Source organism: Sipha flava, unplaced genomic scaffold, assembly GCF_003268045.1.
Source record: "Sipha flava isolate LNK unplaced genomic scaffold, YSA_version1 32_pilon_pilon, whole genome shotgun sequence".
In the NCBI taxonomy this organism is placed as follows: domain Eukaryota; kingdom Metazoa; phylum Arthropoda; class Insecta; order Hemiptera; family Aphididae; genus Sipha; species Sipha flava.
In genome coordinates, this window is record NW_020273018.1 from 893,132 (window position 1) to 1,181,489 (window position 288,358).

Sequence of the window (288,358 nt, forward strand, 5' to 3'; positions counted from 1 at the left end):
ACATATCCAAACATTGATAAACTAATGCTTAATAATGATTATTTAATTTTAAAAATAGTTTAACATAATTTTCTCAAAATATTATTTGGTTGATGTACCTACGATCGTGTTGGGAATTTTTTTTACAGTTTATACGAGTATCAATGCGTTAACCAAAATAATAAGATCATTTATATTTTATAAAACGAATAATCTTTTTTTCCCGCTCAGATTCTATACTGCATAATTTTATCAATTAATTAAGAAATTTATTTGATGAGAGCAGATTTCAAAGACCAGATTTATGTATTTTTAATCATTGAAATTTAGTTTGACACAATTTAGTAAAACAAGTAACTTTACTAAAACTCAAGAACATGAGTCCTCTAATAATTCGAGGAATTCCAAGTCAAATCCCCTAGTTTTAGGTGTAGGTATATCATTTTGTACTAACTTTAACATTTCAAAGGTTTTCTCCTTGACTATCCTCGAAGCCCTTTTCAAAAAGCTATCAAACTTTACTTAATCTTTATTCAGATACATAGTCTACTCGTATATTATACATTTGTGGGTAAAGTTTTGTTGCATTGTAACTACATTGAATAACTATTTGGAAATATTAATGAAACTAATATAATAATAGAAATAAAAATAATAATTACAATAATAATAATTATATTAATAATAATAATTAATCGATTAATTTTAATCATTTATATATCTATTAAATATTGTCTGAATAGTATGTCATTTTTATATTTAATTTATACCTATTTATTAAAACGATTTTTAACCGTTAAAAATCTATTCTCCATTCACCCTTATAATTTTTTTTATCGCCAGGTGGTCCTGGTCAGTAGACTCACACAGCATCCTTTTATAACTAGCTGTTATGAATAATAAAAAACATACTGCATACAATAACCGGACCATAATAAATCACAATCCATTCTATATTCCAAAACACGTTTTTGGACACAACAAAAAAGGACTATAGAGAAGAGTAAAGTATAAGATAATCAGGTTTGGCCACTTGTATTTTAAAGAGGGAATGTACATATGATGAAAATTGACCAGTTACCTAACTAAGGCAAACGCAAAAATATCATTGTTCGAATAAGACGATAGTTCTTTTCATACTGTTTGAAAAATTACTCCAATACTTATAACACACGTCTAGTTTTTACATTACTAAATTAGCAGATAAAAAATTTAAATATTCAAATTATCATGACCTAACTGACCTCTAAAATATAAATGGAACTTATACAAAAGTATTTTATTTTACCGTATTTCATATAGTTTTATTCATTCTTGATTTATTAATTTTATTTTATTATTTAATGAATGCTCAAAACAACATTTACAACTAGTTTCGATAAAATAATATCAATGATACTGATATTGTGTAACTATCTATTGTTTTACATACTTAATTATTATGTTCCGTCACTAATGTTTTTATCAATTTGTTACATTAAATAAAATGTCATAATACAAAAAAAATTAATAAAAACATTAGCCACAATAATAAGACGACCATTCGGATAGTTAAAAACGTGATAAACTCCTCTTTTCCTATTAAGATTATTATTAAGAGAATGTTAGCGCAAAATAAAACGTATACAACGCTCCAGAGACGGCGCCGTGGCAGACAGTAATCACACTTATTATGGTCGACCGTGACGGTCCGTCTGCCATAGTTTCGGGAGAGGCACATTATTATTCCATGAATAGTGATATCTAGGGCTCGAATTTTAAAGCAAATGCTTCTTTTTTTATTTTGAATAAGGTATAATTATAAGAAATTTAAAATATTATATGTTTTGTACTTCATAAATATATATACAGTATATATACGTATAAATATTTTTTATATGATTAATATATAAATCACATAGGTGGTTAGGTTTATTCGCTGAAAATTGTGTAAATATAATAATATTATCCTCCACTAGTTAAATTGGAAACATCACAATAATATTTATTTTTATTAGGTTTCAGTAAGATACCATTTAGCTCGACATCTACAATAATAATTATTATTATTCCTGGAAAAAATTAATTGCCGAATAGTTTAAAATAGATCGTGCGTGCTAGACGCGACCAAATGCGCCGTTTGTCGTAGCGGTAGAAGTAACCGTCGACGTCGCCGTCGCCGTCCGTAGGCGGCAGCACATTACGAATGAAAAATTAAAATCGACAACAAAAAAACATGTCTATGAAAAATGGCTAATATAAAGGTTTAGAGTGTTTTTAGAGAAAAATATCAAATTATTAAAATTAAAGAATACAATATTATCTAGGACATGACATATCCATTTGTAGATAAAACAACTGAAACGGTAGTTATTTAAGATTAAAAAATTACAATTTTCGACAACTTAAAGAGATCGTATTTCTATTAAAAACTTATAAAAAACCAAATTGATATGTTATTCCCTAGATAATGTTGTTATCATTAATTTGTATTAATTAATAGATTTTACTACGCTAAGTATAATACTTTCAGAATAAAACCTATTTTTTGAAAACATGTTTTTATACCGAAATATAGCTGCGCTATATCATCCTTTTAATATAGTACTAACGTACTATATAGATAAATCGTCAATTTATCAAATAATATATTGTATGCGATAGGAATTAATTAATTAACTATACAATTATTGTAGGTAATATATAAATATATAATGTTTATACTAGATAAAAATCGCCACGGCCACCGCCGCAATGTGTTCTTGTCTACGATTTTAATATCGCTACCGCTCCGCCACCGCCATCTCCACCACGGCAGTATGTGGGGACCTTAACATTATGGAACACTAAGACCCAAAGTCTACACATTTATTTTATAATTCAGTAGAACATCGCCTATCCGGGGTAATAGTGGGGAATGGTAAAACGGATAAATTAAAAACACTGATAAGAGGTCACCACCACGTCTTTTTTAACAAAAACCACTACTAACTACTTCTTTTTTTAACAAAAACTATTTCTAATTCTAACGTTACGTGTCGATAATTATCACGATTTTCATTCTGAAAAAATATATGGATTCTTCGTAATATGTACAAAGAAACGATCGAGCTACGTTTTTAATTTTTGTAATTTAAATTGCAATAAATATTGTTGAAAATTCAAAAAAATACAGAATTTCAAACTTAAATATTTAATTAACTAAGAACAATTTTTAAAATATGCCTCGATTGATCTCTCGTACATGTAGTGGAAAAAAAGAATGTTTTGATACTGGTCTAGTTGACTCCCGCCAGGAAGGCAATTGCCCCGCCACTTACCTACCTATCTCTCGTATTTTTGATGTTATAAAATGTATAATAGTTAAAATGTTGAGAGAATATGGGGAAGTGCAAAATGGGACAAAGAGAAACGTAGAGGGACTAAGAGAAAATTCCTAGATTCTTATTTGTCAGAATTTATGTGGCGGAGTAAATTAAACGGTCGGGATCCGTTTAAAGAAATGTTGAAGGACATAGCAGAGTTTTGGTCACCTGCATAATTTTTATTATTCTTTTTTATTTTTATTTATTATTACCATAATGTATAATTTTTAATAAATGTATAACGTACATTTTTATTTAAATTATTGGTTATCGAAAATACAAAATGTAAGTGACGGGCGTCAACTAAACTTCAGTGGTGGGGGAATTGCCTTCCTGGCGGGGGTCAACTAGACCAGTACCAATGTTTTTTCAAAATATAAATCGAGATAATTATTGCGACGTATTGTTTGAATTAGAATCGTATGTTAAAGTGAAAAATAAACATTTTTTTGTGATCACAATATTACGTTCTGATATGTGCGTGCGAGTGCTTGCAAGAGCCCTCAGTACCGCCACCGTATCGCGTCAAGATATTGAACCTATATCAGGGATGACAAATCCATGGCATGCGAAAATTTTTACTATTATATATTATATAATAGGACCTATAATATAATATAAATAATTAACAAAGCAATATTATTATAAATATTATTATTATTTATTATATATTATTATTATTATTATGTACCTAAACTAACCTTTTTATATTAATACATTAATTATACAATCAAATTATAATATAACAAAATATAATACTTTTAATATTTTTTTCATGGCACGCTCTATAAAAAAAAAAGGTAATTTTGGGCACGCAGTGTTAAAAAGGTTTGCCATCCCTGACTTATACAGTGTAATATAATTAGATACATTATTTTATGGTATCCTATAATAATGTTATATACCTAGGGGATTGTAAACTCCACCAGAATATCGGATATAAAGATAAAAAGATAATAAAAGGTCTAATGTAAGCTCCGCTAGTTTTTTTTTCTTACCTGTAATGGGTATATGCGAACTCCAGCAGTATTTTTTGTGTTTTGCCTGTGAATCCTTTCATAGTCATCTAAGAAATTAATTTTATAAAAGTCAACCGGATGTTCATATTTTTAGTAAAGTTCTTACCAGGGGAGTAATTAGGGGGGGATTAGGGATAATTAGGGATGGATCCCCCCAACAATTTTTTATGTAATTTTTTTTTATTTATTATATTGTGATAATAACATTATTATTATTACGATTATTATTATTATTATTAAAATTTTGTTCTGTTGAGGGGGGGTGTTATTGTATGAGGTGTACAGATTTCACTAAAACCTATAATCCCCCTCCCACAAAACCAAATTTCTAATTACGCCACTGGTTCTTACCGAATTTCAAACCCATATTTATATAAAACTAAATGGTATACCTCTAATAACGATTATTTATCATGATTTTTTTACTATGATTTAAATATATAATATGAACGATATGATACAGTAGAACCTCATTAACCCGGACTAATTGGGGCTCTAGGTTGTTCGAATTAATAAAGTCCGGATTAAACAAAATAATCAGAAATCGTAAATTATAAATTTAAAAAAAATGTAGTGCATATTTTATTATACAAGTTTTAATCTAATACATACACGTATGTCTTGTGGTGTTTTGGCAAATAAACTAGAAAGTATACTAGAAGGTATAAGCGTATTTAAGGATTTATGACAATGACTATTGTGTATTTATTAGGATCAAAACTTATCAGATTTTATCACTCTAAAAAACTCTCGCTTCGCTCGCGAGTATTCAAGTCTTTTCTGGATATCATGTTCACAAGTATAAACTCTAATATATAAAAAAAAAAAATGTGTATTAATTTTATCCCATATTATTTCTTGATTTATCTAAGTATTTAAAGCTTCTATGGAAAATTCAATAATTGCCCGACTTTAAAGGCAAAAAATATAAATATAATTGTAAAATAAAAGCATAATCATGTAATAGTCAAATAGGTAACTACAAAACGTATAAAATATATATAATTAACTTTAACAGAACCTATACATAATAAAAAAGAATAAATGACAACGGTTAAAATTGCTTATAGTTTATCAGCAATGTATCAACATTGATCACGGATAACAATAAATTGAAGATTACAAATGTTTATATGGAACGCCAGCGCATTCTGTTATCAGGAATCCATTACTACTAATTCTGGCTCCATTTGACATATTTTAGGCGTTTCCAATATTTTTCATTGCATGGGCTATGTTTATTTAATCAATGGCCACACTATCTAGTATATTCTTTAAACGTCAACAGCCGCTTGTAGGTACTCGTATTATAATTTGATACCTAATGAATATAGTTAGACGATAATCGATAGCTATAAATAATAATCAATTATCAATGTTATTATTATCCTATCAATAACAAATTTTCTAAAAATAAACGTATGTATAATGGATTTTTTTTCTATTTATGAAGTAGGTATACGAGCGTATTGGTATTACATTTATAAAGTACACGCTAAATCACCATGATGGTTCACGGGTATACGTCGTATACCCGCGTATGCCCTCCAAAACACCACTGCGTATGTCTAACAATATGAAACCTAGAAAATAGTATGTAATTGTATTATAATCATTACGTACATAATCAGTACATACTAAGGTTAGCCCCAAATATTTCAATAGCCCGCCAAAATCGAAACTTTGTTAGAAATGTTATTAGTTGTTTTTATAATTATCTATTCGTTTTTTTAAAAATCGTAAAATAAGAAATAATGAAAAATTATTTTAAATATCATTAACAATACCAATTAATTCAGCTACTTGTGAAAAAAGTTTTAATGCAATGAAAAAAATAAAACTTAGCTAAGGACATCATTGGTTCAAGATAGATTTAGCGATCTTTCAATACTATATATTGAAAAAGATATATCGAAAAATATAAAAAGTTATGATATTTTGAATATCTTTCCTGATACAAATAAATATTTGTTATAAAATATTAATTATTTTTAAATATACGTTATTTAGTGTTTTTTAATACAATTTCAACTTATCTATATTTTTAATAATATTTTATTTATAATATGTATATATTTATATATAATTTATTTTTAATAAGTTTTACTTGTGCATGGGAAGAGGTGTAGGGGCGAAACCCCTGTGGGTTATTTTACATTGAATTATTATAGCCCCCCCCCCCCCCGAAAAATTCAACCAAATGTCCGCCCTATGCATAAAGGGAATAAGAGACCACTAATAGAAATAATAGTACAAATTACTTTGCACTGCAAAATATTTGCAGATATTTTTTTTATTAATTACTGTATTACTAATTACTACATCAAAACATGAGTCCCTAATTTTCGATAACTACAATTCAACAAATATGGTATACTGCGATAACGATTACAATGAACAACTGAATGATGGTGCGGAAAGAAGTGGTACCCGCATTAACATTACACACACACACACACACACACACACACTAATAATCATTTACAACTAACACATATATCTCGGGTGGCGACGATGAGATTAGAAATTGCCTAAATGTTGCTTCTTATACAAATACTATAGCGAGACCCCTTAAACCAGACTTTTTATTAAACGAATTATGAAAAAAATGTGTAGTGCTACATGCATATTAAGCGTGTACAATGTTATTTTATCAATTACTTCGAAACGTCAATAGCGAATGCTAAAATTACACTTAATAGTATAGAACAAATTCAACAGAATTGAAAATGTTCTATATGTATTAGATAAATATGATTGTTAAAGAACCTCTATTATAGTCTCTATTAATCTGAAATAACTCTTATTTACCTGTGACTTATATGGCTATATTTTTATAATTGAAAAGATTGTTTACGTGCATTTTACGTACATTTTAAGACCTGGACACCTTACCAAACAGGTACCTGCAGTTTCAGTTAAATTCAGTAATTTTATTATTTTTAACAATTACAATACTATACTAATGGACAGTCGACTTCTTAATTTAGTACCTAATGGGAAACGAGTAAAACACTCAATTTTTCGAATAATTTAATTGATTTGCTTTTGGTAAATATGTTTGTTACCATTATTTCAAATATTTTGATAATCGAAAAATAATAATTGAATGATTCGATTATTTGAAATAATCGAATCATTTGATTATTCCATTTGATTATTCCATCAGTAGTTGTAACATTTTTAGCACAATCGGTAAGTAATGTTGCTGAAGTTCAGCGGAAAAAAATGACCTGTATTAGCTCAGGAATACATTCAATTTAAATATACTACCTAATTCCTTAGGCATATTTCCAATTTTGTTTTTTCTAATAACCTGCTTGATACATTAACCGTTTTTATAACAAAAAAAATCTATCCGACGTTACATTTGTGGGTCATAAATCTAGGTATTTCTTAAAAATTCGTAGTCAAAACATCACTGGTTCGATTGTGTGGCGTACTTACGTCGTTTGCAATAAAAAGAACACTCAACAAGGATAATTAATGAAATTATAACAAATGCCGGGATAAACGGGCCAAAAGCGCTACAGTAATATTAACAAAAAAAGTAATAATTAATAAATATGTTAAATCTAAAAATAACATAAAATCAATTGTAATAATACAACAAGACAAATCGTATAAAAATAAATATAATATTTTTATCAAATATAACGGAAGGTACCTTGGACGGTCTGGCGTTCGAGTGGTTATGCCCACGCGACCGTGTTCACTCGTGCGACGAACGCCACAACCGGCAGAAGAATTCGATTGATCAGCGGTATCGGTCTCGATTTACAATAACTGGCTTCTCCTCGCACGACGATAACCGAAAGAAAATTTTGCGGACACGAGTCAACTACGGTTCGAACAGTCGTCACAAACACGAAGTTGTTCCCGGAGATGGCGACTCTACTGTACTATGTCGCAACCACAAAAACACACGGCCGGTGGCACGCGAAAAACGACGAGTCGGACGTTCGCAGAGAATGTGTCGACGGAAAAAAGTCCCGACAGTAATGGCGTCCACGGACCGGTAATAATCGTACCGCGATATAACTCGCCGATTGAAAATTCTCGAATATCACACGCCGACACCGTAATCGGGTGCTCCGGTTAACACGAAATGGGACAATTTGAACGGTAACGTGACACTTGCGCCAACGATCTCATTTTCTAATTCGAATTATTATATAAATCGCGTTAAATAAATTTATTCGTAACGTCCAGCGCACTTGTGTGGGAACAGTGAAAACGAAATATGTTTAAACGTTTATGCGTCATGCAAGGAGGTTGTGATATGTGTATAAGATTTAACCGAAAGTTTATGTTTTATACGGACCGTGGTAAACATTTAAGTTTCTGGTTGTGCTGAGAATATGCGGCCAGCGTATTACGCTGAAATTTCCACTTTACTACACGATGTTATAGGAATTCCTAATATCCCTCTCACCCCACACTTTTTGGGATTTCCACTTAACCAACCGCCACTATGGGTTCCCATCTTACCGCCCGCTGGACGGATAAATGGGACATTTCAACGCTTCGACCGTGGTCGAAAACCAAACTTTCTGTACAGGTGTGACAAAAATGTTATACCTAGAGTCATGTTTTAATTTCGATTACCGTTTAGCTTTGTGTTTATCATTTCGATTTCTTTATTGTATAGTACTTATAAGTGTAATAAGAACTTTTAATAGCTGATGAAATTATCTTTTGGGATGAAAGTAATTCAACAGCGGACGATCCTATAAGTAAGGGAGCAGGTTTTGGAATTTTTCAAGAATTTTGTGGAAGATTGAATGCTCTGCAAACGTTTTCAACGCCTATAATAATGATATTGAAATAATAGTCTTGAAAGATTCTTTCGATCTCGTTAAACATTTCCGTTCTTTCTTAAAATAATATTTATGTACCGTCACCATAATAACACACTTTCACGAAAACAAATAAATTGAACATGTGTCATCGTCAAGGCCTGGTTTTGTAAGATTAGGTCCAAGTGCACAATTTTTTTTAGGGCCCCTCAAGTCAAAAAAACGTTTTAGCAAAAATCTACGTAGAGGTAAGGGAATGTTGATGATAAAAAAAATGTATGTGTTAAAAGTATTATATTTATATATATATAAATAATATATATTTTATATATTTATATTTATAGTATTAACCGACATCACTAGGATGTTGGAAACATCAAATGTTTAGTGGGATAACTAAGATAAGGATTAAAAATACATCCCAACATAATGTGAAATAACTAAAGAAACTTTAGTCAAAATAAATCCAATAGCCGATCATTTATTTTTGACAATAAAAGATGATATAATATTATGATGATAATATGTGTTTGGGCCGAAACGAGGGTTGAAGGACCAATCACAATGACTAATAAAAAATAATAAGAATATATAAATAAAAATATAAATAGTAAAGTGGCGGGTGCCTATAATTTGTTGACTACGCAATTTCACCTACTCCCCGCGATATCTTTGTAGATAGGCAATCCAAGGTACGCAGTTGACCGATAGCGTTCGGCGGCGGCCACTGACACGACGGCGGCGCCCGAAAGGAACGGAATCAAGTTATTATTTATACACGGGAAAAAGGAATTTGAGTTTAGTTATCGGGGGGGGGGGGGAGGAGGTCTCTGTGGTCGAATCGGTCTGGTGCAATGACCACAGAGCTCACACACAAATCGGAAAAAAATACTAAAATTAAACCATCAGGCCACACTTAAATCTAACTTACAACGATGACTTGACTAGATAGAATGACGGTAACAATGGTGATTGAGATTATGAGCGACTTGAACGGCCTTAGACACACTCTCCGAGTACTGGCGGGCTTACGTGGAAGACACCGGACGCATCATGGATTGGCTGCAATTAAAAACAACGCAACCGGAAAAACTCACTTGAACACGGAGCACGAAGATGACAGCAAAGACACTCAAAAGATACAGGATTTTATTCACAATACACGCATTGGTAGAGGAAGAAATAATTTGTAACTAAATTTGTTGGTAACTGGATTGACTTTATTCAGTTGAATAGTAAAAGAGATAAGTGCCACAATGCCGAGAATAATAATAATAATCAATACAAAATAAATAATAATAAATGTATAGAAACAAAATGTTCAAAAATTTGCTTTATTAGCAATATAAAAACGAGCAAATGACAAAAATAATAATAATAAAAGACCGTGGTGCAACAATCGCAACCGACCATTGACACAGAGAAATAAACTCTAATAATATAAATATAATGAAAATAATTATCGGCGTTACATAACATGGTTAATTGGCAATAATATAAATAAGAATATAATAAATAATTAAAATTCACATATGTACAGTTGGGAAAACGGAAGAGGGAAGCAGATAAGGAAAAATGGACAATGCCACCGTGCAGATTAGCTCGCGTATATATTGGGTTCTTTGGTAATAGTCCGTGTAAACAATAAGTAATAAGTTATTATGAGTAATAATATATTATAGTCATATTGAGAGCTTCCAAATTTTTTGGTTATATGAACATCTTCACCAATCTCCGTGATTTGTTTATAGTTGATATACTTTCTATTTAAATACATCTAGAATCGATAGTTGTAAAGTATGAGCAGCACTCCTCAATACCTACGATGTATTAACTGCTGCACCCAAATCGTTGAAGATTGAAGGCAATGTCTCTTAATTATTTTCATTTTATTGTTCATTTATTTTATTATTATCTACATCAGAACATTCAGAAACATTGTTACTGTTTTCTTCATCTATGTGAACTTGTTCATCTTCAAAATTGTATTCATTTTCAAACTTTCGAGAACATATTCCTGTAAAAAGTTCTTCTGATTAAATGTTCAAGAACGTATTATTTAAAAACAATTAATTTACAAGAACGAATAACTTAACAACGTTTATGAGGTCTATCATTCAAGAAATTTAAATTTTTTTACATTTTTTTGACGAACATTTCAAAAAACAAACAATTTTAGTTCATTTAATTAATTTCGGTGAACCATTTACAAGAAAATCGTTAAAATTGTTTATGTTTTTTAAAATTAACGTTAAAATTTGAAACCATCTCTATTAATTGGTACAAAAAATAACAAAATATGCGAAATTATGCAATAAAAATTTTTATATCTGAAATATACATACTATGAATCGAATTTGTATCGAATCAGAATTTCAATATTCACTTTCTAGACAAATATGCAAATGCCTAAAGTTCCGAGCCTTGGTTATTAGTAAATAGTAATCTTACCGGTTTTTTAAAATTATGTCAACGTTAAGGCAGTATTTAAACGGAGCTGCTAAAAGGAAACGAAAAATAGAAAAAGAAAATGAAAATAAAAAAATCGCTGGATTTTCCGCTCAGGGCCCCATAAATTAATTGTATCCAGGGCCCCAAGAATCCTAGTTGCGGCATTGTAGGTACACATAGGTATATATGTATGATTTAACTGGGCGATACCCGCTGCCCAATGCTTACGCCCGGAATTTAATATACGTATACCTAATAGCTAAAATTATACCCATATAATAATAATATAGACAATAATTATGTGAATACATGGACATAAAACGTCAATCTTTGGCTGGAACGTTCCAAAAATAACAATATATAAACTTAGAAAAATAATAATAAAGCCAACCAGTAACCACTGAATAGTGGCCACGGCTATATAGTATAAGTGTATCTTAAATCATGTTAGTGAATACTGAGAATAGCAACAAACAGTGGCGTAACTATAAATTTGGGTCCCCGGGGCAGTATCAAGCGTTGGACCCCATACATTTATATTACAAAATTAAAAAAAAAAAAAGAATAAAAGTCATAACTTATTATAAATAAAGTTTATTTACGTCATATGTACAAAACTGTCAAAATTACAAAGTAGCTATTCAACATTTTTTTTTCTAGCTTTCATCTCAGAAAATGTTTTTATCAGTTCTTTAATGTCCATTTGTTCTGCTTCGTTGGCTTCTATGGCTAAGACTGCTAAATCGCGGAAGCGTTCTTCTTTATGGGTGCTTCTTAAGTAACTTTTATTAATTTTAACTTTGAGAATGATCGTTTGACATTGGCTGATGTCAGGGGTGGATTGGCAATTATTTTCGGCCCAGGAAATATGAAACAAACCAGCCAATGAACCGTAAATTAAACTATTTTACCCCTCCCTCCATAAAAAAAAATTTCAAAATTTGTTTAGTTTCACCCCTAAATTAGTAAAATTTACAATAACTTTACAATAATTATAGCTATAATAGTTTTGGGTAAGTCACATGATTAATCAGTTCCAACTTGAACTTGAATTTTGATCTTAATGCATCTTTAAATATATATTTATTTTTTTAATGATTTTTATTTATTTTATAAAATAAAACTTTTTTTTTGTAATTATATAATAATATAAAGCGGCCCAAACAAGGATCGGCCCATCGGGAAGATTCCCGATTTCCCGATAGGCCAACCTGCCCCTGGCTGATGTTACTGGCAATGTTAAAAATAATATTAAAGCAGTTGCTACTTCTGGAACACTTGAAGTTAGTAATGGTTATTTTATTAAGAACTTTAAAAATTATTTTATTGAGTTTAACTTGGCTAACTCTTCTTTTATAGTAGTCATTAAAACTAGCATAACTAATTGTAGGGAGAGTTCAGCAAATAAATCGTTACTAAATTTTAATTGTAACTTCTGTGTAGATTCCATGATATCTTTTTCTAGAAGAGAAATTAATACACTAGGGTTCAAAAAATTAAATAAATTACACTCTTTATTCATTCCTACAAAACTGTTATGAAGCTGACAATAAACGACATCCAAAACTTTATAGAACACGTTAACTTTGAATGAATGTTCATTATTTTCAAACCTAAAATCTCGAGCAAATTCGTCAAAATAGTTTTTTGTCATTTTTCTCCTTTTATTAGAAAATTCTGGGTTGACATTCCACTTACTAGCAATATTTAGAGCATTAGCTTTTGCGTTTTCATATTCATTTTTAAATATTTTTAAATTATTTTTAGCATTTTTTAAATTGTCTGTAGCCTTTAAAAGATCCACGTTTTTTGACAGCAGGAATTTTGATACCAAATTAAGTTGAGACAGAATTTCAGTCAAAATTATACATATGAAATATGTTTTCAATTAATATAATATGATAGGTATATTTTGGCTGTTAGTTGTGCTTTTTTCTGTTTCCATAATAGTACCTGTTTCGTCAATTTTAAAATAAAATTCAAATGTTTGTATATAATTTTTGAATAATACAAATTGTATTTACGGGAGTCGAGGGCCCTTCCGGGGTCATCCAAGTCCAGGGCCCCGGGGCATTGCCGTGCCTTGCCATCCCGTAGTTACGCCACTGGCAACAAAGTAACAGTTCAATCACTTATTAATTATTGGTAAATACGTACGGTTAAATAAAATAAATAAACTGATTTATATGGAATAGTCTTAGAAACGTTAAGAATGTTGAAAGTTTGGTTTTTGAACATTTTACTAAACTATTTATTTATTATTTTATTTGTATTGAACTATTTTTAAGAACATACTATTCATATTATATAGTAAAACAACGTTTTAATTTTTTTTTTTTAATATTTAATTTATAATTTATTCAATACCACTTAAATAAAAATAATGATTTTAATATTGTTGTGTACATATTTATTTTTAAGGAACTTAAATCAAAGTGTTAATTTGGTTTATTATTTAGGTTTATGGTTATTTTATAGCTTTGTGTAAGAAATGGGTAGACAACCTGGCTATTGTTATAGATAGGTATATATGAGATTCATTTCTATTGGTATTTAAATAAGTGGGCCTTAATTATATCCAGTTTCCCGGTAGGGAAAATGGACCCAGTACGCGCCTGAGTGTAGCATCTGCAAATTATGTTACCCAGGGTACAACTTAATATTAGCGCCCCTAAAAGCTACTAATAAGTAATTCGTCCTAAATAAGTTAATATGTGGATTATTGTAGGCAATTTAGCAATTTGAAGATTTAATAAGTTAAATTAATATTCACACTGTATAAAGACATTCATACAAGACAATTCATAGCGTATATTACAAATAATATAAACTAATAATTGTCATGCTTTTTTTGAAGCAAACTCGTTTCTCATATCTCAATGGATGCGACTAAGAGATCATTTAATATTACCTATCTTATGGAAAATATGATTTAATTAGTTTCTGTATACTGAAATTGTGTTCATAAGATTCCGGTGTTATGGCTTAAGTAAGAAAAATTTGATAAGCTATATATATGTTGGAGCGTAACACGATTGCGCACTTTCTACCTTTTTACCTGAAAAAACACAACACCATTGCGCACTTTTTACCTTTTTATATATTATATAGCAAACAACAACACGATTGCACACAAAATTATATGTGTATATATAACTATGTATATTGTATAATAATTTATGTAAAACATAAAATAATGTATGCATGTATAATTATTAATTGGTTAAAAATTGTTTTTTTTCTTCTAAATTACATTACATATATTATCTTAAAATTAATTATCATAAAAAATTATGTAATTTAGAAAAAAAAACAATTGTTGACAGTCCTAAGCCTGTAATAATTGGGAAGGAAAATTGTGAATTAATATATAATAATTATTATATAATACATATAAAATATTACATTATTTTAGGTTGTACATAAATTATTATACAATATACATAGTTATATATACACATATCATTTTGTGCGCAATCGTGTTGTTGTTTGCTATATAATATATAAAAAAGTAAAAAGTGCGTAATGGTGTTGTGTTTTTTTCAGGTAAAAAGCTAGAAAGTGCGCTATTGTGTTGCACTGATATGTTGGGATAAGCATTTTGAAATCCACTTTTTTTTTTTTGTTTTAAATGCATGACTATTTTAATAATTACAATCCATATAGTATGTATATTAAGTAATAAGACCACTTTTAAGAATAAAATTCAAAATGTCATGCGAATGAGCATCTATTAATTTATTATATTTATTTATTTATAAAATCTTTTATATGTCCATGGGTTTATCTGTTATAACGTTATGAATCACTTTCTAAGATATGGGCCAACATTGTCTGCAAAAGACCAATGTTACCCCAATTGACGGTATTTTACTCGATATTGTGTTTGTGTTGTCCCGCTTTCACCTTATAATTTATAGTAACCCTAGTATAAACGAAACATTTTTAAACATTTTTAACTTGATAGATCATTTTTAAATCAACTGCGAAAAGTTAAGTTAAAAAAAAATAAACTTTTTAACTAGGTAGTTGATGTCCACCTTTGGTTATTATTATAATTAGAGATATTTATATTATATTATTATTGTTATCTATCATAGTGGATGTATCAAATATTCGCATAACTGATAACGGTGATAACATAGCTGAGTATACCTAAAACGTAGTGAAAAACGATTTATTGTATCTTTCCAATTAAATATTTATGTTTCCATTTTTATAATCTTATGGTTTTTTAAGTTAATTCTGAAGTTATGTATTTGTTGGAAAAATTACAAATGTAAATTTACTTTCGTAAAATATTAATTATTATTAAAAATAAGACCCTATTATTGAAAGGTAAAAAAAAAAAAACCGTTCACTTACTACAACATTTAACTAAAATAAATTTCTTTATTTATAAATTTTTAGAGTAATTTTACCATTAAAATATTGACTTTTTATTTTTACCGTGCGTTTTAGAATGTTTTTTTATCCCCGAAAAGTGCAACATAATACATGGATTTCGTGTATTTGGAAACGTTATTATTGCCACAATAAAAATAAAATGTCCAAAATAAGAAATATTGGTATTTTAGCACATATAGACGCAGGTGAATATTCTAATTTTTCTTTTGTTTAATATTAGACATGTCTATTGATTTATATTATTAAATGTATGTTGACATATTTAATCAATATATTAATGGTTTAACCTTTAGTCAAATTGCCAATTATGTAAATAATATTAATTTATATCGATGTAGCATTATGTAGCATGATTATCGTTTATATATTTAATGTTCAACTGTTAATTTTTATTCATTACAAAGTGTACATTTATTGTATTGAAGAAACAGTTATGAACAATTGTAATCTGTTTTAGGTAAAACAACAACTACTGAAAGAATGTTATTTTACTCCGGTTTAATACATAGTATGGGTGAAGTGCATGATGGCAATACAGTTACTGATTATATGGAGCAAGAAAGAAATAGAGGTGCAATCATATTTTATAAATAAATATAATATACAAATACTTAACTAACATGATATATACAGGTATTACTATAACATCTGCTGCTGTAACCATACCTTGGAAAAAACATAATATTAATTTGATTGATACTCCAGGACACATAGATTTTACAATGCAAGTGGAACAGACTCTAAATGTTCTTGATGGTGCAGTTATAGTGTTAGATTCTTCAGCTGGTAGTAATAATTAAACTTTAGTTGACAAATAAATTAAATATAACATATTTTTGTAATGTATAAGGAGTTGAAGCTCAGACGTTAACTGTATGGCGTCAAGCTGATAGATATCAAATACCTCGTATTGTTTATGCTAACAAAATGGACCGATCTGATGCTTCATTGCCACTATGTGTAAATTTACTCAAGTCAAAATTTAATATTACGCCATTACAATTACAAATACCAGTAAGAGGTAAACATTTTGTCTTAGATTTTATAAATTACATTATTACAATGTAACAACTCACAAATTTAAAGAAATTTAAAAATCTTCAATAATGTAAAAATAATTTATAAGAAAATTATAAAAAATTAAAATTATTTAAAACTAAATAATATTTAAATTTTTAAATTTTTAGACAAATTTTTAATTATAATTATATATTTATTTTTAAAAAATATACCTTTCAATTAGAAAAAACTCATCGGGTAAACTTTAATATTTTAATGAAACATGTCCCTATGAAAGTATACATTTATTTAAAACAAAAAATAATTTTCAGCTGTGATTATTTATTTGTAGTATTTGAATCATAATTTAATAAATCTTGATAAATAATTATAAATAATTGCCTATTAAAATAAATTGAGTTGTTTTAAAGTATATATTTATTTTTAAAAACTTCTGTTAATCTTCTGTAATTATTATATCAAAATTTAAATTTAAATAATATTTAATTTTAATAATTATTAATTATTCATATTGCTTGTAAATATAATTGACTTTTTTTTTTTTTTAGAAAGCAGTGGCCGACTGATAGGCTTAATAGATGTAATAAAAAAGAATATATTAACTTGGCATGGAGAATATGGTCAAAAAGTATCATACACTCCTATAGAAGAAAATACCAAGCAATGGGAGTCTTTGTGTAAAGTTAGAGAGTCACTTATTGGAGATTTAGCTGATATGGATGAATCGATTGCCGATATTGTATTAAATTCTGATGGTATTGATAATTTTGATAGTGATATTTTATTATCAGCTATTAGACGTGTTTGTATTACTCATGTATGTTTTATTCAATGTTTTTACTCTGGTCTTTTGAATATTTGTATTTTATTGAATTTATTGTTTTAGAAAGGTGTTCCATTATTCTGTGGTAGTTCGTACAAGAATATTGGTGTGCAATCTATTATGGATGGTGTTATAAATTATCTTCCATCCCCAAACGATCGATCAACTTTAGATCCATTTAAATTTTTCGGTACATCTATGTCTGCTAGAGCTTTTAAAGTTGTTCATGAAAAACAAAAAGGACCTATTACATTTTTAAGAGTGTATTCAGGTACCTTACAAAAGGTAAAATAATATATTTTCATAATTCTTCATGAAAACTTCATAATTATAAAAGCCAGATAAATAATAATGGAGCTATTTATTAATTTATTTTAAATAACTTCATTTTTACTGTGGAAAATATTTTAACCTATAATTATTTTTTTATTTTAATTTATTTTATGAAATTTATAAAATTAAAATAGTAAGCCAACAGTTGAACTATCTCTTGATTTGTATGATTCTTGTGAATAAATTTATATATATATCTAAAACTTGGTATATAAAGATAGGTAGTTATTAATAACATTAAAAATATTGATTTTTAACAATGCCAAGAATTTTTATTCTTTTAATTTAATTTAATTTAAAATATAATTTGTAATAATTTAAAGTATTTATTCATTGCTAAATTATTTGAATTAATTCTTGAAGTTCCTATCCGTTTTGGATGTTGGAAGCATATTAAATATTGCTTCTTTTTCTAACAATGGATGAAATAGTTCAATTGTTGTTGTACTTAACCAGTTCTGGAGATTTTTTCAACCAAGATTTTCTTCGTTTACTAACACTCCTTTCCTTCTATTTTTCCTTGACGTATAAATTGTAGCAATTCATATCTTTGGTTATTCTTATATATTAGTTATTTTGGTTATTATTTATATATTGAATGAATTAATGTTAATCATTATTTTCAGGGTCAAAAAGTATACAATGCCTCTCAGTGTAAGTCTGAAAATATTAATCGTGTTATGATGGTTTATGCAGATGATTATAAAGAAGTTGGCGATGTACCATTGGGAAATATCGTAGCTGTTACTGGATTAAAAGTATGTTTAATGATATTTAAATTTCATAGTTAAACTAATATTTTCGCTAATTAATTGTTTAAGTCAATGAAATGTACATATTATTTATCCTTTTCATAAACTGCAATAATAGATAAAAATATTTTAATATAAATAATGTTATGGTCTATGAAATCAGCTTAGCTAAATTATTGTAATTTAATCAATTTATGTTATATTCTGTATTTTAGAGTACTGTTTGTGGAGATTTACTTTCTAGTAGTAATAATGCTGTTAAAAATGCATTATCTAAATTGTCAAAATCAAAAGGAATGACACAAGAAGAATCAATTGAAGTACTTGGAGTTGAGTTGCTTATTCCAGATCCTGTATTTTTTTGTTCTATTGAACCACCTTCTCAGGTAATTTATTTATCCTACTCATTTATTTAAGCATGAATAGTTTTATATATCTACTTTATCTTTAAAATTATATAATTTAAAATAATGAACTTATTTTATTCTTAGGTATTTTTCATATACATATATTCTTATAATTAATTAATATAAAAACTTTTTTTTCATTAGTCTTATCAATTAGCTTTGGATAATGCATTAAGTCAGTTACATAGAGAAGATCCAAGTTTAAGAGTTCAGTATGATGAAGAAACCGGTCAAACAATTTTAGCTGGTAAAATTTAAAAAATAATTTTATATTAAAATTGTTTGAATAGATATAATCTATTTTCAGCTTAGGTATGGGTGAATTACACTTAGAAGTTATCGGTGAACGAATTAAGACTGAATTTAAAATTGATGTTGATCTAAGTCGTCCGCAAATTTCCTATAAAGAAGGATTATTGTCTGAAGCAAAAGAAAGTCATAGACTCGATTTAAAAATTGGTATATTCTTATACTTTTATTAATTAACATATATTATTGACATAATATAATACTAGGATTAGTAAAAAATGTTTGCTATTTTAAGTTGATACTTTTATAAATAAACATTAACTAGATATTGTTTGAACATAGTATTAAGTAAATTATTATGCTTAGGTACTAAATGAAATCCTATTTAAAATAAATTGTTTTATTTATCCATCTATGAACTAACTTTCTTTTGATATTGGTTACATTTATTGAAAAGTAATTCATATATAATATTATGTTATATAATCTTTCTAGTCATTTTACATTTTAACACTTAGTTCTAAATTTAAATGCAATTTAAATCACTGTAGCCAAATGAATATTAGTAGTAACAAAGACTACTCAATGTTGTTAACCTTAGAAATTATATTTAAGAAAGCAAAAGAGTAAATTATTGATTCATTGAATCAGATGTGTTAAAATTAAATAAGTTTGTTAAAACCATCATATATTTCTGTTCAAGAATCATCTTTTATCAAAATAATTATAGCAATATTTGCAACCTCTAATGTATAAAATAAGATATTTCATTTTTTCTTATATTTTTTGGTACATAATTAATTTTTTCGTCAATAGACATTTTTAAATTGTATAGTTATAAAAATTATTAGTGGATCTTAATTTATATGTTGAAAATATACCATAACTGCCATTTCAGTTTGGTTTTAATCAAGATATCAGACATTTAAAATTATTAGAAATTTTTCTATTTCATTGCGATGAATCAATTACATTTTAAAATGATAAAATAATAAAATTTGAAGAATATTATACTAAAATGTTATAGAAAACATGGAGATGTTGGTTTTAATTTTACATTTAAAATAATCATTAGTAAATTTTAATACATATATGAAGTTTATTTATGACTGTTAATATTTCTAATGTTTTTTTTTTTTTTAGGGTCAACTACACATAGTGTTTATGTAGTGATGTCAATATTTAAAGATAAGTCAAATAAAAAACTACTGTCTTTGGATACCAGTCCTGATAATGCATCCAATACTGCATCTATACATTTAAATAAATTAAATATAATAACATCAAGTGCTAAAGCTGCTTTAGCGCACGGCCCCAAATTTGGATGCCCTGTTAGTATTAAAATATTAAAATATAACATGTTTTTGTAGAAGTTAATCAGTGAAAAATATTAGAAACATTTTTTGATTAGAAATAGTGACTAGCTAAGAATAATACTTTTAATATACTAATTTCAGCTAAAACATGATCAAAGTAAAATTTTGTAAAAATTATAAGAACAAGTAATTTTTAATTTTATTTAAAATTTTAAGATTCACATAATTAAATTCATATGTTTGGAGTAATAAAATTAATATTCTATCCAATTGCTAGCATCTGAATTGTATGTATACAGGTGTAGTTAAAATAAGAAACAATAACATTACTTATTGGTATTTTCTTTAATTATGTTATTTATATAACTGATTTTTTTTCTGAAGCTATTTTTTAAATGTTGATATTGTTATTACATCTTTTAGTATTCTTATTTTTCTGACCACTCTGGCTTAAATTTTTGATTTTTGCATTTTTTTAATCTATTATTATGGAAATGTTCATGTAAAATTAATAGATGATGCACATAGAAAAAATTTTGATCAAGTAACTTATTATTGTACATACTACATTTCCATATAGACATTTTGTTATGATTTTAACCAGAGTTCTTTCTACAAAAATATATTCTATACTTATGATTATACTTATGATTTAAAATAATTCGTTTAAATAAAAATTAATTTTTATATTTGAAAAAAGGTCATTTATTTATTTATTTTTTGATTCAAGGTAATCAATGTTCGATTTATACTTCATTGGTTAGAAATTGGAAAAGGAACGTCAGATACCGTTTTGAGTTCAGCTGTGAATCAATGTGTTCTAAAAGTATGCTTTATTTTTAACTTTAACTCAATATTTTTATATTTTAACTATTGTGTTAACTATTTAAAAAAGTTACTAAAATCTGGAAAAACAAATTTACTTGAACCTATCATGAGCGTTGAAGTTGTAACAGATAATAATAATTCTTCCATGGTACTTTCTGATTTTGGAAGAAGGAGAGGATGTATAAAAGATATTACAATTAGATCAAATAATAGGGTAATAAATAAATAATTTATTAATTCATATTCTCATTTTCTATTATTTATGATTTCTTATATTTTTTTTTTAGGTTATAAATGCACTAGTGCCTTTAGCTGATTTATTGGGCTATTCAAAAGATCTTAGAACATTTACTTCGGGTACCGCTTCATTTTCAATGGAATTTCATTCTTATCAAGAGGTGTCTGTTAAAGATGAAGGAGAAGCAATAAAAAATATTACTGGTTTCTATCCATTTTAATAGCGTAATTTGATTAAATAAAATTGTTTTTGTTATAGTGACTAACTATTTTTTTTATAAGTCATTCCATAAAAAATAATATCAGTTACATAAAGTATATATATATATATCCAATGATTTTTGAATCAAGTCGATAAAATAAACTTATACAAAAATTTACTAGAATAGCTACTGAATTCTGCTTTTCATGCATTTAATAATAAAAATGATTATACACACCTATAAAACACTAAAATAAGTAGACAGTTGATGTCGATATTCAAGTCGGCATAGTAAAAATATTTAGACCACAATTTAACAAATACTATTAAAAATTTGTTTAAATACTTGGACAACACAACCAAATTCTTTAAAACTTAATATTTTAATGACAATAGAAATTAATTGCAGTTTTCCAGTAGTTATACTTTTATTTATTTTTTTTATTAACTACAAACAAAAACTTCTGAAGAATCTTTTTTATACATTTTTAAGTCTAATATGTTTCCGGCATGGTGGGATGTCGTACGTCCCACCTCAAAAACCTCATTTCTGTCATGGTGGGATCAGCCAATATTTTTCATAAAAATTCGTAGATGCCTGCTAACTTGCATGGGTCTGTTCTAAATTATAATTGTATTGGTAATTATTGTAATAAAAATAAATTATTTACATTAGAATGAAATTGTATTTAATAAATATAAAACGAGACACGAAACCTGGTCCGTTAAAAAATTTAAAATCTTTAAATCTAATACGGTCCGGGCCGCCTTTTTTCAGAATGTTAAGAACTTGTACAACAATTCAATTTCAGTGATAAAACATTCATTAGGGCTGAGCCCGTTTTTAAAAAAAATATCTTTAAGGCTTTAGGCCCGTTCCATAGCCGAACGTTCATACGCGACTTTTTTCGACTTACATTTAAATTCATACGCACCGATCGCATAAATCTTGACGTGCCTTCGTCAGTTCGAAATAGAGGGGCTAACTTCACGTACATCCTTATTCGTCAGCGGAAAATCCGGACTGGGTCGTGCCTAACATTTTTGGCCCGTGCAGACCTCTAATAAGTACGTCGGTAAATAATATGTGGATAATTATATCGGTCGTCCCAAATATTATTTGCATTACTATTAAATATGATCGGCGCCAATGCGTCGGCATGCTTTTTACCTGCTGTTAAATGTTCATGATATTAAATATTTATATTCCAACCTAATCAGACGACGAAGATGACAGAAGGGAATGATAAAAATGACTTAAATCATGAAGACAGTTGGGTCATTGGGAACAACTCAGAGAATAACACCAATGTCTCGTGCATTGGTAATTCCAAATTAGCCGAACAGCGATCATATGCCGTGGATAACTGTAGTCTTGGTACCGGAATTGTGGTGCAGGAGCTCCATAGTATTACAATTCCCATAATTTTGAACTATATTTAAAATGTGATTTGATAATTCAATGAATTTTTTTTTTTTTTTGTGGAGGAGGTTCATAACCACTCACAAGAAACTAGTAATATATAGGTATCTCTTTCTGCCTGTTTTTTTTTTTTAGTTCAGTAATAAACTGCCAGATCGTTGGATGATTCATACTAAGTTGAGCTTGAAGTCGCCGAGAAGCTTCTGCTATGTTTTTTGTTTTCTATTTAAACAAAATCAATTTAAGTAAATCAGCTGTTTTTAAGTATTAGAAAAATTAGTATTAACACTTATACTTAAATGGAATATTAATTCCTATATGCAAGGTACCAGGGGTGTAATTACGGGAAGGTATTGGGGATAGATCCCCCCATGAGCTGTATTAATATATTGTCTTAAACCTACAAATAGCTCAAATACAAACTTATAAATTATTACGAAACTAAAAAAGAAACTAGGTTATAAATATTTATCCATAAACGACTATGTTTTCTTTAATACACCAAATTGTCAAAATGTTCTTTTAACCAACATTAAAAATAGTAATGAGGATCCTCAGGTTAAAACTTTAAAAAGATTGTATGCTACACGATGGGTGCAGCATTATGATGTGGTAAAGATTTCATTGAACTAATTGCATTCGTAATTGAATCATAGGAACAGAAAATATTCCTAATTGGAATGATTCCACTGCAACGTAAGCTAATATACTATTAAAAACTATTGATTCAGAATTTCTTGTATTCTTACAAGTCATACTAGTAAATAGTAATTAATAAATATAATTAATTTTATTTTATAATAAAATATTTTTCCAATTGGTTTTTTCTTTTTGATTACCATTGTGTAAGTTGCTACAAAAAGAAAAAATTGATTTAAGAGAAGCAGTAAGCCTTACTGAAGATATTATCATTGTATTAAAAATATAAGACTAAATTGTGATACTGAATTTCATAAGCATTGCTCCCACAAGTTTGCCATACAAATTTATTTTGATCCCCCCCCCACCCACAATGAAACATTCTCAATTACGCCACTGCAAGGTACGTACAATACATGCAAAGTATTATATTAATATTTAATTTAAAATTATACAAAATATATTTATTAATTTAATATTACTCTAGATATACAACTCTATGACCAACACGTCTAGCCAAACGTGTTACATTTGTGGGTGTAAACCAACAAATTTCAATGATATCGATACTGTAAAGAAAATACCCAAACAAATAACCAATTATCAATTGGGATTATCAACTCTACATGCAGTGGCGCACATAGGGAGGGTCAGGGGTGTCGACTGACACCCCTCAGATAATTGGTGAATGTCCAGTTCTGTGTGAACTTGTATGAATATTTGTTTAATTTAATACTAACCAATTTTTTAGCTATCCAAATCAACATACTAATTATGTTTACCCTAGAACTAAAGCGTCACATGAGAATTAGTAGTAGGGCCCATTCCCAAAAATTATGCTATACAATCTTATAAATTAATACCCATAAAACTGAAAAATAACTAATATTAGGTTTATTTAAAAAAATGTTGTTATTAGTATCTTTGTTTGTAAGAAAAAACCAAAAACACTTAAAAATAAGAGTTATATTATGCCTAAACTCAGATTTTACTGGGGTTGGTGGGTGGGTAACCTAACCTTGAATATATATTTTCGACGCCCTTGTCAAATATCTACTGTGAGCCACTGTCTACATGCATGGATTCGATTTTTTAAATATTTTTTCCATTTAAAATATGGCAGATAGTCAATATTGAAATATTTAATATTAAAATATAATATTAATATATATATATTAATATTATATATAATATTTAATTGTAATATTAAATTATATTATATGTAAATACAGTAGAACCCCTCTCGTCCACCCTCGGCTAGTCCACCACTCCGGTTGATCTGACCATAGTATTATCGATATGAATATGATATATTCAATATGTATTTTCCAATTTATAGCATGTGAATAGATATATTTATAAAATTAATTGCCCGTTTACTATTTACCTATATTTTATTTATTTTACTATTTATTTATAAATTTTTATTTAATAAAAATATAAATTTATATATTAAAATAAAATAAATAAAAATATATATTTTTATTTAACTATTTATTTAATTTAATATATGTATGTAATTAAAAATAATATTTAAAATAATTTAATAAATAAATTTGGTAACATTTTGTCTTCAAATGTTTCTTTATATTCTGACAATCCGACCTTTTTCACGTTCCGACTATACCCCCAGTCGCGAAGGGTAAAGATTAGAGGGATTCTACTGTAGGTAATTTATTTAAATTAATATATTAGGTATGTGAATATTATTATATTATGTGTATGTGTATTATACTGGGCATGGACCAATTGCGCCTAAAACAAAATGTTTATACTAGGGTCAATATACCAATTGCGCTTGTATTCAAATTATATTATTCTAATTGCCATGCTAAAATTAATATTTAAAAAATTATTATTATTGTTAAAACATGCAAAATACAAATATTATGATTACCATAAACTCAAAATCGTATTACTTTATGTCTTATGTTTTAATATATTTTATAACAGTGTATTATTATATGTATATATTAATATAGGGAATTTTATGAAACGTTATTATTATTACGCACATATTTTGATCACGGAAGTATGCATTTGAGTGATGGACGAAAACAAGTTTTCATTATTATCGGATATATTTTATCAGCCTAATTGTTTCGTTGCACACAATATATAACTGTAGATAGAAGAACACATTGATGATACTCAGTATAAATATAAATCATATTGATAGGTATCCAATACTTATGTCTTGTTAGTCATTTAGTATTAGTTTGGTTGTTTGACGTTACAATATGAATCGTTTTACAAAAGCTTTTAGTGAAAAAGGTAAACCGTTATTAGTTCTTGATGAGTTTAAGTTTCGAAAATGTACCATCTCAAAAAGGAATAAATTGGAGATGTAAAATTAAATCGTGTACTTCGAATTTTGTATGTGATGTAAGTGAAACGGTGCTTTTAAAATCTAATTTTGATCATAACCAAGAAGCAAGTTCAAATATTAATAGACAAATTGTTGCTAATTCATTAAAAAGAAAAGCAACAGACCAAGTTACAACACGACCACTAAAATTAATTCGGAATGAAGTGCAATCAAGTGCGTTAGATTTGACATTATACGATGTGCATTCTATATGACGAAGCGTTTATCGTACTCGTAGAAAAACGCTACCACTTTTACCAAAAAATGTTACCGAAGTGCATAATAATTAAATAATTTGGATACGAATACATATTAGGGTGAGAATTTATTGCTTATAAACGACAATATTTTGAATAGGTATAATATGTTTTTCTACAAAATCAAATTTACAATTTTTATGTAGTTGTGACAAAATAATTGTCGATGGAACATTTGAAGTTTGTTCTAAATATTTTTACCAACTTTTTACGATACATGGTTTGAAAAACGGACACTATATTCCACTTATATTTACTTTACTGCCAAATAAACTATCAAGTACATACGAATATTTATTTCGAGTTTTAATTAGTAAATGTACAACATTCAATCTTAATTTTAATCCAAAAACAGTCGTTGCCGATTTCATAAAAGGTATATATTTTGCAGTTAAACAAGTCTGGCTTTCAATACTTCTAGTGGGGTGTCGATTTCATTTATCACAAGCTTGGTGGAGGAATATTCAAAGTTGTGGACTACAAACAGAGTATAAAAACCCTAATTCTGAAGTAGGAAAATGGCTACATTTAATTTTTGGTTTATCACTTTTTTCACACGAAGAAGTGGAGGATGTGTTTGTAGAAGAAATAATGACGATTCAACCAATTAATTCAAATCTAACCAAATTCACTGATTATCTTATTGAAAACTATATATCATCTAATTCTACATTTCCTCCGAAACTGTGGGCGTCCAATTTAATAAGTTGTGAACGTACAACTAATGCGCGTGAAGCTTTTCACGGTTCATTTTCTACAAACTTTTATTTTCCCCATTCAAATATTTTTGCCTTTTTAAATGTTATTATTGAAACGCAGACTAGCACGTATATTGCAATAAATAGTATAGAACAAGAAAAATATATTTCAAATAGAGCATATTTAAAAAAAAAATTAATAATTGATTCTTATATCGATACAATCTTATATCGATAAATACAAATCTGGCGAAATTAATAGAAATGAATTTTTAAAAATTGTGTGTTATCATTATTGTAAAAATTATAACAATCAACAATGACAATCAACTTGTGACCAGTTAATGTATCCACCTATTCATTTATTTGTAGATATTATATATATTTTTTAAATCAGCATATTATTATTATTATACTTCGTGGTGACCAAATTAATTATTTTAATGTAATTGCAAACTTGTGACTGGTTAGCGTACCCAGGGTCGGATCTAGGGGGGGAAGTCGGGGATTTATCCCTGGGCGTAACATTCTAGAAGGTGTAATTTTCGTAATTATTAACAATTAATTTGATACTTTTAATTTCGTTAAATACTGATATTAGGTTAAAACTCAATAAGTACGATTGTATATTGATTATAAGAACACAATTTATTTGAGTATTTGTTTATTAGTCTATGGATAGGGCGTAATTTTAACATTTTAGCTGGGCGTAAAAATTCCTAGTTCCATCTCTGAGTGTACCTATTCATTTATTTGTATTATACTTTTTTTAAATCAGCATATTATTATTATTATTATACTTCGTGGTAATAATAAATATATTATGCTGTAAACTAACCAAATTATATTATTCTAAACTGTAATGCCATGCTCAAATTAATATTTAAAAAATTATGATTATTCTTAAAACATGCAAATACAAACATCATGATTACCTTAAACTCAAAATCGTATAATTATTATTATTATTATTATATCTTTGTGATTTAATCACCTATTCTCTTATTATTATTAATATTATTTTATTTTAATTTTCATTAACTAAATTGTATAAAGTCTATACGTTTCACCGACTTGGAAGACTTTTACTTTTAACTCGCAAAAAAATCGGTTTTTAAGTTTTCCTTAGGTAATGTAAAATGTATTGAGCGCAATTGGTCTATCGACCCTAACATTTTTAGAGCGTAATTGGTATATCGACCCTAAAATGTTTTGAGCGCAATTGGTATATGAAAAGGTAATTTTACGCGCAATTGGTAAACTCCCATTATACTATGTGGACTCTACATATAAAAGCTATTAAAATATCATTTAATGACAGATAAAATTGATACAAAATAAGTTTCGATTTGAAATGGAGTTTTGGTTGACGTCTTTTTACAAGGTATCTATACAATTTTGATCTATATCTATTATATATTATTATTTATTAATAATTTTAGGCGATGTTTTAAGTCCTTATTAGCTGTCTTGCTATGCTGGCTTCCTGAAAAACACCTTCATAGTAGTTTTATATTTTAGTACTTAGTAGGTACATACTTCTCGAATCTGTTGTGCACACTTCTAGTTTCGGACTAAACGCTTTTTGTCGAAGTTCACTAAAAAATAGGGACTGGGTGGGACGAAAAATAACCAACATTTTGAAATATTTTAAAAATAGATCTACACCAAAGATTAAAATTTAAAGGAAAAACGGATATATAATTTGGAGTTATCATTAATGGTTCTTGGAATTTATTTTTAATTTTTTTATCTGTCAAGTGGTCATTCGTTATTTTGTTCTTCTATTATTTATTTATTTATTTATTTATTAACATTTTTACGGGACAAGCCCTTTAACAAAGAAGATATAAAGTAATCTAGACATCCAAAAACATGAGAAAATAATAATTATACAGGTACAATATAAGTTTTGGTTAAAATTAAATGGTATGATATTCAAATTGTGTAATATGAGAAAAAAAAATATATAATAATAATAATAATGTTTTTAACTTGAAAATAAAGACAAAGCTTTCATTCTAATACAATCACAAGACATAAAAAAAAAATCAACATCATTACAAATTAGGTTGCATAACGTAAGCGCTCTCGGAAAAAAAGAATCGGTACAAATTTTTTTTTTAAAAAAGGGGACAAAAAATAAACTTGAGCTTCTAATTGAATAGTTATGAGTTACAATACCAATCTTACTTAACAATTCGGGACAATTAATATTATTATTTAGGAGATCATAAATAAATAATAAATCAGATATCTTACGTCTAACTTCGCATGGCTGAATACAAATTGAGTGTCTTACTAATGATCTTGAATCTCTGGAGATCGGTAAATTTAAGCGAAAAGCAATTGATTTTAGGAATTTATATTGAACATTGTCAACCAGTTGAACGGTCGAATTTTGACTCCATATCAATGATCAATATTCTAAGTTAGATCTAACAAGGGAGCAATAGAGGGTTTTTAGTACTTGAATATTTTTAAATTCTTTAGTATTTCTTAATATAAAACCAAGCATTTTAAATGCTTTATTGATAACTATGTTAATATTAGAAGTAAAAGACAAATTGGAGGAAAAAAGTACACCTAAATCTCTAATTGAGTCCACTCGGTTAATAATAATATTATTAATCTTATAATTGAAAACTAAAGGATATTTTTTTTTAGTAAAAGAGATAACATTGAATTTATTAATATTTACTGGTAATAAATTTTCGTGACACCATGTGGAAAACTTATCTAAATTCTCTTGGAGAATAATTACATCATCCTGATTATTAATAATTGAGTAAAATTTAGTATCATCAGCAAACATTAACACATTAACTGACGAATTAAAAACAGATGGTAGATCATTAATAAAAAGAGTGAATAATAAAGACCCCAAATGCGAACCTTGTGGAACTCCAGAGCAAACATGAATAACTTCTGAAAAAGAATGTAACAGTTTTACTGACTGGGTTCTATTAGTTATGTATGAATTTAACCATTTAAGGAAATTGCTGTGCAAACCAAAACTTTGAAGTTTAGATATAAGTAAATTATGGTTTATTATATCAAAAGCTTTACTGAAATCAGTATAAACTGTATCAATTTGACATCCATTTTTAATAGATGAGATTAAATCAGTATGATAAATGAGTAGATTCGTGAAAACAGATTTTTTAGGCTGAAAACCATGTTGATTAGGACAGATATAATTGGACAGTAAATTAGATAGCTTTTTAGTAATAATAGACTCAAATAGTTTTGGGATAATTGACAATTTAGAAATCGATCTATAGTTAATAAAATTACTTTTATCACCACTTTTAAAAATAGGAACAATATACGTTTTTTTCCAATACATTGGAAAGGTGCCTGTTGAGAGAGACAAATTATATAATTTATGAAGTGGTTTAGTAATGATTCTTTTACATTCCTTTAATAAAATAGGAGGCACACCATCAGGACCCACACCACTATATGCGTTAATCGAATGCAAGGCATCGATAATTTCTTCCTATAATTATCTCCGTATAAAATCTATAAATATGAATTATATTATTACATATGATAGAATATATGGTGTAATTTCATACCATGCATCCAATATACGAGTATATTATTATGTGGTCATGAAGTTAGCCCCCCCCACTTTGAACGATTCACTTCAGACCATCGCCAATATTTAGCAAATTAATTGCAAATAATTGCAAATTCACTTTTAAAATTTGCAAATCAAAATTGTAATTTTGGCGAATTATTTTGCAAATTTTGTCAGCCCCCTTCCCCTACTTTGTCCGATCGACTTCAAAATATCATCATACAATAATTGTAATTATTAAAAATTGAGTTTTCATAGTTGGAAACCTTTTTTATGTTTTTATGAATTTATGCAGATATATATTTTCGTTCTCATTACTTGTATACATTTCGTATTTTTCATAGCTAGAGTCTGGAATTAAAATATTCGGTTCAAATCAAACTTTGACCAAATATATATATATATTGCATATTATTTGAAAATAATTTATTAATCTTAAAGTTTAGATTGTCATTTACAAATTGTTTGTAATCGAAAATAATATTTCTATTATTTCTAATATCTAATTGCTATTAAAAAAATAAAGTAGTAACGTGGGCCAGACCTTTAGTTAGATCTGCTTTACTATCTAATCTATTTATAAATACTGATTAATTACCTTAATATTATTATTTATCAAATATTAAATAAAAGCTTATCCTACTGCACATTTTAAATTTGTTTATGCATATAATATTGTTGCATATTTTGTAATTTTATTACGCATTATATTTGCATCATAGGATTTAAATACTTTTTAGTTGTATACAATTCTGGTCCATAATAATATAATCATGGCTCATTGGCTCATGGTTCATCAATGTATTGTGCAACGTGCCGGCGTCGCCTTGTCGATCAGCAGATAGGTGTTGGTCGTTTCCTAGACCATCATGCTTTATCGGATCGTCTTCAACAATAGATGCTATTTTTATCACTACAACATTCGAAAATTATTTCGATTCAATTATTATGCAATTTTTTAACATCGATAACTGGAGTTTCCAGTTTATTTATATTAATTCGTTATAATGCTTAAAATAATAATTGTGAACTATACTTAATTCTACACAACAATACATAGCATTAATAATTCTGTATTTATTTTTACATAATTTTACATCGGGCTATTTTTAATTATTGTACATTTTTATTTCATATCATTCAAAATATTTTAATTTATTATTTTCTCTCTAGAGGAACATGACTTGGTCTATTTGACTATTTGATTTTTAAGTGTTTAAATTTGTTAAATTTGTTAAATTTGTTTAAATATCATTATACCACTGCAGATTAATTTTAAAAATGGAAACCGTAAAACTAAGTGGAATAATGCAATTTGGTATTGATAATAATTGATAAATCTTTTAGTTTATTGTTATCGTCATTATTCGTTCGTTATCACTTTGTAATATAGTGGGTGCCCCAAAAAGGGTAAATATATCCAATAAAACATTAACAACTGCTTCGGCAGTTTTGTAAGTAATTTAACATAATTCCAGTTAAATGTATAAATTGTATATTTATTTATCATTATTATTAAATAGTTTTATTACTCTTCTTTATTTCTTTATTTTCTTCATTATTTCAATTAATTATTTTTAAAAAACTTTTTGATTATTATAATTTAATTTTTATGAAAATAATTAATATAAATTTTAACAATATATAATACAAATACAATTTTACCTACACTATAATTTTGATTTGCAATTCATTTGCTAAATATTGACGTCGGTTTGGAATATATCGGACAAAGTGGGGCTGACAAAATTTGCAAAAAAATTCACCAAAATTACAATTTTGATTTGCAAATTTTTAAAGTGAATTTGCAATTATTTGCAATTAATTTGCTAAATATTGGCAGTGGTTTGAAGTGAATCGGTCAAAGTGGGGGGCTGACAAAATTTGCAAAATAATTCGCCAAAATTACAATTTTGATTTGCAAATTTTAAAGGTGAATTTGCAATTATTTGCAATGAATTTGCTAAATATTGACGTCGGTTTGGAACGGATCGGACAAATTGGGGGGAAGGCTGAATGAAGTTAGCCCCCCAAACTTATTTTTTGATTCGTGACTTTGCACTTGATTTGCAAATTCTAAAAATGAATTTGCAATTATTTGCAATTAATTTGCTAAATATTGGCGGTGGTCTGAAGAGAATCGGTCAAAGTGGGGGGGCTAACTTCATGACCATTATTATTATAACCCACCACGCAGGAAATGAGTAAACATTCGTACACACGATACAAATAACAAATAAAACAAATAATATTTTCATTTTATTTATTTTATTTTTCTATTAAATTACTATAGGTTTTTTTTTACACCCTTAATATTATTAAATAGTTCAAATGTCTTGGACTATTGAATAGTTCAATAGTGTCCATCACTATTCATTTTCTTATTTAGATATTTGTATCAGATTAGTTTATGCATAGATTAAATATACTGTATATTGTATACTGTATATTTAATATATGGTTTAACAAATTAAATTGCATTTTAATATTAATTTCAATCCTGGTTTTTTCAGTTAAAACTGTGTTTAATTTTTCTCCGGGTTTAGGTTTCGTATAAAAAGTTTCGGTTTACATATTTGTTGAGTTTCGGTTTTCGGACTAACCTATCCTAAACCTCCACTTGTCTCGATTTTTTTCATTCCTTTCACACTAACGGCCCTCACATCATTCACAATCGTATCTAACCATATCTAATAAACTATATATGTTTATAATAAAGATTTAGAAAATATATTAGTTGGCTAACATTGATATACAAATAAATTCACTAGGCAAAATTATCGATAAGTACAGGTAGGATTGTTTAAGTAATTAGATTCAAATCAAACATCAACATTTCTTTATAGACAAATTTTACCTAAAATTTAATAATTTTTATATCTTACAACTTCCCACCTTGTTCATTAACTCCGTGATTATAAAATAGACTAACAATGTCAACACATTTTCAACAATAAGCTCTTTTATAAGAGGTTCTACACAGTGCATTTTATAAGGAATTTTCACTGGGCGACAAAAAATGTTTTTCTCAAAATAGTCAATGTAATACCATGGTACGATTATAGTATTACACGTTTGTTTCGCATTAGTTCGCCCAATCTTTCAAAATATTGTCGATAGAGTATAATCACTGGGCGACATTTGTGTCACCTAGTGAACTAGTTAAAAATGCATTGGTTCTACAAGTGTAGCGAATGCAATGTAAGGACAATATGGGAACCGATCGCAAAATGTTTAGGTTGCAAGATTAACTGTCATCTTAGGTGACCACAGCAGAACAGCAACAGATGTAGCTGGTCAAAGGCTCACGTCGAATCGACGGCACTGGTAAATATTTATAGTATATAGGAGGGGTGCCCCCTAGGCTCGGGCTCATAGTGAAATTTCAGATTCAACTAAAAGATTTTTATTCGCGTGGTACAAAATTGTTTAACTTCACGGTTTGGGCACACGTTGTCCCGCTACAGATAATGGCTTGATGAACATGGACTTCCCTCGAAATTTCAGCCCAACATGTACACCTTTGAAACACACGAATCCGATCGAGAGTTGTTCTGATTCAAAGGACACACCATACGACGAGACCATAAATGAGTAATCGGTACCTAACTTTCCGTGCATTGAAACCGAAATAGACGAAGGCCGTAAAGATGACGGCATTGTTTACAAGCATCACGACGTTACCAAGGAAAATAAATAGAAGTAGCCACTAGTCTTTTTGATATAAAGTGTGTTTCATAAAGTGAGCAATTTTTTAAATACTTGGGAATTTTTCGTTTGAAGATTGTCAACCCTGTTTTAATTATATTTGTCATATATTATCTTCTTGATTAGTAGTTAATTTATTATTATATATTAAAACATCGATAAATACCGATCAACAAAACATAGATAATATTATCACCTCTAAGTATTGCTATAGGTCAGTTTACTTCAATATTAAAGGGAACACCCTATATTTGAACTAATGAACGCAAATATGTTATATTGTATGTGGTAAAACAGAGAAATGCGTCTTAAATTTTGTAAATCAATTTAATTAATATTGGTCTGGCGTTATTTTAAATTATTGTATCCAATGTATTCAATATAGTTTTCTAATTATTTAATTACCCATCTACCTGATAAAAATTTAAAATAAAAATCAAAAAGTTGTTCTTTCTTTTGAAAGCGTTAGGTATAGTAAGTTACGTATAGATTGTAGTCGAATAGGCCAGAAGTGGTCAGTGAAGACGTTTTGTTTACTACTCACTAAAATTTAAAATTTATCGCAGTTTCATTGGAAATTGGTACTATTTATGGGTTTAATAAAATATAAAATATCTAAACCAAATAATTCATTTTTAATTTCAAATTCTCAATTGAATAACTTTCTTGTAAAATTGATAAGGTCCGGTTATGGTTTTAAACCAAAAGTTAGGATGCTCACAAGCTTAATAGTATACCGTCTCGGAATTGAGTAAATCCCCATTTATGGTATGCCGGCTTAAAATCGTCAGGGCCGTATCGAAAAGTAATAAATCCAATTTCAAATAACTTCTATCAATTTTTCTTTCAATAATGAACAATGTCAACTGAGAATAAATCGATTTTAAAATTTTTAAAAGCAAATATCATGGAAACACTAACCCTATAGAGCAACTAATAAGGAATCGCAAGTATGTGTAATTAATGTGGCAAAAAAGTGGTAAATCTAAATTTAAAAAAAAATTCCTTATCAAATATTACTTTGTAATTTTTACAGTTACTATTGGATGTTAACATATTTATAATGAAATTAATCAGATACTAAATATCAGCAAAATTGAATTTGTTTATTTAGTCGTTGTAATATAGTTTTTCTTTTTCCTTATAATCATTTCTTTTTTCTTTCAACAGGTCTTGAAACTGTTTATAAATATAAAACTAAATTTTCACATTACATAAGAAAATATCATTAATGAACATAACATAATAACTGGTTACGTAATTGGTAATTTCGTGGATTAAATTTTGGATTAATTTTTGGATTAAAATATTCTAAATTTGAGTAAATTATACATTTAATATATTAAAAATAAAAAAACAATAATATACCTTGCACACAAGTAGGAAATAATGTTTAATGTATATTTTATTTTAGTATTAATTAATATTATTAAATACAGGCATGGCCCAAAGTACAGTAGTAGATATTTATAATGGTAAGATTACTGCAGTAGAAGTATGAAAGAACTAGATAACCAAATTAAAAGAGAAATAAACAGTGTAATATTTATTATTTATTATTTAATTACTATAAATTTGATACTTGATGTAATTAATTTAATTTTATGAAGTAAATGCAATTGTTGAAGAATCCATTATTGCTGTTTGGGTGTAGATTGACTAATAGATCGTCTAAAACAAAAACATAATTGATATCAAATTTCGTAGAAAATAAGTACAAGGGTTGTTTTTTAAATTTTTATTACTTTATTATGGTTATTTACCTCAAACCTTGGATAATGTTTCTTGATCTCATTCCAGATGTTTCATAATTAGGTATGATTGGATAAGTGAATTCTCCTCTACCTATTACCATTTGTTTTGGATTCATCGTATTTGCAACTTTTGAGCTTTTTTTATACTTATACCACCAGTATTCAAATGCTAACGTAAAACAAGCCAGTCCAATCCCAACAAATATAACAATAAAAACTCCACCTAAACAAACAATTAAGTTATAATACAATTATATAAGTACGAGTAAACGTATATACAGGAAACTCAGTAATCCGACCTTTCTATAATCCGTTCTATAATGTTGCCTTAAAAGCATTATTTGAAATCATTAAACAAAAACAAATTCATATTTTTTTTTAAATCTAAATCAACAATAGATTCATTTACAGCAGTGGTGCCCAACCCACGGCCCGCGAAGGTATTTTATGTGGCCCATTACGAATTTTCTCAAATAAAAGAAAATTTTAAAAATGTATGAAAACATTTTTTAATTATTTATTTTCATATATTATTTTTATTTAAATTATTCCAAAAAATACAATTATGTATACCTCAATTCATAATCTTTTCAATAGACAGTAAAAGATAAGAAAACAAGTCCAATATATAAGATAGTACTTTTTTACTTTGTGGCACGCTTGAAGATAATTGTTTACCAAAGTGGACCGTCAAAGGAAAAAGGTTGGGCATCACTGATTTACAGTATGTATGTTTTAATAAAATAGAATAAGGTTTTTCAAATAGTAAAAATGCGTTTAAAATGCGTTTTCATGTGAAATTCTATTAGTCCGGCGTTTTCGTTAATCTGACAGTACTTTAGTTTTTTTCTGTCGGATTATCCAGAGTCTACTCTATACCTATATTATTTTATTATATAAATAATAAAATAATACAAAATTAAAATAAGTAACTTTTATATATAATGAATTTTTAAGACTTAATTTTATTTTTATGTTATAAACTATTTATTTATTTATTTACTATAAATTAAAGTATGTGTACAATGTTCTCATAATTTATTTAATTAAGTTAAAATGCTAGTATATCAATTGTATATGCTATTAAATTTGATTGATATTTATAATAAAAAAATATTATACTAGAACTAACAAGACTAATTATTTGAATAAATTGATTTTTACTTTTATAATTAAAATAATGATTCATGGAGATTGTGTTACGTTAACAAATTAGTTGTACTTTTAAGGATATTATTATGAGTTTGTAATTATGACAAATATAATGATTCGCAATAAATTATTTTACCTATAAAAATAAAAAAAAATAAGTTTTTATAGCCGCAATGAAAATTTATAAATTAATACGAGTAGAACAAAATAATAATTGCTATTAGAAAATACTTCTAATCTATTTTGGAATTTGAATTTATCCGGTTTAATAGAGTGTGCACTTATCTATGGATATTTGGTGTTTATATAACGAATATTAAAAAAATTTTTAAAAACATACGCATACGATACCAATACATAAATCATTAATAATCAATTATAATAGAGCTAAAATGATATGTAAATTAAAGATAATCGGCTCATATGTTTATATATTTTACAGGGTATGGAAATTATCATGGATACTTTTTTTCATTCAAAATTATTATTGAAGTGTTATTGTGCTAGAACATGTATTATGTAAGTTTACAGTTGAAAAATGCATAAATAAGTGTTATGATTTAAATATTGTACGCAAAAATACACGTATGAAAATGTACGTACAATGTACGGTGATTTATTTCGAACATTTCCGACCAAACTTGCGTATTAAGACGCAATAAAAAAAAAAAAAATGATATATATTTATAAAAAAAAACATGCATAGATTTTCGTTTTCGTGTTATTGTTACATGAAACTTGGGAATGGATAAAATAATTGTATTGTGTAACCTATGTTATGGATGCTAATGCCGTCGGATTGATTGTCCTGTTTTTCGCATTGTATCCTCTCCGGATTCATATTCCACCACGTCTCTTTCAATTTCTCTAATTTACGTTTGTTCAGCAACAATAATATCGCGTTGTTGAATTGGTCTTTTAACGGAGACCCTTGTTGGACTGCAATCGCGTACGGCTTTCTAGAGAACTCGTCGCCAACCATTTGTAAATCGCAGTCGATCATCACTTGGTATCTAATATCAGTAGCGTCTCCTATACATAAATAACAAATGTTCTCCGGATATTTTATACAGAATATTGTTAGTTATAATTTTCAATGCTCAAATAATGAGTGTATATTTACATTTAATACCTAAGTAAGCAAATCCTTCACTAGACGATTTGGAACTCTTAACCCTTTCAATGGCTTCCTCCAAAGTGTTTGGCAATTTCGCCTCTTTCATTGCTTGCCACATCTTCGTGTACTTATCACTAACCGGATAATCCCAAACGGCTAGTTTCGCCCTCTCTACTTCACTGAGACTGTCGTTTAAGCTCATATCTTTCCATATTCTATAATTAGAAAAAGTTTATCAACCATATATACTCAAAATGGTTAATGCTGTAAATTTCATATTCAACTCATAAAACCGCGTTTCGATGTCAGCCATTCTTTGAAAATAAGTCATTGTTGCCGAACCGTTCAATGGAGCGTACTGAATTTTATATTGCTTAGATAAATCGTCCAAAGATTCTACAGGTGTATCCAACCGAGAAACTGTTAGAAAAGCTGCTAAGTTAGCAGTATAAGATGCTATTATTATGAAACCAAAGAGCCACCATGTAGCAGCAACAAGTCTACCGGAAAGATTTTTTGGTGCTTCACCTCCGCCCTATTAAATATTGAACAAAAATAATATTTTTGTAAGTATTAATGTTATGTTAATTGAAATATTTTTTTTTTATTTTCTTAGTTTGGTATTGGTTTAAAAAAAAGTATAAACTATGTATTCAAGTTTTGAACACTACATTTATGAAATTTTTCAAAATGTCAAATTAATTCAGGTTTTAATTTCTATCGTTAACATTTTGCTATTGCAATTCTATACAATTATTTTTACGATAAAGTAGAAGTACAAAGATCGTTTTAATTTTTATTTTCATAGTTAAGTCATAAGTTCCCTTATTAACTGAATGTAAAACTCTATACCTATTTATTCACTATAAAGCCAATTAGAAAATTACATTTTAATTAATACTATAAAGGAGAGGTTAAGTACATTAAATAGTTACAATTAATTAAAAAGAGTATACACATATTTTCACTATAATTTATATAATATATTCATATATAATTAAATTAATAAATAATTATTTCAAAAATGTATTTGATATATTTTTAATTAACTTTTTAAATTAATATTTTATTCAGCTGGCTTTAATATTATTTATTTCAAACTATTACCTGTGGCGTTAATGATGTCATGCAAAACCACAGGCATTCTTTTAAGTTGAATTCTCGTTTTTCTTCATCATCTTTATATTTATTTCTGTTGTTCTGATAGCTGTACGGACTCCAGCGATCAAATACCCACATCAAAAAACTAATAAAATGATATTAAAATTGATTCCAAAAACAAGCAATTTTTATATAAATATGCATTTGTAAAACTGTGCATGTAATATTATTGTTCACCTAGTGAAAAAATAAGCTCCAAGTATACACATCCATACATCATTTTCTAGAACCGTGAGAAATTTAAACAACGAGGTTGGAGTTTGTGGTTTTTTCATTAAAATTGTTATGCCAACTAAATCATAGTAGGGAACTGTGAAATCTACTACGTTTTCTCTCTCTGCCATGACTGAAAGTGAGCCCAATGCAATATCAGCTCTCTAGAAAAATATTGTATTTAAACCTTAAGAATTATGATGATAAAAATTAATAATATTTAATAATATTTCTAATAATAATAATATTCTAATGCTAATTCCAATGCTAATAATATTTCACAGGACGCGTGTACCTTTTCGACAAGTTCTTTCACCATTCCATTCCATTGGCCATTTTCGTCCATATTTCCTGTTAACAAATAAATGTAATATAATTATTTTTTATTTTGATTGTGGTTCATTAACGACTTCAACGTTACCAAAATTATTGTCCGGAGCTATGTAAATCTCATACTCAAAACCGATTAACTTTCTAATTTCTTCTATTAAATCAATACAGTACCCTTTAAATTTTACCACCCCTTTACCATCTTCATCATCAACTTGAATCATAAACGGGTTTTGCTGAAAATGTTTATATAAATCATATATTAATATAAATCAATAATGGTCAGTAAATAACGTTACATTTTTACACAATAAAGCTTAGTTTTGATATGACATTATTTTTTGTTTCACTAGGTTGCAGTCTGAAGTGAAAGACATATTAATTATAAATAGTATTTACCAAAACTGTAACCACTCTATACACAGTTACAGCTGAAAAATGTGACATATTTGCTGCATCTTTTACAACGATTGGGGAATTCAGACTTGCCTTCCACGAGCCCACGTTTTCAGCACTTACCGACTGACTATTCAGCACAGTTACTTTTTCCAATCTCATCGTGAATTCTTCGTAACTGTGTCCATTTGTATCTATTAAGAATGGAGCGTAGGATGGTGGTTCAGTCATCTTTAATGTATGGACATAATATATTATATTATTAGTATAGTGAGATGGTCTGAACGTTTTTTTTTTAATTTTAATTACATCTTTTAAATATCTCCGTAGGTCTATATTTCTTCTTGGAAGTGGATTTTCTTCATTATATTCATCGCATGTAGTATAGGTCATGTTTGTGGGCCATTCAACACTATTCATCATAGATCTGTACAGTTTATTTATTTTTTTTTATTAAAATACACCCACAATTTATTATTTAAAAAAATAAGAAAATCTGATATGTATATGTGTATGTGTGTCTTATAGTGAAAAATAATACGAGGAGCTTGAGATGGAAACTATTTACTAACGATACCTCAATGATCTTCACAGTTTTAAACATACAATTTTTCTATAAATCCTTTAAAATAAGTCAATAGTTTTAAAAAAACAATAAAATAGTTAAGAAATAATTTATTTACTTAATTAACAGGAAATACCAATTTAAATACATTTCAAAACGCTCTACTAGAGAACAGTTAAAAATAATATATTAAATGAGAAATTGTATTACGCAGGAAAATAATTTAGATTGTCACAATAAAATTAAAATAAAAGTTGTGTATGGCAATGTAAATTTATAAATTTAAAGTAATCTTACATAGTATTTTACATGAACTACTTTAAAAACCCTCGATTTTTGTTTATTTTACATATTTTATATTTTTAGAGTAGAAGAAGTTATTGAAAGAAGTTTTATTGTAATGATATAATAATTCGTTGGCATTGTTGTTGGCAATTAATATTTTTGGCTCATTAACATGATAAAGTGCATTTATTACTGAGAGATTCGGTGTTATATCATTCTCTTTATCTTCCTTGCTTTTTTCTCTATTGAAGTAAAATCAGCCGATTAAATATGATTAGTAATTATTTGGTCAATGCTTATAGGTTACTCGTAGCAACTTTTTAATCAATTTTTGTACACCTTGGAAACTCATTGTCTTATGCATTCTTAGGTATTACTCGTTATTATTATTATAATTAAGGCATTTCTTTAAATTGTGTATTAGATTCTGAGCGGAGCGAGGAATGTATTGGTTTTACAATGATGTTTATTTCTTTTTATTTTTATTTTTCTTTTTCTTTTTTATTCTGTAAACAATTTTTCTCCTTCTAAACTTGTTCAAAAGTATCAAGTGTAGCATCTTTTCTGATAGGAAATGTTCTTGAACTGGTACTTAAGAGACGTAATTTTTCGATTTTTGAAACGGTACTCGAAATAGAAGCGGTTAAAGGAGAAAAAAACGTACGATTTCACGGTTTTATAATATTAAATAATTACGGACGACGTTTTCTACCAGAAATATAGTTTCAAATGAAAAATAACAAGAGATCTTTTTTGTTGTAAGTTGGATTTTGTTTCTTACGGTTTGAAGTTCGGAAAATGTTAGCCATTGTTGAGCTATTTATAGACATTTTAATTTTGGGAGTTTTTTGTTGTAATTCGGTTAAAAACATTTGTAGAAACTTGAAATTTAGATTGTTTACTTATATTAGCCTTAAATAGACATGGAAAATTTTCAAAACATTTGAGCGACTTTTGATTTTTTTTTTAGAATTATATAAATATTTTTGATAAGTACCTACTAATTTTTTCTTACTAAATATTAATTATACAAAATTAAATAAAAAAGATTCCCTCGTCCGCTCAGAATCGTTTTTTATCGAATGCAATCATTGCATTCAAATCGAATACAGTAAAATTATACTATCCTGTCCGAGGTTAGTTTTTTTATATATTAACAGCATTGACAATGTGATGTCGTATCTTCTAGTGATCCTCCCAGTAAGAAGTACTGTTATTAATCCTAAGTATACTTTCTTATAGAAATACCCACGAATCTATATGATGATAGGTATAAGAGTGCGCACGAGGGGTGCCGGGTGTTCTCAGGATCCCTCCCCCCAATGTTATGAATGGGGCTCTAAAAATTATGGTTAAGAGTAAAGGGTCCGTATTTTAATTGATGTTGCTCAAGTTAAATGTAATTTATTCTAAAATATTTGGTAAAAAATGAATTATGTTTCATAACAGAAAAATTAAACTAAATTTCAAGTAAAAACTTCTTATGATAATATAACAGATATAATTGAATATAAAAGTATGAATGATAAAAGTTGAAGCTATCTAAGAAAAATATACAAGATTCAAATAATACATATTCATTGGTAATAATATACCACAACATTAAAATAAATTAAGTAATGTTTATTTAATTATTTATACATTATAATTTATTAAATCTATCTACACCTATATACACGTTTTGATAAGATAGGGCATAAAAGTATTGTAGGCACCTCCTGAAATACAAGTCTATGTACATCAATGATGATAATACGAAACAAAACGACATTAAACAGGCGGTTAAACGTTCTCGGGATTCTTTGGTTTCATTGGCAAAAATAACCCTTTACAGAGCCACTCACGAAAAAAATCTTTTTAAGGAATATAGAGCATATTATTCGGAGTTAATTGTATATTGAAAATATCGATATCACCCCCATTGAGAAGCACTGTTTTAGACAATTACCATTATAATATTGATCTAAATATTGATCCACATTTTCAAAAAGTATTTTATTCGATATAAATATATTAAACATTATATTATTAAAAAACTAATACTTAAAGTTTAATTTTTTTTTTTAAAATTACAAGTATAAAAAACTTTTTATTAAACGTTAACGTGCATGTTTTTATAAATGTTATCGAAGACTTTATACCGTAAACTGCAAAGATATAGCTACTAATTGCCATAATAAAGTTGAAAAACAATTTTACTGACAAATAATAGTTGGTGAATAAATTTAAATTTTGTTTTTTTTTTCGTCTTTTGTTGGTTGAAAAATGTAAAAGCTTCGGGATACAGCATACTCTGAGTATTCATATGATAAGTATAATATATTAGAACTTCTTATTTTATATTGTTACCTGGCCACCTGGAGATTTTGCTACCTGCTTATTTCACTTTTTGTAATCCTTTCTACTCATATTTTTCACATGTGTACCCTTTCTGAGCTTACTCGCATTTTTCACTTATGACCCTTTTTCCAACTTACTTACAAATCTTACTCATGCTTGGTTCTTTCATTATTGTCATATTTTTATATAAAAGACATATATATCATAACGGATAAGACAGTAGATAGTATATAGTATACCTATATAATAAATACATTTGCTTATGATTTATAGGGTATCAATTTTCAAACAAAAAATGTTATTCAAATCAATTATGAATGTACAGTTTATATTTAAAAAAAAATTTTTTTTCTACTTTTTAGGTCAGTTGTTAGCCTTCTTTAATTTTTGGAGTATTTTTTTATCCTTATATGATGTCTAATCTATAAAAATAATTTATATTAAACAATTCATGTTTTTTTTTGTACATTTATAACAGAAATAATTCACAATTAATTTTTATGAAGATAGTCTGTTCTATAAAATACCATCGTTGATTTATTGATAGATATCTAACAAAAACTATTTATTTATAACAATAATCTTCGATATTATGAGTATTTTTGGATATTTAATGTAGTAATAAAAATTAACCAAAATCATTTTTATTTTTACTTTTTACGATTTTTTAAAATATATCATATCATAGAAATGTTTAAAAAATAGCTGTTGGGTAATTTTTAAAAATTATTTTTTAACACATCGTTTTAAATAATTTGAAGGTATACTTTTAATTTATTTTGATCATTAAAATTCTTGCTTTAGTTATTATATTATTAACATAAAGATAACTAATCAATTAATGCGTAAAAAAATTCAGAACTGGTATAGCAATAAGTAGTGATTTGCATATAATTCTTCTTCTCCTTCGCTTTTTTCTTAACTATTTAAAGTCGGCCACTTTTGTTTTAAGCTTCCACTTGTTTTGATTTTTTACATTACCTATGTACATACCATCTACCTTCATATCACTCTCAATCGTATCAAACTATCTCTTTTATGGTCTACCTCTTCCTATTTTCCTTTTAACGTTAATTTTCATAACCATTCTTGCTGCTTTTGTTTCCTCTCGCCTCATCATATAACCAAATTCAGTATATTTTCTCTCAACTTGTCCACTATCGACGCTACACCAGTATTACCACATACATATTCATTCCTTTTCTATCTTCTCTTGTCACTCCACTCATTCATCTAAGCATTCTCATTTCCGCAACACTCATACTTTATACTATTCTCCTGTCAACCACCCAACATTCTAAACCATATAGCATAGTTAGTCTCACTATACTCTTGTACAATTTGCATATAACCGTATAGTATTTATTATAGTTGCTATAGTAACAAGTAATAATATATATGTTTAATATAGATTATTACATCTTGTAATCTCATAAGACATTTCTGGAAAAATATTTTAATTTTTTTTTTTTACAACAGAATAGAAACTTGTAAAAATTTTACCATATTATTCATTTTAAAAGTACATTCACATTTCTTTAAATAGTTGATGACTTAAATGTTAATATTTTACCTGATGGCCAACAAAGATCGATAGTAAAAGTCGAAGTAAAACGCTGCTTTTAGTTCTGGAGTTGATGTTAAACCATAAGTTGTTTTTAGATTCGATAATTTTTCTCGACTTCCAGCATCTGGCTCGGGCTTAACATACAGAATAGTTGCATTAGAACAGCCACATTTGAGTGATCCTTTATCCTACGAATGGAATATTAAAAGTTAAAAACATATTTCTTGAAATACATAAACGTTTTACAAAATATTTTTGTGAAGAAAAAATTGTTTACCTGTGTGATTACATGCCAAGCATATTTTCGACCGAATAATTTGTTAGAATTTGCGTGGTCCAACACTGATTTAATGATCGATAGTTTCCCCAAAACGAAAAAATTTACTATGTCTACATCTCGAAATCTACTTAAGTGCAGTTTGATGCTTGTTGTATCGTCTATAGAAGCTATAATATGCCTTGTCGGAATATTTTGTAATAGCGATTTGTATTTATGATCCATAACTGTAATAACAGAAATCCATTAAAGTTTATAATATTTTCTAGATATTCTAATATTATTCATAAATCAAATAATTTTAAGGTAATTTAACTTAAAAACTACTCGAAACGGTTTATTATAAAGAATTATATAGAATGTAGTAAAATTATATTTGATTAAATTAAAGATACATATTCAGTAAACTTCTTAAGTTAGTGCGTATACTTATTATTTTATATATGTACTATGAAATGAATTGACTATATTTTAAGTATTGATCTTTTTTTAATTGATTTTAATTCAGATGTTTTTTATAAAGTTTAATTTTTTATCGAAGAACTTTAGTACAAAAGATAAACCATTTTTTTTTTAATTGGTAAAAATTATCGTCACCCCGTTGTATGATATTAACAAATAACAGAATTATTGAAGTTTTCCTCACCATGTCCAACTAAGTGAAACTGTACTTTTAAAGAGAGTTGTTATTTTGTTTTCCTTTGAAATATTTTAAGTTTTGCGATATTACATCAGTGAATTAGTATATTAATAATGTTTAAGGTTAATGAATATTTTTCCAGTAAAATTATGCGATTAGATTCAATAAGATTCTTTTATTGTTTTATTTTTTATTAAAGAATCGATACCGAGAATTATAATAATAAAATTATTTATTGATTAAAATTATCTTTAATATCGGAATACCATCTTAATTATTATGAAATAAACGGATCCTAATATTCTCATTCACATATTTTTTTTAGTGCTAAAGAAGTAACTATAGCTTTATAAGAAATTTTCATTATTAACTGATTAAAACCATTATCAGGGTATATTTTGGCAAAATATCCTATAAATATAAATCACTGGTTATATAGAATATTACAATAATCTGCTCGTAGTAATATTTATTATTACTAATTTTTTTTTGTAAACCTACTCCACTAATTTAAACTTAAATCGGATAAACATGTGTGAACAAGTAAATAAAAAAATATGCTCCGATTTGGAGAATAATATTCTAAAAATTAATTCCTGTAATTTTATGACATAAGTAACTCGACAATAATCAAACACTACTTATTCCCACTTAACGTGTTCAGATATAAACTCAAATAAAAATAAATACATACATTTTTTGCAATTTGTATACTTACCAAATGTATCATCAAACATTATACCAGCGTTCGTTATATTTTGTGCTACCACGATACTTCTAATTATTTCAGGAATAATATCAGCAGGCGGACTTATTTGGATCAAATATTTTTGTTGCTCTCCATCTAAATTTCTCCATTGTCTGTAAAAATGTAATAATATAAACATTAAACTTTTAGGTTTTCAACTCGAATTCAAGTTGAAAATATTTCATTTCAATAGTTGTATCACATTTTTAACACTAACAAATGAATAAAGTAAGCTCATTGAATACTATTTTATCAATATGTATCGGTTTTTCACCTTATATCGCCACTTTGACCATATGATGCACTGACTGTGGGCAATGCCAAGGCAGCAGTAAATGATTTAACGGCTTCTGATGTAACTCCGTTTATCGTAGTGTCAATAACCAAATGAGGTGGTTTATTGTTTCGAATCGATGCATTATAATTCACACAGACTATATTTTTAAATAAAATAACGTCCATAAGCTTAAACAAGAATTTTTAAATATGTTCACCGAATAATATATAATCATCGACAAAAATACCGAATACTAAAATTCCCCTTGTTATTATGTGTTTAGTAAAAATATTTATTATTCATCCAAATAAATTAGTAAAAAGTTATTCAAACAATTAAGAAATGTAATCCAATAAGGCGTGTAGTGTAAAATAAAAAATATATTTGCTGCTTTCGTAATCGGACACTTAATTTTAAGTAGTTTATGGTTATTATATTTTTTCTATTAATATAAATTATTATACAAAAAATATATATAATTTTTAGACATAATATGTTATACAATAAGTAGTTTTGTAGAATTTTTTTTTTAAACTCATTGGACAGCGTGAGACGTTCATTGATTACTTCCGAAAAAATTAGAATATCTTATAAATTATCCTCTAAACCGGTTTATAAGAAATAACTTTTCCCCTCATGACCCAATTCAATTACGAGTATATTACTTTACAGTTTTTACTATGCAAATGCACAACATTTGATACATTTTTGATGTTTTTTGTATTAAGTTAACTAAAAATTGTATAAATTATAAAAAATTAAGTATAAAAAAAAAAACAATCGATATCAAAAATATTTTAAATTCAAATTAATATTCATAATTATAAATGATTAAAATATATGTAAAATTAATTCGCCTCATATATGCATTAAATGAATTTTGTTTATAGATATTATAATTTACACCTACGCAATATATGCAGTTGACAGATAATTTTTTATAATTTAAAGATATACATAAGTTAATTGTTATTGTAATATAAATCATACGTGTTTCTAAAATTTCTGAAGCATCATCTCCACCAATTTTCACCGAGTATATACCATCGAGCATCAATCCAATCCTGGGATTCCTTCGGATATAGTTTAGTGCTACATTCAAAGTTTCTTCGGCAACTAAATTATTTCGGTCACTGATAAATACTATTAGAAATCAAAAAGTTAAATTACTTAATATTTTTTCTAAAATTAATTTTGTGAGTTGAAATATTTTCATAAAATTAATTAATTTTTTTTAACTTACGTATATTGATTGTCTGTAAATTTTGTGACCAACCCACGTCTAGTAGGTTAGTAATCCATAAAATCGTTGTTGTTCGTATGAGTGTATACATGGTTAACATCTTATTACAATTGTTAACTAAAATATTTTCGATTACGACTATTCATAAAAAAAAACCTTTTTTTTCAAGAACCATTGTTAACAGTCACCCATGGATACGTTGGTCAAAACACCATTAAACTTGAATGGAAGCACGTTTGGCTAAAATAAATTAAATTAAATTAAATTACGTATTTCATTCGTCTGTCGTTTTAATGCAATTAAAGGCTTTTTAGTTTTTAGATATATACCATGAGAGTGTACAAAAATATTTACTAGGCCTTTACCAAACAACTATATATATATTTGAACGTAATAAAAATAATTAGTGAATTCTATAAAAAGATTTCGAGTACTTCAGTTTCAGAATACCTACATTAAATAACACGGACAATTAAAATACGTATGTTACACTACTTCGACATTCAAAATTACTGTATAATCAATTAATTAACGATGCAGCAACATCAGGAATGATAGTGTCTTAACATAAAGTATGAAACTTTTTAACATTAGAAACTTTAAAATACAAAACTTTGAATCTCCAGAGGTCGACTATATCTTATAAATGTCACGAAAAAAAAAAAAATTGCTGGTACATGAAATTTAAAAGGTAATTCATGATAGTTTAACACCAGTATCGGCATTTTACGAAAAATAAATGTGTAATGAAGTTTCAAAGAGACATACCTATTATAAATCTTGTATTATGGAATATCATAAGAAAATTTTTCATAGCGTTTCCGTATTAATGCCACATATAAAATGGTTTAACATGGTAGTCGAAATTCTTTCGAAAAAAAAAAGTTGATTGAAAATCTCCTCTAGTTAATTATTAACTTGAAACCAAATATTGAAAATGTGCTACCAATGCATCAGGCGCATCCCTTCTATTAAAATATCTATGTTTATTTAATATAAGAATTACTATATTTCATTCATTTTAATAATTAAAAAAAAATTAAATAATAAAAAATTAACTTAGAAAAATATAAACAAAAATAAAAGTGTTATGTTAAAAATTTCAATATTTTGGCTATACAAATAACAAGAAAAATCGGCAATTGGTCAACGGTACAAAAAGTTTGGGAATTTTGCTTTAGATGAGGGCAAAGTTTTTTTTTTATGGAATAACTGTATTTATATATACATATATATATATATATATATATATATAAAGGATAATAGTATTAAGTATAAATTATTGGTATTCGTCAATTGCGCCGAATTTGGGACACTACCTGTATAGTATACATCTATTGCACCGGTATAAAAAGGGTATATTAAAAAGGTATACATCTATTGCGCCGGTATAACAAGTATACAGTACAAGTTATGGCTAAAAACAAAAATTAAAATTAAAATCAAATTTATCATTCTACATACTTGGTATTTACACTAATAGTATATTATATATATATTTACACTAATCCTACATATTTTGAAAAGTTCTTAGTCTAATATTAAAATTAGTTATGTCTATTTTGCCATTTATTTTTTTGTCATAAACGTAGAGTTTTGTCTATTTATGATAACTAAGAAAACACGCATTATGATTGTTGCGTTACATTATTTTTAAAACTTCATAAAAAACAAAAATATTTGGATGGGGTGAATAAAAATATTTCCTAAACACTGAGTGAAAAGCTTTACAGACATTTGTTGTTCTTTCGCCTGATATGTTACACAATGACCAAAGATACGGAGAAAAAGTTGCATTTTCATCAATATGTGTATCATTGAAGTAATCGCAAAATGTATTAAGTCGAATATCGATCGGCGCATTAGATGTATACCTATAAATTATACCCTTTTTATACCGGCGCCGTAGAAGTATACCTTTTTTCCATTCCATAATTTGTCTTTCTTTACCTGCGATTTTCGGTGCAATTGATATAAAGCCAAAATTATTATTTGTTAACTTCTATGAAATTACTCGTGTTCTAGTTTAGAACTGAAATTGAATAAATATTTACAAGAAATCAAGAAAAACTTAGGCAGAATTGTATTATACAAGTATATTTCATAAATAGTGTGGACAAATATTTAACTGAAACAGAATACATGTGTTCACGGGTTCAAGTAATGTACTGACTTTTTCACAAACCAGTATCCGTATAGTATAAATATTTTAATTATTCGTAAAGTAAAGGTAATAAATGATAAAAAAAAAATTAAATAATAATTATAATATAAAATAGGTATGCATTAATTCGTTATTAATATCAATTAAAACCGATGGTGATTAAAATATATCGAAAACTACGATTTCAGTTCAGTAAATTCATTGAGAAAAGGCATTGCAACGCGTCGAGCTGATTGCCATAGCAACCATTCGGTTTGCGTGTAGTACGCGACCGAGATGCTAGAGAGGTTTCTGTGTCAGCTTCACCTGTCAGTCTTTTCGGAGTGTTTTGGCCAAAATGACCTAAAAGTCAAGAGAACCGTAAATAATACGTTTCAATTATTTATTACGAATTAGTGAGTATATATATATATATATTTATGTATGTATATACATATTATATAAATATAAATATTATAATATTTATTCATATTTATTAATTTATTATAATGTATTTTTGATTACCATTTAAAGCTGTGTTTTATTTTGTTGGATAATAAATTATTACAATGATCGTTTTTTGCTTTGGATTTATAACGGAATTCTATTGGTACTATATTTGAGTATAACATTTTTAATTATTAAATTTGTATGTAAGTACATTTAAATGCTCTTAACAGTTTTAAATAAACAAAGTAAAATGTTTATTCGTATTATATTAGTAGAGGTTTTTGATTTTATATAGTATACAGTATTATATCGTAATATATAATAACGTAGTGTTTTTTTAAAAATCATTCATTTATAAAAATTGAAGAAAATTGTATTAGTATAATAATTTAATATAATTATTTATATTTTCATTTGGGTAAATTTTAAAATTTTGATCGATCATTTTATGCATTTTAGTTTTCATAAATTTTAAAATTAACAAATTTTATATTTTTCATTTTAATATTATGATATAATACTTAATATAGTACCAAATATAATACTTATTTATTTAATTTTTAACGTATTTAAAATATAAATAACATGTATAAAATGTATTATTTATTTAATAATTTACATTTTATTGTATAACTTAATTAATACACATATTTTATAAAACTTCGTATTAAGTTATTTAGTTTGAATTTAAAATGGTCAATTTAATATTTGGAGTCTGAGTATATTAGTAGAATTAACACGTGTTCATAGCAATATTATTTTATATAGATTAATTGGGGTCTATTAGATTTTTCAATAATCATATTTTTATTTACATATTTATATTTATTTTTATATATATATATATTTTTTTTTAGTATTTCTTAAAAAACAAAGGAAATATAAAAATAAGTATCTAAATAAATAAGTATCCTAAATTTGATATTAAATTTAATTCTGAATTTCAAAATGTTTAGTTACAATATATTTACAAAAAACAAAAAAAAAAAACGTTAATATTAAATTATTTCTTTAACGAATTTTCAATACAATTATTTTAATGATGAATCTTAGAATGGTTTTAAATTAGTTCAATTGATAAAGAAAAAAATGCATGTGACACTTATATTTGTAAATTTGTGGACCATTTTACATTCTAATTTTATAAAATGCTTTTTTTTTAAGAAAATATAAAAAATAATTATTAAACATTAGTTTAGTAAGACTTCAAGTCATTATTTACTTCTTAATCATATTACGTTTAAATTTAAAAATTATTTAAGGATATTAATGCCATAATCCTTGAATATCATATTGATATTGTATCTTGCACATTTTATATTATGACAAATTAACTTTATAACGATCAAGGGTTACAGTTGAGTTTTATTGAAAAATATCTCTAATTATATTGACGTTTAAAATATCCAAGAAACAAAAACTATTTTACACCAAGCTATAAATAAAGCATAGTAAAAAAATACGTTCGGGTGTTTGTATTATTATTATTATTATTATTTGTGTAAATGGACAAGTATTTTAGTTCTCAAACATTTTTTAAACGTTCACATAAAAGTTTTATATTTTTAAATAAAACAGAAACTTAGTGATCAATAATTTTTTAAAATTTAGTTTTATATTTTTGGATTAAATGGCTTATTATAATAAATGGATCAATTGATACAATCGAAAAAATAAAAAAATAAATTTAATGCAGTAAAAAATAATTTTAAACCAATTTGGAACAATGTAACCAAGTAAATAGAAATACGTAAATTAGATGAAATAGAGAAAAGATAGTATATAATTATAATGCAAGTGTATAAAAAGAAGGGTTTGTTATAGGTGGATCTTTAATTGTTATTTTATCTAAAATGTACATGCAAAATTATGAAACCAATAATATTGTTAATAAAAAAATATATTATCCATACATAAAAGCATAATGCATCTTATAAATATGTTGATGACACTTTCATTATATTTAAAAGCTCAAATAGACAAGCAGAAAATTTCGATTAAATATTTAAACAAAATAAATTAAAATATTAAATGTACCCTCCAAATACAAATAAATAATAAATTAAATTTCTTAAATCTTAGAATTATCAAAATAGATAAAAAATTTGAATTTAGTATTGACGTAAAACCTACATAAACTGATGCTATAATACTACATGGTTCTAATCATCAATACTCTCAAAAATAATCAAAAATAATAAATTAATAAATAAATAATATTTTACTTAAATTTTTATGTAACGTATTGCCTTTAAAATGTCATATAAGATACGCGCAGATATTAACGTCCATTTGGCAATTTATTTAAAACTTTTGTGCTACTCTCAAAGTGCACGTACCATGGTAATAATACAATAATATAAGTCACTATCCATGGTATATTTGGCATGAAGATTCGTATTATACACATACAATATTATATATATTGTTACACTTTTCTATCAAACGTCAATGCAGATTGATATTATTTGATACATAATTTATTTTTTATAACTCTCCTGGAGAGGTAAACTATTGATTGAGTCTTTAATTGTTTAATACGAGAACAAATAATTTATATAGTATTCGAAAATCGATTATGGATGGAATATTTGTCGTCGGATTCATCCAAACAATGTGGTCAAGATTTTATTAAATATAAAATGCTCGCATGTATATTTTTTCAGTGATTTTCTAAAAAAGTATCCTTACGATTTGTGTGTTCGATTCCCTATCCAAAGTGATGTTTAACTAGACTTATTGAGTTTTTTACAATCCAATGAATATCAGGGAAAATAAAAAGAAACGTAATAGTAAAAACTAAAAACGCTCTTGATTTGTTCGTAGTTTACAATAACTTAGTAGGTATTCGATTTAAAATAATACAAGTGTCCTTTTTCCTCATACCTATCACAACAGTGTAGCGTTACTTTTCATTGTTATGTTGTATTTAAAACATTGTATTATTATAAATAGGTACGAATTAACTCGCGGTTAAATAATATAAGAATAATAAAGAATACTATAGAATACTACACAATGTAAACTGTGCACAAAAAAAAAAAAAGTTTATTATTGTTCATCTGAACTCAAATTTTCTTGTCAAACCATAATAAATTTCATGATTTAGTTCTCAACTTATTTGTATTCAGTTCACCAGATTCTATTTTATTAAAAATAATCTCAATTGTGTCATCTAGCTCGTTAATCATTTTTACGACGTAACGTGTTCAAACTAACATAATAACAAGAACTTATACTCGTTAAAAATGTTGAGATTAATATAATTTGTAAATACCATTATTGCTTTTATTGTGAAATCGTCAAGTTTAATGGAACTTTATACGAATTATTTAAAAAAAACTGAATTATAGTCTAACCTATACTGAAAACGGGATTGTTACGATATTATTATTATTTTGTTCATTAGTAAAAATTTTGTATATTATTTAAGAGATAAATCAAATTAGTTGGAATAGAATCAATAAAAATTATTTTTTTTTAAAAATAACAATTAAAATAATATTTCTTATTTTAAATGAAACGAGGAATGTATTTGTTTAACCATTACATACTTTTTTTTAAAATTTATCAATAATTTGAGACTGAATGCATGAAATTGACCAGACAGATTACTCCGATCGTCATGAATATGGTTTTTGAAGAATTTTATTTTGATGCTTATAGGGTTATATATAATTAATTTATTATATTGTTATATTTTATTATATATATATATATGTAAGCTATTTCTGTAATGGATATGGTCACTAGTACACATGTCCTCATTGTGATTGCCCAATGAAGATTTTTATTTAAACAATTTTTTTTATCTTCAAAATTTTGGTTTATTCAATTTTTTGTTTAGAGTATTATCCTGTTTATAAAAATAAATACTTTAGTTGATTATTCATAATAATAGAAGTGTTACAAAGTTTTTGCACTTGTCGCGTGTTTTTCACGTTAGAGTCGCCGACTAAAATAAAATGATAAAATAATAACAAAAATAAGGCTAACAAAATTTTAAACGTACCAATTTATTTTCAAAAATTTAAGTTATGTGTTATTATAATAAAATATGGTAACTATTTATGTATTTGGACAGAAATTTCAGTTTTTAGATATCATAGTAATATAATTATACTGGTTATTAAATAAAAATGTTATTTTGTACTTATTATAATGATTATAAGTTTTTTTATAGTTTAATATTCTACTTTTATCATTATTATTGAATTTACCACACTTCTCATCAAAAAGTCGGCGACTTGTGCGTGAAAAACGCGTGATAAGCATAAAAACAGTGTGAGGCCTCGATTGGTGTTAGCATTTTGTAAACAATACAATTACAGTGTTCATTTTTAAATTTAAGATAATATTCTAAAAATTATTTGAATGAACCAGGTTTTTGAAGACAAATAAAATGTAAAACAAATTTTTATTGGGCCATCAAAGCAATTACACATAAACTAGTGCATCCATTACAGGAATCTTCTATATAGGCGAACAGTATTAAATATCTAAAAAATTTTTTAAATTATAGAGATATAATACTTTTTTTTTTACTGTAACTTATAAATAACAATGGAAGAGGATTAATATTTTTACTAAACGGTAAGCATTCTCTTGAAATTTCATTACTTTCATTACTTTTATTATACTTTCAGATTTTGTGCTATTTATAAATATTTTAAATTTTGATAATTTTATTACTTTTTATTGTAAAATGTCAATAAATTTATTTTAATTTAACAAAAAACTTGAGAATTTTATAAAAGATTTTCAAACGATTTTCTTATTTGTATAGAAACTATCAAGAATATATATACCTATATATTGTCACAATTTTTCATAAAAGTAAATAAAGTTTAAACTTTCACGAAAAATTGACAGTGATCACGGAATATGAAACATTTTACAGTTGAAAATTCATAACCTTTTCAATTTAATACTTAAAGCTTAAAATTATCATTTTACAAAAAAAAGTTATTTAGAACTTCCATTATAAATAATACATTTTTGATACTAGCATTATATATATATATATATTTATAATAGTTTTTAATCTTAACAATAAATAAATTTAATTGAAATTAGAATATAAAGACTATATATGCGATTTTATTTTCATAAAAGTTGATTTAACTTATCTGATCATGACTTTAGTCTATACTTATAACACTAACATTGTTAAGTATACTATTTGTAGACACAGTAGCTAATCCACTAGGCCTCCGAAACATTTTCTAAACTAATGCTAGATATATTGATTTCAAATTATAAGAAGAGCTCATTCTATCTGGTACTATAAATACATAACTATGCAAATATTGTATGATTTAGCATACTTCTTATATTATGAATATATAACATTATTATACTTTATTATCGAATGTCATTAATCAATTTTTGTTAAAATTATGTTTATTCTCGTATGATTTTATTGAAACTATACATTTCATAATATTTGTATTTTGTTGCTTGTGTTTAAATGTAATTATATTGAATTGCATTATAACTAGGTACTGACTAATATATAGGTTTTCTACTTAAGTATATCTTTAGTAAGGCGGGGTAAGATTGTCATTTTCGCAGTTATCTTTTGTGTTGAATTGAAAATTAATACTTAATATTAAATAGTTTACATACTAATATACAATATATTATACCTTATGAGGTCAATGCTATTATACTCGTACTTACTAAATTAATGGAATGAATTAAATTAAATTAATTAATATATTCTGTTGTACGGTACTTTATACACATATGTATTTGTTTAATTGTGAATAATAACTTTGATTTGTGATTTTGTAATTATTGAAAATGAAACCATTTAATTTGCATAATCATTTCACATATTATACGGGTGTGGGTATATTGACTTAATGCTAGTAGGTATCTATAGTAAATTAAATAATAATACCCCTCTTAAAAAAAAAAAAAGGCCGAATTTCTACTCCAACATTATATACGAGTATTATAAATATGTATATCTCAATTTTAATAAATACATTAGAATCATTTAAGTAATTAATGCATATACTTATCATATTATTTATATTTATACATACCTAAATAGTTATACATTTACAAAATATTTCTATTTGATTAATATAAATATATAAATTGGTTGAAGATTATACTATAATTCAAAGAACCATAAAACATTGTTTTGTTTTGATTAATAATTCGTTTAAAGTGATACTAAAATTTTTTTCTTGACATTTATTTTAATATGTTGTTATAACTTATAAACAATAATTAATTATTACCGATTAGAGATATAAGTGTATTTATTTTATACAATTATTTAGATACGGTAGATAATATTCGGAAAAATAAATATAAAATATTGAGTACAATATTTGAGATGTCTATAATTAATTATGTTGGTTATTTATATATTAATTTGTAGGACATAGGTAATTAATTGTTTTAGGTAACTAAATATAAGTGTAAAAAATGCAAATATTTTTTACTATTTTACGAAACAAATTTGATTAATGAATTATTTGGCATGTGCATTGTATAATACAATGTATGTTAAATTAATTTGTTTATGAACTTTGAGTGTTAAGAGAAGAAAAATAATTGTTTTACTAAAAATTGGTTTCGAAATAAATTTTTATTTTAATTAAAATTGAAATTGTAATTGATTTTATTTTGATATCATGATCAAAAACGAAAAAAGTACTTTTTAGCAATTATATATAAGTTTTGGTAAAATAAAATAAATTTGTTTGATTATTATGTTTTAACATCAAATAAATAAATAAATTTAATAAAAAATAAATTAAAAAATTTGAATATTTTTGTTTTTAACACAGTTAGATATATTTTTAAAATTATATGATGCTTTTTCTCAATTCTCAATATGTTTATCAGGATTTGTTGAGATATTCAGACGATTAATGTTTTATATGAAATTTTATTTTTTTATCGAAACTGAAAATTATGATGTTAAAATTCAATAAGTAACAGTTATAATATTTGCTTCTGTTAACATTAATTAACAGTTTTAAATATTTTTATTAATGGTTTGATCTAAAAAAAAAAAGCCAGATGCAAAAATAAAATGTATTACCACAGAAATAATAAATTCTGACCTTGAAAAATATTGTACGTTTAGAGTTGATTATGTGTTGTATTGAATAACATAGTTCAGATGAGGAAATAAATATAAAGGTATTGTTATATTTAATTGTTTAAGTTGTTATGGATAAGTCAAAGAATAATTTGACGAAAAATATTATTAAATTATTGAAAACTTAAAGGGCGGTATAAAACCATTATAATTTCTTTATATTTTGTATCTTCTCGTAATTAACAATTTGGTTATAAAATAATCGATTCAAGAGTGGATTTAAATGTTTGATTACTTTTATACATTTTTGTCGAGTGTAATACGAAAATAATTATTAGTTATATCTGTGTGTACTATACAACTGATTAATTTGCACAGAAAAACGGTAATCCATATAACCGAGACATACATGAATATGACGAACTAATTATTGGAGTCTTGGGTAATATACTAATCTTAATAAAGACAATAATATGAATACCTAGTAAATTATGTATTAAAATAAAATGTACCCAATTTTTCTCAACTAATTCAGCTAATTAATTTTAATTTAAGGTTTAAAAGAAAGTCACTTTAAGATTCTGAAGTGGATGTGTCTCTACTATTTTAGTTGTGCTTACTGTAACGCACCATAAGAAACGTTGCTGGTTTTGTCATATAAGGTTAAATTTATGTTATGTATACAACGATGCATAGATGTTGGGTTTGTATTTATTATAAAAAATATGAAAATGAACCTATTAAATGCATCTGATAAAATTTGGTGTAATGTTATTCTAAAATTATAAAAATGTGAAACAGTTCCTAGTTTTTAGATAAATAATATGTATATAATAATATATATACACATCATTATATTTAACTCCAATTTTAAAATGTAATGGTACTAAGATAAAAATGAATTTATTATTATACAAACTTAAGATTAATTTATTATTAGCATTATTCAAATTGTAAAAAAATCTAAAATTAAATAAATATAAAGCGTAGCATGAGTGTATTTATTGGAAGGGGGCTGAGGAGGCCTTAGACCTTCCATATTTCAGAAAAAAAATTTAAGTTTGTTTTTATCTTATAAAATATGAATTGTAAAAACTCGAATTATCATTGTTTTGTGAATTATTAGTTTCAAACTGTTCATGTTACGTAATGAATGTATTCATTTTCTAGCACTATGTAGATAATTTATTTCATTTTATTTCATTAATTTTGTAAAAATTAATTATGATTTTACAGTAAAAATTAAAATTGTTTACTAAAATTCTAATTTTTGTATTTAATCGTGAAATTTTGTTTGGAAGACATCTTCCGTCTCTGTAGCGTAGATAGGTACTTATTTTCAATTTCAGTCACCATATATCATTAAAATAGAATGCTAATATACTATCAATATTATTATATGGTTTAATTGCTTATTATTTAACATATACGTTATAGCGTTAAACAAGACGTAACTATTGAATTGTGTAATCGAGTTAAAATTGTAAAATTGAATCTGCACATTATTATAATATACGTCCATTCTATAATTTGTAATTTATTCGATTTAAACTTCATATTGAATTAATAATGTTCAACTCATTTTGGGATTGTCAAAATTAAATATTATAGAACACTCTGGTAAAAAAGCATTTTCAAACTACACTATTTATTGTCAATTACTCATAAATTATCGTCACCGCAAGTGTTTGGTTATACGAGATAATATGTTGCGGAGAATAGGAAATGTTTGATTGAAAACAATATTATAACGATGCATAAATAATATTATTTTTAAAATAGGTTTGTACATTTGAAATATTATTTATGTTATTTTTATTAATTTCATCGTGTAACTTTTCTAAAGTATTAAATGTGGATCAGCTGACCTTCTAAACCCCTTTAGATCCGCCCCTGTGTATAGATGTATAGTATAAATAGACATCTATATACATTACATATAAATGGAATTTTAAATTGAGTCTGAATCTTTCAAGTTCATAATAAGTAAAATCAATTGCACAAGAAAATATACAATCAGTATTTTATTTTTACTTTTATTTTTTTTCTCTTGACGACTATTAGTTATTATTAAATCATTTTTTAATGTTTAACTATTTTCTTGCTAATTAATTAATATTCTTAACTGTAAACGATAATAACCATGAAAAATATATTGAGAAGGTTATAATTTTGTTACTATGTCCATTAGTGGCACAATTTTTTTTTTTTTTTGTTCATTTACTTAACTTACCATTAGGTTTCCTTTGCCTTAAAAGCAATTTTTATAAATTTTTATGATTTTGAGTCAAGTTTAAACTTGATATAGTGGTTCAAAAATACTCTAAATATGTAATAAGAAAGGATTTTCTTAAATTTATCCCTTAATGGGTAAATAGAGGTGAAAACGAAAAGAAGTAAATATGGAAAAAATCATCTAGCCGGAAATGCTAAAGTTATAATAATGAAATTTGATGAGAAGTTTTGTTTTATGACATTGATACTTCACTTAAAAAGGATTTTTACACTACATCTCAAAAATGACAAAATGTATGAACTTGAAATTTAACACAGTGGTCTCTTCGATTATTTAATGGTACAATAAAAAGGGATTTTAAAAAATATTAGCATCGGCAAAAATGGTTCCATGATGCTATACCTGGTGATTCAGCGTACAACTAAAACTATCAAACCGATTTATTTAAAATTTTAATCTAATTTTATTTTATAAAATTAAATAACTGTTGGTGTAACTCACCATACTAGTTTTTTAAATACTATAAGGTAATAATTCATTAAAATATATATCCTAGCCAAAACTGTTCCGTACGAAGCCGAGTAATTCAGCTACTATACACCATATAATTATATTATATATGTGTAATGCAACATATATTTTTTTGTTTTTATTTTATTTTTTTTAAATATTATTAGAAATTATACAGTTTAAGGGGATGGAGGTGAGTTCTGTTAATGACTTTAAAAGCAAATATTTTATGAATAAAGAGTGACAATCAAAAGTTCCCCACGCATTTTTGGCTGTATAATACAAGACCTATTTAGAAACTTTTCAATCAACAGTTTAAGTGAGAACAATTCGCCGTATGCATGTTTGATCATGGCAATAAGAATAATAGCGAAATTCTCGTATGCTTCATCTGCAAACGTAATCGACTGAAACGAAAAGTGTCGTTGGTGAAAAATTCGCTTTTATGGTGCAAAACATGTACCGCCGTCGATTTCGTAATTTTTTAAAATCCATGATACTATGTAACTTTGTACTTGACGTTCACGTATTTAAAACTAATAGTTCGTGCGCTTCCAAGGTCGGTATTTCACCGATTCGATGAAAAGACATTTTACCGGCCGGATTCACGAGTTCAATGATTTTTTTTTTTTTTGACGAATGCGCTTTTTAAGTTCGTGATTTATTTCGTGTTAAAATTAATCGGATGTATATTACCGACGAGTTTACTAGCTTTTATTGGTTTTAAGTAAATTTGAAAATAAAAACGGAACACAATCGCCGAATGTACGAAGAAAAAATAAATAAAATATGGTGTGAAAAATGATCATTTAAGCAAACAATAACCAGAAACCGCGCTAGAAAATATTTATTTGGGGGGGGGGAGAGGTTGTAAATATAAAAATTTGCTACTACTTTCTAAAACAAAACTCTATAATAGTAATTTTATTCGATTCGTTGACGAATGCTTACTGTACAAATAAGTTATTCGTAGACAATGTATATACCTCCTTCTCGTCTCCTTTAACACTGACCCCAATCGTAACATCACTCATTCGAGAAGCTTTGCGAACAGTTCTCCGACTACATCCGCAGTTGGTTTTTGCCGTTTGGTTATTTAATTTTTTTTTTCTTCGAAAATTGTCGAACCGCCCAACACGACAAAAGCTTACGGGAAACCGTTTGGCGAGCTGAGGACGTAACAGTAAGGCCAAGCGCATACGGATAAACTGTTTTGGGACAAAAGTTGCAAATCAGTTGCACGTGCAAATGATTTGTGACCTAAGCAGCGTATAACTGGTGCGTCCACACACGAAGTGACCAAAATCACATTAGTTTGCAATCAATTTCAAATCGGTTGTACTCACTCGGTTTCCGTTGCAATTTTAAGTTGCACCGAACTTTCGTATTCATACACGTGTATTGTTTTAGTGTTTTTGTGAACACGAGTGACCAAGAACTAAACTTAAAGTTCGTTGGAGAGATGGAGAATCTCGAATAACTTTATAATTATAAACTTCCTGCGTATTCGAGTTCGCATTTTCTCTTATGTGCGGACGAACCCAATGTTTCCGTTGTACTCTGCGTAGCCTGCGGTATTGACAATAATCAACGATGTCATCGAATAATAGATTAACACCAACCGATCCAAAATCAGTCATGTCCGTGTGCGGACTGAAGTTTCGTATTGGTTTCAAACTGATCGTTAAGCAAAACCGATTCGCAACGTTTGTCCCAAAACACTGTATGCGGTTGGCCTAACGCCTAACGCTCGCGCGATCCCGTTGACGGCGGTTGCTAACGCGGTTGTGCGGTGTGTTTCGCAGGTGCTCGCACGGCCATGGTCGAGCTGAACTCAGCGCACCAGCTGGACGAACTGCCGCACAAGTGGGTGGACGTGGTCGTCGATTATCTGCGAGGCTTCCGGAATGACACGACCGACTTCAACCGGCCGCAGCTGCGGCCATCCGTGAGGCACATGTACCCGGCGTTCGTGTGCGGCTACAGCGCGCTCATCATGGCCGGCGCGCTGTGCAACGCGTACGTGCTGGTCATCGTGGCCCGGAAGCGGCTGTACGCGGCCGACCCCGTCTACGTGTACGTGGCCAATCTGGCGCTGACCGGCGTCGTCGAGTGCGTGTCCGTGCTGCCCATATCGCTGATGGTGCTGCTCGTCCAGAACTGGATATTCGGCCGGTTCCTGTGCTTCTTCCTGCCCATGCTCCAGGTCAGTGCGTGCGCGCCCCTCGTCCCGGTGATACGTTTCCGGATTTTTTTCCCCTCTCCTCGTCACTACTACGCACTCTCGCCATTGTTCGCGATGGTAGAATTTTTTTCATCTTTTACACGTTCACCCAACGGTTCTCAAAATCTTTTCGTTCAAGTCGTGCAAGGAAAAAAATAACCATTATTTATTATTCTCGTCTGTTGATCATACGAAATAACCAACGCTGATGGAATGAGATAACACTGATACTTTTAGTCTACGGTTAGACTAGGTTATTAACCGGCGTCGGTCGAATTAACGTTCGGCCGAACACGGCCGAATAGGGACGAAAAAAATCAAAGTATAAAATTCAATTGCACCGGTCACATTACATCCGAGGAATTCGGTCGTTTACGGCCGATGTCGGATGAAAACAAAATATTTTGTATTTTTTGGCAGAATCAAATTATATTATTATACTATTTATACCGACGCCCCTATATTATGGTTACAAAAATAAAAACGAAAAACAAAGATAACGTATGTAGAATTTAATTTAATTTCATAACAATATTATGATACACGAGAAGTATATTTGTCACTTTCATTATGTCATTCACCTCGATAACATAACATTTGCAAAATGGTTAACTGTGAAAAATTAATAAATATAGTATTCGAAAAAGAGCCTTTATGGAACGTTTAGTCAAAATCTTACCATAATAGGGATGTTTGTAGAAAGTTATGAAATGATATATCAGCAGAAATGGGAATCAAAAGTATGTATATAATATAGAAGTCACGTATATAAATTTTTGTATGTAATATATAATACTAAATAGTAAATTAATGATTGTATTTTTATAATAATACATTTGATATTATGATAGTTATACTGTATTTTGCTATTTTTAATTTGTAAAAAGTAAATAATTTAGTTAGGGTTAAATATAATTTATTATATAGATATATCATGTCTGATTATAGTTCAAAATTTTTTAATTTCCTAATATCCTGAAAACTGACTGCACCGAAATTATTAAAATAATATTAAATCTTCTTGTTTTGAACGATTGTTACGTCTTGTTGTGTGATGATTTGCGTTTTGATCTGGATTTGTTAATTTGTCGTTTATTTTTTAAATTAACGCTTTTTCTACACCTTCTTGACTTATAATAATATTATGAATCAAGCAAATAGACTTAACAATTGTGTCAACATGATTTGGATCAATATGTAATTCGGATTTAAGCATCTCCATTTTGATACCAAAATACCAAAAGTACATTCGATCATTCGTCTTGCGCAACTTAGTCGGTAGTTAAAAATATCTTTTGTTTGGTCCAAATTATTATTAAAAGGATAAGGTCTCATTAGGTATTTTTTTAATGGGTATCCTTGGTTACCCAATAGTACAAATGGCATAGAAGAAGTTGAGCCAGTAAGTAGTTTTTTTTGTGGCATATTAAATGTGTTTTCCTCTAAATGCTTATAAATATTACATGCTGTAAAAACGTCATTATCGCTTTGTCTTCCATATACTCCAACATCTATAGAAATTAATTTATACTTAGCATCACTGTAAATGTACGAAAATAGCTTTTATAATTAAAAAACATAGAACCAGTGATCTTCGGACATTTGATTCGAATATGCTTGCCGTCAATACAGCCCATACAATTGTGGAAGTTCCAAAGAGTCTCAAAATCTTGGGCAATTTTGTAAAACATATCTGTTGTTGGGAATGGCATATGAAAGTTTGCGAAAAATTTCCAAATAATATTGCACATATCGTAAATAATTTCTCCAATTGTGTTATGAGCCATTCGAAAAGAAAATGCTAATAATCTATATGACATTCCGGTTGACAGAAACCTACAAGTGGAGAAGGCGTTTTAAATAATAATTTTTTTAAAATGATTTACTAAAATAGTTAAATGTAGCTTAAAACCCACTTATACATAATATTTAGTTATGTAAATAGCTAAAAATAATTGTCACGAATGATAAAATTATATTTTATATTTTTAGTCATTACTGTTATTATTATTATTTTTGTTTTCGCATTACCATTATTATATTTTTAGGTGAAACTGTAAAAGCTAAATGGCAAAATTTAAGGGATACTTTTCGAAAAGAATGCAGCAAACAAAAGCGCAATACTGACGATGGGAAACCTGACATTATATCATCTCAATAGAAATTTTATAAAAGTATGTCGTTTTTGAGCGACACTATAATGCCCCGACAAACAGTTTGTAATACTTAAAAAAAATTATATGAAGAAGAACTATCATAACCTGAAAACAGTTTGTCGAACGATATAATATGCAAAGAATAACTTCAAATTCATAATAGTCTCAAAGAATCAGTTCATCCCGATCTACCTTCTGTATATTCAAATTCTCAAACAGCATCGAAGAGAAAAAAAATTAAAAATAATCCAATAGTAGACTTAATAGAAATTGAAAAACAAAAACTTAAACGTTTCGATACTATTAATGATAATACTAAAAATAGAGACAATTATAAGGATGACGAAGATTTTCATTTTTTAATGAGTCTGTTACCACATCTCAAAGATATACCGAAATAGAGAAAATTATCAGTTAGAATGAAATTGTAACAAGTATTTATTGAAGAAACAGAACGCCGTGATAATTATGAAAACTCTAGTAAGTTACTCTAGTAAGTCTTCACATGTACTTCAAATTTTATAAGTCAGCCAGCCACACCAACAAATGTCAATGAAAACTACAATCTACAGTATCTTTCAATTGAACAACAGAGAACGGACACAACGTCAGCCACAGATTTTATTTTTAGTGACTTGTAATTAATTAAATAATTCAAATTTATTTAAATAACCAATAGAATATTTTTAAAAAAAATTTATGAAATACAAAAAGTGATACCTAAGTTTTTAGTTTTGATTTAAAAAAAAATTCAAATGTTTCAATATTTTTGAAAATAAATTAAATTATTTATTTTATTTGATTTCATAAAAGATTATTTAGTTTGTAGAACTTATCTCAATGTAACAGTTAATTTTTCCGCAGGTGTAATGCATTTTCTAAAATTCGATTGTTTTTCAAAAAATGGTTTAATTTCATATAAAATATAATAAAATGTATCAGGAGACATTCGCATACACTCAAAAAATTTAACTGATTGAACCAAAATTTTTGGAAAAAGCGTGTGAAATTCTCCAAATTTTTCTCTTTCCGCAAAAATATTATCAACCCAAAATTGTTTTTCTTTTTTTTTTGAGTTAGTGATAAATATTTTATTATTGGATTTGTTTCTAACAAGAAAATTTCATCGGTGACGTCCATGCTGCGTGTCGAACTGCAAGACAATAAATATGTGTTAACTTTGTCATTTTGTAAATACAACGAAATCTGAATGTAGTTTGATCATTTTCGTCGGCCGGATTTTGATTCCGAATAATCAGCAAATGCTGTCTGAAAAATATTCGGCCGATGCCGGGATTAGTGCGACTGTAACCTTAAACGTTTTATCGGACGTACCGTTATTGGAACAATAATATCGATCGCGTAACCGTAATAGCCAAATTATGTGCGTGGGTAGGACTCGATAACAATTACGTTTCATTGAGATTTTATCGTCGACGAAAAATGATATTAAAATAAATACGTGTAATTTCATCACTCGTATCCCCCCCCCCCCCCCAAAAAAAAAAGTCTTTCGGGAGAGTCGTATCGTTTTGCATTGTGACCCTTATTCTTCCGGTCCGCATTACAATTGTCTTATATCCGGTTTGGTCTGCGAGAATGCAAAAGGTTTCGAAATCGGTTGAAATAAACAGCAGTTCGGTTGTCGGTAAGATACGTAATATCATATTGGATCGTGTTCTCGTCGTAGACATTTTATTATTATTTCAAATATTTTTTTATACCCGATATCACATAGAGAATGCGTGTTTCTGTCAGTGGTGTGTGCGAAACACGCAGCAACGAGATGTGAAACGAGCTGATGTTTGTGTGACTGAAATGCGTGGATTAGATCTGCGTGGATCATCAATAAGAATTAAGTTCACGGTTCATTGTAACTCTTCCTTGCGAGTTAAAACACGACTTACTACACGGCCGCATAAACGTGACGTCCGAGGCATCGGTACCGTAGTTGCACACGAACGCAGACAAATAACTGTGCGGGTTAAGGGTTTTCGCAAAATATCACTTTCCCAACGTCGATTCGATTTCAACAAGGTTAATCTCATTACGCTTGTCAATTGAATAACGTTTAAAATGATTAAATGACTACACTGAAAGTTCTCAGTACACTTAAGATAGTTATGATGCGAAAATAACATACAAATAAGTACCTATATGATGAACGGGAAGCGTAATGTTATGCATATAACAATATATGTAAGAAAAATACATTTTACAAAAATTTACAAAAATGCAATACATTTAAGAAAATCAATTATTTCTAAATATAAAAACAAATTCGATGCACACATTTATAGCGACTCGATGGTATTTATACGGGAATAGGTTAAATTAATATTATTACGTAATTCGAAAACATAATTTATAGATAGTTAGACAACACAAATTGTTTGATTTAAAAACAACACTCAGAATATCTAAGTATCTTAGAATATTTGTACTTATAAATGTATTATCCAACTTGTCTGTACCGTAATAATAATAATAATACTCCACTAACTATAAATCGTTCGAAAAATAATACGAAATTTTGTTAAAAGAGGAGAAAACAGTGTATAATATATGTGTAATAATGTACAATCTCAACTTTTTTACTTTCTAGTTTTAACGTTGATTTGGTGAGCATGTGCCATCATTATTGTTATGGCTAAGAAGTAAATAAATACAAATAAGGCAAAAAGGATCTTTAATACAGATTACCAACGTATAATACTAGAACAATTGCTAATTAAGGTCTACGACTAAGAACACTGTTGTCATAAAAATCAAGTTCTATATTAAAAATTAGCGAAGTTTGTGTTAATTTAAAGTTTACTATCATTATATCGTGGTTAATATGATTGCACACAATAAAATTGTTGTAAAACAAAAAACGAAAAATTATGTTCCTCTTCAACATATCAAAATTGATTTGAGAAACAATAATTGTTAATTATTTACGAATAGATCGTATAAAACAGCTTTGTTTATTTTTGTTTTTTTGTTTATTTTTGTTTAGTTTTGTTTATTTTCTTTTTAAATCTTATAATTAAAAACCTTTGTGAAACGCATTTGAATAAAACAAATTCAAAAAATTCAGAAGAAGTCTATTGCAATACGTTCGTTATTACAGATATATTATTGTTACAGCAAATCGATAACGAGAGGAACGATGCAACCGATGAACTGACATATATATATTAATGAATAATGTATGAAATTTCATATTATAACTACCTAGTTATTTTATAAAATTACGGGCATTCCCAGTTAGACTGAATCAAAAATATAAACTTCAACTAGTTATCTACATAGTAACAAAATAATTTATTGACTAACAAAAATGATTTCGTAAACTCATATGGAATTATTATTTAATCTATTTATAAAAAATAAATATACTTTTTGAAAATTGTATTCTGATTTTAACAATGTTAATTTATTATAATCTTAAAATTATGAAATTGTTAGAGGAATTACAAATTTAAAATAAAAATAAATTATTAAGTCAACTTAAACCCTAAATTTGTTTTTTTTTCTAAATTAAATTAATATAATTTTTACTTATTAATACGCAGATTTTTTGAATGGCATTTGGAGAAATACAGAACATTTTATTTTTAAACATATGTACCATTTTTTTGGTGCTCTTTTGTTGGAATGTGTAAAAATCTTGATCATTACCTCGTAATTGGGATTCAAATGACTTTCAAAGGCAAATATTTTTTATATCTTCATCTGAGATGTCACTGAGTATAATAAAACGTTCTGCATATTTAAAAAATTGTGACTAAAAATTACATTCAATAGCGAAAACTCAACTAGTATTCAATAAATTTACTAGTAAAACCATGTAATATATATGTTATGGCTAGTGTTAGGAGTATGGCTAAACTCAAATTTAGTCGGCTAATCACAAGTTAAGCCACTGCGTTTGGCTAATATTTAAATTTCGGACTTTATCCACCAATATTTAATGTTATCCAGATGCATATGACCAATGTTTAAATAACATTATCCGTACAAATAATTAAATGGTTTATGTCATACAAAAATTCTTTAATTTCTTCTTTTATTCAATAATATTTAATAATATCAATCTTATTCCATAATCTATGAAATTATTAAATAAGATAAATTAAAATAATAAATAATAAATAATAATAATATAATAATACATTTAATAATTATTAAATAATTCTCAATAATAATTATTATTATTGAGAATTATTTAGTCAATGATAATATGTTCATATTTTTATTATATAGATTTACGGCCAATTTTCATGACAATGGTAATGTAATTCATGAGTGGCATGATTATTTTTACTCGATAGTTTGATGACGGTTGAATACTTTTCCCGAGAACGGTGAGACCCCTATCAATAGTTAATACCGAGATAAATATTATGGTCTCATCAAAATATTCTTCGAAATTGTTATTTTTATATTTTTTAAATTCTATGCACTTATTATCGAATGCGATATTTTACAAAAATATTTTTCCGAATCAAAATTTTAAATCAAAATTAACTTAATTGGGATAAACGAAAAAATACGTTAATTTAAAGTTAATTTGTAAGAAAATTAGTTAAGTTAATAAGTTAATTTATTAGTAATGAAATAAGTTAAGTTAATAAGTTAATTTAACTTAACTTTTAACTTATTAACTCCTAGACTTGAAAACAAAATATACTAATAAAGTACTACAAGCTGGTATCTTAACTACTTACAAACTTGAGTCGGTAATTACGGTAGATTATTACGGACTGTCTCTATTGAGCACACACTATTGTATGCAACTGCATACATATGAATTTTGCAATCAATATCAATTTTAAAATAATATCAAAATGCACACAACTGTGTACAATATTTATATTATTGAAAATATTTTACTTATCACGTGCATGATTCACCTCTATACAACTACCCAACATATCAATATTCATAAAAGATTACAATTTTAAAATATTGTATTATTATTGTAAATAGTTTTAAATTTTTAGTTTACCTATGGCTAATGTTATTTAGTCATTAGCCGATAACGGTTGAATAATGTTGATTTTATTGGCTAGTGTTAAGATTATTCGTTTGTTTTGATAGCTTAAGTCCGAAATGTTGACATTAGCCAAAAGCATTGTCTAAACTTAAGATTAGCTATTCTTCAGACACTAGCCGTAACATATAAATATATTAACGACTATATTCAGAAATATTATAGAATAACAATTTATTTAATAAAATAAAGAATTACGTATATTACTATCAATATATATATACATTTTTAAAGTTATGACGTCTTAAAAGAGTGTACGTTAAAAATGTAAGCTGTTGCCAGATAGCAGCTTTTCACCTCTCCAATCCACTCAGTTGGGTATTCAAATAACCGTAAATCTCCGAAAGAATCAATATCACATCCGTACATGATGTGAAATGACCAATTCAAATTTGGTTTATACCATGTATAAATGTATAATACACGACTGAAAGCAGTGTGATTACGTAAAAAATATTTAAGATGACATTATACGTTAAATTATTATCTAATATTTTATATAATTCACCAAAATGTATTTTCATGACTTAATTTTTTTCGGTTTCACATATTTTAAAATAAATATTATAGGATATAAGATCAGGGTGTAACTTGAAGTTAAGTTTTAATATATTTTGATATAGTATGAAATAATTATTTTCATAACAAATATACTAATGAAATAATATTTTTTCCATCTGTGTACTTTGAAATTCAGATGAATATAAGTATAATGATTAAATATGAAAAGTGTATCTAAATATTAATTAACAAATTACTCTATTGCGGTACATAAACAAAATTTACAAAACAATTTAAATTCAAGTATAAATTAATTAAAATAAAATTTTTTTAATAAAATGAGTTTTTCTATACTATTTCATCATTAGTAAATTACAATGCTTATTATTGAATCGAAATCGAACAATAATCCTTGTAAATTTTTTACATTTTTTTGTATAATTCTTTATGTCACGGGTGTATAATAATAAACAACAATGTATATATCACTAGTTTTAGAAATATAAATAATGATCTCTTTATTTAATTATTTATAATGGTAGACGTTAATTTTAAATTGAAATTAATTATAATCAAATTATAATATCTACTTAAGCATGATCGGTTAGGTTAGGTAAAATTTAAAAATAACTCAACTACAATACTAAATAAAGATAATATTATAGTAGGTTTCCCTAAATAATAATATTTATATAAAATATATTTATGCTCTTAAGACATTTGGCTATTTTATTAACAATTTATTGAACTATATATTAAGTCATAAACCATAGAGGGGTTGAGACGGCTGTGTTTTAATGCACATTCGCCGATTTGAACCCAGTCAACGGGTTTCGATTTTCGGGTGGTTCCCAACCGTCTCAAGAGTAGAAACTGTCACCGACAACCTAACGTGCATCACACCACCAAATTATAGATTCAACCAAAATACCTACCTTACTAAAAACCACATAGATTAGGAGGTTGGTCTTTGTTGCTGACGCCGTCCATAAAAAAATAAATATACTTGCCTTAGGGGTTGTATGCAAATTTTGAAAATAACTCTTTTAGTAGTAAATTTATTAGAAAAATCACCCATTCGTTTATTTTTAGTTTTTTACAATATTTCTATTTTTCAAATGATCATCTTACACAATTGGATTTTACGTATCAAACTTAATAGAACATTACAAGAAATGTTATATTATTTATTACATTCAAAGTGCATAACCTATTACTTATAATTATAAAACTTTGAAGAGTACAAAATAGGTAAGCAATAAAATTGGTATGCATTAAAATTATGAAATATTAGTATAGTTTCAGTACGTAATATTGTTGTAATACCAATTTATTTTCATTTTATTCACGAATGCCCATGATTTGCATAACTAGAGCGCCGTTTTACTCAATTTTAGTTAAATATAAATACATATTTTACACTTCATAGTAACTATTTTATTTGAGGGACTAATATTTATGACCATGGTAGTCAGCTATTACTTTTCAATATTTATTTAATTAAAATGTTATCAAATTAGTCAAGCTCGGCGAATAAATGATGATGATGTCACAGTCGGTTAGTGTCCTCACGATTAATTTCGGGATGTTGGATGAATGTTCGTTTCTGTTTGTATTTTGTGACATTTAAAATAATATATTATGTACCTAGCTGCTCATAAGTTTAAATCCAAAATGATCCGTCATCATTATTAAAGAAAGCATACGAGTATAATTTTATATATTTTCGTAATGAGCTCATAGGGAGCAGCTTGTTACCGTCTAATTTTTAATAGTTGTTCTTTCACATTGTTAATAATATATTATTTATACAAGCTATATAGTTTTCACCTATATATAAATTCAATAGTATTTTCACTTTATTCAAAATTGTATAACCTATGGATGTGACCTTTAGCGTAAGCGATCAAATATTATTTCAAAATTGTTACAGTTTTCGTATACATCTGATTTGTGATCAGCCGTAAAAATTGGAACTACCAATATTTTTACTAACTATTTTAGATAAAACTGATAATATTGTAATATATTCTAAACAACAAAGAAGAACTATTGATTTACAGTAATTTTTTCCGATGCTTTATTTTTGGAGCAGTAAAAATATTAAAAATTTAAATTTCATGTACGGTCCTTCAATAAATTGTATTTTTACCATGTTCGTTCGAATGCTTTGAATAGCATTCAAAAAATTAATAAAACATGGAAATGCCTGAAGAAACTATGAGAAGTTCTGAGAAAAAATAAATATTTTTTTAAAAAATTACAATTGAATTTTGGTTGACTGCAAGGTTTCATTTATTGACTAAAATTATGTTCTCAGATAAAATTTAATTTAATTCATCACACCATTTGTCTTGTACAAAAGTCGGTAAATTATAACGAATCGTTAATTAAGGTTATTATGTTTTATAGTTAAAAAAAAAAAATTTAAGTAAGGAAGCGTTGACCAAAAAACTTTCTATATTTGATAATACTCATGGGTCAATTTATACTCGATGCAAATATTATAATTTGCTACACAGTTATTATTAAGCTTGAACTCTCAGAAAAAATGTATTTATTTATAAAATTTTCATAGCTTAGAATATATTTTTAAACCAATTGAATATCAAATACGATTAACTAATTTATTTCAACAATTACGCGCAATTTTCAAGATTTAATGTCAATATAACACTCAATGGTACAATTTCATTAATGTATTTGCTTACTGTTTTAGGATTAGATAAGTAACAAGTGAAAAGTGACAAAAAATAACTGGTAGGCATGCGGTTAAATGGACTTCAAACTATATTTTAATCCAATAATTAAATTGTAAACCGTGTAATGTTAAATTACACGGTCTTCTCGATAGTGAAATATGGAGTTTTTTTTTAAAAAAAAATTTCCATTCTTATGTTTTTATTATTTGATATACATGTTTGTGTAATAGTTATTTTTGAATTGGTAGATTTATAAAAATGAAACGGAAATATGAACATTTTTCAATTATAGAAACAACATTTTTTTTTACAATTTTAATTTAAATATTACTGATCTTGTAAAAATATAAAATTAATCAAATTTTATACAAATAAGCCTAAAATAGAACTGTAAAATTAAAATTCTAAGAAGATGCAAAAGTATTGAATTTCAAAATTGAAATTCTTGATACACGAAACGAATTACTCCTACTTTATTTGTATCATTATTTTGTACAATAATTAACAAACGCTGTAGAATCCGAGTCCTTAATATTTGTTATTTTTACATTCAACATAGTTTTCATACCAGGCCTAAAAACGTATCTAAACGACAATCATATAATAAAATGTATCACTGTATCGGCCATATATTGTATTGATGCGTTTGTTAGGGTTATATTTGGATTCATCGAATGGTGGAAATTCCCAGTAATGATCCCTACTCGTCGCCACTGCAATTTTAATATCGAATAGATATCATAGTGCTTTAAAGAAACTCATATAATTTTAATACCGCATTATCGAAAAATAACGTTTTTTTTATGTTGTCAATAAATAATTTTAAATATCTTAATTTTAATATTGGAATAATATCACTGAAATAAAAAAAGTATAATATTTATTTTATTTTATTTTCTGTAGTATAAGAACATGAGAAATTTAAAGTTATCACCTAGTGAATATCTCGATATTTAATATATTTAATAGTATGAAAATCCTAAATTGTCTGTATGGGTGCTGACTGCAGCCACGCTTAGTATCCCATACTTAAGCTACTACGAAAACACGTAACACTAAATCGAATTTATACAATATCCATTATATATGTAGAATTCTGACGATTTCAACCTCAGACGGAAACGCAAACGGCGCCACAGTTTCCACGTGTTCGTTTACGTGTAAGTTATGTGAAGGTATGATAAAAAAAATTTGGAAAATCTCGACCACGACTATAATTTTCTTGCAACCGAGAATATAGCTATTAGTGAGATATGTATTTCTGTGCGGAAACGGATAATTTTGGATCAAAATTCAAGATTTTTTGCGGTACAAATAGGACGTAAAAGAAAAAAAAATTCTCGCGAAACATACAACAATATTATCATAACAATATTACTATAATATTAGCAATACATTGACGATACGTGGATGTTTTCAAATATTTTCGAAATAAACACTGTTATTTGGTTAATTATGTTACTGTGAGGTTGCTCATATGATTCATACTGTTAAAATTATTTTAAGCGAGAAAAATATTTGTGTAAATATTTAAATAAATATTAACCTTAAGGTTCCACTGGTAAAAGTTTTCCAACATTTAATTATTATTGATATAATTCGGTAATTTATTTTCAAAATGTTATATTAAACGGTGAAGTCATAAACGTCATGTATTTAAATTTTAATAAAAGTGTTTTGCTCTTATTTACGAAATGAACTGTTTACTATAATTATTGTCGCATTTTGTTTTTAACTTTTACTATTTTTTCTTAAGCCTTTAGTTTTTAACTTATAGTATAAAACAATATATACCATGATTTCACTTGGTACATTAGAAATTTCATTTTATATTGTCCATATGAAATTATTTTATTATTAGTTTTATTTTTTTTACTTTTTGAAATTTGAAAAATAAAACTGCAGCTTAAACATAAATATTTTTTTATCTTATTTTGTATTTTCATCAATATAATCGTTCACTGATGGATACAATTCAACTTAAAAAAAGACTGAATTATTTTGATACAACTGATTTAACATAAAAACTAAATACTAACGTAAAGGTTTCTATATTCATATTTTTATTAAATATTTATTAAATATTTGTGAATATTATACTGATTACTATTCAAAAAATTAATATTAGGATCAATTTAATGACGCAATAATAATACGTAATTTTTAACTTATTTGCGTGTATATGAAAATGACTGAAAGATAAAAAAATTAAAAAATGTGTGAAAATATTAACATTATATTATAATAACTAATCGAAAATTACTACTGTTTCCTAGAAATGATTTAAGATATATATTTTTTAAATATTTCATTATTATATTTTTAAAAATAAGTACTATTGTTTAATTATAAATATTTTTTTTTATTTTTACTTGTTAATTAGTATTTCACTTTTTAAATTATATTAATTTATCAATAGTTTTACTCGCATTTCAATCATTACAGGTTTATGAACTATTTTTTTATAATATATTATGAAACCGAATCATGATGTTTAATATTATGTGTTACCTACTAACTAGTTTTCATCAACTTTGTATTTTTCATTTTAATCATCTTGGTTATATGGTCACTATGGTTTTACTATAATATGCGTGATATGTCTGTAGTTAATATGTTTTAACGCTATTTTTTTTGTTGTCCGTATAAATTAGCTTCCTTCAGAATCAATTTTGAATACAATGATTCATTGTTATTACATATACAGGTACGTACAACAATGACAATGCATCTAAAATGTACTCACCTAAATTTCTATCGGACATAAAAATATTAGATTGTAAAAAAAAATGATGTGCATTTTAATGCTCCGAGAGAAGTGAATAATACAGTAATTTTATGAAAACCTGATTTTCCTGTGATTTCGCCATATGTTACTTGCCTTTAAGACATTGACGATAATGTATAGTAAAATTGCAATGAAAAAAGTTGAAAAAAAATGCAATTTAAAAATTTTTTTTTTCTATTATTCTTAATATTCTTCTTATTATAAAAACACGAGACAAAACATTTTTAGAAAATGTCATCAAATTATAATTATTCTATTTATTTATTTTGTATTTTATGATTCTATAATGAAATACAAGGGACAAAAATAATTTATTAAAAACTATAAAAAATTAAAATATTAGTTATATCATTGTCATACATTTTAATAAAACTCAAATACTACTAAAATAATAATATTAATTTGGAAAGTTTTTTAAAAAACTTTTTTCATTTTTTTTAAATATCGTTTAGATCAACCTAATTAATTAATATTATTATGGCAAACATCAACTGCACAGAATTTTCAACTATATTTCTTAGATTTGAAAATATATTTCGAGCTCTTTTTTTTATTTCGATTATATAAAATAAACTATTCGGTATTTATTTTATCTTCACCCAAATCTGTATTATGATGCAATAATTTTTTTTTTTTTTTTTACTTATATCGTAGGTATAAATGATATGAGTATTGTATATTTGTCTCTTATAGAATCATACACATAGTTTGATTTATGTGTAATACCCAATTGGTCTGTTTAGAACCAGTATTATCTGAGAAACAAAACGATGAAGGATGATCACTCGGCTTCAGTACCCACTTAACTCCTGTTTATCAGCTTATGGTTTTATTTAGTTTTAGATTTTATAACTAATGTATTCTTTGATTTGAGTTTCAGATTATTCTTATTTGAGCTATGATACGTTTAATTTAAAATTTTTAAAATACTTCGTAAACAATGTTTAAAGAATTAAAATTCCTTATTATTTTTTTTTTTTTAAATACAAAATATATTCGTTATACAATAAACGTTATCTATGAAAAATTAAAAATATAAATTAAATAACCTTAAAAAAAAAAAATAGTGAATTTTTTTATAACAGTCTCTTGCTGTGCAACTATTATGAATTTATACAGCATAGTTCTTGAAAGAAATATTTATTGTGACAATTCTAATAAATTATGGTTTATTATTGTTAAAAATAATTATTAGAAATTAATTTCAAGTGGTTTCATATTTAAAATAACAAACCTCAACAACTTCATCAAAAACAATGTTATATCTGCTAATACACAGAGAATATTGAATTTTTATGAGTAGTTAAATCGACTATAAATTTAATTTTAACTAGGATACATTTATAATTACATAATTTGGTTATAATAGAACCAGTTTATTCCTAAACCGATTAATTTAAGGACTATCTGAATATTTATAGAATTTAGTTTTTAATATTTTAGAATATAATATTTACTGATCTTCAAAAAGTTATGATACATAGTACATAATAGTTTTATTTTTGTTTTTATAAATTTACATTTCTATAATTTAGAAGAAAGTATCGTTATATTAAATATAATTGTGGTTTTTATGAGAATATAAATTAATTATTTTGTTTAAAGACGTGTAGTAAATTGAAAAAATTAGAATCGAAAAGCTTGTGCTTTAAATTTATTGCTAAAATGTATAACTGCTGCAATACTCGTTATGCAATAAGTGATGAAAAATCCTTTGTTAAGGACAATTCTGCACAACGCTAGCTTAGAGCAGAATGACATGCCAAAACATTTTGGTTTTCATCCAAATACGTTTTCGTAAAAAATAAGGTACAATCTCAAATCTTGATTTACTTTTTATAAGTTGAAATTATTTTTTTGTTTTTTCTTTTAAATGTATTTCAATTAAATACTTAATTATACGAAAAATATTTAATTTGGTAGATCATTGGCGTGGCAAAAGTATTACTTATGAACCATAGATCCTTTAAATTGTAGTGCTGATTTGGTGGATACTGTCATAGTGGGTTTAATACTAATTTATAATTTATTTAATATTTTAACTTATAAGACTGCATCATTAAAAAGTGATAAACCAACTAATATATTACATAGAAGTTATGAATCATCTGCATAAATATAGGCGTATTATTTAAATATTAAATTGTATGTCGGGGGGTAATATAAAAATACCTGTGGCGATGGGAGAGGGGGATGCCTTATATATATATATATATATATATTTTTGCACCTCACCCCTGTGGTGGATCTATGTTAATTTTAAAATACTCTTTATTAGTGGTTAACTAATTTGAATGGTGTAATATAAATATGATGAATGTAAATTATTACATTTCACACGGTATCGAGGATATTTAATGTTATATTTTATTTTTATCTGTTCATTAAGAGTATACATTACTGCATTTAATACTTTGAATTTAATTTTCTAACACTACATAAATTATAGTTTAATGTCAGAATATAATGTAATATAAATAACATTTTATAACTTGTGTTTAAAAATTATTGCTATGGTCGTGTGTAATTACCATAAAGAACAAAAATTATTTATAACAGTTGTTTAATATTAATATTATTAATATTTAATTAATATTAATATATATTTTTTATATTTAATATTGTTATTTTTGCTTTTTATCTAAGTAAAGTTATAGTTAGATTCAAATTTAAATAATTTTCAAACGAATAAGATAAATTAATTACTTTTTAAATATTACATGACTTTTACGAACTTATAATTATAACAAAATATTACTATTTATCATGTTCAATAAAATGTAATCTTCATTTAGACGACATTAAAGAAATAAAAACGATGATGTTCGTTCTAGAATACGGTAAGTAAAAATAAAAGTGACTAAAATGTTTCATAAAATTTTATCTAAATGCTCTTTAAATCACTTAAACAGTACAATAATTATATCTTGCCGTCAATTTATTATAATTTCATGAATTCGTAAACATTTTTACAGCGTTAATATAACGTGCTTATATCATATCGTGGACGAAACATCATCCCTGTGTCAAAGTCTATTACTGTTTTTTTAATTGTTTGTGATTACAACGAGTAGAGAAAAAACCTATCCCCTAACATGCACATTACATATGGTCTCGTTTTTTGTTCGTACATCGTATTACATGTATTCAGGTCGTGCATACTAATCACATAAGTTACGAAATAATATCAGTATGGAACATTGGTTATTCACTGCATAATAAAATACAGGTGCGTTAAATCTGCTACGCAGCCGGACGGCATTTTTATAATACCTATAAATTTCGTTGTGCTATTAGCATTATGAAGCTTGCTTGTTCTTCATCAGACTTCTGATAATCGAACACATGCACAACTACACTTTTATTACGGTAATTGGAAGCGTGCATAAGTAAAATCGAATCATCTATGCTGTCGATAATTTTCCATACTTAAAAACATACAACGGGGTATATTGTTCCATGTGGGAATTCGAACTATAAAAAAAATTTCAACAAATTCAAGAATGTAATTTATATTTTTTTTTTCAGATTTTTCGATTCACATTTTAACATTAAACAATAGACCACTGTATAAAAACTTTAAATTTGTAGACGTCTAACAACTGGCCAATCAATATCGGAATATATATTCTATACATTTAATGAAAATAAAAATTACTAATTAACTAAAAAAATTCAATTATAATAATAAAAAGAATAACAAAAAAAATTATAGTTATGAAAAAATAACGTGCACGATTTCATACTTTTTTGTATAAAAAAAATTCGAAAGTGGAAAGTGATTAGAGATTAGATTTGATATGTTGTTTTGGCTTTTTATATTTATTTGTTTGTAATAGACGCGTGCAAAAGACAAAATTGTGATCAAAGTTGAATAGAAAGTGATACGAAAAACCCAATAAATTATAGTTGCAAAAAGGCTCACGTATGGGTTGGCCATTGTTCTCATTACTCTGGATGATTTTTTTTCACAATAGCTACCCACAATGTTGTAGAATATTTCGTTCACAGAAACGGTTTGAATGTAAATTAGGAACAATTCAATTCATGAGAATTTTAGACGTTATTAGCTTAACGAAATTTACTCCAAAATAGTCAATTTTGTGACAGTGTTGTCGAATAATTTTTTCTTACTGTGAACCAAAAGTTCTTAAATAGTATCCCAAGATTGTAATGTTTGATACTACTGATTTCGGCCTTGGTTAGGTAATATGAAAATTAATCGAACACGATTAATTATACGAATGAACTATCAGACCAAATAAAATGAAACAAAAAACTTAAAAAATTAATCCTTGAGTATAATGTATTAAAATAGAAAAGTAGTACCTACAATAATTTTTTATTGAAAAATAATATTGCTCTTGATATCGGTTTGTTGAATTAAAACGTAATTAATAGAGTTTCGTCTTACACGTGTTGTAGTAGCGTTCAAGTACAACAACGCAATGTCTTTAAATTATGCAGTTCGCTGTTGGTTTAAGAACGCGAGTTCTGTATCGAAGTCCAAATTGACGTTGCGGTATTGTTTCGCGTGCAACTCGGTTTGGTTTTCGGTAAAGTTCGGTATTCGCTCCGCGTATTTTGCATCGCGTATTAAAATTCCTATCGGTTTTCTCCGCGTAGGATTTATTACTACCAAACGTACGTCTCACGTAATACGTTTGTTGGGATTTTTATTTTTTTGTTTAACTCTTGACGGTTTAAAATCTATATTACTGCACGCGTTAACCCCGTCCCGTCTGGTTTTCTTCAAGTTTTACCATGTTTAACAAGGAACGCTCGGCACGTGCGTTTGGCATACCGTTAATTGAGTTAAACCAACGCATCCGGGTTCGTTTAATTTATAGTGTAAGTTTTTGGATGGAAGACGATCGATTATTGCGTTAAGCACGCGCTAAAACAAAACAGGAATTTCTCGAGCCACGGGCACGGCTATGACGGCTGGACGTCCATTGCGAACAATACACGAATCCGATTCCACACAGTGGTACACGTCAATATTATACCGTGTACCTATGTAGGAGTCACGAACGAGAACTTAAACTTAACATTGCCAACTTTCTATCCTTTCCAACACATACATCGAGTTTCCCCACAAACCTCGTCCGCCATTTCTTTGTTGCCAAAAGCCTCGTACGCTTCGGATATTATGTAATATTTATTTATTTATTTATTATAATTTTTTTTTTTTTATTGTTTCCGTTCGTTCCAGGTGGTTTTTGAGCCAATACCTAAACAATAAGAATACACCACAGGTGCATGTGTTACGCGTTTTCAATTAAAAGCACCATAATATATTTACAATGTGTTTCCACGGTCGTGTTTTTCATTCACAATAACATGTGCCACATAAGTGCGCGTGCCCGTCACCTACATTATTCCGCTACAGCAGTGATTTTCATCCTTTTTTCGTTCATGTGACCTTTAACCTTTAGAATCAAACACCGCGTGGTCATAACATCAAAATAATAATTAATATTAACTATATATTTATATTTATACTTGAAAAAAAATGCTACGCAGAAAAAAAAAGTAACTATGCACTTTATTTGAGTTGCAGGGTTCGATAAATATTGAAACTTTAAAGTGTAAATCTGCGATTAAAAATAAATAAATAGAGAGAAAAAATAATAGTGTTTTTTATAAAAATTAATGAGAAATTTGATTCTAGTGGTTTTTACAAAGTTGAGGAAATTGAGTGTTGATAGTAGGAAAAACCGAGTCACATACTGTCTTTTAGAGTTTTAGAGATATAAGACTGCAGTATATCTGACTAATGACCCCAGTTAAGTCGATAAAATCATCGATAATGCAGCTATTTCGAAAATTAAAATACTGCACGTGTTTATCCAATCTAAAAAGTAAATATAAATAATATATATGGATACAAATTTAAAGGTGAAATACGCGTATTAATATGACAGTTTGAGCTATAATATGATTTTAATAAAATTTATTTTTTTAAATTTTTTTTATTTTTTCTGTGGAGATTTCATAACACTCCTATACTGGGTCCATGTCATCTTTGGATAACATGTCACCCCGATTAAGAACCACTATGTTATAGATGTTAACAGGAAGAAACGTAAATTATAATATCTAATAGATAAAAAAAATATTTTGATATTTCGTACATTTTACAGTATGTATTATATTACACAAATTAATTTTTTTCATCGAACAAATTGTTCCATAAATCAACCATGTATTGAAATATATACCTGTAAACTATTTAATTTGTTTAAATTTCAGTTAACAGATTATAAATATAATCTTACGATACCACCAACTAATATACAGTTATATAAAACTAAATCTGTTATTTTATCGGTAGCAATTTTAACCAAATCAAATTATAACAATGAAATGTGTACAATATATTCTACATTACGATTCATAGATAAATTGCTAAATCGAGTAAATTAATAAAGAATTTGTAAGTTTTTTTTTCCTATGGAAACCTAAAAGCTTCCCATGTTTATCAAATTTTAACTGAAGAAATCGAAGAAAATAATTAAGACAAAATAGCAATTAATTTTGAATAAAATCAATAATTGCTTCTTAATTATTTTATTTTAATATAAAACGCATTCTGTAATTATAATTATGGTGGTATATAAAAATTAGGTCAAAAAATATCTGACCGGAGACAGGTTTCGGATGATACGAAAAAGTTTAGCGAGTCACTGGGGTAAGGGGTTAACAATAATTTTAATACAATGATAAATTATATCCTATTTGATAAACGATACGAGTCAGAGTTTGAGTTTTTATAGTACACCAAAACCAACTCTAAGTACCTATAAACAATTTCTTTGTATTGATATTTGGGATATTTTCAATATATTTTGGTTAATAAGAAGTGAATTAATTTCTGTTGAATATTTTAAATTTTTATAACCGATGTTGTAAAATATATAAAAATATATATTGTATTCATTGTCGTTAAAAATATTGAAAACTCCAGTATCTAGGAAAACAATTATTTTTAAATCTTCAAATTAACCATTTATTTGTGATAATACATTTTATCTAGAATGTATCTAACCAGGTTTTCAATTGAAGCTAAATATTTTTTTTTTTTTTATAAATGTTTTTAATTTATAGTAGACCTGAGATTGCTGTATATATTTTTTATAATTAAATATTTTACTTTACTCCAGAGATATAAATAGAAAATACTAATTCAAAATGTAGATGCCACCTTTGGTATACCACTAGATTTAAGGTAAAGAGAGAGAAATTCAGTTGCTCTTAATGAAATTTAATTCCTTGTTCCAATGTGACATCCCCAAACCATTATGTCATGGTAACCATTAATTCATTTTAAAGCTGCTTAGCTTATATAAAATAAATAATTTCTTATTTAAATTATCATTCCTTTTATTTTTTTTGTATTAAATTTGTTTCTGTTATATTGTTTTTCAAATTTTTAACATTTTTAACATTAATTGTTATTCATGTAATTGTATTTTTGATTTTACTGTATTGTAGGAATAAATACAAAGAAAAAATTATGTAATAATGATGTTTATTGGCTAAAAAAACATTTAATTTTAAATCTGGATAAATTAATAGTACTAATTGTTTGAATTTGTTTTTAATGTACTCCAGAGTGTAGTATGATGAATTCAGCATCGATTGGAATTCGCGGTGTTACTAACGAGCGTACCCCTTGATCCTAATGTATTCTATACGAGTTCCTCAATAATTTTCCATTTTCTGACCTATTATATTTTTGATGCTTTTCTGCATTAATGTAGTTAATTTAATTTAAAACAGTTCATAATCATTGTAATTCAAATTTAAAACTTTCAAGAAAAAAAAAAATAAAATGTTTACTACGAATTATGAAATATTTATGATATAATTATTTTATTTTCATTTTTATAGTGAAATACACTTAGTATAAAAATGTTTTTTTACTCCCCCCCCCCTCACAAAAAAATTACATTTTCCTGTAATAAAATTAAATTTGCACCACATAATTTGTTAAAGCAAATAATAACTTCTTAAAAAAAGCAGTTGTTGTACATAATAATAAATAATTATATAAAAAAAAAAAAGGATATATCATTTTAAACAAAATAATTTATACCTTATTTTTAGTAAAAACAATACTAGAACGAAGAGATCTACATCTCATGGTTTACATAGTCTAAATGTGTGATTCCTATGCATACGCTTACAATTCAAATTTTGGCCGCGCGGCACTAGTGTACATATTAATTCATATAAACGATCCTTAGGCCAATCGGCATCCGGACGCGTCTGCGGCTGTAAAGTAATGACTCCTCGGAGAGGTGTCAAAACGCGGACGTGCACAATTATTGTATACTGTTTATTTTCCATTTTGTATCAATCCACCACAGTCATAGAAATTTCAAATTTTATATGCTCCAGAAGAAGACTTAAAACTAGCAAAATTTATTTTAATATAGTCAGTATAAAAATGGCATAGAAATTCAATAGAGATCGTCAAAAAATTACATAATTATTATTATTATTATTATTATTATTTATTTAAATTTTCGTTAGTGGATTAATATTTTATAATCAAAATGTTTTCCTCCAAACATTAAGGCTTAATATTGCACGACCCTAAATTAAGATTAATTTAATATTTTAAATTAGCAAAATAAATAAATAAATAAATAGTAACAAAAAATTATTTTTCAAATGTATATAATATTCTATTCAATTCCAAAACTGCATAGATAAATATATCCACTCCATCATTATGAATTTTTTTTATATTTTTGAATAAATATGTTAAAATGAATATATTCCATCTATGAAACGAAACTATATAATATATACTTTATAGAAATGTTTCATATCAAAACTATTGTGATTCTGTACATAATAACAATATCAAAATGACTATTATTAATTACCACTAGTTATGAAATAATACGAATATATAGCGATAAACAAATAAGTACTACTTATATCTTTACTATACTACTTAAGTTTTTTTGGCATAAGCATTTTAGTTATTAATGTTCTAAATAATATTTTTTGTATGCAGGACTAATTATTATTTATTACCTATAGTAGAATATACTAATAAAATAATATGATTAAGATCTTTTAATATACAGTATGTAATACAATTAGCTGAAGTATTTACAGTTTTAAAATATTCCTCAATAAAAAAACGTGTTTATTATAATAAATGCAAGTTGTTTATCACTTTATCGCGGTTTAACATAGTTCAAACAGCTTACTACTTGCTTTATTAATAATTCCAAAAATCATATAAAGAAAAGAAAAACGTGTATTGAAAAATGATATTCCAAGTTTGAATGTGTTTTTCCGGATGATTTGTTATTTACGAATTGGAACCTATTCGTTTTTCGAAAACTTAACTATTATAAATTTCGCTACTTTTGCCTAGTAAATATATAGCGAAAAATGCTCTTGTCAGCTCATCTGTTGACTACTGTAGTCATTCTATTAAATATATCAATTAATTGATGTAATACAGAAAAACAAAAATCATATGCGGAAAATAATTTGAAAAAAGTAGGTATGCAATGTAATTTTGTATCAAACAATTTCTCAAAAACTAAATGTTAGTTATGCGTGTTGTTAAGGTATTACTGTGCATAGCGCACTTTTAAAGAACGTTGACAATAATTTCGTCTATGATTCGTTAAAAATTGTTTTAAATATTTAAATTTTTAAGAAAGTTATGTAAATTATTAAAATGAAATGAAATCACGTTAATGTTGGTGCGCACTAATTATGATCAGAAAACAAATCGTTTGGTTAAATATGCATTACGTTTACTGTCCGTGAGTGCAGGTATTCTTACAAAATGTTCGATTAATTTTTTATCGGCGATCCACATTTATTCCGGATGGGCGTCGTACCCCTCCAAGTGTGACACCCACCACGGTACTGTCGTCGAAGGAGGGTAGTGAAAATTCACTAATGGATTAAGACGAGACTTATTTAACTACATCGATCGATCGAATGGTATATACAATATATTATACTGACGTAACATTAAGTGTAAACGGTTACAGTTGATTGTCCTCTTATACCTTATATTAATACGACTTGGTTGGAATACACGGAGCACACCGATATCACACTTGAACGGTTAGAATTAGCTGATAAACGAAATCGTTGCATACGGATCAAAAAATAAACCGCAATAATAATTGTTTTTCAATTTAATTTCTTCTTAAAAGAAACATTTAAATGTGATAAAACTTTGCGATGAATTCAAAACTTAAAATCCGATTAACTTATACGTTCATAGATTTGTCTCTGCGGGACATGTATTTTCTTATAAATATTACTAAAAATATACGTTTAGCTTCCTTTAAAATATTTGTTTTTCACATTATTACTTTAACTGATTTATATTTATTAGACATTATTCAGAAATGATCATACCAATATTTTGTTCGGTTAAACGTGTGATAAAAAAAAAAATACATTGTAATGAAATAGATTATTATAAGATGTTATTTGTTTCTAAATCACATTTTATAATTCCTCTAATTATATCAAGTTCATTGTGCGATTTGTACGTATTACATGTTTCAACATAAAATTTTTTTTTATTTAATTTTCCTAAGATAAAATAAAATAATATTTTTATAAAAAACAAGTACCTGTTATTTCATGTAATAATGAGAGTACAAATAATATACTTACGATGAACAATTTACTCGATATTTATTTGTTTAGAAATACGCGTATATATATATATATATATATATATATATATATATATATATATACGGGTCACACGAGTCATAAAACCTAAAAAACTATATATAACAACCAATTATTTTAATCCTAGTTTAACGCTTGTATCTAACACATTTTATTTGCCTTTTGTATTTTGAATGTTTTTAGTATTATAAATTATATATAAGAGTAATGCACGATTTTCAGCATCGTACATTTTTCATTGTCGAACACGAAATAAAAACATGACATTTTTCTCCACAAAATGTAAACTTTTAAAAACCAAATACCATTGGAATTCTTAATCGAAAGTATATAATTTTTCAAAGTCAGAAGTATACACTTTCTAGAAAAACAAAAAAAAAAAAAAAAATAACTTAAAAGACTACACTATCGATAAGTAATATTTCAATAATAATAATATAAGTTTCAATGAACGATTTTTATATGGCTCGTCCGAAATTTACTTAAATTATGAATACACGCCATTATTTCTATTGAAATAGTGATAAAAATAAAAATTATTTTGGTTAATATTTCATAATTTGAGCTTTTATGATGGTTTAGTAATGTTTTTTTATTTATAAAAATAAAAATAAATATTTATATTTTAACGTTTCAGATAAAATTGTTGATAAAGAATATTCTTTATATAGGTAATTTTTCATTTCATTCAGTCACTTCCTTGCAGATAATAAAAACTACTTATAAAAAATGTGTTTTTCAGAAAAATATAGATTTGTTCAAATTTATTTTGATAAAATAAGTATTTTTGTGATGTACAAGATTTTAAACCAATAACAAATATTTTCTTACCGTTATTTTTATTGTATTTTTACAATTATGTTAATATCGCAAACGTCTAACGTTAAATAATTTTTAATAATAAAATTTATAATTCATAAATTCTATGGTAAATTGGAACTCTTATAATAATATGGTGGATTTAAAATGTATATATCGTGACAGATCACTGAAATATTACGGAACACTATTTAATTTGAAAATTTTCAAATCCAATCTTGTATTATTTTTATTGATTTATTGTTATTTTACACAATTTTATAGATATAAACAATATTTCAATATCTCATAAATATTTAACTATAGATAATCCATCAATATAAAATAAAAACAAATGATCAAACTTATGATTTTATAGGTAATGCTTTGTACATTTATGATAACGGCAAGATTTTATATAAACTGATTTTGAAATAAAAATATTTTTTGAAAGACGTTCATGATTGTTCTTGTATAATTAAAAGAATAATAATTTCCCGGAAAAATTAACTTAAGTTTTTAATCATAATTATGATTGTACACCTACATTATAAAATAAATTATTTCAATTTATTACCTACATACGCATTTTAAAAACTTTCTCTATGCCTTAAAAATTAACTTTATTTTATCATACATATTAAATATTAACGGTTTATTCTATTATGTAAATTGTTCTTCGATAGCCGTCCTATCAGCAAAAGCATCTGTGTGGCTTTTATAACAAAAGAAGATACCGAAATTTGTCTCAGAATTCATCATAGGTGCAACTAGGGAAGCGTAAAAGCGTTTTTAGTATCCCTGAATTAAAATTTAGCGCCCCTGTTTTTTTTTTTAGATAATAATTAAAAATCTATAATAGTTGTGACATTCCATTCAATTTTATTTACAGAAATTTTAGCACCTACAATATTTGGATCCTAGTTGCGTTTATGGAATTCGTCTTTACCAAAATGTGTTGTAAGGGTTATCATTAAATGTTGTTTATTAAATACCGTTTATTCGTCATATTTCTATTTCGTCTCTGGTAAACAATCTCGATTGGTAAGCGTCCACGAGAAAATCGTTATAACACCTAACAAAGACTTTTACCTCAAGTCATTTTATACTATAAACAGAAAATGATTTATTTCAATAGTGTGTTGGTGTGATAATAGTAAATATTGTAGCTCAGGAATTGTACAAGAACACGGATGGCCTAATCAGCCTTTGCCGTAGTTTGATTACGAGATTTTAATACGCCTAAACGGAGTTCGATTGACATTTTAGACTTAAATCGATTAATACTGCATCCCATCCAACCTAAATAGTATAACAATTTATGAACTTTAAAGTCATTTCAAATCCTTTTATATATATACATTTTGTCTTTTTAATGCACTGATGATTGAAGTTATTGTGAACGTTATCACGGTAATTGAATATTATGAACACAACCGTATTTTGTTATTGTCGAAAGACGATGAAAACATTATTTACGTATTTTCATTTTCTTTCATCATCGAATAATCGTCAAGACTCTATCAATTTTTTTACCTTAACCAAAGCATTTTGAAGACTGGGCTTTTTTTTCAAAGTTACGCTGCGATGGAATAATGAGAGAGAATGTACCGCGGGTGACAAAAGTTTACGGGAGACGATAATATTTGTACTCGATGATTATTTTTGTAACTGACTATATTCATAAATTCTGTAAGTGATAAGTATTCATCTTATATTTAAATTACATTTTTGTTGATAAAAGATAAGTATAATAAGACACACAATGAGTACAAACTATAATAGCGTAATGAACTAATGTTAAATATTAAATAAAAGAGGTTATGATTTATATGTTATTAAGATTATTATCAAATGTGCTGAGTAAACATCTATACTCAACCAAATTTGCAAATAATAAAAACAGCCAGTAAGGTGATTTAACCATGTACTAGTTTTTTATAATTTTGACTGTATTTGTCTACACGCGAAGAGATAAGTAAGGACAAAAATTTAAATAAAATAATAAAAAATGAAATTAAAATTAGTTGATATTTAATATTTGTAAATTAATAAATAAAAATTATAATCACAAAAATAAGGGATGGTTATGGGTGCATTATTAAGTGCTTTTTTATCTGAAATTTACATGCAAAATTATGAAACCGATTATATTATTAATAATAAAATATACAGTTCATATACGAGATATTTTATATCTCGTATAAAATCATATTATAATTGTGTTGATAACACTTTCATTTTAATTAGAGGTTTAAATAGACGAGCAGAAAATTTAGTTAAATATTTAAATAAAATATATAAAAATATTAAATTCACACTCCAAATACAAATAAATAATAAATTTAATTTCTTGGATCTTACGTTTTCATAGTAGATAAAACATTTTGAATTTAGTATTAACAGACAACCTATATAAATTGATGCTAAAATACTACATGGTTCTAACCGTTCTAATCGCCCATACGCTTAAAAATAATAATTTTTAATTCAATATTTTATAGACTCGAACATATTATATTACATAAAAATAATTGTCAACACAAGCACAATACTACCTATAATATAGCCCATAAAATAATTTCGATTTAGATACTATAAAAAAATCCATAAATGTATTAAAAAAAAGAACACAACTCACTAAATAATGTTGTTAACTATTATAGTTTGAAATATAAAAATAACATATCTGAAAAATTTGCTAAAATTCTAAACAATAATATTGATAATCGTTTTTAAAACTAATAATATTTTAATCTAGGTAACATAAAATAAAAGAACTAAAAACCTCACAAAAATTGCAATAAACGTAATTTAGAATGTAACCGTAATATATATTTTGATATCAATACAGATTTGAAAATATTAAACACCCAAAATTATTTTTACAATTATTCAGTTTTAGAATATATACAGTGAAATAATGAAAAATATTTTTAACGATACTTTTTTTATGTGTATATTATTTTGTATGAAAATAATATAGTTCGAAAATTACGTTAAATACAAAAAACAGATATAATAACAGTTCAGGTAATAATAGAGCGTAGATGGTGATTAGAATTACTAATTAATATTAAAATCATAAATCATAATAATAATAATAATAATAAAAATAATATCAAAAATAGATAATATATGAGTATATAGAATTTAGTATAAGTATCATAATAGCAATATACGATTAGGTAGTCACGTTAATTATAATGTTATGGTCAAATAATATAAAATAAGTTACGTAAAAAGATAACAGTATTAGATAATTTATTTATGAATTTGTTTCCTTATTAGATATGTAAATGAGAAAAGAGTTAATCATAGAAGTTAAAACAGAAATGATATACTAAATATACAAAAAGATTTTGAAAATAATATCTTATACCTATTAACAGTGTTGGGACTTATCTAGATAGATTTTTTGTCATCTTTTATCTTATCTAGATAAATAATGCCAAGTTATCTAATTACTTATCTAAGATAAAATTTTTACTTATCTAGATAATTGTCTGTATTCTTGTCAAGATTAGAGCTATTTTTATTCTTGTATGGAGACGAATCCAACAAATCAGATATCATCAAAATCGGTCAAGCCGTTCTTGAATTATAAATTCTGTAAATAACTTGACTTTCTTTTATACATATAGATTTTGTATTCATAATCATAATTCGTGTATTATTAAAAAGTAATTATTATTTCTTCGTATGTCATTTTATTTGTATTTTCATGTCGGAATATATTTTTGGTATTTTTAAAATTAATTTCTTATTCTCCCACGAAAGTTCCAAATATAGTAGGTATTTGATTTTAGTATACACACGTAACTCAAACGCTAAATTATTACTTCACTCTTAGAACCCGTAAAGTTACTACTTATAAAATAATGAAAATCATCAAATTAATATTATATCGAAAACAATATTGTTAACTTAAAATATTTTTTTATGTATTCTGTAATCATTCTGATACGTACAGAGAAATTTTCATTTTTTTTTTTTTTTTTATGTAACATTTTAGAGATTAACTATCATATTGTACATTATATATAAATACTGTTTAATGGTACACTACATTACTACAATAAACATTAAAAAACTAGGTACCTATTGATAATAATGATTATAATCAGGGACGAATTGAAGAGGGGGGCCCATGGAGCCCGTTTCCCCCATTCACCGTATTTCATACTTATTTATTATTGTAGGCCCTTTTTCACGGGCACACAGTGAAATACTGGAATATCAATATATCATGATAATATGATACCATCGATTAAACGGATTACCATTGTATACACCTTAAATACACCCTGAAATAATTATAGAACCTGAAGAAGTAGTTTATGCATATGCTAATAAACACCCTAGACGTCTTCAGTTATTGTAATTACAAAAATTATATTTAAAAATATGTTTTATTATAAATTTGTGTAATAAAAGTTTATCACTCTATTGTGGTGAGTAATTTTGAACTTATGTCACCGTTAGAATATTTTTGTGAGTAGAAATAAACAAAAGTTACTATTATCTATTAAAGTTTTATAATTCATTAAAAGGCACATGTTAATCAATGAAATTAATATGTTTTAAGTAATTTTAAATATTATAAAAATCAAATTTAAAGACAATTAGAAACTTTACTGAATACTTATATAGATGTACACTATAAATTTAAAATTTGTTTTAATAAGTCTCATCCCCGTCATTGTTAATACAATAAAACATTAACAATATTTTGCCGAAGTTTTGATAAATATGTGTAGGTACAGTATACGAAATTCAAAATAATTAATCAAAGGCATTTTATTTTAATTACCAAAACATGGCAAACCGCTACTCATTTTCGACTATATACGGTGATACGGAGCAAGTTACTTAATATATTAACTTATCGAGAAAATTAATTCCAAATAGACAAATTTGATAATATTTATTTCTGTTACAGATTATTTGTACATCATATAGTATAGAATAGAACTTTTATTTCATGTAAATAACATTTAACTCTTTGTACAAAGTTTTTATATATTTAGCCGCTGTTTGACCATTTATAGAGGCACTATTGTGTTCAGACGAACACACATCATAATATATTGTTCATTTTTTTCTGGTGAGTTTATATATATATATATATGCACATACATGCTGCATATATTTGTTTATAAATAATTGGCTGTCATAAATTTAAATTTAATTCGTTCTAAGGATAAACAAGAGAAAAAGTTCATTTTAATTTATAGGTACGGTCGGGATCGTTACTGAATTTATATTATGTGTTTGTAAAACTTGCTACTATTTCAAACACGTTTTTTTTAAATTTATTGTATTCGTAATGTGTACTCAAGTGCAATATTATTCAATATGATATTAAAATGGTTATATATATATTTAATAATACAATAAGAAGAAGAAAAATTTTTTAATAGATAGATGGAATCTGATAATTTAAATTAAAATACCACACCTTGATATTATTCATATCACAAGCAGTGATCTACGTGGCTCATTAATCGAAAACTTCGAATAATTTGGAAATTATATAATTAATGTGAGTAGTTTACGGGTGACTTAGAACCCTGAAGTTTAGACAGCGTTTAGACAATCTGAGTAATTTTTACTAAAAGTACACAATTTGTTCTCAATTTATGATCAATTTTAATTTAGAAATTATAACGTTTATATATTTTAAAATATTTGAAATGATTAATTTTGATTTAAATACATAATTACTTCTATAATAATTAATCTAACCCTTAATTTAAAATAAATAATAATCAGAAAAACAATGATTTTTATTAGCATGAATTATACATAATACTATCGATTTTTTGATATTAGCATATATGTGTATTTTATTATTAATAGTAAAGGGTAGAATGATGTTCTAACATTTAAAAAGTAAAATTAAATTTATTCTATTTTAAAATTATAAATAAATATTTGAAAAACAACAAGAATTAAACCCATGTAAATATAATCCAACGAATTTCAAAAAATTAAAAATAAATGACGAAAACCAAAATCAAAAATAATAATATATAAATTAAATAAATATAAATTATTTTACATATTTATATAATTAAGACCTATTTCAAATTTTATTAGATCAGTTTCTATATTATTTTCTAAAACAATACTGTCTCCCTTCATTGTTCATTAAAATTGTTTCACATTTTAACGTACATAAAGAATACATAATTTAAATTTAAATTTCAAAAGGGTTTGATTATTTCCTTAAAATAATTATGTACAATGTATATACATTTAGTAATAGATATATACTAATTTACGGTATCGAAAATTATAATTATTTAACATTTACACCGGCTACTACTTTTCTAAGTATTATAATATTATTTGGCTGGTATATTTAAAAAAAAAGCCCTGTACATAACTTAAATTAAACTCAGATAAAAGCTAATTATTGAAATAACCTAATTTTCAGGCTTTGATGAAAATCATCTTATAATAATATTATAATTAATATAATATTAAAATATTCTCTTGATGTGAACAATTTATGTTATATAACATTTATTATTTGATAAATAAATAAAAATAAATAAAATTATTTAGTTATTACTATTCATAATTTTTCAATTAGTTCCTTATTTGATTTTTAGTAGTCAATCGACTCTTATTTACAGTGTTGATAAAATGTTATTATTATTAAAATTGTTATTATAAAATAATAAACTCAATAGTAAAATGGATAATACTTACACTAATACATAAGAAAATATTCAATTATACGTGCTTTATTATACTTATTAACACGTACCTGTGCTGATGAATACGTTTTATATGGTCATAAACCTATAGTAGTTATTTTCATATGAAATTTAAATTAAAAAACATTTACTAAAATTGCAAATATTAAGAACAAAACGTAGGTAATATTTATAACCATATTCTGTTTTATTAAACATGTTTGATTAATTTAAATATTGATATTTGGCTCAGCGATTGCTTATTTTTCATCGATATAATCTATGTTGCCCTATTATCAAAATTTGTTTTTGAGTATGGAGCAGTATTCTAATTTATTTTCATACATTTCTCGAAAATTTGGTTTTTATTTATTCATGGTGGTTGATGAAAAAAGATTTCCTACTACAATGTTAGTTGAATACGGAATAATATTAATTTAATTCTAAGCGTAAAAATATTGATCCGATTACATTTCAAAATGAGAGTGGAAGCTCACACCTTTTATTTTAATACATACATATGTACATAAGTATATGTTTTAATCCGATTAAATTTGCAAGCTGTAATATGCATCAATTTTGAACCAAATCATGGCGTGAGTAACTTTTTAAACAAAAAAACCATACCAAAATTCTCGTATTCATACCATTGAAAATAAGGTTTTTAAAGATATTTTTACCCAAAAGTTAAAAGATTTAGCATAAACATTTTTGTAATTGTTAATTTTTTTCAATTAAATTATATATAGCTTGCGATTTTATTTCAAGACATTAACATAACCACTCATTCATATGCTAATGTCATTATAATTCTAATAATTAACGTCTTCTTTACTTAAGTGTTACAATAATAATATTTTTAGAATATATAATCCGAATAAATGAATCCTTTATTTTATATGTTCAATGATCTGTAATTTTAATACAAACATTTATAACTTTAAAATAAAATTTAAACGAGTTTATATTACATTATGTTCAGTATATAAATTAAACGGACATTAGTGAGAATACGCTTTACCCAGTGGTTATTTCACTTGAACATTCGTCTCACGATCATTTATATTTATATTGATGAAGTCTGAAACACGGCAAAACCAATAGTTTTTACGAATCTTGATGAAAGATTTAAGTTCTTCTTTTTGTCTATATTTCTAGGAAACAAGCGTGGAAATAAATTCTGTAGTATTGGTATCAGTTAAGTAGTACGTTATATAGAATACATAATGCATTTCTATATTACTGTTCCTTAATTCTTATAAACCAAGTACTCACGTAAGATAAAACATACATATTTTGTTTAGTAATAATACAATTAAGCATATACGAAAGTATAATTTTACCATTAATTCTGAATTCAATGTATTACGATAGATTCAATTAAAATACTATTAATAATTATAATAACAACATTAGTTAATCAATGATAATACTGTAATAAAATTCAAAGAATTTATTTTTTGTTTACATAATGCATACATTTTGATTTATTTGTTTTTAGTATAGATTCGTTTTAGTAAAAAGTTACTTCAAAAATAATGCACATTTTTTTTATCTTATAAAAAACTTTGCAAATAAATCTAACATTATTAATTTTAATATAACTATTTCTATGCAAATCAGATATACAAATATATAATGTACATTTCAAATTTTACAATGTACATTTCAAATTTTACAGTTATTTCGAACACTTTATTTTTTTTTTAAATAAATAGATAACAAAAACAATAAATAAATTAAAAAATGTAATTACTTTTTAAACTAATAACCAATCCAATATAAATCACCAAAATAAAAAAAACTACTAACATTTTTTGTTTAATATTTAAAATTGAAATTAAAAAAACGTAAGATTTAATATTTATTTAATTTAAACTATCTGTAATTATAGTTCTGAGCTACAGGTTTATTATTAATTTAAAAAGTCGTTATATACAACAAAGGGTTTTTTAAGTACTTATATTTAATTCTCTGTTTAATATTTAAATTTATTTAAATTTATATTAAAAAACATAAGCTCTAATATTCTCAGCTATATGTAATAATCGTTCACAGCTCTAGTTTTAATATTAATTTAAAAACTTGATAGATATGAGAAGGTTCCTTTGGAAATTAAGTACACAATACTCTTTTAATTGCCATAAAAATGATTTCAATAATGCGATTCAATATAATAACAACCTGTATATATTTAAATAAACATCAAAACTAATCAAAATAATCAGCTTTAGTTAGCTAAGTTCACCAGAGTTTTTAATCACCTTTTTTTTTTATATAGAAAACAACAAATGGTCACTCAATACAATATGTAGCTATTCAATTTTTCTGATATGCGCTGAATGTACTACGGATTGAGAAGGGATAATACATAGCAAACGATTTTGCGGCTCACACACGAAGTTTTTAAGTGTATGGTGATCGAAAGTTGTTGGCTAACCGCCAAAATCGATCTGTAGATTTATTACGGAAAAACTTTTGCCATAATCACAAATATTCGTGTTCATATTGTTAATGTGTCATTTATTAATAACCCCTGCCGGCTGACAAATATCATTGTAGATTCAGTGATTTATGTTGGTTGATGCGAATAAAAAAAAAATAAATAAATAAAAATAAAAAATAAAAAGTTTTAACAGCTGTAGTTTGAGACCTACCATGCTTCTCGGTGTCTAAAGGATTTCCAAGTGCAACTGTATAAGATATATGATACATTTATCTCAAACGATTATCATTCTTTTTGTACATGAGTATCATCCAGATTAAATTATGTTCAATATAATAGCTCATCAAAGCTCGTCCAATTTTATTTGCAAATTATTATAACAGTTGAACGTAATATTCGAAAAATATGATTCCAATGTAACAATAATATTTTCTTTAATTCATTTATGCGGTGCAGTATTGCTAAATAAATAATGGTGATAATGACTACCAAAGTAGAATTTTATCAACCCAAAAACTAAAAAAAAACAAATCATATTTCTTATTCCAGAACAAAATTTACGAAAATAAATTCTATACATTTATATTTATTTAAATTTATATTATAAATTATTAAATGCATGTGATTGACAAATAACATTGTTTAATATTTCTTTTTAGAACTACTATTCTATTATTTGTTACGCGCGAAACAATTAAAATAAAGTATATTCTGTTACGATCTCAGTTGTTTATTAATTCTTTCGTGTTTATGTAATTCAGTAATCATGCATGCTGCCCAGACGCATAAATTCTGATGTATCAGCTATAAGAGTACAATACTTTGATATACTTTGATATAATGAAACACGTTTAATAAACACAAATATATCGAAAAAATCGAAAACATTTACCAGCAGCTGACTATTTAAGAAATCTGATAAAAATAAATGCATTTTGATGACCCATAATTGTTATTATTGTTTCCAAAGTAACAAAATATTGTAAATACATAAAAAAATAAAAATATCTATAGAAAAAAATACTGATATAATATTATAATAAACTGATTTTTCAATCACATTTAGATCAGATATTAATCTTTCGCCGTATATTGAGCACCTACAATATGTATGTTTCATTTTAGGTTACGAAAACTATTATAGGTACTTAGGTGTAGGCGGTAATGAGATCCTCAAAAATAATTATTTAACTTTAAACTATTCAAGTTGATCCTTAACCTAACCTAACCCTAACTGTAGACACAAACAAATATTCTCTTCGGGTAATTTGAATGAAAACGGCTGTTTTTTGATACAGAAATTAATTTTTTCAATCAGCAAGCTATTTTTATTATTGAAAAATCCCTATAAAAGTTTCTTACGTTATTTCTATGACTATAAGAAATAAAGTATTAAAAAAAATAAAACTAATTAAATGTATTTAAAATTTTAAATGTTCGTATATTTTTAAACTTTTTGCATTGATCAGAATTGAAAGTTTAAATTCAATATACTTAATACTTATAGGAATATGAAATTTGTTAGTTATAGCTCAATAATGTTAATATTGTATAAAACTAACTATATTTTACTTGTATCATCGACAAATATCAACATATGTTTGAAACATTACGACGAAGAGAATTTTACTTACCTAATGACTACAATGAATTCAGTGACGCAACTAGCGGGTAAGTTGATAAAGTGAAACTTTAGGATACCTGATTTATCGGGGGCTCTCTAATAATTTAAAGGTCTCCTCCTTGACGAACCATGGCTGATAAATGGGAAAGTGGTGTCGCAAATACGGTTACTATTAACAGTAATTAAGCTTGAGTTAAGCATTTTGTAGATGATTTATTACATAGAACTCTAGAAATAATATGATTTTAACTTATAATAATTTTAGAATATTTCAAAAAAATTTGTTTATGGAATTATTTTTAATTTTATGAAACTGTTAACGATGCAATTGTTTTGATTACTTTATGGGAGGAGTGGTAATTGGGTACTTTTGGTTTTTTAAGACTATTTATATTTTTGGTTAGGAGGCCCCATTTCATATTCGATTTTAGGGCACCCAAATATCTAGTTGCACCAGGAAATAAGTTGTCAACATTTTATAGACAGTAAATTTTTATTTCAAATTATTCGTCACTTATCATTGTTTTCACCACTGAGAAGTACGAAAAACTATTTGTTTAAAGTAATGTCTACGCTGGGATTTTAATTTATTAAAGTGCTACTTGACACTTTTTGAGCTTTTTACTGCTCAAGCAGTGTTTTCTCAAATAATACATCATCATAAAGTGAATAACACTTGGACTTTGCTCTAAATCTAAAATACTTTGTCGATGCATTGTTTATTCTTCTAATTTAAATAACACTATTTTGAATCAACTAAATTTGAAATAACAAATAGTGACCCATGATCGGTCCATTGAATTTTAATAATCCTTGAAGTTTTTCAAATCGTTATATATTTTCCGACATAAATATTTTATGGTCAGTAGTTATTGACGAATCGTGCTATCATTACAACAATAAATGTCCTTGTTTATAACTACTTTAAAAAGTTCTGGGTCTCAAATATTTAATTTTCATTTAGATTTAACAAAATTTAATTTATAAACAGTTTTCTGTGTTTATTTTTTATTTCATCATCTAGAATAATTATTCATGAATTCTCAGTAGAGAGAGCATGTTATAAACAAAAGTATACAATCGTTGCTAAAAATTACTAAAACATAAAGTTAAAAAGTGTTAAAAAAAATATTTATTTATATCGTAGATTCACTAATTAGTGTAACGATTTTGTAACACCTATCAAAAAAACGTTTTGGAACTAAAAATCCTCATGTAAAACGAACTCAACTCGGTGTCACAATTAGCAAGAGGGTCGAGAGTACTCAGCACCTCCAAAGGGCCTCAGTTTAGAAAAATTTGTGGCTACAAAGTGTAATTCTAGAGTGTACATTTGAGAGTGGGCAACTAAAGATATAAGGAAAAAACAAAAAAAAAATAAGAAAATTCTCATTGGCTGTACATAGTGTACATGTAGTGTATGACAACAAGACGATATTTTATCTGTACAATTACAATCAATTAATCTTAACGTTCATAATGGTTGTGAATATTTACAATCAGATATTTTAATAATTTAAAATTTGAAAAAGAATTATGAAGAACTAGTCATTTCAGTAACAGATTTAGGTAATAATTGAGAAATAATGGAAAATAATATTCAAGGGCGTCCAGTGTATCCAAAGAATTTTTTTTTGGTGATTGAGATGGCTATAAAAAATAAGACATAACCGGAGAAAACTTCTGAGTAAAATTATTTTTGCCTTTAATTGATACAGATTTAGTTCAGCTGAAAAATCTCTTCTTAGGTTTACAGAAAGTAGTTGATAAATTCAACTTTTTACAACAAGTAATTCTACAATTAAGCAAGAATAACCTTGTGAAATCTACTTATGACTTCATTTTCCATTCATAAAAAAGATATAAGATAATATTTTAAAAAATGATAAGGCTTCTTTATTCAAAGAAATATTACCTGCTTGTATTATTTGTATAGCATTATTAGTCATTTTTGTATCAGCAGTGCGTTCATTTGTCTAAATTTAAATTACTAAAAACTATCCAAGAAATTAAATGGGACAAGAAATGCTATGAAGTAAAAAAATATTAAACATAAATAGTACAAGAATTAAAGAAGTGAATTTAAATAAAATAATTAATGGTTTTGCTAATCAAAAGATAAGAAAAAAATTGTTTATAAGTGATCGTGTGCAGAAAATGTTATTTGTTGAACATGTATTCAATTTTAAGTACATGTGCGTAATACCTTTTATGCATGTGAGGTAATATACTCATATGATGTTATTATAATAATATATATAATACTATATACCTATAGTATATTATTATTATTATTATATAATATTGTATTATAATGTTTGAACATTGAAGGATTATATTATTATCTATTACAGGTGAGTGGTTTTTCATCGTTAGGTTACACGCGTGTAAATCATTATGTACGTATATTGTAATGATATATTTATCGAACATTACGAGTAGTAGTGAGATTATCGAAACCTGTTAAAGCTGTTCATTTATTTGACCAATCATTTACGCGATATTTGGGCGGGGAAAGGTACACCGACTGAATGTTATAATATAGAGTGAGTATTTTACAACGTCCAAAGAATCCTGAGTTATTTTCTGACAGGGCAAAAATAATAATAATAATTGAGTTGCGTAATGTGACAACTCTGCAGCAGTAGCAGCTGTTGAAACAATACGCGTTTTCGCTTCAGTAGTGTTATTATAAAAGAACTACAACGGATAATAAGCCGCAAATACAAGTGTGGAGAACGCCAAAAATCTCCTTTATCCCAGATTTAACCATGCTATTTATTATCCTAAACGTCTGTTGCGTACATGTTGTTTTTAATGATTTACATTGTTTCCGTTTTTTTTTTTTTTTTTAATCGTCGGCAAACACTAGACAAAGAATCTAAATCTAAATTAATTTTACTTCTGTTTAAAACTTAAACAACGAGATAAAAAAATCAATTACAAAAACGACCGCACAATACGTTCAGTGTAATTTTGGTATACTATAGTTTGTGTAGTATAATTATTTTCCAGGTTACACTAATATCTATGGAACAGTAGATGGATTGGATTGTTATCCAAGTCAGATGTTTAGACTACTCTACTCGATTTGATTTTTCCTGTTTGAAAATTATAGTCGGCGACTTTTGCATCGTTTTTACATACCTAAGTATGTACCTAAGTATAAGTAAAAAATATATTTTTTGACTTGTTTATTGAATTTACTATTTATATTTAATATTTGAAGTATTTGAGCTAGGGTATATTTGAAAAACTAAATTTTAATTAATGTGCAACTTATCGTGAATTGCACGAAACCAGATAAAACAAATTTACCTAATTCGGTAAGCTTTTTAATCAACAAATCTGACTAATAATAAATATCTGACCATTAATTATTTAAGCACAATAATAGTTACAGAGCAGATCTTATTATAACGAGCAGTATGATCCAAATTGGGTAAAAGGAAAAATCTAAGAGGCATTTGACTTTATGAATATGAGCACCTAACAAAAATATAATTTTCCTTTTAGAATGATTGAATTTCTACTGAGTACTTGAAATTTGTGTAATTTATAAACCCTACCTAGCTTCTAATAAGTGATAATTTTGTAAGTAATCTATGAAATTTAAATTCAAATAGTGGTATACGTATAACGGAAAAGATTCGTATTTTTTTTTGTTTTTAATATTTTACCACGTGATGGTCAAAATTCTAAAATATCAATATACAATTTATTTGGGGAAGGGATAAGTATTATAATTAAAATAAATTTCATAAAACAAACTTTTCAGTGTATTTGGACAGTAAATAAAAATCCTTAAAATAACCCCTGGTACAGAAAATAGTAAAATGATTCCATAAACTTGAAACCAATGAACTTAAGTACAATTTTCACGCAGTCCTGTTGTAAATCAATACATTGTTGATTTAACAAGCGATTCCTAATAAAATATGATAGCCCTACATCATATGTACACTGACATATTTTACACTATGAGGTTTTATGGAAAGTACTGCTAAAATGCACGAAAAACAACTTAACATACATAACCTACAGCATTCAATGTGTAAATACTCAATATGTACTACCACAGGGAAATTCTAAAATGCTCATTGCACATTAAAATATCGAATCCAAGTAGATAAAAGTAATAATCTGTACCAGTTGATGGTCATCTCGAAACTCAAATTTGGTCATAGTGGGTACAGAGTGTTCTTAGGAATTTATCGTTTATCCTTAGAACTTATTAAAAATTGTTATACGCTTGAAAGTGACGCTGAATATTAATACGAACAGAAAACCAGAAAATATTAAATATGTTTTCCATTAAAAATTAAAATTAGAATCATTCTTCAAGTTATTTTTAATCAATAAAGGACCATCGCTAATAATATATGTTTATATATTAAAAAAATAACATTGAATTACGTGCCTGGAATAAAAATACATCGAGCAGTTGATCCCGATTTTTTTTAACAGATAAGTTTAATGGAACATTGAACTTTGATGGAAGGCAAAGTTGACTATGGTGGCAAAGTTCCGAATCGACAATATAAATAATTATGTTTATAATCCAACGTAATCTTGCGTCTACATTTTTTTTTTAAAAAAATGACTTTTCCATTATGGTTTTGTACCAAGTAATTTATTTATTTTATTTTATTTTTCTAAGAAAAATTTGAAACGTTATTTTTATTTAGAGAATATCACGTGTAATATTTCTCAAAGTTACTTGTGGACAGAATGTCAATCATGAAGACCATTTAATTTTATATGAAAAAAAAACTCCAAACAAAAGTAAAATATTTTTGAATGACAGAAAGTATTTATTTTCAATTCAGAACTAATATATAACTAAAAACTTATATATTTTTGTAGTTTAACCCATCATTTTAAATTTAAATTGTATCTGAATAAAGTAAATAAGTATTAACTCTATTTAGTTCTTACTGAATTCACTTATTCTTATCTAATATTTATTTGTATTAATTTAATCAAAAGTGTAAATATACATAATATATGCGTTTCAAAATCTTCTTGTGAAATACAAGAAATCATTTTTAACGTAATTTTCAAATTTTGTTCGAAAAATATTTTTAAAGCTGCTTATTTTTAAAATATTTATATTTCAGAGAATAGATATTGTACATTAAAACACAATGTAAATTTTAAATTTCTATGTTGCTTTGCTAAAAATAAAATAATATTATAACTGATATTTTAATTTATATACATTAAGTAATTCAATAATTTAGTATGCCCAGCATATGTATAATTTTATTTATAGATAAAATCACACATTTATAATACTTTTTCATAGAAACCTATATTTAAAATCATAAAAAATAAACTCCGGAGTATTGATTCACATAAAATGTACACTAAAATATTTATCCCGCATTTGATATCGATGTTGAATAGAAAAGTGTTGTGATGTATTTCAATATAAAATCCCATTGGTATCCATTAAATGTCGTCAGAGGTTACGAAATTGACCAATTCAGTCGCAACGTAGTCTAAGGAACCATGTAGAAAAAATATTTGTTTGCGTTCTAGCTGCTACGTCATAGCCGAGTATAATTTATTGTTACACTTGGGACATTTTACAACCGTAAAAGGTTTGATATTTTTCAAAAGTATAACCATTACTATCATTATTACTATTCTGGTTCTGAGAAAAATTGCAGCTTAACTAATATGTACACTTTATTGTTTTATTATGATCATAAAAATCAAACCACTGTTTTTAGAAATTGTGTTGATGAAACATATTTTCCGTTTTGAAATATGTCACTAAATCAGCTCTAAATAATGTCACGAAAATAAATTTTGATTTAATTAAAATTTGAGCGTATAATATTGGAAAGGAATTATTATAGATTTAATATTTAATTTGTATTTATTACTAACTTAACGAAAAATATACAGTATGTTCACCCTAAGACGTACAATTAAATATTTTACTTGGATAACTTCGTATTTAAATTAGATTTTCAGGATATGAATGAAAATATCAAAATTTTTCAGACAAATTTTAAATTGTTGACCCGGATAGTACGCAAACGTGCAATGAAACTTAGTTTTTTTTAAAAAGACAACACCATTTTTTTCTACATATTTGGGTAGTTTTCATTTTTAAAAAATTGTTCTTATTACTAAATTGAAAATTCTCTGGTATGTTGAGTTTAATATTCACGAATAAGCTGGTTTTGATGAAATTGTTATTATTTTCAACTTAATACATGTAAATCAAAATAAATCTCCAATATTGTTAAATACCTGTTTGTACATAGATAAGAAATAAAAATAAAAAATGTTCATCGTAATTTACTCTCATTTTTATCATTCATACTTCCGAAATAAGAAAAATAAATATTGAAGTTAATATTACAAAACTGTACATACTATGAATTTGAAATTAAGATTTATTTGTATACCTACAGTTAAAGTTTTATCTTATGCATTTTTCGAAAATTCCGTTCTGATATTCCTACATCAGGGATAGCAAACCTTTTGAACACTGCGTGCCCAAAATAACCTTTTTTTTTTATGGAGCGTGCCATGAAAAAAATATTAAAAATATTATATTTTGTTATATTATAATTTGATTATATAATTAATGTATTAGTATAAAAAAAAATAATGATTATATTTTATATAAAGATTAGTTTAGGTACCTACTAAATAATAAAAATAATTATAATAATATTGCTTTGTTATTTGTATTATATTGTATTATATTATATTATTATATATTATATAATATATAATAGTAAAAATTTTCCCGTACCATCTCGGGCATGGATTTGCTATCCCTGTCCTACATGATTCTAAAAATTTTAAAATTTCAAAATTATTTTGATGTGGCAGCGTTTATTTAGTCTTCTCTTAAATTATTACATGCCACTCGTATTTATTTATTTTTTTTAAATATTAGACATTAATATGTGGACCCACATACACAACAGTTTTTGAAATGTCTCCATAACCCGGTTAAAGGCTGTAGATCTTGTAGATCATGGAATTATTCCAAAGGTGTCATCCATCAATGGAAAAAAATGTAATTTTCATATTGCCGATCAATGATAACGTTATGTGTTTGTGTCCCTTTTTGTAAATATGTAGGTGAATATTTTCCCGCGTGAATAATGTAACATTTTCTAACAGTAACTGTAATTGATATTCAAGAAAATTTGGATATATTTTATCTGTAAGTGTCCCGTCATAAAAATAAGGACCTAAAAGTTTTCCACCGATTAACCCACATCACACGTATATTTATACCACAGATTGTCTGAAAGTTAGTTTCTTTAGATTAGTGTGAATTTGTAGGGTTGTAAATTTGAAATATTTCATAATTGAAAATTTCACTCTTTATTTAATATTTCAATGTAATATTGAAAAATATTTTTTTTTACGTTTGAAATAGTGACTGTCAAATGTTATTAAATCAGTTGATATTGTATGATATCGTTTCGGTACAATCTTGAGCTTTCCCATTTAACGTGGAATCTATCAGCTATCTATTAATAGGTAACGACCACAGATATGTTTAATATATATATATATATGTGCTTATTTCAATGACTATTGATCTCTTACCTCTTAAATCAATATTTATAAATTAAAATAACTATAAACTAATATGGTGTTAATTGTTAATTTATATAAATTAGTTTTTATTCTATTTAGTACAATTAATAGTACATAAATTATTCCATAAAAAGTAAAACATAAAGCGTTATATTCTTACTGAAATGAAACAAAATTTTTATTTTTCACTCAAATTATATATTTCAAGAAATTTTACAGTCCTATAGATTTGCATTGTCCCAAAATCTATGATTTTGTGTATCCATCATACAATATACCATAACTATTATTTATAAATTTAGACTCATTAGTACACAAATGTCGCAAGAGTCTTCTTCATTTATGCCTAATCTACCTACAAACTGATATTTAACAATATAGGAGATATTATTTTTATTTTCAAGTATTAAGTTGAGTATAGTAAACATTTTATCTAAACCATATTATTCATAAATATTAAACTTAAACACACTACATCTTTGTTAATTTCGTAATTGAAAAAAACTTTTTACACAAAAATTAAAAATATTATATTATTATATTCTATCAAAAAATGTGGGCAAAAAAATGGTGTTGCCATTTAAAAGAAGTAAGTTGTATTGTACATGTGTGTACCGTCCGAATCAAAAATTTGAAATTTGTCTGATATTGTGTTCTTTGGTACTCCATTTCATTCTCCAAAACTCTATTTCAAGGTCATCCAACTAAAATATTTAGTGATACATCTTAGCATGAACGCATTTTATAGGTAGATTAAAGTATATTTCATATACTCTCCGTAAAAAATACATATAAATGTAATTGAATAACCACGCTCTTTGCCATTATTCAATTTGTATAAAATTATTTTTCAACAAATATATGTACGGAACATGATAACTGAATTAATGAATTATAGTTATTTTTTCTTAGAGAAATAACAAATATTGAATACAAATTTAGGACAGAATACATAAAAAAATATTTTAAGTTAACAATATTGTTTTCCATATAATATTAATTTGATGATTTTTATTATTTTATAAGTAGTTACAACTTTACGGGTTCTAAGAGTGAAGTAATAATTTAGCGTATAAGTTACGTGTGTATACTAAAATCAAATACCTACTATATTTGGAACTTCCGTGAGAAAATAAGAAATTAATTTTAAAAATACCAAAAATATTTTCCCGACATGAAAATACAAACAAAATGTCATACCAAGAAATAATAATTACTTATTAATAATACACGAATTATGATTATGAATACAAAATCTATATGTATAAAAGAAAGTCAAGTTATTTACAGAATTTATAGTTCAAGAACGGCTGGACCGATTTTGATGATATCTGATTTGTTGGATTCGTCTCCGTACAAGAATAAAAATAACTCTAATCTTGGTAAGAATACTGTAATAACCCAAAATTACAAAAAATAAAATAGGTGAAGGTAAAGGTGAGATGGGGGAGATGGTATATATGTGAATGGCGGTGAGGTATTAATGTATTAAAGGGTTGTTACCTTCCTCCTTGTTCAAGGGAGGGCTCTCAGGGTTGAGAAGGTTCTAGAGCCGATCAGCGCAATTGTACAGTCTGCCAAGCTAAATAAAACAGCACTTAATTATTTTGCCGTAGACCTTCAGACGTCGGTGCGAGGTTGAAAGAAAAAGGACAAATGCAGAATTTAATTGCACTGGATCCGGATACTCTTCAATACTCGTACGAAAAACACAAGTCGAATGGATTAAAATTATAAGTCAAAATAAATCGTATATATAAACTCTTGGTTGATCTTAAAATCGGTGCGCATGCACTGACAACTTAAGATCATGAGCTCTGTGAAGGGTGGTGTGTGTTCCTGTTTTATAGGGACACGCGGCGGCATAGATCTTGGGCGGTCTTTTGAATGTTGGAATGTCGATAGTATTTATTGTTCAACCCATGTTGTTCGTGTGGGTATCGAAGATACCGTTATTTATTTATTTGAAATGGTTTTAAAAATCACGTACATATAAATAGTATACATAATAAAATATTTGTGCCGTCTTTTACAATCGAATGATGCACATCATTACAATACAGATAATTATCTAGATAAGTAAAAATGTTATCTTAGATAAGTAATTAGATAATTTAGTGTTATTTATCTAGATAAGATAAAAGATGACAAGAAATTTATCTAGATAAGTCCCAACACTATTCATGTACCGTTTCCAAATGACATTTCATTTTATTAGGGAGTATGCTTTCAACAGCCATCACTTTGAAACAAATAACACACTGTGGACGTTCTTTATTCTCCACTACCGTATACATAAAACCATAATCCATGTAACTCTCATGATATTTACGGTATTTTAACTTTCTTACAGTATTAGAACTATCAAATTCCGGATTATCGCGTTTAGGTCTGTTCAAAAATGTATCCATCCTGATTAAACTCTAAAACTTAACTAACACGAGAAAACTATCACTTTTGTACATGTTAATAACGAACACAACTCGCGATTAATACCGCCAAACTCAACATACGCACTGATAATTTAACGATGACAGTCGATGGATACAACATAGGCTAATATTATTATAACAATATAGCCGCTATATTGCTATAATAATAATAACTGGTTGTAATAATAAAGATAAACTTCAATTTATCGCTATCGCTTTAACATTATGGAAATAATGACACACAACAAATTAAAGCTATATTTAGAGAATGATTACTGTAGACAATTCAACGTTTCCCAACCGGTATACCACAATGATCATAATAAACGTTTTTCGTAAAAATATTTATTGGTTTTCAATTATATGACGTAGCTCCATACGAAAACTCCCACGACGCCCCTAGGAGCTATGACGCACAGTTTGATTACCTCTGGTATATATTATATTGTTCTTAAATAAAACGTAAAATGAAAATATAATTTATCGAAAGCTTTAATGTACCTGTATGGTAAAATGGCTTATCGTCGGATTACAGAGGACAGGCTCATCTGAAAGGTCAGTCATCATTCGTCAGAATCTCGTGAAATACTTCACGGTGAGGTTGGTTTGATCTCTAATGATTAGACTAGAGATAAAAATATAGTTATCATTATTTTTTTCATATAAAAATTACACGAAACAAGAGACAAATAATTATTATTATTAAATTTAATAAACGTAAAATAATTAAAATAGGTGATTTCAGTGTTTTGTTAATTTATAAAACAACATGCCCATGAAATGGCAAGTTGAGATAATTTTTTTATACGATACTACTTATGGAACTTCATACTTTTTTCACTAAAATTTTTCATTGTTTGAAAATTATGTATAATATTATACTACATTTTACGCAAAAAACTTTTCAACTTAATACTAATAATAATTAAATACAATAAGTAAAACTCTCATTATACGAAAGTCTAATGGATGACGTTTTTGGCAAAACGTTATTCAATTGAGATACCCATGATGCATTAAAGTTTTTTGTAATGCGATATACTCGTATATCAACTCGGTAGTTACACAGCTATATTGATCACACACGTTTATTCAATTTCGCTGTTTGACTTATTCCAACGTTGGTGGAATTTTCGAAGGTTATTTCTAATTCGTATTGTACACATTCCTGTTCGATAACAATATTATTTAAGTTCACATTGTTGGTAACCCGTTAAGTGCTAAAAACTATATCGTAAATTGTACATAATAGTACTCTTTTTGGAGTGCAATTGTCTGTTGTTCGAGAAGCAGATCGTTGCGGTTTACTTTGCAGAAACAAACTTGGCTTTATTGTTTTTACGAATTTAATATTTCAGTTAGAGAGTAATCATGTTCCATTATATGTTATCACAAACCGATTCCTATAGAATATTACGTACTTATTGTTTATGGTAACAAACATGCACTCCAAACGAAAAAAATTAATTAAAATATTGAAGTTTGTAAAATATCAAGAATTATCAATTCACGTGCACTGTCAACTCGACGCTCGAGTTTGTACAAGTATGTATTTGTAAATACAAATATAATTGTGAAAATGTTTAATTTTAGACCATTATATGAAAGTGAATGATTATTAAGTAGAATTTATGAAGTCTATTAAAATATCAAAACTACGAATCGGTCATCATTGTAAATTTTATGAAAGCCGTAAAGGGAAATAAAATCACACTTTCTTGACATATTTTAATGATATACCATAACTGTAAAATAAATTTGAACTATATTTTTTCGTTTATAGCCGGCTAAAGGAAATCAACACACCTTGATCTCACGTATCCCTTTCAGTGTATAATTTACATATATTTACCATTGACCGTTTACCCCATTAAACCAATGATATTTGATGAAATAATATTATCCTTTCTTTTTCTTTTTACAATTTTCGACGAAGAATACCGCAAATAATTTTGCCATCAAAATCTCTAGGATAAAGAATATTATCTCCGATTCGAATATTTATTTGGTTTTTATAGAGGATTCAATACATATTTAAAGGCGAAATAAATTTATATTTTATATAGAGACCAAAACGATCCCCGTATTTATGCCTAATAAATGTAATTCAATCATGTGCTAACCACAAATATTTTTCTGAACATTTTTATTTAAAAAAACGTGTACTTATATGGTATAAAATCCAAATTTACAATTAATTTAAATGAATTAAAACTGTATTTAATATCTATTACATAATATCGATAAATAATTTCATTTATGAAACATAAAAATATGATAAATGCAACTTATTGAATAATTTGATTTGGCTATTTTTAGATAAACCAGATGAAACAAATTAAATAAATTTGATATTAACATTGTTGTCATCGTTTTGAAATATATAATTAACGTCAAAACATATTTCGATTAGTAAACATCTAACATTTTCATAATACCAAAATGTCATCAATGAACAATAAATCTGAAATTTAAAATATTATAGAACAAAAAAATATATTAAAAGCTATATGAAACAAAAGTTATTTCAAAATAATAACGCGACAAGCTAGATTATTAAAATTTATGAACAAAAGCGATTAAGAGAAAAATATGGCACCATTGGGTAACCCAAGATTCGAATTTACGAAACCCTTTGGAATAAATAAAATAAATATAACTGCTATATTATTCATTGAAACGCTGTATGAAAATAATACTTTTAAAATATAAACTTATTACTGTAAAGATAATTTTAATATGCAAATGAGAAGTAGCGCATTAAAATAATATGGTATTTATTTTAACACATATATTATGATCACATGATATAATAAAATAAGTGATTTCAATTTGTATCAAATGTATCGCAATACTAAAAATTTAAATAAGAACTGAACTTGTACATACGTACAATATATACGTCTGGGTGAATCAATCATTAAATATTTATACATTTTTTTGTTGTTTACTTTATTTATTAAGATTTGAATTGTGTTAAATAATGATCCTAAATATTTTATTTTTCATTCATTTTATAAGTCACATCCCTGGATATAAATATATACATACATGTATATATATATTATTAATTTATTGTGCATACATTGAACAGGACGTTAAACGCATTAATCATCTTTATACAGTGCATAATGTACGCTGACACATTAAACCTATAAGAAGTTTAATACCCAAGACAAATGCTTTGCTTGCATTCAACTCGTTCAAGTAAAAACGCTTTTGTGTCTATTATTTTTTATTATAACGAATTAAACTTCATCATTGCTTCCGCCTTATTTAATATATATTTTAAAGAATTTATACATGTCTTGTGGAATACATAAGATTATTTAATTATTATATTTTTGTTATTTCAACTCTGACTGGTTTTTAATTAATTATAGATGTCTTTGCTTTAAAAACAAAGCTAAATCAAGACGATTTCAATAAATGTTGAATACATAAGATATTTAATGGATTTTTGATATTGGGTTTTTAATAATGTGACGCAATATTATTATTATTATTATTTTAATTATATATTTTGTAAAAATATAAAGTTCCATTCATTGGCACAGATAGAAGATTGTCTGGTATTGATTTATTTTTTAATTCTGGTGCTAAAATTATGTATAGTTTATCAAATAAATATATGAACAATATGTAAAATGTATTAATTATATTAGGCAATGGTAATACGTGGCAGATACAATTAGTAACACATGGATCGAGAAAAATAATTTGTATGATGATATTTAAAAATGATATTATCTATCCAAAAATTTACAATAATATTCATAAAAAAAAAAATCATTTTTTTTATAGGCATTATATATTTGTAAGTTATACAAAGACAGTAGTTTAACATAGGTACTGTCGTCAAAAATCGATACTCGAAAGTGATGATTTATTATCGCTTTCAAATTTCAAATACCATACAGCACTGGCTAGAGTCATAATGGGACTAAAATGAAACAAGTGCCAACACTCAGTTTTTCTGCACCATGCCCTCACATTATACCTATTTATTGGCTCATTTTTTTTTTAAAAAATACCGCGTAAAAACATATATACTTTCATAGCACGTTCGTGGCTATCCATTATTATTATTGGGCATGTTTTTAAGAGAAGATTATTTCTATCATTTAAGTAGGGATATTTCTACATATTTCAAACACTGTGATTTATTATTATTATCATCATCGTTGTAAATTGTTTAATTTATTCCAGATATATTGTTATCGTACTTAACAGTTGTGTTTATTGTAATTACTGATACCACGAATTCAAATGTATCCCAGCTAAGAATTTTGGTTGAAATACCGAGTTTAAGTTTACGAATGTAATAATTACGTTCAATTCCATTTTGAATAATTTACTATTTTATCGAATTTGAAATACATATTTATATATCCTAAAGTTTAAAACTGCATACGGTTGATTTAAAACGCGTTTCATTAGTTGTTGGTAAATTATATTTCTAATAAAAATATCCATCGTAAATTATACTTATGTTAAATTAGAGATCATATTTTATACGATCGTATAACGAATACTATCACGTATAAACAATATATAAATTTTTGATTATATTCATGCGAATTAAATTGCTTACAATTATTTTTATATTTATTAAAAAACTTATTATTACTATTATAATTACAAATAATTGTGTTGAAAATATTTAAACATATCAATGGAAACCTTAAGTTTGTTTTAATAATTACTGAATTATAATATTACTTATATTTGATGAATAGAAAAATATACAATAACCATAAAACTATTTGGAGCAAAGTAATAATTGGAATGTAAAAAAATATGTAATGGTCAAAAATAAATGAGGATCCGTGTTTGGTTTTCCTCGTTAAATATTATAACCATTTTAAATAAATGTGTGACCACTTCATCACCTATATGGACGAAAACACCTTGGAATTCTCTCCGAACATTCAGTAATTGCACAGCTCTCTATACAGTTGTGTGTGGTGTGTTAGTGGGTGTTCATGTAGTAATTGTATGATAACGAGTATCGGCCAATTATTATAATTATTATTATTATTATTTCAATGAGCCAGTTTTCGTATATTTCTGTAAAATATTATACTGGTTTATACTTTTTATGCAGCTATTCTGTTGTCCACAACATGTACAAGTAGACCGGACCATGCCGGTGCGATTTGGGTATCATTCAAAAAACCATATTCTTATTATTATTATACCTAAGCCGATATTCGTCAGTTGTATATTACCCACTATTTCTTTTAATCTGCAAGTCCACGTGTGGAAAGTTCTTCTAGCGGCTCTCACGAGGTAAATGATAAATTATAAATTATGATTATCCGTTGTAATGTATGTTTATAAAATAATGACATACTTGTAAATATTTCATATTTACTGCATATTTCTTTGGGTTTTATTAAGGCATGTATGTTTGATCATTTATTGTAACTAACATAACACCTGTAGGTTATATTTGTCCATTATGAACTACCGCCATCGAAATAATCATAATTAACATATCCAACAACACGCATACACTGACTAGATAAATATTTAATTTGTAATCAATGTTGACTATAATGCACACAAATTACGTGTAGTTAATTAATTTATATTGATCACAAAACTGGGTATGCCTTCTGAAACTTCGTTTCATCCTTATATTAATAAACATATATGTATTTATTTACAGAAATTATTTCTTTTTTTCGTGATGTAAACTGAACAATGAATCATATCAACCAGTCATGTTGTGAGTTATTGTCTTTGTCAATGGTATTTGGACCATACCTTTTCATTTTGAACATTTTCCATAATCTGCCATAGTATTTTACTAGGGGCGAAGTTAGGTTCTGCATTGGCTGGGAGTATTAATCATTTTGACAAATTATTTATCTTCAACGATGATATCATCTACATAAATATACATATCTGTTCAACACACTTAAAAGTAAACAAATCTTCTAAATCGATATTAGTCGTACAACATATATTGTGTTATATCTCAATCGGTTCTTGATTTAAATTGTTTTTTTAATTGGTTAATATACGTAATATGCATATTGATTACATACATGCATACATACATATATATACAATTTTTTTAAAACAACAATTTAATCTGTTAAATTATGATATTTCATCAGCAGTTCGTCTGCTTATTTTATGAAATCTGCCGCGCTGTAGCAAAATAAGAAAATCAAGGAATTAGATTTTTTTCATGCCTTTCATGCAATCTACAGTATTATATTCTTGCAGTTGCCAAATACGTGAATTCGACGACGGCGTTGCTGATTTTATGAAATCGGCAATTTCACGAATTTGGCGTATAAATAACATATGGTAATTATTTGGTATTATATTATAATTATACATATATAAATCATGATTTATTTGATATTTGTAATGAATATCATGATACGTAAATAATCACCTACTGATAATACTTCTGTATCCAACCATTATCATTGAAACATGCGCGATGAACTTTTGACCAGTTAAAGATCTGGTTTCGGCTTTTAGGTTGCTGATAAAACGACTTGGCACTTCTTTCTAGTTCGCAATCTCTAAACGTGATGAGTTATCGAGTTAATGGATAGGTCTTTTGGATGGTATTGGCTAGTTTTAGTGAGCGTAATGTACAAGATACTTGTGCTGTCGTTTCGCCAAAGGCTGATTTGATCTTAGAACACGGTCAATGTATGACGTGCAAAATACAAGGCTAAAAGTATAAAAGTTTTCATGGATTTGTATGTCCCTTGAGCTCTGCTAAATAGTTGTTTTTTCGTCTTAAGAGTTGATAAGGAAACCCAGCACTGGTCATACCTTCGTTCTGGTGTGTCAGCAGTCTATTTTTACGATCCAATGAGTCGACTTTACGTTGACGTGTATCGGCAAGTCTAGTAGTCATCTGTGTTTATGCACACGCGTTGTCATCGCGTCAATCGCGAAAGTGGTCTTGCGGGTAAGTCATTCTCGCGGGATGTAAAAAACAAAACATTTTAAAAAGCTCGATAAATAGGTAAACGATTCATAGTTTATATTATAGTGCAGTTTGGCTGCAAATCTAAATCATGCTAAAACCATGTGATCAATAAAACTCGTAATTTTGTTTATAATATTTTATTACGTTACAGAACCTGAGAGTAGCACTACGGATTAGTGTTACTAAAAATTAATGTTTTGCTTGATTTCGACATTATTTTTCAGATTTATTTATAACTGTGAGAGAAAAAAACTAATAAATATGTATGTGTAAATCAGGTTAGGTGTAAATCAAAATAATATATATTGTTACCGTTATGGGACAATTAAACGTTATAGGTAAAAACCGGATTTAATAAATATTGCAACTTTTTATTGATACCAGGTAAATCGAATCTAATCAAATATGTATACGAATCGAATTAATTACAGTCATCCTATTTAATTTAATAATGCAATTTTTTGCAATTTTCAGCAATTTTGCAATTTTTGCAATTTTGTATACTTCATGTGATGAAATATACAAATTATTATTTATTAAGTAATTTTACAATAAAAATATAACTAAGACGTACATTTTTACATGTGGTTAAATGTAGTTCAGCATTTTTAAAATTATATTTATCTGAGTTATCCACAAACCTCACAAGTTTAGAAGAATCAAATAGTCAATTACTTATTAATTTAAACATATTTAGTGACATTGAAAATATTTAGGTAAATATTCTCGGTCTCAATGGGAAAAAAGTTAAAGATAAATTAGAATATGTCTTAGAAAAAAATGAAGGGTATAAAACTATTAAATTATTTGAATTAATTTTAACATATTTATACAGCAATTTTTATACATTTTCATTGCAATTTTGACATATTTTTAGTGCGATTTTAAGATATTTTTAATGCGATCATATCCGGTCTTTAATTCTGTTGTACAACATCAATAAAATGCACATACCACGTAAATTATAGTGTATTTCTAACTTATGTATGATGTATTGTATAATGTTTCATTGGTGTTCACCAAAATTATTTTTGATGAGGCAGGCCATACGGGTTCCGCACCGACAATATCCGACATGATTTCAGAAAGCATATTTATATTTTATTAGTTGATACATTTACTGTTGTTTTAAACATAATTTTATATTTATTTTATGTAAATTACCTAGTAATTTAAGTCAATTTTACAAAAATAACTATATTTCAAATATATTTTACTGATAGTTATAAATATTTGACAATTTAAAAATTTATAATGACAATTTCTTTTATACTTCAATCGTAAATCGTTTTCTGTTACGTTATTCGATATTGATTTTAATCGCTTTTCGTTTACCGATATGTTATCGGTTATCCCTTTTCATTATTTATCGTTTACCGACATGTTCTCTGTTATCGATTTCAATCGTTTTTTGAATAGTGTAACGTTATACTCATAACTTTATAAAAACGTTTTAGTGCTCTGGTATAAATATAATAATATTTTTATGTTTATTTTGCTCTCATGTACACGAATAAAGTTTGAATAGTTTATGGACCGAACTTTCAAACATTTTGAATGATTGTTGTTTATAGGTACTTTTTCGAGTGTAGAAAGCATGTACGCTTAATAATTGATCATGACACCAGGTAAACAACACAATGATTGAAATATGCATAGAAATATGATAGGTACTATAGATTTTCATATATTACATAAATGAAATTATAGGATACAGTATTTTTAAGAGAATTTTCTGTTCTTTAATGAAGCATTAATGTATTTTATACATGCATGTATTTATTTAAAGCATTTAATAAAAAAAATATTTAGCAGTTTAATACAATAGAAGTTTTTAGAATTTTTTCTGGGAGATCCTTTGATATAATCTTATAAGTCATTAAGATACAAAAGTGTTTAACTCATTAATAAATTATTGCTTAAAATTAAATTCTTATAAACGAAAAAAAACATAACATAGCATTTCAAATTCGAGATTCCCGAGCGAATAATACATCACAGCCAAAACTCTATTAAATTGTATTTGTTTAAAATAAAATATAAATATTTTTAAATATGCATATTTTTATTTATTCTATTTATTTTATTTCAAAGTGGCATGAAAATGATTTAGGAATTCAATTTTTTTTTCTTTTATTAACATATACCAAATGTTTATGCAATTGAAAACTTGCGAATAAAAGAACATATGATGTGTAGCTGTTTTTACTACATAGGAAATTAGAAGCAATATCAATGGGCTTTAAATTTATTTGTTTTCTTTTTAATAACTTTTAAATCTTACACAATACTAATTTATTTGAATATTATGTGATCAAGTCTTATGATATAGATTAGTTGATAAGTGTACTCATGAACTGCAAATATATAAATATATATTTCTATCGTAATTATAACATTTGTGGTATTAAGTGCGTACATGTATGAAATATTATTCATGTGAAATAACTCGTACAAACTTTAACAAATCCAAAACAGTTTACAGCCGCTTAATTTCTGTACACATAATACTTTAACGGCAATTTAACACAAGTTATCATAATAAAATAACAACTAAAAACACCACGAGTCATAGTATTTTCATTGTTCAAGTTTAAACAATTGAACTGTTAACAATCGTACAGAAAATTTATTTTTATATTTTATTATTATTTAACCGTTCCTCGTGAACATGCATTATATTAGTTCGTGCATATTATAATATAAAAAAGATCATCATGCATTATAATAATACCATAAATCATCGATCGTGGTCAAATATCTAAAAATAAAAGAAAATCCATGCTAATATATAAATAAGTATTATATATTATGGAATACACACGTTGATGTGTTGAGTTGAGTAGTCTGGTATTTTAAAGATGAACGAATAGAAAAACTCTCAACACATGACAAATTATAGAAACCAATTCCTTTGTTCGTGAATTATGTCAGCAATACATCTCAGATGACAGTGGTAACATTTTAGTGGGTGAATAGAATCTTTTCTACCACTTATTTTCTTATAATAAATACGTAGTGACAAGATTTTATATTTTACGTTGCGGTATGATAAATATATTTACAAATTTTTGTTAAAATCAACAAAATTGATTGATTGTCATGTTAAACGTTTTAGTAGTATTGCACGTAAAAATAGTGTGTTTCATTAAATTCAGAATAATTTTAAATTATAAAATACCATATTTTATTTTATTTTACATGATCAAGTACAGTTTAATTTAAACAATATATATAATACTATAATAATTTATTGTATATTTTTTGTATTGTGTTTTGTTTGTAGATGTCCAGCTTCTACTACAATGTATAAGATATATATTACTATATTACTACCTACTGTTATTTAATTTATTTATTTAATTATTTATTATTATTATTTTATTATTATTTTTATTATTATTTATTAATTTATTTCATAGTTATGATTGAATTAAAGCTGTAATTAATTTCAATCAAACATATAACTGAAGATATATTTTTCTATATATGCCCAATATGTGTAGAATACAAAATGTAAATCATTTTTAAGCTATATGAAATTAATTGGTATTACGAGTATTAAAAAAAAAAAAAAAAAAACAATTATAATATTTATATATCAATATAACTATATACGTATTTATTACTTAAAATAGGATTTTATAAATGAGACCTAAATAAGTAATGTACCTATATATATTATACTGCAGTTTAAGAAACAGTAGCATTAGAAACTCACTGATTTAATGTAAGTAGACTAAAATCGAAAGATTAATATTTAATTTGACTGACTGTCGTTTACAGCCCCACTGGGCCAAATAAGATAATGAGTTTTCATTCAAAATATACAGAATGTCAGTTTTTAATTTCGTCAATCTTGTCATTATTACAATGAAAATTTTTTTGAATATAATAAATAATTAAAATGTTATAAAATAAGTCCGTGAGATTAATCCACGTGTCTTATTTATCTAGTAATATTGTTCAAACAATTCAATTATTACTATTAGATTCTGAATCTAATCGTGAGTCGGTGGTCAGGTCTCACCTTTTTTTAAAGTACATGCTCTACCTGAATTATTTGATTTTGACACCACTGTCCATAACATATTAAATACATAGAAACGAGAATCTGAAATATTTTACATTCGTTAAAGTTATCAGCCCAACGAACATACAATTTAATCAAAGAGTTCTAAACTCAGATTTCTCAACTAAATATACCTATATTTCTTCATTATAAAAAAAAAAAATAATATTATTTTACAAGTAAATTCAAGGGAGACAATGATATATCATACTGAAAAAACCACATATACATAATTTTGAATACAATACAGTATAGTAGTTGGTTTTCCAGATTTATGTCGAGTGCGTACTCTGCACGAATAATTTATAGTAAAATATTAAAATTACAAACTTTTTGACAATATATAAACAAACGTTTATAGTTAACGTATTACATATTTAATTAATATTCACGAAATATTAGTACGTGTGATATTCAAGTGCATGGGTACAAATGTTTTCTTTTACGCATCTGTATACATGTTTACGAAGTATTCCATTATAAGCTTGCTGATTTAGTAAATTTATTCAATTAACAACAATGAGGTATAAGCGATCTAGTTTTGTATTATTGTTTATAAATCTGAATTATTCCCTATGAAATCATTTATAATTTGAACCATAATCCAAACAATGTATTTTATTGTGTATACCTAAAACAATACATGTCAAAGCAAAATAGTCGACCTTTGTACAACATTTTGCTTAGAGCCATTGTTGCGGAATCGACTTTTGTCGACCGTCATTGTATGTATGTATTTTTGTGTGTGTGTGTGTGTGTGTGAGTGTGTATGTATTATGTTTCAGACATCTATCATTGATGGTTTTTGGCTTTAAGCTTTTTATCGAAAACTTCAGGTAAAACTATACAACAACAAACAAATCCGTAACATAATGGTTGATTCGCGATAAACCATTAATTAGAATTATCTAAGTATTATTACGGAATATTTTTTCTAGGATCAAAAATGTCATACATTAGGTATATACTCGTATATTTTAAAACCCAATATCAGTGAACTCTTATTATTCTGTCCTGATGGTGTATGAGTAATTTTGTATCAAAACGAAATGATTGTGGAAATTCCCTGAAGCTATTTTTTAATATAATGCATAAATTACCATAAATAAATTATTTTTCTATATATATATTTTTTTTTTAGTACTATAGTGAATATGCAGTGTAAAACGAGGATTAATTAAAAATAAATATAATAAATAGTAAACACTGTAATTAAACTGTATTATTATTGTTTGGATTTATCTCGGTGTAGGTTCTACAAAGTACAAACCAACCCCGCAGAGATCATAATTAAATAAGTCATTTACTAAATGTTATTACTGTTAATAATAACTAAATGACTCTTCTAATTAACATCAGTATATATATTTTTATAATAGTATATATGTGTAATGTAATTCAGTGTTAATAGAAATTATATTTATTAAAATGTGTATACTCGTGATAAAAAAAATAATACATAAGTATTATTTCATTGATAATAAACATTTTAACTCGTTGAAAACTCATTTATTAACATCTTTTTTTTTAAATTTAAATGTAGGTTTATAAAAAAAAAATAATAATAATATAATTTAATACCGTTTTATACTAAATCTTAATTGCTGGATATTATTTTTTCCAAAAATGAAATTATTAAGAAAAATTTAAGATAAATAAATATTATTTTACGAATATTTTAGTTTGAACTATGTTAATTTTTAAAAATTACTTCTTAAGTTATTGAAGGTTTAGTTATTAAGAATATTTTAAAACAAAAATAATTTTACAGTTATATAAATTTAGAAATATTCTAATCCAGTGTACGTTGACGTGTTACATTTGTTGAAGAACGGAAAAATAATTTGGTTTATGTCACATTTGCATTTAACTATATAATAATATTTGAAATTAATGTCTAGATACCGGGTGTATTATACTAGTGGTGTTAATTAAATTAAAAGTAGCGCGTCCGTGTGCGTAAAATAGGATGCATTTGAAACGTTACTCGATAAATATTTAATATTCATTTCATAGCCACGCATGGTTCCATGTATGTCACGTGCGAATTTCATCATTATCAACCATATAATGTAAGTCAACGTAATAATTCCATCCCATAAGAAAATTCATCATCAAATCGTCATAAATTCTATAAATGTGTTCACTGGGCCAGAAAATCACACACCAGTAATCAACGTTTACGGTTTTCAAACACGTGTTACATAATATTGCTTGCAGTGCACCCCGTAATTTACATAATTATTTAATCTATATCGTATAGTTCTGTCAGTTTTACTTTTTTGTTGTTCTTTTTGCACTCTAAATAAAAATTATTTTTTTATCGTCAAGTAGTGGTTGGTAGTTTCCATAGTAAATCGTGGTACAAATACGCGCACAAGTTTAAGATAAAGTTAATCCATACATGATGGTCGGTTGAATGTTAACGAGACATTATCGACACATGACACGCGGAAGCTTGTCATCGTGATTTTCAGTATTAGCAATAATATCTAATATATTATAATATACTGTATTGGGTCAAATTGATAAACAACGAGCAAAAACCGATGATGGTAATTTAGTATGATAGTGGAGTACTTTAGACTTCCGGTTTTATCATAGTGAGGACCAGCAGAGTATCCCTAGAGCGTTGATAACATAATTTTCGCTTGCAGTTTTTATACACATTTTTCATTCGGGATGAAGTTTTTGTAGTTTTCTCAAGTCTATTTATACGTAAGTAATGAAAAAATGATTGATATCGATTATATTCACATTTTACGATAACAAAAGTGATATTTCGAGGGATATACGACACCAAATTCATTTTTAGTTTTGACGTCGACAGTGTTGATCGAATTTTTATATTTTCCTGTTTTTGGGTCCACTTTAATATTATCTGATTAAAAAAAATTAATATACTGTTCACAAATCTTTTATTTAAAATTACACCAGTCCAATTGATAAACATTGTCACTTCATTATTTATCGTTTTGAAACATAATAATAATAAAAAATAGAGAGAGAAAAATGCGTCGGATTATATAATCGGATTTTTGAATCATAATCTCATCTTCTGTGCAATTGGTAAATAGAAATTGACGTATGTTTCGGTGCATGATAACTAGACCGCGCAAAATACGGATCTCCATGACTCTATCGATTTACCGTATTGAACGTACACTTGTAAATTAGAGAAAATAATGCGAATTTACTAAAATGTGTTTTTTTTTCTTCTATAAAATTTACCATTTTGGATTTGCGACTTTTGAGAATCAGGCCGATGATAAGAAACTTTTTCATTGTTCATATAATTTAAGTTTCCAAAAATATCAATCAACAGTCTTGAACAACATCAATACCAATAATTATTATAATAGTTAAAGTATTTTTCCAAAATTATTTATATAAAAAAAAAAATATTCTTTTAATTCCCGAATAAAATTATTCTAAAAAAAATGTATTGATTTCTTATAATTTTAAGAAAATAATTATAAAAATGATAGGTAATATTAAAAATTAAAATTCCATGTAATAACAATCGGTTACATAAATAAAATATATAGGTACATATATTTTGTTTTACTAAAATATCTTTTAGCTAATAAACTCTTGCTAAATTATTTACCATAATTATTGGATACTGACCATAATACGAGTATTTACAAAATTATACTATAGTTGACATTTAGCAGTCAATAACACCACTAAAAAAAATTATAAACATGTTACTCGAAAGCCTATTTCATAACATTCAATATTTATTTTGAAAGTTCTTAAATTTAATTTTTCACGTTTCATTTCCTCACACAATTATCGTATTATACTTTATTCCAAATGTATTAATTGGAATGTTTAGGTTTTCTTTTTTCATTAATAAATTTATATTTACATTTGATTTCATAAATTTTTTATGTTATTAATTCTATAGTTTATTTTTAAGACAATAATGTCAAACATTTTACCATTAGACATTAAATTGTCAATCAAAAACATAATGTTACTGTCGAACATTTAATACATAACAATACGGTCGGAAGTGCAATTTGTTAATATGATTTAATATCGTTCATACAATTCTAAAATACAAAAACCATTAGTGTATTTTTATTTATTATTGATGAACTACTCTAAATTGACCTGCAGTATAAATTTGATGTTAATTGAAAATCATATTTTCATATTTTTCCTCTATCGATTCGTAACGTGTCGTTTGTCAGAATATGATAAGATAATGTACATATTTTTATGAATTATTTCCAATCCGTTTAACGATTTTATTATAATCTCTCTACATTTTTCGTTAGTTTCGTGTCTATTATCAATTCGACTGAATGAACAGCATATTACAATTATATTATTTGTTTAGTTATTCCAATGGCTTACCATTGTTTTTTCGATTTCAATACCTCACTATTTAATGTTTGTTGTCAGTAAAATATATAACCGTTAAAATACAAATTAGATATTCGTTTTTCTTTTATATAAAATTGAACTATTATTGTTACATGTGCATTTCTTTTATATTTATACAATTATATAGTAATAAATAGTGTTATACTCACCTGAAAGTTAGTTACAAATACCAAATACAAATAGTAATAATTTATGCCTAATTAAACAAAATAACTGTTTAAAGAACAATTAAATATTATTAATTGTGTATAGAATAAACATTAAAGTAGACTACAATTTTTTTTTTTTTTTTTTAAATATAAAATTGTCTTTATTATTTACAATTTATATAATATAAGTACACTAAATAACTTTGGGTCTTATTATTAAAAAAAAAAAATAAAATAACAAAAGAAGCCTTGAATTTTTGATTTAGGAGATTGAACATTTTTAATACTTAGAACCCACTAACTCTCTTAAATCGCTTTGTGTATAAAACCTTAAACATGCATTTTAAACAATTAAATACTTTTTATACAATTTTAATTTTCCTAATTATTATGTTTTCTTTTTGTGCATTTTATCTAATTTATAGTGTTTATAAAACTTTTTGAATTACCAACAAATATATGTTAGAATATATATATATATATATATATATATATAATATATGTTTAAAATGATATGTTTATGGCTCATTGTTAATTTAATAAAAAAAAATGAAATATTAAATCACAAAAACAAAATTTTAATCATAATAATATCATTTACGTGAAAAGAAAAAAATGAAGCTTACAACATAATACAACATGATAACATATATTATATCATCTCCTTATATTTTGGTATAGGATATAAATGCTTTCTAAAAATACAGTTAAACCTTTGCTACTCTATTATACAATACTTTTTATCTCATGTATATAACTCCAAAATGCACTGACTTTTAGTGTTATATTGAACTAATATGTTCTTGTTTTTCAATTTTATCTTCTATTTATTTTATCTTTTTTCTTCTTTGACCTGGATTTGTCTTTTGGAAAGCATTAATCAAAAACTTATCAAAAAATGTCAAAAAATAATTATACGCTCATTTGTAATATCACCATATAGTGGAATGTTGAAGATTTTCAAAAATTACCAATATAAATAATTTTTATTAACGTTACTCTATTTCTAAACTAAAATTAATATAATACAATAACTTTTGTAATTTATCCGAAAAAAATGTTTTACTAACCAACTTAATAAGAAAACATATTATTACGGGGCCATTAGGCTCCATTCAGAATATAAAATAAAGATTAATACATATTTTATAGAATCAGACATGTGTAAAATTGGATAGTGTGTTTTACAATCAGACATAAAAACGTTCGGAAAAATAAAAAATAATATATTTATATTAAAAATTTTTACAAACTATAGATCATTGTTTGCTCGAATTTTGAAACTGTGATTTTATCTAAATATTTGCTTAAAAAAGATAAATGTTATTCAGTATTATGATTTATGACCTCAATTGTAATTTATTAAATAGTGATTGTATTATAAACTATATTCAATATTTTAATAACATACTTTCACAGTATTATAATTTAAACATTTACAGTTAATATATATTATCCAATAAATGAGGTGAATTATACTATGACTCTATAATACCATGTAGTAACTATAATTATAATACTTTCAACATTTCTAAGTAAAATATGCTATATTAAATATTGATTTCTGTTATTTTTCTGTCTTATTTCCGAACACGTCTAATATCATGATACTTAGAGCAAAACTGTAGAACTAAATATGATGGTCCTCATATTAAAAATGAAACGTTTCTGTAACAGTATTTCAAACTTTTGTTATTTATATTATACGCGATTATGTAATAACTTGAAAAATATTTTGAAAGTGGGATTTTAGAGACCGAGAAATCTTTATCCCTATAGGCTATTATACTGAAGGAAATATATATATATATATATAAGTTCTAATATTTAATCTGACCAACGGAGGGCGTATAATCCAATAAAAATTACAACTGTGTTCATCTTACCATAAATATTAGTGAATATTGTACCTATTCCAATATCCAACATCGATGCCCTACCTCAAAGTATCGAATCTATATGGTAAGGACTTAAAGGGATAAAATCGAGAGATGCTACAAACCTTCTAGAAAGGCAATTAAAAGAAGAGTGGTAGCTCTCAACCAATCCTATAAGTATATCCGAAGCATTTTTACATGACATTAACATTGTTTACTGTGTTGAACTCTAATAACAATTTGACAATGGAACAAACAATAAAGACGCAGATATAAGTTTTTTTGTGTTTTTAGTCTAATGTTGACAATGTAAAAAAATATATATAAATGTTAAAACGATAATGTGATAAAATATGTGTGTACGTACATACGTACTATGTGTAAACATATTATATTATTTAAATACAAACATTTTAAAATTATTATACAATTTAAAGCTGGGAATTTGGGCATTAAGACAGACATAAGTCAAGAAAAATATTTTATTTATTATATATAGGAGTAAGAATTTGTTCTGTATACGTCATAATCGTATTTAATATTAATTTCAAATATAAATAAAAAAAAAAACTGTTCGAATAATATTATTTGTTTATTTGTTTTATAAATAGGATGTTCCAACTCACGTGACAATGCTGACCTTTCTTTTAATGGCTATTGACCGCTATAAACATCTCAAACATCCAAACAAAATAAGATTGCCACCATTAGCTTGCACGTTTGGCTGTTGGATTGTGGCATTTTGCATAGTTTTGCCATATCCCGTTTATACGGCATATTTGGACTTGGGCGTGAGTGATACAACATTTAAATAGGTTCATGGACATTTTGTTGAATACATTATTTTTATGTGTATGTATGTGTGTGTGTATGTGTGTGTGTGTGTGTGTGTGTGTGTGTGTGTTATAGATTTACATAAAAGTACAGTTTGAAGGAGTTGGCATTTGTGCGGTGAACATGGCCGACGATATGCAAGATTATCTTCGAAGTTTATTTGTTCTCACGTAAGTATTTTCTTGATCACATTTAAATTTAATACGCGTTTCTTTACCATTTAAACTAATGTAAATATTTTGTAAGTATTAAACGTAAAATATTTATCGGTAGTTACACGATACTCCCCGATCCTCGCAAAATAAAAATAAATCTTAATTAATTAATCTAACTGTATTATTTACGCAACTATATGGAAATAAAAAAAGTTAAACATAAATTAGTTTCCACTTTTTACCATACGCTTATTGTATGGTGAAAAATATAATATATATTTTTATAAAATCACAAGCAATATAGGTATTATATGTTAATATTTATATCTATAACAAATGAGTATTATAACTACACTTGGTCCAAAGCTACAACGTACCAACATATTCAAAATATAATAGTCACCAAATGATTTAACACGTTCAGTTGGCTCAAACATAATCATTGATAACCAGTGGTGTCGTTTGAGGAGAGGGGTACACATGCATTTGCCACAATCTAAAGTTTAGCTATTCCAAATTCACGTATGTGAAGTTAATCCCCCAACTATAAAAAATACTTTCCAAAATAATTGTAACCTTATTTTCTTAATTTGTAACTATTTGTAACCAATTTTTTAGAATTTGTAACCTCATATTTTTCAAACTACGGATATTTTCTCAATGAGGGGCTAACTTTACGTAGCCCCCCCCAATTCAACGAAATCGTCGAAAACAAGTTGTAACTCATAAAATCAAATTTATAATTATTTGTAACTAACTTTTTGAAATTTATAACCTCTTCAACTTTGAGTAGTTATCAATTTTCCTATGGGGGCTGACCCCCCCCCCCAATTCAATGAAATCGTCCAAAACAAGTTGTAACTTATAAAACTTAACTTGTAGCTATTTGTAACCAACTTTTTAGAATTTGTAAACTCGGCTCTTCCGAGTAATCGTAAATTTCTCAATGAGGGTCAAGTTAATGCACGTACAGAAGCTGTTACACGTTTTCTTTTATGGTTTGTCTAAGATTCAATACTATGAAATGAGTTTGAAGTTCTTCAAGATGAAGAAGATGGTATAATAGTTCTAAACTATAGACTAGATATTTATGTGCGTTTGGATATTGCCCATTTATTTAAAATGATTGGTAGATGAAAATGTTTTAAGATAAGAAGTCACGGAAAAATTAAAGAATTTTACGTTAGAGCCATAATTCTCCTTATAAAAATCAAAAACACTTAATTAATTTAAAACAATTTTAACTGAAATTTTAGTCATTGCATCTTCAAAATTTTATAGTAATATAGAAGGTATAAAATATAATAAAAATAAACACTTCGTCAGAAAAATTCAGGGAAAATATTTTAAAACAATCGAAAATGTTGATTTTAAAGAAAATATAATTTCAGATGACGAAGAAATTCCAAAATAAAATGAAGAAAAATAATGTTACAAGTTTATAATGTTCAAAGTTTTAGTAATATTTAAAATAATATGGATACATTTATTAAAAATATTAAAGAACGTGTAGTAGTTTTCTCCAAAACATGTTTGAATAGATACTTTTTACCTGGTTTATGTGCTTCTTTTCTTCGTATTTTAAAAGATTTTCTTCTCTAGACAAACATAATGGCTAGACACTACAAATCAAAATATGAAAAGGCCATTTCAGCACCAGTCAAAGGATATTTTTCTCATGCCAAAAATGAATTGAGACAATCACTTAGAACCATAGACCGTTTTTTTGGTTCACATTTATTATCAATAGAAGGAGAATTGAAAATGGCTAAATCATTACAAGTCAACAAAAATCAAGAATATAAATCAAAAAATGATATTAAATCAAACAACAGTTCTGATATGATATATAGTAATTAAACAAATAATGAAATTGATATAAATAGCAATGTAACTAATAATGTTGAATTGGAATTTTATAGTGATGATGATATTTCTATCAATTCAGATTAATCTGATATCACTATAATGATAACAGATGAACTAATGGCACAAGAAAATTGGAAAAATAAAGCAGACCGACCTATCAAAATCAAAAAAGAGAAAAAAATTCCAAACGATTTTTGAAATATACAAGTCTATGTTAAATTATTCGCCATATACTAAATACTTCAGGATTACAATTGACTTCATTATCAATGATAATAAACGGAAATCTTTTACCAGCTCTTAAAGTAAATAAAGAAAAAATTCTGATATTTAACACGTGTGTTTTTGATTCACTTTTAGTAGCTATAACAGTAAGCTACATCGACAACAGAAGGTATAAGTTGTATATTGATAATAATAAAATGAATCATTTTATAAGACTATGAAAATATATCCTCTTCGTGAAGTTACAAGCATAGCTTATGATCAACATGGTAATTTGCTGATAGAAATTGAACTTTTTAAAATGTGACCAGTAGAATCTGAACCTCAATATTGGACGCAAATATCAATGTCATTGCTTTAAGTTACAAGCTTTTTTCTGATATACCTAGCAGTATATAAATATTGGAATGCACCATTTATACTAAAAAAACAGTACTTTATAATGCAACAATAATACTCAATGAATTGTTAAATAGTAGTGGACGCCCAGAAGATATAAATACATATTTAAATAAATATGATACGGAAAAAAAATAAAAATGGTGACCAATCTGCGAGAATATAAGTAGAAATTATTATTATATAAGAGTATGTATAGAAATTATTATTATATAAGAGTACTGCAGGAACATATTTTATTGGCAACAGATGTTTTTAAGGTTAATACGATAAATGAAAATAAAATCTTGGTCAATGATATACCATAACAGTTAAATACTAAAAAGAACTATTCTTATATATTTTAGGAGGTAATTTATTATATACAATTAAGTTTTCATTGCAGTCAATTTCATATATTGGAGATGTAGATGTAGAAAACATGGGTCACTACGTAACACACTGCAAACGAATTAAAGGTTATTGGGGAAATACATAATAACTTGGTAAAAAAAATAACAATATATAAGTGTACAGAATCCAAATATGTCAAACCACATCTATTATTTTATATAAAAATGTCAGATTAAGTATGTTAGATTTGTAAGTGTTTTAAAATTGTATTAATTTTTTTCTCAAAATGTATTTTTTTATTTTTTTTTATGAGGTTCTAACAGATGTATATTTATTTTTAAAAATAATTTTAATTAATCATTTTAATAATTCAAAGAAATATTTACATTCATTTACTTTATAGTTTATTTTATACAATTGAATTATAATGAATGGAAAGTGGCTTCTTATAATAAGTTATAAGTGCTAACAATGTATTATATATGTTCATAAATTAAGTATGTTATAAAACATATTTTATTTAAGATTTTAACCTAATCGAATAAAAATAAAAGTAAAACTCTAGTTAATTAAGACATATTTATTCAATCTAGATTTTTTTTTTTACTAAATATAGATTTATTTTTTTAAACTTATGATATGTTCTAGACGAATTAATTTAATTGAGTGATATTATAAATTACAATTTTAACTTTTTTATAAAGATATCTTCTTAGGGAAATCCATCGGGATTCAAAATTGATGAGGTTACAAATACTAAAAAGTTGGTTACAAATAGCTACAAATTGATTTTTATAAGTTACAACTTGTTTTGGACGATTTCATTGAATCGAGGGGGCCCAGCCCTCCCCATAGGGAAATCGATAACTACTCAAAATTGAAGAGGTTACAAATAGTTCAAAATTGTATTGTATAAGTTACAACTTGTTTTGGACGATTTTATTGCATTGGGGGGGGGCTGCGTGAAGTTAGCCCCCCATTGAGAAAATACCCGTAGCTTGAAAAATATGAGGTCACAAATATTAAAACTTGATTACAAGTAGTTACAAATTAAGAAAATAAGGTTACAATTATTTTGGAAAGTATTTTTTATAGTTGGGGGCTAACTTCACACACGTTCCAAATTCGGTACATCAAAATATAAATATATATTTTATAAAGTCATTACTTATTATAAATGAGAACAGTGAGACGTGTACCTACTATACGAGTACTTAAGTACAAACTACAAATCATTATATTTTTTGGACTAGTTTAACATCGCCCTCCTCCCAAGTTAATCGACACTTTGGTCAAATGAGCCGCCTAGTCGACAATTCAGTATGCCGACCACCCAACTCTAGAAAAAACTGAAATGGCGCCATTGTTGATAGAACAAACAAATAATCCAACTCAATACAAAGAGTACTATATTTTTAAATAAGATATTTTAAAAACATTTTATGCTCCTACATATAATATTGATTCTAAACACTACAATTTATAATAATTTAATTAGATTTTGAATCATGACTCTTAAACATTATAATGAAAGAAATTTTCAAAATTTAATTGTATTTTAATGAAAATCTCAATTTAATATTAATTATTTCATCGAACTCAGCGGAAAAAGCATACAAATACCTGTGAAATTTGTTATGCAATATAAATAATTTCCGGTGTCTATTTCACAAAATATTAATAATATATAAAGAAATATTATTATTTTTGTTTTGTGAACTGGATAAAATTACGATAAGCCTATTATACATGGTTTAGTGTCACGCTTAGTTTAGTTAAGTAGACAATAGTGGTCATCCGTTTCATGAGATATTTATTTAACGAAGTGCATGCAACGTATAATCATATAATCCTTCATTCAACTATGTGCACATATTTACAATTATTTGCCAATGCTTATTTATATTTTACTCATTGACGTTAGGTAATCAATTATATCTGAATGCCTGTTTAAATAGTAGTTATTTTATCAATAATTTAAAACACTTACTGTGTGGTTTTAAAATATCGATTTTTGACATAATGTTATTGATATACATATATGCTCGCAAATTTTTTTGACTAATAAGTAATATCGTTTTAACTTAATTTTTTGTTACTTCAACAATCTTAATTTTATAAAATTTAAGTTTCTGAAAAAAATTATATTCAAGAGACAATATTTATTACGTTTATAATTCAGTTTTGACTTATAAGTGAATTAAAATTTAATATTTCGTTCGGTAAACAGATATGTAGGTACTTGCTTTTTTTTCAAAACTCATTTAAATAAGAAATACTATAGTTTAAAAACTAATTGTATAGTTTTAAAGTTAAATTTTATTTTTTAAACAAGAAAATACTTTAAATATTATATAGCAGAGATGGACAATTCGAAGTTACTAGAGGAAGTTACTATATTACTATATTTAGGAAATTTAAATCTAGCGGACCAAATCATAGAAAAAAAAAAAGAAAAAAAGAAAAAAAAAGGTCATTCAAAATATGAATTTTAATTAGCATTTATATATACGGAAATATTAAATTCAACACACACGATAGTATAATCCGAATGGTACGAAGAAACTGATATAGTTAGTTTGGTAACAGCTATGGTTGAAAGCCATACTTATACATTCATATGACATTTAGACATTTAACGATGTTAATACTAGATAACAATTATTATATTGGTAAGTTAGAGCATAGACGATAAACTTTAAAATTATATGATGTAATTTTAAAATATATCACGGGCCAAATAAAAAATTCTCACGGGCCGGATGCGGCCCGCGGGCCGCCAGTTGCCCACCCCTGTTGTATAGGGAATAATAAAAATGTACACGTAAAAGCAAAGAGATAGATGAACATTAATTTTGATACAGTATAATTTTATTTAATAATTAATAATTATTAATTATTAACTTTGGTGTGTTATGGGTGAAAGGACAAATTACTATTAGGTACAGTGGAATTTATATTATTATTTTGTGACGTGATGGCTAAACAATATATAATGAGATTATTGAAATTACTAATGTAAGTCGAAAATGTAATGCATGTTGTTATAGTTACGTGGTAAAATTATGTTGTTTGTGCAAAGGTGCACATTAAATATATCAACACGTACAAGCATATGTACATAAATATTGTTTACACGTAAAGTAATATATAATCCGAACAATTTTTCCTATTTTAAGACAACATTTTATTTTTAAAATTGATTGATATGGATTTTCAATACCCATGCTGAAAAGGAAAAATTCACACAGTAAATTATATTCATTATATCATATATTGAAAACAATACAATGAGAAAAAATTATAGCTACTTTATTTAAATTAATTAAATTTTTATTATTATGGACTAACCGAATGTATAATTGTTATCAATTTGATCGAATAGGTTAATTTTTTTTTAAATTTTTGTTTATGAATATACTCTAACTAAACTACTATTCACATAATAATATTTAAGTAATTTAATAGGTATTGAGTATCACATTTGATACAAAATATGTGATATGAATTCAAATATATCATATAATAAAATAGCATTATTTACTTAAATTACTTAAATGTAATAATTATATTCATACTTAATAAAACAAAATTTATATATGTGTATTTAAATTCCCTTGTTTATATTCAAATCATGTCATCGCACGTCTTTAAGATTCAAGAGATATATAATTTGTAAATAATATGTACATTTATAGTAAAGGTATCTGCTGTAAATATGTTCAACACTATGAATAATGATTCAAAATTTTAAATTCGTAGACATAGAAAATAATATATTTATCTTCAAACCGATAAAATAAACTATATATTTGTTTATTTAATTATGTAAAAACATTAATATTATATATTTATTTCCAAGTATAGTTTTGAATTTTGAATAAAATGATAAATTTATTTACAGTAAAATTAATTTTATATGTTCATTAAATAAAACATGCCGGTTTTTAGTTGAAATTTTTAAAAATTTTCGTCCAATATTTCTTTATCATTGATAATTTAGAAAATTGGTTAGAATGGTTAGTCACCTCTGTTATCTTTTGCACGTGCAATAAAGTCATTTTCACGTATAAGTTACGTCAAATTTATGAAATTGCTAATTCATGAGATCAGCAACATTGTTACCGAATACGTAAAATCAGCAATTCAAAAGACCTAATAATACTACCGATTGTGTGAAATCGGTAAGACTTTTCTTAAAAAATTATAAAGCATAATTTAATTTAAATAAATGTATTAAACGCTGAAAATATAATAAAATCAAAATGTAATAAATTATATTATATATATATATATTAAAATAAATATGTAAAACACCGGAAATATAATAAAATTATAAATACATTTTAATGTGTAAAAAAAGTAAATAAAAAAAATTATATTATATTTAATTATTTTGGCAAGTATGGACTGAGTGACACGCTGAATTACACATCATATTATTTTTTTTTAGATGTGCAATTCATACGACAAGTAAAACGTAAATATATAGCCAATAAATAGCCTTGTCCAGTTCCAACTGACACCTTCTTTAGTCCCGATACGAAATTTGCTATCTTTTTCTTCTATGATAACTGCAAGAAGGTTGGCTTTATTGACACCAGCACATTGTCACCAACTTTTAAAAGAAAGAGGAAATTTTCAATTACTGCCATAAGACACTATTTGTAATTATATCATAATACTGTGTTACCAAATTCGTGCAATCAGCAGAAAAAGGCTGCCTAATTCATGAAATCAGCAATCAAATTTTGCCAATTTCGTGAATTTGGCAGCCAAATTGCTGATTACACGTATTTGACGATAACGTTGCTGATTTCATGAAATCGGCAATTTCATAAATTTGGCGTAACATATACACTATCCAAAGTTTCAGATATAATAAACTGATAAGAATTTTGAAAATATATTTGAATTCCTAATTAATTTTGGGATAGGCTTTATCTTAGATATTATTTAAACTTTCAGAATCCTTGACATTAATTGAATAAATTTAAAATCGAAATTAATAACTATAGATTTTGAATCAAAAACACAAGAGAAATGAATAAAAACGTAAATTGATGTTGAAATAATTTATATGAATAAATTATGATTTGGCAATATTGGAAAATAAATGAAAAACCAACACGTATTTTGAAGGAACTTGAGCCTTCTTGAGAAAAGCTTAAAAATTCTCTGGAGGGGGCTTAAGTCTCAGAATTTCCTCCAATATCCATATAAGCCTTTCATACTCTTTCTCATACATTTGAAAATAATATTTATAAACAATGAGTAAACATTTATACTTGTAATACCAAATATTAATTGATAATTATTAAAAATTATGTCTAAAACACCGAATGTGAATCTTTGAAAGGCAAAGGTCCCTTAAATTTGATTTTTAAGTTACATTAAACTCATTGATCGATTTAATACTTTGGCATTGCTCGATTTCAAGTAAGAATTAAGAATTCACTATTCAAATTATAAGATTAATTAATTCTAAACCTAAAATAAAATACTTGGTGTTTTTGAATTATTATTTTGAAGAATTTTATAGAACTTATGTGTTTATTGAAAATATGACAACTTAAATTTTAAGGTGAATAACATTTGAAATTTATTATCGTTTAACAGCTACTCCAAATATATATAATTGAATAATAGTACAATACTCTATATTTTATATCTCTAATTGTTCCAATTGCGTTCATTAGGAAGAAATAACTAAAATGTAATAGTTTTTCTTTTAATACAATTTAAATGTTTTAAAACTATTAGACAAATATAATTTATATAGAGACTACAGATTCAGAAGTGATTAAATACTAAATAGAAGGCATAAGTACATAAGCTATTATATTATATCATTGTTATCAAGTATTAAAATTTTTCACATATAATTTAAACTTAAATAATAATAAATATTAATACAATTTCCACTTTGGACAATATACATCTAACCATATATTGAACTCATACTTTGATTTATGCAATACATTATTCAACTATGAAAAATGGTGTACCGTCAATTCATCGTAAGCAATTGATGCAAACAATTGATCGGAAGCTAATTTATTGCAATTACAATTTACCACACAATAATTGATCGCAAACATAGGTTATTTCAGTGTAATTTTAAGACGAATAGTTTTTTTTATAACATTATTCGATCGTTAACGAACTTTTTTTTAAGATTAATCCAAGATTTAGCTACTACAAATAATGCTAAAGAAGGGTAGCACAATTGTTTCACATCACTTATAAATGGTATGCATTCTTTAATTTGGCGATTTATAGATGCATATAGATGCATTAAAAAAAAAAAAAATAGAGCAGATTCAAAATCTAACAATATTTAGGGGGGCAACGATCCCCCCAAAAACAAAAATATACTGAGATAGAGCAGCTAAAATAAAATAAAATATATACCAATTATAACAATAATACAAATATTGAAGATTTTCTTCGTGGCATTGCATACAATTTTCAATTGCAAGTTTAATTTTCAGCATTTTTCATTATTATATACCTACCTTTATAATTTATTACTATTTTTTTTTTTATATTCAATTAAATGTATCAATATTATCGATTTATATAAAAAATATTGCAAATTATAGTTTAATTTGTTTCATTTTTATATACCTAACAACATTTTTTAAACATTTTTAATCGAACTTTTTAAGACGAAAAAATATATATTTAACCATACATGTAACCAGGGTTGTGCCGAATTTATTCAAATTAAAAATTATTCCTGAAAATGTTATTTTTCGATCAATTATCATGCGGTAAATTGTAATTGCGATCAATAATTTGCGATAAATTGTTTACGACCAATTGACGTGTATCCATGAAAAATGCAACAATTTAAATTTCATAATACATAAATAAGGTATCATGATAATATGAGATGTATAAATATGAGTGTAGGTAATAAGTACATACCATATGTGTCTTGCAAATATGATATCAATATTGAAAATGTGTGTTTTATTCTTATTGTATAAAATAAATATAAGATTTCATAGTTTATGTGTCATCTGTAGTTCCAATAATATGAACAATGTAATTTATTTAAAACAGTGAATCTCAATAATCTTTTTTTAGTAAAATATTCTGACATATTAATATTAATATTAGTATATATATATATATATATATGTATATACTTATGAAAATTTTAATATCTTTATTAAAAAAAATGTGGTAATACTTCGTACATTATTTACAAACCTATCCATATCATACATTTTAAATATATGAGAAAATATTATTCATTTTTCTTTTTTCGATTGGAGCTCGGGATAAAAAATATATGGAATAAGATTTCTAGAAATTTTAACATAGTGGAATCGAAATATTTCCTTGAAATTTCACTATTTCTCAGAAATATTTCGTTAGAAATGCAATAGATAAAGTTTTCAACGAAAGTTTATTTTGCTATAATTAAAAATAAAACATAAGTTTAGACATTAGCCCATTGCGAGTTGGGTAGAAAAATAATATATTGCGGGTTCCTCGCATGAGCAATTTTGTATGTTCTATATTTCAAGAGTTTGAAGACTATAGATTTATAATTTTCACATTTATTCTCAAAAAGATAAAAATAACAGGCAATATAAACATATGATTCAGGGTAACCCACGAAAATAAACCCAATATAATATCTTCAGATATAATGAAAGTAAACGCAGAACTTCAAAACGTTCTTTATAACGTTATAACAAAAAATATGAAGAGAAAATAGTAAACGAAATCAATTAACGAAAACGAAAATAATTGAATACTATTAATATAATATATCATATCATTAAACGTAATTAAAGATTAACAATAAACGTATATATCAGTATAAAGTAAAATAAAATTAAAATTAATGTTATTGGAAGTAACAATTGTGCTTATTTTTTATGTTGAACCTGACATTACCTTTAAATCTTATAGTTATGTTATAGTTATTTATTAAATATTAGTTAACATGTGTAGACAATAATTTTTATTTTCCGAAATATTTTACCGCAGTTTTATTCATACATATTTAACAAATTAGTATGTTAGTTTATTTCAGTAATTCATCTGTTTTTTATTTATGACTTTATGTTCAATTTTATTGGTGTAAAAATACAAGCGTTTCGTTTGGTGTTTATGAGCATTAATCAATTGCGCCAAAAATCGCCAATAAAGAAAGAAAAACTACGAGATAGGAAAAATACATCAACTGCGCCGATCGATATTCAAATGTAATATAATGTAATATGTCAATTGCGTCAATTAATTCCTATATGCTCCTATATATAAACGTGCATAATACACTGATTTTAGAACTTGCAGATTAGCAGTATTGTAAATTTAGTAGTAAATGGGTTTACGTTGTTGTGCTCGTAGGTACATTTGAAAACCATTTGTATTATAATAATATTATTATATTATGTGAAGATAGAAAAAAATGTCAGCAAATATTATAAGTTTGTTAAATAAATTCTTAGTATTGTTCGATATAATTATACGCGTGGTACGTATAGTTGTCGTGGCTCGTGCTTATACTTATAAAAGAAATAGTGAACGTGGTAAAGAAATAATTCTTTATCAAAATTATAAATTTTCTTGTAAAGAACTTATCTATATATATTTTCAGTAAGGTGGTTAAAAATTCTCCAGCGCAATATCTGTATACCTTTTAAGTATACCTATTTTATATCGGCGCAATAGATGTATACTGTACAGGTAGAGTCTCAAAATTAACGCAATTGATGAACAACGGTGTATACCAGCGGTCACCAAATGGCGGTCCACGGACAAATTATATTCAGCCATGAACGAGAGGAAATAGCACGTTACAATTAAACTCTGAAATTTTATAACGTTTAAATATCTGAAAACATTAAATTATTTACATATTATTATATTATTTATTTAATATAACCCTAGATAAAAATTTCTAATTTTTTTTTATATAAGAATCACAGAAATAAGAACTAACAATATCAACATTTTAACTAAGTTTAATGTCTTGGTAGACAAATTAATTTTTATTTATTATTTTCAAAAAAATTGATGATATTCATAATATAGCCTTTATTATTCTCAACATGTTGACGTTTCGATTTTCTTTTGATAGTTGCCATAGTCATAATTATACAGTTTGATAACTATTTTTATTTTTTAGTTTTATTTTTCTTATTTTAGTCGTACTTGTACTTAAGGGATATCTAATCTTATATTTATAGTAAGTTTAAATTCAAGTTATTTGAAAGACTTTAATATGTATATATTAGTTAATCTATATACATACATATGAATAACACACATCTCTTGAGGCTTAGAGGTAGTATTATTTTTACTTTCCTATACAACGTTCATACTTTCGACATTTCAAAACATAATTTACCGAACTCCGAATTTATTCAAACAAAACTGTAGTTGCTGTTTTCAATGAAAATGATTAAAAAATTCTTAAAACATAGTGATTTCTTGAATAATAAACAAGAAAATATATATATATATAAAAAAAAAAAATGATTCTAAATTACCAAATTACGTTAATTTAAAAAAAAAATAACGTAATTTGGTAATTTAGAATCTTTTTTTTTTTTTTATATTTTCTTGTTTATTATAATCATATATATATATAATATTTTAATAATTTAAAAAAAAAATATTAATTTTCAACTGCGCTCAACCATATATTCATATTTAATGCTAAACAGAATATTGCTTACCTATCTAAAAAACAAAATTAAAGTCTTTAATATTTTCGTTTAAATTACCTAAGATATTTTCCATGTAAGAAATATATACTACATAAATATAAAACAAAACTAACAACTTATCATTTCTTTGACTCAAATTAACACATCGGTATTCAAATATTGCGAATAGATTAATGCTACAATAAATTTATGGATTGACTATGAGTTTAATTCTCCGATGTAGCATTGATTTCAACTAATATGATAATTTTAAGGTTCAAGCACTAGATCAAATAATATAGAAAATATTTCACCTAACCTAACCTAACCAGATTCCACAGTGAGCTTTGGTCTCACAAAAATGCTTTCGTCAAGATCCTATTAATTGGCACATCACTCTATTTGATAATCCACACGATAAAATTGAAAATAAATCTATTCAGAAAATTTTCCAGTTCAATCTAATAAGTATAAATGTAATGTGTAAACTTATTCTTAAATATTGTAAAATATTTCAACCCGTATATCTCAACTATATAAAAAAAGTCTTTCATATTTTCATATATATTATGTATTCATATATTCATAAGGTATAAGATATAATTTTCCATGTTAACACTATAGTTTAACATACACATATCTGTTTCAAAAAACGAAAATAAATCAGTATCATAAGCATTACGATAATCAAAAATTACAAAATAAGAAGGGGCAGAACTCGTATAGTTCATAATAAATAAATACTATCACGATCATATTCTTATATTGATAATCTGTGCTGAATACTTTCTTTAACAGCATTTTTTTTTAGAAAATGCTTATTAAACCAATGGTATTTATGTATATCATCAGAATATAAACTATCTAAAATAAATTATTTACATTATTTCAAACATCTAAGAATATTTGTATCGAATTTAATTACTATTAAGTATAATAAAGATTTAAAAAAAATGAATTATCAAATTAAAATACTATTGATATTATACATAAATAATAAAAAGGAAAATATTATGATTCAACTAATATGCCAACATAATAAATAATTAAAATTTGGAATAATCTAACTAATTATTATCTTTGCCAAAGGTTTAATTAGAACTTGTTTATTACAAGCCACACGTTCTGGGATGTTGCCAAAAAATATTTTCTATTTTATGATTAAAATATAAATTGTTGTTTTGAATTAGCTTGGTAATAAATTTCAATATTAATTAATTTATTACCTATGCATAAATACATAATTGCTCAAGATAGATTAAGAGTATAAGTTTTTTATTGCTATTATAAATTAATTGATATTGCTTGATGTAAATGATTCAGAGTTCTAAAAATGTTTCTGGTTTTATTAAAACAGTTAATAAATTATTGATAATAAGCTATTATCAATGGAATGGATTTTTATGCAAATGCATATAGGTATTGGATTAAGTTTTTTGAAATCTGATTAAAACTGTGCCCGATTTGAATCATTCTTATTAAAATAATGTTAATTGTATTATGCATATTTTGCATATTTCAACATTTTTTCCTTATTTTACATATTAAACAGATAGTTATAGTTTTATAGCGCATTTTTATTATTTATAATGTAAATATTTGTCTTACCTTATATTTTATCGTTTACAACCACATAATTTAGATATTATGAAGACCAGTCGTTATTGCCAAAAATATAATGACACACTCGTAAGCAACATACATATGAATTATATTAATATACAATAGAGTTTGTGTTCGTCGGAATTATGGAGACCGATCAATCAGTGCCGTCCGTTTGTGCGTATTATTTTTAGGTGTAAAACTGTCACAGTTTTCGTGTTAATGATTTTGCATAAATGATTCGTTTGCAACTTTAAAATGCCTGAAATAAAAACACCAATTTGAAGTCGAATACAGCCATACATAAACAAGCATAAAGATATTTTTAAAACTGACGGTTCAATTTTGTATTGCAATACTAGTGAAATTTTTATATGATTTAAAATAAAATATTTTCGATTTAAATATAAGTGAATTTTAAAAATAAATTCATATTTGGTAGCAAATTACAGTATTTTTAAAATAATATTTTGAGAATTTTTTATGCTTATCAATTCGTACCATTATTATTAACCATGTTTGATGATTAAAATATATTTTTATTATTATTATTAAGAGGTTGGATATTATCAACACTGGATTTTATACTCGAAGTTTCAAAATCCTTTTTTTCTTCTTATAAGTGGAATAACAAATTCAATCTAATTGCGAACACTTAAAACAAAAACAAGATACAAATAATTCAATAGTAATTACGACTTCCATATCATGTCATTAATAGTTTATATCTCTTCGAGAAACTTATGTATTCAAGTAGAAGTTTGTTCAGCGATTAGACTTTCTGAGATAATTTAATTATATGAATATTTCATATCATGAATAACATACTATTTGACTATTCCGGTTATATTAGGATCAGAGCATTAAAGTTTAAATTATATTATGAGTTATTCTTTTACATATTTTATTTTCTCTGATAAACTTAAGCTCGTTTCACACACGACGGTTCCGTCCGTACTATTAAAATCCATGTAACATTTTTCCGAATGGACGTTGTTTTCACACATGTCGGTTTTTTCCCTTGAGTCTTCTACGTTTGGTTATATTTTACTTTTAAACTTTCAACTCAATTGGCTTTCAACATTAATCGGAAATCCACCATTGCCATGTTGTTTTTGTACTGTCATTTGCGATTACGTAGAAAACGAAGTAACAATTGGTATTTACTGGTTACATCCAACTAATGAATACACACTCCTCCCTTAAAATTTTTGATTCCATTTTTATCCTTGTAAGGATGTTGAAGACTTATCCCACAAGATAGGTATGCATTCTACAGCATATATTAAAATACCTATATCTTTTTATAATAAATAGCAACAACGAGTAAATTTGACAATAAACTGTAAACAAATATAAATCGTCTTTTGTGAAAGCGTGCGCTAATTCACGTAGACCACCAATGAGATGGCGATGGCACGAAGTCGTATTTTTCAGTTGACACGGCTGTATCACGGTGATCACAAGGAAAAAATTCGTTCCCGTCCCGTGTGAAATCCACAATTACTTTTTTGTGTTTATTGCCAATTAAGATTTGTACGGACGAAACCGTTACGTAAGATTTTTCATACATTTTTTTTTAATTTGTAGTAAACACTCTTTTTTTTACACCCTATGGTTAATTACAAAAAACTTACAAGTTCGGCCCGTCTGATTTATTTGCTTAAGGCCCGTAGAATATTTAATCCGGCACCGATTAAGGGACTAATATTTCGGGACTGTTTCATTAATTGAGGTCGAAGAAAGGATCATTTATGCTATTAAAATTTAAAATAATTTGTGCTGATAAAAATAAAGAAATTTAGCAAAAAGGATTTTAGAATAAGGGTAAATAGACACATTAAGTATTGGTACATAAAGATACCAAATCTGCATTTTACTTGCTCTTTATATAATGGTTTGAGAAACGATAGATATATTTTATACTTAGTCCAGTTAAATTAGTCCATTTTTAATGGTACCCGTGAAAACAAATTCATTGTATTTTCATTTTTATGTATCTATATTTTAAAAATCAAATTCATTAAAATCATTTTTTTTTGCGAAAAAAATATCATTCAATAAAAATACGTCACTTTTATTTATTATGTATCATTGTTATTTTTTTTTAATAACAATAATATCTCGAAAACAAATTTATTTAAAAGGTCACTAGTGCATCAAAGCATATAAAACCACGGATATCGGATACATAATAAATATAATATAATGTTTTTTCATCCGTATTCCGTTCAACCCATAACTCATTTTTTCAGTAAACGAAATCATAACATTATTTGTGGCTTGTATTATTACTTAAAATAAAAATAAAAATAAATATAATAATATAATAATATATAAAAGTCATGACTTTCAAATTAATATTATAGATTGGTAAATTATTTAAAACAATTGGTTTTTACATTTAGTGAAAAAGAATTTGCATTTTTTCAATAATTTTTTTTATTATATTTATAATTTTAAAAATGGCAAACTATCAACAACATTATTATAATTATTTAATTATTTTATTAATATTCATAAATTAATATAGAAATATATAAACAAATAAGTTATTTATAGAAATTTTTTTTCCGTATATAATTATTATTTCAAATTTCCAAACGAATAAGAGTCATCATCAGCTAGGTGAACTAAGTATTTTAGTGTAATGTAGATGTACAGAGTATAATTTAACAAATACAGCTTAACAATTAAATATTATATATCATATAGCCAATAAATAGGATATTTATATGATGCTATGAAAGTAGGATCAAATTATGTAAAATTAATATACCAAATCATTTACTATTGAAATAACCATTTTAGGAATATTGAAATCCCTGGGTGTTATCCTAAGATATTTTTAATTTATTGAATATTTCTTAAATCACATAAATCTCTTCCGATCATCGTTAAAAATATGTTAAAAAAATTATTGTAAATTGTTAAAATACGTTGAGTTTTCTTTAAACCTTAACTTATTATAACTATTATAACTTAACTATATTATACCCTTGGTTTTAACCAACCATATATTATGTTTACATAAACTAATTAATTAAAATCATCAGTCGTGTTAATGCCACATAGTGGATTATTTTAAACCTTATTTTAAACACATTGTTTTAATATTGCGTAATAAACTTAAGTAAAACGAAAAATCTAACCTTTTAATCGTTACCTAAATAAAACATCCAAAAATTGGGTTTTAAAAAACAAATAAAATTACAATATGGCGACAAAGAAACGGTTGTTTGTACTTTGAAACTACCAGTAAACTTTATTATTGTGTAAACTCGTATAAATAATTTTGAAGAAACGAAATAAACGCATATTCTTTATTGTACGCACAACAGTATTTGCCAGTACCATACAAGGAATGCATATGTATGTACGTTAGTGATAGGAATGAAATCCGGATTCTCCGGTTATCCGAAAAATTCGAAATTCGGATTTGAAAACTGAAAATCCGAATATTTGGATTTTCACATTGTGGATTTCTATATTTTAAATCAGAAACTTAAATTTTTCGTTATAAATTCTATTGTAAATAAACGAACATTTTCTATTTTAAATAAAAAAAGTATTTGAACTTTAAAATTTTAAAACCGATAAATATTTTTGCACTTCACTTTGTATTTAATATATTCAATACATAAATATATATAATATATTTAATAAAAGTATTATTTATTGTGTCTTTTTGGATAAATTTTTCTGATACTTATAAATGTTGTTACTAATTCCATGTATAAATTGAATTTAGTTCGTAATGTCTACATGTTATTGTGATATTGATAATTGTTGTTTTTGTTGTTATATTTTTATTTTAAAAGTTTTTCTATAAATATATTAGTTCATTACAAAAAAAAAAAAAAAAATGTGTATTTATCAAGGCTTTAATATAAGGAATCCATAAAAAAATATTAATTCAATGTTTCAAAATCCGAATTTTTCTCCGGATTACGGATTTTCGTACTTCGGTAAATCCGGATTTTTCCAAACACTAATGTACGTAATCATGTATTAATTTAGAGTGGTGGTCGTTTGGGCGAAGGTAATAATTTTGACCAAAAAAATAATAGTCCGTTTGGGTGACATCATACCGTTTGGGCGCGTGAAATTATTTTTACCTGTGCGAGCTAATAATGTGATGACTGATACGGATGAAATTATTGCTAATAAAAAATAAAGAATTTATACAAGAAATATGAAATAAATATAAAAGAAGGGATATTAACCAATTAGAATACATAAAATGTTTAAGTTTAAAATATCAGGCTAATAGATTGCTTAAAAACTACTAATAATTATAATATCTGTAATTTAATTTTATTATTTTAATTTTTTGACTGTAGATTATTTCCTACTTATAAGTAATAATATTATTAAAATCCATATCAATATTTTTTTTAAACAGAACTTATTGTTAATTATTTATATTTTATACAATTTTGTTTAATTAATTGTTGAGTGTAAATTATAAGTATTTTTATGTCATTCAAACGGTATTTTTAGTTAAATAATCCTCACCAAAACGTTATATATCTATTTGCCCAAAAAGACTACATTTTGAGTCGATTCGCCCAAACGGTGTACGTCCTTAATTTATGACCATTCGAAGGCTTTTAAACAGCTATAGAAATACAAAACTATTTTTAATCACCTTGAAGAACGGTCTGGTAGTACGTTGATATTTTAAGAGTGTATTTTAAAAAACATTGCGTATTCAAAAAAAATTTGATTATCCTACGGACACGTCGTACGTTTGTATGTAGTGCAAAATGTTTCTCAAACGGTAAGTAATAGCCGAATGAACCAAATGAAATTTTGAAATGTATCCGTTGACATATATTTATTTTTAAACGTCAATAACTGTCAAGAGTTCATAGAATCAATAATAAAATTTATCATAACCTTAAAATTATTAAATAACATTTAAATAAAACAATATCGTAAGGCCCAATGCTGTCGAAAGTCATTTTGAGTATAAAAACGAAAATTCTTAAAGCATTAATTATAGATTTTTATATTCATACGTTTTGCGGATATTCAAAATTATGCTGTTTGTTATATTAACTTCAATATGATATGAAAAAATAAATTTCCTTATCCTAATCATTATATTACATCATAATAATTTCATCGTTATACCTATACTCATATTATGTAACATTAAAGCTACAGAAATATCTCCGAGGCCGGCATCTCTTCTAAAGGATTCGACATTAATAAGCTTGTTATTAAATATATTCATTATTCTAAAAAATACATATAACAATGTACAGATTCTTAAACTTAAAAATATAAATTAAATTTCTAAATCGTTCAATCGTATTATTTAAATTTTTGTTGGGAAAAATAGTCTTATTATTGTAAAAAATTATTTAGATGATTAGATGATTTAAAATGGTGTGCAGAAACAATGTTTTTTTTCCTACATTTTCTTTTCTTCCATATATTTTATTACGTATTTTTTTTTCCTATAAATATTTTAATATTTATAATTTTTCTAAACTAAACACTGAGAACAGAATTACCAGGGTCATTAACTTACTATGTTACAAAAAAAAAAAATTCATTTTATGTTTTGTTTTGTATGTTGTGAAAATTAATATGATGCATAATTATAAATATTTATTATTATTCTATAATATGAAGATAGATTTTCTAGTAAAAAATTTCTTTTGATTAAGTTAATAGTTATGATCTGTTTTAATGTTATATAAATCTGAGGAAGTGGAAAACCCCACATGTTTTTAATGCATTAGTTTTCAGAAATTCATATTGCTGATATACATATATGTTTTTATTTTGGTAAACTGATTCGTTTTCAAACTCAAGCACCCAATATAATTATAAGTCTAAAGAATTTATGCAGTTTGAGCTTTTATTCAAAAATGATTCAATGTATGAAAACTTATTTTTATTTTAAAATATAAAAACGTTTATGATATGAGGACAAAACGAGTATTACACAGCACAAAATATTGTAATATTATTACGAAATTCTTTGTGAAATCAAAGTTTTAATATAAAAAAAAAAAAAAAAAAATCGCTTTGAAGTTTAAAATTGTTTATATAAGATATTATGTTTCATATAAAATATTTTTCCGTTATAATTGATATTCAATTGATACTTCATGTTTTGCAGACGCCCAAATTTTTCATTTTATTAAAAGATATTATAAATTTATAATAAGTGAAATTCATGACAACAGTTTTACATATACATAGGTATATTTATTTCATATGAAACATTATATTTAAATTATTTTAAACTTTAATGTATATTTTATATCTATTGATATAAAATTGGAATAACACTTACTCACTGATTAATCAGCGTACAGCTAAAACTACCATAGTAATTAATTTAAAATATTGAGGGAATGTTCTAATTACTATTCATAAGTGCAATTAGGAAATAGTTACAGGAAATTTTCAAAATTCTCAACATTTCTAAGGATCAAAACTGTTTACGTTCTGAGCTGAATGTATACATTTTTTAATTTTTTCAATCTAAATTTTTTCTATTACACTAAAATACTCAAAATTACTCTAATCAAAAATAGCAAAATATTTTCCGTACGATTTAGTTAATAAAAATATAAAATACTCACAATAAATATAAACAATTGTTCCAATATATATATATATATACATATGATATCGTTTATAAACTGGTATCATATTATATATATCAAGCATAATAATTAATTAATATTATTCGTAAAATTATTTTTAAATTGAAAATTAAAATAGATGTTTAGGCAAAAGTAAAATAAAAAATACAAATAAAAAGGTAGACATATACATTCTGATCGATAAAACTTTATAGATATAAATGTTTTTGTACCAATAAAATTAAAATATGATCAGAAGTAATATATTTTATGATTATTCAATATATGCCAAAACCGATATTTAGTTATACTCAATTAATATATCATATTTAAGATTAGGTAGGGTAAATGTATAAATATATTCCCATATGTCTCCTTCATCGTTAACTAATTGTGATATATATGTTAAGATTATTCGTATTGGTGAGAGTAACATAACTTCGGTCTTGAATTCGTTTCATTTTAATCAGCTTTTTTTATATTTTATTTTTGCATTTTTCATAAAAATACTATAGTTATATTAAATTGTCATGATTGCTACTTATACATAGTTTTATTTTTTTGAAAAATAAAATTCCAAACATTTAAAAAGGTTAACTTTCGTAAGTAAGTACTCGGCGTGCATCCTTTATATGAAGCTATTGAAAAGTGATTTAATTTACTATACAATTTATAGTTTATTGGATTACTCGTCCTTTTTTATTTATTTAAATTAATGTTTGCCATATATCTACTGAAAGACAAAAATAACAAATATGGTTAAGTTTTTATTTTTACGCTTACTTAAAACGATATACCCATAATATTAATTTTATAAAACGATTTATTAATGTATAACAATAATTTACAGATATATGATTCCATTGCTTTCCATGGGATACCTTTACTCAAAAATGTCTGAAATATTGCGTGAATTAATGAATGTTCCCGCCGTATTTTATTCACAAGACATTACGCCAAGGTTAGTAAAAATGTATTTATCACTACTATCAATGTGTAAGTTGATTTTAATAATTTCGTATTGAATTATTAAATATCATACTTACTGTTGTAATTACAGATATAATTATTTCGAGGTAATCTTCATCTTGATTATAGGGAGACGAAATAGTGTTTATCAACATAAAAAACCGAAGAAAAGTTCAGATATATTATTTTTGTTTCTTTTATACAAATAAAACATTATTTCTTTATGCATTTCTATATACGTTAAACATTATAGTAAATTAACTTAAAAAAAATTTGTTCCTAATTAATTATTTTAACAACTTCTTTTTTACTGTTAATACTAAATTATTAGCGAAAGGAAAATTCTGTAGTTAGATTTAATAAGAAAATAGAAATAAAATATTAAATCACTTCTTGACACTCCAAAGTTATTTAGATATGGTACGAATTAAAAAAAACTTTTTTAAACTTTACTATTAGAGTGTAAACAAATAAATATTTTACCGAGTAAAATACCTGTAAAACATTATCAAATAAGATTTATAATCTTACTGAATATCAAATTTAATGCGAACATCTATATTAATTTCTAATGAAATTTATGGTTTTCATTGTTTACAACCAAGGGCATACAATTTATATATGTTTATTAATTATTCCTGACAATAGTAATTCAATTAAGTATAATCATATAAGTATAATTTATGTATAATAAATGTATAATCAACTGAAAAATTAATGAAATAAGTTAAAAATATTCAAAATATATGAGTATATTAAATTTGTGCACTATTTATCTTTACTAATTCAAAATCGTTTAGCTCATATTTTTTATAATGACCAATTATAGCCTGAGCATTTTGTTGACAAATTTACACTAACATCTTAAAATTCAAGAGGTTACTTAGAAAGAATACTTAATTCATTAAAACAAAAAAGTTAGATTTATTTTTATATTCATTAAATATTTTTGATTATACAAAATAGTAATACAAGTATAGTTACATCCAAATTAATTCTTTAATTATTAATGACACCTCTCATATATTTATATAATATGAATATAAATTTATTTTCTATATCATAAAAATGCTAATTTTATTTTTGGTATAAACCGTGAATTAAAATTAATGACAACATAAATATATGAATAATATATAAATTAATATTACCTAATGAAGTCATTTATGAGTCTATAATAGAAATTGTAATAGCCATAAACACTTTTGACATAAAATGAAAAATAATTTTACTTTATTATAGGCATTACAATGCATTTAAAAATTTCTTAAAAAAATGCCCAGGTAGTAAAAAAAAAACACTTTATGAATCTATTGAGTCATAACATCAAATTACACTTGAAGTATTTTAATACAGAAATAAAATAATACTCGTATATAATTTATTTACTTACAGCATAAAATATAAATATTATGTAATTTCTTATTTTCAATTTAACTTATTAGGTCTTACCAATAATTGGTAAGTACCGATATTAACATGTGTAAGATTAATTTAATATTTTTAACTTAATTTTGATTTCATTTATATTTGTTTATGTACTGTAAAATTACATGACCTTATTAAATATACTCAGATAGAAAAAATAAACTCCAACCATTTGATATTTTATTCAATTTGATTTGTTAATAAATCAATGTACCATATTAATTCGATTTACAATTTAATTGAAATCATTTTATTCAAAATATTTTCGACAACTATGAAATTTTGTAATTTTTCTAAATATGTCAAAATGATAAGATGATTGCTAAATATTAATAATAATTACCGAAATTTTAAATGATCATTAATTGTATTATTGTGTGAACGATTTATAAGCAATTGGTATTTGGGTAAAATATGTATTTGAAATGAAACAAATTTAGATCGAAGTGTATTCGTACACTCACGTTTAATATATGATATTACTGGTGAATAACAATTATAAGAAGAAATAGTGTATGTACTCATAGTAACGAAGGTTAGATTTTTTTTTCGGTTTGTAATGGATACTTTTCAGTTCAATACTTTTTCTGAAAACTTTTATCCGGTTACTTAGGTTTTTTTTTTTTTCAAATACTACCACAAAATGTTTTTTTGCTCTACATCCATTTTTGATAAAAGTTTGGATTACAAGAACATGCAATGTTTTCATGTATTCTGATAATGGCCATTGCAAGACCTTGTATACATATGCCAAGCAAATATCTAAAATGCATATGTAAAAACATTACTCTTATATTTAATATTAAAGTTAAAACGAATAATATGGTTCGGGTTCTTCAAAATAATTTAATAGTAATTTATTCTCTATATATATCTTATTTTACTGGAGTTTTTTATTGCCTACTATTTGAATGTTTATGATGTATACAGGGTGGATAATGATAACTATTACTTTTGGAAATTGTATTATTATAAGTATATAACTCGATTTGTTATTGGATTTTACACCTTAAACTGTTTTCTCGGAAAGTACTTCTACAGGAATCATAAAATAGAAACAACGGAAACATTAAACGTGAATTAAGTGAAATATTTAAGAGTAAAGCTATTCGATCCTGTACATGTATACGTAATATATTGTATTATTGTAAAAAAATCCAAGAAGTGAATACAATTTCTTCCAAGACATTTTCTCAAAAACCCTTTCTCCACATTTCTTTTTTGATATTTTATGTATGACTAAAATGGCCATCAATAATATGTTTTATTCATATTGTACTTAAAGCTATTGTATGATTATTAAAAAATTACGAGTTCGAATTACATGAATAAACTTTGAATTTTTAATAAATTCATTTCAGTAAAAGTTCTGTAATATTTTATTCATAAATCGTAAATCTTAAATCTTATTGAATCCCTGTTAAGAATGTGCATGCTAAAATGTTTATAGTTTTATTGAATAGGAATTATATTAAATAACAAAAAAAATTAATGTCAACTTGTTTTCAATAAGAAAAATTATTTTTATGTGTTACTATTTATATGCGTACGCTTTACGAGTATAATTGTTTGTATATTTAATCACTTACATTTATTGTTGTATTTTCGATTTAAATAATTTAGTAATATTAAACTGAAGTAAATTATTTTTTATACGAACATTAATCTAAATATATAATATTCAAATACAACTCTCTAATACTCTAAATGTGCAATAAGAATAAATTTTAAAAATGGCATTTTTAAGATTTGAAACAGTTATGGTATAGATATATAAGGTTTTCACTTCTTGTTTAATTAGGAAATATTTTATTTTGTTCAATATGTCGATTTTAATATTTATTAATTGAAGTACCTGATTAATACAGTATAAATAAATAAAAATAAATATCTTTAGAATATAAAATTGTGCACTTTAGAAATTAGAATAAACGTTATAATTTTAGGTTAGTGCTAACTAACCTAAATTTGTACCTAATATGATATAGAAAACTAGGTACATAATATAATATTTACAAAATAAAAGACATTTTTTTATTTTAATCAAAAATATTAAATAATACATACCACATTTTTTTTTTTCAATTTAATAATTGTTACATATCATCGCATACTACATAAACACTGAAGACTTTGTATTCTCGCGATGTTATGATTAATCATCATTATATATATATATATATACTGCAGGTTAAGTATTTATTAATTTAATTCTATATATTCTATATACTTTAATAAACTATTTTTTTTATTTATTTATATATTGAATAATGTTTATTATTTAATATAAATAATAATTAAAGTACAATCATCACAAATATTTTAAAACTTAAATTCTTTATTACTTTATTATATGTTTTCCAAGAGACTCTGGTTAGGTTAGTTTAAATTAAGTCTTACACGCAATAAAAAAAAAATCTACATTTAACTTACGTATATGGAACTATGGATTGTGTCAACTGAAGCTAAAGGAATAATTTAAACATAAATATAAATATAAAGTTCCAAATAAAAATGAAAATTTAGGAATGTAAAAATTTAATATATTTTATTACTTATTGTAATGCTACATAACCTTTTTTAGAAGGTAAATTTTTTAATTTAAAAATGTATTGAGTTTCACTTAAAAATTATACCTAGTGCTGAGATAACAGTAAAGAGTATCAAATTACCACCATCAAGAAATACGCATTAATCAACATTTTTACCAATTTCTCTGCTGAGGTACTCTCGGTTTTAATTTTAATTACTTTAAGGTAAATTAAATATGTATATTATGTAATTTTTTGATTTATTTTTTTTGAATTATGATCCATTAAATCTGAATTCTTTAACTAACGTTTAATTGAAAATTCAGAGCACATTATTACAAAAATAACACCGTATTAAAGATTACAAAACTGCAATCACAATATAAATAAATTAATATTCAATACTTTTTGAAGCTTTGATTTCCAATATCACAAAAAAAAACAATACATTTTGTTTGACCAAGAATACCTATATTATACTTAATTTCAAGTTTCTAACAATTTTCGCTTAATACATTCAATCTATACAATTAAGTTAGTTTATGTTTATTCTACAACAAAATGCGTACAGCCAACTTATTATACGAGTAAACATCATTATAAACTAAATCGGTTGAACGTACAAATGTGATTATATAGATAAATGTTTAAATTTAAATAATTTATTTTGAATTTAATCACTATATAGTATCCGTTCGTGTAAAATGCACAATTCTAAATCAAAAGAGACATTTTCTAATGCCCTACAGCTAATAAATTTAAGGTAGATAAACAATGAAATTCAATTTTGGATGTATATGTATTATTAGCGCTGAAAAATTAATAACAGTTTTCTGTAACCCTACATCATTTTACCATCAAAATAAGCCATCGTAAATATTTTATTTGGTCATTTAATAATCAGTATTAAGAAGTGTCTCAGAGATTTTTATAGATGCAAAATTAGTCCCAATAAGGTCAATTTTTTTACAAATAATTTCATTTTAAAAATATCTATAGTTTGTATTATCATTAAATTAAACAAATTTTTATTTTTTATTTTAATTTATTTCAAACTTAATATGCCTAAATTTTTATTATTATTTTTATTCAACAAACTTCTCAAAAAATAAATACTACTTCTTTTGGATATCTTTAGATATTATTATAATTGTTATTAAAGTTATCAAGTCAGTTGTATGACAAAATATATTTCCCACTGATATCTATCGAATTGATAGTATCAATACGATTTTGTAGAACATTTTATGTTGTTGTTTTCGAATAAGTTTTATATATAAAAAGACTATGTATTAATTTTTTTATCCTGTGAGTAATTTTTAAAATGTTATTTGAATTCCATTGAATATAAACCTTTTATTTGCTAACTCTTTCTGCCTTAACTGTTTGTTTTCATTTATAAAACCTTACATTTTATTAACTCTTTGCAATCCTTTTTTTATTTCAGTTTCCAAAAATAGTTTGAAATTGCATTAATTTGTGATGTTTACACATACACTTGTAGAATTGACTACATTGAACAACACTCCAATATCAAGGACATTCAAAGTATTTGTTAACATCCTGTAACTAATTAATTAATTTTAAATTAGGTACGTTCGGACACCAACAATAATGATTACAATTTCTTAGTTTTTCAGTATGTGCTTACACTTTTTATTTTTTTTATAGTTCAAATTATCGTACCTATATAAAATATTTATATACTTATAACTCAATATATAGATTTTTTATCATTATTGTTTTTAAACTTATGAATAATAAATGGTGTTAATTTAATAGATTTTATCAATTTGTTTGATAGAATTTATCTATGTCCTTATTTTTAAATCATATTTATTTATCTTTTTAATGCATTTACAAGAATTCAATCATAATAAAAAATTGAAAATATTAACAATAAAAAATTTAATTATTTTTAAAAAAGCTACATTAAAATAATCGTATCCATAGCTATTTTATAACTAATACATTTAATATAAATGTATGTCATATTTTCACGTTGTACTACAGAAGTATTTTAAGATTTATTATCTGATATAATAAATTTATTTCGTTACATTTTATACTCAACGATTTATGAACTAATATTATGTTTTTATACATATTTTGATATTAACTATCGTCTTTTTAATATTTTTAATTACTTTTAATAAAAATAATATTTCTACCAACACAGAAAAAATTACTAAAACTAACTATAATTATTACTTGATTTGTTGATCTATAACAATCATGTGTATTTATTAAATTTATAACAAGATGGAATAAGATAGATTAATTGTGTACATATGATAATTTAATATAAAAATTACACTTTTTATAACTGAAAATATTACAGAATATACATTGATTTCAATAATCATAAGTATTAATAAATGTTAAAAATTATCAATTTGTATTCCTAATAATAAGTTATTATAACTGATTCATAATGATACTATTAAAAATTACTGAAACTTTTTATTCATATAATTTAAAAGTGTACGTTTCTTCATTGTATTGAATAATATTACGATATAAAAACTATCGAAATAATCAATGAAAAAAAAAGGTACAATCTTAATGAATATTTTTGTTTAAATAAATCTTAAGCTTTTTAAATTTAACATTATGACAAACTAGTTAAGATTTTATTACAAATCCAATTAATCAAAAGTAAAATCACTCAGGCAACAAACAAGGATAACAAATCAATTAATATTATGAAATTCAAAGTAAGAACGTTTCTTTTGTGCGTGTTCGCAAACAGTTTATCAAAATCTTTTCACCCATAGAAACAAATAATGTTGACAATTCGACTATACTCATGTTTCCACTTCACATGTTTATTGTCTCTGAAAAAAAAAACGTTGATTGTCCAATACATTTTTATTAACTGCCTTATAATAAAGTTATTCTAATAATATTAGATACATGAGTATCATTTCGTAGTTTTCCAACACGTACAATATTTATAACATAATTTCATACACTGTTTATTAACAAATATGACACTTATTTCGTTATAGTACTTTTTTGAAATAATAATATTATTCTTCACTAAAAATAATGAGAATACATGGAAAAAGAAGAAAAAGAATAACAGCAACAAAACCACACGAAAATAATTATTACTTAATAAAATAATAAAAATTTATTTAATTTAAAAATTTGTATACAGTAAATTAATATATAAATAAATGCTTAGCCTGGAGTATTATTATATTTATAAAATACAACTGGTTTCAAATTAAAAAAATTCTCGTCAGGTATTCGAAGTCAATAAAATAGCAACTTTTTATTTATTTAAATAATGATTATTACTAACTATACTACTCTGATAATTAAAAAAAAAACGATAATTATATACATTATGCATTATGTATTTTATTCATTGTATTTTTATTTGAAAGAAAAAAATCTTACTTACACTTTAAAACTATTTATGCATTTAAACAATACGGTAGATATTTGAAAACGAAAGAATCGTGCATTTCTCGAGTGAAAACCAACTGTGCTTGAATTACAATTTTCATAAGCTACAACAGTGATTGATTCCAATAAAATTATTTCAAAAATAAAGTTTAATTCTTATTATAATCGAATCATCTATACTTAAAATATTTAATTTACAAAAATAAAGATTTTAAATACTACTCTACTTATTGAAATTAGTCTGTTGAAAACACTAATTATTTACAAAATATAATCCTCAACAAACATTCGCAGTATAATTTACAGTAATTAATATATGTATATTATTGATACATGGTTTTAAAGTAAAACATATAATTAAATTCTATCTTTTTATTTTTTATTTAATATATAATTTAGTTCAATTTAATAAACGATAGTAATTATTCGTATTTTGAATTTTTCAACCTGCATGGTAAACATAATAATATACATTTTTAGTCAAATTAATGTTTGATCAATTTATTAGATTATCAAATTGAAATTCTCTAAGAGACGTAGTCAAGCCTCATTATATTATAAATTATAATTGAGGATAATCATTTTATTATTTTGTTATTGGTACTTCTTAAGATATTTTCATAAAATGTAAAACAATTTATTCTATTTATTTTAATTTTAATGTATTCTCAATTATTAAGCAACGAAATATATGAATGATTTCATAACTTTCGATTTGATCTAAAATTTGACTAAAATATATTAGAGTAATTAAAACATGTTTACGTTGCTATAAAACAAAAAAATGTAGAAAATTATTTTTAAATAAATGATAAATCTTTTCAGATTCACAAGGTACACTGCCACTAACGAGGCAAATATTTTATTTTGGTTTTTATCTTATCAAAAAAATTGTCCGTGTATAATAAATGAAAGTTTGGGAATTATGTATGCAAATTATACTTTTTGAATTAATAACCCACACTTAAATCTTCAGAAATGTAAACGAATGATAAAATCATCATAATTCTCTGTATTTACATTTATTAGTCGTCATTTAAAATAGTTTTTGATAAACATTTTAAAACGCAGTGAATTTATAAGTAAAATAATTTCCTAGAAGTAATGAAAAAATGCAAGAATATTATTATCATACCTTTTATAGATTAAATTCTTAATTATTACATTGAGTAAAGGTTAAATTATATTTGAAAGATTTTGTTCGTGGAAGTTTTATGAAGAAAATAAATAAATAAATAAAATAGTTTTAAGAAGAAAATATAATATCAACCAACGATAAATAATTAAGTTTTTTAATCAATGAGTAATAAATCATTTCTGTAATATAAATTGATATCTCCACAGTGGTATCTTTTATACTTTGGAAACAATATTTCATGGTTATAATAATACTTGTGTAAACTACAATCACAATTATCGTGCAACCCTATCGAAAACACACAAAGAACACTATGACACAGGATCTGCTTCCTAAAGTGTGGTAGGTGCTACAATAGGCTCGTTATTTCAAACCATTCTAACGAGTGTTTTTTTATCACACAACTCTTCAAGAATTTATCAACCTTTCATTTTTTTTTTCGAGTGTATCCATACACTCGATGAATAAATAAATAACGGTATTGGGTATCTATCCGTCCATATAAAACTGAATTCCTCAAATATTTCATCATTCTCTATAGATCTCTAGATTTTGAATACTATTCGTAAATGCTAGCTTATAACAATATGATTTAGAAACCAAATAAACGTTAAACGAGCAAAATTATTATAATTATAATAATTATAATAAAATTAATATAATTATTATATTAATATCTGTATTTTTAAATACGACAAAAGATAAAAGAAATAATTTTTTCTTGTAGAAATTATATCAGTAAATTACTTTTTTAATATTTCCCTGTATTATATTTCCATATCAATAATCGTTTTTCAAATATTTAAAATAAAATTATTTGTAGATTTTAAATTAAACGAAAAAACTAAGGTTTCATCTTTATATTTATTTCTTGGACTATTTCTTTTTTCAGTAAAATTGACTTTCTTAAATTTTAAAGCAAACTTAAAACAGTATTGTTAGTATTTCCATCGCGTTTCAATCGACTGAAATAATCAGTATTTTTTGTTGCTTGTAAGTCAATATTTTATAAATTATGTATGCTAAAATAAAAAAATAATTGTCAATTTACAAAAATACTAAATCACTAACTGAATACCATTTTAAAAACTATTATTATTCAAATACAATAATTATACTTAATGTTTATACGTTATTCGAATATTATTGGTGGGTTATTGTTTTTTAATTTCCTGAGAGAACTTAATTACTATAACAATTATTGAAAAAAAAATACACTTCACGGAGATAACGGTTTATTGTAATAAATAAAGGTTAGTGTAAGAATAATGAAGATTATTTCTTTTACTGAACGTACCTATATATAGTTTAATTTCATCAGTTACCTGTATACAAATCGATATTTTTAATAAGCATATAAGTGTTTTATTTGGTGTATATACTCATTAGTGCCAATAGTAATTATCAATCTATACAAATGCAAACAAATAAAATACTTCATTACATGGGTAATTTACAAAACAATTAATTCTTAAAGATAGGTCATGTCTAATGGTATACGAGTACTTATGTCCTGTTTTAATACAATTATTAATGATTTGTTTTCAACTAAATCTCTAGAAAATGTAAGCGAAACATGCAAATTCTTGAACTGTGCGAGTTGCAAAAACAACTAGTTAACGAAAAAAGCCAACAAGGAAGTGGTGACTCGGCCCCGTATATAAGGGTTTCAGATCCACATAAAAATCAGATGTATCTAGCCGCCATCTAGTATAGACGCTCAGATTTTATTTGTTATTAGTAGTTTACTTTGTCTATAATTTTAATTTTTATAAATAATATGACTGATTATAAGTACAAAATATAATAATAATTACATATTATATTACATTAATAATAATAATGATAATAAGTACACAATAATATACAAAAGTAAATACCTTAAGCCTATTTCCAGAGTCCAAATAGTTTTATAAAAATTCTTTTATATAGAAATAATGCAAACATTTCATTAATATTTTAATATTAAAAAATACACCATTATACTATTTATCAATAATTGTCATACGTTATTTTAAAGTTATAAAATTTCTTTAACTTATACTGACAAAAATAAGTATTTGATATAATGGTCCGTGTTTCTCTACAAAATGTATTTTATTTTATATAAGTTTTTTAATATAATAAACACATAAATTTACTGAGCACCCGAATCCCGAAAAATATAGATTCTATATTACATATCTAGATCACGAAAAAAAGATAATTCACTGAATTTATTTTTCTTTTTCAAATATATTTCTATTTATATTAACTCAACAGTCATTCTTTTTGTCACTTTTTTCTATTTTATCGTTTGTTTTCTATATTAGGTATATAGTGAACTAATTTTCTAATCGGATAATAAATATGACAGTTTTTCTTGATTATTTACTTACATATCAATCATAATTGTATAAAACAAATCGGAAAATAAAATTAGCATTTTTTACCTTATAATTTAAAATATAACACATATTTAATGCATTTATATGTATGTTTTATTAAAAACTTTTAAAACGAAAAATATGTTGTTATGTAAAACTCCTTATCGCCCAATGGGTCCAGCTAAAATATAAGGAAATCACCTTGAACATCTGGACTCTTATTTAAAGTATTATTTTAACTGCAATTTACACAAAATTGTACATTTATATAATTGTAAGTTATAAATCAAATGACTGTTTTATGTAAATAATCTAATTGTACTATTTATGGTAATAGCACTTAGTACAAAATATAATACTAATGACCCTTATAGTCAAAGCGTAAGACTTAAATCAAGTTAAAAAATAAAACACATTTAAAGTTAAAATGAATTAAATTTTTGTAATTGATGCCATCCTGAAAATTAACTTTTAAATTATACCTTTTTCATGAAAACAATACACTAAATATGGGCCACGAGTCTAGTGTTAAAAAGCTTGCGCACATTTTACCAAATTGTTCAGGAAAGCAGTTTTCCCATTAGCATCTCATATTTTCCGCACTCGAAATGATTTTACTTTTAAACTCATAAAAATCTTCTCAAATTTGTGCAAATCGTAAAAATAATATAAAACGAGTATATACGATTATTTGATCATTTTGAAATAGAATTGTTTATAGTACATTAAATGCGAGCATAAATAACATAAAATCCTAACAAGTATTATTAAATCCTTAATTAACCACGGTCTATTGAAATATATTGTTTTAAATTATATCCATTTTCAGTTCATTTTGTATAGGAACAAAAAATCAATTCCAATCTTAACATAATAATAAGAGGATTTTCATTAAATCCGGTGATAATACAAATATTGATATTTTGAAAGAATATGATTTCTGATGATTCGTAGAGTATTTCTGTACTATAGAATTTGATTCAAATATTTTACTTTAGAAAAAAATAATCGCTACTATCAATTATTTAATGCACGTTGAAATTATTTTCAGATCAAAAATGGAAATGATTTAAAAAATTATTGAATAATATTATACCCATCATCGATTAAACAAAGTTTCCTCTGTTACACAGTTATTGCCTGCAAAGAAATCGATTTACAAATTAAACTATACACGACAGACGTCGACTACCAACTATGTTCCATAATTTTTAAGCGCATATATTATATAAACCATTTCAGTCTATGGTAGAACGATTTACCATAAGAGGCAGCTGAAACCCCCCCGTGGTAGCTTTTTACACAGTTTTCGTGCCATTTTTTAATTACTTAAGGCGACCATTGCGACTTAAGCCTAAGCATAGATTAAAAATATATATATATATATAAAAAAAAAACCTAAATCCCAACGGGTAAAAACCATTGTTGTCGGATGTTTTTGAAATATTAGTTGAACATTCTAGGAACTTGACCTTTTGAAAATAACACAACACATATTTTTAATTTTTACACTCACCGCATTAACACGAAACAATAAAAATAATCATACGTATATTTTAATATTTAACATTTTACACATTTTTTTTTTTTGACATTAATTTAACAGAAAAACAATGTCATTATACATTTATATGTCGTAGAAGTAAAAAAAAAGTCTACAGGTATTTGGACTACAAAAATAAATGTTATCTTTAAAATATTGAAAACATTCCATTAAATATTATTCCATCATTTCAAAAAATTTATTACGATTTTAACGTAGAATCCTAAAAAAAAAAAAAAATGTTTTCCTCACCCTTCACCTTTTAATGGTCCGATATGAACTTAGTAAAAACCAAAAAAATTCGCTCATACCCCTTGGTTGTATGGTGCATAAAAAAAAATTTATTTTATTTTCTATGAATTCGTATTCCAATTCTAATCATCAATATTTCTGGTTGAATAGTTGGAGTAAATTTAAAAATCAAATTGGAACAATACATTTTTTATTAATTTACCACTTTCTAATAATAACATTTATGGACGTTTGCTTTCTAGTACGTCATACATATTTACATTCAAATATTGTATGAAAAAGGAAAATATTAAACTATAGAAATCGATATCTATTCATTTGGCAACATTGCAGTTTTATAAATAAATATATTTTTGACACATTTTTAAAAAACCGATGTGTTTTAAATTGAAAATTAATAAGTCAAGACTGAATAATTTGGCTCCGATTCAACATTAAATTGATGCTACAGGTGGTTATTATTTTAATATTCGTTGGTGAACAAAATGGAATGTGTTTTATAATATAAATATAAATATATATAATATAAATATAAATATTTACTATATATTATATAGTAAATAATAAAAAATAAAATTTTATATCTATTGTATTATATAAGTATTAAGTTATTTTATTTGTTCTTATTATACATGAATTACATTTTCATGTAAATTCGTCATGTCTGTGCATTACAGTTTTCTATTGAAATTTTAATTTTTACATTACAGTTTCAAAATGTCTTGAAAAAATTTAATTAAACAGCTTTGTTTGTATACCACCTATTTCACAGATCCGTTGAGACCCTTTTATTCAACGTAAGTCGTCGAGTCCCATCTGCAATTTTCTACGTGTCACTCACCCATTTAATTATACTTATGTGCTGCTACAACTAATAAAAATAATACTAAAACAAACGTCGTTGGTAATGTTTTCCACTTTATGCGATTCTGATGTATGTGTACGGTATTTAGAAATATTAGAATACTTGAAGACGACGTTTTTTCGATTAGGTATATGTTTTGAGCATCATGAATAATTACTTCACTTGTACGTTTGAAAAATCTCGATGTATTAAGGTACGAAAATGAATTATATATTACAAGGAAATATGTTACCCTTCATTTGATGTCTTGTTTTGTTCCGGTAAATAAAACGAACGAAAACATTTGTCAAACGATATGTTTAACAGTTATATAAATTAAAATTTATGATTAAAACCCGAATTATTATTATTTCAAAGTAATTTACGTATATAATTTGTTGCATTTGTAAACAATTCGAAAGCAGGCAAAATATTAAATATCCTTAAAAACTATATTTTCGGATAGTACACTGGTTATTATTATGTGAATTATATGTTATTTCCTCGATTTTTACAGTAATAGTTCTACGCTTTTTCCAATTGTTTCCTCGTTTTTATGGTGTGCCTTATAATGACACTCGATGATAGGATTGGCTTTATATACATGCGTATATATATTATAATGTACGTAGATCAATTCTGTTTAATTATTTTACTACGTACTTACGTGTGTGTAGATAATTTGATTAGAAATACATCGTTTGTATCAGTTTTTAGTATATTTTCTATCAACAGAACCCGTTCAATCGTTTTGGATTGATAGCTTAAAATTAAATGAGGATAAGTATTTCCATTTTCAACAATCGTATAATTGTGTAATATCAAACATAAATTTAATAGGATCGTAATGAAAATACATTTATTTTTGACATATTCTCTCTATTTATCTATATATTTTAAGTTTTATAAATATGTTTGTATTATAATTCAAATAAAATACATGAAATTATAACGGTTTCAAAATTGAATGGCAACTCATCACATAAATGTTGCAATCCTATCTTAGGTTATAACCTGCGAATTGGTAAACGTTGATCTGTATTATGAATATTATGATATATGCATATTAGAACACTCTCGGTTGCATAGCGTAAATATATGAGTGGTTGCCATAATAATACAGAACGTATATCCCATATAATTTGCCTGAAACATATTTTAATTAACAATTTAAATCGACAATTAGAACTATTTTTTTTTTTTTTTTATTTAAAAAAAATTTGTTGAGTATTATGTAATTATAATGAAATCATACGAAATTAATAATAACTATAATTATACTATTTTTATTGATGATAAATTATAAAAATTTAAAATAACTGTAAGATTATCCATTTGTCAACGAATGTCAACAAAAATAACTATCCATTGTACTTATAAGTACTTAGTATCCGGTAAAGCGCGAATGACGATTTAATTTGGATATTGAAATATTCATAAAAAGATGATGAAACCAATCTATATGCATACCGCGTTTCTGGCAGATGAAATTCAAATATTTTATAATTGTCCATATTTTAGTTGCATACCTTTACATTAAAAGTATATGCATTGTTTCAGAAGCAGTGGAATTCGATCGAATATGAACGAAGTACAAACTCCAAACAGCGATTCCGATGATGTGGAAATTGATGGTTACAAAGAATCAAAAACACAGAAATATTTGATATCAATGATCGTTATTTATGCTGTATGTTTGTGTCCACTGATGATTCTAAGGTGACTGTACAATTATCAAATAGTATTTACACTTTAACTTAACTCTGAGTATATAATTTAATGTAAGTTTTATTCCAATTTTTTCTAAAGGTCGTGTTTTAATACGATTATTATTTGTTACAAATATACATTTTAATAAAAATATCGATGATATAATTTATTCGGCCAAATATGTCAGACAAAGTTCGAAATTATTCCATTATATTCCACTTTTTTTGTCCTTACTTTTCTTTTATTTTTATACAATAATACAGCAGTATAAAAAGTGAAACAAGAAAAAAAATTCTATGTTCCACAATTATATACTCTTTTTTTCGAAAAAAGTACAAGAAAATAAAATCAGTAATCGTAAACAAGGAAAACAAAAATACTTTAAATACTATGTAGTCTCTGTTCATAAAATCCAATAAATTGTTCTGCTTTTATTGAAATGGTAGGTAAACATAAAATTATGATTATTTTTGAACTATTTTTGATGAGAGTCAAACGTATATTTATAATACGTGTCAATTATTTACGACTTTTATTCTTAAATTTTAAAAAAATAAAATAAAAGAACAAAGCGTTTACACATAATGAAATTGAAAAAGTTACTTACCGAAAAAAACTTTTATTTTTGGTGACCGTAATAAATATCAGTTGATCTATGGGATATAAATTCAATCACTAAGCAAAAATACAGTGTACACTTCAGAGTATCCAACCACACCTTTTTTATTTTAGGGTCTCTGATCCATCCATTTATCTAGGTATCCAGTTTTAAACAGTACGTGTAAGACGAAGACAAAGCAAAAGTAAAAACTATCATTTGAAAAAAACTATTGCATTAAATTGACTGAGTACATTTAATAAATGAATATTGCACAAATCAAAGAAAAGAAACCCAGATTTTTAAGTAGTTGACATCTATACTTAATGAGATTAATTATAAATATATATTCGTAATATTACCATCATAAATCCTGAATGCAATATTATAAGTATTTTAACAGTATTATTTTTATCGAAATTTCGTAGAATCTTTATTCAAAACGAAGTTACCGTACATTGTAAAATTTTCAATACAGTCAGGAAAAAATTAATCTTTTTCGTCTGATAACAGAAATCTACATATATATAGTATATAGAATAATGTATATTTTTCAGATTGGCAAAACTTGAAGTGTCCGAAACGTACGAAAATAGCCGACACTTCGATTTAACGTTCATGATATGCGTCTGGCTAGCATTTGTGCCGACGGTGACCACTCCGCTGCTATTTGTTGCATGGAATTCGGACAGGTAACATACATCGTGTTAAATTAACAACCATGCACTATATGTACTTTTGTGTAGATCTCTATATAGTAGAAATACATGCACGTTTAATAAATGGTCGTCCCTAACCGTGTTACGATGAATTATAATCCAAAACTCAGACACGGCGTGTTTATTGTTAACTATACACGAGTGTGTGTGTGTGTGTGTATGTGTGCAAAATCTTTGTCCCATTGTTCGTATCGTTGGCATCTACCACGTGCTGTTACCTCGGTGACACAATACAGTGTGCAATAGTGTACGTCGGTTCCAAGCACAGCGTTCTAAATATAAGTTTCAAATGTAGTAATCCTGGTGTTGTCCGACTCTAATCGAAACATTGCATACTATGGTTTTTGCAGTAGCACCAAGGAAAGGATCAGGAGATATTTCAAAAGGACAAAAGTTACGGCCGAACAAACGACCAGAACCATGTCGATGGAGGGACTGGCCGCCCGGAATTCGATATACACGGTGCAGGAGAGTGTTCCTTAAATGTTGATTCAGTTGATTCGCATTAATTTATTAAGAAAACAGAAAAAACAAAACAATACAAATAATAACATAATCGAAATAAGTTTAAAACAAAAAAATTAATAAAACAAATAACACGTAGCCGACAACCGATGTTTAAAATGAATAGCTCACACCATTGCCGGAAAATTGAAACTTGGACACGTCCGCAGCCGAAGAGTAAAGGACGCCCAACAAGTTATTCGGTAACTGTTGACCGGGCGCGTTCGGTTGTTGATACGAGTTGGTCTGCTGCTGCTGCTGCTGCTGTTCCTCGACCGGTGTTTCGGTGACCGGTATGGCTGGCCTGAACAACGGTTTCTGCGTCGGATAATATTGTTGCTGTTGCTGTTGCTGCAGTTGCAATTGCTGCTGAAGCAACTGCTGCAGGTAGTAGTCGTTGTACTGCTGTTGCGGCTGATAGTAAGCCCCGGTCGCCGCCGCCGCGGGTTGTTGCTGCTGCTGGAACGGCTGCTGCTGCTCCAACTGAAGCTGTTGCAACTGTTGAAGCTGGAGCTGTTGTTGCTGTAACCGGGCTTGCTGCTGCTGCTCCAAAACCTGTTTGCTCTGTTGCTGCGGGTAATAGTACTGCTGCTGGCCGGCCGTCGCGGCTGGCTGTCGGTAGTACTGGTCGGCAGCCAGCAACTGTCGCTGGTGCTGCTGCTGCTGGTAAACGTCTTCGGTGGCCGTCAACGGCGAAGCAACAACGGACTGCGTTGCCGCGTTGTTGTAGTACCGCTGTTGCGTGGCCGCGATCTGCCTGGCCCCGGTCGTCGGCGGCCTCCTGTAGGCCACGCCGTACTTCTGGCCGGCGCACATGGCCGTCATCTGCAACAGCGCCTGGAGGGATCGTCAACGGACCGCGTTAGAATCAGGAAAACAACTTATCGCGTTCACGACCCGTCGGGTCGATTTCGTTTCGGAAAATTAAAGAACCCGCAAAGTTTCCCCACCCGTGTGACCGCGGCAAGTTTGTTCTGCCCCGAAATTTCGTGTTTCATCCGCGCGAAAAGCTGTTCCGGACAACGGTTACACATCGGTACGAAATATTACAACGTTCAGTATCGATCCGTCGCTTCGGGCGGCTAAGTGCAACGTTTTAATTTTCCGAGATCGTTATTAAATCATTGGCTGTAATAATCCGTTTTCCTAGTTTTAATTTTAGTGGATAAAAATTTGGTTTTTTTTCTATATTTATACGAGTATTTACGTTTAACGCAATTACAGTACTAACTCGTATCTATTAAATATTCGTGTTGATTAGGTGCTAAATAAAATTGTTAAGATGTAAGATATCGTGTTGAAAAATGTAAATGTTACTTTTTGCGTTTCGCTATTGTTGTCTTAGAGAAACTACAATCGATGTAAAAAAAAAGTTCTAGCGTTCTGATGCACATGTATCAATGTTCGATGTTATAAACGTTGTAAAGGTAGTTTTCATTTGCATGTATATAGTTAGCATAGCTCTCTATCTAATCATGATTTAAAATTACATGATGGTATCAAAATTAAGCAATCATACACTCTAAACGATCCATTTTACAAGTAACGAACGTCGTTATATACATTTTGTTTTGTTAACCTTATTATAATTATTGATTTTGAAACCCTACTAGTTTATATTTTGATAAAATTTATAGTTGGAAACTTGAATAAATGTTTATTATAATTAAAAAAATATATATATACAACTAAGTGGCTTTTTAAATGTTGTTTTTTTTTTTTATCGAATACAAAAACCCGACTAGTAATAATGTCGTAAATCATTAAATACCGGAAGTAATAACGAAATTGTATGGTATGATTTACAAGAGGTATTTTTTTTTGTAGTATTTTTTAATTAAAAATGACGTCGATAAAAAATTGTTCACCAGTCGTGAACTATTTAGTAACACGTTTATTTGATTACCTATTTAATGGAAACAATTTTTTATCCGATTAACATATACATCAAAACTGCAACGGTATAACGGTCAGCCGTTTTCGACGTAAACGACCCAAGAGAAGATGACATTTATCGGTGGTCAAATAAACATACGTATACTATGGTAATATATTTTCGGGGTTTTTTTTTAGCCCTTGAACAACAACAAAAAAAAAAAAAAAAAAAAAAAACGAAAAGGTAGAAACGGTTTTTAGAGCGTTCAGGAAAAAAAATTTAAAAAATATACATATATGCGTGCAAATCGAAATATTAAAAAAACCGTTATGCTCACCAAACCGATGAACAACTTGGTCGACGACTCCATTATGATACTATTGTCGTCGAGCGGTGTCGGACCCGATGCGTGCGCGTACGTATAACACGGCGACTGTTCTATTGCGGTGCGTGCTAGCGTGTGGAGGCCAAAGCGTACACGTGTGTGGAGGCCAACGGTGTGCTCGGACGTTAAATCGAAAGTGCGACGGATGCGTCGGAGGACTAAACATTTATAACGGGCCACGTAGACCGTACCAGTAATCGTTGCGCTCTCGTCCGCCGGCTCCGGCACGCCGATCACGTAGTCCGACCGTTTTACACGTCGTCAACTCGCCCAAAACGAAGCATACATTACGCACACTGTCGTACGATTGGTCATGTGATTTCACTCGGTAATCAATTAACGCATTCCTGTCTCGTGCGTTTCCCGCTCCGCGTCCATCTTTACGTCATCCGAATAAGTCCCTCCGACCTCGTCGACCGCTCGAATCCTTCGCACGTACGCGCATTGTACATTCTCAGTTGGCCGATGCGGAATCGATTGTTTTCGCCACCGCCGTATGAGCTTTTTCCCTTTTTCTCTTTTCGTCCCTCTCTCACTCTCTCTCTCACTCTCTCTCTCTCTCTCTCCCTCTCACTCTCTCGCGCGCACTGCTCTGGCCACTGCACGATGATGGGTTCGAAAGATTTAACATTTGGAACATGTGTACAAACCATTCGATCGCCCACGGCCGACCGAATCGGACTGGATAAAGAGCTGCACTCGTGTAAACGCGTACACTGTACGTAACGGGAAGAGTACGAAAATCTGATAACGTACACATCAACCGGATGATGTGTAAACACTACCTATGCCTATTGGATAAAGTAGACCCATTTGAAAAACGTTTATTTTGTAGGTACATTAATCGGGTGATTTGTACATTATTTACCTTTGAGCGGACAAAGTGGTGTTTTCATAAAATAAAATATGGCATAATATAAATCGTAGACAATGTTAATGGAATACGATTAAGTATAAATTGTAAATTATGTAAAATCGTGCGCATTGCATAGTAATTTTAAACTTCAGTACGGTGTTATTGGTTCTCCAGTTCACTTGTTCGGTTCATTAAAAAAAAACTAAGCGGCTTAAAAAAAAAACGTGTCTTCCTAAAAAGAGAAACTTTATGAGAGTTTTAATAAATTAATTAATGAAAATAATGTAAATTCAGTAAATTTATCGGAATAAAAATATTATAATATACTATCTGAAAGAAGAAACGTGAAAAAAAAAAACAAATACATAATTTTGAAACTTTTATAAATATTTTATAAGTGTAGGTTACAAAAAAATCTTTATGTAAAATAACTAATGCATAATTTCTTTTCGGTGGTCAAAGTTTTAAAAAATTGTTTGTATAAAAATAATCGTTTAACAAATAAATGTAAATCTGAGGAGATATATTGCAACTTAAAATACCATCAGAATCTGAATAAATAACTATATTTAATTTTTTTAATATTTTTATATTTATATATATAATAAATTCATAATACATAAATTACTTAATCATTTTTTTTTTCGAATTAATATGATTTGGATTTTTTTTTCTACTTAATATTTTATCCATTGCATATTGAACAATGTACACATTATACTGTTCATATTAATAAGATGTACTTTACCCGGGTAATGTGTAAACTACCTATTTCCGAACTTTACCCATAACATGTACACGTATATGCTCTTGTGTGAACACCAAAAAATCGTGTTTATTAATTAAACCATCGACATACACGTGTGATGCATTCATATTGTAACGAGAGTTTTTTCACCAGGTCGCGCACGAGGAGAGAAATCATCGGGTTTCGATGAAACTGTTTTATTAATTTAATTAGTCTCCCTGTGAATCGCATGACACTAAACGTCGGATTCTGGTAGTTGATTTCAATTCCATATTACAGTGTTGGTCGAGTGAATCAATAAATATATATATATATATATATAAGTCATGCTGAGCGATATTGTACACGCCAAAATCCAAATGCAATCGGTAATTTATACATTTTATTTACCCTGTGAACTTCATTCGCGTAATACAAGAGGACTGATGCTGATGGTGATTCCAGCTTTGAGCCCTTTAAATGACCCATTTGAACAGAATTCGACGTTCACCGATTTTCTCATTTAAATGAGACAATTTGCAGTCAACCAATTCAAATAAATCAAAGTCAATGGTGTATACATAAAATAATTATTAATAGATTATTTTGATATGTGTATTTTTAACGCGCTGAATAATTTAATAATTTAATTATGCCAGTAACAAAACCTTACACTCAGACCTGAAAATCAAATAAGTCAACTAAGTCTCAACAATTGCTTACCGTAAACTCCACAAAAAAATACTATTAATCCAAACATAAGTCACTAATTAGCTTCTAATCATGTCTCTGAAACTCTACATGAAAACTCAAATGAAAGTGGTGAAGAGACTCTTAAACCTTTTCAGTCCCTATGGCCCCTACAGAGGACATTCTTTTGAAATAATTCTGATATGGTTAGAAATAGGTTATAATAAATAAATAATATTTGTTTGCCATGCTAATAATGTAAGGAATACAAAAAACATAATATTTATAATGTGAGTCTTATAATGTATATTTTATAGTAAGAAATGTCTCCAAAAATGTTTGTCACGAGTTTTTGAAATAAATAGATAACAGAAATATTTTTTTCTAGTAGATGAAATGGTTTTAAAAATCTGAAATTTTTTCTTTGATAAAATAACATCATAGTCAATATGTACGAATGACCATTATTTTCCCCAAAACTAGTATCAGTGAAGTTAAAACAGCTGTTATGTATGTCCCTCGTAAGAGACATTGGGCTGTTATGAAGTCAAATTATGATAAAATATTATCATTTCTATATGTTATCAAAATACGAAATAAGAACATATTAATTTGTTTTTACTCATTTTTTATGCAAAAATGCCCCATGCACATTTAGGACACATGTTTATTGTGACAAATGTAATATACATTTATGTTTCATTCCTGGGCGAGAATGTTACCGTCAAAAACATAGAAAGTAAAAAACTAAAACAAATTTTTATTATTTTTATAACTATTTTTAATTTTTATTATTATACATGGCCTAGTAAAAAGGGATAAGACTGTTATATTAATTTTTATATATTAAATACATAATAAATAATAGCATATAATATTTGTTTTTATTCTAATTATGACTGCGTAAGAACCCAATGTCCCTCACAGAGGACAATCCAATATCTCATTAGGATATAACCAAAAAAATTTTTTAAGAATTTTTTTAGTAAATTTATACCCCGTTTACTACATATTTAATAAAAAAAAAATTCTTACTTGAAATATTTAATTCTGGGTCTGAAAGGGTTAAAATTATTCCTCTCTGCTATCCATAATAGGTACATCCATTGGAAGCCCTCCTGTATCGTTTCATTTCATGTTATGTATAAATCACCTTATCATTAATAATTGTTGTATTAGATTGAATAATTTTATATTTTATTGATAAAATAAACTCTTAAAAAAAAAAAAAATTAAACGATGTATAAGGAGTACACCACAATTTAAATAATCATATTATTTTGCAAAACTCGTTTTTATCGGAATTGATCTTACGTTGTTTTTTATTTTTTGCCTTAAAAATTTAAATAAAATCTCTAATCCTGTCCATTTTCAAAAAGTTAATAAATTATCTATTTGCACATAAATCACAATTTCTATTCGTAAACGCATTTTTGCGCAATCATTTATAGGCTAGTAAACGAGTGATAGGTATTATCTAACCGACACACATACAGATATTGCTACGATTATATCAGTTCAACGATAAAATGTACAGTACGGCAACGTGTAAAGCATTTATTATATTATTAATATTATTTAGCTATTTTCGGCAAAGTACTGAAGAGTTCCCGATGAGGATTGCCGAAGACGTTGCGTAATGGTAAGGACAAAATCGTGATGACAATTGTGATCATAATAATAGTACGAGTATGTACAATGTACATAAGTACTAACAATGTTAGTACTATGTATGTTTGTTAATCTAACATACAACTATTTTAATTATTTAGAATCCTAGCTAGACCATAAAACTGTTATAAACAGCTCACTTAAAATAATTTACGAAAGTTTAATAGCTCCTCGCACTAATTAAATCCAAGTCGATTTAAAGTTCGACTGCATACCTATATACTCAATATATGTGTTTATTTCATCGATTGTTTCAGTTGAATTAATTTTTATTGCCGTAAAAATATATGGAGGCCTCCCCCTCCATTATAACCGCTCTTTTGGACCATAAAGCACCTAATGGTGAGAGACGAATCCTGATGAGAATTCACAACATCTGATGAGAAACAATGAAAACAGTTTTCGTCAAAAATATTTGTTCTTTTTTCTTGACGATCCTTCAACACATTGCCACCATTTCCGACACATTTCCCTGAAAAATCGTTAGGCAGAAATAAGTAATTTCAACTATGGTTAATGGACTATTTAACGAAACCAAAAAAAAAAAAAAACAAATAAAAATAAATGAAAAAGTATTGATTACTGTCTATAACCATAAATCACCCTTAACAGCGGATGTGTGGCTATATGGTCAACAAATAGGTCACACCTTCAAAATCTGTTTTTATAAATTTATTTATTTTTTGCGCCATAACTACGTTCCTCATAATTTTCTCTGGCAATATATATTTCTAAAAAAAAAAAAGTTGCTCATAAAGTGTAATTCCTATGCCTTATATAACTTTGGTTTGGTTGGCTTTCCGTTAGATTATATATATAGATGTATATATATATATATATATATTCTTTGTCGTGTCAACCTAAAACTATACAATAATAAATAAATTGAAACGCACTTGTTGATATTATACATAGATGGATATTTTTTAAAAAATAAAAATTATCCGACCGTAGAACACAAATAAAATATACAACGAATTTAGTTACAGCTCTTAATCATTTCTGGCTGTATAGGTTATTTACACGACTATTTTATAAATTTAAAATCCCAATGTGGAGCAGCGTTTTCTTCCTTGACGAGCTTGGCGACAGTTTGAAATTAACCATATCTATTGAAATGCTCTGCATATATTCAAATTCACATTAACTTCCTCGGCCAGCCAGTGAGCTATAATCTGAAATATTGCAGATAGTGTGATTGCTTTTACAAATTTGCACACATCTAATTTATATATATATATATATATATTTGGTGTGTGTGTGTGTGATGAGCAAATACCTTCAAACCACACTGACGTTCCGTGCATGATATCATTCATCGGATTGTTAAACTACAAACAGAGCAGAATAGATATTCTACTGTTAATCAAAAAATAATTAAATTTTAAGTTCACAATAATTCGTCTTGTTACATAATCCATTAAAATGAAAGCTTATACGTTACGTGTGATAACTATTATACGACGTATGTATACACCGGAGGCTAGAATTATAATGTATCACATGATATTATTTGTTGTACTTACATATTGTTAATGCAATGTAAATATTAGCAATTGATTTTATTTCAATACATTAATACAAAAATATATAATAATGACTTTTTATTTGTATTTACATATAGATCACCTAATTATTATTCGTATTCATAATCAAATTTTATAAACATAAGCCTTCCATTTGAATTTGGACAGCGAAAACACGCACGCACGCACACACATTTATATATATATATATATTAGAAACGCCCAATGAACTATTTTATTAATAATTTATTATTTACTTTACTAATAAAATATTACTAAAAGTTATTAAAATCCAAATAAGTATAAATAATGGCGATCATCTATATATAGTTATTTATTTATTTTAGTTCAATATGTTTCTAAATGTATTAAAAAACAGCAATTGAACAATTACTTTTTTTTTTATAAACGTAGTATTAGATTTCAACAATTTATAAACAAAAAATAAATGTTACCGTACTAAAATAAACTGCTATTTTTGCGAAACAAATTGAAAATAAAAATATTATAATAGTCTTCTTGGGAAACATTAATCATTTGTAGGTATAGTTATTTACTGTAAAGAAAAAATTGTATTTCTATCATATTTTAATATAAATTTTATAATTAACTATTTATCCAAAATGGAATTCCAACATATTAAAACAATGTTTCTCAACCTAAGTATTATGGCGACACACTATTAAAATATTTCATACTTTGTAACACACAGTAATAAAAATAGGAATAATGGGTAATATTAAATATTTATAATTAATTGATAATGTAAAATATAAAAATACTGTATAATATACATTGTTTAAAAATAAATATCGATAAACCAACGTTTATCAATTAGAATTATGATAGTCATAAAAAAAATTTTAATGTTGATAGCTGATAATCTATTGTTATTCATCATAGAAATTATATCAAATACCTATTAATTTTTTTTTTTTTTTTGAGGTGTTTGCGGCCTCTGGGACCATCCCATCATACATCCAACTTTTCAACTTCTCGATCTGCTGCTTATTTCTATAAAAATATGCAAATAACTATTCATTTTTTTTAATTGTGTCTACAATGTTTGTACATTTTGTGTCATTTAATATTAGTACATCACACAACACATTTGAACTTATCCGACGACACACCAGTTGAGAAACACTGTGTTAAAATATACTTAGAACACCATTGATATTTTAATCTACTAATATGCTATTAGATTAAATACATGATTTCCACTATTTTTATAACTCGAACATATGCAGTAATTATACATACTACTTAAACTTATAAATAATATTTCAATTTAAAATTGTATAAGAATAATTTATCGATGAGTGATGACATTATTAGACGTTTCATAACACGTAACAAAGTAATTATTTTATTATTCAACTAAGAAAGTGATACGTAACTGCAACAACAGTAGCAACGAATAAATATTGCGTAGAAAACTGTTAATACTATGTTAAATTTAAATTAATGTAAAGAAATTGCCAAATTTAACACAAAATCTTAAAATTTCCATGCGCACGTGAACACACACACACACACACACACACACACACGCACGCACGCACGCACGCCAACGCACTACATCAATATAAAAGATTTCACAGTATGAATGTTAATATAATATACCATACAGTTGTTTTCTGTGCGTAAATGAAAATATTTTGGTTATAAGATAATTGGTTACCATTGTGATTCTAATAGGCTTTCAAACCCACATAATTTTCTTTGGTATTAAAATTGATATACAATAATATTCGCAGATATACAAGACTGTTCGTATATGTCCTGAATGAATTACACAGAGTAACATTACGTGCGATAGGAAATAACACATCATTCAAGCGATGTAGTACGCATTATTTTCGCTATAATTATTATAGCACACGAAATGTGCATGGAGAAAGCTATCCCATTACACAACATACATAATACAAATATACCGTCCCGGAAAAGTCGTCCCAAAGCGAATTTTTGTCTCATCAAAACCATTGCATCTGTGAATATTTAATTATAATAATGAATATATGATCAATAAATATTTTAATCATCAGAATCTAATGTCTTTCGCTATCGTATCTATAAGTACAGTAGAAAACCATCACCTTACGCAATAAACTTGTCGTCTATACTCATGACCGTCTGTGATGATATTATTATTTAAAACCAGTAGCGCGATTTTAGTTTAGAAAGGGGGTATATCCCCTCTTGATATTTGGTGTGGTGATCAACTTCTTATATTACTCCCTCTATGGACATTGTATTAACAGTTCAAACTATATATATATAAACGAAATTGTCCCCCTAATTCATAATCAACCGACCAAACCTATTAGAAATATTGACTTGAAATTTTGAGGATAGATTAATATTATAATTTTAACGTGCACTAACAAAGGGTTTTTAAAATTTTAATTTTAAGAGTTTGAAAACGGAAAATTGTTACGTGAAAAGTGTATATCTATGTATTATGTGTTTATATAATAAATTATTAAAAAATAATAGCAGTCAACTGATAACGTTTGGTGCACGTTATGTAAAGCTATGATTTAAATGTTTCACACGAAATTATTTTGCAAAATGAACCCTTTTTGACCGAGGAACGGTGGTTTGTTTACTAACAAATATTAAATAATATCAAATTTAATTTAGGAAAATATATACAGTAAAACCTCGTTAAGACGCTCTCGAAGGGGAAATCGTAAAACCGCGCATTATGCGGGATAGCGTTATAGGCGATATCCCGCCTATTAAAAGCGTTTTAAATGTAATAATAGATAAAATAAATAAGAAAAGTTTTTATAATGTGATTTGTTATGTATTACACAGTAACATAAGTTGTACATATTTAAAATTAATAAAAAAAAAAACATCAAATATACATACAAAAAAATTATTATTAGGAACATATTTTTTAATTATTATTTTTTGTATCAAAAAAAGTGGTAATGATTGGTTGTTTTAGTACATTATTTCTATAATTATTCAATAAGAAATTTTCCATCCTACCTAGATATAGAAGCATGTTTTCAGAGCCATCAGTTGCAGGGAGTGCCTGTCTCAATGTAGATATTGATTGTACAGTACTAGCGATTGACGGAAGTGGTGGAAAGTATTCTTCCTTATCTTCATTAGGCTCATCTGGTTCATCGTTAACTGTAACCTGATTGATAATTTCTTCAAGTTCTAGGGCCTCGTTCGTTATCAATTGGTCGTCAATGGATGTGTAGCCTGGATAAGATTCTTCAAAGTCCCAAAATTCGTCTGAGTTCAAAATGTGGGGATCTTCTTGTGAGACGTTACCAAAGTAGACTTTGTTGAAACAGTTTTTAATTACTTCTGGTTTTATCTCATCCCACGTGATTGAAACATAATGAATAGCATCTAAAACATTGATTTTGGGGATTTCTTCATCGATCATAGATTCCATTTCTCGTAAATACCGTTGAACTAATTTCTTACGGTATTTTTGTTTTAAAACTTTAATGTTAATAATAAATATCAATTTTTCTATCGATAACAGATAAACGTTTTAATGAAATTCTTATCGCTGAATGTATTAATCGGGTTTTTTTTAATTTTAAAATGTTTGAGAAGCCAGAAATTAAAGCGTATTATGCGGGATTACGTATTATGCGGTGGCTTATTAAGCGGGTTTTTTTCAATGTTAAAAGTGTACAAGTACCTGGGACCGGGAAAAATCCACGTATTAAGCGGGATGGCGTATTAAGCGAGAGCGTCTTAATGAGGTTTTACTGTATTTTTAAATTCTCTAAGTAGAACTGGTAAAACCCACTTAATCAATCTACTTTTGGTTAGAGTGAGAAGGTTATATGGGATTACAATTGCAGCTGCATTATCAAGAATTGCTGCCACACTTTTACATGGATGAAAAACTGCTCTTTCTGCTTTCAAGATACCACTCAATCTGAACACCATCGAGACTCTGATGTGCGATATCAATAAACAATCTAATATTGCGAAAGTTTTGAAAAAAATGCAATCTCATAGTTTGGGATGAAAGTCCAATGTCTCATAAGAGAGGATTTGAGGCTTTAAACAATTGTCAGAAGAATCTGAAGAATTCCAAATTTATTGATAAAAAGAAATCACAGTACTGGAGATTTTCGACAAATTTTACCAATCGTACCCAGAGGACCTCGAGCTAATGAAATTGCACCATGCATCGAGTCTTCATATTTGTGGCCTCAACCAGAAAAATTATCTTTAACCAAAAATATGCGAGTACATTTAAAAGAAGACAGGACTGCTGAGCAGTTTTCTGAGCTACTCTTAAAAATAAAAGATGGAAAACATCCAGAATGTGAAGAAAAAATTACTTTGCCGACAAGATTAGTTAGTGTTACAGAAACTTAAAAAAAACTTACAGACAAAATATATCCTGGTATCGAAAACCTCAATGAACTGGTTATGTGAGAGGGCCATTTTAACATCAAAATATGATACAGCAGGAGAAATAAACAAAATATTATTGGACTATTTCTAAATAAAAAATATGGAATATAGATTAGTGAATTCAGTACTGGAAGTAGATCATGCAGTTAATTATTCAGTTGAATTTCTCAATTCTGTCAACCCTCCTGGGTTACGAAAATGTAATATGGAACACGTCTACGTATTACTGGTCTTCAAACAAATCTGATAAAAGTTGAAATTATGACTGAATCTTTAAAAAATGAATCCGTTTTTATTCCTCACATACCAATGATGTCATTAGATTGTCCATTCCGATTCAAGAGAATGCAATTTCCTATCAAAGTATATTTTGTTATGACAGTAAATAAATCACAAGATCAAACAATGAAAATTTCAGGGATCGATATAAGATAAGATTGTTTTTCACATGAACAATTTTGTGTGGCATCAGAGTTAGTACGCCCACAAGTTTAGTTATTTTGACACCAACAGGAAATATATCAAATGTAGTTAATAGAGTAGTTTTATAATACAATTTTATGTCACAAATTATTATTTTTTTTATTATATAACTTATTACTTAACCTATTTGCTTTATATATATATATATATACAAGGCTAAGCATTAACGAGTTAAAAGTTAAAATTAAGTTAAAACGTTAAGTTAATTAACTCGTTACTTTTTTACAAATTAATTTTTAACTTAATAAGTTACTTTTTTTTAAGATTAACGTGTTAACTTTAAGTTAATTTTATTTAAAAATATCTAAATTAGTTAATTTTAGTGCAAAGAATAATGCAAATTATTAACCCGTCGCTAGTCACGTGATTTTTTTTCTACATTTGGTCATTTGAAATAAACGTTCAGTCGCGCGGGGTAAATATTCTTCAAACAGACAAATTTTTCTTTACACGGGTGTGTACAACGAACTAAACTAGTTTTCAATGAAATAAATGTCATTATCGAATAAAGTGGATTACACACCAGGCGATTCGGACGCACGTCTCTATACGTTTCGAACGTCGCAATTAATCGCTCAAAATTAAACATGTACTTTTATATGGATTTATTCGCACACGTAAATGAGACGCGCGTTCGGTTGCGTTCGGTTGCGTTCGAACGCATCGAAACGCTCATGTTTAATTTTGTGCGTTCGGTCGCGATTTGCCGCTATAATTAAACATTATTTTCCCAATGTATTTCCAATGCATTTCCGGCGGTTCAATACACACGGACGATTTAAACACTGCGATTGCCCTGCGTTTATCTACGTTCATTCATAATTTGTCTACGACAGTTGTCGTATTCGTATACTTATACTTTACAAAGTTCGTTATTCTAAGTTATTACTTGTTAACCAGCTAGCAGCTAGTTAATTGTTATTACCTTAGTATAATACTTAAGTATTTAGCATAGACGAAACGAAATACAACGAAGTACGATATAAATATATAATAATACACGAATTGAACAGCAGACGTCATCCGCGATGGGATGTAACAGCAGTACTAACTTAGTATACAACAAAGTACAAAGAATTTAATGGTTCAAATAACATTTGCCGCGCTTTTTATTTTTAAGAAACGCACCCAAACCGTCTAGTGTGAAAGCAAGTGCGATTTCAAAACGCAGAAAAACGCATCGACACACGTCTAATGTGTAAGGAGTACACAGCGTTTGCGTCTTGAAATCGAGACGTTCGAAACGCACGGAGACGTGCGTTCGAATCGCCTACTGTGTAATCTACTTAAATGAGGTTTTTAGTATATTTATAATTTACTATTTTAATATGAATTTCCTCTAGACGAAAATAATATGAAAAACAACCTTAATAGTCATTATATGGGCCATATTTTATCATTATATTTTTATAACATTTTTATTGTATAAACACTATAAACCCATGGAAATCATAAGAATATTCTGTGAAAATAGTACATACCATGAGAGCGAGTGTCGATGAGGGATTAATCACAAAACAACTGTGGTATAATTTCCAATATTATTTCATTATTCGACTAGCATGTGTTTTGTTCACATCACGTTCATATCTATTTACACATATATGCTATATAGCCACATAAATGAAATTATTGATTATCTTATTTATGTTACCTAAATGATACGTGGTAACTTTCAACAATGATTGCTGTAGTCATAACTCAACTTTTTTATTATTTACCATATTTAGCAACAGTGGAAGTACAAAATTGGTAACGTCAAATAATTGCATAATATAATAATTCATAAGTTTGTAAAGACTACTTCTATAAATATAATTAGCTATTTTAAATGTACAGTTATTTTTATATTCTATAATAGGTATTTAAATTTGTTGTTCGAAAAGTTTAAAGCTTATACAAAATATGTAATTTTTTAAGATATTTATTAAAGATTTAACATTTATTTTATTTTTATCTAAAAATATAATACAAAGTAATTATATTTTGACTGATAATATCTGTCCATGTTGTGCTGAGCCTATTCTTTTGAACTACACGGTGACTACATTTTGTCTACTCAGTGTAGAAAATATATTTGAGTAGTAGATACTGCCTGTTTGATTTTTAAAATTTGTGTGAATCAATTGAAAATATTGGTATCTTAGTAGTTAGAAGAAAACTATCAATGGTGTTTTTTTTTTTAATTTTTGGATGTATCACTTGGGTAAACTGATTTGAGTATGAGTTCAGGATTAAGATTTATTTTAGAAAAGTAGGTTTTTTTATAGCTAGTTAATACTTTTATGTATTATTTTAAATTTCCCCAGTAATTTTCTTGAGCGTAAAAAAACTAATATTATGTGTGCAATTTTTTATTTTTGGAAATTAGAAAATTTTAACTTTAAATTAAGTTAAGTTGCTTTTTTTTCAAAGTTAACTTTTAACTTAACGAGTTAACGAAAAAATATAAGTAACTTTTAATTTAACTTAACTTTATTATTTTAAAATAACTTAACTTAACGAGTTAAAAAAAAATCGTTAACTTGCCTAGCCTTGCATATATATATAAAGTTAATAGGTATAATAGGGTAACACAAGACAAACTGCATATAGGTGAAGTATACATATTCTGTAACTCATTTTCCTAAATTTAAAAAGTAATATGGTTTAAAATTGAAAAACCTTATTTCTTGGTCGGATTTTTATAAAACATAAAATAATACCAACACTCAAATAACTGATAAATTTAAAAATTTGAGCCACGGGTGAAGCATGAGTAAAGACCGGGTATTTATAATCTATATAAACAAATCTATTACCAATAGCTAGAATAAATTAAATAAATAATGATAATAATCAGTTTAATAACTAATTAATATATATATGAAATATTTTTTAAACAATCTTATTTCAATTATATTTAAATAAACAATATTTAATCTTTCCAAATAATAACAATACATAAACCCGGCAATGATGGGTAATTCAGTTAATATTTAATATATTATATTCATACCACTATGAAATTCTAAATTTTTTATTTAAAAATAAATATGAATTTTAATATTATTCGTTATTTTATGCTGAAAATTATAGAAAACAATTGAATAGATAATATACAAGTATATAATACTAATAGTGAACTATACAATTCGTACCTTCAGCATCTTAAAATAAAACCAAATATCGTAAAATTCCGATCGTGTCTAAAAGGATTCAACTATTTTGAAATTATTCTTAATATGTTATTGATAGTAATAAACTTTAATGAATTTATAGCTAAATTTTAATTTTGAATATTAAAAATAACTTATTATACATTTACCATAAACTAGGTTTTGGTCTAAAGCTGCAATGTACCAGTAAACTTATATTTATGTGTGTTCTTAACTAAATTCTAGATTTCTTATTTTAAAATCATGCAATATATTGTACACTTAAATCAATAAAATTATATCGGTTCAGGGACAAATTAGAATATAACTTTAAAAAAATACCACTTGTTATTCCAATGACGAATTAATTAAATTAATGATTATTTTAAAAAATACGTGTTGATGAATATAAATTAATTTTCAAAATTCAGAAATATACATTATAAGCGCAATCAGTATTAATGAGATAAAAAATATAAACAAACTAAGCTGTAAAATAATAAACATCAAGCCTTTGATCGTACTTAATTTTTAGACTTAATGCGATCAGCTAAGAAGATTAAGAAACGTTCTCAATTGAACCTTTTTTTAAATATCGTTTAATTCTTGAAACATATAAGAAAATATTCTTAAATGTTTGTCATATTCTAATTTAAAATAAAATATTTATTTTTTTCTATTACCGGTTTTTTTTTTTTTTTTACGTACCAACAATAACTACTCTAAACGTAATTTAGCTATCCGTAAACAATACAGTAATACGAATAAATATAGCCTACATACTTCTACTAATGGTCTGTAATCACATCATGCATTCAGTAAATTTTACATAGACCAATGGACTACGGAAATGAGGCTAGTATATATAAGAATTGCGTCTCTCACAATGTGAACGTAAGAACAATTTGTTAAAGTGTGTAAAGGTAAAGGTACATTCCTTTACTTAACTTACCATTACGTACTTCAATTTTAGTATACCTAAAACATATAGTGGGCACAGTGTTATTTTTCAGAAAGTACGTAAACTTCTAAATTGGTTTTTAACACGAATAAAACACTGATTTTTACTGGTACAACTACCTTGGGCTTTTAAGTTCGTAAAATCACTTGAAGCGTTTGAATTCACAGATTTAAAGAAAAAATGTCATTTAATGTTTTCCACAAAAAAAAAAAAAAATATATCAATATTAAATATTATTATATTTTATATGAATGATAGACATTATGTAATATGTATGAAATTACTTTTTACAATACATCCCAAAGTTTTTATTTAGTGGGTCACAAACATTTTTAAAGTTAATTACCATCGGATAAGATTTTTAATCTCACGATGTGTATTTTACTTTATAATTCATTCAGAATCTAAAATAAATACGTAAAAAATATAAACTATGTAATTTGTAAATATACGTTATTTTATTTAAGTTAAATTAATTAAATTACATAATTCACTAGTTAATAAACGTAAATTAAAATATGTATGTAATATAATATTATATTACACTAATAATATAAATTTTATTAAATTAAAAATTTTTTGCATTGAAATTGTGTATTTAAAGTAAAACGATTAACTTACATAAAAAGGTTTTTATACAATAAACATATTATATTATAGAAATAGTTTGTAGTAAAACATTATTTTATAGTTGGAGTAGGATCGTAAAATTTAATGTAACTGGTCAAAACGTTTTTAAAAGACAAATGATATAAAATTATAGAAAATACGAGTAAATTTGATATATTTAGTATATATTTTTTATAGTTCAAGACTTTGATAGCAACCTCATTTTAATTCACCAATGTTGGATGCAATAAAATTATATAATACATTAGACTTGTATAATATTTCATATTATGGTCTAGAGTACAAAAATATATGATATAATAGTATATTTTGAAATTAAAACTTTCTGGTTTTCTGGTATTTAGAATAGTTCATGTATAAAATTGTCTACCAATAAAACACAAATTTACCTACACTATTCAAATAAATTTAAACGTTTACTTGACGACATTTAATACTTTCTGGGTTCTTTTAAACTTATATATCTAGTTGGAAAAACTACCAAGAAAATCAAAAAAAAAAAACTTCAATTCAAATATCTGATCTAATGACATATTGTAAGAAACTTTTCGAGTAGTTTTTCTATCAAAAAGTTTGATGTAGACGAATATCGTTATATCACTACATAATTATTATATAATTTAATGTATATAAGCTGCATTTTTATTCTCATAAATAAAAATTACTATTTTTAATATAAAAAAGCATAATGGCCCAGTCACTTCGATTTTCAAATAGAACACTAGTGGAATAAAATAGAATATTATGTAAATTTCATGTGAGCAACTATCACGAAAATGGTAATATTAATTTTATTTGTAAGTATAAGTTTGAAAAAAATGATAGATCATTGCATAAAACGATTATGAGCGAATATCAGAATAATATACATTACACTAAGTTATGTCATTCAATTTGAGCGAATATAATAAATGCCATCGACTTCTAAAAAAGAAATAGTAACTCGAGTATTTTATTTAGTGTAAGAATCATATACATATATTATACATAAAATATAAAGAAATATATTTTTTACGAAACTTTTGAATTCCAAACTATTTCCAACTGCGTAAGTTTATAAAAATCCAATAAATAAATACGATGCTATAATAATTTAAATATAACTTTTTTTTTACAAATTGAAAAAAATTATATCGTGTGTATTATAAATATTCTAAAAGTATGTATATTAAAAATAAAATAACAAATCTTAAACTTTATATAGTTAGCTGTTTCAAACACTACACATACATTTTTTATACTTTATTCAATTTGTACAATATGTGGCCCTTGAGCACAGTAAAAATATTTGATAATGGTTTACAAGCGTGAATTATTAGATGAAAGATCTATCTACCGTTGGAACTTCCTCTTTTATTTAATTTTATTGTGACTTTTTTTCCACTATTAATTCATTAGATCATAATACCATGTCATTATGAGCCGTTTCTTAGGATCATCAGGAATTGTTAGTATTCCTTAGTTGGATATCAGAGGGTTGAAATGCGAAGAGAGTCTGAAGTGGAATTGTTTATAAAATATTATTTTGCTTATTCATGTACAGTTTTGATTTTTATGTCTGAATAGAGTATTAGTTTAGAAATATATGGAAGTATATCAGCTATTTTACGAAAAGTGATGTTTTGAAATGTTTGTATTTTGTTAACATTATATTTTTTTGCGTTGCCACATAATTAGAGACCATACATCCGCATTGGCTTGATTAAAGATTTATACACAAGGAGTTTCGTTTTTTAGCATACGGAGATGTGTGTATAAAGCTAGAACGAACAAAAATCAATAAAAAAAAAAAGAATAGTTTCAGCCCACACACGTTCACATCCGGTCGGAAGCCAGTGTCACAAATCTTTACCCAAACATCCTACACGGTGAAAGGCCAATTTCGTGTTACTGTTTTGGAAGTAAAAACAATATGTCTGGTTACCATAATTTAACACATTATATTATTTCTGTGAAACAAAACTATGCAATGGAACAGAACGTGGCGCACATGATAAACACACTGCACCTGCATCAGGTATTATCTAAATGTTATGGCTACTACTATTCGCCTTTGTACGTATTGAAAAGCGTATTCCGTTCGGTGTGAGTTTTAAAACTCTGCACCGGTGACCCCTCGCAAGAGGTTATATCTTATGATTACCATTATTTTAATAAATTAATATAGCTTATAATATATATTTTTTCCATGCCATTCAAATAATTTTTCTATTCTCCTATTATATTATATTTTAATTTTAAGAAATAAATCCAATGTACCCCAATCATGATCCTCGATTATAAAATGGTTAACATTTTACATGGGTCATCATACGACGATCTACATAGATACGTTATAGAAACTTCATACAGTTCGATCCAGGAAGTTACAATCTTCCTAAGGTCTGCAATTTAATAAAAAAATTGGCCAGTTCATAAGAAGTGCTTAGTAATTTCACCACTGCTTACACCGGACTCGTTATTTTGCACAGTCAAGGGTCGATGGCACCTCAAAAAATATGAATTTAACTTTTCTGTATTTTTGGAAGTGTTGAGATTCAGCTAACTTCCGGGATTTAAAAAATTAGCCTCAGCGCATTATTTACAGAATAGAAATAATAAAAGCGAGCTGTTATTCTCAACAACAAAATTTCATTTAATTAAATATAATATTCGAAATATTTCATTGTACTCACTTGATACTTATGCAATTAGTCAATAATTAGATTACAATTAGAAATAAGCACGAATAGTACATTTAAAATCAGACACCATAGCACTACTAGATTTGTAAAAAATAAATATGACCATAATCATATTCACCATAATATCTAACTATAGAACCATTTACTCTGACGACAGTTTTATACAAACAAACGAAGTTTCGATGATTATAAATCGAAGAAAGAAACATCAAATAGAACTGTAATAATTATAAAATGAATACGAACAAATTGTCATAAAAAATTCCTGTGTGAATAAACGAGAAGAAATATGTTCTATGTTGAGATATAAATAAAAATATTTGAATTTGATTTACAATTAAAAATTTAAATATAAATTATTGTTAACACGATCCCCTAGAAATATGGTACTTGCAGACTACCGTTAATGATATCCGATATAAAATCGTAATTTACTGTCGAAGAATAGCGACATGAACGAGATATGAACGAGAATTGTTGATAACATAGTCCATTAATGACATAATTAATTATTGTTTAACTTCATTAACATTATTCATGTAAAAGGTATCCTGTGTTAAACATATAGATACAATGCATGTACTCTGTAAACATAAACTACTACTGTGTGCTTTATGCTACTGTAAGCTTTGAAAACAATTTACTACCTATGTCTTTTGCAGTGGTGCAACTAGGAGAGGTTGGGAGTTTTAAACCCTCTTCCCACGAAATATGTAGTTAACTTTATTCCATTCTCCCCAACAAAAACCTTTTAAAAATAAATTCCGATTGTGCCATTGGTCTATTGTATTTAATACTATACTTATTTCGTCAAACTTATAACTAATAAATAAATTTGTAAAAAACAGAATAAGTTTAAATATTTTGAATCTTAATAGTATTATAACTTGCCATCGCACGTTGCTAATATCACACCTAATTTTGTCGCTTCAGTTTTACTATCAATCGAATATCTTTAATTTTTAACGGAATTACATGTTTTTGCTATCAATCGACGCGAATCTTAACTTCTAATGACTCGGTTCTCTAATTAGCTGTACTGAACCAACCATCCCAGAATATTCTAAGAAACAACGAGTAGTAAATATATCCATACCAATTATAATTATTATAATCAGTTTATTAACAGACTCTTAGACACCGTAATTATAGTGACTTTTGGAGTCTGATAATAAAGAAGAGCAATACCACTCGATAAAACCGTTTCTGGAATTTAAATTATAAATAATAATATCTACAACAATAAAATCTAACAAAAAAGCACTATCATTACTATCATCAACTTCTTCATCTTTGACTTTACAATCAGAAAATAACTTAAATAAATTTAAATTTATCACTCCCAATCGTTATGCCAGTCTTGCTATAGAAAATAATAAACAGACAACTCATAATAACGAATTTTTAGGCAACACACTTAATCCTCAATTTCAGGATTAATTAGCTACTTTTATAAATGCACCTAATAACATTATACTACCCTCTATATTTATTAAAGGTATAGTCAGTTTTTTTGATCTACTAATTGACTTTAAGGAAATTACTAATCCCAAAAATGTCACTTAAAAATTGACATTAAACAATCAAGTGATCACAGTTTTTTAAACGTACGTATGCTAAAGCAACAAAGAGTCACAATCATACTTAAAAAGCTTAAAAAGCTCTTAGCATCAATCAGATCGGAAAAATTCCCACACTGCCTAACAGCCCTATCCACTAGTGACTCATCTCTTTAGAAAAAAATAATTTAAAACAAATATTATCAAAAATTTAGGATAAATTATACATCCATAGATGTTAAAGTATTTACTATAAATGGTATAGTCGTATTATGCGGTATACTTATAAATTTATATATTTTTTTCAATATTGTTCCACGAAATGCACATAATTTTTTTCGAATAAAGTAATGAATTCGCTATTAGGAAAAACCAGGAATGAAACATCTGTTGCCAGATATTTTAAACAAAACACATACTATATTGGTGTAATATTTTTCACCTTTATGGGTTCTTTCTTATTTAAATATGCAATCTTACTCTCTTCGAGTTACCATTTTAGTTCAAATTAAACACGTTCAAATAAACTAACAAAAACGGAGATGCATTATCGTTAATAACAGGAATTACAAATAAATTTAACTCTTGTTTAAATTTGTTTCATGTCAGTATAAATTAAAACAAATATGACTTTATCTATCTATCTATATACATATAAAAATAAATTTTAAATACATTTTATAGCTCAAGATCCACCGAACCGATTTCGATAAAAATTTTAGGGCATATTAAGATTGATATGTAGATGGTTTCTGTGAAGTTTGTACGCTGTGCGATATGTGATTCCGGAGTTATGGCCTCTTAAGTGTACAATATTAATCACGCACGCACGCACGATATTCAAAAATTATTGTTTTGCCATGGAGATATGTATACACTCTATGTGGTTATTTTTTATTATTTGTTTCCATTGCACGCGCGTCTATGGTAATATTTATTGGTTTGAGATTAAATGAGATTGATATTTATTCAATTTGAATTGTATGGATTTAGGCGTTAAAAAATGCCATGACCAAGACGACAAAATATTGGCCGACGATCACGTAATTATGTCGCCCAACAGTCTCATAAGAGATCTCAAAGTGAAGAGGCACATTTACAACGAAACATTTACAACATGAACATCGAACTACATCTGCAGGTCCGTCAGTAAATCGAGCATCAAGACGAACGTCACGAATTTCGCGTCGTGCACAAGCCATGGAATTTGCTGCATTTCATTATAGTAGTGAAATGGATTACAGTGAACATGGTCTTATTGGTGGAATGACGGTGATATGTATACATTGTGCTGCAGCCAAATTTCCAGGTGAAACGGCTGGCATGTGTTGTACTAATGGCAAAGTGAAATTGCCAGCATTCGAATCTCCACCTGATCCACTGCACTCATTGATTTTTGGAACATCACCAACCTCCAAGCATTTTTTGTCCCACATTCAAGAATATAATACGCCATTTCAAATGACTTCTTTTGGTGCGACAAAAGTTATAAGAGACAGTTTTATGCCGACGTTTAAAGTAATTATTTCATACGGAATATCTTTCGAAAAATGCAACCTGACCAGCAATTATTTTGATATTTTCACGAATTCTGATCAAATATCAAATTATATTTCTCATATGTTATAGATTCAAGGCCAGATTTATCATAGAGCTGGTTCATTATTGCCATTCCCTGACACTGAACCTCAATTTTTGCAATCTATTTTGTTGGAAATAGCAATGATGAATTGAATCGGCGTTGTGCAATTGCTCCAAATGCAAGACGTCAAATTATTTTGGACCTGCAAATTTTTTTCCATCAACACAATGAATTAGTTCAATTGTTCAAAACCGCTCTTGATCTTATGCCATCCGATAATCATAGGATAGTAATAAGAGCCGACAAAACGCCTTTTGGAGAGCATGCAAGACGCTTCAATGTACCAACCATTGATGAAGTGGCCATTGTAATTGTTGGAGAGCAGTTTCTATCTCGCGATATTGTGCTACACCGAAGAAATGAGCAATTGCAGCGTGTATCAGAGCTTCATCGCAGCTATGATGCATTACAGTATCCATTATTGCACTGGAAAGGTGACAACGGCTATCATATCAATATACCAATGATAGATCCACGAACCGGTAACATATTCATATGAATTGAAAATGTATTAATTTTAAAACAATCAGACATTTAAATTTTCTATCATTGTATTTATTACAGGTCGGGACATACCAGGCAAGACAGTTAGTGCGATGAACTATTACTCATACAGATTCATGGTTCGTCCACAAGAAGACAACTTCATTTTGAGGTGTGGTAAACTATTCCATCAATATGCTGTGGACATGTATGCGAAGATTGAATCAGAACGTCTCAATTACCTTAGATTCAATCAAGCGGTATTGCGATTTGAGATCTCCTATGAGACTGTTGGGCAATATAATTACGTGATCGTCGGCCAATATTTTGTCGTCTTGGTCGTGGCATTTTTTAACGCCTAAATCCATACAATTCAAATTAAATAAAAATCAATCTCATTTAATCTCAAACCAATAAATATTACCATAGACGCGCGTGCCACGGAAACAAATAAAAAATAACCACTAGAGTGTATACATATCTCCATGGCAAAACAATAATTTTTGAATATCGTGCGTGCGTGCGTGATTAATATTGTACACTTAAGAGGCCATAACTCCGGAACCACATATTGCACAGCGTAAAAATTTCATAGAAACCATCTACATATCAATCTTAATATGCCCTAAAATTTTTATCGAAATCGGTTCGGTGGATCTTGAGCTATAAAATTTATTCAAAATATACATCGATTTATATATATATAGATATTCGTTTGTTGCTAGGGAATCGAAAAAAGAAAGAAAGTAAATAATAAACATCTGATTTAAAAATTGCATTTAGAGAAAGCAATAACTGCACACGGGTGAATTCTATATATGGGCTACGAAGTGCATGGGTTCAGCTATTTTATATAATAATCATATAAAAATATTTCCATTGAAATCAAATTTGCAAAAATTAAAACAATATTAATCAATAATCATTCAAATGAATAGGTAAAAATAACATTATGAGTTTATGAATATAAAATACATAGATATACATAAAGCATTTAGTAAATACTAAATGATCAAAATTATAACAAGTGTAAGATTATAGTGATAAATATAACCAGGGCACAGGACTTAGAGCACTTAAAATCATTAATATAATTGCATAAAAAACTACTTAAAAATATCATTATAAGTACTCAAATAAGTATTTAAAAACATAAATTTGAACAAAAATATTTAATAAAAAAAAAAAATTACCTAAAATAGGAAATAATTAGCAAAAATTTCGAAATTTTCTATTTATATAAACTTGATAAAGTAGTAAACATAATTTTTTACTGTGCTAAATATATTATTAAAGATGACAAAAAATAATTAAACAAATCAATGAAATCCATATTATAATTTTTGAATTAAAAAATCAAAAAAATAAATAAATCTTTATTTTATAAAAAAAAAGTCTAACTTTGATTTTCGAGACATTTTGCCTTATTGTTTATGGATTTTCTGAGGGATTTACTGAAAAATAAAATGTAAGTAATATTTTTAAATAGTTGAAAAAAATCTGGGTCAGTTCTGGTATAAGTTCCATACCCAGAATATAGCAAACAGTCCAAAATAAAAGTAATTTGAATTACTTATTACTTACAGCTAACTATATATAACCGATCACCAATCAATGATATTTAGATATATTATTTGAGCTATTGTATCAAAACCTATAATTTTTATCTATTCAAATTTTATAATTATCAAAATTACCAAAATTGATTCACTCGAAAATTATATAATTTACAATGCATTTACAAGCGTATAATTCTCAACTAAAAAATTACTATTCAATTATAAAACATATTTTTTGAATTATTATTTTTTTATCATCCCATTAAAATCGTTATTACTTATAAACGAATATAAACAATTTGAGTTTAATGATTTACGTTCGAAAATAATAATTAATTTTTAAAAATGGACGAACAAATCATCAATATTCACATTGTACTTGTATCATATCCAAATCAATAAAAAAGTATGTATATTATTTCTATTATATTCACCATACAAACGTATTTTAAAATATGTATCCAATATGATTTTTATTATTATATGTTATTACTTATAGTAATATTGTAAATCATTGAAGCAATAAATTACTATCTTATACAAAGAAAAGAAAAGAAAATTAAAGTTTTAAACCTAACTTTATGCTTTATATCACCAACAATAAAAAATATAATTATTTGAATGAATATAATATTTGATATGACAACTAAGAATATTTTCGATGCAAACTTAATCATTGAAATGAATAAATGGTTTCATTATGAATAAACAAGTTCAATAAAAAAAATATTCATCACACATTATTATTTCCTTGATAACCTATAACAAAAATGTACCATCAAGTAAACCGTATTCATTTGTATTAATTGAATTGTGCCATTTTATAAAATAAAATAATCATACTCTGCAGACTCGAATCATGGATTATACAGAAATAAATATTAATTGGTATTTTTCGTGATTAAAAAAGAAATTCAATTTTTCATCAGTAACAATTAGATTATATTTAATAGTTTAAATTTTTTAATACTGGAATTATTTATTTTAATACTTGAATTTTTTTCTTTTCAATAATTCGTATTTTTACTAAAATTGCATCACTAAATCTCGTTTATTTTTATTGTTAAGACTCAAGACTACTCTGGGGAAACATAAAAAGTGTCAAACTTAAACACAATTCAAACCTTTCAAAATGTTGCTCCAAGGAAAATAACAAATGCACTTCTTTTTGTATTAAATCATACATTTCAAACAAATCTAAATTTAAAGACGCTAAATGAAAAAGCCAAACTCTACTATAAAAGGTTTCATGACATGTTAACTTCTCATACTAATCCTTTAATTAAAAATAAAGTATCTGCTTCTATATTCAGTAATCTTCCAAGGCGACTTAAGCGTAAGTAATATTGTGATCTTTTACAAAACTAACATGTACATTTAATCTATTCAATGGAAGTGTCACCACTAGATGACTTCAATATTCAAGTTATATTTATCTTATTTTACTCTTAGCCTATTTGCTTATTATTAGTGATGAGCAAACCAAAACCAAAACCAAATGTTTTTTAGTTTTAAGTTTTTAGTCTTGTTCTTGCAAACTAATTCTTGGTCTTGGTCTTGTTGCAAGACTATTTCATTATACAAAATTTAAAGAAAAAAATTATATCCCTATCTAGACTAGAAGTTTGTAGAATTTAATAACTGTTTGTTATATTCAAGACATCTGATTTTTACTACTGGTGCTTTCAAAATAGTCACTAAATTTACTGTTAGAACTCATTTTAATAAATATTATAATAATTGTTTAAACGTAACCGCCGCAAACACTTAAGCAAGTGTATGAGTCACTATACCACGACAGTCGACACAATATACAATTTTCCAATATTTGACGAATAGCCTACGAAATAAATACATACAATATCTATATAATAATACAACTATACCCTAGTAATAATTATAATTAAATTCTGTTAATAGTATACAATTCAATAGAGGGATTTATTTACGAATCGAAATAAATATACCATATTATTATTAAATTATAATATTTATGTTATTTTAAATAGTTTATTATATTTAAATAATTTATAAATAAACCGTATCGCCTGTAAGTGATTTAATTTTGTGTTCACATATCGTCTAGTAAAAGATAAAAGGGGCTAAGCGACAATTTTACTATTTTTCGGGAGAGCAAAAAACAAAACCATTTTCATATTTTCTTAACTTTGGCATTGGTGCTTTGGTATTTATTTAAACATTAGGAATAAGGTTATTATATGTTAACATGTTACCTTGCTGGTCTGACACTAATTACATTCAAATATTAAGCAAATTTTTTATCATAACGAATTAAAATAAAATTTACTTTTTTGGCGCTTAGCTCTAATTTTTATTTATTTATTTATTTATTTATTTTTTTTGTGAGAAATTGCGTTTATAAGATTGTTCAGCAGACTTGTAATAATTATGCAACGTAAATACGTATCGTATACCTAGTACGTACAAAAACAACTTTACTCAAAATTACAATTTTTATAGTTTAACTATTCAAATCATAAACCAAAAATGTAATTCAAAATACATTGACTATTCCATTTTTTGAACATGTCTTTATCTATTTTTCGTCAATATTAAAAATTCCGGAAAAGTCAAAAAATTAATTTTTTAGTAGTCTAAATTCAACATTTAATCTCATATAATACTGAACATAACAATAGGTACAATGTTACAGCACGTGAGTTTAATAACAGCGGAAATAAATAAAATTCAATAATTTTTTTGCTTTTTTCATGTCTTTTTTCATAATAACATTTCCAATATATTTATTTATAATCATAAAAGAAACTGCAATCTTATATTTTATAATATTTTAAATTGATATTTCTATGGTCTTTGAACTTTGATGAAAAAAAATTAAAATTATTGTCTTTTTTAAAATTTCTTTGAGAATTCGACTGTATCTTAAATGTATTTTCATTTTAATTATTATTTTTTTTTTTTTTAATGAGCTTTTTGCGTTATATAACCATACCTCAATAACTACAAGTAAAATATTATAATATTTGTGGTACAATTGATGCTGTTTAAATTTAAATTAATTCAAATAAACATAAAAATATACACAAAAGATATATGTTGATAGATAAAATTCATTAACTTTATCGGTTTTAATAGTGAGGTAGAACATAATTAAGAGAACGTTGTTTGGACCGATGTGTTCCAGGCAGCTACGGCAGCGCTCTTTAAATTATTCATTTGCGATATGAGCACGTTGGTGACGGCGCACTTATATGTTCTCTGTTTCCCATTATTATTAAACTGTATTATTTAAATTATTGTCGTTATTAACTGTTGTTACGTAACGCCGATAATTATTATTATTATTTTATCTCTCTGTGTTGTATTCTTTTTGGTCGCAATCGTTGCATCACATATTCAATGTATAATTTTTTCTTCTTCGGTGTCGTTCATCGGTCGCGATTGTTGCACCACGTTCTTACATATCGTCGTAGTTCGTTTTTCGGTTGCTAGTGAAGCACCATTTTGAACATTTTTTCTTTAAATTTATTATTATTTTATATTAATTATTATTATTATTCTCACCGATGTGACTTAAAGTAATGTTAAATTGTGATTTATAATATATTATTTTCACCACAGTAACGTATTACCAATAAAAACTAAAAGATCTCATTTTCGTTGTTGTGATTTATTATTGTCTGTGTGTCTACCATATACCTAATTATTACGTTCAGGTCGCCATATCGTCCACCGTCATACGTAAGTCCGCCAGCGTCCGGTGTGGCGTGTAAGAGACCGTCCAGGACTTCGAGTACCATCATCGTAGTTACTGTCAATTACCACTTTTTGTCCATAGTCACCGTGTCGTCCAGTAATTTAAGTTGTTGAATGTTTAGTTAATAAGGTATTTGTCCGATTTGTGTGTGAGCTCTGTGATCATTGCACCAGACCGATTCAACCACAGAAACCTCCCCCCTTTTTTTAACTAAGCTGTACTTTCCTCGTTCTCGTGTAAAACTCATAGTTCCCATTCCTTGTCGTCATTGTTGCCGTCGTCGTCACGGCCGGACACACAATCATTGCTTGCCAACTTATAGAAGCCATAGGGAGTATAGTAGACTGCTTACCTTTCCCAAATTCAAGCGCATTTTTTTTAATTATACATTGTCGCGTCCTTCGATATTGTTTTATTATAGATCAAACAGTGAGGTAGAACATAATTAAGAGAACATAAAAATGATTACAGATAAAATATTAAACTGAAATAATATAATAATAATGTAATGTATATTATAAACGTCCGAGAAGAGAAAATTAAATTAATTACGAGATCTAGGTGGTTGGAAATAAACGTTTATTTAAGACGGACGTTAATAATGATATAAATGGATATAAATTTGTTAAAATTCATCAGGATATTAGTTTTAATGTCTGATAATGTCACTGATAATTAGTTGGTAGTGGTATCGGTGAAGTTTGTCAATGGGAGTGACCTTGTGTGAAAAAAACTTAAGTAAAAGGAATCGACGGAATTTGGTTTGCCGTAATTCATTTGTGAGAGTCATAATCAATTTTCTTGAAAACTAAAAGTCTTTCATAAGGAAACAGTATAGGGCTCAGAACATAGGTCACATTTAGCTGATAGGAGGCGATCATTAGTGCATTCTTCAGACGCACAGTGGGGTATTTTCAATATTTTGTGGCCAAAATGTAATAACATTATATAACAATATTATATTGAATTAATACTATTTTATTAACATCAAAATACATTTTCAACGACATATACATATAATCATATAAGTCTGAAAAGAAAGAATTGTCGTGTCATTAGCGGTGTCTTTGTTCGTATCAATTTTATATTGTGTAATTTCTTCCAATGTTGACAAAAGCATATCTAACACTTCCTTTGAAAATATTGTATATTTTTATCGTGAAAGATATCTCATATATTTGATTTCAAAAGATCAGATTATATGAGAAGCAATTTTAAAATATCTTCCATCGATTTAATTTTTTAAACATTTCCTGAAAAATCCTTCTCGGTATTTTTTGATATCCTTATTTTTAGCTTCTTGAGCTTCTTTAAAAAGCATTTCAATTGAAAGTAAGGCCATTTCTTCAATAATTTTTGGACTATGTAAAATTTTATGGGCTATTATCGATATATAGTAGCAAGGTATTTTCGACAAATAATTTTACTGTTTTTAAAATGTTAGAACTTTAAGAACTTCGAACTATTCTATGTTCATATAATAACTACTTGAAATAGTTTGTAACACAACTTTCAAATTGTCGATTATTTCTAAATCAATTCCTGTTATATAACTAAAAAGATGATGGTTTTCGAAAAATCTCCGGTTGAAATTCCATCGTTTGTACTTCCATACCTCGGTTTTGGACAATCTACAAGGAGTCCCATTTGATTTTTAAAATCCTCATCCTAGTTTGTTGACGTAATAGCATTACATACCTTACCATCTTTCATCATAAACAACAATATATGTTTGATTATTAATTGTTTTTCTTTTATCAAAACAGAACTTGAATCTAAGTCGTTGATTTATGTTTGGATATACTATTTTTTTTTTTTTTTTTAATTGCTATTTCTGTAGTTTCATGATAAACATGAAGTCTTATAAGTCTACAGAATCGTGATAAAGAAAGTCGTGAATTTTTCATGTAACAGTTTTATTTGAAGATTCAATATCATCATTTGTCAATTGTATAGATATAAAAGACGTTAAAAAAAACTGATGTAAGATCTGTTATTTAAATTATTTTTATCTTCAAACTTTTGTTAGTATTGACTTAAATTTGAATTTCCATCACAACCCAATTTTGATATTAAAAATAAATTATTTAACTGTTTATACGACAATGTTTTAATCAAAACAGATTGCACTAAAAGAATACGATGAATAGTATGATCCAATAATGATTTTAATTTTAGTTTACCAACATTGGGTGAAATAGAGATAAACTGTGCATCAAGATAACATTCTTTTTTGCCTGCCTCACAACATAATAAAGAGGATAAAGTTTGCAATTTTTTTTATTCTTGCTTGCTCTCAATATTATATTGATTTCTGGTCATTTTAGACTCAATAAGTATAGAAAGAGCTTAACTTTTTTGTTAGAGGAGTATTACAATTTAAACTATTTTTAAATTAATTTTTATATTTTAGTGCTCAAGTAGGGGTTGTTCGTATAACATTTTCTCTAGAGTTCAGCATTATTTTGTCCAAATAAACGAAGACTAATTTGAGTAGCATATGAAAGTTCAAATGTAGGTACTATTATTATTTCGTAATTTTTCCGTTTTTCTACGTTTAGAATGTTCACTAGAATAAATAAAGAGATTAGTTGGTCTACCACTTTTTACTTTCCTTTAAACAACTCCACCATATAGAAGAGTGTATTTTACCATTGAACAAAGTATTGTATTTTGAAAGTAATCTATTTTTTTTTCTTTAACAATTTTTCCATTTAATTTTTAATTCAGAAGTAAAACGCGATAATATGTGTTTTATTTGGTTTGTCCATTTGTCTAAATTAGTCAGTTCAATAACTCAATTTTTTAAATAATTACTTTTATCACCTAAATTTTTAATTGATATTAGTCCATAATATTAAACAAATATCTTCTACTTAGACTCATATGAATTTTTGGAGATCCTACAAAGGAAAAATAACTATCAATAATCATGGTATTCAGAAGAAATTACATATAATACTGTAATGGTTACAAAAAACAAAAAATAACGTTTAAAAATATTTTGAAAATTCCAAAAGTTTTCTGACATTAAAATTTGAATAACTAAAAATATTGCAAACCAACGCATTTTTTCAAAAGTAATTATTGTAATTTACAAAATAATAAAAACAAATAAAAAAAAGTTGAGCCGAGAAACATTCGGAAAAAGTAAAATTATTTTTAACTTAAACTTAAACTTTATATTGACGTTTTTCTTTATATTTATATAAATTAAATAATTTTTTTATTTGCATACCTCCAGCTACAGAATCTATATTTCTAAGTTTGTCAATTTTACTGAATATATAAAATAATTAACGATTGAATCAACCAAATCGTAACCCATGTTTACATTCTTAAGTATGAAATCAGTCGGTTAGGTGGTACATCATACAACCACAACCACATTATCAATATAACTACAATAATAATGATTATATCGCCGTTATTCTTATATCATTAAATATTATAGGATACCATATGAGTAAAATAATGTTCTTTTTTCATCCAATTCTATTTTTTTCCTCTAATTTTGGCCATATTTTATCGAATAAAACCCAATGTGAGACGGGTGATCTTCACTGCATCTAACGGGACGAAATAAAGCAAATATTACTAACAAGAATGAAAAATTTTAATTTATAATAACAATAAAAACAATATTTTAAAGTAGTTAAAAATTTCAATTTAATTAACATTTTGTTATTAAATGTAATGCTTATTTCTTGCGTGAATAACATTATGATATCCAGTATTTTTCTTACGAGATCATACTTATAGTAAAATCTGTCATCAGAATCATAATATAGTGAAATGTGGTTGATGCACCTAAACAGTGTGAATATAAACAATTTTTAAACAAGTTATTAGCCGTTTGGTATTGAATTCGAATTGGTATACAATAACAATAAATATTATACATTTACTATCCAATACTATTTATTTATCTGTAAGAGTCACTTTAACATGAAAAAATGTATACAAATATTTAAAAAGATTTTCGTAATAATACCAATATAGTAATATTCTTTATTATTATTATTACTCTTTACAATAATTATTAGTTAAATTACAATAACAATAATTCAGCAGTACTGATAATAATCGTTGCATCGTTAAGTATTTCAATAAAATATTTAAAAATTTGAGTAATTTATACATTCGTAAAATATTTTAATCAGGAATACAAATGTTCATATAGCTCTCATTTTCGAATATTTACAATTCGATGTACTTAAATGTTTAGATATAATGTTTTCCATACAAAGAAAATTTTACAATATTTATAAACATTTGAAAAATAGTTGTCCATTTTTTTTAACAATAAATTGTAAATATATATTTAAAGCTTACTTTATATATTATATAACGAAATTCTTAAATATTTCTTTAATGTAATATTCTGTTTTCTTTTTTTATGTATTATCGGGCCAAATATACTATTTATAGTCAAGTATGGTCCAATTTATGAATAATTTATTACTATCGAATCGTATTTATTCTCTTCATTATCATAATACAATTTGTAAACGATTTTATCTATTAAGAGATTCTAAGAGATTCTATATTTTATCGAAAAAGTATTCAATTAAAAAAGAAATGTGGTACAGACATATTTTATTGCAAAATATTCTACTAATCAAAGTACGTTTCTAATACATAAACAAAATCATCTCTGTATTAATTTTTTTTTATTATTTATTAATAAATAATATAAATATTAATTACGATCGACGTACATTTTTTAGCTCGTTATCCATATTATATTAAAATACCATAAACTAGTTATTATTCTTTTATATTTTTATAAGTAAAAATCCACGTTGTTTTAACCATTTTTAATTATTCCAAATAAAACGTGCAAACTTCATTTGATATGATTTAATTAAATTCGTGCAAATAATAATAATAATAATATTTTCAACGCAACAATAAATAAATTAACCGTATCACATAAGCATACATCTTCATTAATACGTATCTCTGTAACAGTTTTTATGAACAATCCCCCCATCATACAAGAGCAATATTACTTTCATCAACAATATATAGGTTTAGGTTTATATAGGTAAAAACCAAGAAAAACAAAAACAGCTAAGACAATATTTTTTCTGCATGTTTGTATAAGTTAATGTTATTGTGTATTTTATTATTAGTTTTTTAATTAAATTTGTTTTTATTATTACTGTTATATTTATTGCTAAGTCTCAATAGTTATAAAATAACGAACTTGTTTAGGTAAGGTACTAAAAACAGGAAAAAACAACGCCGCGTTTCTCCTCACGTCAATAACATTATTAAGAAAAAACAATCCTCTGACAGTATATGCCAAAAGAACAAATGAAGAAAAGTCACGTACATCTGAATCACCGTTACCATTGGTATAATGGCGAATTTCTTTTCATTGGTTCTGGGCTTATTATTTCTGAACTTATCGTGTGTTTTTGTAAATCATTGCACATCTGAAAACAAAACAAAAGTCATAAAACTTTTATACAAATGTACCATAATTATAAGACCCATAATTTGTAATTAAAATTAAAATATTATTCAATCCACTTAAACTATACTATGGAGTAAACAAATTATTAATTTATATTTTATATTCTTATCAAAGTATTTAAAAAAAATAAAATATTAATTTTTATAATTTTATGTTCAATATTAAATTTACTGAATTATCCGAACCTCTAAATATAAATTATTTTGCGCATAAAAGAATTTGTTTTCGTTTTATTATGCCTTTATTTTATTTAGAATATGTTCGTATATTAATATTTGCATACATTTTATGTATGGACTTTCAGACCTGAGTTATATAAAGTAACTATTAAATGATAAGGTTTAATATGATTTCAGATTGAGAACAACTACTCTCAGACTCTAATCTATTTTTACTAACTTCTTATAATAAATAGTTATAAAAATATACATTCAATTTTTTTTTTTTTTTTTTTAGTACCGTATATTGTTTCTGTATACATTCATCCGTATACAATGTGCCATGATTGATTGGTTGCTGGTAGCCGTTATTTTGTCTAAATGGATTCGTTGCGCCTAAAATGAAAATATTTGATAATAAATATTATAGCTTTACCGACAAGGAGTTTCGAATACCTTGCGGTATATTCAAATTTCCACCGGACGTATGTGTGGCGCCGTAACCATGATTTTCAGTTGCCAGATCTTGTAATTTGTTGCTCGATAAACCTCTTGGCAAGGGATTGCTAGGTACACCATGCGGAGCTAAATGAGCTGTTTCTTCGGCCACCTGCATGAATAAAAAAGGAAACTTATTGTTCATTCTTATTCTAAAATGTAACTTCTATAGATTAAAAAATGTTATATTTTTAAATATTTTTTATAATCATGTTTCTAATTAGTATATAATAATTAATCCTTTATTATTAAATGCATATTGTAATAGACCATATTTATTTATCCCTATAAACTTAGTCCACAAACAAATATCGAAAACATTATTACATTATTCATAATCTGAATACTCAAATACTACTCAACAGGATAGAAACCAAGACAACGGATGACACAACATTTACGTATTATACCAAAGTAAACATTATAGTATTAACTATCTTCAAAGTTTAATTTATAGATACAACTATTTGAATTATTCAAAAACAATTGTCAAAGCTAATAACCCAATATTTATATATTGTAACATTATCAACAAATAATCTTCGGACAGCTTTCATTTTTTATATAATTTCAACAACGACTAAATATTTATCCTAACGTGGATATTATGGTATATCTAGTAATTTACAATATAAATGCCGGCATTAAGATCGTACTCAATCTATTTCAGAATTCTCAAGTCATAGACATAAGCCCCTTCCAGCTTTTTTTTTTACCGTATAATTTTTTAGTTCGACTAAAACCTATAAAATATATGATAATAATTGATCCGCGAAACCAGATTTATTTTAATTTTTCCTTTTTTTTCGTAAAAAAGTATAAATTGATAGAAATAAAATAAATTCTACTCACCATATTGGTGACAACGATTTATGAATTATCACACAATTTTTATAACTGTACAGTTAATAACTTCAAACATATTTTTCTACGCTGCTATAACTACTAAAAAATGGTAATATTATTCACCTGATGTGGATCTTCGGCAACTGGAAGTTCCGATACAAATCCAGTATCTTTTCTGTAGAAATTAATGAAAATAAAAGCTCCCAAAACAAGTGCGCAAACAAATCCATATCCTCTGAATGTTGTTGTAGTGCCTATATTCCCAAAACAAATGATCAAGTCATATTTCTATTACATACGTTTTAAACTTTATATGCGTACCAAAGTACGTGACAAACCATCCACCGATGACAGCACCGCATCCTCTGCCTAATCCATGGTGAATACCTTGCAACACTCCTTGTGCAGAACTTCGTAACTGTTGCGGTGTATTATGAGCTATATACGAACAACAAGCCGCCCAGACGGCTGCGTGGGTTATGCCTGAGAAAAAAACCAAAATAAATCTATATTAAATTATTGTTGCGTATTTATTCGTTTTCTCAAGTAAACTATTGTTCACGGCGTAATTTTTATGACAATTGTGTCTCCGATGTAGTATTTAACAGTCATGACGAGGTGATGAAAAACACGATAATGTGAACAATTACCTTGCATGAACTCGAACGGTAAAACCCACCACGGGTTTTTCAACCAAGAGATGTACAAGAAACGCAAAATGTTACCAACGAGTCCCAGACACAATACCTAAACACAATGAATGATAATATAAGCTCTAAATTTTTAATCATTACTACTAATTTGAAATGTTCATACTTTTACGTGTCCCATTTGACGGATGAGTTTGAAGCTGAAGAAGTAGGCGAATATCTCCGAGATGTGATTAATAACCGAAGCAACACCGAAAAGCGTAGGTGATCCTCCATAATCCTAAACATTTTTGATAGTGTTATAAAATCAAAAAACGTTGTTTTTTTATTTTTTACGGCTATAATTACTCACTTGCAAGTGCCAAAATAAGAACGTAAATATCAGTCCGATACCAAATCCCATGAACCACGAAACGAACAAAAATGATCCGCACTTCAAATTGGCAAAATATTTCAAGACCGTAATCCATTCAGGAATTTTCTTTGTAGTTTGAGCGAAAATCTTAGTCTGAAATTTGTTACAATGAAATTCAGATACATTCAAGTACACAATATACAACGCATTTCCGCGGATGGGTAATTTAATTCTATAGGTCTGTTTGCAATATCAAATAACCTTTAAGTTTGCCTCTGCCCCTCCCGTAATTTCTGGGGGTCTGGGCGGTAAGCCCGCCGCGTTGGGTGCCAAAGATGGAAGGTTCAACTGTTGGGCCAACTCTTGCTGGAGATAATCGTCCCTAGAGGGCACCGCCGATCCTTTCTCCATCATCATCTCCGTCTGTTCGTCTTCGGCCGTTTCTTCGTACCGGAAGTTCATCTGTGTGGCAGTGATCAAAGCGGCGCCCATAAGCACGGAGAACGTGGCGAAACAAATCGTGTAATTTTTTTCCCTGTCCTGCGGTCCGTTGCAAGGATGATCCGGGAAGGCGGTCGAATGGTCCAGCGCTATGCCCACGAAGAACATGGCCAGACCCCATCCCAATGAACCAAACATTCTCTGATGACCGTATTTGTCGGCATCCGTACCTAGCAGCGTAATGACCGCCGAGTCAGCCAACGTAATAGCGGGTGCACTGAAGAATTCTCCTATCATGACCAAAAGCAACAGGAGAAAAAATACTTTTTCGATGTCCTAGAAAAAATGAAAAATTAATTATTACATTTTTTGTCAGTTAAAATAAATTACATTCAATTTAATATTAACATAATCACTAATAATACTGTACATATTGCATACTATTTTTTAACAACATTTTTAAATTTATATTAATAATAAACTATGCTCCGCTATTTTTATTATACTCGTATAAAATGGTCAGTTTAAATTTTAAGAACTATTGTGAACATTTATAAATTTAAATTTTTTCGATATCTAAGAATCGCCGATATATTGATATATTAAGTGAATTGAATTATATACAAAAAATATTAGTGCCCTTAAACTACTTTATTTCCAATCAATTTCGATGGTATTTATAATTATGATTAATTGTTTTACAAATATCAACCACTAGAATACCAAAAAACAAATAATCTTTTATTCAAAAATTTTAATCAAATAAATCCTATATTTAAATATTGATGGCAACTCATAAGTCATAAGTTTAAAAATGAACTTTTTATATAATAATATAATAACTAATATGATTGAGAAAACATTAGAAAATATTATAGAAAAAAATATAATAAAAATAATATTAATAATAAAATATAATAAATATAATAAGAATCATAGAAAAATATAATAATTAATTTCATATCTATATAACTTTCAACATCACTTAACGTTAAAGTAAATGTATAACTCCAAAACTATATTAATCAGATCAATTATAAAATCTATTAATATTAACTTTTAAGCTATTCTTTTCGAATGATATAACTTCAAAATAATGATTGAATAAATTATTCTTTACATAATAAAATCATAAAATCATTGATCAAATAATAAATAATAAAATAAGCCGAATTAACAATTTATAGATTTTTTTTTTTTTTTAGTTCCATTTAAACAAAAACATTTCACTATGTGTATTCGTACTGAATTTGTAACGCTATTATAATATGCTGAACTTGAATGTCACTCGATATAATATTGGGTCAAGTACTTTGTAATTCTTGCTAGATTATTTAAATGTAATATCCCTGACGGTATCAAATTTCAGCGTCAGCCATGGTGGTTTCAGAATAAAGCGTTCACATAATTTTATTCGGTATTAAAACTACGAGTAAAAGTTTAAACTTCGAGGACAATTATTTTATACAACTATTATTATATATAGTAGTTTCATTTTCTTAACGAATTCGAATTAATGAAAAAGATTGCGTTTCCTTATGCCTATATATCGTAATTTATTCGAAACAATTTATACTTCCGAACACACCAATTTACGGTGCCCATAAATGTTATAACATGTGTTTTAATATAGTATTATAATATAAATACAATTTGTTCGAAATTTTTACGAAACCGTTGAAAATACAATCGATTTCAAATCGAAAAATCACATAAACGGGACGAGTTTTGCGGACACTGCGACGATATTCTATTTCAAACTTCTGAGATACATTATTTATCTCGTAAACCATTCGTATTTCGACTGAAATTTCGGCTGACTCACTTCAATCGTGTACACGATGTGACTGTAAATCGGCATGACCAGGTTGTAATGCTGTTTCTCGTTGTAGTTTGAGGCGAACTTGACGTCTAACGGGGACCGACCGGCCGTAAACCTCGGACGCACACCGCGGGTCCGTCGTATCACGGGCGTTGATAAGTCCGGCACTTCGAAGTCGTTAATGTCTTGATCGTATTTAATGAAATCCGTCACTGAAGACACGTCCCGTTTGTAGACTTTCGGCGCCATTGGTGTTTCCAGCATGTACGTGGACGCGTTTTTTTTCACAATACATCTCGTGGCCGGTGGCTGTATGAAACCCAACGGTAACGTGAAAATTATCCAACACGAGAGGGAAGCCAACAATAACATTTTACCCTTGCGCCACCTACATATACAACAAAAATCGTTCGATTATCACTTATATCACAAATATTTATTTGCAATTTCTTCCTAAAACTAATATGTTATACGCGTTGTCAGGTGGCGTGTTGACCGTGATTTTAAAGGGCAATTGCCCGATAATTTTAAAGGGGTGGGTGGTTGAGTACTAGATTTAGTGAGACATTTTTGTCATCTGAATATGATATTTAACAAGAATCATAACTTCAATAATAACTAACTAGTAAAAATGCTAAGAAAAGTTATCCAATAGAGTGCCACGATATTGTAAATAACAACACTGAATACGGCTATAATAAAATAGCAATATAGATAGCATTATAATTTTAGTTTTAGTTCCTACTACTCTGTACTGTACTACTAAAGTAGTTTATAAACAAATAAAATCGTTGTCGTACAACGTGAATACCCAATTCCCCGTGACCTGCGTCTGACATAATGTATTAATGTTAAGCTGTAAAGTTGTTTATGATAAATATTAGTTTATTTTTATTTTGCAGCTGTTGTTACATGATCTTCATATTAATTACTAAGTGTAATTTAATATAGTAATTAATATTTCAATTACAGTAGTTCAAATAAATAGATATAATTTTTTGTTGTACAAATATTGTAAGCGTCAAGACTTAAGGGATGGTAGCATAGTTGGAGATCCTGGAAAATATTGAGGGGGGCTCAAATATCTGGTGGTAAACAGCTCTGTAGGGCTTTAGCTTTAAATTATAAATTTGGGTAGAGAGGGGAACTTGTCCCCCTATCACTGTCTCTGGGTGGTAGGTCATTCAAAACAATGAATTGCCCGATAGAATATTTCACTTCACCACGCCACTGCGAGTTGATGTAAAAGTATCGGTCTGTTTCACATGGACTTATTGACCGATTGCCGTAATATAATATTAACTTTTCTTTCGTATTCAAGAAAAATATATTAAATTCCGACTGTACTGCTGACTATTGTATGGATACTTCTTGTTGTGACAATATTATTTTTTCCTTTGGGACCAATGCTTATAAGATTACTTAAAAGTAAATATTAACTTTGAAACTATGAAACAGGATCTAATTAAATTAAGATCAAACACAAAATAACACCTAAATCCATAATTTATTAACATTCTATTTTACATAAATTTTTTTAATATTAAATACATTGTTGATTCAAATAGTCAATGTTCAAATAAATTAGAAGTTAAAACTTAATTACATAAAAGCAAACGCTAATCATATCATATACTCGTATGCGCGAAAATGTAAAATGTATTAAAATCGATCCCTAATGGTTATAATACAAGTATTTTTAATACTTAAGTATTAACATAATTTTTTATATAATATATAAATAAAGCAATAAAAACATAAGAATGTAATCATTTAAAATTGAATAAAACGTTAAACTCAGTTGAATTTTAGATAAGTAGGTCACTATATGAATATGTTTAAGTATTTCGAAAAGAAAAAATACAATTATTTTTTTTAAAAGCTCAACGTATTATTGATCTATAAATTATCTGTGCGATATAGCATTATTATAATGTAATAAAATTATTTAAAAATACCAAACATAATGATGAAAAATATTATTATGAAAAAAATAAATATTTATATTTTTTTCCAAAAGAAATGAATACGGTGTTTTCATAAAACTTTATAATACTCTGAATCGCTGTAATTGATAACAAAGAAAATAAAACAAATCCTCAGTTTTAATTAATTATTGATTTCATATAAAAGTCTTGTTAGGAAATTTCTATTTAAAATTAACACATTCCAATTCATCATTCACTGATTAATGTGTACACCAGTTCTACCAGAGTTCTTGTAATCAGTCAAATACATGTAATACGTACAAATGACAGTACTGATTGATGTATTCGTAGGTCGTTACATATTCCGAAGGGTATTCAACCGTATAATATAATGTTGATCATGAAAATGCATTTATAATTTAAATTATATTTGAATGATAATCAATTAAATATAATCTATATAGATGTACCATTCAAATGAAATACACTTATCTAAGAATTATAGAAAAACTTTTAATTGTCTAAAAACCAAACTTCTTATGAATTTACTTTTATTAGGTATATATTTCCTGTATTTTAATGATGATTTAATGTTAGGTTAGGTTAGGTTAGTTAATTTGTTCAATAAATAAATTAATTTTATCTTGTTATTACTCAATAATATTTTGCCTGTCATTCTCTTTTTTTGTATTACTTTTTATCTTTAGTGTTGACAAATAATATAAATAACGTAATGATTGACAAATAATCAAATCACCCGATTGTGTTGATCACAATGTATAGCATTTCTAATCTCACGGCAACTAATCCTGAGTAAATGTAAATTTGCTTCTTAGCAAAATGTATAACGATTGAACTCGTGTACATCGGCACGATGTTCGCGTCCTAACAAAACCTGACACATAAATTCGTAGCAGTGAACTTAGACAATTAGACAAATTAGGCCCAATTAGACATTACGTGTGTAAGTCTCGTGCAGGCTGTCGAAAAGGGCTGTTATGTGGGACGGAAAAGGATTACGGAAATTCAACTATGTTTCACCGGGATTCGTGGCGGTAACAGACGAGATTTTATTGGACCTCCACCCTCTTCTCTCCGAAATGCAACGCTCGTAATTAGACCGAGAACTGTATTAACGATTTGCGGGTAACTTTGATTCGACGAGAGCGACAGTCGAGAAGGGACAAGGCTTTCATACGTGGACCCTAGAGACTTATTCGTTATAGTGTTGGCCTAAAGGTCTGAACACTTCCGGTCCCCCGTTCAATATTTCGACATTTTTACTTCCTCAGATTTCAATGAGCCAATAGGAGCTCACGAAGTAATGGATTTTGGGTTTGATCGGCGATAAAAACGATGTTTGCCTTACAATAATTCAACATGACATAACGTTATGAGACCGCGGAAAGCTGCAGATATCGGTCCCCGCTGCGGGTTCCCATTGGTAAACCATCACGATAATATATGCGTCGACATCATAATGTGTACACTTGTTGGACAACGGCAAATTACGTGGACGGATTAGCGACGACGCGGGCGCGCGTATTCTTTCGGCGACGTCCGTGCAGGGTGCGGGGTGCTCTGGTTTTGATGGCAGACGGGGGACGACCCCGTTAACCCGCAATCGCCGGCTGAGGGGAAGGCACGCGCGTATGGAGGTTAGCAACGTCGTCGGCGGCGGTGGCGGCGGAGAGAAATGGGTAGAAAATCGATCGGAGACCTCTACCTTTCTTTCTCTCTGTCTCTCACGAGACGCGCCCGCGCGCATGCACACGCATTCACGCCTACACAGGCACGGCCGCGACAATCGTATTATTATGATTTTTGTTATTATTGCTATTGTTGTGTTCCGCGAGAACATGTTACAACGACATCCGAAACGACGAGTGTTTTCAAAAACGTAAACGGACATTTTTCGTTTTTCCGATCAGCAGGGCTCGACGGACACGGAGCGCTACGTATGGGGTAGCACGGACACCGTGACCGAATAATCGTCCGACCGCCGGGTGCGCTGAAACCCGTTATTATGTAGGGCAGTCGCCTCAATAATTTTCACCGGTGGTACCCCTTGTTAGCCACGTTTTTATCGGTTCTTCTGCGGTTTTTTTTTTTCACTACAATGAAAACTACTACGATCTTTGGAAAAATGTGTGCGTGCGCGTCGTTCGAATTAAAATAATTACCGTCATATCCCCTCCCCCCTCCACCACACACAAGCACACACACAGGCGCGTAAACTTTGAAACAACTTCGGCGAAAGGACATGTGCATCCGTACGTACCTGTCGGCCAGACCACCCCAAAACGGCGCGGCCAGGAACTCGACGAACGGCCGGGACCCGATGAGCAGACCGCATTGGCTAGGGTTCATGCCCATCTGCTTGAAATAGACGCCCATGAGCGGAAACAGTGAACCGAACGCGGAGTAGAAGAAGAAGTAAAACGTCTTGACGGTCAACAGCTCCTGGTCCACCGAGCCGAATATCAGTTCGATGATATCCGACTTGCCGCGTATCCGGTTCGTCGAGTCCTTCGGCTGCGGGTACTGTTCCGGGTCCACCTCGCCTAGCGCTTCGGGGTCGACGCGCGGCCGGACGCCGGCCGCGGCCAGCGCGGGCCCCCGGGACTCGCGAGGCACCTCGTACGGCAAAGCCATGCCCAACAGTAACGACGACGACGACGACGACGACAGTGACCGGACAGCGAAAAGCGACCGGACGACAACACCGCGGGACAACACACACCGCCTGACGACGGCACACGCTATCTGACCGAGTGCCAATCGCGGGGGGGGCCGCCGCGTGACGGGCAGCGCTCGCCGAGGGGTTCGGCCGAAGCTCGGCTGTGCGCGCCCAGTGCGGCCGTCACGCGCGCGTCGAAAAATGTTCGCGAAAACCAACACAAACGCACAATGTCGTATCCGGCGCGATGGTGAGGACCGTATCAACGTTCAGAAATATTAACTCCGAGGGAGAGGGGGGTGCAGAGGTTGAAAAGAGGCAATATTTTTTTTTTTTGTTTTTTCTCCCCGGTCAAGCCCGGATTAAATCTTGGGGTCCATAATCATATTCAAAATATTGGTGACCCACACGTAAATATATTTCGGAGACAAAAAAAAATTATATTCTAATTTAGAAATTTATTTCTTGCTTTTTTAAATACAAAAATAAAAATGTTATTTGCATAAATAATTTTTTCTTTCTTTTTAGTAAGGAAAACGGTTTTTAAAACGTGAAAAAAAATGAAAACGAAAAAAATATAATAACAAAATCAATTAATAAAACATAAACAAAAAAAAATATTATAACGAAATCAAAAACGAAAACGAAAATAAACTATAGTATTATACTATTATTATTTATTACGAAAAAAAATATATATCTGTTATCAAAAAGTTAATAATTCTGATAAGGAATAGATAATTGTTGACAAATAAAATATATTAATACTATAGCTCAATAATTAATTATAATCCACATGGCACATACACATTGCAGTGGTCACGATAAAATTCAATTATCATTCACGACGACGGTCATGGATCATCTGTAATATGGTTGCCGCTTCAATTATTATAATATGACTAGCTGACTCGGCAAACGTTGTTTTGCCAAAAAGTTTTTTTAAATATTAAGTGGATCCGACGAACTTAACGCTTTCAAATAAACTTTAGAGTGTTAATAAAACATATAGTTCAAGAATTTATTTGTTGATTTATTTAAAATAAAACAGAAATCAGTTGAGTGAAATATGATAAACAATGTTTTTCGTTTTGTTTTCTGGCGCAAAAACAAACATTAAAAACGGTTTGCCAACACGTGAACTGGCAACGTACAGCTGACCGTGCAAAAATCATGAAAATTCTAAATTGATTCCACAGACTCCCAACGATTTGCCTTGCGATTTATTAATTATCATCGCAAAAGCCAATTGAACGGGAAACTGAATCCGCTTGAATTGAAATGGAAGATCTGTTGGAATGATCGGAATTCGTGGGATAAGGACTTCCTCTCCTTTAAAATTACCCTTAATGATCGTTGCTTGTATTACATTATTCATCAGTTTCTTAAAGGACAATTGCGTACCATTGCACAATTTAGGACAATTTAGATTCCGCAACATAATAATGATCGATCCCACCTTTAGCTGTAAATTATGCGGCAGATTTCCTGACACATCAAGCGAGTTCAAAAATTCTATCGGATAGTTGGTCGCTTTATTTTGTCGGTCATGCTGTCAACGGATTTGTACGAACGCAATTCTCCAGCGATTTTACTTTGAATTACACAATTTAAGCTATCGACGTCCTTTCTTCGCTGCTAGTATTGCCCGTTCACTTATTCAATCAAGATGTTTATAATTGTCTTCAATTCTTGGGAACACTTTTGTAATGAGTTCCTTCTTCGACGATGTGAACTAACAAAATTTTCCGGGAACGATATTAATCTAGTCGAAAGATCAATCGGAATTTGGCCGTTGCCAAGCGCCAGCAGTTGTCTCGAGAATTCCACAGCCGATCGGTCATTCTGCAATGCAACTCTCATGTTCGTTGTCAATTTCAACTTCTTGACATACCACCACAAAAACGACGATTTCACGCATGCATTAATTACATCGGCAGCAGTAAATTTCGGGATGACGGGAAGTATTTGACGAAAATCTCCGGAGAGCAATATCATTGCACCACCAAATCGTCTCGAATCACCTCGTAAATCCTTCATCGTTCGGTCAACTGCCTCCAAAGCTAGTTTATGAGCCATCGTGCATTCATCCCAAATGAGAATTTTGCATTCTCGTATCAATTTCGCTGTCTCTGAATTCTTGGTCGTTGTGCACATAGGCTTGTCAGCCGTGAGAAGATTCATTGGCAACTTCAAAGCGGAATGTGCAGTTCAACCACCTTCCAACAATGTGGCAGCAATGCCAGATGATGCAACATCAACGCAATTTGAGATCTTGACCGAATTGTTGGCAGAATCAACGAAATAACGAACGTTTTTCCTATCCCACCAGGAACATCGATAAAGTTAATGCCTTCCGTTCCATCATCAACAACCTTCATCAGTGAATCGTATACATTCTTCTGCTCAAAATTCAACAACGGCACATTTGTTCGGACTCTTTCAACTAGCTCATCTCGATCATAGTCTTTCTCCCGCTGCAATTCGCGATTGAATACATCGTGCGTCGAACAATTTGACGCTGGCATTCCCAATATTGATAACAGACTATCGCACATGATCACGCACATGTCTTCGATCAGAACTAATGCTTCGTTGCGCATCTCGTCATTAGTTTCAAGATCAAAATTCAAAGTTGTCGTGCGAACTCTGTGCAAAATTTCGTCAGCCATCTCATCCTTGTACGTTGGCAAGCCTCCCGAAAAGTGGCGCATAGCACACCATCCAAAGTATGCAGGGAATTGAAGGATGTCGGGCCAACAACGGAAAATGGAAAATGAAGTCGTAATAATCGAATAATCATATTTCATATAGATAAAACCTAAATTTTATCTCTACTAACGACTATTGCGTTCTATGTAAGGAGAGGGTGTTTACGGCTATTAATAAAATCGAATAGAATAAAAACGATACGAAAATGATCACTTTACAAAATTTAAACTTTACTTTATATAGTAAAACATAATATTAATACCTAATAATTCCTAATATTCAATACACGACATATATCTTCAGGTTGATCCATTTCTTTGGTGTTGGCCGGGGGTCCCATTTTAACGATATATTATGTCATATGGATATTTTATAAGCTAAAACTTGCTGTAGCTTTTTCAATTCGAAAAACATTCCGGAACTCAAAAAATCAATCAAAAAAATGTTTAAAAAAAAATTTAAAAAAAAAAAGAGTTTTTCCAAAAATGTTTTTTTTATATAAAAAAAAACCTTCTCCTGGCAATTATAAAAATAATTTGAGCCAATTCGGCCAGCCGTACTCAGTTTATGAACTGTTATACATTTTTGGCTTCATTTTTATATGTATGGATTATTTTATTATCTATTAGCAGTTTATTTGGAATTGATTTTGTTTTATAATTTATTATACCTACTAATTATCCTATTGGCTATTATAGTTAATTGTAACAATAACATGATTTTATTTACTTTACTTTACGTCTTTACTTATTCTTTACCAATACACTTTTTAAAAACGTTTTAATTTAAAATTTTGAATTTTATTATTTTCATATAAAATATAAATTATAATTTTGATTTGAAATTGAAATTTTAAATATTAAGAATAATTAATTATAACTTAAGTGCATTCCTAAATTCAGTATATTGAATATTTATTGTAACTATTATAAGTTAGGTATAAGAAATAAGAATATATAAAAAAATATATATATATCAAAAACGTTATTTGGAAACATTAAAGAAAAATAACTTTTAAAAACATTAAACAAAAACGAAAACGAAAAAATCAAAAACGTTTTCAATTCCTGCTTTTTAGGAAGCAAATCCTTTCATTAAATCATCAGTATTAATTACCTCCAAAACATCACTCTCTGAACACAAAACCATAAAACTATTTAAATTTTCTTGAGAACTGCTTGTTCTACACTGGTTTTTTATGCTAAAGAAAGAGTTAAAAAAACGGAAAAAACCTACAATCTGCCAGGGACCCACTATTATTTGATATCCGCTGTTGGCCTGGGGCCATGGCTCCCTCTGCCCCCTCTTAATCCGGGCTTGTCCCCGGTTCAGATTATCCGGTTTGAACATTTCATGCCACACTCGAAAACACCTGCCTAACGACGTACCGAAACTCAACCTAATGCCAAAACCTCGGACACGGAAAGATCGATCGAGATGAATTTTTCTACATGCTTTGCAGTACAGTTCGACTCAGCAGCCTACAGAAATCCGTAAAATCTATGGCCGGTTTGACCATTTGACCAATGGATTTTTATTTTCGAACATTTACTTCCACTTTATTCCTCTGTCGACGAATAGCTTAGTAGCGTGGGCAAATATAAAGCAACGGGGTCCCCGAACAGTTGTTGACATAAAAGCAAATCTTATATTGTTTGACGCTTTGAGTTACGAAAAGATTAATTGACTACGTTACTTATCGCGAGTAAATACTCCACGAGAGAGGGTATTAAACTGCAACTAAATACGAATCGATTTTGAAAATGAACTTGTAACGAGTCTTTTTTAAGCCAACACAACTTATTGTGTAGACAAATAATCAAACCGTTTTATTTGCACATGATATTTGTATTCAAACACTTTTCGTTCGCTCAACAATAATAGTTCAACAACGTTTACGGGTAAACCTAGAAACGTAAAAGATATTTTACATAGATATAACTCTAACTAAAGATATTTTTAGAAGATTAAACAAGTTTACTTATTACATATTATATCATTCTATAAAGGTATAAGGTAAATATGCTTGTAAATCTGAAGAAAAATATTCCTATCCTAAACATTTGACTAACAAAAGGAAACCTGAAATCTCTAAATTAGATTGTTGCCGTGAATTAGATATATTTGAAAACTTTGACTTACTGCAATAATATTATCGATTTTCCATCTTTCTAACAACAATACACCGCAGTACATTACTACATTAATGTTTCACTACTTGCACAGCGCACACAGACACCTTAACAAAGAAATATAATAAAACAATTTTATCAATGTCTATATCTGCTTAAATAGGTATACATATGTGTGTGTTAGCGGTAATGTATGTAATTCGTTATTTTATTAGATAACTAGTTATTCCTAAATATGCTCGTTTATATATATATATATTACATGATTTTATGAATTAATATGTAGAATACCATTTGATTTTTCGCTAATGTTAAACAAGAAATATTTGTCTTCGAAAGGCATCCGAATCCCAATCACAAGGTAATGGACAAGGGTTTTTCAAATGCATATGCCAGCAAAAGTGCAACACGAAATTTAAAAAAAATATACTTTGTCACCAGGGCCGTGTTAAGGAGGAGTCAAAGTAATCTTATAAACCCGTATCGACCGTTTATAGGGGTCCAATAGGCGATATTCAATAATAGATAGTAACCCTAAGTGCCACCTTAAAACGTGTACTAATAAATAAAAATGATATTGCAATAATGCAGGGTATGTTTAAATTTAATTAATATTGACATTAAGACACACACAGTGACAATTGATATTGTTTGATTATTATAATAATACACGGCATCATCGAGTGTCGGAAATCGTTCGGTTTGCTCGGGCGAACGCCTTTGGATAGCTCGGAAGGCAACGGAACCGTTACGATAAATACCGTACCCCGGTACCGTGGAAATTGTGCACGGAACGCTCGCGCCGGCCTAATGCGTGTCGCGCCGCGGCGGCGAAGAGATCGATTCGCGCGAGTTTTACTTTTTCGACCCTCGTCGCCACCCGCCGCGTCGTCCGTACGTGACGCGTGCAGCGGTTTTATTCCCCGCCCGTCAACGCCTCGACCGGCGATAGATTTGGAAAACGGAAAACGAACGGTAATATAACATCAAAACCGTATACGGTACATACATACGATACGGGTACTTCGTACGGGTCGCCGCCGGAACATTTACATACGGCCCAACAGTTCGGGTATGAGCTGATAACGGGATAGAGCACCTAGATAAACTTACCTAGGCGGAGTAATACGAAATCTCGTTCTCCCGTGTCGGTGGCGTAGCCAAGGGGTAGGATCAAGGGAGCTATAGCCCTATATAGCCCCCTCCCCCTTGTGGGTCGTGTTTATGTGCTAAACTAGTATACTACTACAGTGAAACCTCCCTTAACTGACACCTCTAAATATCGGACAACTCCGAATAGCCAACGTTTTTATGGGAACGGGGACATTTTCACTGCTTTCATATAGGAAAACCCCTAAATACCGGACACTTTTATGGCAATTTAAATTTGATTTTGACAATTTTAATCGTAAATATAGAATAATCGTTGAATGCCAATTCAATCTAATCTTACTACTATGTATTATAAATTATTATACAATTATAGTTTATCTTATCTGCCCATTGATTTATCACCTCGATGAAACATTTTTCTAGATTATGTTTTGTGAAGTTGTATGTATGTATGTATGGCTATACAAATTGCCATTACTTTACCTGCAACTTCATGTCCAGTAGAAAGATCTTTTAGGTAATATTTTCTATATTATATTTCTCATTTTTTATTAGGTATTTTATTCTTATAAAATAAATTGTCATTATATTTTTAGTCGTTTAAAGACATGGCTGAGAAACAGAATGGGAAATAAAAGTTTAAGTAGTTTAAAGCTGATTAATATTCATCGACAAAGATGCGAAATTAAGGAATTTTTTTAACAGCAATTAGAAGGTATTATTGAAAAGTTTAGATTGAGTTCTAGGAGTTGGTATTGCTTTTTAATGATTAATAATGTATTAATGTAAACAATAATATACATTTTTATTAGAAGTAATAAATAAAATGAGTTATGTTTTAAATATATTTTGTTATACCTTTCATTGATGATAAATAATATATGTCATTTAATTAGTGTTAATGGGTTTTAGGGGTAAAGCCCCCCACAGCTTATATTGACACTAAAAATATTTTCTACGTAGTGAGCAACATCTCTGCGAGCATGCCTACCTCTCCCCCCTCTGAATAGCGGACACCTCTAAATAACATACAAAATTATTGCGACCAAGAGTATCCGGTATTTAGAGGATTCATTGTATTTAATTAGAACTTTGAAATTTTAGAATTTTTTTAGAACTTCGGCACTAACCAAATGTTGACGAATAACGGGTGTTCGGGTGTTCGGTACACAAGCGTATTGCTTCTACCAAGATCATTACTATATTTTTTAGAGATGGAAATTGCGAAGCACTTGGATGAATCAATTCACTTCAATGAGTCAATTCTCAATTAATAAGTAAAATCATATTTTAACCAAGTTATGATTTGAACTAAAATTTTAATGAATCAATCAAATCTAGTAAATTATAAAATTATAACATGTTTTTCAGCCGATGAATTATCATACACCACAATGAATTTTCAGTATTGGTACTTGGTAATGTTGTATTTAATTGCCGAGTATTCTTGTCTATGTTGCTGAGTCACTGATTTATCACACTAACTTAATTCACTAAAAAGAGTCGATTCTACATTTTTACTATTTAATGCGAGAAATACTATGCACCCTACACCACGTAGAAACAGTTTGCGACTTCAGCCATATCATTTTCCATTGCTCCTCTCTTTCTCCTAGAAGACATCTCCTTTTTTCATTCCTATCTACCCTAAGTTATCTCACTCCCGATTCGGATTACCTAATCGGGAGTCCCGATTCAAATCTCATCCTATAATATTGGTATATTGTAATAATTACAATAATAATAATTAATAAATACTAATAACTAATAAGTAATATGATATTATATTATTATATTGATATAGATATAAATCACAAATATATAATTCTTAAGAACATATATATATATATACGTATAAATATATATAATAATATATATTTTCGTCATAAATAAGTTAATTTTAAATTAAAACCAATTGGGTTTTATGCAATTATGCTTTAGACTTTTAATTCCCTGAAAAAGTATTCAGAGTTTAGAATTAAGTACATTCTTAAATACCATATTATTTTTATTTAATAATTTAAAAAAATTATTCATAATAATATCTGTATTAATAAATAAAATATTGTATTTATTTCGGTATTTTGTATACTTTTAGTACCTACTACATAATTATATTCATCAGTACTTAATAATTTAATTATATTTATAGAAAAGCTATCGGTTATTTTCTTTATTCAATAAAATTTATGATTTTTATTATTTTAAACCATATTATTGGGTGTTTATATAAATATTAAAAAATAACTTAACTTAATAAGTTAATTTAAAATATTCATATAATTTTTAACTAAACTGAGTTTAAGTTTAAGCTTAACTCATTTAAGTTTTTAAAAAATGTAATACTATATATATACATACAGTGGAGTAGTTACGGGGAAGGTGTAAAGGGTTTCCACCTTCCCCACAGATTTTTTTTTAATGATATTTATTATTTATTAATATTTTTATATTATAGTAAAATTATATTTTGATTTTACTATGATTAAGTATATATTAAAAATTGAGTAACAAAATAATTTTCATTAAGTACAGGATATAATAATAATACCATTTTAAATGTAATATTATTATATAGAACCTAGTATTAAGATATACTATGAACATTATGAATTGACTCTTAAACCCCTCCCCCCAGAAAAAAATTGTATCTACGCCACTGTATATATATATATATATATATATATATATATATATATATATATATATTAATAAATTATAAAAATGTTACCATATTTACAAAATTTGATTTCTAATAAAAATCTGTATATATAAAACAGTAAGCTGATTGACTGCTATCAACGCACAGCTCAAACCATTGGACGGATCTGGCTGAAATTTGGCATACAGATGTAGACGTGCGCTAAGAAAGGATTTTTCGAAATTTTGAATTTAAAAGGTTGAAATCGGTTTAATATTTTTTGACCAGGTCGATAACTGCGCTATTAAAAATGAATTATATTAAATAAAACTATTAAAAAATTATTAAAAAACTATTAAAAACTATTTAAAAACTATTAATTTTATTTTTGGTAGTAAATGACGGGTATTGCATAAATATTAAACAAAAAGATCCCGCAACAGGTGCCAAAACAAATAAGAATGTTAGTTCAAAAAATTATTATGCATATCGGTTGATGATTAAACGCGATCAGGACTAAGTTATTTTACGATGCATAAGCTTTGTCAACAATTCATGGTCGAAATATATATAAAGATAGATAGCGAACGATTTCGATACTTCGATTTCGATTCAATCAAAAAAAGCTGCGTGCAAAAGATTCTCAAAACAATTGTTAGATATTGGAGATGGGAAAGTTACTACAGATGAAACGGGATGTATAAAATTACCGAACGATTTCTGCACAATCATTTATTTGCAAGATGCTCTCATTGACCAGATATGTCCCAGTGTACACAGACAATACACAAATCATGAGTGGCTGGCAGAAAGAGCAATTTTAGTAGCAAAAAATGTGGAGGTCAACGAATTGAATCTCAAGATACAAAATTTGTTACCAGAAAACTTGGTGCCATACAAATCTAGATACAGTTTGCGATGCTACTGAAGTTGTAAATTATCCAACAGTTTTTAAACTCATTGGATTTACTAGGCATGCCACCGCATAATTTACAATTGATCATTACAATTTACCATCGATAAAATACCTCCTTCAGAGTCATTTAAAGTTGTAATACATGCAGATAAAAAAAACCACCAGAAGAACATAGAGACAGGTATAATGCACCAACGGCAAATGAAGTTGCTTTAGTGTTAGTAGATCAGCAGTTTGATCGAAGAGACATCATCCTCGAAAACCGAAGTAACTTACTTCACCGTATCAGTGAGATACATCGATCATACGACGCACTGCAGTATCCTTTAATGTTTTGTTGGGGGGATGATGGGTATCCAATCAATATACCACAACGCGATCCAAAAACCAAGTTACCGCTTAAAAAAACTGTCTCTGCATCAAGTTTTTACTCATATAGAATAATGGTCAGAGAAGGGGAAGACAACTATTTAGTTAATTATCGTTCTCTTTTCAGTCAATATTTGGTAGATGAATACACCAAAATTGAAACTGAAAGACTAAATTACATCAAAAACAACCAAGCCAAATTGCGTGCAGATGGTTATATTCATTTAAAAGATGCGATTGGATGACGAGATATAGAAGCTAATCAGTTAGGCCAAATGGTTATACTCCCGTCAACTTTTACTGGAGGTCCAAGGTACATGCACGAAAGAACACAAGATGCTATGACCTACGTTAGACATTACGGTCGTCCTGACCTTTTTATTACTTTTACATGTAATCCTCGCTGGGACGAGATAAAAGAGCTCTTACTTCCCGGTCAAAGATCATATGATCGACATGATATAATTGCAAGAGTGTTTCGGTTAAAAGTCAAAAAGACCATGAACTTATTGACAAAAGGTAAAATATTCGGAGAAGTGAGATGCTATATGTATTCAACAGAATACCAAACTGTAGAGAGGTTCAGGTAGTTGTAAGCTATAACTTATCGAATAGGTTATGATAATAACTAAATTAATATGTATAAAATATTATTTCAAAAATCTTAATTAATTTAAATTTCAATAGATTTAACAAAATTTAATCTTGGCAGGTTACATACATTTATATACTTAAACCCGGCAACGACGGGTAATTTAGCTAAAAAAAAAATTTTAAAATCCTAGACTAGGAAGTTTCTCTTCCTTAAATACTACATTTTTATTTAGGGGGTCCAATTTACTGAAAAAGGTCATTTAGGACCCAATTTATCATCCCCGAATTCGAGGAACTTTTTTTGGTTAATAATTTCGAACAGCTCCGGGATGGTTGCCGAAGAAGTTTGCGGCTACATGGTGGAGGATTAGTAACCGTCGGCATACAGATAGAAACGATTACGAACGATGCCTAACCTACAAGTGCAGGCTTGGAAACCGAAATATACCAAGAAAATGCAAGTGTTAAAAGTTCATACGTTCAAGACCGGTAATATCTCTTAAGGACCCGGGAGCTGATCGATTGCAAGCTATCTTTGCTTACACTTGTTTGGTCAAGGTATACATACTTTAAATATATTCGAATTTGCATCTTATGCTACGGAAAATGAGATTATTAAACAATTTTGTTCAAAAATCTGAGATTACGGACCCTCTTGGAAGTACAGGCTCCGGGGCTCTAATCCTCCTTGCCCCACCCTCTCAACTGCTCTGCGTACGTTTCGTCATAATATAAGCACGTTGTACGTGCATTTCATAAGAATGATAGTGTGAAATTAAAATAGTGATGGTCGATTGAAAGAAAGTATTTTGCACAAAAGTTGAATAAGTACATTATAATTCATTAATAAAAAATTATACCAAGAAGAAATATTTATATAATTTTGTATAAAAATAAATTAATAATTATTAACCAAGCTGCCTGATCCGAAAAAAATGTTCTCTATGTTTACTATGATCATATAGATATGGAATACGAGAGAACGTGCGTTTTCAGACAAAATGGACAATGGAGCTACTTCGGGTTCTAAACGAAGCTTAGTGAATGTATTGATTTTACTGTTTGTTAATTAATCATTGACTGCTTTTAATTTTATATCATAATATCATATGAAAATATGTAATTAATTTTAATAAAAGAAGATTAAATCTTTTTCTATCTTATTTTTAACCAAATATCAAAAGTTAAAATCTAAATTCAATAAAATTACAATATACATGTTTTGGGCTCCCGAAAAAAATTTCTAGATACGGCCTTGGTCACAGATGATTCAACTTAAAAAGGATCACAGGAACGTATACCTTGTTGACCGTGAAAATTGGTTCGATTGTGTTTCAAGCCGTTACATCGTGGCGATAATCTCATGCGGATATATAAACGAAGATTTTGTAGAATACCGCTAATAATTATAAGGAACAATGAAAATATAGCTATGATTACGTAGCAATAAAACAAAACAAAATGAAGCAAAATTAATTTCACGTAATACTTATGGCTTGATTTTTTTTTTTCAAGGGGAGGATTCTGCAATGTAGGTATTTCGTCGAAAATTAAAAAATTAATTCACTAGAGTAATATTGAAAACAATAATTTTTGGATGAACAACTCGAGGCGTAACAAAAAAACATTTTTATAAGTAACCAAGTTATAATTATCGGTTGATAGTAAATTTCCCAACGAATCAAAATATAAATTTTATATGAGAGAGGGCCATCACTAGGGTTGCCATAAATTTATAAGGCGAAACCGGGACAAAACAAACAAATTATTGAGTAATATACTTTTAATATATTGGGAGGACCAGTGACGTATACAAGGGGGGTTGTAGAGGTCAGTTCCCCTAGACCTTTTTTTAAATGTTATAAAATAATGTTCTTAGTATAAGAGTGTTAAAAACGCAAAAAAATAAAATAATAAAAAAAAAAAAACCTATGTTTTTTTTGAAAACCCCCCCCCCCCCCCCCCCCATACAAAAGTTATGTATACGTCACTGAAGAAGACCATTAATAGCCGGCAATCATTGGCGTGCGCAAACTTAGTCCGCAGGGGGGCCCTTAAAAAAAGTGAACCAAAGATTCTTGTACTAAATACAGTATAATTAAATATTTTAAATTTTATAAATTATTTATTTTATTCAAAATAAAAATATAAAAATAAATACTCTTTAAACTTACACAATTTATGTCTAAGAAATCCTTATTTACATATTATTATACTATTTACAACTCCATTCTTCTGTCAACGAGAGTAAGGTTTTTGAATACATGAATTACATCTTCAATTTTTATATTATATTCAAGTTCTGATTAGTCTGATTAATAACTAATAACTTTATTACATTTATTCACAGATATATATATTCTATACTATATAATTAAAACAGGCTTTACTTTATTCATGTAAAATGTAAAAAATGTTCGCCATCTTGTATAATATAGATATACACCTAAATAAGAAAAACCCAGAGTCCACAGAGGGGCCACGGCCCACCCGGTTACCCCCGTGCATACGTCTATGCCGGCAATATAATATTTAAAAATCTTTTTGTAAAATAAAATATATTATATGTGTAAATTACAAATAATGTTTTTATTATATATTGTTAATCGATTACGATTAAAAATGTACTTTGAAATAAACTGGTCGAAATTAAAAAAATAAACAATACTACATTTCCTTTAGACGTCTAAGCCGGGACATATGGACGTCCCGAAAACATTTTTCGGGACACCGGGACACGAAGTCCAAAACCAGTGACAATCCCGGTTTTCCGGGACGTATGGCAACCCTACCCATCACGGTCAATTTTGAATGACCAAACAACGTGATTGACGACATTCACAATTGACTGTGTACGTATATGACTAATAATGACTGAAAATCAAATTTTATAACTGATGAAATTCAAACATGTTTGAATTTTTAGCATCAGTCAAGGTGGTTGACATTGGAATTTGGAATTCATTATAAACACTTAATTTCTTTTCAAATAGTAAATTCACTTCCATTTTAGCAATGATAAAGAAATTATTTGGATTTTATATATATTTAACTATTAATATTGCATTTTTGTATAGATTTTAGTGTTTAAGTGTTTTTAAGTAATCAGAATACTTCAAAATACATTTCAATGGTCAATGACCGTTGATAATGATTGTAAGCAAATTTTAAAGCAATTAATTATAGGTATAATATTCACATTAATTTCTTTTTGAAATTTCATAATTCATCCATGCATTTATATTTATTAACTTTACACCAAAGTGTCTCTAAAACAATATAAGCTCAAATTATATTATAATTAGGATAATGTTATTATTATTAATACACCTAAAGATTAAAATTTATTGTGAAATAAGTAAAGGAAAATAGCTTCTTCTTTATTTTCAGAATGGGAAAATTTCAAATAAGTCTTGTGATTAAAAATCCTTAGTTCACATATTATATAAATAGGATTTATGAAAGGAAAATTTAAAATATAAGCTGAAAGATAACTTTTACATTATTTAATTAAATTTAGACAAATATGCATAAAAATTAAAAAATCATATCACCAGTAAAGTTATTGCAAAAAGCAACAAATTATAAGTGTTATATTTTAAAATCTATGTTCTACATCTTAATTAAATTAAAAATAAATAATACAGCAGCATTGTAATCAAATATTGTAAACAAGGTTTTACATAAGGTACATCAAATATGAAAAAATAAAACACAAATTTCAGTAATATAAGTATACAAAAAAACAAAATTAAACATAATTAATCAATAAACATGGTGAAATCTAATAAGTTGACTAGAAATTTAAAAAATAAGAAGGAACCAAAACAAATTATATTAAATGTTAGCAAAATAGATGTTAAACAAGTATTTGTGATTGATTCATAAGATTAATGAAATTACAATATGCAATAAAAGTTTCAATTATTTTAGCTAAAGCTATACGGTTGAATATTTTTTTTTTTTTTTACAAAATAATTATTTAAACAGATAGTATAAATTATATTATATCCATTAGATACATTGTAAATATTATATGTTATAAATAGTAAAAAAAAGAGTATGCATATATGTATCTACTAGCTAGAAGAAAATTATATCATGAAATTAATAATATAATTTAAATTAACATATTCATTTCAATAAACAGTAAAGTTAAAGTAAATATAACATTTTTTATCTGGCAATTTTTAATTATTCAAATGTACTTAGTATTTGTGTATATATATATATATATTTAATACATTTTATTTTATTTAGTATGTGATGTTTAAAATAAAACCGTATTGCTTTTTCCAATTAAATATTTTATTGAAAATCGTAAAAATTTAGTGCAAAATAAAATCTTACCAAAGCACAAACAACTAACCTAAATAATAAAAAGAAAATTAGGGAATGTTCTTTCAATTAAGAGGAGTTCATAATTCATATTGTATGAAAACATTTACAGAACCTTAGTAATTATGTAAACAAAAATTTAATAGTGAAATAATTTTGATGTTATCATTAACATAAATAATTACTTTATGATAACACAAATTATTAAAACTACATAAATTATAAAACATTATAATTATGTTTTATATTTTTGTTTTACCATAAATGAATGGCATCTATGATTCCATAATTAAAAAGAAATTTGATTAGATGATACTAAAATTGATTTGATTATAAAGTAATCAATTGCTAAAATATATTATTACGTATTATAAATCATTTTCATTTTTAAAACAATAATAATAAGTAATTTTAATATTTGTTAGTGTGAAAAATATCACAAATGTGTATGTTTTTATATATTCAATATGAACTCCATCTTAATAAAGGTTATATTTTATTAAATAATATTTGTTTAGGTTTTTTTTTAATTATGAACCAATAGTACAATTATAAAAAAGGTATTAATTATCTTAATAATTTGTATAATAATTTTAGCTTATTATGATATAATTAAAGCAAATGCAGGATATTTTATGAATTCATTCTTCTTTTGGTTCTTCAGAACTTTGGAAAGGAGGTCCAGCAGCTTCATCAACTTCAAGAGATAATTCTTCTGGATCTGGAGCACGGGGCAAAAATTCAGAATCTGGGTACATTTTGGAAAAAATTGATTTGGCCTAAAACATATAAATAAAACTACATAAGCATCCGTTTTAAAATAAATACAAATAAACTGTACTTGTTTAACAGCAAATTCATAATCAACTTCTAAATCCGGTCCTGAACATAAATGAACATTACTTGGAACATTCTGAGAAAGATCATATTCCGAAGTTTCAGGACAATTAAAGTATAGGGCATATAAAACTTGAGGTTTTAATGCTTCATTCTGAATGACAAATTCTGTTTTTGTGGCAGAAGAATCACCCTAAAAAAAACTCATATATTAATAATTAGCTAATAACAAAGGCAAATTAAAAAAAAAAAAAAAGTACTTGTCAATTTTATGACATAAATTTAAAATTACCTCTTTTGGTGTTTGAGTTGCCTGAGTATCAGTATCAATTCTAGAAGTAGTACCATCAGCATATTCAGAATGCAATAATGCTTCAACAGCAGGTTTTAAATCGTTAATTGCGTTATCTATTTGCTTAGTTGTCATGTGTAATAAATCTAAAAATGTAATAATACTGATAATTATGTTAATAATAATAATAATAGTTACAATAATTATAATTATAAAATATAACAAAATTATAATTTATTTAAAAAAAGGCATGCCTAGTATTCTTACATAGTCCTGATGGACAAACATGAGTAGATGGTCCAGCTTCAATTACTGTAATGGGCTCTTTCCCTTTAATTGGGAACTGGAGTAATGTCAATGATTCCTTATCTGTGGTTGATATTGATCTATCAATAATGAAGATACCTCTAGAAAGACCAGATTTTGGTACAGAACCTAAGAATTCTGGAGGAGCATCAGCAACACCTAACACGAGGTGATCGCAATCAAGTCTCGATCCATCAGATAGAATTGCTTTACATTCATTATTCTCAACAATTACACTATCAGCTGCCCGTTTTAGATGATAAACACCACCAAAAACAGCACATAGCCTAAAAAAACATTTTTTTTATTTTTCAAAAATGCAACAAAATAATAATTTGAACATACCGACAAAAACATTGAGGAAGTTCTCCAGTACCATACATAGGCCATAAAAATGGTGTGTTACCATAACGACCGAGACTACTCAGAAAACGTTGAGTTCTTTCAACACCAACCATACATGGTGTTGTATCATTTGACATAGCAATAGCATATAAAACATAATGCATAAGATTCTCAGTCAAACCTTTGCTTTCTAAATATTGTTTTAATGTTTTATCTTCAAATCCTTTAAATTCATCGTTCTCTGGTTTATATTCAACACACAAAGTCAAAAGTTGCATTAGTTGACGTTTTTCAATGAGTCCAACATTTTTTGTAGCAAAGACATCTGCTCGAGAACATGGAACAGTTTCCAATTTATCAGATTGCCACGTGAGGATACGATTAACACATCGAAATTCAGCATAACGAGAAATATTTGAAGAAATAAGAAGTTCCACTAATGTACCACGGGAAAAAAGTAACTAAAACATATTAATAAAATAAATAATTTTTATTGATAAATAATATTTCAAAATATCTTTAAAAGAATAGCATACTAACTTTAGGAGCTAAATCCAAGTTAAATTTACGTCCCAAACTTTTAAGTTTAGCCTGACACCAAAGTTTATCATTATATTTTAATGTAGCTTCAGTTTCATTCTGTTTATCCTTACTTTCTTTAGGACTATCTTCAGTTTGAGTATTTTTAGCACTAAGTAAATTACCAACTGATGGAAGTTTTCTATAATAGTAAAGACAGTTAAAAACTAATTATATAAAAATATAATTTCTTTAATCATACTCAGGTATAAACCATTTTTCTTCAATATTAAATACGGTCGAAAATTGATTGCCTATAGTTACAGACTTTTCACTGTCTTGTACTAAGGGAGAAGAAGTTTTAACAGAACCTTCTGTTTTACCATTTCTACATTCATCCAACCACTTTTGAAGAGCTTCAAATGTAAAAGACGCCCACATACCACCGTAATAATCATTTCTGTAATAATAAATGCCAATAGACTTAAAAATTACAAAATTAGTGGTCAAATAATTAAATGTTACCTATCTAAATGTAAAACCCGTTTTCCAATTCGACTAGCAGCAGCAGCAACAATTGACTCTGTCATACCTAAAATTATTTTTAGATTATAATACAAATTGTCATTAGCAAGATTTTTATACCAATCCAAAAGTTAAATACCTTATAAAAGTGTAATGATAATCACATGATCATAGTGATTTAATTTTTTAATAATAATTATTTCAACAGAATATCTTTTTAACATTGCCATCATACACCATACTCATAAGTTAACATTATATTTTTTTTATTATGTTAATTGGATAAATAAATTTTTTTTAAAAAGTAAATAATTTCCATACTATTCAGCCTGTTGTGTCTGATACACTAAAATAAATGGTGGGTCATTTTACTCTTATTTATACAATTATATATAAAATTCATATCAGAAAACCTAATTAAACCCAATTTTTTTTATGTAAATACATTTATTTTAGATATATAATAATATATGTTATAAACACTATTATAGTATATTGAGAAACAAATTGAAAGAAAAATTCAAAATAAACTAAAACAATTGATTTCATAACAGACAAATTTAAAAACTTTTAAAATTATTGATTAAATTAAACCTCTTTTTTTTAATTAAAACATGTATAGTTTTATTTTTTTAGTGCTGAGTAAAAGACAGAATATGTATTTTTCTATTTTATTATTTATTTCATGTTTCATAACAAAATAAAGAAAATTTACTTTCCCATTACCATGACCAATGGACCATGTAATCTCCAACTACACAACCGTTCAATGAACTCTTTGCAAGAAAATAAGTAGAACACCTACTCTTTCTATCTTTAAAATAAAATTACAAAAAAAACGATTTAATGTTTATAACAAGTTTATGATAAAATAATATGCTTAATACCAAAATTTAGTATATTACAAAATATTTGTAGTTATTAATATATGTATTGAAAACATAAAAAATATACTATTTTATAACTTAAATACATATTTCTAACTTACTATTTAATAATAATGAATCAATCAAATATGATTCCAAATAGTTTTCTTTAACTTAAATAATGTGTATTATTAAAAATAAATAAGTAGGTAATAGATACCAACAATATTTTATCAATTATTAAATAATATTAAGACACTAAATATAGTACCTAATAACAATAAGCTTTTAAAAATAATTAATTAAAACTGCTAACTTAAGCTGTATTAGTCATAAGAAAAATGTATTTTTAAAACTCCACCTACTACTAAAGGAAGAAATTTTAAATTATAGATACATTTATTTTCATGAGAAAATTCAATATTTTAAATAATTGTTGAATTACACAATGAGGTTGAAAGAGTTTTAAATCAATTTTAAAAGATACAAATATTCAATACAATCAATTTATAGACTAGCAAGAGGCAAACAAGTACCTATTATCGCATTCGCTTTAAGTTGATCATAAAAACATGGCGAGTATGTTGTACTATGTACACACAAATAAAATGAAAAATATAGTATCCGCGTTTAAAAGCATTAAAAACAAATCACACATATGGAATACATTACCAGTGCCAATGACGATCACTTCATACTTGGATGGCAAGTCGTCTTCCATGATCAATATAATCGCTGGATTTCACTGGATAACAATTCGTAATATCCAAACTCACGTCGAAACAGCGAATTCGATTAACGACGATATTGTGAACTGAGACAGTTGTGATCACAGACGTCAGACGGCAACGTAACGCAGAGTTAAAAATGAATAATTCAGTAATTTACCATTACTGTCGGTAATCAGTTTATGGTACGTTATCACTTGGTATTTTATCGAAATAAGATATTAGAAACCAGAGAAATGGTAACAGCAAAAAACCTTATACTAGGTTATATAGTTTATGGGACGGTAGATTATAATGTACCATGGTTTTTAAGCATGGCACTAAAAATGTTGCCCCGTTATTCTGCAGTATATTATTGATTAAAATATTATTATTATAAATCAGCATAATAACCTAACCTTACTATTTTGCGTGCTTCCCTGATTTTCAAGTTGTCTATGTTTGTCGTACATTCGTAGGCATTATTGGTTGGCTGAAACTTTGAATCGTTCTGCTCTTAAGCTAATCGGCTTTCCGGTGCTGTTTGTTAAGGTGTTCACAAAACTATAAGAAATAAGTGTTAATCTATAGATAAATATAATACTTTAAAGAAATTAATAATAAAAATTAGAAACTTATATTGTTCTGTACTATTCTTCGAATGTAAATTTTTTCCTATTAAATCAAATTTATTTTGAAATAAAGTTATTTTTTTCGATCGATAACCAATCAAGTTTGAATTCAGTGACTTTAGTTAATTGCAATGTCTCAAGAAAAAGCTGTGGAAAAAGTTTCATTACAGTTCATCATTCGGGCTCAAACAGTTGAAGGCTTAGAATTGGCCAAAATCATTAATCAGGCTTTGAATTCTGGTGATATATTTGTGTTTGCCGAACTCTTAGAATGCCCAAACGTTCTTGCACTTGAATCTACTCCGTATGCTCCATATTTGTATGCATTACGTTTGTTCTCACAAGGTACATATTTGGATTATTTAAGCGCAGAGAAATATTTACCGGAACTCACTATGTCTCAGAAAAAGAAACTTCAACACTTGACAATTGTTACATTAGCCAATAAGATGAAAAAAATTCCTTATGATGTTCTTTTTAAAGAGTTAAATGTAAATCATATCAGAGATCTGGAAGATTTAATAATAGAAGCAATTTATTGCAATTTGTTTACGGGTGTATTTGATCAAAAAACTGGCTTCCTGAATGTTGATTGGACGGTTGGAAGAGATGTTGGAAGCATTGATATTGACAATATGATTGACACATTAGAACAATGGGCTGATTCATGTAAGACTATTTTGCAAACAGTTGAAGTCTGTATTGTTAATGCTAATCAAACAAAACAGAATGAACGTAAACATCAAGCTGATGTAAAAAATGAAGTAGCCAATATTAAAAAGGCATTAAGAATCCAATTACAAGATGAAGAAATGTCTGTTCATACTAGTGGCTATTCAAAAATAACTGGTAAAAACATAAAATACAGTGGAGATAAACATTCAAATAAGTAAATAACTATACATTAATATTGTACATGATATAATTTTTAATAACAGTTATTACTTTTTTATTTAAAATAATTGTATTATTTGAAACGTTTACCTAATAAGCTATAAGTATATAATATATAAATAATAAAGCTAAGACTAGATTTAGTATTTATAATCTAACTTAAAATATTTACTTATTGAATATATAAATTATTTTTAGAAAACATAACTGTTACCTATGATTAATATTGTAAGAATCTTTAAAAAATAAATTTAATTTAGTTTACCTTCTATCTCTAGTTTTGTCATACATTTTTTTTTTTTTTTTTGTTTAAATTTAAAATATTAAGCATTAATTAATCAAACTAAAATAAAATATGCAAGCAGTCTTGTATTCAATGTTCGAGTTACATACTTAATCATAAGATATATACATGCCACTTGTATGCAATTTAACTGGCATTGTATTAGACATATTTTACTATTTTAGATTTAAACAATTACTATTTTAATGTAAAAAAAAAAAAAAATGTAGTTTTAAATAAGTGCACAATAATATATTCTTATGATATTTATTTATATTTTATTTATTTACGCATACCTCAATCAGTAACCATTAAAATCAACATCTCAAACAAAATAAAACATTTCTTTAATAACCAAGATGTGAAATGCATATTGCTCCAGCCAAAAGAACAAAACTATATTGACCCTAAAAAATGCAATTATTTAATTTATTTCACCTTAATATACTAATAAGTACAAACCCATAAAATGTCAATTGAATCAGTTTGGTACTATGCTTAATAGTAAGTGAGTGCATTTTATTTTAATTATGTATACATGTATTGAGAAACTTTTAGAATTCCAATTGCTATTTTATTATAATTAAAGAGCGGATTTTTAGGTTCTTAAAAGCTTAAAATATGATACAAATACATATGTTCTAAAAATACCCTAAAATAATCTCTAAATATTCCTTAAACTTATAAATATGCAGATAATATGCTCTAAAAATACTCTACATTTTCCTTAAACTTGTAAATATGTGATAATATGATTTTTTTTTTCTTAAATAGTTCAACAAAAACAATAAATTACTGTTATGGGCAATTCCTTTGGTAACGGGTAAATTATTTAAATATAAAAATTTAAAACAGTTCATACATAAGAATATAAATATAATAACATTATATATAAAAAACAAAATAGTTAAATAAAAACAATGAACAACTTGTATGCACCATTACTTGGTAAAAGATAAATTATTTAAATGTCAAAAATAGATAACAGTTCCATATATAAGAATATAAATATAACAATAAAAAAAATTTTTTCTTAGAAAAATCACAACTCGAAAAATTAATAAAATATGCTTTTTTATGAACAATAATTGAATATATTCAAAAATATGAAAAATAGACTAAATATGCAAAATTAATACTTTCCTACAAACTCTATGATGGATAAATCGTTCACATTATTTATCCTCGTAAATCTACATAAAGCCAATAAAAATATGTAAAAACCTAAAGATCCGCTCTCTAATTATATTATTATATTATTATATATTATATTATATTATTATATTATATTATATAAAAAAAATAAATTTATTAATTTTGTTAATATTGTTTATTTTGAACATCATTGTTTTTTAATTACTTTGGGCTTGCATAGACTTGAAATTTCGATTTATGAAGCAAAATATTTTTAAAAAAAAATTAATGTAACCCACTTACAGTGGCGTAGCCAGGGGGGTTTAAGGGGTTCTACCCCCCCCTTGACCTAAAAAAAGGGAAGACTATTATTGTCCTATCAATGTCTTTATGATCTATTTTTTTCTTTTCATCAACTCTTTTTTTTTTTTTTTTATTTAAGGAAATAATTTTCAATCTGTAATATTTATATACAATACGATAAGTAAATATGATAATATAAGGAACATAACGTGAAATGGCGTTCCACCATGGCCCCATACCATCTAGCTTAAGATAGAGAGTTTTACTTTGTTTTTTTCAAATTAGCGCAGGTGACTTTATGATCTATGATTTATATATGATGAGCATTATTTTAAATAATCAGTTTAAATTTTGTAATGGCTTTTTGGCGAGCAAGTGACTTTATATCGTGTAGTACTATTGTCGCGTACCAATCGATATCGGTGTTGATTGTAGAATGCAGTGATATCCACGGTTTAAGATAGAAAGGTTACACATCGGCGTATACTACGCAATGTTAGACCGTGGTGTACGAGAGTTCTTATCTAACATACGAAAAAGTGAACTACTACTAACGCTCACAGCGGTTGTTAATTGGAGCTACAATATTATAATATGCCCATATCCCACCAAAATATTAAATTTTTGAATATTCAATTATGAATATAATTGAGTTAATAACAAAATTATTATCACGATTCACTGTAGTCTGTGTTTGGTTATTGGTTTTGTGAATTTTCTAATACGTTTATTACCTTAGATCATTATGCCTAATTATTGTGCAATTCGTGAGTCACATAATGTTCCTAAAACTCTTTTTGGCATTCCTAAAGAAGACAAATTAAAAAAACTTTATTTATTTGAGTTACAAAATTAATTCCACAAGTTTAACGTTTATTTTTAGATACATCCACAAAAGCCTCACATACAATGAAAAATGTATAAAAATTTATTTAACTATGATTCCCAACAATTAATTAAAGTGTGTCCTAAAATTAATAAAAATTATTTAGAAATTAATAATTTGGCAAAAATGAAAGTTAAATATGCCAGTCAGGTAGTTGAATTTTGAAAATATATTTGTTCTTCTTTTAGTTAATTGATTGTTATAGATTTTCAGTTAATCGATGGCAGTTGGAATTGAGTTTCATAAGAAAAAAACATTAACAAGGGTTTGAAAATTATGAAGAAACGATAAAATTTACCCTTTTTACGAACAACTTATTTTATGCCCTTAATAGAAAATATCCGGCTAAAGGGATTAAGGAAAAAAGCAATGATTTAGAGGTCTTATTAAAGTTGTATGCTGTGTACTAATGGTTTCATAACATTTGTGGTTTATTTAACAAGAAATTATTTAATTATGATTAATAACTAATAATGTACTAATGTTATATATTAGTATAATAATAGTACAATAGTATTATAATAAGTAATAGGTACCTATGTTATAATATTTTAAATGTAATTTGCACATTATATAATATATTGATGTAGATATTGTATTATGTGGACAGTGTAGTGTGGACCAAATTAGTTATTCTGTTTAAGGTATTGGAAGGATACAAGGACAGTTCTATCCAACTTAACAAAGTGTTGCATGATTGTATGTACATGTATTCTACTTTTTTATACGGGAAGTATTTTAGATAGTTGTATTTTAAAATATTTGTTAATTGTAACTATACAATTTTTATGAACAAAATAATCAATAATTACAGTCTTAACAAAATAATATTTTCTTTTAAGGTATTAAAAGATGTACTAAAATTATTGTAAAATGGGAATGTGCCAAACATAGAATTGAAATATTTTTTAATATTTTTGTTTTATTTATTGCTATGTAGATGAGGCAGCATAGTTACACTAAAACAAATGAGTGAAAAAAATTAAATTGTACAAAAAAAATTATCAAAATTAGTTACTTCTTAAATTAAATGTTATTACTTATTTTAATTGATTAAGAAATTAATTGAAAATTTAAAAAAAAATAAATATTAAATTTATTTAGTCTTGAATTTATATTATATTAATAATATTATATTTTCCTTTTTGCTTGTTAGAGAATTTGAAACCATATAGTTACCAGTTAAATCCAGAAAAAGTATATTAGAGGTTATATATATTTAGAATAAAAAATATTAATTTTTACAATAGGCACTACGCACGAATTAAGTGGTTTTAAAAAAAAAAATAAATATCAAGATTTAGTTTTGTGAACTGTGACCATCCATTGATGAATCTTCATAGCATTTATTTTGTTCCTGTTTTTTTTTTTTTTTTTTGTAACTTTTGTGAACACGATTATTCAAAATAAGAATACAATTTTTATGATGTTTATGTAAGCAACTAGATAGCACTATAATGTAACATTTAACAGATTTCTGATAAGAACAATTGGTGATCACTAGGGCTTGGATTTTAAAGCAAATGCTTCTTTTTATATATTTAAGATAGAAATCTAATTTTTATACATAAATTCGTTTCACGTTAATCTGATTCGAAATAAACGAATTTATTTTTAGTATAAATGCTTTTTTTTGCTTTTTCATTGCTTTTTTCAGCTATTCTAGCTGTGGAATTTTTATTTGTTTGTTATGATATAGTAATGAAAAAAAATGTTTATATAATTTATAAGAAATGTGAAAACCCACAATAATAATTATAAAATTAATATAAATTTAGATATTATATTTTACCCATCGCCGGACCGTGACCGTACCATTAAAGTCCGTTCACACGATCCCGAATCGGCGGTTTTGCCGTATCGTTGATCTTACCGTATAAGCCAGTGTCAATATAATTTAAATGCATATATTCAGACGACACGGCATTGTACTATATTCGGTAAAATTACCGATTAGGTCGATTTTGTCATTCGGTTTTGTCTCTGCAAATCGTTTTCGGTCGTACGGTAAAAAAAACCGATTCGGTTTATCGTGGCAATGTATTTATAGACACTGCGTTCAGGTAATTCGATATTTTGACCGATAGTGTGTCATTTTTTGTCTGTGCTACTGTCGAATAATTTGGTATCGACATTCGAAAATAATTAAAGAATTTTGTTTTGTCCTGTCGTAATTGACACATTAGCGTATTAAAAGAGCCCAAAATATTTTTTCGTCTCACAATAGGATGTACCCAGAATCTTCGATTTGAAATCCGTTGCGGTTGACGATACTTACGATACCAGTATATTAATATAAATGTATTCAAGTTCATCTTCTCGCGTCTTAATGCGAATACGATATAAATGCAACTGAAATTCGAGTACGGTGTAGGGTTGAGTACGGTGTACGGTTAAATTACCATACCGTCTGAACACTAACCGAAAGATACCGAATCAAGAAAATAAAATCAAATAATATAATATATATATAATAATCAAATAAATCAAATAAAATCAAGAAAATAGCCGATACGGTAAAAATATCGAATCGTGTGAACGGGCTCTTAGTGTGGAACGACCATGTAATGTAATAAATGTAATGTATAGATTATCGATCTACAGACATAGCTTAGAAGTCTATAGCTTATCGGTTATTGAATATAGCCTGTAGAAACTACTCTCAGTACTCACTAATCGAAAAACATCGATATCGAAGTATGCACCGATTACTTCCGTAGATATAGAGCGGTCATTTACTATGTATAAAAACATCCTGTCAGACAATAGAGTCAGTTTCACTTCTGAAAATCTTGCCAAATATATGGTAGTAAATTCTTTTTTTTAGTTTAAATTAATTTTTAAATTTTTTTTATTCAGTTATATAAAATTATAACTAATTTATGTTAATTTTTTGTTATGCTTTTTTTTCCTTTTTTTTTAAAAATAAATAAGCTTCATTTTTACTTTTTTTAAACAATTTTGTGCTTTTTTTGTTATTTATTATGCTTTAAAATCCGAGCCCTAGTCATCACAAAATAATGACTCGTTGTGCAACCATTCTATCTAAAGCAGGCGTGCATCCAGGATTTTTGTTTGGGGGGGGGGGCTTAAACATTTCTATTACAAGTAAACAATTGCCATTAATTTTCTATTAATGTATAACTAACATAATAATAAGACTTGAAAAAAAATTTCACTTTTCATACCTATCATTGTAATATTATACTTGTGACGATATGATATAATGTATAATTTAATGTAAAACATATTTTTTGGGGGGGGGATACAGCCCCAAAGCCCCCCCTTGGGTGCACCACTGATCTAAAGCCATGGTGATAACTCATTAGTTATAATCATGGTTTAAGATATACTATATATATATATATATATATATATATATTTAAGTCAAGGTGGATTTGATTTGATTGAGCTACCTCGACTTAAGTATATCTTAAACCGTGGTTTTAATTTTACGATTCAATTAGGGATGGCAATTTTTTTGTGAACATCGATGTTTTTAAAAAAAACAAACATACATTTTATAGGAAAAAAATTATTTTTCTTTGCCATAGTCCACAAGCTAAATTAATTATAAAAAATTTAAATTTAAACATCAACTCAATTTATTTACTTATTTATTAAAAAAATTTAAAAAAACATTGTGTAAAAAATTAAATTTAAATTAAATGAATACACTTCAAGTCAAATATAATCACAATAAATTCCAATGTTATAACAACATTTTTTTATACGTTATAATTTGAAATTATAAAACCAATGTTTTCATTCATATCGAAGACAAAATTGATTGGCCGTTGTTTAAAAAAATCAATTTTGATGCCGATTTTCCACATAACCGGTTTCATTTATTTATTTTTGGTAAATATTTTAGTTTATTTCTATAATTAGGTATTACAAGGCTATTATGATATTTTTCTAGCGATAAGACTATCCAAGTGTTCCGAAAATCATCAACAAATCTAGAGGATTCTTCAGTGGATTGATTGGAGTTTAGAAACACCTTTTTGGGGCATTGCGTTGTAACGAGTTGGTTAATACGTTTGACCGCCATCAACCGCTATGATATTAACAAATTATCAATTATATTTAAGCAATAGTCGATTGTTATGAATTAACTAATAAAATACAACATATCATTGAATAAAATATTAATTGAAAATCGTAAATTAAATCTTCAAAATGAATTTTCAAAACATATCTCATTACATATTTTTTTTTAAATCATCTTCAAGAAATGAATACTTGTTTAGATAAGAAAAAAACGTTATTGTTAAATCAACTTAAAAATACTAAAGCCCGTATTACTACCTTTATGTTAGTTACGAGTTTGTAAAATGACTTAGACTTTAAAATTAATTTAAGACTAAATTTTAATCGAAATATTGATTTAGTTGAAGCCATGTCATTAGCAGATAATGTTTCTAATGTGTTAAATAATATCAGAAATAATGCTGAAGAAAAATTTGAAAAAATATTCATGGAAGTGAAAGAAAAATGTATAGGTATTACTTGATATTGAAATAACTTTACCTCGTGTTACAAACATACAGAAAAATCGTTTTAATGAAAAAACTACTTGCCCAAACGATTACTATAAAATATCATTGTTCATTCCATTTTTAGATAACTTTATTAGACAGCTTCATGATAGGTTCATTGTGCATAAATATCTGATCGTCAATTTTTGGTGTTTCTTGCCAAACAATAATTTGCCAGATAAAGAAGAAATATTAAAATTTGGCAAAAATGTATTGTGAAGATTTAAAATGTAGTCCTAATTCGGTAATTGGAGAAGTATTAACATGGACACAAATGTTTGTTGGAGTAGAAAAACTATAAAATGCATTGGAAGCTTTTATAACATGTAACCCACTCATTTTTCCATTGACATATACTTTTGCAAATACAAGCTACACTTTCCAAACTACAGCAAGCAGTGAAAGGTCATTTTCTACCTTAAAAAGACTTAGAACTTACCTCAGAAATACTACTACAAAAAATCGACTAAATAGTTTAGCATTACTAAATATTCATCGTGAAATAGTTTTAACTACAGATGAAGTTCTTGATGACTGCTAAAATCTCAAGAAAAATAAGATTGCTATAACTTATACATTATACCTAATTTAGAATGTAAATGCCAATATTATATAAATATTTTTAATTTATACTTATACTTATATTACAATTTAATAAAGATTTTTTTTTATACTCTTACCTGTGTATCTATATTTAGTAATAAATGTATAATCTGTACAAGAGTTATAAATAATAATAACGTTCACAAATAGGTCTAATCAAGAATGTATTATTCAATTTGCATACAACTCAGTGGTCCATTTACAGTTTTACCATACCGCGGCAATAAATTTTAGTGATGTGCAAAAAAATAAACCCCCTCCCCTCGGATGATTCCTAGCTACGTCACTGGCCACTGGCTTTGCTGTAATGTTTATTAACAAAGGCAAAAAATAAAAAATAAAAAAATAAAAAAATTAATAAAAAACCCACTGAATATCTAAAACTATCTAATATAAAAACTTTATTTAAAAATTATCATATTTAAATTGTTTATTACATTTATTTTGATAATTTACATATTTAAAGCAATATTAATAAGTAAAAATATTTAAAAAAATTTTAAACTCTAATACCACATTATAAAAAAAATTTAACATACAGTACAAAAAATTAAAAAAAAATTAAATGATTTAATCAAATCAATTAACTACATAGTAAAATTTAATAAGTTTTACAATGAAGATATTTTTTAAAAAATTGGAAGAAAGTTAACAATTGACCAAAAAATGTTGAAATATAGTTTTTGTACTATAATGTAATAAATAAGATTTAAATTTCAACTAAAAAAATATCTCATGGTTACAAATTTTAAAAATTAAGCTCTAATTTATTGATTTATGTATTGATCTCTATTAAACCAAAATATTTCTTATGCCTGGTAAATTTTAATATTTTTATTAAAATCATCACAATTTCTTTAAACATTGACCAACTTCTTCTTCATCTTTCCTTATCTGTAATAGTCAATTTAAAAATTTAGGGAATGGGTGCCATAAATTATGTATAAAAATTATGAACATTCAGCATTTATACATTATATTAGTCTTCATACTTTATACAACTATTCTTATTTTACATACCTTTTTAATATAGTTTTTCTTATAAAAATCGCCAAATAAAACCAACATTGTGAACATATAAAAAACAAGTAAATACTTCATCCATAATGGCCATTTACAACCACTGTGTATGGCATTAATTCCTAATGGCAGAGCAAATGTAAACTGAGCCTAAAATAAAAAATGTAATGAATAACTTTTAATGATTCACTAAAAGTATAAATCAATTAAACATATTAATTTAAAAATTTTACCTAAGTATTCATTTTAAATTAGGTACTTTGTATATCTGCATTACAAATTAATTAAATATATATATATATATATATATAAGTATGTATATTATGTAATTACTAACTTTTTTAGAACAAACATGGGAGTGTTACTAATCAATAAGATGTAAAATATGTGTTATGAATCTCTTAAAATTTTAAAAACATTTATTTTGGTATCTTGAGTATTAAAAATCGATAAGAATACAAGGTTTTAGGCTCTTCTCGCTTTGCTCAACTCAATTATTAAGAATGTGGTATTATTTAAAACAGTTTTAAGTTGATCTTAGTATACAATCGTGACCCGTAACAGTTCAATAATAATATTAGGTTTGAAATGCCAATATTTATTGAAATTTTTAATATCAAGTATATTATCTACTTTTAGAGTTATAACTTATTAGTGTGTATTAATATGCTTAGTAATAAAAGCTTTAAGATGATTGTAACAGTATTATTAGTATTATGAGTATTTACCAACTGAATGATTGTTACGAATTTTTTGTATTTCATGATTTTCGTACAGTGCATTGCAGCTAGCGTGTAATACAAGTACATTATAATGTGTACAAAACTATTAATTAAAATAGGTAGGAATGCTGAGCCACCTGGTACGTATTTGGTACCTATCCATGAGAATACAAACATTGTTGAATGATGGTAAACGTGAAGAAAAGATAATTGATTGTTTTTCTTTCGAAGCATAAAAAATATGGTGTCCAACAATTCGAAAAAATTCGTCAAATAAAACAACCATACGGCCACCGCTATCTGAAATAAATGTGAGAATTTAAATTTATAAAAACATTCACGGCGCCTACGATTGTTCAAAAGTAGTTTTTAATTTTTGTGATTTTTTATTTATTGGGTTGTGAAATGATCGACGTCAATTTTTACCCTGAGTTCAGCTTCTGGGTTGACGTAGGTTATTGGCTGACACATCCAACTGTAGTTCAGTTTGATAGCCATCAGTAATAACTGTAAACAGAGATAAAATATATTTTCATTGTGCGTATTTAATTATGCTTGGAATACAACTTTTTTTTACCTCTGTAAAGATGAATACATTTACCAATATCATAATAACGTTGTAAATTATCAATATGTATTTTAAATTGTATGCTGAACGTTTCTGCATGTACCGCGGAGTCAGCCATACTATTAATAAATAACAAATGGTTATGGTTAATGTAGTAAGCCCCGAGTTGACCATCCACCAACCTTTAGTTCTACTATCTATAACAATTCAGTGCACACATAATATAGTTACTAATCTGCATTCATGTACCACTGTAAATTAAAATAGTGCGATACAACACTTAATTATAGTACTCCATATTCAAATACTATCAGAACAAAAATTACACGACTTTCATTATTCTAACTCACCACTTAAGGATTCTGACCATTGGTTAAACTGTTCCACTTGTTCAAATATTGCAGATATGTTATAATCCAAACGGAATATTGTATATCCCCTAAAATGACATTGTTTCAACAATAAACAAATTATTAAAATATATTTAAAGGAGACACCGTATAATTGTATGTACGCGTATAAATATAACATAATTATATGAATAACTTAATAACATCATAGTATTTACTATTGATCATTGAACACAATAAGAGTACAGGTATTAAAATATGTGAACTTTAGCCACAACTAGCTTCCCTAAACGGCGTTACATTTATGTTTTTTATATCCACGCATGCAATTAGACTATTATATATTTTTTCTTTAAAAAATTATTATTAAGGAACGGATTTAAATGCAAATGCATATGTGTATTGGATTAAGTTTTTTGAAATCTGATGAGAATTGTCCCCGATTTAGACCATTATTAAAGAAATAACATTAATTTTATTTTGCATATTTCATGCATATTTGTAGTTTTATAGTGTACATTTTTATTTATAGCATATATATTTGTTTCACTTTATATTTTTACGTTCACAGCCACAAAATATAGATAAAATAAAGACCGGTCGTTATAGCCAAAAATAAAATGACATATGGTAGACTACATATGAGTATACACAAATTATATTAATATAGATAAATTCATATGATTGATTGAACACTTGAAGTTAATGGAATTGCGGAAACCAATCAGTCAGTGCGTATATTTTTAAGTATAAAACTGTTGCAGTTTTTGTGATTTTTTTTTTTTTTACTATCCGTTCGTAACTTGAAAATGTTTAAAATAAAAACACTAATGATTCGTTTACAAACATACGTAAACGAACATAATGATATTTTTAAAAACTATGGTTTAGTTTTGTATTACAATATTTCTGAAATTTTTACATGATTTAAGAAAAATATTTTTGATTTAATTATAAGTGCATATTTTGCAGCATATTACACCATTTTTTGGAAGCATATTTTGTGGATCTAATGTGCATATAAATCCGTTTCCTAATCATTACATATATGTAAACAATATTATTGTTGTATACTATAAAATGCAATTAAATCCATATATTGAATGTTCTCAAACGAACTAAATACTATTATTTGATTGTTGTTATAATGTTTTATATTTTTTTCTTGACCAAACTCTGGTGATAAACATGCATCAAAAGTCTCATAAAGTATTTCATATGATCAGCATTTAAGCCCCGAAAATGCTAATTATAAACCGGTATAAAAACATAGGTAATTTAATTTAACTGCTAAGAAAAAATATAAATCGTTATTACTCTACGTATTAAGAAATGCAAAACCACGAGTAATTCAATTTGAAGGTGTTAGTCAAAAGATTTTAGTGTTTAGTACGTCATGTCAAAATATTTTAAAATTTAAAATAGTCGAGTTTTTTTTTGGTTACTGTAAGAAGGATCCCAATATTATCGTTATCGATATTACCATATCAACAAACATAAGTGCAAATATTTTTAATAATTATAGATCCTTAATTAAATATAATAAACAGTAATGCAGGGCCGTATTTACAAATTTTACATCCCGGGTCAACCATATTTGAACGCACCTTCCTCCAAAAAAGAAATACAATTTTTTATTTTTTTAATAGATTTTCAGTTATAATTTTTTATTTAACTACTTATTTATTTTAATTCATTACGCACATAATTTTACTGAGAATTTTTATTTATTATTTATTTTATAATATTTACAATATTTATTAACACAATATAACACTGGTCTATAGCGTTGCCTGGCCGCCACCCCCCTAAATGGATCACCTGGGTCAGATTTTCCCGTTGCCCCTTTTTAGGTAAATACGGCCCTGAAGTAGTACCTACCGCAGATTAAATAAAACGTTGTGAACTTGTGTTTTTTAATATATCAAAACATAATAATAAAGATGATATTATATAGGTAGTTCAGAATTTATTAAAGTTCGAACAACATCAATTATTATAAAAATTGAATAAATTATGGTTGATTGTGACTATAAATTATAACTACGAATTTTTTTCCAGCCTATATATTATAAAATATTGCAAAAACATATCGGGTGTTTAAAGATTTGTTGTGCTCTTGATAAATATGCTTTTAAAATAGTTTATTTAAATCGATAATAAATGTTACTTTGAATACGAAATACGTAATTACATACTCGTTTGGCGGTGCGGTATACATCATACATACGTATATATATGTGTGTATTATGTTGGTGCGCAAGACGAATAGGTTGTTTTGCAGTTTAGTTACACTTTGATTTTAATTAATAAATAATATAAAAAACAAAACAAAAATGAATTACGAACGAATTAGTATTTACATTATACTATCTCTATTTTGTATTAAATAATTATACCAAGACGAAAAGTAAAACGGTGTAAAAAAAAATTAAGCGAAAAACGTAAAAAAAAAAAAAAATTTAAAAACAAAATCGGTATGCAGTGGCAACTAGTGGAGTGTGTTCCATACTATGTGTTTTATACATTGTAGACACCCCGATTGCGGCGTACCCGTACAGACGAATGAGAGGAGATCAATGTTCGACGAAATATTGCGCATGCCCCGTAATTGCTGTAGAGTTTGTGCGCAAAACGTTGTGCATGCGTCGCGTTATCAACGGCAACGGTTATGGATAAGGTTACAACATTTCAAATCCGATGTACGTTAAAATAATAAAATTAAATGCGTTTATGAACCGTGTACGCAATACATAAGAAGCATTCAAGTCAGTCAGCGTTGGAGCTATCATGAACAAAGTGTAATTTAAAAGTTATACAGTTTGTACTGCGAAATTTGCAAGACTTAAGTGCCCCTTGGACAATTCTGAAGCTACTTAATAAATCAATATTGATAAATATTATGTATAAATCAATTTGTTATTATTAAAGCACGTAAAATATTATGAATTTGATTATATACGTGTTAGGAAGATAAAATAGGTGATGTAAAAAAACGAGACGAGTGGAGGTTTAGGACAAGGGTGGCGGACCCTAAATATTTGGGAGAATGGTAAAGGAGAAGAAGTAGAAGAAAATACATGTTAGTAAGTTATAATAAATATAATAATTTAAAATAAATTAATTAATAACAATAATAATATAATGTGGTAACTATAGTTTTCATAATGACAAGCTGGATTTTCTTTTATTAACATATGTTTATCAATTATCTGTTTATTATTAAATATTTATAGTTTCATAGAAAATATTCACATCCGACAGAACTATATTACATGTGTATTTTTAATTTTCGTGTAAAGATAATATTAGTCAGAGGACGTAGTTTATTTACTGCCACGGGGGCCCTTTCCTATATAGCTACGTTACTGATTCAACTAGAACATCAGCACATATTTAGAATTGTGTACCCCCATCTCCTCATGTCGATGTACTTCAGACAATGACTATACCACATATATCCCCATAAATTCTTTTATTTTTATTAATAAAATTATTTTCTTCAATTATAAAATAAAGATAAAATAAGAATAAAAATCAGCCACGTATGATACTGTCAATAATTAATGGACTTTTGCCTTATTCTCTTTAATTTTATAAATACGATGTTGACACCAGATTTGAGATTTAGCCCCTTCCCCTCATATAAGTACAGTATTAGGCAATTCAAATTCAGTAAGTACAATCAGATTTTTCGAATCCCTTATCTCCCTGGTCTGCTGACATAATACTTAAATGTTCCCATACATCAAGGTAGTGTAGGAACGTTATCTTAAGAATTATAATAGCTCATGTGTAATGCATTTTTTTTTTTTTATAATATGAAAGTTATAAAATATGTTAAAAAAAAAAAAAAAGAAAAAACATTATTTTTTCATTTTCATTTTTTACCATTATTTAAAACACGATTATTCAAATAATTTAATTTAAAACAATACACAAGTATTATAATTACTATTTTTTTTCATATGGTGAAACATTATTATGTTACATATTAAATTACATATGTAGAAATAAGTAATATTTTTTACAAAAACATTGTTTGCATATTATATTATATTGAAATCATTTTTTGCTTATAATATTAATTGAACATTAAAAGGTTTTGAATCATTTTACCGATTTGCATACGTACATGGTAATCAATTGGGTCCCTATCAAAATATGTCTATTGTCATCTATTGTCAGAAAACATTGTCTGTCTAGAATCTAGAAATAAGCTAACATACATTATTTCAGTAAAATGACCAAAGGATTTATACATTTATTATTTTAAAATACTCGTTATCTACTTGCTAAATTAGAAAATTGGTTTAATAACACGATGCAGATCAAATAAAAAATATAATAAAATATTTTTATATGAACATTAAAAGTAAATACTTAAGTCCTTATAGTGGCTGTTACATAATTTACATTTAATGTAAACACTTTTCCGCGTTATTTATATTCCTAATACCTTGTTAGTATTTAATTTTTTTAACAAAAAATAGATCATTTGAATAATCGTGAGCAGGAATATAACAATTATTAATACCAATGAAGAAGACTATGAAGAGTTTTACGAAAACAAGTCACAAAATTACATAGTTTATATAATATACTATTAGCATACATTTTATTTTAGATTAAGATATAAAATACATAAACATGATGAATAAGAACAAATTATTTTCAGTTCTTACGCATTTTTGTATATGCTTCTCGAGAAAAGTTAATCAAATTTCATAAATACGTAATATAACTACAACAATTATTTTTAGGATACTAATGATTTTTTTTCGACGTGCATACGCTATTTTCTGTATACTCGTACTTTCTGCTGACATTGGAATTATTGTTTGTGCCCTAAAACAAACAGGCATGTTAAATTTAAAAACAAACATTACATATTATAGTAGTAAATAAGATCATATTAGATTACATTATAATATTACAATAATAATTTGTAACACAGCTAAATGTTTAGCAGAAGTACATTTATTTACAGTTGAAAAAAAATGAAGACGTTTTTATTAATATAATTAAAATTATAAATTATAAAATCATTAATACTTGTAAATTTATACATAAATAAATAAATAGTTTTTATATATACTCTTAGTAAAAAATGATTAAATAAATAAAAGTTTATTTTGGAGTGTTATTATATTTGTGTAGTACGACCAGTCTCATATTAAAAACTTATCAATAGGACATTTACAAAGTCAATAAAATCGCGACTATATATGAAAAAAAAAATAGTGGGAATTTTATTTTTTCATATTCATTTACGACCTTATTGACTTTATATGTACACTGACAATTTATTTTTAATTCATTAAAAAAAAAAGTTCAAAAGTTATAAATCTACGATGGTACAGAGAAAGAAAACGTTAATTTATATAATGTGATTGTAAATAACTCTTCATTACAATTAATATTAATAATATAATTATTAATTCATACCTTACACATATTTTTTATAATATTATAAAATCACTTATTTTTTAGAAAAATTTAACCCCTAGCGCCATCAACCACACACATAATATGAAAATACACCACTATCTACATACTCGTATATATATACATATATATGTATTAGAGAGGTCCTTAATTTTTATCAATGAATATTTCATGCTTGGTTATATTTAACCGCAATTTTATTTGATATCATATAAAAGTAATTTAGGTAGAATTTGATGATGATGACTTACCCTCTTTCCGTGCCTCAAAAAGATTGAAAAGTCCATTTTTTTATGAAAAAACAAAATTAATTTTTTACTTATTTGGTGAACATTTTGCCTTTAAATTGTTTTAATTAATTTAACAAACTGTTGAAGGTAGAATTATGAGTTTTTTTATAAATTATTTTAAATTTAATTTTATAGAATTATCTCATTAATAAATATATCTTTTCATTGATAGTTCTATTGTTACAATCGAATTCATTAATTTGTTAGCATATATTTTTTAAAAAATATTATTTTTCAATAATACGTGTATTTTAATGGAACATGTAAAACTTTTTCCACAGAATTATAAAAGAAATAACTCATACAGTTATGAAACAATATAAATATGTCAGTGAAATTAATAGTAATATTTTTTTTTTTAATTTCAGTGTTACACTCGGAGTATGCATTACCGTATTCTTGTAAAACCTATTAATTTCCACAATATTTTCTTCGATCAAATACCACACATGATTGATATATTTCTTCATGGCAACATCTTCTAATCCATTATTTTAATCCATAATCTTCCAAATTTTTTTTTTTAAAGTAATAAATATTTTATAGGTGGTGTTAGTAAATTTGAAACTGTGAACAACGCTTATAGATAGTATTAAATAACATACTTCTTCAAGTTAATTTAATTCTCTTGTAGTAAATTTAAATTAATCACTGTATAATAACACTGTAAGGCGATAAATAGCTTTTCTATCCATCGTGCCAAATGATAAACAACTGATTATCGAAATTTAAATATACGGTGGAAAGGGAGTTTAAACTTTCTAGAGATATTAAAACCAATTCGATAAATTCTCTATAGCTGTTTCTGGAAATATTATAGTTTAATCGTTGTATACAAAATAAAGAAATTTAATATACGTCTTTAAATTTTCATATGAGATATAAAAATTAGAATACATTCTAAATTTGCTAAAGCTTATATTTTTTTAGTTATTTTTGAATCAATTGAATAAAGGTACATTAGGAACATTCATAACAGTTACTTTCAAAAAAACTGCTTGGAAAACTAATTCAAATATATAAAATGAAAACACGTAAAAAATAAAATATCGCAATTTGATAATTCTAAAAAAACACTTGTCCCATTCGAACGACCATTGTTGGACGCTGAGAAATCACATACAAACGCTTGAACTTTATTTATTAAATCGCAATCTTATAATAAATCGAATACTGTCGAAGATGTTTGTTTTCTTGTATTTATAGTGCTTATTATTAGAAAAGAGTCCTACGAGTTTTTCTAAATTTGAAGCTGAAACAATTACAGGAAGTCTATGCATTTTTCTTTAGTTACCATGAAAACCAATAATTTAGAACTCCAGTGTACAACTACATAATTTAAATGCTGTTATATCAGTTATTAATAATAACTGATATAACAGCATTTAAAGTTTTTGCGGTATCGGTTCAAATATCGGTTTTGAAAATAAACCGATACTGATATTTCCGATACCACCAATATCGACCGATACCATGTATCGGTTCTATGATCGGGACACCCCTAATAAATACTGACCATTATTATTATTTTAAGATAAAATTTATCTCTTCGTCTTTATAAGTTTATAACAAATTGTTGACCTTGATTCATAAAAAAAATTCACCAAAGCGCTTGATTTTCGATAAAACATCAAAATATGCACTAAAAGCTTAAAATATGCTCTTATAATCAAAAATATGACCCTTAAACCAAAAAATATACAAATATGCAAAAACATGCACAAAAAACTTTGAGTATTTCATCATAAACGTTATGAAATGTATTTTGTACTTATCGAGCATACGATAAAGTTAACCAGAAAAAATATGCAAATGCATGAAAGTCCTTGCTCTAGTTATTATACAGTGATTATAATACAGTATTATAATGTTCAACTATTAATAAGATTAATATAATCTCTACTCGAGCTTTATCTACACTTTTTTTCGACGATGTCACTAATTATTTAATACAGGTTCTAAAACAATTCTATATATAATATTAAATATAAATCCTATAAATATAATACAAAAAAGATTCCATTTGATAACTTTGTAACTTTTACTCTGTAAAATTAAACACAAAAAAAACGTTTTATTACTACAAAAAACATTTTTGAAGAAATAAATGCAAAATATTATACGAGTTATGAAATGAAGAGGAATATTGTAATATAAATAGTTAAAGATAATATTTTTTTATTTTATAAAGTTAATGTACATTTTCATCATACGTATTAAATTTCTTGATTAAAACTAAAAAAATCAGAATTATACGATTATCAGTAATTTTTTAATGCTCTTGAAACACGGAAAAATATTACAACACTAAATTCTGCCTAAATTACTTTTATATAGTATCGAACAAAATAAAGGGAGGAAGGTTATGATTCAAGAAAATAAAAATAAATATTAATGTCCTCTCCTGTAAGTCAAGATCACTCTAATATACCTAATATATATATATATATATATAAACCCATAACAAATTAATTAAACAAAAATAAATATTATATTGATGTTACCTTTTGAACATAAGTTTTCACATAAAAGTTCCCAAATAATCCGATAAATGAAATCATGTAAATCACCAATAAATATTGCATCCAAATGGAATATTTACATCCAGATTTAATTGCATGGACACACCAAAATAGACAAAAGGCAAATTGAATCTATATTAAGTGTAATTAAATAGCTATTAAATTATCTAAAATTGAATAATTTAAATACAAATGAAAATTAATCAACATTTTTACAAACCAATTGTATTATGGTCAAGTACTTTTTCCACCATAAATACTTTTCAATCTTTAGACCCAAAGCGCTTAAGGCATAATACGAATACATAAGCACGTGTATAAAACTGTTAATCATTGCCAGTAAAAACGTCGAACCACTAGGAACCCATTTCACTATCATCCACATCAAACAGAAAATAGTAGAATGATGATAAACGTGTAGGAAAGTAAGTTGTTTATCTTTTTTTCTGAGAATGAAGAATATCGTATCCCAAAACTCTAAGAGTTTCGAAAAATAGAACCACCAAACTGCTCTCAATAACTAAAGTATAAAACATAAAAAAATATTATAAAACATTAAATTATTAAATTTTCTAGATGAATATTTGAAAAATGCAAAAATAACAATTTTTTTGTATTTATATATTATTCATACATATGTACATTCTTGTTTATACTGTTTCTATAGTATTCAAAATACAAAAAAAAAAAATTGAAAAATAATTACGCGTAAATACTATACAAAAAGCTATAAATGTGTTTATTTTTAGAACTAAATTACCCTTAATTCGTCGTTATTATTCATAAATGTAAGTGGTTGACAAACATAACTATAACGCAAAAGATTAGATACCACTAGTAGCTGAAAATGAAATGTCATAATTTTAATTTGGTATAGTAATTTCAAAAGATAAAATTATTCGGCATACTTCAATAGCTATATATAAATTCAACAGAGTCATAAAAACATTGTACTGTATCAATATAAATGTTAGCTCAAACGGTTTTCGATTTTTCATGTATCTCGGGCCCAGACCAACGATTATAAAATAAATTACTGTGTAAATAATTGTTGGTGCAGGTGAATCAATCATCAACCAACCTTTTGTTCGATCATCTGCAACAAAAAATAAAAGGTTTCGTTTATACTTTGTTCTAACCCCCCCCCTCCCCCCCGAAATTTTCTCCGATATCTAGGTTAAAATTTACAAATTTTACAAATTTGAAATATGAAGAGCTAGTATTAAATACCTAGTATCATTGATTATAGAATAGTCTGTTCAATTATCAATGCTATTATTTAAGTCAAAATATATTAAGGATTTGCATAATTTTATTAATCGTAAAATGTGTTATATTTTTACTTTGCCCCCCCCTGAAAAAAAATCCTGTGTGCGCTACTGCTTTTATAAGTATTATAACATACATAGATAGATATTATTTTTAATTGGATTAAACTCGACAAGTTCAAATTAAATGTAAATTAATATACATATATAAATTTTATACATGTATTTTGCGAGAGTGCATACATAATATGCACTTCTGCAACCATACCAAAGATTATTATTCAACATATATTTTCATCACTTTTTATTTTGTTGATTAAAATATAAAAAGAAATTTAATATTAAATGGATTTTAAGTCAATAAATATCATATTTTTTTTATAGAGTGGGCCAGTATGCTTTCTTGATGGAAATCTTTCAGTTAATATTTTTTTTAAAGTTTCAAGTTTTAGGGCAATTTAAAAATGAAGGGACATTGGTATGTTTAAATTTACCCCTTAACTAGCTAAGAAAAATAACTATTTAATTTGTAATTTCAATAAAATTAAAAAACAACTATTTCTGAAGACTAGAATGCCACAAATAAGTTTTATACGTGTTACAAAATAAAATCGCATATCTCAAATCATTTTGATTGAAAGATATTTGTTTGATTGAGGTCCCGAATCAAAAATTGGTCGGGGTGACCACGCTTCAACTAGTGCCGGATATAAAATATCAAAGAAAAAAGTGGACTTTATTAAATTATAAAACTTTATTATATTCAAAACAAGGCAACAACCAACGTATACAAAAACCGAACATGACACGACACTTATAATGTAATCGCGCAACCAATTAAAATAAACTATATGTACCTGGTGATGACGGCGTGAATTTATAGCCGGTCGTCATCGGGTTAGAAGACAGGTAGTACGATAGGTCAGTTCTAGAATATTAAACACAATATCTCTGATAAGAAGACATAATATTCTAGAAAATTCGAGACTATTTTTGTCAATTATCAAACTGCACCCAACAATATTAGTTATTTAATAATCATTCTATAAATATTAATCGTATTGACTAGTATTGACTAGAGTTCTTTAACGATATCGATATCACGAACTTTTTTAATTAAATTTCAATTTCGACAATCTAAATATATCGAACTATATATCGATTATCGATAATCAATTTTCCCTTTTGTATATTTATTATTTCAATTTCATGTATATGTATTATTTAATATACAGCTGATGTAATAATTTATAAGATCACATTGTTAAGCCATGGGTTTATATTTATTTTGGGATTAGGTTAAAAATAGCAAATGATACGGAAAATCAATTAATTTACTAATGACACAAATCACAAAGAAGTAGTTTCTAAACTTCTTTTCAAAAGAGAACATACCGCTCGCGCGACTGATTTTGGTTCGGTGGCGCTGATCCCCCACCAGTTGTCCAATGCTCCTACCTAAGCAACGCCGGTCAGATATCTATTAATTGTAAATAAGTTATTGGAATTAGGTGTATACTCGTCGGCAAACTTTGATCGGCGACCGTTGTGCGCGATTGATGTCTCGTTTCAATGAAAGTGGGAGAAATTGGATTCGGGACGGTTGACAGCGATCAGTCTACATGCGCGAAAGCGGTATGTTCCCTTTTAAAAAGAGATATAGTTCTGGTGCAGTATTCAATGGTAAAGCATTTAGTTCGTTAAAATTGTGTTTTTTTTTTTAATATTAAATAATATTTAATATTAAAAAAAAAAAATATATATTTAATAAATATTAATATATTAAATATTAATTTTGTTTAATTCGTAAAAAATATTCTTATTTGTTTTGTTTTTTAATATTTTAACTAATTATGGCTGATTATAAACTTGTGCCATTAGCTGGTGCTCGGAGTGATGTATGGAAGAGCTTTAGGTTTACAATATATTCCAATGGTGTAATAATAAATAAAAAACAAGTAATTTGTCGCAATTGTTCACTCTCAATATCTTATAGCGGAAACACAACTAATTTAAATTCACATCTTGAACAATGCACAAAAGGCCATTCTTTTAAAACTAAAAACTAGTTTTTATTTTAGGAATTTTAAGTTTTTCTTGTTGTTCTTCTAAAATGTGTTGAACAACTACTTTACGTAGTTTTATTAGTAGTTCTGCAATCGAGATGTGTTTAAGTCCAGCATTAATAGCCAGTTGCATGCTACGAACAGAACACCAAACTAAATTAACTTGCCCTCCCAATTCTAAGACCGCCTTGGTAATATTTGGTGCTTAATCACACACTATTGCACAGACTTTATCATCAATTTTCCAAATATCATTAATAATCATGTTTAGATTATTAATTATGTTCAAAGATATATGAAACTCTTCAATGTTTACTGTTTTTAATACTCTAGATTTCAATGTCCAGTTTTCTATGAAATGACATGTCACACCTAAGTAGTTGTTAACGTTACGTGATATCCAAAAATCAATTGTAAAACAAATATAAGGAATATTTTGAAGATGAATTTTAAAATTATTTCTTTCTTGCAATGTTATATGATCAGAAAGTCTTGTTATGGTCGCAATTCTAGGAACAACATATTCTGAAACAGCCAAATGCATAAAGTCTCTAAAACCTTTTCCTTCGATAAGATTAAATGGCCGTACATCTCTAACAACAAAGTTTAGTAGACTTCTAGTTAGATCTTTGTGGCGTTTACTGTTGAATGATAATTTTGTTTAGAATTTATACCAACTAGATCTCCATACCAACTTCTTTGTTTGAACTATCAGTAAACCAGCAAATTAAATTGTCAGAGACATAGAACGTGTTCTATGACAAAGACCATAGATAAAGAATTATGTCAAATACTTATATATACTATATACTTAAACTTTAGATAACAATAATTTCACTATAGAACAGTCAGTATATCGATAGTACATTTTTTTATTCGATACGCGATTCAATATCGTAAAAAACCAAATGATATCGATATTCAAAACAATATCGTTGAAGAACCCTAGTATTGATTTTTATTTAGATATTGGAAATTCGTTATTTTATTCTTCAAAAACCTTGAGGATTTTATACAATGGGCATTTTTTATATAATTAGGTTTATTTCATAAAATCAATGCATTACACGTAATACGTAGGTACGAGATATAATGGCTCTTGCAATAGATTTGTAATCATTTTATAACTTTTATCTCTTATTTTTAAAACTGATGAGTTTATTAACAAATTTGTACAGCTTCAGCGTCTATAATCACTATCACAGTAAAAATTAATACCGATATAAATAATACAATTTAAAGTTTATGTTGCTGAAAAATGTATCTAATTTGTTACAATACCCAAAAAAGGAAATCGTAAATATTTTTCTTCTTTTTAAATTTTTACTAGCTATAATTATGAAAATAATTGTTGTATTTTTATTTGCAATACTTTACTAATTTCATAAAAGTTTGTTTTATAAAACAGCTATTTTGAAGTTTAATAAAAATGAAAAGTTCAAGTTATTTTTCGGAATCCAGTAGAAGAAAGAAAATATGTATTATATATTACATTTTTCAAATGAACCGTTATTATAAAATTACCCTTTAACCAAAAAAAGGAGGTGTTTCCATCGGGAAAATATACTGGGCCACTTATATGTGTGATGGTTAAATAATAAATTACTAATTAAGTTCATATTAGTGATTATGTATACGTATGTACAGTATATCCTGTCTTATCTAAACAAATTATTAAGGTCAGCGAGTAAAATTTATTAAGTGATAACTTATTTTATCTTGAATCTATATTAATAGTACTTATTACTGGCACCGTAGTAATCAAAGAAAAAAAAAGCACGGTAGTTGTTGTATTGTTTCGTCTCATCTTACATGTTTTAAAATGCCTGCAAAGATTTGTTAAAGTTTAAATGAAAAAATAAAAGTTAAAGAAGAAAGTGAAAAAGGAAATAATGTTAAAACATTAATAAATACTAATAAATGTGGTAAAACGCAAATTTATAACATAATTAAAAACAAAATTGAAATTAAAGAATAATGGTTAAAAGGTAAGTTCATATGAAATAATTAAATTATTTACATAAAAAATCCATAAAATTAATATTAATGAAATTTACATTTTAGGTACAATGAAGTACGCCATGATTATCACGAAAATGTCCATTTTGAAAAATTATAAAATAATAATAAGTAATAATATAATAAGTAAATAAGTAAATAAGTAACCAATAATAACTATTGGCGGTACAAATTGGTGAACAAATATAAAAAAGAGGTAGTCGTCTAAAGATCACATCAATCGGACCATCATCGGACCATCATCCATGATTCATACGTAGTGCTCACTTATTCATATTTCTATATTTTAAAAATTAATAATAAATTAATGTAAATTCAAAAAGGAAGGGGTAATGTAACGATTGTTATATAGTTATTAGTCTATATATTATATATATATATATATATATATATATATATATATATATATATATAATATGTATATTGCTGAGTAGACATTATGACAAAGTGAATTTTTAAGAGCTATCGCTTCTAATTTAAAATTTTAGATTTATTTAAATTTTATTGTTATATTTTAGATTATTTATTTATATCATATTATCATATTATTTTAGATTTTTCAAGTATTAACAAAGCTGATGTATTATTAATTGTTACTATATTATATTATGTCATTTTTTAAAATAAATGAAATCGTTATCTAAAGAATAATTTTTTATTATACATTTTATATAAAAAAAAAAATTACAGATGACGTTTATGAGAAATTACTTATATAACATACAATTTTATAACAACTAATTTTATGACACTCGACATTATGACACTTGATTTTCGAACACTCAACCTACTTTCCAAACGTGGTTGTGAGTTTTCTATAGTGCTCTTGATACGCGGATACGCGGGTACCCGGGTTTTACGGGTATTATCCGATTTACAACATTTCAGGTACCCGTTATGAATCAGGTATCCGTTATGGTTTGTATACTCATTACTAGAGCTGGAATTTGTATGTAAATACATATTTTTTCTAAAACATGATAAATTTCTTTATCTTTTTTTTTCGTTGCACAGATAAATAACTGCTATAAATATATATTATTTTATACAACTTTACAATAATTTACTGTTTACTTTTACATTACAGTAAATTAGTAGCTATATGAAAATAAAAACAGCATAGTTAACAAAACTTTTCAAACATCTATCAATATAATGATTCAATTTTTATAAATATGTTCAGTAAAGTATTAAATATACAAATATAATATTATAAGTATTAATTTAATTAGATTTACATTATTATTTCATTAAACCTATTGATAGGTAACTTATAGTCTATAGGATAAGTAAATAAATTAATGTTTTACTATCTTTAATATTATTAATTTATTGGGTAAATTGAATTATTTCATGTTCTTTATTTATCATCATGTCATCATTATTTATTACTAATCCTTACATGTTTTGTTCCGAATAAGTATTTTATTGATAGTCTATCACATGGGCGTATTTTAGGAAGGGGCGAAGGGGCGAACCACCCCCCTTGAATCCGTATTTAAGGAATTGATTATATGTGAGATACACAATTCAAATTTTTTTTAACGTGGATCATTTTATAACGAAATCAAATTATGCGTGTCTGTGAATATTGAATTGGGCTTTTTGTCGGATCCATAATTAGTAAAAAATTAAATAAAATACAAGCGTAACTTTCAAAACACAGACAGGTGTTAAAAATAACTACACAAAAGGGCAATCGCCGAATTCCGTCCCGAGTTGCTGTAAATGACCGAATTTCGTCCCGGAGGCGGAGCAACTATGTCTGAATTCCGTCCCGGGGGTAGATAAACTATGTTCGAATTCCGTCCCGACTAGTCTTGGACGGTATTAATATAAGTTCAATTTTATAGAACTTCAAGAGGCTTCACCTGACATCACGCGTATCGTTTCTTTGTATTATCGCAATTATTCGCAATAAAAACGGAAACGATTTATATACTATGTATTGTGTATACCAAAGTCAGGTGTCGTCTAAGTTTTTACCAGCCTATTTCAAATCTAAAAAATAATAATTAAAAAAAAAAAATAATTTAAATACTAATTACAAATAACATATATTATACTTATACTCTTAAATTTATTAAAATACTTATATGACTGTCATATTTATACATAAATGGCATATACTATAAGTGGAGTTTTTTTTTTTTGCTCCGTATGTCAATAATAAATAAATAAGGCTGTTTTGCCGGATTTTACATTTTTAAACATGCCAGCAAAGCTGCCAGTCCTAAGCCTGGAGAAAATGTGAAGGAAAATATTACTGCCAAATATATCATAGTTACAGGTAGTAGGACGGAATTCAGACATAGTTGCTCCGCCTCCGAGACGGAATTCGGTCTTCAATTATGGAACCATAGGGGGCCCGGGACGGAATTCGGTACCAGCCCACAAAAGTCGATTCTAAGTGGATCCGGGGTTAGATTAAAAAATAAAACCACAAATATTAAGGATTCACCAGATTTAAATATTACCAATAATTTTACTTGTAAATTTTGAGCCTGTAATTAACTTTTACATTCTAATGTTAATTTTTTACAAATTATCAAACAACCTGATTATAGCTTACTATGAAACCTGCATTCGGTAGCAACTATAAGTATGACTATACTCTTGAACTTTAACTTTTATACCTAACATTAATTTGCACATAAAATGTATGACATATTATTAAGACATTTACTTACCTGAAATCGATAAAGACCATTGGTAAAATTCGTTTATTTTTTCAATAATTGGCAAAGTATAATTCATAATTGCAGATTTGTTGGCAAGATATAAATTAATTTAAATAGTATGTGTAACATAAACATACAATTTCTTAAATGTAAGTTGAGACTGAGAGTTGAATGTTGATTAGCATACACCGTATCTTAATATAATATTCTTAACTAAAAATCAGACATCAGCTAACTGAAATCCACTAAAAATATTTTAAGTCCATCCAAAATACTGAACTAAAGATGACTGTCGAATTGCAACTATTAAAATGGCCAATCGATTGTAGACATGTACAATATACCATCCTTGTGTTGTACATATATGCTCATTTCCCACTCGTTTGGTTTGTACGCACATAGAAAATATATTACTGATAATGGCGTCCATCATAAAAAATCTAAGGGGGGATACGTGTGATCAATGCCTAGTAGCGTAGTGAGGAACTTAGTGGTCCTAAGGTCATAAGAGACTAAGGCCTTTTATAACACAGAAATTAAATTATAGTACATGTATATGTTACGGACAAAAGCCGAAATCGGGCGAACCTCAGAAATGCCCGGGCAAAACGCGAACTGCCCACAATCCTTGGGCAAAATGTCATATTTCGGCCTTTGACCGGGCAAACCTAGTTATGACCAATCTCATTTGAGCAAAATCGTCAAAACCGTATACTGACTTTTATCGTTTAGGGCAAAACCGTAGAGCCTTAAATACGTTCGCTAATATTAAATACGAATAATTATAAAATAAATATTATTGTACAAATATAATTGAATAAACTTAATTAATATATTTAAACCTCAAATGAGTCAAACTGTAGCGTTTTAAATAACTTCACTAATATTAAATACAAAAAAATAATAATCATAAAATATTGTACAGTTATAGGTAATTGAATACACTTAAATAATAATAAAAAAATAATATTTTTGTTTATTTGTTGCTACACATATTAGAACCATGGCATTTAGAACTACACAAAATATTTTGTTTTTTTACATTTACATCGTCTCGTAGTGCACTTAGTTTTGCAAAAATAAAAAGTAAACCCTTGTCCTCCAGTTAATGAATTTTGAATACTAGTCCTCAGTGGTATTTCGATATTCGGTACATCATTGCTGCTAATAAATTGTTCCTTGCATTGAAATATTTGGTTTCTGGCATAAAGTGATGACAAAATTCCCTTATACATATTTAAGACTCTATGGTTTTGTCCTTACGATAAAAGTCAATAAACGGTTTTGGCGGTTTTGCTCAAATGAAGTTAGCTAACTAGGTTTGCCCGATCAAAAGCCGAAATATGATATTTTGCCAAGGATTGTGGGCAGTTCGCGTTTTGTCCGGGCATTTCTGAGGTTTGCCCGATTTCGACTTTTGCCCGTAACATATAAATTATTAAATAGTGATTTATAAGCTAACAATAATTATAAATATATTTATTATTTTATTATTTATACAGTAATAAAAACAATTAACTTTTAAAGTTTACCTTCATTTAAGCAAACTTTAATTTTTTTAATTTATAAGCAATAATACGTTCACTTTATCGGTACTTTCGACTTTTTTAAATAAAACTGAATAAACAACAATTCGGTATATTAAATTTGTTGGAATAACATTTACTTAATTTAAACAATTCTAGACGGGCAATTTCAAATTACTTACATAATTTGTTTCCGCAGAAATAGATTTCACAGTTTTAATTAAACATGTATTATTTTCAAGAGCACCTGTATTAAAAAAAAATATTTATCCGCTGGATTAGTTTTTCTTTTTCAATGCGTTGTGTTTTGAGTTTCCTTTTTGACCTTCCACTCAAATGTACACGTTTAGACATTATATGTATATTTAAATAATATAAGTAAATATATGGTATAACTCCAAAAATGACTAGACACGAAAAGAAAAAAAATTTTAGTAAATGTAAAATGTATATATAAGTAATAGTTTCTAATATTCTTGTAAACAGACAACGATGTATGACGTAAAATTCATAATAAATTAAACAAACAAATAATAGAACTGTAAAGCCTACATGATAGTGGCTGCTTTAGAAACAGTATTCTTAAAATAAATGTGCTTTAATTACTATGTACACTGTACAATGATAATTAATTAATTTATCTTAATTACTGACCTTCTGTTTGAAAAACCAGTGACGTATATTATTAGATAATAATATACAAGATGAACAATACCGCTATACATTTTTTTTCGTTTTATATTTCAGATCAAATTATTTTCTGCATAAATAAAATTAAAAAAAAATGTTCAGTACTTTTTTTATGTAATAATAAAGATCTAGTGCCCTCCCCCCCCAACTTGGACATACAATGTGGGCCCTGGGGCCTAGGCCCCGGTGACCCCCACCCTATATACGCCACTGTCTCTACCTCTCGGCCATTGTTATAAATTTGTCTGTAATTAGTACATAGGTACCCAGATTTCATTCTCCCATGGTAAAGTTTTGTTCATATGAGATTAGATTAACCGACAATTAATTTAATTGTTTAAATAATGTTTAAATTAATTTAATATATATTTAATATACAGTAAAAAATTATAATTTTTTATGTTCAAATATAGTTAGTATAATTAACAAGTATAATAGACACGGAAAAACTTGGGGGACATGTCGCCTCTTTCTTCCTCACCGCCAATGACGCCCTTGATTAGTAGCACAAGTTATTTCATAAATCAATCAACTGTTTATCCAAATAGTTTTCAATAACTAGGCCGAATTCTGTGTATGTGTATAATGGGGCGTTCCACGAGACGTTTATCACGACAGTCAACCACACTTTCCTGAAATACACTTATATGTGAACGCATAGTCGTTAAACTTGTCTTCGTGAGGAACGGCGCACGACCCAAGCGTGGATAGATCAAAAGTGTGATTTTCAGTCGTGATATACCGTTCGTGAAGCCAAGATGTCGACACAGAGACGTGGAATTATTGAGTTTAATGACAGTGAAACTACGCGTTTTTTGGAGTTATATTCGCTGTATCCATTCTTTAACCCAAAAACGTCTTTTTTTTTTCAGTTTTTTGTAATTGTGACATGTAAGCGCTCCATATTTTTTGCTAAGATAGTTACAAAAAACGAACTTAAAACAGCACAACTTTCAACAACCAGATCATTCATGGTCGATGTTTCGATAGTGACTAAAAAATGTCGAAACACGAGGCGTGAACGGCACGAACCCAAAACCGTGTGAACGTGTCACCAATTAAAACTTTCGTGTGTGTCACGAACGTAAATTTACTAGCGTGGCTCAATCTCGTGATTCACGCCCCGTAGGAACGCAGCTTAACAATTAAAATATAAAAGTCATCCACGAAAAAAATATAAAATTTTACAACTGTAATTTCATTTTTTGTTGAATTGATTTCCCTACATAATAAGGTACTATTAATAGTTTGTATCCAATGGCATATCCATAGGAGGGTTTTGGAGGTCAGAACCCCCCCCCCCATGAAACCTGAGATAGTAAATTAACTTTTAAATGAAACACGGTTTTTTCTTTAACATTTTTATATTGTAGAATTTTGACTTGGAAATCATATTAATCAAAAACGGAATTAGAAGGAACCGTACGAAAGCTCATACTGACAAGTAAAAATATGGGCCTTAAAATAAATGAAAATAAAACTAAGTATATGCTAATGAGTAGACGACCTACTCCGTTACAAAATGTGAGCATTGATCATTTCTCTTTTGAGCAAGTCGAAAATTTCAAGTACTTAGGCGCTAATATAAATCATAAAAATAATATCCATAACGAGATTAATTCCAGGATAAGTGCAGCAAACCGTGGATACCATGCAATGAGAAAAATGTTCATATCGAAACTGCTATCTAGAGACACAAAGAAAAAACTATACATTGCCTACTTACGCCCCATTGTCATGTACGGATGTGAGACATGGTCCACGACGCAGGGTGACGAGAATAAACTATTGACTTTCGAAAGGAAAATACTTAGAAAAATATATGGGCCCATATTAAACCCCAGTACTGGTGTATACGAGTGAAGAAAAAACGCTGACTTAAACAGTCTGTTTAAAACAACCAATTTAAAAGATTTTCTAAGGTCGAAAAGGTTAGAGTGGGCTGGCCATGTTTGGCGTGCAGAGGGTAAATTGATAAGACAGGTACTCATCAACAAACCAAATAAAAAACGACCTGTAGGAAGGCCAAGACAACGGTGGTTGGACCGAGTAAAGGACGACCTGAAGAGATTAAGCAATGAAGCAAGTATTGAGGATGCAGAAGATCGAGAACTTTGGAGAACTTTGGTAGAAGCTGCGAAGCGCCTAAATGGCGCGTAAAGCAAAAAAAAAAAAAAATCATATTAATAGTTTGTATAAACACTATAAACGTATACGCACGCTGCATACACACACAAGTCATAATACTATGATCATATTTAGATACTTTACTATTACTTGATAATTTTTGCTTGAGAACATATTATTTAGGTTTTCTACAACGGTTGATTTTAAATCGGACGTCTGGTCCCGATAATTGAGATAAAAGCAGTATCATTGTTTGTATTCAAAGTTTATTTTGGGTATACCTATTGCATTCGCGGCTCGCCGATCATTTAACACAAGCACCTTATTGTGTAAAACTAATAGTTATTATATAGTTATAGTTAATAGTTGGTCGTTGCCCGTTGGTGTTTCACTGTTTTATTTACTACTCGTTTATTTGTTTATATTTGACATTTGTATTCCATTACATTTGTTTTATTTTAATTTGACATCATTCTAAGACGTCTAAACATTCCATTATGGTAAGATATTTTTAAAATTTAATTTTTAGTATAACTAAGTGATTGAATTTAAAATATTCTAATATCTAATACTTATAATCCTATATTAGTTCCTAGTTCCTAAATTGTTATTATTATTATTTATTATTATAGGCAAATTCTAATTATAATAAATAAGCAGTTTAGAAAAATTAATTATTTTTTTTACCTGAGTCAAAAAACTAATGTCAACCAGACTTAAAAATACCGATATCAATACAAATAGTAGTCAAATGATAGTGATAAGATTAAATATTTATAAATTTGCTGAACCCCCCCCCCCATAAAAAGTTACTGGCTACGCCAATGTTTGTATCTATTTGGTTATATAAATTAATATTGAAGATTATACTGTCAAATGATATTTTAAAATCAATAAGTTTAATGATTAAGCTGTAATATTGCTGGTAACCAATCTTGTAAAGTACTCGAGTCAAAGTATTTAGATAAAAATTATACAAATACTTTTCATGTACTCAAATACGTATTTTAAATAGTTATGAAAAATATTTGTATATAATATTTTAAATACTTTCCCAGAGTATCTATACTTAAAATCAAATATTTTTTTTACAAATGTAATTTATATTTTATCACATTATTATAATAAATTAACTTACCAATTATTAATTTGTATTATATCAATTATATTTATCAACCATTTATCCATGTTGTTTAAATATAATCAATATTTATATGTAGCATATTATAAAAATTTGCCGTACAGACCTATTCCGACCACTTTTATTATAAACACCAGAACATAAGAACCCTATTCATAGTCTACAATATTATACAACATTATGACTATAATATACTACATGACTACCTATATTAAGGGGCTTGCTCGCGATCTGTTTTTTTGCTGTAAAACATGCCTTACAGGGAAAACTCTCACGGCTCGTAGAATGATCAGATTTCATTAATTTTTTTTTTTTGTTAAAAAGAGGAAGACTTCTTACAGGGCGCATTGAACTTAAATTTTCGAAATTGTATGTTAAAGCGTCACATTAACACTTTTAATATGATCAATTTTTCTTTTTTTTTAAAACATTTTTTTTTGCCGCTTTTAGTCAAAAATTTAAAAGTCAAAGTTCAATACAAACTGTATGAAGTCTTCCTCTTTCTAACAAAAAAAAAAAAGTATTGAAATCTGATCATTCTACGAGCCGTGAAAGTTTTTCCTGTAAGACATGTTTTAAAACAAAAATCAAACTTACATTTTTCTGTCCGTTTATAGTATAAACGCTTAAATAAATAATAAATGCTTAAAAAATTATAAAATTACAAAAATTATACGGCACACCTGATTAATTTCGCGGCACACAAGTGTGCCGCGACACAGCGGTTGGGAATCCCTGGTTTATACCATTTATATGTGCGCATAGGCAGCGCGTGCGTGTAGAATATCCCTAAACCCTCACCTTATTAAATACGGTATAGGTATTGAATACTGATAACGGATAGTCAATATGTGCATGATGAAACGCATTATCTAAAATCTACGCAATGAAAATATAATAATATACACTAAACACCACACTCGTCGTCGTATAAAATTAGACATAATCTCCCTTGTATACAAATAATGGGAGAGTAATTGTCAGTGGTGTATTCGTAATTTTTTTCTAGGGTATACGCTTAGCACATAAGCTTTTATTGGTGGGAGGGGGGCTAAAACCTTTAAAAAAAATGTTCTACCTATCTAAACTCAAAATTACATAATATAATGGGGACGTGGGATATACCCCTCCCCAAACTTTTTTCCTAAGAGGTTGGGGGTGTACAAAAATTCAACATAAGTATTTTTGGGGGATTTGAAGTGGGCGCACGCCCCCTTAGTCCCCTTGGATCCACGCTATGGAAGTCTACATTTTAAACTTATCTTTAATTAAATCATAGGTATATATCATATATGAAACATAATATCTATGTTATTATTTATTTTCATGTAACCTAATGTTTTGTTATGTATAATAACATTTTAGTATTAATTTAAAATAATTTGCACAAACATACGACGAATAAATACTAAGTGACAAACTGACAACAATATAATAATTAACTATCAAACTCTATCCAAAAACATCGTAGACAGATCAGTTAATATTGTGATAAATTTATATCCATACACCGGTATTAAACACATAAAAATAGGTTGCAGTTAGCTGGAAACACGCGGCCACCGTGCCGCTCAATACGTATTGGCTGTGAATAATTAAAATTGTTAATTACTCTACTTAAAAGCAATATTTTTTTAAAATATTTTCTTATTGCATGGTGAAAATATGAGAAGAACCACTATTCCAGATTTCAAGTTCGTACATTGTGTAGTTTTTGAGTTACAGCGATCAGTGACTAGTGGTATTTGGATGTATTAAGATATATGAAAAACTTAATAACATGATAATATTTACTATTGATCATCGAACACAATAAGAGTATAGGTATTAAAATATGTGAACTATAGCCACAACTAGCTTCCCTAAACGGCATTGCATTTAAGCTTTTTATACCCACGCGTGCAATAAGACTATTATGTATTTTTTCTTTCAACAATTATTATTAAGGAACGGATTTAAATGCAAATGCATATGTGTATTGGATTAAGTTTTTTTAAATCTGATGAGAATTGTCCCCGATTTAGACCATTATTATAGAAATAACATTAATTTTATTTTGCATATTTCATGCATATTTGTAGTTTTATAGTGTACATTTTTATTTATAATACATATATTTGTTTTACCTTATATTTTCACGTTCACAGCTACAAAATATAGATAAAATGAAGACCGGTCGTTATAGCCAAAAATAAAATGACATACTCGTATGCATCATATGAGTTAACACAAATTATATTAGTATAGATAAATTCATATGATTGTGTTGAACACTTGAAGTTAACGGAATTGCGGAAACCAATCAGTCAGTGCGAATATTTTTACGTATGAAACTGTTGCAGCATTTGTGTTTAGTGATTTTATTTTTTATTATACGTTCGTATATTATACTGAAATCATTTTTCGCTTATAATATTAATTGAACATTTAAAGGTTTTGAATCATTTAACCGATTTGCATACCTACCGGGTAATCAATTGGATACCAAACAAAATAGTATGTCTATTGTCATCTGTTGTCAAAAAACATTGTCTATATAGAACAGCGATTCTTAACCTGTAGTCCACGGCCCTCTAGGGGTCTACTAGGATTTTATTATATAATAGATAGATCGTATCTTTATACAATGTTCAAATACTTGTGTCTCAAGTATAATACCAATTATTGCATTAATACAATTTCAATTTTAAGAATATTAAAAAAAAAAAAATTTAAAACTAAAATAATTAAATTTAAATTAACTGAAAAATTAAGTATTATAAAAATAATTATAAATATGTATGTTTTGTTATGTCTGCTATTGTAATTTATTGTATAAAATAATTATTAGAATTTTAGTTCTAATTTAGTTAATTAGAATTAGTTAATTAATTTTTAGTTCTTCTTTTTCATACCTACCGATGTGAAGTTAGAAACATAGAGTATACATCATTAAAAAAAAATATATTTGAAAAAAAATTGATAAGGGGGCCCGCAATTTCTAAAAATCTTTCATCAGAGATCCGTGATCTACAAAAGATTAAGAACCGCTGATCTAGAAATAAGCTACTGTATATTATTTCTATAACTCGACAAAATGATTTATACATTTATTATTTTTAAATACTCGTAATCTACTTGCTAAATTAGAAAGTTGATTTAATTTTTTTTTTATGGCTTTTTTTGTGGTTTTTACATAATTTAAATTTAATTTTAACACTTTTCTGCGTTATTTATATTCCTAATACCTTGTTAGTATTTGATTTTTTTTAACAAAAAATACATCATTTAAATAATCGTGAGCGGGAATATAACAATTATTAATACCAAAGAAGAAAACTAAGAAGAGTTTTACGAAAATTATACAAAATTACATAGTTTATATAATATATTAATAGCATACATTTTATTTTAGATTAAGGTATAAAATACATAAATATGATGAATAAGGACAAATTATTTTCAGTTCTTACGCATTTTTGTATATGCTTTTTGAGAAAAGTTAATTAAATTTCATAAATACGTATAACTACAACAATTATTTTTAGGATACTAATGATTTTTTTTCGACATGCATACACTATTTTCTGTATACTCGTATTTTCTGCTGACATTGGAATTATTGTTTGTGCCCTAAAACAAACAGGCATGTTAAATTTAAAAACAAACATTACATGTTATAGTAGTAAATAAGATCATATTACAGTGGCGTATCCATAGGGGGGGGGTCAGGACTCCCCCATGAACCTGAGTTGGTAAATTAACTTTTACATGAAACATGGTTATTTCTTTAACATTTATATATTTTAGAATTTTGACTTGGAAATCATATTAATAGTATGTATAAACACTATAAACGTATTATACACACGCTGCACACACACACACTCACACACACACAAGTCATAATATTATGATCATATTTAGATACTTTACTACTACTTTGATAATTTTTGCTTGTGAACATATTATTAACACAGATATCTATATTATACTAGATGACGAACTTCCGATATCACTTGAAGCACGCATTGATTATGTTCTCATTTGTCCGCCATGTTTTGGGTTGGCAAAATATTGTATCAACACTATTCCCCACACCTCACAATATTAATTATACACTATTTAGTAACTAATATTTATTAAACATGCCTGTTTCTTATGTTGCATACGGTTGTTCGAATCGCTTTAAAAGTAATTCCTCAATTCACTTTTTTCGGTACGTATGAAGTATAGATAATATGATTTAAAAACACCGCAACATTTACATTTTTAATTGTAACGTATATTTTGTACACTCTCTGTATCTGTATATTCTCAATTAGCTGAAACATTCCAGCCTCATTCGTGCACCGATCCCGAAAACGATACAATTATTGAAATTCAACAATTTCTATCAGCTTCGCTACCTATGTCGCTACCTGCAAAACCCATCTTTCCTGGTGAAATGCAGTATATAATTAAAAAATTACCTCCCGGCAAGGCGCCTGGAAATGACCACATTACAAACAAAATTCTGAAAAATCTGTCTCTCAAAACTATATCATTGCTCACCCACATATATAATTCTATGCTAAGATTTTCCCACTTCTCTAAAATCTGGAAATTTGCAGTTATTATACTTGTACACAAACCAAATAAACCTAACACTTATCTTCGTCATACCGTCCCATAAGTTTACTTCCAGTCCTTGGTAAACTTTTCGAAAAGGCCCTCCTGAAAAGATTACGTCCCATCCTTCAAAACAACCATATCATACCGAATAATTAGTTTGGTTTTTGAAACAGGCACTCAACAATCCATCAAGTTCATCGTCTTACTGATGAAATATCAACTGCTCTCGAAAATAAAGAATACTGTTTTGGACTTTTTTTAGATATTGCTCAAGCATTCGATAAAGTCTGGCACGATGGCTTACTATACAAATTAAAACTTTTCATGCCAGCTCCCTACTATCTTATTATCAAATCTTACCTACAAAATCGTTCGTTTGTCGTATGACAGGGGAACGATATTTCATCTACACACTCAATATATGCTAGAGTTCCACAGAGTAGTGATCTATCCCCTGATCTATGTAATGTATTCACAGCAGACATCCCTCAATCTAGTAACACCCTTCTAGCAACATACGCTGATGACATAGCTATTCTTTCCTCCAGTCCAAATCCTATTTTAGCTTCAGCTGAACTCCAGGATCATGCAAATAAAATTGAAGAATGGGCCAAAAAATGGAAAATAAAAATTAATACGGAAAAGTCTGTACAAATTACATTTACGTTAAAACATTCTCCCTGTGAGTGCCCTCAATTAATTATGAACAACGCTCCCATCCCTGTCCAAACCAAAATTAAGTACTTAGGCATAACGCTTGATAAAAGACTAACTTGGAGCCCCCACTAAAAAGAAAATCATCGAACAACAGACTTCACCTCTTCCGACCACTCCTAAACTCCAAAATAACACTCCAAAACAAACTTATTACATATAAGTCAATCATAAGACCAATCTGGTCTTATGGAATAGCAGTCTGGGGTCCAGCAAATCCCTCGAACATCAGGCCAATTCAGGCTTTTCAATCAATTGCGCTAAGGTTAGTAACCAAACTTGGAAAACAAACCCTACTACAGTATATCAGTACATAAACATTTATTTTATATATTTTAATTAATATATATATATATATATAATAGTTAAAACTAAATATAGTAAGTATAGTGATATGGTTTTGTGTATTTAAATAAGTCATTTTATTTATTGTATACTCATTGATTACGAGTATAATATAATCAATATATATTATATACATTATGTAAACAATCAATAGTGAAATTTTAAATTAATATTCTCAATTCTATAATGAAATTAAATTTTGATTAAACGTAATGAAAAATGTTTAATTTAATAATTTAGTGTGTTCAACTATTTTATATAGTGTAAAGTAATATTGTTTTGCCAACCGAAAACATGGCGGACGTATGATAATCTTGCGTCCCCGGGCTTCACTTCTCTCAATGGAAAACATCGGTAGTTCGTATCTAGTATAATATAGATATCTGTGATTATTAAGGTTTTCTACAACGATTGATTATAAATCGGTCGTCTGGTCCTGATAACTGAGATAAAAACGATATCATTGTCTGTATTCAAAGTTTATTTTGGGTATACCTATTGCATTCGCGGCTCGCCGATCATTTAACACAAGCACCTTATTGTGTAAAACTAATAGTTGTTAGTTAATAGTTGGTCGTTGCCCGTTGGTGTCTCCCTGTTTTACTTACTACTTGTTTATTCGTTTATATTTGATATTTGTATTCCATTATATTTATTTTATTTTAATTTGACATCATTCTAAGACATCTAAACATTCCATTATGGTAAAATATTTTTAAAATTTAATTTTTAGTATAACTAAGTGATTGGACGGAAAATATTCTAATATCTAATATTTATGTTCATATATTAGTTCCTAGCAGTGGCGTAACGATAGGGTGGCATGACGGGCAATGGGCCACGGGCCCACGACTCTAGAGGGCCCTTCAAGAAAAAAATAATACATTCAAAAACAAATCATCATAATAGTGAAATTTATAAATACGATTCTGTTTAAAAATATATGTATATTTTTGTAAAATAAAATAAATTTAATAACTGATCACGATTATGTTTATAAATTATTTTATTTACCAGTCCGTCGACATTGTTGATATTAATATTATTATACATTTAATGATATTGTTATTTGTAAAATGGAAATAACAATGAAGCGTATCGCAATCGCTTGTCTTTGAAACCGAACGTAACATTTATATTTAGATACTAGATCAGATTAGAACTATTCTAGGAAAAAGTGACCGTCGTTTTGTCGTTGTTACTTGATGTTCTTTTAATTTATATTTTATTTTGTTATTAGTCAATGACGTGTCGTTTGGGCTGGTCGTTATGAATCAGTTTTTGCGCTTAAAATTAGATTTGTTGAAATTCAAAAAGCTTTAACAAAAGTTATACTTTGCAACTCTAAGTTAGATGAGCGAAATGAAGCAGATGGGATTAAAAAATAAATTGAAAATCATAATTTTATTTGCACTTTAGTTTTTCAATGTAAAATTTTACAAATTATAAACCTAACTTCTAAAATTCTCCAGTCAAAGTCATTTGATTTAGATAATGCATCTAATTTATTAAAAAACTGTTATGAACAATTAAAAGAATATAGATGTAATTTTAATGATCTCTTGGAAGAAGCAAGTATAGTTGCTAAAAGTTGGTCTATCTCTACAGAGTTTCAAAACAAACGTCGTAAAGTAGTAAAAAGATATTTCGATGAACTATGTACTGATATGCGTTTAACTTGTTCAGAAAGCTTATTTCGTGTAACTATTTTTAATAGAACGTTGGATATATTAATAAATCAAATAAGTAAACGTTTTTCAAGTTTTCATGAATTAATGCTAAATTTCACATGTTTACAACCATCTTTTCTCACATCAGCAACAGCTTTAGAGCTTTTAAATGAAGCTACAAAGTTGGTAAACAAATATGATAAAGGCATATCAAAAACATTTACAAGTGAAATTTTAGCTGTAAGATCAACTCTTAAAAATCAAATAAATCAACTTAATTCAACTAGAGATCTTGCTCAACTTTTAATGGTGAAAAATCATTCTTTAACAGCCAGTTTCCTAGAAGTATGTACTACTCTTTTATTATTTTTGACAATTCCTGTTACATGTGCAAGCGCGGAACGGTCATTTTGGAAACTAAAAATTATTAAAAGATATTTAAAGAGTAAAATGATACAAGATCGTTTAAGTGGCCTGGCATTAATTTCAATCGAATAAGAAACAGCCCGAGAAGTTGACTTTGAAGATTTAATCGATATGTTTGCCGAAGCAAAAGCAAGAAATTTTGAATATTTAAATTTTGTATTGCTTTGTATATATTTTTTAAACCAAAAAATGTTTAGTAAAATTTTACTATAAAAATAATATTACACTAAACATGTTTTTTATTGTTTGTAGCCTTAAAGGGTAGAATTGTATAGGTGGTTAGTTTTTGAAGGATATTCCTCATATATCGTTCTTCCAAATTTATAAAACTAAGGGCCCGATTGGATTATTTTGCCACGGGCATTAAAAGTTCTGGTTACGCCACGGGTTCCTAGATCCTAAATCCGTATTATTATTATTATTTATTATTATAAGTAAATTATCTAACGAATAAGCAGACTAGAAAAATTAATTATATTTTTTTTTTACCTGAGTCAAAAAAACTAATGTCAACCATAATTAAAAATACAGATATCAATATAAATAGTAGTTAAAATGATAGTGATAAGATTAAATATACATACATTTGCTGAACCCCCCCCCCCCAATAATAAGTTCTTTGCTACACCACTGTCATATTAGATTACATTATAATATTATAATAATAATTGTTACACAGCGAAATTTTTAGCAGTAGTACATTTATTTACAGTTGAAAAAAATTGAAGATGCTTTTATTTATATAATTAGTAGATTCGAAATTACATTGACTTTGTATCATTATATCAATAAATATATATATATATATATATATATCATTGAAATTATAAACTATTAAATGATTAATACTAATAAATAAATAAATAGTTTATATATATATATATATATATATATATATATATATATATATACTTGTAGTAATAAATGATTAAATAAATGAAAGTTTATGTTCGAATATTATTTTATTTGTAGAGTAAAATCGATTTCGAATTAAAAATTCATCGTCATGGCATATACAAAGTCAATAAGATCGGCACTAAATAAAAAAAATAGTCAGGATTCTATTTTTTCAAATTCAGTTGCGATTTTATTGACTTTGTATGTACACTGACTATGAATTTTTAATTCATTAAAATAAATAAAGTTCAAAAGTTATAAATAATTTTCCACCTACGAAGGTACAGAGAAATAGAACATTAATTTATATAATATGATTGTAAATAACTCTTCATTAGTATTAATATTAATAATATAATAATATAATTTTATTAATTAATAAATAAATTAATTAATAAATTAATTAATTAATAAATTAATTAATTAATTTATTAATTAATAAAGGTATTAATTCATACCTTATATGTATTTTTTTTAATATTATAAAATCACTTATTTTTTAGAAAAATTTAACCCCTAGCGCCATCAACCACACACATAATATGAAAATACACCACTATCTACATACTCGTATATATATACATATATATGTATTAGAGAGGTCCTTAATTTTTATCAATGAATATTTCTTGCTAGGTTATATTCAACCCGCAATTTTATTTGATATCATATAAAAGTAATTTAGGTAGAATTTGATGATGATGACTTACCCTCTTTCCGTACCTCAAGAAGATTGAAAAGTCCATTTTTTTATGAAAAACGCAAAATTAATTTTTTACTTATTTGGTGAACATTTTGCCTTTAAATTGTTTTAATTAATTTAATAAACGGTTGAAGGTAGATTTATGAGTTTTTTTTTTATAAATTATTTTAAATTTAATTTTATAGAATTATCTCATTCATAAATAATCTTTTGATTGATAGTTTTATTGTTACAATCGAATTCATTAAATTATATAATAAAACGTAATAAAATGTAATTTAATGTAATAAAACCTATTTCAATGAAATATGTACAACTTTTTTTTCTTTAGAATTATAAAAGAAATAACTCTTGCAATTATTAAACAATATAAAATAAGCCAATGAAATAAAAATTCATATTTTTTTTTTTAATTTCACTGTTATACTCGGAATATGTATTACGGTATTCTTGTAAAACCTATTAATTTCATAAATTATTAGAAACCTATTTATAATTCAAAAATTTATTGAATCTAAGTAAAAAATTTTTACTCGTTAGGTACATTGTTCTGATTTTCATTTTTTTACATTTTTGATTATATTCTTTGATCGAATTAACGCCCCTATCTGCTGTATAATAATAAGTATAATTTCTTTAGCTTGTTTGAACTTTTCTATATCGTGTCATAGATTTAGGGTTTTCCGTAAAAAATTATCAAAAATTTAAAATCATTCAAATACTTTCCATGATTTATTTGTCAATTGGAAGATTTTTTTAAAAAAATTTGATAAATCATTGGAGTTCAAATTACATTTTTTTTTTTTTGATTCTTCATTTTAATTTTCGTTATCTATATTGTTAATATTTTGTTCTTTTCCGTCTAAAATTTCGTTTGCCATTTGATGTTTTATTCCATTATCATAACAGTTGTTAAATATAGGAAACACAAAATTTTCTTGATTTTGTAACTTGGTTTACGATAAGAAAATTAACCATAAAATACTATGATTACTACAAAAAACATTTTTGAAGTATTAAATGCTAAATATAACATGAATTACGAAATTAAGAGGAATATTGTAAGATTAATAGTTATTGACAATATTTCTTTATTTTATAAAATTAATGTACATTTTCATCTTATTTATTAAATTTCATGAGTAAAACTCAAAAAATCAGAATTATACACTCGTCAGTAATTTTTTAAACCTCTTAAATCACGAAAAAATATTACATCACTAAATTCTGCCTAAATTACTTTTATATTATATCAAATAAAATAAGGGGAGGGAGGTTATGATTCAAGAAAATAAAAATTAATATTAATGCCCTCTCCTGTAAGTCAGGATAACCCTAATATACATAATATATATAAATAAACCTATAACAATTAATTTAAAAAAAATAAATATTATATCGATGTTACCTTTTGAACATAAGCTTTCACATAAAAGTTCCCAAATAATCCAATAAATGAAATCATGTAAATCACCAATAAATATTGCATCCAAATGGGAAATTTGCATCCAGATTTAATTCCATGGATACCCAAAAATAGAGCAGTAGTAAATTGAATCTATATTAAGGGTAATTAAATAGCTATTAAATTATCTAAAATTGAATAATTTAAATACAAATGAAAATTAATCAACATTTTTACAAACCAATTGTATTATGGTCAAGTACTTTTTCCACCATAAATACTTTTCAATCTTTAGACCCAAGGCACTCAAGGCATAATACGAATACATAAGCACGTGTATAAAACTGTTAACCATTGCCGGTAAAAACGTTGAACCACTAGGAACCCATTTTACTGCCATCCACCACAAAGAGAACATAGTAGAATGATGATAAACGTGTAGGAAAGTAAGTTGTTTATCTTTTTTTCTAAGAATGAAGAATATCGTATCGCAAAACTCTAAGAGTTTCGAAAAATAGTACCACCAAACTGCTTTCAATAACTAAAGTATAAAATATAAAAAAATATTATAAAACATTAAATTATTAAATTTTCTAGAAGAATATTTGAAAAATGCAAAAATAACAATTTTTTTGTATTTATATATTATTCATACATATGTACATTCGTGTTTATACTGTTTCTATAGTATTCAAAATACAAAAAAAAGAAAATTGAAAAATAATTACGCGTAAATACTATACAAAAAGCTATAAATGTGTTTATTTTTAGAACTAAATTACCCTTAATTCGTCGTTATTATTAATAAATGTAAGTGGTTGACAAACATAACTATAACGCAAAAGACTAGACGCCACTAGTAGCTGAAAATGAAATGTCATAATTTTAATTTGGTACAGTAATTTCAAAAGGTAAAATTATTCGGCATACTTCAATAGCTATATATAAATTCAACAGAGTCATAAAAACATTGTACTGTATTAAAATAAATGTTAGCTTAAACGGTTTTCGATTTTTCATGTATCTCGGGCCCAGACCAACGATTATAAAATAAATTACTGTGTAGATTATTGTGGGTGCAGGTGAATCAATCATCAACCAACCTTTTGTTCGATCGTCTGCAACAAGAAATAGAAGGTTTCGTTTATACTTTTATAAGTATTATAACATACATATTAATCTAGATATTATTTTTAATTGGATTTAACTCGACAAGATCAAATTAAATGTAAATTAATATACATATATAAATTGTATACATGTATTTTGCGAGAGTGCATACATAATCTGCACTTCTGCAACTATACCAAACATTATTATTCAATATATATTTTTCATGACTTTTTTTTCTGTTGATTAAAATATGAAAAATAAATTAAATATAAAACGGATTTTAAGTCAATAAATATCCTATTTTTTTATAGTGTGGCCCAGTATGCTTTTTCGATAGAAATCTTTTCGTAAATATTAATTTTTTTATTATTAAACACGAAACCTAGGGCTGTCGATTTAAAAACACAAGAGACCATACTTCGTTCAACTTTATAACAAACAAACGTTCCAAAATTATTTCCCCAGCTTCTCCAACCTATTGAGCAATTCACACAAACAGACATTCTGACTTCCTTGCTTTATTTCCCTCCAACCTATCAAATATAAACATCACGATACATAAACATAAACGATCTAGCGATAAACCACACATCAGTTACTCTCAAAACTCAACCCAATATAGACATTAATCCAATCGTCAAAAAGAAAACGTATCTGAATAAGTTTCCTAATATATTAACCACTAACTCATCTCTTAATATAAAATTAAAAATTGACGGTATTGATAATACCATAAACACCCCAACAAAAAACATTCAAAACACCATTCAAATATCTACCACCACTTATAAATTTCAAGAATGTCTAAACAAAAATACTACTGCCAAAATAAAAAGGCTCATTCTGTTAAAATAATAATTATAATAATAATTCTGTTAAATAATTTCAACATCAGTCACGGAACACCTGGCAACAGAATCACTATCCAGTCGACAAGGAATGTTACATTTATTACACTAACAAATTTAAATATTTTCTTAAGAAGTACAAAAATCACTTATACACCATCTATCTTCAATCTTTATCTCTCTCAAATGGTTCTCTATGTAAATAACACAAAATCACTTTTAAAACACTTAACAGTCATTCCCTCTCTTCGGCACTAAAGTAACAGTCTCGCCACCACTCCTCAAGAAATATCTGATCTTTTGGTCAACCACTTTGCCAGCATAATCAAATTTCATCACATCTCACCAGAAGCTCTTCGCCTACTTCAAGTGGAACAATTAATTTCATCATAACTACCAAGGGCATTGCCAGCATCACCTACTTCACCCAGAGATGTTCTCTCGGTTATGAAAAAACTAAAGAAAAATAAATCACCAAGCCATCATCACATAAACAACTTAATAGTTAAAATCTACCACCAAAAACCATTATCCTCCTCACCAGGGTTACCTTATCCGTTAATTTTTGGTTCAGTTCTATAATTTGTTTTTGAACTTTATTTGTGATAAACATTAAATCAAGCTATGTTTAACAAACGGTTTTAGATTGTATCGTTATAAACTAAATGGTTCACCTAACATTTTAATAGAAAAACATTAAAATTGTTTATGTTTTTTGAAATTTTTGCTAAAAAACCATAAAAAAAAATTAATGTTCTTGAATAATAGACCTAATAAACGTTGTTAATTTATTCGTTCTTGTAAATTTAATTAGAAGAATGTTTTGTAATATTACGTTCTTCAACATTTAATCAAAATAACTTATCGAAATAATACGTTCTTGAACATTTAATCAGTAGACGTTTTACAGTCATATGTTCTCGAATGCTTTAAAGTTATACGTTCTTGAATAACGTTTCTATTTCTTGAACGTTCTGAAAATGAACACAATTTTGAAGATGACCAAGTTCGCATAGACAAAGAAAACAGTAACAATGTTTCTGAATTTTCTGATGAAGATATAATATAATAAATGAACAAGGAAATAAAAATAATCAGTAGACATTGTCTTTAATCTTCAACGATTTGGGTGCAGCAGTCAATACATCAGAGATATTAAGTTGTATGTGATGTGATGTGCTGCTCATACTTAACAACTATCTATTCTAGATGTATTTAAAATAGAAAGTATAAAATCAACTATAAACAAATCACGGAGATTGGTGAAGAGATTATCAAAAAATTTGGAAGCTCTCAAGAATATGGATATACTACTATATTATTACACATAATAACTTATTACCTATATTATCATCATAATATTATATCCTCTTATATTGTCAAAAATAAATGATCGGCTATTGGATTTATTTTGGCTAAAGCTTCTTTAGTTCTACTATTGGGGTATATTTTTAATCCTAATCTTAGTTATTAGTAAAGATAGGACTAGATGTAATTCAAGTTTTAGATTTTGATGTTAAATTACTAATTACTCTTAATAATTTTAAATTCAAAATAGTTAAAAGATAATTTTGATTCATTACGTGATTTTCAAAATTTGAAGAACGGTTCAGTTTGTGTTGTTCTATTTGTTAAAAGTTTAAAGAACGTGTTAGCTTATTACGTTCTTCGTATAATTGTTTAAAGAACTTAATAAGTTATAACATTTTTCTTGTAATTTTTATAAGAACTTAATAAGTTATAACGTTTTTCTAGTAATTGTTCAAAAAACTTGATAGGTTATGGCGCTTTTCATATCAATTTTTTAAAGAATTTTTAAGATTTTAACGTTTTTCATGAATAATAAAGATATTTACCTGTTAAAATTAATTATTTAAGAGCATTTTTGGTTGGTATTAGTGTATTAGTTGGTTTTAGTGTATTTAAATCCGGACTCTAGTTATTATATTTCAACAACACTGCGTTTGTAAAATGTTGGTTTTTTTTTTTTTAATTAACTTTTACATTCTAATGTTAATTTTTTACAAATTATCAAACAACCTAATTATAGCTTACTATGAAACCTACATTCAATAGCAGCTACAAGTATAACTATAATCTTGAGCTTTAACTTTTGTACCTAACATTAATTTACATATAAAATGTATTATATATTATTAAGACATTTACTTACCTGAAATCGATAAAGACCATTGGTAAAATTCATTTATTTTTTCAGTAATTGGCAAAGTATAATTCATAATTGCAAATATGTTGACAAGATATAAATTAATTTAAATAGTATGTGTAATATAAACATACAATTTCTTAAATGTAAGTTGAGACTGAGAGTTGAATGTTGATTAGCATACACCGTATCTTAATATAATATTCTTAACTAAAAATCAGACAACATCAGCTAACTGAAATCCACTAAAAATATTTTAAGTCCATCCAAAATACTGAACTAAAGATGACTGTCGAATTGCAACTATTAAAATGGCCAATCGATTGTAGACATGTACAATATACCATCCTTGTGTTGTACATATATGCTCATTTCCCACTCGTTTGGTTTGTACGCACATAGAAAACATACATGGACGTAGCTAATATTTGAATCAGGGGGGGGGGGGCAAAAACATAACGCGAGTAGTGTTAAACTCGTAATTCAAATAATCTACAGAAAGACCATTGGATAAAACATAAAACATCAAAACGATTACACGTGTAAATAACACTGGTTCACACTAAACTATTTTTAGACTTATATCTTATTTAATTTTTGATTTTAATGTAAAACTTACACGTTTGGTATAAAAAAAAATATAATTCAGTTTGAGGCACAGCCCCCCCCCCCCCCGGTCAGGTATCCCCTTGCCCCATCTACGCTACGCCATTGAAAACATATTACTAACAAGAGCGTCCATCATCAAACATCTAAGGAGGACACATGTGATCGAAGCCTCTCTACCTCTCGACCATTGTTATAAATTGATTTATAATTAGTACATATGATATCCAGAATTTATTCTCCCATGGTAAAGTGTTGTTCATGAGAGATTAGATTAACCATTAAAATTAATTTAATATAACGTAATAATTATAATTTATTATGTACAAATGTATAATAGACACGAAAAAACCTGGGGGCCATGTCGCCTCTTTCTTACTAGCACAAGTTATTTCATAAATCAATCAACTGTTTGACCAAATAGTTTTCACTATCTAGGCCAATGTATGTATATAACAATTGAAATATAAAAGTCATTCACGAAAGTAATATAATATTTTACAACTGTAATTTCATTTTTTGTTGAATTGATTTCCCTACATAATAAGGTACTATTATTGGTTTGTATCTATTTGGTTATAGAAATTAATATTAAAGATTTTACTGTCAAATGATATTTTGAAATCAATAAGTTTAATGATTAAGTATTGCTGACAGGCTCATACTGGCCCACCAGACAACCGGACAGATGCACGACGCGCCCATAAAAATTACAGCTACATTAAGATTTTGGAGAGATATCCATTGTTTCTCATTAACAAGTAACAAATAACTCGATGGTCTTCAGTAATACGTCATTGAAAAACGTTTATATTTTTGTGAAGACAAGCGTTAAACCTAAATTATTATTCTTTAATCTGTAATCTATTGAGCCATAGGTAACCTGAAGCATTAAATAACAAAAAATTAAGGTGCCCTTAAATATCTTCGTAACCACTCCATAAAAGCAGCCAGTACGGACCTGTTTGCTGGTATCCAATCTTGTAAAGTACTTGAATAAAAATAATTAGATAAAAATATTCAAATACTTTTCATGTAGGAACTCAAATACGTATTTTAAATAGTTATGAAAAAATAATTGGATATAGTATTTCAAATACTATATTACAATAATAATTACATTATTACATATTACATTAATAAAAATTACTATAATACTTTCCCAGAGTATCTATACTTAAAATCAAATACTTTTTTTTACAAATTTAATATCTACTTTATCACATTATTATTCCAACCTATTCCAACCAATTATATTAATACTACCAGAATCTAAGAACCCTATTTATAGTCCACAACATTATACACTATTAGACTATAATATACTACATGACTACCCGTATAAATTTACAATTTCATAACAAAATTGGAAATTCGTTTAATTTTTATTTTTCAATTACATTTAATTCTAATTTATGGCTTATGGGAACTCTGAACTATTTTATTCATTGCAGTCATGTAAGGCATGAATATATTTTTTAAATTCTTTTACATTTTTTTTTTTTGTGATAATAGGGTAAATAACGTTATAATATTTTTGAAGTATTTAAAAGTATATATTAATACTTTTTTGAAGTATCTATATTTGTACTTGAATACTTATCTTATGAAGTATTCAAATACGTATTTTAAACATTTTTGAAAACAAGTAACGCATAAAACATGATTGCGTACGTTCGTTGTTGGCGATACCTTTTTAAGCTACACTATTCCGTACGATTTTACCTGATTTTTAACTACACTATTGCGTAAACTTAGAGAAAATATCACCTTCTTCAAATATTAAACGATTAAAAATTATGTGCTCTGCACGTTGGGTCGAACGGCACGATTCAATTTTAGTATTCCTTGAACTTTTTGATTCCATTTTAGAAGTACTAGAAGAAATTAGTCAATAGGTAGATTTAGATATTTCATTTAAAACTAAACGACTCTTGAGTGCTCTGTAAGAGCCAGAATTTGTTATAATTACTCATATTGTTGCTTAAGTATTTTCAATAAGTATGTCACTTAGTTACAAACTGAAAATATTGATTTGGTTTTGGCACTGCAGTTGGCAAACAATGTAAGAACAGTTTTCCAAGACTTAAGAAGAGACTCAACTGAAGGATTTTCCAATGAGTTCAAGAAAATTGAAGAGCGGAGTAAAATTTGTATATTGACTTTTATAAGCTATCCAGAATACAAAAAAAATCAATAAATGGAAGTATTACATCGTTACATACATCGAGACATTCCATTATCTACAAAACAAATAATTGTTGAATTTAGTGTAAAAGTCAGAAGAATGAATTTCCGCCTTGATTGTTTTTTTTTTTTATAATAATAAAGAATAAAGATTGAAAATAATACATTTTTATTTATGACATCCCCCCCCCATACCAAATTCCTACACACGCCACTATGCTCCACATTAAGTACATATTTGGCACCACTGTTAATAAGTATAGGTATGTAAGAAGACGGAATGCATAAATGGCTTTGTACAATTAAAACGTATTACGCAAGCATAGTTACTGATGCGCATAAAACTTCAATTGTAAGTATTAATAGTGAACATATGCAAGAACCTAATTCTGATAAGAAAATAGAACGACAAATATTGCGGGAAAATTGTAAAAGACAAGCAGAAGATGGAATTTCAACACGACCTATTAAAATTATTAGAAAAGAACTAATGAATAATGTAATTTGCGATTTCGAAATGAAAAGCATTATTTCAATTCGGAATGCTATGTACGATAAAAGAAGACAATCGTATCCACTATTTCCGAGTTCTTTAAATTATGCCATACGTCAGTTACTGTTTATGAAAAACAATAATTGTTGTATTCTGTTACAAGAACATTTTATTCGTATTTTAACTGAAAAAAATATAGTTTGCCTTAGAAATAAAGAAAATTTGAAGTTGATAATGAGTTATAGAGAATCCAGTTATAATCTTATAAATTATTTACCTTTTATCTTATCTAGATAATAAACGAAATTAGTTATCTGATGAATTAATCGTAATTCATCAAGATAAATAAAAAAATTGAATATTCATTCAAAAAATTTTATTTTATTTTTTAAGTAGCTATAAATGTATATAAAAAAAAAGGTAAATTAATTAATAAAATAAAATAAATGTTATCTTTTTTTTCATCCAAGTAAATAGTGTTTATTTTTCTTCTTTATCTAGATAAATGTTTAGTTATCTTTGCGCAACACTGTTCTTACAACATTATGTTTGTACGATTCGTAATTAAGAATGACTTGTAAACTATTATGTTTTAAAAATCATTTAGTCTATAATACACACATATTTTATGAGTTGGTTGTTTAATTATTTTGGTATAGTATTGATCCGATGGGAATTCTTCTCGATATACTTGAATACGAATATGTACTACGACGTCGTAGTCTATAATCTAGAGCAAAGCTACGGACGATAACATATATCAATAGCAATATTATTTCCCATTTAGTCTAGGAACTATAGTTCTCTAGACCACCACCAATCTATATCATCGATATGTGTCACAGAAATTAAAACCAGCAATAGACATTGAATTGTACTGTTACTTCTATTACTCCATTGTACTTGCACGTAATTTACCGTTCGTTTATTTCTACGCACAACAAACTATAGGTACATGATATTAGCTACACTTTCAGAGACCGTGACCAATACATACGTGTAGCGGCTTCCGAGTGAAATAATTTATTGGATATCAGGCAGTCTTTTCTCGCAGTGTAACCATCGTGCTCAATTAATAGCGATTTAAACAGACCGTTTGTTTGAAATATTTATATGAATAGAAGTACCTACTTTACGATTCAAATATAATATAAAATGCCATTCAATTGTCACGAACGTCAGTATCGATATTTTTTTATACTACAGACGTGTGTATGTACCTATACAGATCCAGCGGTTACATTTCATGACGGTCGTTGATCGCTTTTCAGCGCGTTTAACGAATCAATGTTAAGGTACCAATAATATAATATCACTGTGATTCAGTGATCTCAATGATTATTGTACGCTTGAAGTGGTCTATTACAAAACTACCTGTTTAGCCTGTCAGGGTACGTAGGATATATAGGTTATAGGTTCCTACACGCAGAGCTGGATTGATTAGTCGAAAAAAACAATTTTCTACCAAACCATAATTTGCAATTAAAAATTAATAATTTGCATAATATTATCAGTATGCGCTATTCCTGTGGCTACTTTCGGTTGTTAGTTATTAAAATATACGTATTATATAGGGAATTATAAAAATCGTAATGCACTAACACGGGATTACCGACTTTTTCTCCTACAAGCTGAACATTTAAGCGACTCTTCAAAATTGTCTCCAATGCTCGACTGGCTTATTTGGGCCAGTCTCGCACATAGAAGTTTCCTGTGGAGCTTTTCTTTTTTTCAATCTAATTTTACTGCAGTGTTATAATTATCTACTAGTAGTAGTATATAGGCGTAGCCAAGTAAGTATTGTATATTTTCGAGTGGCAAAATAATATATTTACACGTCTTATAAGGATTATATCTATACACAAGATTTGCCCGATGTTGTATTAATAACAATTATAACCTCACCGATTCCTTTAGTACGACCTAAAAGCTTTCTCAAGCCAAACGTAAATGATTAATTTATTCAAATCCTATCTGTACAATATATTTCACACAATACGCGCCTTTAAAACTATGCGAAGTAAAAGTACTATTTGTTATTTTATTGCCATTTATATTTTTATGTTTTTAGTTATAACTAGAAACGCGGTTGTTGGATTTCATAGAAAATATAAATATATATTCCCATACACATACTGTCCAACTGAGATAATTTGGCTAACAACAAAATCATTACGTTCAATGAAGTAGGCGATTTAATAAAAATGTTTTTTTTCTAGAATAATAAGAGATTCATTTCCAGAGTCCCCTCCCCCACTTGATAAGTTACTAAATCCGACTACGCTAGTTGTTTATGCTCTATATGTGCCGTTTGTGCCCGGTTGTCCAACGTTTATACCTCTTCTTCAACCTGAGTTATACTAAGGGAGCTCAAGAAAACGGTCCCCCTTCTAAAAAAATGTCAAAAACCGACCATTCTAATTGATTTTTCTACCAAACGTCTTTGTTAATTAAAAATCAAATATTATTATTACAATTATATTGTATCTTTATTATTTATATTATACAGTGTGCTTATTGTTAAAGTATTGTTATTTATTATATTATTTATGAGTTTATTGTTATTTATTATTATTATATTATTTATTATGTTAAATAATTTAAGTCTCCCAAGAATATTTACTACGAGCTGCTACTGACTATTATACCATAATTTATTGCATACATAAATCGGAGTTATAATATATATATATATATATAAGGGTGGCTCTAAGTCATAGGTGAAGAAAAAAAAATAATATTTTTGACTTCTAACTCCCTGATTTTGTTCATTATTATAAGAAAAAAAATTTGAATTAAATTTGGTCATGATTAATAACCTCCATCACGTAGGTACCACAAGAGAGTTGAATATTGCCAAACAGGGAAATCTTACTTTTTTTTTTTTTTTTTTATTAAATTCAAAATATATTGCATAAAGCATATAATTATAAGAGCCTAAATTGTAGATTCAAATACTATCTATAAAAAGTGTTATGATCACATTTCTGGTCAATCTATTATTTTCTATGAAAAATAATATAAAATACAAATTATCTGAAAAAAAGATAACTTCAAGGTTTTAATTGACGATTTATATGTTTGATTTTGTTTTGGCTATTTTTACACCATTTCGAAATATATGTATTTTTATAGTTAAATTATATATTTAAGCGTGATTACGTCGCATCTACATCATTATTCTGTTGTTATGGTAAATATAAATTTATTGTTTTATTTTAATGTTTCATAATATCTGAATACAAGTACAATTACTATTGTATATACCTACGTATAATAAATTACGTCTGTTAATATACACTTATTATTTTATGCTAATTTTTTATTATTTCATGTACATACAATTGCTATTATATACATTTATTACATTATATACATTGCTATTATATACTACCTACGTACAGTGGCGCAAACAAGGAGGGTGTTTTGGGTGTCTGGACATCCATCATAATTTTTTTTTTTTCCGGCTTTACGATCCATTGAGGATCTTTACCGCCAAAACTATCTCCTCCCATTTCTCTCTATCTTGCGCTATGATTTGCCAATTCGTCCTAACTTCTTGGCCTACCGCATTCCATATTTCATTTACGCTGTCTATCCATCTTCTTCGGGGTCTTCCCCTTGGTCTTTTCCCTGTTGGCGTCCAAGTCATTATTTCTTTTATCAGGCATCCTTTCGCACGCCACGCATGTCCAGCCCATTGCATTCTTATACTTTTAACGTATTGTACAATATTTTCTCTTTTGAATAGGTTCTCGAGTTGTGCATTCGATCTTAATTCCCATTGTTGGGTTTCGGTATTAAATACTGAACCATGTATTCTTCTTAAGATTTTCCTTTCAAATCTACTTAGTTTTTCTTCATCACCTTTAGTTGTGGCCCATGTGGCACATGCATACGTCAATACCGGTCTTATGTAACTTATATAAAGTTTTTCTTTGTCATTTTTTGATATCAATTTTGATTTAAATATCGTCTCCATTGCAAAATAACATCGATTTGCTGCATTCAGCCTCACATTAATTTCTTCGTGCGTAATATTATTGTTGTTTAGAGTTACACCAAGGTACTTAAATTCTTTAACTTGTTCGAATTCCTTATTTTCTACTTTAAGGTTGGAGCTATCCTCTGATCTTCTTGTTATTGCCATGTATTTTGTCTTCTCTTCATTTACTAAAAGACCCATATTTTTACTTGCCTTCATTAATTTCTTCAGATTCATTTGGACTTCTATTCTAGTATTTCAAGTGATTATTATGTCATCTGCGTATGCGAATAGTAGTCCTCTGTGAGGTGACCAGGCATCTCCGTTTGATATTTCACGTTCCATGCTTTCCAATGCCATGTTAAATAATATGGGTGACATGGCTTCCCCTTGTCTTAGTCCACTTTTGATTTCAAAAGCCATAGACACCTCATTCCCAAGTTTAACTTTACTATACGTTTCACTGTTGCATAATTATACCATTTTGATAATTTTCAAAGGGATCCCAAATGTCTTGAGCACCTCCCATAGTTTTTCCCTGTTCACGCTATCATAGGCCTGTTTATAGTCCACAAACACCATATGTAGGTCTTTTGCGTATTCATAATGCTTTTCCATTAATTGTCTCATTACAAATATATGGTCTGTGGTTGATCTTCCTTTTCTGAATCCACTTTGGTATTCACCTACAGTTTCTTCGGCGTATCTCTCTAATCGTTTTAATATTATTTATGATAGAACCTTGTATCCTGTATTTAATAGGGTTATCCCCCTGTAGTTTTTTACTTTTCTTCGATCTCCTTTTTTGAATATTGGGCAAATAAGTGTTTCTTTCCAGCTTTCCGGGAGCCTTTCTTCTTCCCATATTTGTAGAATTACCGAATGTAGTTCCCTTTCTACTTCTTGGCCTCCTATCTTCCAAAATTCAGAGTTAATCCTGTCTTCCCCTAATGCCTTTTTATTTTTCAGAGTGTGAATTGCCACTTTTGTTTCGTCCAGGCTAGGGGCAAGTACTTCCTGGTCTATTGTGTAATAAGCTCTAGTTTCTTTGTCGTTATTGTCATTATCTGGTATTTTATTAAGTAATTCTTTGAAATAATCTTTGAATTTGTTAACTATGATTTCTGGACCATATATCAGGGCACCATTTTCATCTATTAGGGATAGTATAGGCGGGATGAAGCCAGCTTTAATTGTCTTGCACCTTTTAAAGAATTCTCTTGGATTGTATTTATACCTTTCGATTTCTTCAATCTTTGCTTTTTCTAACATTCTTTTCTCTTTTCTGATTAACCTTGACACTTCTTTCCTTTTGATCTCAATTTCAATGATGTTATCAGGTGTGGGTACCTGGATTGCTTTAATTCTAGCATTGTTACGGTCCTGGATTCCTTGTTTACAACGTTCGTTGAACCATTTATTCTTTTTTGAGCTTTGTGTGAATTGTATTATGCTCTCTGCGGTTTCTGTTATTGAGTCTTTAACTATATTCCATTTGTCCTCCAATTCTTCAATACTAAATATAAAAAAACTTTTTTTTGATTTTAATTTTTCTTCTACTGTTTCCTGGTATTTTTTCCGTATTTATTCTTCTTTAAGATTCTCGATGTCAAATTTTCTAGTTGTTTTTGATTTTCTTTCATTATTCCACTTTGCTGCCATTTTACTCTTGAAGACTCCAATTACAAGATAATGGTCCGAATCTACATCTGCTCCTCTATAGCTTTTAACATTTGTAACATTTGATTTATATCTATTATTTATTAGTACATGGTCTATTGGGCTGGTGGATCTGCCACCTGGTGATATCCACGTATGTTTATACATATTCTTTCTGGGAAACTGCGTGCTACTGATATTCATTCCTCTGCTTATAGCGAAATTCATCAGCTTTATCCCGTTATCGTTACTTCTTTCGTGAAGGCTATGTTTCCCTACAACAGCTTTATATATTTCTTCCTGTCCTATTTGGGCGTTTAGGTCTCCCATTATTAACTTAACACAATGGTTTGGTAGAGAGTCATAAGTGTTTTCTAATGAATCATAAAAGATATTTTTCATTTCTTCGTCATCCATCATAAATTAACAGAAATTATTTCAAAATGATTTCATTACATTCGAAAAAATTTTTTTGAATGTATAATGTTCAACTACTGTCATATATTATTCATAAGATTTATTAGAACACATTGTAATACTATTATTATAATAGTAACTGCTATAATAGCAGTTGAATGTAAATCATTGTGTTATAACTTATAAATGTACATGAGGACTTTGTTTACTAGGCCTAAATGCAGATTTAGTTAGAAATAGTTTTCATTGAAAGGAAATGCGATCCAGTGGTCTTCTTTTCCACATTTAGGAAAGTATTCTTCAAAAGCTTCTATGAGCCCATTCAAATGTTGAATAACTTATTTTTTTATGTCTTGTGATAGGATCATATCAGTTTCACCGAGAAATCGTAGTGTTTCAAAAATTTCTGTTTGATTATTCTCAATACATGACTCCCAAAGCTCTAACTTTTTAACAAAAGATTCTACTTTATCAATATTATAACGATAATATTTTATCGCATTAATTACATTAAATCGCAGACTTTATATTGTAATAAGTACATGAATACAGGCTTTATTGTAAAGATTTTTTTCAACTGCACAAATAAAATATATGTTACAAGGAGGCTTCGCCTCACACTCTTTACGCTCATTTTATTGATTCTGATGAAGCAAATAATAAATCCAAAGACGTGGAAGTAGCCAACATCGGTTTCACTAACCTAATATTCAAAAATTTCGTCATGTTTATAATTTATTAATTTTTTTTTGATATTTAATAAACAGTCAAATCGTCTTTTATAATATTAAAGTGCACATGTTCGTTAGTTCCACAGCACATTTTATTGTTCCTAATGCACAATTAGTGTCCTACTGCACTTTAAAATAAAGCCTGCATGAATATTTCATTAATAGTTACATTTCACTTTCCGCCATTACTAACAATTTTTTTCGTGTACCCCAGATTGAGAACCGTTGGTATAAGGCAGGGGTGGCCAACCCAAATGATTTTGCGGGCCACATATAAAATTATATTTGTATTTTGCTCCAGTACAAAAAAATTTGGAGTAAACATTTTAAACAGGATTAATTATTATTATAAAATAAGTTTTGGTGTATAAATTATTTGAAATAAACAG

General features: G+C 27.0%; 10 protein-coding genes and 1 pseudogene across 18 annotated transcripts; 3 read left to right on the forward strand and 8 right to left on the reverse strand.

Annotated features, from left to right (window-relative positions):
• Nucleotides 1-15,752: 15,752 nt before the first annotated feature.
• Nucleotides 15,753-22,230, forward strand: LOC112687032 (ribosome-releasing factor 2, mitochondrial). 2 transcript variants are annotated; one of them, XM_025559555.1, is made up of 15 exons: nt 15,753-15,930; nt 16,054-16,184; nt 16,457-16,570; nt 16,633-16,788; nt 16,850-17,020; nt 17,568-17,836; nt 17,906-18,127; nt 18,802-18,933; nt 19,143-19,313; nt 19,479-19,581; nt 19,647-19,793; nt 20,727-20,914; nt 21,630-21,725; nt 21,795-21,941; nt 22,015-22,230. In XM_025559555.1, the coding sequence occupies exons 2-15, from the start codon at nt 16,055-16,057 to the stop codon at nt 22,183-22,185; spliced, it is 2,217 nt and encodes a 738-aa protein (XP_025415340.1). In that variant the 5' UTR covers nt 15,753-15,930; nt 16,054; the 3' UTR covers nt 22,186-22,230. The 2 variants fall into 2 exon arrangements, with proteins under 2 accessions (XP_025415340.1, XP_025415341.1); XM_025559556.1 differs by lacking the exon at nt 15,753-15,930 and having other exon boundaries at nt 16,055-16,184; nt 16,633-16,785; nt 22,015-22,185.
• Nucleotides 22,231-36,298: 14,068 nt separating this feature from the next.
• LOC112686931 (ionotropic receptor 25a) lies at nt 36,299-49,053 on the reverse strand. Of its 2 annotated transcripts, XM_025559427.1 has the most exons (17): nt 48,911-49,053; nt 48,658-48,810; nt 47,665-47,824; nt 47,361-47,503; nt 46,003-46,229; nt 45,732-45,913; nt 41,278-41,395; nt 40,972-41,199; nt 40,664-40,808; nt 40,538-40,593; nt 40,207-40,406; nt 39,976-40,114; nt 39,153-39,403; nt 38,884-39,083; nt 38,523-38,783; nt 36,609-36,822; nt 36,299-36,516 (listed from the first exon to the last, which is right to left on the reverse strand). In XM_025559427.1, the coding sequence occupies exons 1-17, from the start codon at nt 49,008-49,010 to the stop codon at nt 36,480-36,482; spliced, it is 2,814 nt and encodes a 937-aa protein (XP_025415212.1). In that variant the 5' UTR covers nt 49,011-49,053; the 3' UTR covers nt 36,299-36,479. The 2 variants fall into 2 exon arrangements, with proteins under 2 accessions (XP_025415212.1, XP_025415213.1); XM_025559428.1 differs by lacking the exons at nt 47,665-47,824; nt 48,911-49,053 and having other exon boundaries at nt 36,301-36,516; nt 48,658-48,743.
• A 2,341-nt stretch (nt 49,054-51,394) lies between these two features.
• LOC112686932 (prolactin-releasing peptide receptor) lies at nt 51,395-166,274 on the forward strand. 2 transcript variants are annotated; one of them, XM_025559429.1, is made up of 8 exons: nt 51,395-51,469; nt 63,121-63,521; nt 127,088-127,267; nt 127,386-127,480; nt 149,032-149,142; nt 164,230-164,388; nt 165,535-165,669; nt 166,047-166,274. In XM_025559429.1, the coding sequence occupies exons 2-8, from the start codon at nt 63,135-63,137 to the stop codon at nt 166,177-166,179; spliced, it is 1,200 nt and encodes a 399-aa protein (XP_025415214.1). In that variant the 5' UTR covers nt 51,395-51,469; nt 63,121-63,134; the 3' UTR covers nt 166,180-166,274. The 2 variants fall into 2 exon arrangements, with proteins under 2 accessions (XP_025415214.1, XP_025415215.1); XM_025559430.1 differs by having other exon boundaries at nt 164,233-164,388.
• Nucleotides 166,242-168,622, reverse strand: LOC112686933 (putative cyclin-dependent serine/threonine-protein kinase DDB_G0272797/DDB_G0274007). The gene is made up of 2 exons (XM_025559431.1): nt 168,414-168,622; nt 166,242-167,037 (listed from the first exon to the last, which is right to left on the reverse strand). Exons 1-2 carry the CDS (start codon nt 168,444-168,446, stop codon nt 166,315-166,317), a joined length of 756 nt encoding a protein of 251 aa, XP_025415216.1. The 5' UTR covers nt 168,447-168,622; the 3' UTR covers nt 166,242-166,314.
• A 31,786-nt stretch (nt 168,623-200,408) lies between these two features.
• On the reverse strand, nt 200,409-210,169 carry LOC112687001 (major facilitator superfamily domain-containing protein 6). The gene is made up of 11 exons (XM_025559506.1): nt 209,686-210,169; nt 205,480-205,864; nt 203,475-203,990; nt 203,211-203,366; nt 203,025-203,138; nt 202,859-202,955; nt 202,530-202,691; nt 202,332-202,462; nt 201,321-201,474; nt 201,166-201,260; nt 200,409-200,665 (listed from the first exon to the last, which is right to left on the reverse strand). Exons 1-11 carry the CDS (start codon nt 210,057-210,059, stop codon nt 200,576-200,578), a joined length of 2,274 nt encoding a protein of 757 aa, XP_025415291.1. The 5' UTR covers nt 210,060-210,169; the 3' UTR covers nt 200,409-200,575.
• Nucleotides 210,170-211,740: 1,571 nt separating this feature from the next.
• Nucleotides 211,741-212,268, reverse strand: LOC112686954 (ATP-dependent DNA helicase PIF1-like). The gene has a single exon (XM_025559453.1). The coding sequence runs from the start codon at nt 212,266-212,268 to the stop codon at nt 211,741-211,743; it is 528 nt and encodes a 175-aa protein (XP_025415238.1).
• Nucleotides 212,269-225,465: 13,197 nt separating this feature from the next.
• Nucleotides 225,466-229,478, reverse strand: LOC112687039 (rab proteins geranylgeranyltransferase component A 1). The gene is made up of 9 exons (XM_025559566.1): nt 229,262-229,478; nt 227,724-227,790; nt 227,461-227,658; nt 227,220-227,400; nt 226,680-227,140; nt 226,296-226,621; nt 226,029-226,174; nt 225,741-225,929; nt 225,466-225,678 (listed from the first exon to the last, which is right to left on the reverse strand). The coding sequence occupies exons 1-9, from the start codon at nt 229,308-229,310 to the stop codon at nt 225,541-225,543; spliced, it is 1,755 nt and encodes a 584-aa protein (XP_025415351.1). The 5' UTR covers nt 229,311-229,478; the 3' UTR covers nt 225,466-225,540.
• A 106-nt stretch (nt 229,479-229,584) lies between these two features.
• On the forward strand, nt 229,585-230,838 carry LOC112687040 (annotated as a pseudogene).
• Nucleotides 230,839-239,342: 8,504 nt separating this feature from the next.
• On the reverse strand, nt 239,343-243,601 carry LOC112687061 (elongation of very long chain fatty acids protein 4-like). Of its 4 annotated transcripts, none has more exons than XM_025559599.1 (8): nt 243,431-243,601; nt 241,233-241,321; nt 241,065-241,079; nt 240,892-241,001; nt 240,741-240,821; nt 240,321-240,614; nt 239,593-239,742; nt 239,375-239,466 (listed from the first exon to the last, which is right to left on the reverse strand). In XM_025559599.1, the coding sequence occupies exons 1-8, from the start codon at nt 243,454-243,456 to the stop codon at nt 239,419-239,421; spliced, it is 813 nt and encodes a 270-aa protein (XP_025415384.1). In that variant the 5' UTR covers nt 243,457-243,601; the 3' UTR covers nt 239,375-239,418. The 4 variants fall into 4 exon arrangements, with proteins under 4 accessions (XP_025415383.1, XP_025415384.1, XP_025415385.1 ...); XM_025559600.1 differs by having other exon boundaries at nt 240,321-240,379; nt 240,452-240,614; nt 240,892-241,079; XM_025559598.1 differs by having other exon boundaries at nt 239,343-239,466; nt 240,892-241,079.
• A 2,219-nt stretch (nt 243,602-245,820) lies between these two features.
• Nucleotides 245,821-278,232, reverse strand: LOC112687049 (elongation of very long chain fatty acids protein 4-like). 3 transcript variants are annotated; one of them, XM_025559577.1, is made up of 6 exons: nt 277,898-278,224; nt 250,401-250,588; nt 250,253-250,333; nt 249,713-250,012; nt 249,475-249,624; nt 245,821-246,080 (listed from the first exon to the last, which is right to left on the reverse strand). In XM_025559577.1, exons 1-6 carry the CDS (start codon nt 277,962-277,964, stop codon nt 246,000-246,002), a joined length of 867 nt encoding a protein of 288 aa, XP_025415362.1. In that variant the 5' UTR covers nt 277,965-278,224; the 3' UTR covers nt 245,821-245,999. The 3 variants fall into 3 exon arrangements, with proteins under 3 accessions (XP_025415362.1, XP_025415364.1, XP_025415363.1); XM_025559579.1 differs by lacking the exon at nt 277,898-278,224 and adding an exon at nt 257,536-257,621; XM_025559578.1 differs by lacking the exons at nt 245,821-246,080; nt 249,475-249,624; nt 249,713-250,012; nt 250,253-250,333; nt 250,401-250,588 and adding exons at nt 266,399-266,622; nt 273,767-273,916; nt 274,005-274,304; nt 274,546-274,626; nt 274,694-274,881 and having other exon boundaries at nt 277,898-278,232.
• A 7,404-nt stretch (nt 278,233-285,636) lies between these two features.
• On the reverse strand, nt 285,637-287,238 carry LOC112686955. Its single transcript, XM_025559454.1, has 3 exons — nt 286,814-287,238; nt 285,949-286,678; nt 285,637-285,870 (listed from the first exon to the last, which is right to left on the reverse strand). The coding sequence occupies exons 1-3, from the start codon at nt 287,236-287,238 to the stop codon at nt 285,637-285,639; spliced, it is 1,389 nt and encodes a 462-aa protein (XP_025415239.1).
• Nucleotides 287,239-288,358: the final 1,120 nt, after the last annotated feature.

Excerpts from the sequence above, each read along its gene's own strand:
- LOC112687032 (XM_025559555.1), top strand. The coding sequence starts at position 16,055 with ATGTTTTTTTATCCCCGAAAAGTGCAACATAATACATGGATTTCGTGT. Across the intron at positions 18,128-18,801 it reads ATTCAGGTACCTTACAAAAG|GGTCAAAAAGTATACAATGC; the intron begins GTAAAATAATAT and ends CATTATTTTCAG. Across the intron at positions 19,582-19,646 it reads CGGTCAAACAATTTTAGCTG|GTATGGGTGAATTACACTTA; the intron begins GTAAAATTTAAA and ends TTTTCAGCTTAG.
- LOC112686931 (XM_025559427.1), bottom strand. The coding sequence starts at position 49,010 with ATGTTAACCATGTATACACTCATACGAACAACAACGATTTTATGGATT. Across the intron at positions 40,407-40,537 it reads TGAAAGAACTTGTCGAAAAG|AGAGCTGATATTGCATTGGG; the intron begins GTACACGCGTCC and ends ATATTTTTCTAG. Across the intron at positions 36,823-38,522 it reads CATTAGCATCCATAACATAG|GTGGAGTTTTTATTGTTATA; the intron begins GTTACACAATAC and ends TTGTTTGTTTAG.
- LOC112686932 (XM_025559429.1), top strand. The coding sequence starts at position 63,135 with ATGGTCGAGCTGAACTCAGCGCACCAGCTGGACGAACTGCCGCACAAG. Across the intron at positions 63,522-127,087 it reads TCTTCCTGCCCATGCTCCAG|GATGTTCCAACTCACGTGAC; the intron begins GTCAGTGCGTGC and ends TTTTATAAATAG. Across the intron at positions 165,670-166,046 it reads GTTGCATGGAATTCGGACAG|TAGCACCAAGGAAAGGATCA; the intron begins GTAACATACATC and ends TGGTTTTTGCAG.
- LOC112686933 (XM_025559431.1), bottom strand. The coding sequence starts at position 168,446 with ATGGAGTCGTCGACCAAGTTGTTCATCGGTTTG. Across the intron at positions 167,038-168,413 it reads CCAAGTTGTTCATCGGTTTG|GCGCTGTTGCAGATGACGGC; the intron begins GTGAGCATAACG and ends CGATCCCTCCAG.
- LOC112687001 (XM_025559506.1), bottom strand. The coding sequence starts at position 210,059 with ATGGCTTTGCCGTACGAGGTGCCTCGCGAGTCCCGGGGGCCCGCGCTG. Across the intron at positions 205,865-209,685 it reads TGGGGTGGTCTGGCCGACAG|GTGGCGCAAGGGTAAAATGT; the intron begins GTACGTACGGAT and ends TTGTATATGTAG. Across the intron at positions 201,261-201,320 it reads AAATTTGAATATACCGCAAG|GCGCAACGAATCCATTTAGA; the intron begins GTATTCGAAACT and ends TTTTCATTTTAG.
- LOC112686954 (XM_025559453.1), bottom strand. The coding sequence starts at position 212,268 with ATGAATCTTCTCACGGCTGACAAGCCTATGTGCACAACGACCAAGAAT.
- LOC112687039 (XM_025559566.1), bottom strand. The coding sequence starts at position 229,310 with ATGGAAGACGACTTGCCATCCAAGTATGAAGTGATCGTCATTGGCACT. Across the intron at positions 227,141-227,219 it reads ACTTGGATTTAGCTCCTAAA|TTACTTTTTTCCCGTGGTAC; the intron begins GTTAGTATGCTA and ends AATATGTTTTAG. Across the intron at positions 226,175-226,295 it reads TGTTTGTCCATCAGGACTAT|ATTTATTACACATGACAACT; the intron begins GTAAGAATACTA and ends TTACATTTTTAG.
- LOC112687061 (XM_025559598.1), bottom strand. The coding sequence starts at position 243,456 with ATGATGTATACCGCACCGCCAAACGA. Across the intron at positions 241,322-243,430 it reads TATACCGCACCGCCAAACGA|GGGATATACAATATTCCGTT; the intron begins GTATGTAATTAC and ends ATGTCATTTTAG. Across the intron at positions 240,615-240,740 it reads ACCCAGAAGCTGAACTCAGG|ATAGCGGTGGCCGTATGGTT; the intron begins GTAAAAATTGAC and ends CATTTATTTCAG.
- LOC112687049 (XM_025559577.1), bottom strand. The coding sequence starts at position 277,964 with ATGAATTATACTTTGCCAATTACTGAAAAAATAAATGAATTTTACCAA. Across the intron at positions 250,589-277,897 it reads ATGGTCTTTATCGATTTCAG|ATGATCGAACAAAAGGTTGG; the intron begins GTAAGTAAATGT and ends TTTTTGTTGCAG. Across the intron at positions 250,013-250,252 it reads ATAATAACGACGAATTAAGG|TTATTGAGAGCAGTTTGGTG; the intron begins GTAATTTAGTTC and ends TTTATACTTTAG.
- LOC112686955 (XM_025559454.1), bottom strand. The coding sequence starts at position 287,238 with ATGGATGACGAAGAAATGAAAAATATCTTTTATGATTCATTAGAAAAC. Across the intron at positions 286,679-286,813 it reads AAGAGTAAAATGGCAGCAAA|TATTGAAGAATTGGAGGACA; the intron begins GTGGAATAATGA and ends TTTTATATTTAG. Across the intron at positions 285,871-285,948 it reads AAAAAGGAGATCGAAGAAAA|AGATACGCCGAAGAAACTGT; the intron begins GTAAAAAACTAC and ends AAACGATTAGAG.